At 48.7% G+C, this 288,358-nt stretch overlaps 1 protein-coding gene across 2 annotated transcripts; it reads left to right on the top strand.

Annotated features, from left to right (window-relative positions):
- The first annotated feature begins 51,176 nt into the window (after nucleotides 1-51,176).
- On the top strand, nucleotides 51,177-287,172 carry LOC147706727 (uncharacterized). 2 transcript variants are annotated; one of them, XM_086925869.1, is made up of 33 exons: nucleotides 51,177-51,746; nucleotides 90,958-91,074; nucleotides 107,219-107,377; nucleotides 109,249-109,395; nucleotides 112,714-112,905; nucleotides 113,683-113,766; nucleotides 117,828-117,946; nucleotides 119,141-119,255; nucleotides 122,422-122,508; nucleotides 123,050-123,165; nucleotides 124,979-125,129; nucleotides 125,401-125,531; nucleotides 127,668-127,758; nucleotides 128,746-128,895; nucleotides 138,510-138,647; nucleotides 161,244-161,503; nucleotides 162,775-162,898; nucleotides 165,701-165,907; nucleotides 167,540-167,695; nucleotides 199,512-199,732; nucleotides 203,780-203,957; nucleotides 204,558-204,716; nucleotides 208,842-209,255; nucleotides 231,643-231,762; nucleotides 236,867-238,861; nucleotides 243,803-243,880; nucleotides 244,927-245,013; nucleotides 261,975-262,066; nucleotides 270,145-270,230; nucleotides 271,732-271,801; nucleotides 282,173-282,333; nucleotides 285,094-285,243; nucleotides 286,428-287,172. In XM_086925869.1, exons 1-33 carry the CDS (start codon nucleotides 51,297-51,299, stop codon nucleotides 286,697-286,699), a joined length of 7,077 nt encoding a protein of 2,358 aa, XP_086781995.1. In that variant the 5' UTR covers nucleotides 51,177-51,296; the 3' UTR covers nucleotides 286,700-287,172. The 2 variants fall into 2 exon arrangements, with proteins under 2 accessions (XP_086781995.1, XP_086781996.1); XM_086925870.1 differs by lacking the exon at nucleotides 231,643-231,762.
- Nucleotides 287,173-288,358: the final 1,186 nt, after the last annotated feature.

Genomic DNA, 288,358 nt, shown 5'->3' with positions numbered 1-288,358 from the left:
ACTCGGATTCCATGCCAGAAATTATCGAGGCCATTCCAGAGGGTTACTGCCTTCAAAGATTAGACAGACCTAGAGGGAGAGGTGGGGGTATCGCCATAGTGGCGAAACAGGAATACCAATGCCAGCTTGAACGTACCACTATTGAAGGCAGTGAAGCGGGTGCCTTTTCCATTTCACTGAATGGCAAGTCCACCTTAAAAGGCTTCCTGATCTACCGCCCACCGGGCTCCCCCACAGCTTTCATTGAGAAACTAGTGGAAGCTGTTACTGAAGCCGCCCTGAGCACTGATAGGTATCTAGTCTTAGGTGATTTGAACCTACATCTGGATACTCTATCAGATAAGACAGCTATCGATCTCTGTCTCACAATGGCTAATTTACAATTTGAGCAGAAGGTGCAGCATCCTACCCATAACTTGGGTCATCTTCTTGACCCAATCTTTGCTAATTGGAGTCAAGTGGAAGCATGCACACCGGTCCCCATTCCTTGGACAGACCACCATCTTGTCCCCTTTACCATAGGGAATCAAGAACCTGCTCCGATTGACCCTCCAGCTGATAAACACCCTAGGCGGAGATGGGCAGCATTCTCCCAACCCGCATTCAATTTGGCTCTAACGGCCAAAGGTCATCCTGGCGGAATAGGTGTGGCAGACATCAACTCCAACCTAGACCAACGCATTACAGAGGCCTTGGATCTGGTTGCTCCACTTGGTGCGGCCAAATTGGGGGGCCGAGCAAAGAGATCTGCTCTCTGGTTTAATGCTGATATGCGGGTGGCAAAAGCAGCGTGTAAAAGGGCTGAAAGGCAATGGAGAGTAGCATATTCCATCTCCACTAAAGCAGAGTATACTAACCGTAGGCGTAGTTACCATAAATTACTACGGAAGGGCAAATCGGCGTACTTCTGCACTAGGATTGAAGGAGCTGAGCAGTCCACCAAAGAACTCTTTTTAATCTACAAGTCCATCACCATAGGCAAGTCTGCGGCATGCCCCCCGAAACTCTGCACGGTGGAGGGCTGTGACCGTGTTGCAGAATTTTTCACTAACAAAGTCACTCACCTTTACAATTCCTTTCCTCGGCAGGCAATAAACGCTCCCATATGGGGGAAGGGTGTCAAAAAGACGGGAGTACGAAAGCTTACCTCCTTCCTCACCCCGCCCACAGAAGAGCTAATCCGCATCTGCGGGTCAATTAAATCTGGCTCTCCAAGAGACCCGACGACCCCTAGTCGGCTTAAGGGCAGCTTGCAGGTGCTTGAACCTTATGTTCGTAATCTACTCGATTCCTCTTTTCTGTCCCAGAGTGTCCCCAAGGCTTGGAAGCGGGCAGTTGTACTCCCCCTGCAAAAAAAGGCCAATGTGAATTTCGAGAAATTCGACAATCTCCGCCCCATTTCCCTTCTGCCTTACATGGCCAAAATAGCGGAGAAAATTGCTAATACGCAACTGATGCAGTTCGTGGAGGAGGCATCGCTACTCCACGACTCACAATTTGGCTTCCGTCCCCGTCACTCAACGGAATCTGCACTTCTGGCGGCGGTGGAGGCACTCCGACAGGGTGTGGATGAGGGCCAGACTATGGCTCTGATCCTACTCGACTTAAGTGCAGCATTCGACACTGTAGCACATACCACCTTGCTACAGTGTCTGAGTGAAGGAGGGGTCACAGGTGCTGCGCTTGGTTGGATTAAGTCCTTCCTGTCTGATAGATGCTTCCAAGTCAGGATGGGAGAATGCTATTCGAGGGAGATCGAGTTGGGCCAGGGCGTACCTCAGGGTTCGTCCCTGAGCCCGACTTTATTCAATATCTACGTCTCCCCGTTAGCAGCCATCGCGGAGGGCCACGGTCTCCACCTGGTGTCCTACGCCGACGACACGCAGTTGGTCGTCTCCCTATCTCGTTCCCCCGGCCTTGCGGCGGACATCTTCAGGAACTGCATGCAAGATCTTGCAGCCTGGATGTCCGCACACTGTTTAAAACTGAACGGCAGCAAGACCGAGGTGATCGTGGTGGGGGGCGGGCCTTCTGCGTGGTCGCCTGCGTGGTGGCCACCCTGCCTAGGTGAGGCCCCCACTCCCAGCCTGGAGGCCAAGAATCTTGGCATGTGGCTTGATAAGGACCTTGCCTTTGGCCCGCAGGTTGGCCGGGTGACAGGGGTGTGTTTCGGTGTCTTGAGAACTTTGAGGAAGGTTCTAGATCTGCTTCCCATCTCGGCTCGTAGGACGCTGGTGCACGCCCTGGTCACCTCGCGCCTAGACTATGGTAACCTGCTTTATTTGGGGGCTTCAGGCAAGGTCATGGGGCGCCTTCAGGTGCTCCAAAATGCCGCAGCACGGCTCGTGCTAAGACTCCCGAGAAGGTCTCCCTCTAAACCCGCTCTCCAAGCTCTCCATTGGCTTCCGATGGAGAAGAGAGTTGAGTTTAAGGCCCTCTCAACGTGCCATCGCATTCTGAGCGGCAAAGCCCCTGTGCCACTTCAGAGTTTGGTGTCCCACTATGAGCCTACCCGCAATTTACGGTCCTCTCAGACGGGACTACTTGTGGTGCCCAGAGTTAGGAAGGCGCGGATGGGGGGGAGATCTTTCAGATACCTTGCTCCCAAGTGCTGGAATGTCTTGCCCCCAGACTTGCGTCTTGAGCCATCAGAGGCCCTGTTTAGGAAAAAATTAAAAACTTACCTTTTTAGCAGGTAGCTCCTGGGGGAGGGGGGGATGGCAACTGCTCACTTATCATAGCGCGGGGACACGCCTTCTGGCGTCACCAGGCGCTTTAAAAATGTCCAAATAAATAAATAAATCACTGCTCTGTTGAGATACCATTGGCGTTGGTTTAGCATACAACGATTTAGCGAGATAACTTTCATTTTCTTAAGGTTAATCTCCAGTTCATTGTCAGCTCTATGTGTTGCGAAGTGATTGGTCAATCGCTGCAGAGCTACCCTGGTGTTACTGAGCAGTAGCAGGTTATCTGCATATAAGGTGTTCGACAGCGGGATGCCACCCAGACTCGGGCATGTGATATCAGGTCGTCCAATGCTGGGGAAGGGTCTGAAATAAATAGATTATATAGAAGTGACCAGGGCCGGACTGGCCGTAGCGGGCACTGGGCGTTTCCCCGGTGGGCTACCAGGTTAGGGACCTTGGGCCCCTGGGGGCCGGTTTTGTTATCCAGGGCCGGCAATATTGCCCCCCTGTAACAAAATTGTCAGAAACCAGCCCTGCAAACAGCTCAGCCGCACCCCCCTCCTCCCCTCCAGGGGGGCCGGCCGAGCAGTGTGCCAGGGCTGGTTTCGGTTCCCAGTCCGGCCCTGGAAGTGATACAAGGACACCCCTCTGTTCTAAACCAATGGCTGTCCTACCTTCTCTTGACAAGTGGGTCTCATCGCCCATTTTGACCTTGACCCAGGTGTCTGTATAAAGACCCCTGAGTGCCTTTAACTCCTTTGCTACGGAGGGGTAATTCCCCCGGTGGAGGGGGAGGAGGGCTGCGCGCAGCGCCGCGGTGCTCATGACGAGCTCAGCTCACCATGACCACACTCGTTTTCGTGGAACGTTCAGCAGAGTAGGGGAATTATCCCCGTGTGTTAGCGCCACGTGGGTCATGACGAGCTCAGCTCAGTCCGTCGCGAGGGATGCTCTTTGAAGGCAGCTTAAGGTATTCCATTCGGGCCTGGAGCATAGTCAGAATGGGTTTTCCTGATCATTTGAATTATTGCAGAAGCGTGTACCGAGGGAGCACTTGCCCTGGAAATATCCTAGGGCCGTACTGAGCCAGCCATGCTAGGCGCATTTACCGAAAAATGTGACTAAGTGCTTTACCCAGCCGGCCTCGCTTATATTGTCTTTATAGGCTGCCTTTGGGCCTTTGTCAGTGTCATTAACCAGCTTCCAAAACGTTTTTGGGACCTTCAACTTGGCGGCATGCAAAAGTCTAGCCCCTAAGGTTTCTTGTTTGTTCCTTTTAAGGGCCCATGCGTCTCTTTTCAGGGTCTTTCTCCCCTGTCGCAGGGATTGTTACATCTCCAGTCCCTCTGGGGAGTGCCGTAACTGCCTGAGCCTTCTGATGATGTTAGCTTTCATCAGGCGAACTGACTTTGGCATTACTGGGCTTCTTTAGGGCCCCATTTGCACCCCTTTATTTGTACCTTTGGCTGGGTGTTTAGATGTCAAATAGTCAGTAAGGGTTTCGAGTTATGAGCACCCTGAATGAGTACCCTCAGTGTTTCCACTGCATCCTCTGCCGGGTCTTCCACAAACCTTGCGCTCCACTTCAATCGCTTTAGATGTTCAGACCTAATGTCTTCCAACAAGGCCCTTGCTGGCCCCTGGCTGCACTTGTTAATCCCAATAGATATTAGTTGTGGATGGCGGTCACTCTACTGTCAGTGGGTGATTCTAAACGACGAGGGAGGTTTAGTTAGGTCCTTTAACTGTCTCTAGGAATAAGACAATAGCTCAGTGGAGTTAGATGACTTTAACCATCACCAGGGAGAAGAGTGTGACTCAGTGGAGTTAGGTGGATTTAACTGTCTCCAAGAATGAGACAGTGATGCAGTGGATTTAGGTTTCTTTGACCAACTCTAACGACAAGACAATACCTACATGGAGTTAGGATTGCCGAACTGTATCCAAGGAAGAGACAGAGATGAGGTTGGAGTATGATGTCTCAAAACATCTTCAAGAATGAGACAGCAACAAGGGTCTGTTCAGTATCTTCAACGGTCTTTGAAAATGAGAGTCACAAGATGAGGTTAGGTGTCTTCACCTGAATCCAAGAAGGAGAAATGAGGACGAGGTGGAGTTAGATGTCTTCAGCTGAATCCAAGAAGGAGAAACGAGGACGAGGTGGAGTTAGGTGTCTTCAGCCGAATCCAAGAAGGAAAAACGAGGACGAGGTGGAGTTAGATGTCTTCAGCTGAATCCAAAGAAGGAGAAACGAGGACGAGGTGGAGTTAGGTGTCTTCAGCCGAATCCACGAAGGAGAAACGAGGTGGAGTTAGGTGTCTTCAGCCGAATCCAAGAAGGAGAAACGAGGACGAGGTGGAGTTAGATGTCTTCAGCCGAATCCAAGAAGGAGAAACAAGGACGAGGTGGAGTTAGATGTCTTCAGCTGAATCCAAAGAAGGAGAAACGAGGACGAGGTGGAGTTAGGTGTCTTCAGCCGAATCCACGAAGGAGAAACGAGGTGGAGTTAGGTGTCTTCAGCCGAATCCAAGAAGGAGAAACGAGGACGAGGTGGAGTTAGATGTCTTCAGCCGAATCCAAGAAGGAGAAACAAGGACGAGGTGGAGTTAGATGTCTTCAGCTGAATCCAAGGAAGGAGAAACGAGGACGCGGTGGAGTTAGGTGTCTTCAGCCGAATGCAAGAAGGAGAAACGAGGACGAGGTGGAGTAAGATGTCTTCAGCTGAATCCAAGAAGGAGAAACGAGGACGAGGTGGAGTTAGGTGTCTTCAGCCAAATCCAAGAAGGAGAAACGAGGACGCGGTGGAGTTAGGTGTCTTCAGCTGAATCCAAGAAGGAGAAATGAGGACGAGGTGGTGTTAGATGTCTTCAGCTGAATCCAAGAAGGAGAAACGAGGGCGAGGTGGAGTTAGGTGTCTTCAGCCGAATCCAAGAAGGAGAAACGAGGACGAGGTGGAGTTAGATGTCTTCAGCTGAATCCAAAGAAGGAGAAACGAGGACGAGGTGGAGTTAGGTTTCTTCAGCCGAATCCAAGAAGGAGAAACGAGGTGGAGTTAGGTGTCTTCAGCCGAATCCAAGAAGGAGAAACGAGGACGAGGTGGAGTTAGATGTCTTCAGCCGAATCCAGGAAGGAGAAACAAGGACGAGGTGGAGTTAGATGTCTTCAGCTGAATCCAAGAAGGAGAAACGAGGACGCGGTGGAGTTAGGTGTCTTCAGCCGAATGCAAGAAGGAGAAACGAGGACGCGGTGGAGTTAGGTGTCTTCAGCTGAATCCAAGAAGGAGAAATGAGGACGAGGTGGAGTTAGGTGTCTTCAGCCGAATCCAAAACGGAGAAACGAGGACGAGGTGGAGTTAGGTGTCTTCAAACTTCCCAAAAGGAGAGTCACAAGATGGAGTTAGGTGTCTTCAGCTGAATCCAAGAAGGAGAAACGAGGACGCAGTGGAGTTAGATGTCTTCAGCTGAATCCAAGAAGGAGAAACGAGGACGAGGTGGAGTTAGGTGTCTTCAAACTTCCCAAAAGGAGAGTCACAAGATGGAATGAGGCACCTCCAAAAAGGAAACACAGCTGTTAGGCGTTAGTTGACTTCCACTGTCTCTAGAAATCAGACAGTGACACCAGGGAGTTAGGGACCTAAATATGCTAGTTGTCTTCACTTGTCTAAAGAATGAAACAGAGACAAGCTTTAGTGTGTCTCAAATCATCTTCTTCAAGAATGTGACAGAGATAAGTTGGAGTTAGCTGTCTCCAACTGTTTCCAAGAACGAGGCAGATAAAGTGGAGTTATGTGTCTTCAATGGAGTTGTCTCCAGCTGTCTTCAAGAACAAGAGAGAGAGGTGAGGTAGAGTTAGGTGTCTCCCACCATGTTCAAGAACAGAGACGATGAGGTAGAGTTAGGGGTCTCCAACCATGTTCAAAAACAGAGATGATGAGTTAGAGTTAGGCGTCTCCAACCATGTTCAAGAACAGAGACGATGAGGTACAGTTAGGTGTCTCCAACTGTGTTCAAGAACAGAGACAAAGAGGTAGAGTTATGGGTCTCCATCCGTGTTCAACAACAGAAACGTTGAGGTAGAGTTAGGTGTCTCGAACTGTGTTCAAGAACAGAAACGATGAGGTAGAGTTAGGGGTCTCCAACCGTGTTCAAGAACAGAGATGACGAGGTAGAGTTAGGTGTCTCCAACTATGTTCAAGAACAGATATGATGAGGTAGAGTTGGGTGTCTCCAACCATGTTCAAGACCTGAGATGAAGAGGTAGAGTTAGGTGTCTCCAACCACTTCTAAAAATGAGGCAGAGTTGTCGTCAACCATCTTCAAGAATCAGACAGAAATGAGGTGGAGTTAGATGCCTTAAAATATTTCCAAAAATATGAGGCAATAGGTGGAGTCTCCAAGAACAAGACAGAGATGAGATTGAGTGAAGTGTCTCAAGCATCTCCATCTGTGAGACAGATGAGACAGATTCATGGTTCTCCACATGGCTTTGAGTTAAGTGCCTCAAAACAGTTCCACAAACGAGGCATAAACAAGGTTGCTCCGGAGTTAGGTGCCTTCAACTGTCTCCAAAAACAGCAGAGAAACAGGGTGGTGTCAGGTGTCTTCAACTACCTCGAAGAGCGGGAAGAAATGATGTTCAGAGAGGTGTCTTCACCTACCCAAGGAAGAGGGTGTCTCGAGTAGTAGATAGGTTCCTTTAATCATCTACAAATAAGACACAAAGATGGCACAGAGTTAGGGCTATTCAACCTTCTCTTAGAATGAGACAGACATGAGCTTTAGTTGGTGTCTCAAACCATCAGAAATGAGGTTGAGGTAGGCGTCTCCAAACAGAAAGAGTCACAAGCTGAAGTTAGGTGCCTCCAAACATTTCCAAAAAGAGATATTAGGTGTTTCCAGCCGCCAGCCGTTTCCAAAAGTTAGACACAGATGAGGTGGCGTTATGTCTTCAACCATCTTCAAAAATGAGACAGGTGAAGTCAGGTATCTGACACCATTTCCAAAATTGATACAGAGATAAGGTGAATTTAGGAGACTCCAACTGTTTCCAAGATTGAGACGGACATGAGATGGAGGTATGTGTCTTCAAGAACCAGGCAGAGATGAGGTGTAGTGAGGTGCCTTCAACTGTTTCCAATAAAAAAGTGTCACAAGATGATGTAAGGTGTCTTCCACCATCGCCAAGCTCAAGGCAGATAAGACATTGAGTGAAATGTCTTCAAAGCTTATCATATTGGCAAATAAAACGAATAATTAAAAAAAGACTCTACGATAGGACTGCGTCAGTCAGACAAACGACATTACTTAGGGCCATACGATGGATTAGTGAAACTATTAAGGGAGGAATGTGGGCTCCTCAGTGAGTAGACTCCCACACCAAGAATACCTGGCAGCTTGTGTCATGTTTAGAGGGCTTTTCATGGCAGAGCAGAGTGCACGTGATGGTTGTCTGGATGGGAAAAGTGTCCTGTACGAGTGTGTGTGCCCCTGCCTCAACTACACTATAGCACATTATGAAGATTTGTTACTTTTTTTACCTCAACACATACGTCAATCATGTTTGTATTCTGAGGCCTGCTGGTAACAGAGTGTGCCCTAGAATAAGGCGTTATGGTCAACAGGGACACCCCACCGGCATCCGTTTTTTTACTGAGAGTGACCGACATCAGGTGACCAGGAATGACAATAGTGCCAGTGGCAGATTACAGCGGGAGGACATGTATGTTAACCTGTCTCCTGCCAGTGGCAGATTACAGCGGGAGGACATGTATGTTTACCTGTTTCCTGCCAGTGACTACTTTGTTGCCGGGTGCGGAGTATCGCCAGAGAACTACGGACAGCGTCAGCGGGAGCGTCACCTCACCTAGGAGTGCAGGAGCCGTGGACTGTGGGCGCTCTGTACCATCGTGTGGGCTGTGACAGGCGCGAGCAGGGACTCACTATCCCAGGAGTCCCTGCTAAACCCATACTTCCTGGTCCCGCCTTTGCTGCCAGCCCCGCCCACAGGACGCAGAGAGGATTAAACCACCTTGCCTCCTCTTCTCAGTGGGACACTACTACTTTGTTGTTTGCCGGGTGTGGAGAATCGCCAGAGAACTACGGACAGCGGACCAGACCCACAACTCGCAGCACCCTCTTCGCGGGTGCCGCTTCGATTAGCAGCGTCAGCGGTAGCGTCACCTCACCTAGGAGTGCAGGAGCCGTGGACTGTGGGGCGCTCTGTACCATCGTGTGGGCTGTGACAGGCGCGAGCAGGGACTCACTATCCCAGGAGTCCCTGCTAGACCCATACTTCCTGGTCCCGCCTTTGCTGCCAGCCCCGCCCACAGGACGCTGAGAGGATTAAACCACCTTGCCTCCTCTTCTCAGTGGGACACTACTACTTTGTTGTTTGCCGGGTGCGGAGAATCGCCAGAGAACTACGGACAGCGGACCAGACCCACAACTCGCAGCACCCTCTTCGCGGGTGCCGCTTCGATTAGCAGCGTCAGCGGGAGCGTCACCTCACCTAGGAGTGCAGGAGCCGTGGACTGTGGAGCGTTCTGTACCATCGTGTGGGCTGTGACAGGCGCGAGCAGGGACTCACTATCCCAGGAGTCCCTGCTAGGCCCATACTTCTTGGTCCCAACTTTGCTGCCAGCCCTGCCCACAGGACGCAAAGAGCTCTATATCTTGGACGGGGTATTCCGCTACGCGGGAGCGTCCCGGGAGAAGCCCGGGACAAGGGCGGGACCGTCCAAGGCCGTCACAGGCCGGAGGAGGCCGGGCAGGGCCACCCCCCTAACCTCTTGTTATTAATCCTAGGTTATATTTGTACCATATTAACACCCTAAATTGTACTTTTGCTTTTTGGGGCATTGGCCCATTCTCTACAGCTTTATTCCCATGCCAATGGCAACGAGGTCAGGGAAATTCAGGAGGGTGGGGGGTGGCTGTGTTAGTGGAACGATGGATCAGTTCATCACCCGAGCATTTTCTGTGCTAGAAAAGGAAATTGCTATCACGGAACGCGGAACGCGGTCTTTCACTTAACCTTCCTAACCACAAGCGTTCCTCCCTAGGGCCCTTAGCTCCAGCAGTTTCCCCTCCTACCGTGATAGTGCACGCAGACGGGGTATCGCCGAAGCAAACCCAAAATAACACGGGTGCCATCAGGGCAAGCTTGGATAGGCTCAATGGGCTAGTGCCTCCCAGGCCAGCCTTTTCCCCGCCTCCTGAAATGCCAGTTGCCCTCCCTGAAACCATTGTGCAGCCAGGCAATTTAAACTCACCTAAGGGTCACCCAGGTAATCAGCAGACTTGAGACTTCCTCCCGTTAAAAGGAAGAGAGTCACAAGCTGTAAAAAAGGGGGGGGGGGCAAACTCATTTAGCCAAAAAGTTTAAACCTAAGGCCACCCTGGATATAGGGAATTCCCGGAGGGAGGGTGTAGGAAGGTGGATACCTGACTATGGTTGCCCCCAACTTTTTGCCTGGTGTTTTGCTGGTTTTCCGACTTAGTTGACCTGGGGCCCTGCCAATCAGGACCCCAGGCCTACTGTTCTCTCTCTAAAATGGATTCCATGTACACTAGGTACATATCCAATTGGTACTGGGCCACCTTATCAGACCCTGTAACTCAGGGCCTACCAGGGGCTGCAGCATGTATTATGCCACCCCTGGCTGGCCATCTAAATCTGACACAACTGGCTGCACGACAGCTGGGGCAAGGTGGTGTAATCACCCTTTGCTTTAGATATAGTATACCTATATCTAATCCTAAAATGGACACACAGATTCCTATCAGTCACTCCTATGGCAGGCCTTGACAATCCTGAAGGTAGAGTGCTTGGAATCGTGTGAGATGGTGCTCTGGCATGAGCTGAGCCCGGTTGCAGCTTGCGGAACCAAGTCCTAATAGCTGTTCCATGATAACGCATACCATATACTCTTAAGTGCATTATAATCCTCGCAGTTAAATGCTATCTTTGGTATCGCTTTATCAAAACATGTCGAGTAAGGTGTCATACGAATTGGAATACTAACCCCTCACCAATTCTGGCGACGGGGTTAGCATTCCACCCTTCTAGAGGGACATGACATGTATGTAACTGTGAGCCCTGGTTAAAGTTAACTCGAGCCTCAGCATCACAAAATGGATGCTGCCACCACAGACACAAGTCTGACCCCCTGCAGCTGGGAGTCCTTCCAGCGAGGGGAGCTTGGACAAAGGGTTTCCTGTCAGGGGCGGTGCCAGCACCATCCCAGACAGGGTTTTGTGTATTCTGGGTAGGCAGGGCTTTACAGGAAGGTGACTGCAAGTGGCACCCCGGTGCTCACTACGCATCTGCCGGCTAGAACCAGTTCCAGGGGCACACCAGCCCTTGGCCTGGGGAAAGTCCGGCATGGGAGAGGGGTGTAACCACCCCCCTTCCTGGTCCCACCCCTAGGGCAGGACCTAGTCGCGTACCCACCCCTTTCTTTAGGATAAAGGCAGGAGCGGGGACCCTTCCAAATTAGATCATCTTTGAATCAAGAAACTACTTTCCACGAAAGGAACTCTCAACTCTTCTCAAGATTTCTCCCTTGTGACTAAAGAGTAGTCACCCTGCATCCGCAGGCACCATCTAAGAACTCTGCGGTTTGCTGCACGTCCTTCCTCCGGAATCCGACTGACCAGCTCGACGAGACCCGGCTTCCCTGGCACCTCTGACCTCTACCTACTTCTACAGCTAAGCTGAGAACCGTAGGTGCGACGAGACCTCGAGGGACCGGCCATCATCAGAACTGCACGACTTCTATCCAGCACGACCGCCGAGGGATCCTCTGGTGAGTGCTTTGGGGTCTGAGAATCCCCGACCCTGAGCAGCTCCAGCACCGAAGTCCAGCCCTCCAGCATCCACAAGATCTGCGTGGGTCCCTTCTGCTTTTTGCTGCTCACCGCGTTGTCTGGCTACTAGCCCGCTGGCTTGTGGCCTTCCCGACGACGCCCGACGACATCACCAGTGCTGGTCTGGTTGCTCCAGACTGGCCCTTGCTCCCTTCCAAAAGAGGAGCACCCCGGACCCTCCTGGTCCACTCCAGATGCCATTTTAGGTCCACCGCGTGGGCTTGAATTTGCCAAGACTTGTTGCCCCAATCCTGGGTCCAGCGACGTCGACAGCATCAACCATCCTGGGACAGCTTGGACCTCCATCCTGGTCACCGACAACGCCTCCTGGTCCGTGAGACTGCAGAGCCCAGCGTCGCCCACTCACCTGGTCGAGGTGACTACCATCCGGTGCCATACTGGTGCCCATCTGATCACTGGCTAGTGATTAAGAACTTGGTCCCCTCTGCTTTCAGGTGTCATCCATCTTCGATCCAGGCTTGGATCACTTTGAACAATCTTCACTGGTCGCCTGCCAGCAACTCTTTCTTCAGGTTCCTGGTTCGTCAACGAGGATTCCCGACGTCTTTTCAGACCTATGCAGCCGCAGCCCCTGGGCTAGGTAACTTCGGCATTTCGGTGCCCCAGCATAGCCTCACTATCCAAGGGTCCAGATCCACTGTCGTTTTCGACTTACCTTATTGGGTTCGCCCGAGAACACTAGCTTTGCTTTTACTAGCTCCCATAGACTTTGTCCCGCACCCGAGTCCCCTAGGCCTCCTACTAGTAATCTGAAGGTTCAGTAACGTAGTCCTAGCGATTCCAAAGCCTATTAGTCCAGTACTTACCTGCTAGTAATTTTGCATTCCACTTCCATAGTATATGGTTTTCCGTGCCCCCTCGGGCATTTGTGTAAATTGTGCAACTTAAAGTATTTTCGTAAGAGTTTTGTTGTGTGCTTAGTACCCTGTCCTCATAAAGAGTACAGGGCTGTTGTGATTTAAATAAATACACTGTTTATTTTCATAACACTTGTGTGGTGTCCTTTCACTTGGTGTTCAAGGGGTATATGTGATGGTATAACAGCTGGCTTAACACGCCCTCTAGAGTTTAGCCCGAAGACTGCTCGTATCCATGCTACTAGGATAGCTGGTCTATAAGGTTGACTTACAACCAATCACCATAAGGGTTGTTTGGACTGATACAAAGTGCTCACATCGGGGAGAAAGAAACCAAATTGCAAGAAGTGCCCAGCCCACGAACCGACTCAATTAGAGCATACCAGCACAACACAGGAACGGATTGGTAGTCTCGAGCCTACTCCTGTCTTAGGCTTTCCACCCTCGAGCCCACTTGTAGCTTAGATTGAGAAATTGGTAAAATCCGTGATTCTCCCAGTGCTGGAAAGGGTGAAGTCTGTGGCTGAGAGGCTGGATAGATTCGAGCAGGCTACTCTGGACAACTTCTTTTCTCTTAAATCCCTAATTAAATTACACGCCAAGAGTTCCCAGGCAGTACACGAGCAGAGTAGAAACCCGGAGACGGGCCAGGACATAGTTACGGTGCGGGTGCCAGTAATCCCTGATGCAACTCTGCCAGCTAAGACAGGGATGCCAGGTGCAGTTTTAGCCGGACCCTCCACCAGCGTACAGGCAGTTAGCCCCAAGTTGTCTAATGCGGAAGGGCAACATCCAGCTAGCCCCTCCTATAGTGTATCGAAGAAAACCACTCACCAGAGGACACCAAGGCAGAATAACATCCCTAAACGAGTCGCCGAGGATAGTAATAACTGCAATCCTGTGGCGAATTCCCATCGTACCCTCCCAGAATCTAATGGCGCCTCTAGACTTACAACGATTGATCTCCCGCCAGCTTGTTGGCCTTATGTTGAGGTGCTAATTGGAGTCCCGCGGCTGAAGGGAGACCAATCGGAAACTCATCAGGAGCTTAAAAACAAAACCATGCACTGGCTAAGGGAGAATAGACCGCTACCAAGTGGGTTGGATGGTCAGACTCTCCATGTCAGAAGGGTGGGGTGGGTGGGCAACAGGTACAAGGACTGTCAGGGGGACTGTATTGTTGTGAATTTTAAAGATGTCAGGGTTGTACAGTTTATCTGCAACTGGCAGGTTGAGGGTGGTCGGCTAGGTATGAGTACAGTTGATCTAAGTTACTTCTATGTCAATCTTGTAGGACAACAGAATGTCTCCTACCAGCCCCGGGGTAGAGAACAGAATACCTTTTTTCCCAGTAGCTACGTTTCCTATCGGGATTACCCTTCAAGCATAGGCTTTGGAAGCTTTGGGAGGGGCTGTAGCTATTGGCGCGGTGCCTATAACCACGATATGCGCGCATCCTTGAGCCTATTATCCGCACCCAAGTCTAGTCAGGCGGGTGAGGTCAGTGCACTCTCTGGCCCCTTGCCTAACCCCTGTAGTGGGTTTAACCCTACAATCCCTAGTTCTGGGCTGAAGATACCTCATGCCATTTGCTTCATGCAAACTGGCAAAGGGATGGTTACAGATGAGGGAATCCTGGAAGTGTCTCCACAGCGAGCTGGTACCTTGGTGGACAAGCCCGTTGTGGAACCAGCTGTGACGGATCCAGTTCTTAGGATTCTCAGCTGGAACCTTGCAGGTATTTCCCGGAATCTGGCCTTACCCGACTGGAATACCCAGGTGGAGGCTTACTCTATCTGTATCTTCCAAGAGACCTGGAGCAGGGAGCCTTGTTACAAGGTTGGTTACAGTACGCATTACGTACCAGCAGTTTCCTCAGCCTCTGGGAAAGGTCGCCCCTCAGGTGGTCTTCTTATATGGGTTGATATATCGTTGGGCTGCCAAATTGTGCAGAGTGCAACGAATTCCCCTGCCATATTAAAAATCACTGTCAGGGGGACACAGAGAGGGCTAACTTTAGACATCTTTAACATCTATGCCAGGGGTACTAAGGGGGGATCTTTGTTCCCCACGGTTTCAATTCTTGAGGGCTGTCCTACTAGCTCGTATGTCCTTGTTGCGGGGGACTTTAACTGCACCTATGAACCTGCCTCGGACGACATTCTGGACATTGCCAATGAGGACTCTAGAAGAGGAATTCCCCCCTTAGCAATCGATCCGATAAGGAGGTGGTCCCAACAGGCTATGCAGTTGAATTCTCTGTCCCTTGAATTCGGGCTGAGGGCGGCAAATAGTAGAACTACTTTGGACACAAAGGGAGCCCACACTTTTAACAGGGTGAATCGTACCTCTAGGATAGATTACATCCTACTCGATCTCAAGCTATGGAGATTCATCCATGACATGGAAGTCTTGCCCTCAGTAGACAGTGACCATAACCCGTTATCCCTGGCCTTATACCATCTGTGGCCAGGGGCGTCCGGCTTGACCTTGCCCACTAAAACAGTTACCGTTAGGGAAGTTCGTCCCTCAAATTGTGGGAGACGGCTAAAATGGTGCAGGGTTGCATTAGACGAGGGGAAACTCCAAGCCATAGGGGCACTCCTGGGGACGGCACAGGCTAGATTGGAATCTCCCTCCTTGACAAAAAACGACGTGACGGCTCTTTTTTGTGAGACTGTCCAGAAATTGGGAAATCTGTTGGTAGTCCCAACTAAGGATCCTACTGTGGCGGAGAGCAAAAGAAGCAAGAATACTCCGGGCTGATTTACCAAAAAATGCAGGGGGAAGAAATCTGCGCTAATAGCTGCTGCTAAAAGCAAATCCCCGGTCAGGACTAGGTTGACAAGGAAAGATTATAAACAGACTATCAATGAGGCAAAGAAACAATGGGAAGACTGGTTTTGGTCTGACCTAAAGGTAGCCAGTGCAGGGAGAGATTCCAGAGGGTTCTGGAATTTAGTGAGGACCAGGGATAGGCCAGATGACACCCTCATTACGTGTAACATCCCGGGTCAACGCTGGTTGACCCACTTTTCTTCCCTATACACTATCACCATGGAAGATAGCCAGGTGCAGCCCTTGTCACATTTTACCTCAATCGACCGACCAGGGGAATTACCAGGGCACCCTTTTACGCTAAAGGAAGTTGAGAACGTTATAAGATCGCTGGTGCCTCTTAAAGCAGCTGGGCCGGATGGGATCCCGGGTGACTTGCTACGTGCAAACCCGATTGAGTGGGGGCGATAATTGCATCATTACTTAATGCTGTTAACAATGGTGCGACAGTCCCAGATTCATGGAAAGGGGCGGAGGTCGCCCCTATCTTTAAGAAGGGGTTTTGGGACGACCCTGCCAACTATCGCCCGATAAGTCTTATTGACTGCTCGCAGAAGGTCGCAGGGAAAGTGGTTTTGGGGAGGGTGCTTCAGTGAGTGGATGAAAACAACATCTTATCTGACTACCAAGCCGGATTTAGATCAGGTACAGGGACCATTGAGCAGGCCTTTAGATTGATGCTCCTTTATTGGAAGGTGGTGATGCTGGGCAAAGGCAGTCTTTATTTAGCATTCATAGACTTAAAGACTGCCTTCGACCTAGTACCCCGGGAGGGGTTGTGGGGGGTACTGACTGAAATGGGGTTGCCCCCGTATATTCTGTCCCTGTTGGTGAGGTTACATTCTGACAATTACGCCCAGGTGCGGTGGGGTACGCAGGGGCAAAAAACCAACAGAATTCCAGTGAATAGGGGTGTCCGCCAGGGATGTGTGCTTGCTCCCACTCTATTCTCTCTCTATGTGAATGGAGTGGTTACTTGCACTAGGGAAGCCAGGTGCATAGGGTGAGTGACATCGGAACCTGCCGTAGACGACAATAGAAGACTTTGAAAATTACTCTGGAGAAGCCTGTGAAGGAGTTTGGTGGAATCCAAGAGTAGACTCTTCAAGAGGAGAACCTGCAAGGAGAGGGGACAGAGTCTATGCCACTTGGAAGTGACCAGGAGGCACGGAAGCACTACGACCACCTATGCCTGGAGGTTTAGGAGTGAAGACAGTTACCTTGTCCCTGCAGCTGTGAGGTCCATGCAATGCTGAAGAAGACCAGGAGCTGTGCACGAGCTGGCCCACATCCGGTGTCAGTGTCAAGGTGTCTGGTGTCTGGCGGGAGCAGCAACAAGCCTTGGTAGCCGCAATTGGCATAGAAAGCAAAAAGATGCAAACGTTGGGACCAGCAAGGTCCAAGGGACTCACCAACAGCAGGATAATCAGAGCAGGCCCTGAGCAAGCAGAGGAGCCCACTGCAGCAAAGGAAGACCCTTGAAAGGACCCACAGGACCTCAGGCAGCTCAGCAAAGATGGTGGCCCAGGTTGCAGAGGATGCAATGAGGATGCTGATCTTCAACGGATGAGGTACTGGAGGCTTGAGCTTCTTGTAGCCCGAAGATCTCTGGAATACAGAGCCAACAAGCATTGACAATGGCAAGTAGACAGGGTGCACATGGGTTCAGTCCCAGCGGCTCCAACGAGGGAAAGTGTCCTCAAAATTGCAGAGAAGGCAGGTCAGGCCTCGAGGGAGCTGCAGAACCACCACCTGTGTTGCTGGGCCTTGGGAAGCCCGCAGAACGACAGGAGCAGCAGACCAGTCAGCTTCATTGCGGTGCCTGCAGATGCAAGGGATGTCCTTGATGCCTACAGACCTTCTGGAGAACCTGGATGAAGCACAGACGACTCAGAAGACTTGACCGCAAGACCAGGAGCAGCAGGACTCTTCCTTGATGCAGTCTCGGTTCCAGTCAAAGCCCAAAGAAGTTCAAGTGTCCAGACGGTCGAAGAGTGTTGTCTTGGTTTCAGGTGTGATTCTTGTTCTACGATGAGTATGAGGACCCTCCCACAGTGGAGAACTTTGGTATCCTATAGAAAGCATTAGAAATTCACCACGGTCCCTCCTAGAGGAGGGGCTGGACAGGGGGGATGATCCTTTCCTTTGGCCTTAATCCAGTTTCTCACCAGAGCAGGAAACAAGGGTTCCTGAACTGGCTCAAACTTGAGTATGCAAAGAGGGACTCTTCATAACAGTCTGGATGTCTGGAAGGCGATCCCAACCCAGCCCAATACACTAAATCCTGTCTGGGAGAGGGTCACAATTCCTGTGACAGAAAACCTATTGTTCTACCTTCCCCTGCTTAAGCTCAGCTCAGCGGCAGGAGGGCAGAATCATGTATGTGGTTGGCAGCAACACTAGCTTGCTGACAGACCCTAAGAAACTGTTACCGGGAGTACATGGGGGTCTCCTAAAGAGCCCCCAAGTGCATGGGATCATATTTCTAGCACCGGACATTGCTGATTTGGAGCAGAGCACATGGTTTGTTTCAGGTCATCAAATGTCTTCTGACAGCTAACTGTCCACTGAACTTTCTTAGGCATTCTTTTGGGGGTGAGATCATTGAGGGGTGTTGCTATGGATCCATAGACCTACCTTCTGTCGTACTCACTCAGGCCCAAAAAAACTCTGACCTGAGTCGGAGTAGTGGGGTCAGCTCAGTCCATGATGGTCTACATTTTGCTCTCCAGTGTTGGAAGTTGGCCTCCAACTACAAGGTGGCCTGAGTACACAACTTTACTCTGCCCTATCTGGCACTTTGTGATCTCCATAGTGAGGCCTGCCTTCTGCAGGGCCTCAAGTAGCCTTGAGTACATTTCTGAGGTACACCAGGTGATCCTCCCAGGTGGAACCAAAGACATATATCATCTAGATCTGCTGCACTATAGATTTTCAGTCCTGTTAAGATTTATTCACCAGCCTCTGAAAATGTGTCAGGTGCATTTTTCAAACCAAAAGGCATCACAATAAATTGATAATGCCCACTGGGGTTTGAAAATGCAATTTTAGATTTGGCATCCTCAAAGTCTGATTTGCCAATGACCAGCAGTGAGGTCAAATGTACTGACACATTTGGCAGAGTCCAAAGTATCAATCAGTTAATCTGTCCCGGGAATTGGATAGGCATCAGTCCTAGTGGCTGCATTGAGACCTCTATAGTCAACACAAAACCTCATCTCTCTCTTACCATCCTGGATTTGAGCTTTTAGTACAGTGGCTTCAGGGCTAGCCTAAGGGCTATATGAAGGCTCAATGACCCCCTCCAACTCCAGCATCTTTTGGGATTCTTTTCTGAAGCAATCTCTGACATGGTCAGGCTGTCTGTAAATGGTGCTCTTCATAGGCAGACTGTCACCTGTGTCCACTTCATGGCTACCCCATGTGGTTTGACGGGGTGTCAGAGAAAGAGACCAGGAAACTGATTGAGAACATGTCTGTAATCAGCTTGCTGTTGATCAAAGAGTCTGTCTGCCAGGACGACTCCTTCAAGTGATCCATCAACAGGGTCCTGAGAGAGTAGATCAGGGAGAGGGTCACTTTCTTGCTCCTGTCCCGCATCAGAGGCCACGAGCATCCTCATGTAAGTCTGATCAATAAACATTTTCAGGTGATTCACATGATGCACCCTGTGGGGACCTCTTGGAGTACCTAGGTCAACTAAATAGGTGACCCAAGGGGCTCTCCATTGGTCTTTAAAAGCTGCATATTTTTCCCTTTACAGTCAAGAGTTTGTAGCTACCTTTGTTTGCAAAGGAGAGCCAAAGGATAGCTGCCCACTGCCCCCGAGGAATCTTCTGAACATTACAGGCCCTCTCTAAAGCCTAAAGCAGTAACCCGCTTATTGATGTCCTCACCCTCGTGGTAAGGAGGGACTATCCTGCTCCTCTCCAAGTGTCAAAGGGATCTTCCCTAACTCTAGGTTCACTAGTCCTGCCACCATGGGTTTATAATACTAAATTCTTCCTAACCCTCTGCACTTTTAGGGGGTCCTTATCTAGGGCCAACTCCTTCTTGATTCTGAGCTTGGCTCGCTAAAGTTTGAGCAGGTGGTATTTCCTTTCTAAAACATTTCCCACTTCCTGCCAGAGATGCAAGTCCCTATTGAAGTGGCAGAGGAGGCTGAATTAACTGAGGAGGACCTGTACTTCCCCTGAACCTTTTGTACCCTCCCAGGAGGAATAACGGGGGTCATACCTCTAGGGCCTCCCTCTGTGTCACTAGAAATATTCCCTACGGGACTCGAGTTCTCCAGTAAGGGGCCTCCAGACTCCTCCTGGATATGCTCAGAAGCAGAGTTTGGCTCATCTTCAGGAGCATCCCCATCCATATCCAAGTTACCCTGCCCATCTGACCTTTTTTCTTGGTAGCAATAACTGTTCCCCAAAGATGACTTCACTGTTAATACCCAACTCTCCAAATGTCTCTTGTAAATAAATCATCATAGTCTTGAGCAAGGCCTCCACACCTTCAATTATTGTATCAATTAAATGCTCAATATGTTGGCTGGAAAAATCCTAGCATGAGGCATATTTGCTAGTTTGGTCATTTTATAGTTTTTGTGAGACTCTCATATAACAAAGCTTTAGTGTTTTACTGCATGCCTCTCGCTTCTCATTTGTGACCTTCCACCCACTGTATTCATGTGTAAGCTTCACAAACAAACATTGTTTCTGGTGTTCATCCCGAACACCTCATATCTGAGCTTTGCCACACAATTCATTCTGCATATCTAACTATATCTATCTTCTGTGAGAATCTCATTTGTGTCTCTCACAGCAGGCTGGTTTACATTGGTAAGCATCTCTCTTCCACACAAACACTGTACATCTCATTTTTGTGACATCCCACACAAGGATAATTCTTATTGCAAATTTATCTTATCAGGTGTCTTATATTCCTATGCAAGATAATGTGGTTTGAGTGCACTCTACACTTATGTCATCCAGTTGCAATAGCGCTTCTCATAGATTAGGCAACAAATGTTTTTGTATTGCGTTGTACACTTTGCGAAGCATTGAGGGTTTCTCCACCCTCCAGCCTCCGGAATGCAGGCGATAAACTCAGTGTTTGAGAAACTATTCTCGCTCTCCTTCTAGTGCCCGGCTAAACCTGGGACTTCCAAAAAGGATCTGACGGACTTCAATAGTCAAACAGACACGCAGAATCCTACTCTATACTGTTGGACCTGTCAGCCTTAGGATGGCCTTCCCCCAAACTTTTTTTGCCTGCTTACCTCCTCTTTTTGCGATACATTTTGTTGGCCTTAGGACTCTGAGGAGTTTACCTCTGCTCACCAGTTCTAAAGGGCATGTGCTTCTCCCTTAAAAATGTGAACATTGGTGTATACACGATTGGCCTTTTATATTTACTTGTAAATACCTTGTACAGTGTTACACCATATACCCAGGGCCTGTAAATTAAATGCTACTAGTGGGTCTGCGGTACTGATTGTGTCACCCACACAAGTAGCCCTTTAAACATGTCTCAGGCCTGCCACTGCAGAGCCTGTGTGTGTAGTTTTACTGCCAGGTTGACTTGGTATTAAAATCCCTTTCCAAGCCTTAAACTTTCTTTTATTATAGATACGTCACCCCTAAGGTAGCCCCTATAAAGCCCATGGAGGAGGGTGCTATGTTGCTAAAAGGTAGGACATGTACTTTTAAGTTTTGCATGTCCTTGTAGTGAAAAACATCTACATTCATTTTTCACTAATGTGAGGCCTATTCTTCTCATAGATTGACATTGGGAATTCCTTAATACACTCTTTTAAGGTGTAATTCCTGGTTAGAAAGGAGTAGTAGAGGCATGTTTTATAACTTTGGAATGGCAATGATAAATCCTTTTTACTGGTAAAGATGGATTGCACATTACTATGCGACTTTTAGAAAGTGGACATTTATCTGCTCATACAGCTCTGTGTGCATGCAGCCTGTCTCCAGTACACTTCAATATTAGTCCAATTGCATTTTGAGAATAGGAATGTCGCAAAGAGCATTCCGTTTATTTTTCCTTTTTTTCGTCCCACCTTTGTTTGCTTGATGCATGACGGTGTAAGATTCAAACACAAGTTTTTTCACATTTGGTCTAATTACTTTATGAATGTAAATAACAATTAAAGCATATTTGCAAACTGTGACTACATGCCTGCAATTGTCAATGTCACACTACAAAACTATGCAATTGTATTTTTTTAACAAAGTGTATGGCTCTCAGACAATGGCCGATTTGTAAAAGGTCACTGGAAAGGCCAAAAGGTTGTCCCTGTCCCCCCCAGAATTGTAGTGTCTCCTATGCCCCTGTGCCTGGGGCCAGCGCAGAGGAAGGGGCGATGGGCTGCTTGGGGAGCTGGGGGGGGGGGGGGGGGGGCCTTCCAGGAGGAAGACCCTGTGTAGAAGAGGGGACAGGAAAAGAGCTGGGGGCGAGAACTGAGCCTCAGGGAAAGCCTGAGGTGCGGTAGCCCCGATGCCCCCGCAGTGAGCGCCCATGACCATGGGGCGCTCGCGGGGTCCAAGTGCATGCTTCGCGGGGTCTTTCGTCGAAAAACCCTAGCGCCTCGAAGTGCGAGGTGCTCCTGCGAACCCACTCATGGACTTGAGCACCAGAGGAAGCGCTTTGCCACAGAGACATCCACTGACTCCTTCCCATCACGGCCGAAACTCTGGGGGGGCTCTTAGCTCCAGTTTGGGGGGCGCGTGTGCCTGCGCCAGCGGATGATTGCCCCCCTGGACCAGGGGCGGCGGGCCCGAGCACGGCTTCGCGTCTGGTGCCCTGGGCGGGCCTGCCCAAGCGGGCCGCGGCACACCGGCGGGGCTGGGCGGAGTCATGCCAGGCTGTGCTTGGTGGGCCCGGAGAGGATGCCAACCTCATGGAACTGACGGGCCCGCCTCTGGGCGCCTCGAGGACGTTAGAGGCGCTGTGCGGGTGTGGCCCGGGAGGGGCCGTTGCTTCTGGGGCCCTGGGTCGGAGGTGGGATTTACCGAATCCTGGAATAGAAGCCAGATGTTCTGGTTCCAGCAGTCCACGTGGGCCCTGCTTCGCTTACCCCGTGCCAAGGTGACGTCTGCGCCCAGGTGGAGGCCAGGGGGGCCGGCGCCGTGCAGGTGACTGCTTCTTTCGTGACAGGGGTCACTCTCGGGATAAACAGCTGCATGGAAGGGTGGACGAAGAGAGCGATGAATGAATGCCTGTGACATTGAATGTGTTCATTCATCACTCAGAAGCTGGGGCCGTGCATGTGTGAATGAATGAATGAATGAATGAATGACTGGAAGCACCAATGAGGAGTGTATGAACGAGCAGACGAGCGGAGGGCATCCATGGCCGAATTGTTTAATAAAATGAATGGGAGCGTCCACCAATCAGTTTAAGACTTCCATGGCCTGATGGATACGTCACTGAGCGCATGCATGACTGAATGAAAGAGTGCATGACTGAATGAAAGAGTGCACGACTGAATGAAAGTGCATGATTGAATGATAACACTTCTGCAGAGCTTGGACCTTCACGCTGACCCTAGGGGCCCATGCCAGCCGACGCCATGTCTCCAGCCTTGGATTTACGCTGCATTGTGGGAGTTGTAGTCTTCGTTCGTCCCATGAAAGTGTCAGTGAGAGGAACCCCCGGCCGGGACGGGCGATGCTGTGACCTGGGGGGCTGCTGCTGTCACCACCTTCCCTTTCTTTGGGAGGGGTCTTGGCTCTCGCTTTCCCAGGGACCGCCTGGCTCTGGGTGGCGGTGGAGGGGGCGCAGCTGTCCACCCAGTGTCCACCCCGGGTATTTTTAACCCTGCCGCCTGTGCTGCGGTCAATGGGCCCTGTGTTGGGCAGGGCGTGTGTGTTGCCCACATGTGTCGCTCTGCCCCCGCCCTGCTGGCGGGGGGTCGGTGGGGGTCCCCAGGGAGCATGTGTTCAGAGTTCAGCAGTTTAAAGGGGCATTGCTGTGGGGCGGCCTGCTAATCTGGGGCTGGAGTGGGACAGACAGAGGTCTGTGGAAGAGAGGTGTCTGCGGCTGGGTGTGCGACCACCACCGGAGAGGAACCAAGATAAGGTAAGAGGCCTCCACGCTGCAGCTTTAAACCTCGCGCCTTAATGCCTTTCACATAGCGCCAACATACCCTCTTTAGGCCGCTACAGCAGTGAGCAATATGCACTCACTTATTGCGCCTCTGTTTCCCGATGTGCGCTATGAGTGATCTTGGGTCATCTCCCTCTTTCCCGACCTGCGGCTGCCTCGGTGCATCAGACCGGATTACACTGCTGGACAGCACGTAGAGCGCTAACAGGAGCACAGAAGCCTGCTAGAAACACTGCATAACACAACGTGTATTTGTAAGGCGCACGTTCACCCAGAGGTCTCTTGGCACTGAATAACAGATGTTTATTGTTACTCAACGGTACTCATTTTATCGACCTCAGAAGGATGAAAGGCTGAGTGAACCTGCTGGGATTTGAACCTGTGACCATGAGGTGGAACATAGGCCCCTACAATGGGCATGTTAGTCCACGGAGCCACCAGACCCCGCAATCTTCCCCTTCTTATCCTTCAGCAACAAATACAGTATACTGTCTGCGGCTCGCTGGTGTGGACAGCATCCGCCGGGTGTTGTCTCTTTACCCTGGACCAAGGGTCTCCAAACTGGGGGCCTTAACTCATCCGGGGCGGGGGGTTACTGATAACAGTGCTTTATTTTAAGCTGGGGAAAAAAAGCGGCAGTACGCTGCCTGGTAATGCGCCATCACTAACTTTTGTTATCATTCATATCTAGCTGGGAGTTTGTGTCAAAAGGGGAGGGACTCCGCGCATTCCTCTACGCCACCCCTGCCATGTCTGATAGTCACCCTGAGGATGCTTCAACGCGTCAGCAAGGCCGACCTGACCAGAACAGTATGTTTGGCAATCATGTATCTGATTGCATTTTTAAAAGGGGGAACAGAACTTAAATGCAATGTTTATTAAACACTGACAATTTAATAGAATAATTGTAAAAATCTGGGGGGCCCTAATGATTTTTTATTAATACACTTTGCGGGGTGCTGCTTTAAAAAGTGTGAGGCCACTGCCCTAGACTAGACTGTGTGCACTGCGAGCACCTCCATGAGGTGAGGTGAGGCTGTAGCTCCACAGCAACACCTCTAGGTGGAACCAGAGTTCAAGAAGGGGTCTTGAAACATCCTTTATTCTTTAGTGAACCTGGAGCGCTCTAACAGCAATATTATATTTTGCCTGAAGCTCCTGACATCCTTACACGCCTCTCTGCAGTGAGCAGTGGGCGCTGTTTCGTCATCAGACAGGGTCCACTGGACGCAGCTCACTTCCTGTGCTGGAGCTCTGTGGGATTGCCTGGCATCTCTGGGCAGTCGATGGAGGTCCGGGGTCCCTGCCCGGGACAGGCTGTTCTGAGAGTACCTCACCCTCCCTGGAAAGAATGCTCTCTGTCCTGGACAGTGTCTGCCATGGGCCCAGCTCAATTTGTTTAATAGTGTGTAGTGGGCGTGGCTTCATCCCTAGAGAGTGTGTGCCGGGCGTGGTTCTCTGCCCCTGGGCAGTGTATGCTGGGTGTGGCTCTCTACCCCTGGACAGTGTGCGCTGGGTGTGTCACTCTACCCCTGCACAGTGAGTCCTGAGTGTGTCACTCTACCCCTGGACAGTGGGTCCTGGGTGTGTCTCTCTACCCCTGGACAGTGTGCGCTGGGTGTGTCTCTCCACCCCTGGACAGTGTATGCTGGGTGTGGCTCTCTACCCCTGGACAGTGTATGCTGGGTGTGTCACTCTACCCCCGGACAGTGGGCGCTGGGTATGTCTCTCTACCCCCGGACAGTGGGCGCTGGGTGTGGCTCTCCACCCCTGGACAGTGTATGCTGAGTGTGTCTCTCTACCCCTGGACAGTGTATGCTGGGTGTGTCACTCTACCCCTGGACAGTGTATGCTGGGTGTGGCTCTCTACCCCTGGACAGTGAATGCTGGGTGTGGCTCTCTACCCCTGGACAGTGAATGCTGGGTGTGGCTCTCTACCCCTGGACAGTGTGCGCTGGGTGTGTCGCTCTACCCCTGAACAGTATATGCTGGGTGTGTCACTCTACCCCCGGACAGTGGGCGCTGGGTCTGTCTCTCTACCCCCGGACAGTGGGCGCTGGGTATGTCTCTCTACCCCTGGACAGTGTATGCTGGGTGTGTCACTCTACCCCCGGACAGTGGGCGCTGGGTATGTCTCTCTACCCCTGGACAGTGTGTGCTGGGTGTGTCGCTCTACCCCTGGACAGTGTATGCTGGGTATGTCACTCTACCCCTGGACAGTGTGCGCTGGGTGTGTCGCTCTACCCCTGGACACTGTGCGCTGGATATGTCTCTCTACCTCTGGACAGTGTATGCTGGGTGTGTCTCTCTACCCTTGGACAGTGTATGCTGGGTGTGTCTCTCCACCCCTGGACAGTGTATGCTGGGTGTGGCTCTCTACCCCTGGACAGTGTATGCTGGGTGTGTCACTCTACCCCCGGACAGTGGGCGCTGGGTATGTCTCTCTACCCCCGGACAGTGGGCGCTGGGTGTGGCTCTCCACCCCTGGACAGTGTATGCTGAGTGTGTCTCTCTACCCCTGGACAGTGTATGCTGGGTGTGTCACTCTACCCCTCGACAGTGGGTCCTGGGTGTGTCACTCTACCCCTGGACAGTGGGTCCTGGGTGTGTCTCTCTACCCCTGGACAGTGTATGCTGGGTGTGGCTCTCTACCCCTGGACAGTGAATGCTGGGTGTGGCTCTCTACCACTGGACAGTGTGCGCTGGGTGTGGCTCTCTACCCCTGGACAGTGAATGCTGGGTGTGGCTCTCTACCCCTGGACAGTGTGCGCTGGGTGTGTCGCTCTACCCCTGAACAGTGTATGCTGGGTGTGTCACTCTACCCCCGGACAGTGGGCGCTGGGTATGTCTCTCTACCCCCGGACAGTGGGCACTGGGTATGTCTCTCTACCCCTGGACAGTGTATGCTGGGTGTGTCTCTCTACCCCTGGGCAGTGTGTGCTGGGTTCGTCGCTCTACCCCTGAACAGTGTATGCTGGGTGTGGCTCTCTACCCCTGGACAGTGTGCGCTGGGTGTGTCACTCTACCACTGGACAGTGGGCGCTGGGTGTGTCTCTCTACCACTGAACAGTGTGCGCTGGGTGTGTCGCGCTACCCCTGGGCAGTGTATGCTGGGTGTGGCTCTCTACCCCTGGACAGTGTGCGCTGGGTGTGTCTCTCTACCCCTGGGCAGTGTGTGCTGGGTGTGTTGCGCTACCCCTGAACAGTGTATGCTGGGTGTGGCTCTCTACCCCTGGACAGTGTATGCTGGGTGTGTCACTCTACCACTGGACAGTGTGCGCTGGGTGTGGCTCTCTACCCCTGGACAGTGAATGCTGGGTGTGGCTCTCTACCCCTGGACAGTGTGCGCTGGGTGTGTCGCTCTACCCCTGAACAGTGTATGCTGGGTGTGTCACTATACCCCCGGACAGTGGGCGCTGGGTATGTCTCTCTACCCCCGGACAGTGGGCGCTGGGTATGTCTCTCTACCCCTGGACAGTGTATGCTGGGTGTGTCACTCTACCCCCGGACAGTGGGCGCTGGGTATGTCTCTCAACCCCTGGACAGTGTATGCTGGGTGTGTCGCTCTACCCCTGGACAGTGTATGCTGGGTATGTCACTCTACCCCTGGACAGTGTGCACTGGGTGTGTCGCTCTACCCCTGGACAGTGGGTGCTGGGTATGTCTCTCTACCACTGGACAGTGTGCGCTGGGTGTGTCTCCCTACCCCTGGACAGTGTGCGCTGGGTGTGACGCTCTACCCCTGGACAGTGGGTCCTGGGTGTGTCTCTCTACCACTGGACAGTGTATGCTGGGTGTGTCTCTCTACCCCTGGGCAGTGTGTGCTGGGTTTGTCGCTCTACCCCTGAACAGTGTATGCTGGGTGTGGCTCTCTACCCCTGGACAGTGTGCGCTGGGTGTGTCACTCTACCACTGGACAGTGTGCGCTGGGTGTGGCTCTCTATCCCTGGACAGTGTGCACTGGATATGTCTCTCTACCTCTGGACAGTGTATGCTGGGTGTGTCGCTCTACCACTGGACAGTGTGCGCTGGGTGTGTCTCTTTACCCCTGGACAGTGTATGCTGGGTGTGTCGCTCTACCCCCGGACAGTGGGCGCTGGGTATGTCTCTCTACCCCTGGGCAGTGTGTGCTGGGTGTGTCGCTCTACCCCTGAACAGTGTATGCTGGGTGTGGCTCTCTACCCCTGGACAGTGTATGCTGGGTGTGTCGCTCTACCCCTGAACAGTGTATGCTGGGTATGTCACTCTACCCCTGGACAGTGTGCGCTGGGTGTGTTGCTCTACCCCTGGACAGTGGGCCCTGGGTATGTCTCTCTACCACTGGACAGTGTGCGCTGGGTGTGTCTCTTTACCCCTGAACAGTGTGCGCTGGGTGTGTCGCTCTACCCCTGGACAGTGTGCGCTGGGGTGTGTCTCTCTACCCCTGGACAGTGTATGCTGGGTGTGGCTCTCTACCCCTGGACAGTGTGCGCTGGATATGTCTCTCTACCTCGGGACAGTTTATGCTGGGTATGTCGCTCTACCACTGGACAGTGTGCGCTGGGTGTGTCTCTCTACCCCTGGACAGTGTATGCTGGGTGTGTCGCTCTACCCCTGGGCAGTGTATGCTGGGTGTGTCGCTCTACCACTGGACAGTGTGCGCTGGGTGTGGCTCTCTACCTCTGGACAGTGTATGCTGGGTGTGTCGCTCTACCTCTGGACAGTGTAGCTGGGTGTGTCGCTCTACCTCTGGACAGTGTATGCTGGGTGTGTCTCTATACCCCTGGACAGTGTATGCTGGGTGTGTCTCTCTACCCCTGGGCAGTGTGTGCTGGGTGTGTCGCTCTACCCCTGGACAGTGTGCACTGGGTGTGTCGCTCTACCCCTGGACAGTGTGTGCTGGGTGTGGCTCTCTACCCCTGGACAGTGTATGCTGGGTGTGTCTCTCTACCCCTGGACACTGTGCGCTGGATATGTCTCTCAACCTCTGGACAGTGTATGCTGGGTGTGTCTCTCTACCCTTGGACAGTGTATGCTGGGTGTGTCGCTCTACCACTGGACAGTGTGCGCTGGGTGTGTCTCTCTACCCCTGGACAGTGTATGCTGGGTGTGTCGCTCTACCCCTGGACAGTGTATGCTGGGTGTGTCGCTCTACCTCTGGACAGTGTATGCTGGGTGTGTCTCTCTACACCTGGGCAGTGCATGCTGGGTGTGTCTCTCTACCCCTGGACAGTGCATGCTGGGTGTGTCTCTCTACCTCTGGACAGTGTATGCGTGGTGTGTCTCTCTACCTCTGGACAATGTATGCTGGGTGTGTCTCTCTACCTCTGGACAGTGTATACTAAGTGTGTCTCTCTACCCCTGGGCAGTGTATGCTGGGTGTGTCTCTCTACCCCTGGACAGTGTATGCTGGGTGTGTCTCTCTACCCCTGGGCAGTGTATGCTGGGTGTGTCTCTCTACCCCTGGGCAGTGTATGCTGGGTGTGTCTCTCTACCCCTGGACAGTGTGCGCTGGGTATGTCTCCCTACCTCTGGACAGTGTATGCTGGGTGTGTCTCTCTACCCTTGGACAGTGTGCGCTGGATATGTCTCTCTACCCCTGGACAGTGTATGCTGGGTGTGTTGCTCTACCACTGGACAGTGTGCGCTGGGTGTGTCTCTCTACCTCTTGACAGTGTATGCTGGGTGTGTGTCTCTACCTCTGGGCAGTGTATGCTGGATGTGTCTCTCTACCCCTGGGCAGTGTATGCTGGGTGTGTCTCTCTACCCCTGGGCAGTGTATGCTGGGTGTGTCTCTCTACCCCTGGGCAGTGTATGCTGGGTGTGTCTCTCTACCCCTGGACAGTGTATGCTGGGTGTGTCTCTCTACCCCTGGGCAGTGTATGCTGGGTGTGTCTCTCTACCCCTGGGCAGTGTATGCTGGGTGTGTCTCTCTACGTGGTGAAGGCCTTATTGAAAAAGCCAGGAATGGACTCATCCAACTTGACCAACTTTAGGCCAATTTCACTTCTGCCTGGGTTCTCAAAAATTGCAGAGAAGTTGGTTAACCGTCAGCTCTCTCACCATCTTGAGTCTAACCACCTGCTAGGAGACTCCCAGACTGGTTTCCGTCCCGGCCATGGAACAGACACTGCCTTGCTGGCAGTAGTGGAGGAGGCAAGGAGCACTCTAGATACAGGAGGGTCAGTGGCAGTGATCCTCCTGGACTTGAGTGCTGCCTTTGACACTGTGAGTCATCAAGTGCTCCTCCAACGTCTGTCAGAGGTAGGTGTCTCAGGGACGGCCCTGAAATGGTTGGGATCTTTTCTATCTGACCGTTTCTACCAAGTCTGGGAGGGGTCAGAGCAATCTGCCCTAATCCCTCTTCAATGTGGAGTCCCGCAGGGCTCATCGCTGAGCCCTACTCTATTTAATATATATATGACTCCACTTGAAAGAGTGGTCGCCCCCTCGGGGGTGAAGATCATCAGCTATGCTGATGATACTCAGCTGGTGGTCGGCCTCACTCAGCTGGCGGAACAACCTGAGGTTTTACATGACTGCCTCGCCAATGTTTATCGTTGGATGTCTATCTCCGCCCTAAAGCTTAATGGAGGTAAAACCGAGCTGATGCTCCTGGGCAATCCCAGTCCCTCCATTATTGCGACCTGTTGGCCTCGGTCTCTTGGTGACCCACCATCCCCCAAGAAGGAGATCAAGTCCTTGGGAGTATGGTTGGAAGAAGATCTGTCCTTCAGGACTCATGCCAGGAAGACCGCAGGGGTTTGCTTTGGCTTACTGAAATCAGCCCGAAAGGTGCTACCTTTGCTTCCTGATCCAGCAAGGAAGCTGTTGATACGTGGCCTCATTCTATCGAGGCTCGATTATGGGAATGCGCTGTTTCTCGGTGCCCCCGAAGCGACCTTCAAAACTCTCCAACAGGTGCAAAATGCAGCTGCGAGAATCCTTATGGATGTTCCCAGAAGGCAGTCTGCTGCTCCTGCCCTCAGAGCGCTTCACTGGCTCCCCGTGAAGGAGCGGGTGAAATTTAAGGCGCTATGTACTGCGCATAAAATTCTACATGGCAAAGGCCCTCCTATTCTTGCTAATATGGCCCGTCCCTATAAACCCCCACGTCTGCTGCGCTCGGACCAAAAACACCTTCTGCAGTCAGCCAGAGTAAGAAAAGCTCGTTCTGGGGGTAGGCGTTTCTCGGTGCAGGTGGCGTCTCTTTGGAACTCTCTGCCCCTCAGGATTCGCTCAGAGCCCAAGATCCTACCATTTAGGAAACTTCTTAAGACCTACTTGTTTCCACAGTAGTGATTAGCTGAGTCTCCCCTTCTGGTCTGTTGCGCCGGGACGCCCCTGGGTAAGCTGAGCGCATTATAAATTTCATATTATTATTATTTATTATTATTCTACCCCTGGACAGTGTGCGCTGGGTATGTCTCCCTACCTCTGGACAGTGTATGCTGGGTGTGTCTCTCTACCCTTGGACAGTGTGCGCTGGATATGTCTCTCTACCCCTGGACAGTGTATGCTGGGTGTGTTGCTCTACCACTGGACAGTGTGCGCTGGGTGTGTCTCTCTACCTCTTGACAGTGTATGCTGGGTGTGTGTCTCTACCTCTGGGCAGTGTATGCTGGATGTGTCTCTCTACCCCTGGGCAGTGTATGCTGGGTGTGTCTCTCTACCACTGGGCAGTGTATGCTGGGTGTGTCTCTCTACCTCTGGACAGTGTATGCTGGGTGTGTCTCTCTACCCCTGGGCAGTGTATGCTGGGTGTGTCTCTCAACCCCTGGACAGTGTATGCTGGGTGTGTCTCTCTACCCCTGGGCAGTGTATGCTAGGTGTGTCTCTCTACCCCTGGACAGTGTGCGCTGAGTATGTCTCTCTACCTCTGGACAGTGTATGTTGGGGTTGTCTCTCTACCCCTGGACAGTGTGCGCTGGGTATGTCTCTCTACCTCTGGACAGTGTATGCTGGGTGTGTCTCTCTACCCTTGGACAGTGTGTGCTGGGTATGTCTCTCTACCCTTGGACAGTGTATGCTGGGTATGTCTCTCTACCCCTGGACAGTGTGCGCTGGGTGTGTCACTCTACCCCTGGACAGTGTGCGCTGGGTGTGTCTCTCTACCCCTGGACAGTGTGCGCTGGGTGTGTCTCTCTACCCCTGGACAGTGTGCGCTGGGTGTGTCTCTCTACCCCTGGACAGTGTGCGCTGGGTGTGTCACTCTACCCCTGGACAGTGTACGCTGGGTATGTCTCTCTACCCCTGGACAGTGTGCGCTGGGTGTGTCACTCTATCCCTGGACAGTGTGCGCTGGGTGTGTCTCTCTACCCCTGGACAGTGTGCGCTGGGTGTGTCTCTCTACCCCTGGACAGTGTATGCTGGGTGTGTCGCTCTACCCCTGGACAGTGTGCGCTGGGTGTGTCTCTCTACCCCTGGACAGTGTGCACTGGGTGTGTCGCTCTACCTCTGGACAGTGTATGCTGGGTGTGTCGCTCTACCTCTGGACAGTGTATGCTGGGTGTGTCTCTCTACCTCTGGACAGTGTATGCTGGGTGTGTCTCTCTACCCCTGGACAGTGTATGCTGGGTGTGTCTCTCTACTCCTGGGCAGTGTGTGCTGGGTGTGTCGCTCTACCCCTGGACAGTGTGCACTGGGTGTGTCGCTCTACCCCTGGACAGTGTGTGCTGGGTGTGGCTCTCTACCCCTGGACAGTGTATGCTGGGTGTGTCTCTCTACCCCTGGACACTGTGCGCTGGATATGTCTCTCTACCTCTGGACAGTGTATGCTGGGTGTGTCTCTCTACCCTTGGACAGTGTATGCTGGGTGTGTCGCTCTACCACTGGACAGTGTGCGCTGGGTGTGTCTCTCTACCCCTGGACAGTGTATGCTGGGTGTGTCGCTCTACCCCTGGACAGTGTATGCTGGGTGTGTCGCTCTACCTCTGGACAGTGTATGCTGGGTGTGTCTCTCTACACCTGGGCAGTGCATGCTGGGTGTGTCTCTCTACCCCTGGACAGTGCATGCTGGGTGTGTCTCTCTACCTCTGGACAGTGTATGCGTGGTGTGTCTCTCTACCTCTGGACAGTGTATGCTGGGTGTGTCTCTCTACCTCTGGACAGTGTATGCTGGGTGTGTCTCTCTACCCCTGGGCAGTGTATGCTGGGTGTGTCTCTCTACCGCTGGGCAGTGTATGCTGGGTGTGTCTCTCTACCCCTGGACAGTGTGCGCTGGGTATGTCTCCCTACCTCTGGACAGTGTATGCTGGGTGTGTCTCTCTACCCTTGGACAGTGTGCGCTGGATATGTCTCTCTACCCCTGGACAGTGTATGCTGGGTGTGTTGCTCTACCACTGGACAGTGTGCGATGGGTGTGTCTCTCTACCTCTTGACAGTGTATGCTGGGTGTGTGTCTCTACCTCTGGGCAGTGTATGCTGGATGTGTCTCTCTACCCCTGGGCAGTGTATGCTGGGTGTGTCTCTCTACCACTGGGCAGTGTATGCTGGGTGTGTCTCTATACCTCTGGACAGTGTATGCTGGGTGTGTCTCTCTACCCCTGGGTAGTGTATGCTGGGTGTGTCTCTCAACCCCTGGACAGTGTATGCTGGGTGTGTCTCTCTACCCCTGGGCAGTGTATGCTAGGTGTGTCTCTCTACCCCTGGACAGTGTGCGCTGAGTATGTCTCTCTACCTCTGGACAGTGTATGTTGGGGTTGTCTCTCTACCCCTGGACAGTGTGCGCTGGGTATGTCTCTCTACCTCTGGACAGTGTATGCTGGGTGTGTCTCTCTACCCTTGGACAGTGTGTGCTGGGTATGTCTCTCTACCCCTGGACAGTGTATGCTGGGTGTGTCACTCTACCCCTGGACAGTGTGCGCTGGGTGTGTCACTCTACCCCTGGACAGTGTGCGCTGGGTGTGTCTCTCTACCCCTGGACAGTGTGTGCTGGGTGTGTCTCTCTACCCCTGGACAGTGTGCGCTGGGTGTGTCTCTCTACCCCTGGACAGTGTGCGCTGGGTGTGTCACTCTACCCCTGGACAGTGTACGCTGGGTATGTCTCTCTACCCCTGGACAGTGTGCGCTGGGTGTGTCACTCTATCCCTGGACAGTGTGCGCTGGGTGTGTCTCTCTACCCCTGGACAGTGTGCGCTGGGTGTGTCTCTCTACCCCTGGACAGTGTATGCTGGGTGTGTCGCTCTACCCCTGGACAGTGTGCGCTGGGTGTGTCTCTCTACCCCTGGACAGTGTGCACTGGGTGTGTCTCTCTACCCCTGGACAGTGTATGCTGGGTGTGTCGCTCTACCCCTGGACAGTGTGCGCTGGGTGTGTCTCTCTACCCCTGGACAGTGCACGCTGGGTGTGTCTCTCTTCCCCTGGGCAGTGTGCGCTGGGTGTGTCTCTCTACCCCCGGACAGTGTATGGTGGGTGTGTTGCTCTACCCCTGGACAGTGTATGGTGGGTGTGTCGCTCTACCCCTGGACAGTGTGCGCTGGGTGTGTCTCTCTACCCCTGGACAGTGTGCGCTGGGTGTGTCTCTCTACTACTGGACAGTGTGCGCTGGGTGTGTCTCTCTACCCCTGGACAGTGCACCCTGGGTGTGTCACTCTACCCCTGGACAGTGTATGCTGGGTGTGTCACTCTACCCCTGTACAGTGTGCGCTGGGTGTGTCTCTCTATCCCTGGACAGTGTACGCTGGGTGTGGCTCTCCACCCCTGGACAGTGCACGCTGGGTGTGTCACTCTACCCCTGGACAGTGTATGCTGGGTGTGTCACTCTACCCCTGGACAGTGTGCGCTGCGTGTGTCTCTCTATCCCTGGACAGTGTACGCTGGGTGTGGCTCTCTACCCCTGGACAGTCTGCCGGCCCCACCTCAACAAACTCTAACTTCCACAACTGCATGATGAACGTTTCAGCCTAGATGAAGAACAACTGTTTAAAGCTCAACACGGACAACACGAAAGTTCTTATCTTTGGCAAACACACCAACCTCTGGAATGAGTCCTGGTGGCCATCAGAACCCGGACCCATCCCCACGCCGAAAGACCACGCCCGCAACCTTAGCATTGTCCTTGCCAGCAAATTCTCCATAAAACATCAGATCAACGCTGTCTCCTCAGCATGCTTCCACAAGTCAAGTCAAGTCAAGTCAATAAATTTATATAGCGCGCTACATACCCAGAGGGTCTCAAGGCGCTTGAAGAAGGATGGGTAATTACTTGTCAAATATCCACGTTTTAAGTTGCTTTCTGAATGCTAGGTGGTTCTGAGTAAGGCGAAGGTGAGTGGGAAGTGAGTTCCAGGTTTTAGCTGCCAGGTAGGAGAAGGATCTACCTCCCATGGTGGTTTTGTTGATGCGAGGTACAGTGGCAAGGGCTTGGTTGGAGGATCGTAGCTGGCGGGGGGGGTGTAGAAGGACAGTCGTGTGTTGAGGCATTCAGGTCCGGTTTCGTAGAGTGCTTTGTGTGCGTGGGTAAGGAGCCGGAAGGTAATCCTCTTATTGACGGGGAGCCAGTGGAGGTTTTTCAGGTGACCAGAGATGTGTTCTTTAGGCGGGATGTCTAATATGAGCCTGGCTGAAGCGTTCTGGATGCGTTGGAGTTTTTTCTGGAGTTTTGCGGTGGTACCGGCGTAGAGGGTGTTTCCATAGTCCAGTCGGCTCGTTACCAGAGCGTGGGTGACTGTTTTTCTAGTTTCGGTGGGGATCCAGCGAAAGGTTTTTTTGAGCATGCGAAGAATGTTGAAGCAAGATAAAGAAACGGCGTTGACTTGTCTGTTCATCGAGAGTGAGGAATCCAGGATGACGCCCAGGTTCCGTGCGTGGTCCGTCGGGATGGGTGCTTTTCCAAGGGCCTCTGGCCACCAAGAGTCGTCCCAGGCGGAGGGGGAGGTGCCTAGGATGAGGACTTCTGTTTTGTCTGAGTTCAGTTTCAGACGGCTGTGCTTCATCCATTCTGCTACTTCTTTCATTCCTTCATGCAGGTTGGTTTTGGCAGTGTTAGGGTCTCTGGTGAGTGATAGGATCAGTTGAGTGTCGTTGGCGTAGGAGATGATGTTGAGGTTGTGTTGGCGTGCGATGAGCGCGAGGGGGCTCATGTATACGTTGAAGAGGGTGGGGCTGAGTGAAGATCCTTGTGGTACGCCGCAGATGACTTCAGTGGCCTCTGACTTGAATGGTGGAAGGCGGACTCTCTGGGTTCTTCCGGTGAGGAACGAGGTGATCCATTCTAGTGCTTTTCCTTGGATTCCGATGTTTCTGAGGCGTTGTAAAAGGGTGCAATGACAGACCGTGTCGAAGGCGGCGGAGAGGTCGAGGAGGATGAGGGCGACTGTGTCTCCATTGTCCAGTAGAGTTCGAATGTCGTCTGTTGCTGCGATGAGGGCGGTTTCAGTGCTGTGCTTGGCTCGGAAGCCGGATTGTGAGGAGTCGAGGGATTTGTTGGTTTCGAGGAATGCGGCGAGCTGGTTTTTGACCGCTTTCTCGATGACTTTGGCCGGGAAAGGAAGGAGTGAGATAGGGCGGTAGTTTTTGAGTTCGGTGGGGTCAGCTGTGGGTTTTTTCAGGAGGGCGCTGAGTTCGGCATGTTTCCAGCTTTCCGGGAAGGTTGCGGAGTTGAGGGAGCAGTTGATGACGTCTCGGAGGTGCGGTGCTATGATGGAGTCTGCTTTGTTAAAGATGTGGTGAGGGCATGGGTCTGTGGGGGATCCTGAGTGGATGGAGTTCATCAGACGGATGGTGTCCTCAGTGGAGATTGGCTTCCAGTCATTGAGGATGTTCAGGGGGGGTGGGGGTCCTGTAGGGGGTTGGGTGGGTTGGTCTTTGGGTTGGTTGTCGAAGCTGTTGTGGATGTCTGCAATTTTGTTGTGGAAGAATGAGGCTAGGGAGTCGCAGAGGGCTTGAGAGGGGGTGATGTCGTTGGAGTTGGCTGAGGGGTTGGTAAATTCCTTGACGATGTTGAATAATTCTTTGCTGTTGTGGGCGTTGTTATCTAGTCGGTCCTTGAAAGCGGCTTTCTTGGCATTCCGGATCAGTTGGTGGTGTATGCGGGTGGCGTTTTTGAAGGCGTCCTTGGTGCTGGTGGTTGGGTCTTTTTTCCAGGCCTTCTTAGAGGGAGCGACAGAGTTTCTTGGATTTCTTAAGATCATCGTTGAACCAGGAGGCCTTCTTGCTGCCTAGTTTGATTTGTCGTTTTTTCAGTGGTGCTAGGATGTCGGCGCTGTTGGATAACCATTGGGTGAGGTTGGTGGCTGCTTGGTCTGGGTTTGAGGAGTGGGCTGGGGGGTTTTGAAGAAGAGAAGAGGAGATCTGGTCGATGGTGATTTTGTTCCAGTTTCTTTGCAGAGTGGGTTGGGGGTGGTTGTTGGATGTGGGCTTGTTGTAGGTAAAGTGAACGCAGCCGTGGTCAGTCCAAAGGAGAGCTGTGGTGTGGCTGAAGGAGACATGTTTGCTGGAGGTGAAGATATGGTCGAGTGTGTGACCTGCGATGTGGGTGGGGGTAGTGACAAGTTGTTTAAGTCCGAGGTTGGCGAGGTTGTCCAAAAGGGTGGTGGTGTTGCGGTCGTTGTTCTTTTCAAGGTGAAAGTTGAGGTCTCCCAAAAGGATGTAATCCTCGGAGGGGAGCACGTGTGGAGTGATGAAGTCCGTGATGTCTTCACTAAATTGTGCGCGGGGTCCTGGTGGCCTGTAAAGGAGGGTGCCCCTAGTGTGGTCTTGGGGTCGATGTGAATCTGGAAGTGAAGGTGTTCAGAGTTGGCGAGATTGACGTCTGAGCTGGTTGAGATGCGGATGGATTTCTTATGGACGATAGCGATGCCTCCTCCTGTGTGGCCGGTAGGGTCCTTGCGAATGATCTTATAGCCTTCCGGGATGGCAATGGTGATGTCTGGGGCTGATGAGGTGTTCATCCATGTTTCTGTGAGGAAGGCGACGTCCGGAGAGATGGTGTCTAGTAGATTACAGAGGTCAATGGCGTGCCTGTGGACCAAGCGGGTGTTGAGCAGGATGCATTGTAGGTGGTTGGGGTTGGATATCTGTTGTGTGTGCGTAGATGAGGAGTTGTTCTTGGTGCCGTCGAACTTGCAGGAGTTGCAGGAAAAGGGTCCATGGGTGTGTCCCGGAGCGGCTAGGACGCAGTTGGGGGAACGGCCGGGGTTAAGGGCTAGGAGGGTGGAGGCATCGTAGGTGATGCGAGTGGGCTGGGCATTACGGGGACCAGGGGGTCTGGCGCTGGGCGCGGTCCAGGCGCGGACGGGCGTAGACGGGCTTACCTTTGGCGCACCTTCGGCGCGGCCGCAGCGCGTGGACGCTGCGCGTAATTCCATCTGTCCATATATGGATAGTGGGGGGGGTGGAGTGTGGGAGGGTCAGCTGGGAGGCGGGAGCAAGGGAGGAGACACGGGGGGCAGGTAAACAGCAACAACAACAACAGCAATATGGCGGTAGGCACTCCATGAAATCTTCACAAGGCTCCCCATCACCACCAGGAAGATGGTAACGCAGGCCCTCATCACCAGACAATTGGACAACGGCAATGCACTCTATGGAGGCACCACCACCAATCTCATGCAAAGACTACGGACGATCCAGAACGCAGTAGCTAGACTGATCCTCAACCTGCCCAAGACAACCCACATCACACGGCACGTAAAAGACCTCCACTGGCTCCTGGTCCAGAAGAGATGCCAATTCAAGCTCCTGACTTGTGCGTAAAAAGCCCTCCATGACCAAGGACCTGCCTACTACAGCCACTGTCTGCAATTCCACTGTCGTCCCAGGAACCTCGCTCCGTACACCTCGTCCTCGCGCAGATCCCTCGTATACGCTGCTGCCCCGCCGAAGGTTGCTCCTTCTTCTTTCTCGCAACCAAACCCTGGAACATCCTCCACCTCCCCTTCGCGCAGATCCCTCGTATACGCTGCTGCCCCGCCGGAGGACGCTCCTTCTTCTTTCTCGCGACCAAATCCTGGAACATCCTCCACCTCCCCCTCGCGCAGATCCTTCGTATACCCTTCTGCCACGCCAAAGGTCGCTCCTTCTTCTTTCTCGCAACCAAACCCTGCAACATCCTCCACCTCCCCTTCGCGCAGATCCCTCGTATACCCTTCTGACACGCTGAAGGATACTCCTTCTTCTTTCTCGCGGCCAAACCCTGGAACATCCTCCACCTCCACACTTCACCCTCACGCACATCCCTCATATACGCTGCTGCTGCGACGGAGGACGCTCCTTCTCCTTTCTTGCGGCCAAACCCTGGAACAACCTCCACCTCTGCACCTCACCCTCACTGACCGACTTCGGGAAGGGGCTCAAAACCTGGCTCTAAGACTACGACCCGCAGCAAGTTCCTGGATATCCTGTTGGGGGACAAGCCGCGCTTTACAAATAAAGATTGTGCAATTCTGTGATTGTTTGCACATGTGCTGACATATTTGTGTGCAAAGGCTACTGTGCAGGGCTTGGTGTGGCAGGCAAGTGGCGCTCGGACAGGTAGCTAATAAGGATAACTAGGTCAAGGATGTCATTAAGAGTATGGTGCTGCCAGGATAGGGGAAAACCCTAAACCCCTAAAAGAGTCAGGAGCAAAGCCCTTCCCTTTACAATGAAACACAAGAACCTGGGCACTCAACAATAAATAAAGTAATTGGTAGTAACTGTAGTCGACACCGAATAATTTTCTTGAAGATTTTTATACGTGTGGATGATTATAAAAAGAGACAAACGCCAGCCGACACGTGTTTCGTCAAAGGACAGTGCTTATGACTCTTCAGGGCTTGAGAGCGTCATGCAGGTATCGGAGGTCCGGTGATACTTCCAACCCGGAGTGCGGGTAAAAAATGGAGAAACGTAGATAGGAATGTGGTCCGGCGGGAGGGTGCGCCTGTGAAAGCAGAACTCCTCCCGTGCTCGTCTCGTCGTTTTCACCCCCCCCCCAACTGTACCCCCCCCCCCCCCAGCACCTCCCTCCCTCCCCCTCCTCCTCCGAGGCCCAGAGGCTTTAAATCCATGACGTCAGGGTCATTGCAGTGACGTAATGCACAAATGGGAGAGGCCACCTCTCCTGGGCCTAGTGGTTCCACCCGAGCGGCCCGAGTCTGTCCTGGGACCTCCGCCCCTTTTACACTCCGAGCAGCGGGCCCTTTCATTACAGCGGCGTCCGCAGCTTAGGGGGGTCTTCTGGGTGTGACAGACTGGGGGGGGGGGGTCGTCTCTTTGGCATCTGCTGGGGGCGATGGGCCGCCATGTCAGAACCAAACACAGAGCTTCCATTGTTTCGAACAAGAGAACCCGTCGCTGTCACTCCAGGCCTGGGGTGGAGGTGGGGTGCGGTGAATACTGGTCTGAGGGCTTTGGACAGATTCGCCGAATAGGTTGTTAGCCTTATGGATACTGGGCTGTCCTGGGGCAGGTGGGGTCTGTGCTCACACCTGTGGGACTGTCCTAGGCCGTGACAGGGCGGGTGGGGTCTGTGCTCACACCTGTGGGACTGTCCTAGGCCGTGGCAGGGCAGGTGGGGGTCTGTGATCACACCTGTGGGACTGTCCTAGGCCGTGGCAGGGCATGTGGGGTCTGTGATCACACCTGTGGGACTGTCCTAGGCCGTGGCAGGGCAGGTGGGGTCTGTGCTCACACTTGTTGTACTGTCCTAGGCCGTGGCAGGGCAGGTGGGGTCTGTGCTCACACTTGTGGTACTTTCCTAGGTTGTGGCAGGGCAGGTGGGGTCTGTGCTCACACTTGTTGTACTGTCCTAGGCCGTGGCAGGGCAGGTGGGGTCTGTGCTCACACTTGTGGTACTTTCCTAGGTTGTGGCAGGGCAAGTGGGGTCTGTGCTCACACCTGTGGGACTGTTGTTGTAAATAAGATGGTGATAGATGACAGGATACTTCTAGTTGATTACATGTAGATTTATTGCAGGACACAGCTGATGTCCTAGGCCGTGGCAGGGCAAGTGGGGCCGTGAACAGACCTGCGGACGCGGGTCAGTGACCGGGCGTATGTTGACTCATCCTTGGGACAGTCTACTTTGTCCGGTGGACGCTGGGCAATCCTGGGGCAGGGGTGTGTGATTACACCTGTGCACACTATCCTGGGCTGTGGCAGAGCAAGTGGGTCCCATCTTTGGAACAGGCCGCTTTATCCTGTGGGTACTGGGCTGTCCTGGGGCAGGGGGGTCTGTAATTACACCTGTGCACACTGTCCTGGGACGAGGCCGGGCAGGTGGGTTCCATCCTTAGGACAGGCCTCCTTGTCCTGTGGACGCTGGGCTGTCCTGGCGCAGGGGGGTGTGATAACACCTGTGCACACTGTCCTGGGCTGTGGCAGGGCAGGTGTGTTCCATCCTTAGGACTGACCTCCTTATCCTGTGGGTACTGGGCTGTCCTGGGGCAGGGGGTGTGATAACACCTGTGCACACTGTCCTGGGCTGTGGCAGGGCAGGTGTGTTCCATCCTTAGGACTGACCTCCTTATCCTGTGGGTACTGGGCTGTCCTGGGGCAGGGGGTGTGATAACACCTGTGCACACTGTCCTGGGCTGTGGCAGGGCAGGTGTGTTCCATCCTTAGGACTGACCTCCTTATCCTGTGGGTACTGGGCTGTCCTGGGGCAGGGGGTGTGATAACACCTGTGCACACGGTCCTATGCTGTGGCAGGGCAGGTGTGTTCCATCCTTAGGACTGACCTCCTTATCCTGTAGACGCTGGGCTGTCCTGGCGCAGGGGGGTGTGATAACACCTGTGCACACGGTCCTATGCTGTGGCAGGGCAGGTGGTCCCCTCTTTGGGGCAGCAGTCCTCTGTATACTGGGCTGTCATGGGACGGAAGAAGGGGTGATTGAAGAGACCATTAAACTCTGTAGATTTTCATTTTGAGACAAGGTGGGTGACTCTGTTGAGGTGAACATACTCCTGACTGAAGTAAGTACTGGGAGGAGGACAGAGGTATGATGCTTTAGGAGGGATGAAAGGGTGGGCTGCCCTAAATCACCTGTGACCTGAGAAGCCCTCACTTGAGGGGTGAGGTGTGGAATGACACGTGACATGGCTGCCAAAGGTGATCCTGTCTCACTTAGAACACTGCTGGTGAGAGATCCCAGCATTCCACGCTGTCAATCACCCGGGGACAGGGCGTGATGCACCTGCATGTGTTTCCTCGCTCTCTTTCTCCTAGTCTATTATGACATTCCTTCCTTCCTACCATCTCTTTCCTCTTCCTTTTCTTTCCTACCCTTCCCTTTATTCTTGTTTCACTTCATCTTTGTCATTATTATATTCCTATTTTTTTTATTTCGTCTTATCTTTCTTCTTTCCTTTTCCCTTTGTTCTCTTTTCTTTCCTTCTTCCTTCAATTATTCATTTTTTAACTTTCTTCAGTGATTTTTTTATTTACTTGTTCCTTTCACCTTTTCAGCTTCATCCTGCTCCCATTCTTTCTTCTGTCTTTCACATCCTTACTTTCTTGATACCTTTCTTTTTCTTCTTCCCTTCCTATGGTTCTTTTTCTCTCTTTCCTCCTTTATCTTTCTTCATTTCTTTATTTATTTAGTCTCGTGTTGGTTCCAGTTTGATCTTTCTTTCAATTCTCTTTTTCTTTTCTATTACATGCCTTCCTTTTTTCTGTGTTTCTTCCTCTATATTTCTATTTCCTTTATTTTTAGGTCTCGCCTGGCGTTAGCAGCATGCATGCACTGTTCTCTCCTTGAGAAGGCTTCTTGGAATCGATACAATTCCAGAAGCTCGGTTTCTGATCCACCCCTGTTTTGCATTGGTGCATGTCATTTTGCGTCACCAATTATACAAAACCGGGTGGTATGATTGTCCAGGATAGTTTTTAGTCCTTCCTGGTTACCACCCTGCCCGCTTTTGGCCCCGCCCACCGGGATTACCTCTTTTACTGGTGGCGGGAGACAGTGTCTCCTAATTAGCATCTACCCACTTTTTGTTCTAATTCGGCTTTGCCAAAGGCAGCCGCGTGTTTATTTTTGCATCGCGCTTTCACTTAAAGTGAAAGCTAATTGCAATTATAAACAAGTGGCTGCCTTTGCGCAATGCCAAGGGCTTGTTTTTAATGTAATTTAACCCATTCTTCCAACATAGGCGGGGCATCGGCACGGACGTCAGGAGAGTCAGTGTGCTTTCATTCCTCAGCTGGTTTCATTTAGCCGAAACTTGTTTTCTCTTGCTGTGGTGAGCGCTGCCTGTGCTCATACTCAGTGCCTAGAAGCCCTCGATGTTATTGGCTGGGAGAGGATGGGTCATTACAGAGCTGCTGACTTTGGAACTAGGGAATCAGACTTGAGTCTCGGCCCCGGCTCAGCACCCTGTGATTCCAGGCAAATCGCTTCACTTTCCCTTGTTCACAATATGAATGCATCCCTGTGATATGTAACTGGTGCTCGTATAAAGCGCTCCCTCTGGTCGGTTTCACGTTAAATAAAACTGCTCTGATGAGAACTAAACTAGATCTGAGCACAGCCCGTCCCAGACCTTCAAGATTGAGACGGAACCCACCAATCAGAAGGCAGAACAGCAGCGCGTCATCACTCACCAGGTGGATCCTGGCTTCTGTCTGTTAGAAATGGGATCTCTGGTTGGCTAAGGCTTGCACCAAAGCCAGGCAGAGACCACGACTCCCCCACGACTCTAGTCAGGGCAAGGGAGTTACACTCCAAAGATAACCCCTGCTCACCCCCTTGGCAACGTGACACGAGCAGTAAGGCTGATCCTGGAGGCACTGCAAGTTAAGCAGTTGCACACGCACCCCCCAGCAACAACATCCCAGGCCCCCCACAAAAGGAACTCCACACAAGGTTATATCTAAACTAACCTTTATATTCTCAAACCACCTTAGAATAGTATCACATTATGTACACGGGTCCAACGGGCACTTGGCAATATTTACAAGGGATTATGTACACATGACAGGGCCACGGGGACCACTGTCAGAATCAGCACTGAGTAGAAATAGCACTTCTAGCACATAGGATAATTGTAGCACCAAATAACCATTGTAAAACCCAACCAGTAACCCCTGTTAAAAGGTAGGTACACACTATGCAATCATAACCACCTTAGGCATATATCACGTGGGGAACCAGGAACTCACTAGCACAAACAATACTAGGTAAACACAACCTCCTAAGCATACATCATGTCTAGAGGTATCAAACACGGGGTGCGCAAAACATCCTACACACAGTACATTTCCTAACACCCAAAGCATTAGCGCATAATTCACATGTAGCACATAAATCACAAAAAGGGTCCAGGTCGCGCCACTGCGCCAGAACCTAAACGTAGCAGCTGCCCACTACTTGCTGGGAAGCTGAGGATAAGAACAGGGCCTAAACGCTGCAGCTGACACTTAGTGCTGCGCAGCTGGGGAAGGCCAAGGTAGGAAAGAAGGAGTGCAACCCACTCCTGGATGCAAAGTTCATGTCCCTAGAAAGGAAAACCTAAACGGTGCAGCTGCCCACTACTTGCTGGGCAGCTGGGAAACAAAACTGCAACATGGGCCCTCTCTGGCCCTCTGAACAACTGCGCCAATTGCTGGAGCCCTCCGGCTCTCCAAGACAAATAGTGTGCCCATTGGGAGCCCTCCTAGGCTCTAGGACAACGGGGGCCCTCAGTTGCAAGAACACAGGCCCCTCTGGCCCTCGGGACCCCCACTGGGGCTTTTGAGATAATTTAGACCATCGTTGGAGCCATCTGGCTCTGTAATATAAAGGAGGGTGGGGGAGCCACCTAGCTCCTGGAATAAACATCACGTGGGAGCGGCCCACTGTCATCTGGGGCCGCTCTGAGACAGGGCACCACTCCGGTGCCTGGGGGGGGGGAACCCCATGGGGGCCCCTTCTCTTGATTTAGCACCTCGCTGTTGGAGCGGCCCACTCAGCACCCGGGGCCGCTCTGGACTCTGTGCCCTTTTCTGGCACTACATCGGTAGCCTCCCCCCGGCCCTACTGACCGGCTCTGTCGGGGGGAGTCTCTCTCTCTCTCTCTAGAAGCGGCGGGGGCGGGCACCAGCAGTGTGCCTTGTGTCCCCTCCGCAGCAATAGACGGTGGGCTCTCTCTCCCTACGAGAGCCCCGCCTGCACAAGGCGATTGGCTTCGCCCGGTCCCCCATCTCGGGACCAGGACTTGGGAGGGGGAGCCCTCAAGGCTCCGGGCTCCTCTTCTTCCGGGCAGCTTCCAAGCAGCACGTGGCGGCGGGCGGGACTTTCTTCCAAAACCGGAAGTCCCGCCCTGCGTCAGGCACTACGGTGCCTGACTTCCTGTTTTTGCAGAGGGCTGCGGCGGTGATCATTTTCTCGGGGGCAAAAGCGAGGGGTGGGCACCCTCGAATTTAAATATAAAAAAATGAGCGGCAATCACAATTACACTCTACTGAATACAACATACACTACTCATAATTATGCTTTTATTCGTTTTTCCTTGCCTCATGCGCCGTTTTACACTCAATTAATCCCCTTCTTTCCCTTACATTTAATTTACACCCCCTGCGCCGACAAAATTACACTGCACTGCATTGAATGCAACATACACTCCAAATACCACTCAGTGCCACATAATTACACGCCACATAATTACACTGCACTCAATGTAACATACACTCCAAATACCACTCATTGCCACATAGTTACACGCCACATAATTACACTGCACTCCATACAACATACACTCCAAATACCTCTCAGTGACACTTAGTTACACGCCATATAATTACACTGCACTCAATGCAACATACACTCCAAATACCACTCAGTGCCACATAGTTACACCCCACATAATTACACTGCACTCAATGCAACATACACTCCAAACACCACTCAGTGCCACATAGTTACACGCCACATAATTACACTGCACTCAATGCAACATACACTCCAAACACCACTCAGTGCCACATAGTTACACGCCAAATAATTACACTGCACTCAATGCAACATACACTCCAAATACCACTCAGTGCCACATAGTTACACGCCACATAATTACACTGCACTCAATGCAACATACACTCCAAATACCACTCAGTGCCACATAGTTACACGCCACATAATTACACTGCACTCAATGCAACATACACTCCAAACACCACTCAGTGCCACATAGTTACACGCCAAATAATTACACTGCACTCAATGCAACATACACTCCAAATACCACTCAGTGCCACATAGTTACACGCCACATAATTACACTGCACTCAATGCAACATACACACCAAATACCACTCAGTGCCACATAATTACACGCCACATAATTACACTGCACTCAATGTAACATACACTCCAAATACCACTCATTGCCACATAGTTACACGCCACATAATTACACTGCACTCCATACAACATACACTCCAAATACCTCTCAGTGACACTTAGTTACACGCCATATAATTACACTGCACTCAATGCAACATACACTCCAAATACCACTCAGTGCCACATAGTTACACCCCACATAATTACACTGCACTCAATGCAACATACACTCCAAACACCACTCAGTGCCACATAGTTACACGCCACATAATTACACTGCACTCAATGCAACATACACTCCAAACACCACTCAGTGCCACATAGTTACACGCCAAATAATTACACTGCACTCAATGCAACATACACTCCAAATACCACTCAGTGCCACATAGTTACACGCCACATAATTACACTGCACTCAATGCAACATACACTCCAAATACCACTCAGTGCCACATAGTTACACGCCACATAATTACACTCTATTGAATGCAACACATACTCCACACAATACCACTCAGTGTGACATAATTATATGTACATAATTACACTGCACTCAATGCAACATACACTCCAAATACCACTCAGTGCCACATAGTTACACGCCACATAATTACACTGCACTCAATGCAACATACACTGCAAACAATACCACTCAGTGCCACATGATTACACGCCACACAATTACACTCTACTGAATACAACATACACTCCACACACTACCACTCCGTGCCACAGGATTACATGCCACATGTTTACACTGCACTCAATGCAACATACACTCCAAATACCACTCAGTGCCACATAGTTACACGCCACATAATTACACTCTATCTATCGCATCACCACAGTATCACTCAACACCACCACAGCATCACTCAGGGGCACCACAACATCACTGCGCCACCATGACATCACTCGGCGCCACCACAGCATCAATCTGTACAACCATTCAACAACAACTAGTTCAAATATGTTCTCTCAATGTTTCAAGCTTTATTACAAATGTAACAAAAAGATGTTAATATTTCACTTCTGTTCTTGGATTTTCTTCGCAATAAAATACACTGAACATAATCTTCACAAAAGTTATTTACAACAGTTTAAGCTATTGCCATTGTAAATTACAATAACTTTTATTTAAGTATTAATTATTTAAAAAAATTAAAAGCCTTTGTTATTTGTAATATCAATACATCTAAGTCACGCAAATACAACACATACTGCATTACAAATGTTATAGGTGTCACATTTGCGAAAGTTAAAACTATTGGAATTGTAAATGACAAAGCTATTAATTTTGCTATTTTCAAAACCAACACATAAATAAAAAATGTGTCATTTACAAGACCAATAGCTCAAACTTTCCTAATGCGAGACCTATTGCATTGCAAATGTTTGTTTCTCTTTCTTCGTGTGTTATTTCCTCTCTACCCTCGCTCCCTCGCACTTTCTTCTTTCCTTGGCATCTCCTCTTGCTGTCTCTTTCTCTCTCCTCCCTTCACTGCTGTCTTCTCAGCCTCTCTCCCTCTGAGACTTTTCTCTTCATCTCTCCTCTCGGTTACTTTTCGTTCCTTCTTCTCCCTCGACGTCCCATCTCTTTCCCAGGGAATCTCCCTCTCGGTCCCCCCCCCCCTCTCCCACCCCCCTTGTCGCCCCGCCCCCTCACACACCCCTGCAGGTCTCCATGGGAGCGCACTTGTATTTTCTGATATAATTTTTAGGACATCGGCTTGGAATTCGATGTCGTCACTTTTTCTTAGAAACGCGTGCTCTGCTGCAGCAGGGAGGGGGCGCCCCCGCCCCTCGGGGTGGGGGTCAGGGTACATGGGGGGGGGGGGGGCTTCTCTGCGGCGCGAGGGGGTATCCCCTGTGAGTTGAAACTCGTGTGAACTTCGGGAGGGGGGGGGGGGTGCTTAGACGCTCACCAGCTCTTGACTGTTCCTTCTGTGTCCCTCCCTCTTCCCCCTCCCTCAAAGACAACCCCCACCTCCGTGAAAGACTCTGCTGAGGGCCCCTGCCCCAGCTCCACTGGAACGGTGGGGGGTGTGAGCATTACATCACGCTGCAGAACCCTGTCCGAGGGAGCTGCCCTCAGCTGCACGTGAGATGGAAGGGGGGTTAATGCGTACGCGGCTGCGAGAAAAGAAGACAAGGCAGAGGAAGGGCGAAGGAAGAGAGAAAAGGGGGGGAAGCAAGACGGGAGCATGGAAAATGAGGAAGGAGAAAGAGAGGAGCAATTAAAACCAGGAAGTAAGACAGGCATAATCTATGAGAACCCAAAAACATGAAAGACGGAAAGAAAGAACAGAGGAAAAAAGGCATAAGCAAAGGATGAGGGGGTGATATAGCAGAAGCAAGAAACACAGGAAGAAGGGGAAGAAAGAATAAAGTGTGAAAAAAGGAGGAAGGGGAGGAAAGAGTGAAAGAAAGCAGAAAGACAAATGTGTAAAAGAAACCCAAAAGAAAAGAGAACGTGTGTAAAGCTGACTTAAAATTGAAAGGTAGGAGTTGGAAGAGTAAACATGAGAGAAAGTGATCTAGAATGAAAGAGTTAGGAGAGGAAACAAGGAGAGAAAGAAGGCAGAAAGAAAAATAATCTTGTAAACGAGAGAAACCTAAAACAAGGAAAGAGTGTGTAGAGCTAAGAATCTAAAGGTAGGAGTTGGAAGAGTAAAGATGAGAGAAGTGACCTAGAATGAAAGAGTGGCCGAGAGGAAACATTGGCGCGGGGCAGGAAGCGCGAGACATGCGTGAAGTGTTTCCTGGCGCGGGGATGCTGGCCCGGGAAGGCACTGGGCCGGGATGGTGATGTCATGCAGCCTGCCTTGCACTCACCCCATCCTGCCCCCTCCCTGGCTCCACCCCCCCCAGCCCTCCTCTCCCTCTGCTCTCTCTCTCATGTTTGTCTCTGGCCCTGGCGGATTGTTCACTGTCTCCACCATGTCTCCCCTCTGCAGGTCCGGCCGGCGACGCCTCCAGGCCAGCAGCCCTGGGCCTCGGGCCCCCTCAGCAGCAGCAGCATGCCCCTGCCCTGTCTCCTGCTCCGCACCCTCCTGATCCGGCTGGCTGGCAGCAGGCTTGCTGCTTCCGGGGTGCAGTTCATCAGAAAGCGCCTCACCTGGGCCGGAGCCCACCTTGCCACCTTGCTGCGCCGCGTGTGGCGGCGGGCCACCTCCGAGGAATCCCGCCAAGCCGTGCTGGGCTGCGTGCTCTGCCTCCTCAACCTGGGCAAGAAGGTGGACGGCGAGTAAGAAGGCCACCTCACCTGGCCACCAAGACTCCCCGAAGCCACCTGCGGGTCAACTGGCCCTGTTGGCCTACTCAAAGCTTGTGGTGACCTTCAAATGACCTTTAGCTGTCCATATCCAAGAGGAGAAAAGTTTTCTGGCCTCCCAGGTGGCATCTGTGAAGGAAGGCCCAACTTCCAGCTAAGAAAAGCTCCAGAAAGTCCTCTGCCATCTTGTAGGCTAATCCAGGCCACCTGGAACCTCCTGCAGTGATCCTGGTGAGAGAAAGGCCAAGCAAGGCCGGTGTGGAGGCAACAAGACATACAGACAGCGGCAAGGTGTGGAGGCAACAAGACATACAGACAGCGGCAATCCTAGGAGACCCAGCTCACCCGGCCTCCCACACAGGATTTGAAAAGGGTTTCCATTCTACTAACAAAAGATTGCTCCTTACATTTTTGGCCAATCTTCACAGCCATCCCGCACCACCCCTTTCAGTTCTGGCACGCACCTACCTTGGAGAACCGCTCGTCAAGGTGGGCGTAGAGGCACTAACACGCACCACCGACACCGAAGCCTCTTGGACTGCATGGTGGCCGTCAACTTAAGTCCAGAGCAACATCCAAAAGCTAGGATCGTGTGGGCCATATCTACAAAAATTGATTCATCTCCCGCCAAAGAAGTGTTCTAAAGACCATAGACCGCTTAAAGGCCATTGGCCAGCAGTCACCTCCGGCTGCATCTTCACTTTGTATAACAGCCAATCAGAGCACACACAAAGACCCTGATACTGTACCCTAGCATCAACAGGACCATATCAGACCTTCTCACGGTCTTCAAGTGGCCTCAAACTTTCCAACTAAGGCCGCCCGCCTCAAGTGACCTTCTAAGCACCCTCTGTCCTGGAAAGCCCTCCCTCCAGCCGGACCAGCCGTTCTGAAGACTTGGACGTATCTCTCAGCCGACAGCTCGCGAGGTGACCAGGCCTCAAAGGCAGGCCTACACGGCGAAACAGAGGCAACCAGAGCCTGCAAAGGAGTCAGGGGGCCAAAGCAGGCCCACCTTCCACCCACACAAGAGCTCCAGACACAGTGGACGGACACCCGCTGAAGGCGTTGCCAGGCCTCACCCGGCACCTCAGAGCGAAGAACCAGCCAACAGGGCCTCAGAAGGAAGCCAAGGCGCGGGCCTCTGGAGGAGCTCGAGAACCGGCCACTCATAAGAGGCTTGATGCCAAAAGTTCCTTCTTCGTCTAAGTGTGCCAACACCGCCCTGATGGGAATGTGTATCTTCCCCTATCAACCCATGTAGTCACCCTCATACATGGCTCCTGCGGATAAAAGGATGGTTCTTTCTCGTGCCCAATGAGGCTTCGGCTGCGGGAACACCAGAGGAAAGCCAGGGGCTCACCCATTGAGCCAGACCCTCCTTGGCTCACAAAGAGGGCCCGGAGGCAGGAGCCCCACATCCCACCCGAAAGGGCCCTCCACACAGCGGGCTCAGCGACGGGAGCCCACCCGAATGGGTTCTACCTGGAGACTCCATTCCCTTTAAGAATCTGCGTCTGATCCAGGCGCCAAGAAGACTGCGTTCTGCTCTGAAGGAACCTTCCTCTGCGCCCTGCCTTTCACTGGCTGCGGAAGCAAGGGGTTAAAGTCTGGAAAATTCTGCTTTTTACTCTCTGCTGTCTTTGGATTTGCGCTTTTAGCTTGTTGTGTGCACTGGGACCCTTTCCTCTTTCTATTGAAGACACTGTGTGTTAGCTCCAGAGTTTGGGCCGCCACAGACCTCCACTCGCCCCCCGGGAGTGCAGGGTTCCTTCTCTCCATCCCCTGCTTGTAAATATCTCCCTGTGCCTCCCCCAGACTGCCCGTCTCTGGCCCAACAGACCTCCACTCGCCCCCCGGGAGTGCAGGGTTCCTTCTCTCCATCCCCTGCTTGTAAATATCTCCCTGTGCCTCCCCCAGACTGCCTGTCTCTGGCCCAACAGACCTCCACTCGCCCCCGGGAGTGCAGGGTTCCTTCTCTCCATCCCCTGCTTGTAAATATCTCCCCGTGCCTCCCCCAGACTGCCTGTCTCTGGCCGCCAGGCCGGGCTCGGCCGGAGGATTTGCCTGTATTTTCCGAGCCTTGCGCCAAGGCTGCAGGAAGCGGCCCAAGGCCTCAGCTGTCGGGGGGCAGCTGCTGCAGGGGTGCTGGGGGTCCTCCCCAGGCCCCCCTGGTCCCCGAGGAGCGTCGTGTGCCGCCACCTGCCCCTTCCCTCCCAGGCAGCCCGCCAAAAGCAGGCAGGTGGGCACGCATGCTCGCCCCGCAGGCCTCTTAAAGGCGCAGGGCGCGGTTCCTCTCTGCGCCCACCTGTCCGGCCCCCCTGGCCTGGATTAGACATTTGGTCACCGGGGGCCTCTTAAAACCATTTTTGGAGCCTTCCTCGGGGGCCTGATGCTGCGGGAGGATGTCTGAGAGCGCAGTGAGGAAGCTGCAGCCCTTCACAGTTGGCACCCGGCTCTCTCTGCCCAAATGCGCCGATGGGGACCCCGACCTGGCCACCCTGGACAACGGCAGCCTGCACCCCAACCTTAACGACCGCGTGTCGCTCTACCTGGCCCGGGCCCAGGCGGGTTCCGGCCAGCCCTGCTCCCCCACAGCCGGGGCCCCAGGGGGGCCCGGCCCCACAGACCCCATCACCGAGGAGGACCGGATGAACCGGAACGCGCTGTCCGCCCGCGCCATCAGGAAGATCACTCTCTCCAACTGGAGAGGAGGGCCGACTGGGGTCACCGAGGGGACCCCCAGGGGCCCCCCACCTGGATCTGAGCGGAACCTCAACAACAACAACAGTCGGATGAGCCGGGACCTCCCGCGCATGGCCGGCTTGCACCGCGAGAACCGGCCCCAGGTCAAGGTAAGTCACTGACTGAGCATGCTGCCAACTGAGCGCAGGGCGGGTCTGACACCTTAGGCCAGCAATGGCTTCTTAAACAAGACCACTAGGGTTTCTGGGACTTGTAGTTTCAAATGTGTTATTGGTTTGGGCCTGAAGGACCCAGAAACACAGGTATGGTTCAGTGTCTCACACATGACATGGGGCTTCTTGAAGCTATGTTTAGAGTGTAATGTAATATATGTTTATCGATTTCCAATTACATATTTTATGGCGCAAACAAGGACACCATTTGAAATGCCCTACAGAGTACAAAGCAAGAAAACCTATGCCAGACATTAACCAGAGCCCTAGAAAGCCGCAGCGCTTCCTCTGAGCCCCCAAGCTGTCTCACTGCAGGAGTGAAGTGCATTCTCTTGCTTGTCCATTTACATTCTCCATTATAAACGCAGCACTACAAGTACCAGAATGCAAAGGGACAAAAACATACAGAATTTATATGTTTTCTGAAAATATAATGATACATAATACCTTTTGATATGGCTCTTAACACCACAGTTTGTAGGTCGAACCTATCAGACCGCTCTAAAGACCCATTGTCAGCTGACACAGTGGCCTCACAGCACTACCCCTGGTTGCCATTGGCTAAGTTTATTAAGGTCCCTTATCCGGAAGTAGTTCTCCCAGAGCTTTCCCTCCGCTGCCTGAGCTGAGCGGAAGTCCAGCTTCTAGGGTCCGAGACCTCGTCCAAGCGCAGCAGCTCTCACCCTCCCCAGGCCTCCCGTGATCCTTTGCATGCTCGCCACATCTTCTGAGGCCTTAGAGCAGAGGTCTTCAAACTTTTTGATAGGGAGACCTCCCTGTCAACATTTTTTTAAGGCATAAGGACCCCCTCTTGACCATAATTTCTTAAACTGCCGGAGCTTAAAAAAATTACGCTCCAGCGGCTGAAGACTCATAAATCAGCTCCAAATATTTAGCTAGATATTTAGGTCTTTCACCATCAGGTGGCTACATATACAATAAAAGGTAGCTTAAATGAAAAATACATTTTAAAAAGTTGTTACTGGGGGGGGGGGGAAGCACTGTAGTACATTAGGAAACCTCTATTAGTTAATGCACTGCAGAGGTTTATGTGAAACCAGAGAGCCACAGAATTAAATCTTTGTTGGTGCAGTGGGGAATAGTGACTTGTGGATTTTTAGTGCTACGAGGTCACAGCCTGTTACCGAAAGCACTGTGAATGTGAAAGTCGTTATTTTATTCTTGCATTACACACATTATAAGGTAGACTGCTACAAACTGTGCAAATAGTTTTAGGATATAATGGAGCTTCCAAAAAGTAGATTTCAGTAGTACCTGAACATGAGGAATGCATTTTTTATTTTATTGTGGAGAAGCGTGGCTCAGTGGTTAGAGGCGGCAGACCCAGAAGCTGAGATCGGCCGTGGACCAGGGTTCGATTCCCCGCCTCGGCGGGTCTCGGGCTCAAAAATTCCACGGAGTCGACAATTCTCGCTCTGGTGCCTACTCGACTCACGGGGTCACACTCTGCGACTCTGGGCAATAGCTTGCTTAATCTCCACTACGGCCCCTCGCGGCGGGATGCCTGGCTTTCACCTTGTGGATACCTGGCCGGGGTACCTCACAGGGGAATACCAGGACGGGTTCCCTAAGCAAGCGCCTTGAGGCCCCTGGGTTAAAGCGCGCTATATAAATCGAAACACATTTACATTTACATTACATAAATGTCCCTTTATCACCTCCTCAGAGGTACTAAGTGATTAAAAGCACGCACTTCACAGCCCAGTTGTTTATTCTTCTTACTACCACTAAAAACAAAATCTTTGCCATCTCAAAGCAATTAAAGCCAGAACCGCTCCCAAGCACCATTTACATTTGCAGATTACCTCAATACCCACATTTGCATTTCATTCAGGCAAGCAGGCACCCTGGCAGGAAGGATTGTTTCACCTGTCTGCCCATCCTCTTCGTTTCACAGCACAGGAGACTCAATAAGTTAAAGCATTTTAACGACTGGAATGAAGCCTCCCTGCTTTCAAAAGGAAGAGAACATGTTTTAGATTCCTGGCAGAAGTGAGGCCTGGAAATGCGAGACCCTTTTCCCAGGACTCCACGGCCCCCCTAGAGGGTCACGCCCCACAGATTGAAGATCTCTGCCTTAGAAGAAGGCTCATGTCTGAGGACAAGTGCCCACGCCCCTTGCAGTAAGTCCTTAGCAGGCCATGTAGGATGAGGGCATGTTCAGCCCCACTTGTCTAGTTTTTAGGCCAGGTGTTGGGCAAGACCTTTTGACTTTACTAAACTTATATAATATGCTTATGGCCCTCTTCAGCCACTGGGCTGTTATTGTGTCATTCACATGTTTCTCCCTCCCACTGCCGCAAGCGCCATGTAGAAACGGGTCAGCCCCCTCTGGTCTGACTTCACTGTGAGTCAGGGAGGACATTCAGCTGTTTCACAAGGAACACGCCAACGCACACAGCAATTCACTCCAATCAGAGCCGGACTGAGAACACAAAGCAGCCCTGGCAGTTCTGGTGGACTGTCCCTGGGGTTGGGGTGGGGAATCATCAAGGTTCAGAGGGTGGGCGAGGGTCAACCGCAGATTCATCAGCTTTTGCCAATGCTTATTTATAAGTGTCACAGTTCTGGCCAAGGACAGTGTGTGCCCAGTGCGGAAGGCAATATTACCTTTTGCCACAGGGGCGCTCCCCTTCCAGTCACTCAGACATTTTGTTATAATAATGCTGTCAGCTGGTGGCGCTCTAAGGCTGCTTCCTTTAGCCTATGGATATCAATCAATCCATAATCGGTACTTGTATAAAACGGCTTGTCACCCTGGAGGGTCTCCAGGCAGGGCCGGTCCTAGGGTTCATGGGGCCCTGGGCAGAATAGGAAAATGCGAGGCCCCTATAATTTGCATACGATTTAACTTAACAGGAAGTGACATCATAGGAAGTCATTTCAATTGGCCATTATTTATATTGATATTGATATTGTTTATAGAACATGCCAATGTGGCCCTGCCATCTGCAGCTGTAACCATAAATAAAGCTAAACAGGAATAAATTTTGCACTACTGCCACTTGTGATGCATTTTTCCTGCCTTTAATGATGCTTGCACAGTTGTTCCATGTACCGCGCATGCACCGCGCATGCTGTAGTTGAGTGAAGATTGAGCTTGTGCTGTCTGTGTTGAATGTGTTTTTGTGTATGAGGGAAGCACATTCTGCTGCTGCTTGTGTTGCATATGCTCTTTTTTTATGAGCCTTGCACTGCTGCTACCCGTGCTGCACACGCTCTGTGTTGGACCTGAAACTTGCACGCCTTTGCCTCCATTGCAAAGGCTCACTGTCTTCCACATGCTTGTCCTGTTGTTGCCTGCGCTAAACATGCTCTGTGTCTGAGAGAAAGAAGCTTGCCCTAGTGCTGCCTGTGCTGAACATGACCTGTGTCTGAGAGAAGGACGCCTGCCCTGCTGCTGCCTGTGCCGAACACGCTCCGTGTCTGAGAGCAGGAAGCTTGCCTTGCTGCTGCCTGTGCTGAACATGACCTGTGTCTGATAGAAGGAAGCTTGGCCTGCTGTTGCCTGTGCTGAAAATGCTCTGTATCTTGAGAGAAGGAAGCTTGGCCTGCTGCTGCCTTCACTGAACATGCTCTGTGTCTGAGAGCAGGAAGCTTGCACCGCTGCTGCCTGTGCCGTACATGCTCTGTGTCTGATAGAAGGAAGCTTGCCCTGCTGCTTTCCGAACATGCTCTGTGTCTGAGAGAAGGAAGCTTGCCCTGCTGCTGCCTGTACTGAACATGCTCTGTGTCTGAGAGCAGGAAGCTTGCACCGCTGCTGCCTGTGCCGTACATGCTCTGTGTCTGATAGAAGGAAGCTTGCCCTGCTGCTTTCCGAACATGCTCTGTGTCTGAGAGAAGGAAGCTTGCCCTGCTGCTGCCTGTGCTGAACATGTTGTGTACCTGAGAGCAGGATGCGTGCACTGCTGCTGCCTGCACAGAACATGCTCTGTATCTGAGAGCAGGAAGCTTGCACTGCTGCTGCCTGCGCTGAACATGTTGTGTACCTGAGAGCAGGAAGCTTGCCCTGTGTCTGATAGAAGGAAGCTTGCCCTGCTGCTTTCCGAACATGCTCTGTGTCTGAGAGCAGGAAGCTTGCCCTGCTGCTGCCTGTGCTGAACATGTTGTGTACCTGAGAGCAGGAAGCTTGCACTGCTGCTGCCTGCTTGAACATGCTCTGTGTCTGAGAGAAGGAAGCTTGCCCTGCTGCTGCCTGTGCTGAACATGTTGTGTACCTGAGAGCAGGATGCGTGCACTGCTGCTGCCTGCACAGAACATGCTCTGTATCTGAGAGCAGGAAGCTTGCACTGCTGCTGCCTGCGCTGAACATGTTGTGTACCTGAGAGCAGGAAGCTTGCCCTGTGTCTGATAGAAGGAAGCTTGCCCTGCTGCTTTCCGAACATGCTCTGTGTCTGAGAGCAGGAAGCTTTCCCTGCTGCTGCCTGTGCTGAACATGTTGTGTACCTGAGAGCAGGAAGCTTGCACTGCTGCTGTCTACGCTGAAGATGCTCTGTACCTGAGAGCAGGAAGCTTGCCCTGCTGCTGCCTGTGCTGAACATGTTGTGTACCTGAGAGCAGAATGCGTGCACTGCTGCTGCCTGCACAGAACATGCTCTGTACCTGAGAGCAGGAAGCTTGCACTGCTGCTGCCTGCGCTGAACATGCTCTGTATCTGAGAGCAGGAAGCTTGCACTGCTGCTGCCTGTGCCGTACATGCTCTGTGTCTGATAGAAGGAAGCTTGCACTGCTGCTGCCTGCGCTGAACATGCTCTGTATCTGAGAGCAGGAAGCTTGCACTGCTGCTGCCTGCGCTGAACATGCGCTGTATCTGAGAGCAGGAAGCTTGCACTGCTGCTGCCTGCGCTGAACATGCTCTGTATCTGAGAGCAGGAAGCTTGCACTGCTGCTGCCTGCGCTGAACATGCTCTGTATCTGAGAGCAGGAAGCTTGCACTGCTGCTGCCTGCGCTGAACATGCTCTGTATCTGAGAGCAGGAAGCTTGCACTGCTGCTGCCTGCTCTGAACATGCTCTGTATCTGAGAGCAGGAAGCTTGCACTGCTGCTGCCTGCTCTGAACATGTTCGGTATCTGAGAGCAGTAAGCTTGCACTCCTACTTGTATAACACATGCTGCCCATCTGAGTGAAGCTTGCACTGCTGCCTATTGAGTTGCTTCAATTCATTATCTTCAAGGGATGTTGAGCTGCTGCCTTTAACTGTTTACCTCTAATATAGTCTTACAATGGTGTTCTATTGTTCCACTAGGTCTTCAATTTAGGGAAGCTTGTACTACTTAAGAATGCGCTGCAAATGCTCTATGCCTGATGGAAGCTTACACCGCTACTTCCCGGGTTGCACATGATGTATCGCAGGAAGACACTTACACAATTAATGGCTATGTCAATGTGTATTCTACATTGAGGAAGCTTGCACTTGAGCTCCTAGTGCTGCACATTAGCTGAATCTTGGGGGTAGAGTGGATTGCTAATTCTTTTAAGAGACATGATCAGTGCATTGACGGACGTTTGCATTGCTGGTGCCCATATTGACACGTTCTCTGTCTCATAGAAGGAGTTTGTTCTGCTGATGAATGTTTTGTACGTGGTCGGTGTCAGAGTGAATAAGCCTCGCTCTGCTGCTGCTTAGTTGCACTTGCACATAGTCTGGGTCTGAATCTTGCATGTATTCAACTTAATCTGGCTGGAGGGAAGCTAGCACTGTTGCTGCCTATAGTCAGCATCTTTTGTTTGAGGGACACACAGCCACTCTCGATATTATTGGACGGTCTCACGGACCACCGGACGGAAGAATGTACTCCACTGTGCTGCTGTGCGCTTTTCCCCAGGCAGGCCATCATCATGTCATTTATTATTCCCGCAAGCGGGGCCGGCGGCGGGGCCCCCCTGAGTGAGAACACACTCTCGATATTATTGAGGGAAGGAAGCAGTGCGCAGCGCTTGTCCCCAGGTCATGCAATCATCCTGTTTATTCTTCCCGGGCCGCAACTGCGGGGCCGGCGGCGGGGGCCCCCCTGAGCGCGAGGCCCTGGGCAGCTGCCCATACCGCCCATGGCTAGGACCCAGGCGCTGTGTTTTGAGTGATTCTCGTTCAGATAGAGGTGGTGGTCGAAAAGCCATGTCTTCAGCTGCTTAATGAACTCCCTCAGAGTGGGGGACATGCGCAGATGGTGAGGGAGGTCAGTGCAGGACCAGGCCTGGGCGTAGTTCGCAGAGTTTTGCTACTCGGAACTCCGTGAAGTTACAAAAAAACTCCACGAAGTTCCACGAGTGACGGAGTGCAGTGCGAACTGCAGTTTGTGCTGGTATTCCTGCCACAAGGGTAGAAATTCTACCCAAGGGTAGCTCGTGCTCTCGAACCAACCGTTCGCGTTCACGAACTTACCATTCGCGATTGTGAGCACGGAAAAAACTCTGCTGCACATCGTGAATGCGGCGTGCAGAAAACTCCGCGAACGGAGCGAAGTTCACCGCCAGGCCTATGCAGGACTTGGCGGCAAGGTAGGAGTAGGCATGGCCACCGCATCAGCTGGGACGGATGCGAGGGACGTAAGCTAATGCAAGGGTGGCGGAGCGGAGCTCTCTGGATGTTGGTAGAATGCCAGGCGGTAGTTGATGTAGGTGGGGCCAGTTTTGTAAAGGGCTTTGTGGGCTTGAGTGAGGAGTTTGAAGAACCATCTCTTCTGGACGGGGAGCCAGTGGCAGGATTTGAGGCAATGGGTGATGCTGGCTCTTCTGGGAAGGTTCAGGACGAGTCATGCTGCTGAGTTGTGGATGGTCTGGAGGTGGTTGAGGCACTGTCTAGTAGTTCTGGCATAGAGGGCGTTGCCGTAGTCGAGGCAGCTCGAGATGAGGGCATAGGTTACTGTCTTCCTGATGGAAGTGGGGGATCCACCGGAAAATCATGCAGAGCATGTGGAGGGTGTGGAGGGTGTGGAAGCAGGCGGAGGAGACAGCGTTTATCTCTTGTTTCATGGCAACCTGGGTGTCCAGGATGATGCTGAGGTTGCTTGCGTGATCCGACGGGGAGGGTGGTGAGCCGAGAGCAGAGGACCACCAGGTGTTGTGCCAAGGGGAGAGCTTGTTTATGAAAATGATGATCTCTGTGTTGAGTTTTAGGCAGTTGGTTTTCTTCCAGGTGGAGATGTTGGTGATGTTGGATTGAAAGTTGGGTCTTGAGAAGGATAGAGCTAGCTAGGTGTCGTCGGCGTAGGAGAATATGTCGAGTCCGTGGGGGCGGGCAATGTTGGCCAGAGGGGTCATGTAGGTGTTGAAGAGGGTGGGGCTGAGGGAGGAGCCCTCGGGGATGCTACATATGATCTCTTTGGGTACAGAGGCGAAGGCGAAGGGCGGGAGGTGGATGCTCTGGGTCCGTCTGGAGAGGAAGGAGGCGATCCAGTTGAGCGCCTTGCCCTGGATGCCCATTTGATGGAGTCTGGTGATGAGGATGTGGTGGGAGACCGTGTTGAAGGCTGCTGACAGGTCCAGGAGGATGAGGGCGGTTCTGATGCTGTACATCGGAGACCCGTCCACGAGACGCTGTTGAAGGTGCCACACTAGTCCTGTTTCCGGAGTTTCCTGCCCCAGCCATGGTTGGTCCCTCTCTCAGCCCTCCACAGTCCTGGCCCTTGAGCACCTGATGACGTGTCCCTGGGATTCTGCTGTTTGAATTTTCATTGGTTGATTTGCTGTTCTGTGGGCCTTGGTTGGTGCATCTGTTTCTCGCTGTAACTTGGCACTCTGATCCAGTAAATACTGCTTACCATGGACAGTGTTTTAAATGTAATCCTGGACTGGACTGCCAGGCTGTTACGTGTTCTTAGGGCCCTGCCTACTGAACAGGCGGCGTAGCCTGGATGTCTGTAAAGTAGAGAATAACAAACATTGATAGATGCAACGCTGGACTGAGTCTAGCACTGGATGTTACCTGCAGACAGTGTATTACAGAGCATCTTCATGTTGCTGCGTGCACCAACCATATGCAAATCAGCCCTGCTTCTGCACCAATAGGAACAATCCAGCCCCACATGACCATGCAACGCCTCCTCTGATTGGGAATCAGTGCAGATGAGTTCCCTGATACCATGAGTCGGAGCACTGGAATTAAACAGCAGGAAAGGGCCAAATTATGTGGCATAATGCAGCACATTTTGTTATAGTATTTATTCATTATTTGTCATTATTAAACTTGGTAACACTCTCTAGGCATTGTTTGCATCTCATTAGTACTAGTTTGACACCCAAATATATCAATAAGCAACATTAAGCTGACCAGTCACGTTTTGAAAAGGGCCTTCCTCTGCGCAGTAACTTGTATTTGTAGTAATTTTTGAGTCATTTGAGATAGAAACAACATTTTCTTTTGGTTAAACTCTGCAGATTATGCGGCAGACGATGGACTACGTGGCAAACGCAGCAAATCTATAACCATGCGAAAATCGCAGCAGCCGCACAATCGCATAATTCCAGTGGCCCTGTCCATGAGCTATGGAATCCATGTGTGAACATACATGCTACGCTCAGGGTGTGTCACTGAGCGAAACACAAACAGTGGACCCACCAGACACACTTAGGGTGAAAAGAACAAATAGTGATGGATGGAATGCTTGAATTTACCTTAGCCATAGCTTTTTGGGATTTATTTCATTCCGTTGTCACTAAAGACAGGGAGCAAACACATGCAAATCAGACTTGGCCTTGTCCCAAAAATCTAGCCTGATCTACTGGCCCACATCACATCTCCACATGAACATAAGCAACTCTAGACGTTTCGGCCTTCTTGTGCCTCAATTGTTAGGGCCAGCTTCAGGCCGGTGGTACAGTGAGATGACAGGCCTTCTTCTCTGCTGGGTTTTATCTCTGTCAACTGCGGTGTGTTTAGAGTTCTTGGGAGGCCGGAGTGTATTTATTGAAGTAGCTGGGTTTAGCTGACATCATTTGTTTGTGTTGAAAAGGAGGTCAGAGTCATGAGGGCACCGAGATTTTTTTATATTTTGTGCCACCGCTGGGTTAAGTCTCAGTGCACCGCCATTTCAGTCAGACTGCCTCCAGTCTTGGGCACTTAAAGTCAATTCTGGCTATATGGATATGTCAGCATTGCATGCTGTGATTCAAGAGCCACTGTGAGTCTCCAGTAGGGAAACATGAGTCTGTGATTGTTGAACATCTTTGAGGGATGACACAAGCCATGTTTTCTTTAGACTGTGACTCTACCAGGAGCTTTTCTACGGAATTATTGAAGAGGGACGTGGACGACACTCAGTGATAACTTTCATTCTGCAGCCTGATTTTTGTGCAACTTCCTTTTGTAAAGGGAAGGACATTGGTAAAGGATGAATGTATGCTTATGGGTGTGTGTCTTCTCTACAGTACAGATTGGTGAGGTCAATCAATCAATCAGCGTAGGTAAAGCACAACTACTCACCAGACGGTGTCTCATGGCGCGGGGGGGGGGGGGCGGCTCTTTTGATTGCTGGGGTCATCCGAAGAGCCAGGTCTTGAGGTCCTTCCTGTACTGGGGCATTTTGGGAGATTGCAGAAGGTGGGGGTGTTTCAGGCGTTGCCTGCGAGGTAGGAGAAGGACTTTCCTCCCAAGGTGTTTTTTGAACATGCCTGGACTGAGATCTCTCTTTTAAAACAAGCATTTGCAGTGCAATAGGTCTCGCATTTACGATTGTTTCTTTTTACTTATATGGAGCAACTCGAACCAAAGACACTGGAACACTTTATATGAGCACCAGGTTACATTACACAAGGTCACGCTCGTGTTTTTTAGCACAGGTAGATTAAGTCATGTGTTCAAACCACAGAATGTTGAGCCGAGGCTAAAACTCAAAGCTGGCCCCCCAATTCCACAGTATGCATCTCTGTCTGTTAAAGCACTTCCTTTCCTCCAACTTCAACCACACAGGAGGTTTCCTGGGGTGCGGTGGCAGTTGGTGGCTGCTCGGGGAGGGCTACATAGGACAAATGCAAAAATGAACGACGGGCAGTTGCAAAGAAAGATGGCAGGTACAAACCCACAGTCCAGCTTCAAGGCGCTTTCTTGGAGCGTAGGAACACGAAACAATCCCATTTTAAAATTAGCCCAAAACAGTGACACCTTTTAAATCACTTACACTTTTCGTAACGTTTGCCACCATCTCACAGAAGGCTCATGCCTGTATCATACCAGGCTCGTGCAAGGCTGGCACGTAGGTACAATATTTCAAACAAGTTACAGCCTCAACTCTGTTGCCCAAGCAGTTTTGAAAATATAACTGTACCCCCACTACCCCTGAACTCTCTACCTGGATCAAAAGCTTGAACGCTGCTGTAATGGTGACTTAATCCGAAAAATAACACTTTACGAACACGCTGTTTAGCATTGGAGAGCGACCTTTCACTATTAAAAAACGCCACTAAAACGTTTCACTGGAGACCAATGTAAACTATTTAGCAGCACACCATAGTACTTTGGGAGGTCTCGACCTGCCTCGTGCGTGGTATGAGTGAGCTAGCCAATCTGGTGGCATTCTGGCACTTGTAGTTTTTGCACATCATACAAACAGGAATTCAAGCGCTCAAAGGGAAATAAAAAAAGGTAGAGCTTATCCCATAAGCTAGTGATGACAAAAGGCGTTGTGATCTGCAACATACATACTGAATATGAAAGTACTGCCGTATGCATGTATTTACTTGACTCTGTTCTCCTGTGCTGGTCGGCTGTACACGGGGCATCGGTGCCTGGGGCCCCCCACTGGTGACTTGGCGCAGATAGGCTCCATCTTCGGCATAGCAAGAGTTTGGTGGGCACAGATGCAGAACCAGGGTGGTGCAGTACTCTGCGGCTACAGTTCTCCCCCTCTCTCTCTGAATCTCTGTGCCTGCGAGCGGTAAGCAGGGGTGGAGGGGCAAGGATGCACATTCAGTCCCAGAGAAGCTGCGAGGCACCTCCCTAGCCCGGGTGTCTTTAGAAGTGAAAGTGAAGTCACTTGTGAGAAAGAGAAACAGACAACAGCGCCAGCTCGTTATACGTTGTTGTACACCTCGCGGTCAAACGATGGCGCTGCAGCAGGTCTGGGAGACAAAAGATTGTGTTAAGGGAACACATTTGTGCAAGTACAATAAAGGTAAACACCTTTTGTTCTAGTGGAGATGACTACTACACTATAAGTTCAAAATTAATGCAGGCATACCTTAATGAGGGTTCTGCATGCCCGCAGTCTCTGAGGTCGTGCGCGCTGAAAGAGACGCCTTGAGCGTACACCTTGGCTGTCCAGGTGCACGCTGAAAGAGACGCTGTGAGCGTGCACATGGGCTGTCAGGGCGCCGTGAGCGACGGCGTGCATATCCCTGTCCCCTTTCGGCCATCAAACCGACGACTATAGGTATCGCCATGCACTGCATCGCTAGGCGAGACCTAAAAAGTAGGGTCCAAATGTGTGACCCTGTGCAGAAGAATCCCTTGAAAACCACCACACCACTAAAATTGTCCTGAAACGGAAAGCTCAGAATAAAGCTCACAGATAACTCCATGTCATTTCATTTGGCCGGCAAGTGCATTCTGGGTATTGCAGTACTGGTTCAAGTTAACTTAAATCAAGTTGGAAACTTATGGTAATAGTTTCGATCAGTTGTTTAGAAAAACAACGTTTTTAAGTCAAATGATCTGTTTTGAAAATGTATTTACTTTGTTTCCATTTTCGGCTTATAACAGAGGCCACCTTCCAAATGTGCATCCTTCTCCCGCCGTCAGCACTCCTCCAACAGTCGCATCAGCAACCTCCTCTCTCCTCCGTCCAGTTTCTTTGCATCCTCTTTTTATTTCACGTTTCATTTGTGCAGTCTTTCTTCTGCCAGTTTCATCTTCGGTCTTGTGCAGGCAGCATTGCCCTCAGTATGATTGGAGTTGGGGTTGGATCTGCCCCTTACGTGTGACTGGATGTCTCACTTGTCTATCTCAATTCCCTGCTCCTGATTTGACGGCTTTCTTCCCTATTCTTGTTTGTCCCACCCCCTGAGCATTTAGGTTTTAGCAGTTTAGTGTATCCTTCCGCAGCTGACGCCAGGCACTTTTTTTCTTCCTGTTTTTATGTCTGGGAGTTCTGATCTAGCCCCTGATGGAATTCTATGTCCTCCTCTTTTCTGCTTCCTCGTGCCCCCTGGATGCACTGTCCGCGCTCTCTCCTCCCCTGGCACCAGGCACTGCTGCCACTTGGTGCCTCTTTTTCCCCTCCCTGTCTGTCTCTTCCTGCACACGAGCGGCTGCTTGTCGCTATTAGCTTTGAGAATACCTGTAAAATTGATCAAGCATTGGCAAAGCCAATATCGACAAGCGGCTGCCCTGGGTCGTTATTCTTTAAACTTCCAAGATGGCTGCCACATTCCTTGTAGAGTTGACCACTGAAGGAGCCATCTTGGAAATATTCAACATATTGTTCCAAGATGTTCTGGGGGGTAGGCACTGGCTTTGCCAATGCCTGCTGTGTTGGGAAAACAAATACAGGCCAACAACAAGCATTGGTAAAGTAACACCGATTGGCTTTGCCAAAGCTTGTTTGCTCCTATTTTCCCTTTCTTCATTTTATCCTCCTATTTTCCTTTCTCAGTATTCAATTCAAAGTTGTATTACAGATTTGGAACTCGTAGGAGGTCCACAAGAAAATACAAACATATTATTACGAGTGCAGAACCAGCAGCCAGAGTGATCCCCCATCTCTGGAGGAGCAGAAGGGCTTGTTTTTGGGCACGGACGTCACCTTCATGTACCAATGTGCCACTATACGAGAACTAACATATAAAGTGTTGGGGACTTAGCTTAGTCAATAATGTTAAGGGTGTGAGTCTGAGATTTCCCAACGAGCAACGAGGTGCACCCAGCTAAAAAGATAATGCGGGCGGGGCCCTTGGACGGTGGTACTTGGCAGGGTTGGGGATGTTAGTTATCAGTCATTTGGAAAAGTAAGGCCCGAGTAGGGCGCCAGTGAGGGTCTGGACATTACTGTCCACTCTGGTCCAGCTCCTTCTCACAGCAGTGAAGGACAGAGAGGCAGGACAGCAGGCTGGCATAAACCCAGCCCAGGACAGCAGGCTAGCATAAACCCAGCCCAGGACAGCAGGCTAGCATAAGCCCAGCCCCGGGCAGCAGACTAGCATAAACCCTGCCCATGACAGCAGGCTAGCATAAACCCAGCCCAGGACAGCAGGCTGGCATAAACCCAGCCCAGGACAGCAGGCTAGCATAAGACCAGCCAAGGACAGCAGGCTAGCATAAGCCCAGCCCAGGACAGCAGGCTAGCATAAACCCAGCTCCGGGCAGCAGGCTAGCATAAACCCTGCCCATGACAGCAGGCTAGCATAAACCCAGCCCAGGACAGCAGGCTGGCATAAACCCAGCCCAGGACAGCAGGCTAGCATAAACCCAGCTCCGGGCAGCAGGCTAGCATAAACCCTGCCCATGACAGCAGGCTAGCATAAACCCAGCCCAGGACAGCAGGCTGGCATAAACCCAGCCCAGGACAGCAGGCTAGCATAAGCCCAGCCCAGGACAGCAGGCTAGCATAAGCCCAGCCCAGGACAGCAGGCTAGCATAAGCCAGCCCAGGACAGCAGGCTAGCATAAGACCTGCCAAGGACAGCAGGTTATTGAACTATACCTAGAAAAACGCGAGAGACCCCATCGGGTTCCAACCGCATTTATTGTGGAATTGGCTGAACTGACTCTTCGGAGTAACTATTTTAGATTTGAGAGTGATTTCTACATACAAATCAAAGGGACAGGCATGGGCTGTCCTTATGCGCCGGAGCTGGCGGTGCTCTACATGTCCCAATACGAGGAACGATTTATCTATAAGGACAACCCCTTTTTACATCACATGACTCACTGGTTGAGATACATAGACGATGTCTGGCTCCTGTGGCAGGGGAGCCAGACCGAACTTGATCAATTCCACGCATGGCTGAATTCACGACACCAAGACATCAAGTTTACGATGAACTCAAGTTCCAAAGAAATGACTTTCCTGGACGTCCTAGTAGGCACCAGTGCATCTGGACTGACGGCCTCTTTGCACAAAAAACCAACCGACAGGAATACAATCCTGCATTACAATAGCTCACACCCACAAAGCCTTAAGGATAATTTACCTTATGGGCAACTGCTGCGCATAAGACGCAACTGTACCAGTTTACAGGATTTTGAATCCCACGCAACAAGATTCTGTAATGAGATGGCTGCCAGAGGATACCCCAAGAAATTGCTAAAGCATGCCAAAAACAGGGCTAAGTTCACCCCGAGGGAGACACTCCTTCAGGTAAAAGAAAAAAAGCAATCAGATCAATTGGTTTGTGTGACTACCTTTGGTCAACACACGAACCAATTCAAAAACATCATCCGAAATAATTGGCACTTGCTGGAAACAATAGAGCACCCTCTGCCCAAACCGATCTTTGCAATGAGAAAGAACCCAAGTATTGGTCAGCATCTCATCAAGGCAGACACCCATATTCCGCCGCCCAAAAGTGACCTCATATCTCAGTGGAACCTCAGACCAATCACTGGGCACCACAAATGTGGTAACTGTGTTTCATGTTCTTCCACAATTGAAGGGGACACCTTCATTAATCATGGCATCAAATGGACACATGATGCATTCACCAACTGTAAAACAAAAAATATCGTTTACGCAGTGGTCTGTCCTTGTGACAAGGTCTATATTGGCAAGACAAATCAAGCCATTAATGCACGCATCACACAACACCGATCTCGGATAAAAAAACAAGTAATGACTGCACCCATGGTTGAACACTTCGTAAATAACCAGCACACTGAAAACGATTTCAAATGGACACCACTTGTCTGGCTGGACTCTAAACGCTACCCTAACGTAGAAACTATGCTGTTGCGTAAGGAGGCATACCTCATACTGCGATTCGATAGTGTGAACAAGGGCCTAAACACTCTTAGTGAAATCAATCGAGCTTGACTCCACACTTGGACTCCATTTCTAGCTAGCATTAGCCCAGCCCAAGACAGCAGGCTGGCATAAACCCTGACCTGGACAGCAGGCTAGCATTAGCCCAGCCCAAGACAGCAGGCTAGCATAAGCCCAGCCCAGGACAGCAGGCTAGCATAAACCCAGCCCAGGACAGCAGGCTAGCATACGCCCAGCCCAGGACAGCAGGCTGGCATTAACCCTGCCCCGGGCAGCAGGCTGGCATAAACCCTGCCCATGACAGCAGGCTAGCATAAACCCTGCCCATGACAGCAGGCTAGCATAAACCCAGCCCAGGACAGCAGGCTGGCATTAACCCTGCCCCGGGCAGCAGGCTGGCATAAACCCAGCCCAGGACAGCAGGCTGGCATGAACCCTGCCCCGGGCAGCAGGCTGGCATAATCCCAGCCCAGGACAGCAGGCTGGCATGAACCCTGCCCCGGGCAGCAGGCTAGCATAAGCCCAGCCCAGGACAGCAGGCTAGCATAAGCCCAGCCCAGGACAGCAGGCTAGCATAAGCCCAGCCCAGGACAGCAGGCTAGCATAAACCCAGCCCAGGACAGCAGGCTAGCATAAACCCAGCTCCGGGCAGCAGGCTGGCATAAACCCAGCCCAGGACAGCAGGCTGGCATAAACCCAGTCCCGGGACAGCAGGCTAGCATAAACCCAGCCCAGGACAGCAGGCTAGCATAAACCCAGCTCCGGGCAGCAGGCTAGCATAAGCCCAGCCCAGGACAGCAGGCTAGCATAAGCCCAGCCCAGGACAGCAGGCTAGCATAAACCCTGCCCATGACAGCAGGCTAGCATAAACCCAGCCCAGGACAGCAGGCTGGCATAAGCCCAGCCCAGGACAGCAGGCTAGCATAAGCCCAGCCCCGGGCAGCAGGCTAGCATAAACCCCGCCCCGGGCAGCAGGCTAGCATAAACCCCGCCCCGGGCAGCAGGCTGGCATAAACCCAGCCCCGTACAGCATGCTAGCATAAACCCAGCCCAGGACAGCAGGATAGCATAAACCCTGCTCATGACAGCAGGCTAGCATAAACCCTGCCCATGACAGCAGGCTAGCATAAACCCTGCCCATGACAGCAGGCTAGCATAAGACCAGCCAAGGACAGCAGGCCAGCATAAACCCAGCCCAGGACAGCAGGCTAGCATAAACCCAGCCCCGGGCAGCAGGCTAGCATAAACCCCGCCCCGGGCAGCAGGCTGGCATAAACCCAGCCCCGGGCAGCAGGCTGGCATAAACCCAGCCCCGTACAGCATGCTGGCATAAACCCTGCCCATGACAGCAGGCTAGCATAAGACCAGCCAAGGACAGCAGGCCAGCATAAACCCAGCCCAGTACAGCATGCTGGCATAAACCCTGCCCATGACAGCAGGCTGGCATAAGCCCTGCCCAGGACAGCAGGCTAGCATAAACCACCGCCCAGTACAGCATGCTGGCATAAACCCTGCCCATGGCAGCAGGCTGGCATAAACCCAGCCCAGGACAGCAGGCCAGCATAAACCCAACCTAGGACAGCAGGCTGGCATAAACCCTGCCCATGACAGCAGGCTGGCATAAACCCAGCCCAGGACAGCAGGCGAGCATAAACCCTGCCCAGGACAGCAGGCTAGCATAAACCCAGCCCAGGACAGCAGGCTAGCATAAGCCCAGCCCAGGACAGCATGCTGGCATAGACCCTGCCCATGACAGCAGGCTAGCATAAACCCTGCCCATGACAGCAGGCTAGCATAAACCCTGCCCATGACAGCAGGCTAGCATAAACCCAGCCCAGGACAGCAGGCTGGCATGAACCCTGCCCCGGGCAGCAGGCTGGCATAAGCCCAGCCCCGGGCAGCATGCTGGCATAAACCCAGCCCAGGACAGCAGGCTAGCATAAGCCCCAGCCCAGTACAGCAGGCTAGCATAAGCCCAGCCCAGGACAGCAGGCTAGCATAAGCCCAGCCCAGGACAGCAGGCTAGCATAAACCCTGCCCCGGGCAGCAGGCTGGCATAAACCCTGCCCATGACAGCAGGCTAGCATAAGCCCAGCCCAGGACAGCAGGCTGGCATAAACCCAGCCCAGGACAGCAGGCTGGCATGAACCCTGCCCCGGGCAGCAGGCTGGCATAAACCCATCTCAGGACAGCAGGCTGGCATGAACCCTGCCCCGGGCAGCAGGCTGGCATAAACCCAGCCCAGGACAGCAGGCTGGCATGAACCCTGCCCCGGGCAGCAGGCTGGCATAAACCCAGCCCAGGACAGCATGCTGGCATAAACCCAGCTCCGGGCAGCAGGCTGGCATAAACCCAGCCCAGGACAGCAGGCTAGCATAAGCCCAGCCCAGTACAGCAGGCTAGCATAAGCCCAGCCCAGGACAGCAGGCTAGCATAAGCCCAGCCCAGGACAGCAGGCTAGCATAAGCCCAGCCCAGGACAGCAGGCTAGCATAAGCCCAGCCCAGGACAGCAGGCTAGCATAAGCCCAGTCCAGGACAGCAGGCTAGCATAATCCCAGCCCAGGACAGCAGGCTAGCATAAACCCTGCCCATGACAGCAGGCTAGCATAAACACAGCCCAGGACAGCAGGCTAGCATAAACCCAGCCCAGGACAGCAGGCTAGCATAAGCCCAGCCCAGGACAGCAGGCTAGCATAAGCCAGCCCAGGACAGCAGGCTAGCATAAGACCTGCCAAGGACAGCAGGTTATTGAACTATACCTAGAAAAACGCGAGAGACCCCATCGGGTTCCAACCGCATTTATTGTGGAATTGGCTGAACTGACTCTTCGGAGTAACTATTTTAGATTTGAGAGTGATTTCTACATACAAATCAAAGGGACAGCCATGGGCTGTCCTTATGCGCCGGAGCTGGCGGTGCTCTACATGTCCCAATACGAGGAACGATTTATCTATAAGGACAACCCCTTTTTACATCACATGACTCACTGGTTGAGATACATAGACGATGTCTGGCTCCTGTGGCAGGGGAGCCAGACCGAACTTGATCAATTCCACGCATGGCTGAATTCACGACACCAAGACATCAAGTTTACGATGAACTCAAGTTCCAAAGAAATGACTTTCCTGGACGTCCTAGTAGGTACCAGTGCATCTGGACTGACGGCCTCTTTGCACAAAAAACCAACCGACAGGAATACAATCCTGCATTACAATAGCTCACACCCACAAAGCCTTAAGGATAATTTACCTTATGGGCAACTGCTGCGCATAAGACGCACCTGTACCAGTTTACAGGATTTTGAATCCCACGCAACAAGATTCTGTAATGAGATGGCTGCCAGAGGATACCCCAAGAAATTGCTAAAGCATGCCAAAAACAGGGCTAAGTTCACCCCGAGGGAGACACTCCTTCAGGTAAAAGAAAAAAAGCAATCAGATCAATTGGTTTGTGTGACTGTAGCACACACTAGCTTTTATTACCACCAGCACCGGCAGCGCCCTGGACAACTAAACCCTGTAGGTGCCGGTAGAAGCAAGGATGCAGTTTAGCAGAGCCCTTTGCGGCGTTTTTTGGTAAGCGATTGATCCCTCCTTCACCTGCCATTGAGTGTTAGCTTTTACCTTTTCACTGCGTGATTCAGCGCATAGTTGCTAGCCTCCTTCTCCTTCTTATTTTTTAGAACGGACAGCGTTCCATTGTAAACACCGGTCCGACCCCTCCGCCCGTGTTCAACTTTTAAAAGTAAGTGTTCCCATCGGAGCGGTGACGCTCAAGCGCCCGTTCTTTTACCGCTTTGGCACAACTTTCCAAAATATCGTCAACTTTTATTTCTGTCCCCACAGCAAACTTGATCGAAAAATAACCCTGCTACCGGCCGCTTTGACTTAATGTTGTAAAGACCCAAGGTAAAATTAGTTTTTTTCCATGATATTTTCCTCAGCGTGCAGTGTGTCACTTCCAATTCGGTGACATCAGTCTTTTTTCTTGTTACAGCCCAGACCCGCCTTACCTAAAGACCCAAAGCGCTATTCTTAAAATAGAAGCCACATAGGCCACTACCTTCAAGGTATCCCGCACTACATTGCGGTTCATTTTGTATTTGAACATAATGGCGTTTGTTTGTAGTTTGCTAAAACAAACTCTTTATTCTTTTTGGAAAACAGTTCCCGTGGACTCGATCCCCGCCCTGATGAAAATCCTGTAAACCACTGACAGGATTGGAAACGCGTCGGCATTTGACTTTAGGCATTTTGACATTTGAACTCAGACATTTGTCTCCACACCAATGGCTTTTGATAGTCACATATTCAAAAGGGGCTTACTGTGATTATTTACACAAACGAATTCATTTCATGAGCCAGGGGTTGTTGTGTTTGAAAGATTCACCCCTGCTCTCACATGTTGTTGTACTTATGATTTTCAAACTGTGATTGTTTACCTGTTCCTTGAAAAGTTTCTTTTGATTTATTAATGTCCATGAATGTACGAATTAGTGCAATGTTTTTGCTTTATACTTGTTCACTGTAAATATACACACATTGTTTGATTGATCTCCATATGGCTAGAAATGAAGTCGATGGTTATCTCTTTGTCTGCTCCTTAAATAAGTGAATTTTGCAACTTACGTATTGATTCAATGACAAAAGTTTTGTCGAGATAAACTAATAAATTTATGGTTTATCTGTAAACATTCAGTGTTTGCATCATTGCATTTTTGGAGGCATAGGCACACTTTTGGTTTTCTCTAGTTCAGGCCCTGCCTACCCTCCCTCCCATTGGGCCAAGCCACCATTGTGGGTTAAAGGACAGCAGGCCAGCATAAACCCTGCCCAGGACAGCAGGCTAGCATAAGCCCAGTCCAGGACAGCAGGCTAGCATAAGACCAGCCAAGGACAGCAGGCTAGCATAAACCCTGCCCAGGACAGCAGGCTAGCATAAGCCCAGTCCAGGACAGCAGGCTAGCATAAGACCAGCCAAGGACAGCAGGCTAGCATAAACCCTGCCCAGGAGAGCAGGTTCTCTAAAGAAAACAAAGGTCCTAAGCCTAGAACAGTAATTGAAAACAACAATATAAGGCCACAATCGGACAATATATACACTTTTCTTATACCCAGCCGGGCAAAGAATTTATTTGGAAAATATATGACAGAAAGTCAATTTATACGTTGCATTATAACATCAAACATTCAGTGTTTGAAGTAAGGCACAAGCCTGTGCCGTACTAAGCAATAGAGAAAAGGTTGTGAGAAAGGGTGCAAGAGAGAGGACAGTATACATCAGGCAAAGGGGAGGTTTGAGCAAAAGCCTGGTACTGCTTCAGAATTTAAATTAACCCACAATGGTGGCTAGGCCCAATGGGAGGGAGGGTAGGCAGGGCCTGAACTAGAGAAAACCAAAAATGTGCCTATGCCTCCAATTCGCAATAATGCAAACACTGAATGTGTGACGATAAACCATAAATTTATTAGTTTATCTCGACAAAACTTTTTGTCATTGAATCAATACGTAAGTTGCAAAATTCACTTTTTTAAGGAGCAGACAAAGAGAAAACCATCAACTTAATTTCTAGCCATATGGAGATCAATCAAACAATGTGTATATATTTACAGTGAAAAAGTTTAAAGCAAAAACATTGCACTAAATCGTACATTCATGGACATTAATAAATCAAAAGAAACTTTTCAAGAAACAGGTAAACACATCACAGTTTGAAAATCATAAGTGCAAGAACGTATGAGAGCAGGGGTGAATATTTCAAACACAACACCTCCTAGCTCATGAACTGAATTCGTTTGTGTAAATGATCACAGTAAGCCCATTTTAGATATGTGACTATCAAGAGCCAAATGCCTGAAGTCAAATGCCGACGCGTTTCCAATCCTGCCAGTAATTTACAGGATTTTCATCAGGGCGGGAGTCGAGTCCATGGGAACTGTTTTCCAAAAAGAATTAAAAAATGAAGAGTTTGTTTAAGCAAACTACATACAAACGCCATATTATTCAAATGCAAAATAAACCGCAGTGAAGTGCGGCATACCTTGAGGGTAATAGCCTGTGTGGCTTCTATTTTGAAAATAGCGCTTTAGGTCAGGCGGATCTGGGCTGTAACAAGAGAAAGACTGGTGTCACCGATTTGAAAATGACACAATGCACGCTGAGGAAAATGTCATGGAAAAGCTAATTTTACCTTGGGTCTTTGCAACCTTAAGTCAAAGTGGCCGGTAGCAGGGTTATTTTTCAGATTAAGTTTGCTGTGGGGACAGAAATAAAAGATGACGATATTTTGGAAAGTTGTGCCAAAGCGGTAAAAAAACGGGCGCTTAAGCGTCACCGCTCCGATGGGAACACTTACTTTTAAAAGATGAACACGGGCGGAGGGGTCGGACCGGTGTTGCAATGGAACGCTGTCCGTTCTAAAAAATAAGAAGGAGAAGGAGGCTAGCAACTATGCGCTGAATCACGCAGTGAAAAACTGAAAGCTAACACTCAATGACAGGTGAAGAAGGGGTCATTCGCTTACCAAAAAACGCCACAAAGGGCTCTGCTAAACTGCAATCTGAGTTCTACCGGCACCTGCAGGGTTTAGTTGTCCAGGGCGCTGCCGGTGCTAGTGGCAATAAAAGCATGTGTGTGCTAACAGCCAATGGGATGAGTCGAGGGTGCTACTGCATTGTGGGAACTGAAGTCCGGGAATGAAGTCAAGCTCGATTGATTTCACTAAGAGTGTTTAGGCCCTTATTCACGCTATCGAATCGCAATATGAGGTATGCCTCCTTACGCAACAGCATAGTTTCTACATTAGGGTAGCGTTTGGAGTCCAGCCAGACAAGTGGTATCCATTTGAAATCGTTTTCAGTGTGCTGATTATTTACAAAGTGTTCAACCATTGGTGCAGTCATTACTCGTTTTTTTATCCGAGATCGGTGTTGCGTGATGCGTGCATTAATGGCTTGATTTGTCTTGCCAATATAAACCTTGTCACAAGGACAGACCACTGCATAAACAATATTTTTTGTTTTACAGTTTGTGAATGCATCATGTGTCCATTTGATGCCATGATTAATGAAGGTATCCCCTTCAATTGTAGAAGAACATGAAACACAGTTACCACATTTGTGGTGCCCAATGATTGGTCTGAGGTTCCACTGTGATATGAGGTCACTTTTGGGCGGCGGAATGTGGGTATCTGCTTTGATGAGATGCTGACCAATACTTGTATTCTTTCTCATTGCAAAGATCGGTTTGGGCAGAGGGTGCTCCATTGTTTCCAGCAAGTGCCAATTATTTCGAATGATGTTTTTAAATTGGTTCGTGTGTTGAACTCAAGTTCTAAAGAGATGACTTTCCTGGACGTCCTAGTAGGTACCAGTGCATCTGGACTGACGGCATCTTTGCACAAAAAACCAACCGACAGGAATACAATCCTGCACTACAATAGCTCACACCCACAAAGCCTTAAGGATAATTTACCTTATGGGCAACTGCTGCGCATAAGACGCAACTGTACCAGTTTACAGGATTTTGAATCCCACGCAACAAGATTCTGTAATGAGATGGCTGCCAGAGGATACCCTAAGAAATTGCTAAAACATGCCAAAAACAGGGCTAAGTTTACCCCGAGGGAGACACTCCTACAGGTAAAAGAAAAGAAGCAATCAGACCAATTGGTTTGTGTGACTACCTTTGGTCAACACACGAACCAATTCAAAAACATCATCCGAAATAATTGGCACTTGCTGGAAACAATAGAGCACCCTCTGCCCAAACCGATCCCTTGTAGCGTGGGCTTCTGTAGTCGCCTTATACAATGCTGCTGGTAGTAGTATATTTCTGTTTCTGTTCTGAATAAATGCGATCTTTTGTTGTCCCCCTGACCATAGGAGACCAAGGAAAAATGGTTGTGTTGTAGACCATAAGTATTATATGCAATCAGGCCACAATTGCCATGTATAAATATAAAAATCACGAATTCTCCACTTCTGACAGGTTATGTTGCAGAAGGTTGCGGTTGTAATTCTCTTTTAGGCTTCACAAAGATAACCTAATGGGACGATCTAAGGTTTCACAGTCCCTTGGTCATCGTGATATGGCCAAACATAATGAGAGTCTACCTAGTTTGTAGATAAGGGTTCTGCTCTCTGTGGGGGTCCGAGTCAGCAGCATTGTATAAGGCGACTACAGAAGCCCACGCTCCAATTAGGAAACGTGAAGTGATCCCTATAAAGGATCGTCAATATTATCCCAGGGGCGATTTTTACATACCCTCTGGTTCTGGCAGACAAAATTTATGTCTTGATAAAGGTGATCATAATAAGGAGTTATCACCGAAACGCGTCGACGCAACCTAAAGCGTATAATTCAAGTCTCCAACACCATAATAGATACGCTGATTTGGTAGTGATACTACTCTGGTGATATTAGAGCGGAGAAAGAATATACAAACCTGTATCCAACAAATATATGTTGTAACTGTTCTGTCTGCTTGTAATTGTGCAGGTCGCAATTATATGTATTGTTTCAATTTTATCTTGTTTTAGTTCAGGGATTTAGTTTAGTTATCCCTATTGATTGTTTTTTAATATATTCTAATAAATGAATTTTTAACTTTTCCATATTTTGTTGTATGTATTTGTTAAGTCATAAGGTACATTATTTTATACCTGTCTTTATCTGTGCCTTAAGGGAACCCTTTCTCTTACCTAGGTTTCAGTGAAGAACACCATAATATATCGCAACTTAAGTTTTTGGTCCTGGAATGTGTTGAGAACAGAGAAGGAAGAGCCAACACAAAGTACTTATTACAGAGAGAAAATGTATGGATTCAGAGACTGGGCTCTCACAAACCGAATGGTCCTAATGACTGCATTGAACTGTCATGCTATTTATAATGAATTTGGTATATTGTAATGTATGCTTTCCTTGGTATCAGGTGGACTCTTTTAAGTATCATAATGTCATTACACACATTGGAACTTGACCATGTTTCTGTTATAGCACACACAACTACACGCACTCTTTACACCACCACAGATGATAGGGTTAACATCCTCTGTCCCGTAATTTTTATCCATCAGTAATTTTTTTTTTTTTGGAGTAATTTTCGTCAACTCTTCTTCAATCTGGTTGTGGTTTTTGGAGTCTATGATTTTGTTTCATTTTCCTCGCGTTGCGATGGGCGAATTAACAGTTTTTGGCACCAATGGTGTTTCACATTGGATAGTCTTTCTTTCGTGTTAACAACGACGTAGCCCGTCACATGATTACGATACTAACCAATCACTACGCGATTAGCATTAGATACGGATACGCGTTTGGCGTGCCGGTTATAGGAAGCGAACCGGGAGTTTTGTGAACACGAGGAATGAGATCATTACACCTACAGGTTAGTGTATCAACAGAGTCAGATACCAACGATAGTGCGTTCATAGTAAGGCATGAACGTGAGATTTACGCTTGATGTTTATGTCATTTCAATACAGGTTGTTTATCATTCGTCAACCGGCGTCATGTAAGTGTTTTCCTGACTTTTTTCGGTTGATGTTCGTTTCGCTTTGGTTTGTTGGACACTTGGTTATAAGGTGGCGCTGAGCACTGTACCAAACTTAGAATTTCGTTCTCACCAGTCACAACCAATGAGCACCATGCACTACTGAATTGCACCATAACATGGTTACATGTGTTACAATTTGTCAGAGATATAATGCTTCATTATCCATTCTTTTAGTACTGCTCCCTGAAGAAGGTCGGTCCTTATGCACGAAATGCATTGGAGTACGCTTCAGTAATGATGTGAGCAACGAAATCATTGAATGAAGAAAAAAATTCAAAGAAATCACAAACAATAAAATAATAGACATTAACATTTTCGAAAAGAGTGTGGAATCCTCATTTTTGACTGAGGAATTAAAGTGTGCCTGTGGGGATGCAACTAATGACCAATTAGGAGCACGTTTCTAAGTATCTATCGACGTCAATGAACGGAGGACGCCACCCATAGAGCACCTGGAACATTTTATGAACCAATCAAATAATTGGAAAAAAAACAAGGCTGTGCACCCGCCTCATCCTAATCATAGTAGGGGGTTACCCAGGGCACATGGAACTTCAAGAGGATGGCTCCACTCAGCCATGTGCCTAGAGCCTCTTGGCATGGGGCAGACTGGCAGCACCTTTTGCCTTGAGGCAACCTTGTGCCTGTAAATGGTGGCCTGGGTAGGCTGGCAGCGCCCCCAGCCACTCCATGCCAGGAGGATAACCAGGGTACATGGGTCGGGGACCGGCCTCCAGAAGAAAGGCCTGGTCAGTTTGGGCCTGCCAATGGTGGCATGGGGCAGGCTGGCAGCACCTTCTGGCATTCCACAATAGGAAGCTAACCACGGGTGGAGGGGTGCCTTCTAGAGGGTGGGCTCTCTCCGACATCCTTTCAAGACATCCAAGGCTGCCTCGCAAATTTTCAAAGTTAAATCAACACCACCTGCTGGTGTTCAGGTGAGCTGGGAAGTGACCCGTAGGAGTCACAGTATCTAAAGTAAACATCAGGGCCCAAGTCCTATCAAAATAAGTGGGGGGACTGACCAAGTTAGGTAGTATACCAGTGACATCATGACGAGTGCCAACACAGCACAGGACGCGTGACATCCTGCATGGCATTACAGGAAGTGACCTCACTGGAAGACTCTGCATTAGGATGAGTAGCGCTATAAAAGAAATACAATAGTCCCATTTATTGTGTTATTTGTGTTTTCAGGGCTGAAAATTGTCAAAATATGCGGGATCGGTGAACCGATGATAATTCCAACCCGGTTCGAAACGGGTAAATTGAGGTAGGAGAGCGGCCAGTAGTGGAGTAAATAAAGTTGGCAAAGCTTCCATATATATCAGGAGCAGGGAACGACGGGCGGGTACAACCGTCTACACACAAAAACTGCAGGCGCAGTTCAGAGGATGTTCCTTAGGTCTTTCCGGATGCGGGTTGGAATTATCACCGGTTCACCGATCCCGCATATTTTGACAATTTTCAGCCCTGAAGAATCACGGGTGACTACCCGATAGACGAAACACGTGTCGGCTGGTTTCTTCTTGGTGTTTCCTCTTGAAGGAGATCCATAATATATAAAACAGAGAAAATTCAACTATTGCTTGTCGACCCTGTCTTCAGTTCATTAGCTTAACACAAAATAATTGTTGATATACGTTGTTTTGAATTAATTTACCTAACGTGTGCAGAAGACCTTTGTTTGCATTGCAGGGTGAGCCCTCGCTGACTCTTTTTCAGGGGATTTGGGCTCCCCCTGACCTAGTAGCCCGGTCTGCATTTTGTACCGATTCCCTACCTCATCGCTACCTGTTAAGTGCGCCATTCTTCCTGTACTCTGAAAACCCTACGCAGAAACCAATTTCAAGGCAGCTGGCAGCCCCCCTCTCCCAGGGGGGCGGCTCGTTTCATTCTGGCCCTGAGCTGAGTACCCTCTTTAGTTCACCCCTGGGACTTCCTTACCCCATGTTTATCAGGTACAGTTGTCACTAAGTCTTACAGGTGGGACCTAGAATGACGCAGAACTCAGGACAGACATTATATGTGAGGTATGCAGACTTATCCCTTACTCCTCTCTCTTACATGTCACACGTGCGTAAACACCCCTTCGATCTCACGCGAACCCCATCAGCGACATTACAAACCCACCCTCTACCAGCCAAGCACAAGGGATGGAGCACAGTCTGTGGAAACTGGTCTGGGGGTCCCACAGCAATCCGAAGTTAGTGGGGTCCAATTATGGCATTTAGAGTTTTTTGCATCTATCGTCCTGAGCCCACCTTTGTTGGACCCCAAAACTGAGCAGTGGGTGCAGCCAACCATACCCATTAGCATTAGGAAGATAGCAAGGAGGCGCGTACCAAGGCTTCCTCCAGGGGGGTGCTGTGGGGTGGAAACTCACACCAGGGCAGAGACAATGAGAACACGTTGTCCCACACAAAGCTAAACTCTGCACATAAAATAAAACTGAAGGTGGAGAAAAACAGACCTTAGTATCAGTGACTGACACTGGAGTGTGATGGTGCACTGAAACTCCTGGGTGTCAGTGTTGTTACACATTTATCCTAAAGAACAAGTGATCATTGACAAAGCCAGTAGTCCTGGTTGAATGTAGACGTGAGTCAGTTGTTGTGTTATATATCTGGATGCAGTAACAGGAAGGTCAGAGGAACCCACACGCCGGCTGGGTGGCACACTGGGGGATTCACAGAAGTTTTGTTTATGTGTTTAAGCCACACCCTTGATTACACACACCACGCCCCGTTTACAGACCCACTTCCCCCACTTTTTTCATCCCACTTACAGCCCCTTTGGTGGGGGGCCTGGAGGTGTGACCAAGGGCTCCCTGGCCCCAGGCGTGATGAGTGTTCGGGAGAGTTTTGCAGACCTCCACCAGCAGTTAGATAATGTAGGCTGTGGGTAACCTATGAGCACTCTCGGCCAAGCTTCAATGGGTAACTTCTCCACAACCTCTGTGGTACATGATCCGAATGGAGCTTGCAGGGTGAGCGCCCTTCCACGCGTGGCTAACATGCCCACACACTTCCAGGCCACAAGGACATAGTCCTCAGAGGTCCTGATGAGGCAAGTAGGTGCCGAACTAGGACGTTATGGTCAAAGTGATCTGTACAGCTGCTTATCACCCAAGAGGGTATCAAGGCGCTGTGCTGCTGGTATCAGTCGAAGAGCCAGGTCTTGAGTCTCTTCCTGAAGTGAGTCAGCGAGGGTGAAGTGTGGAGGTGGGGTAAGGGTGTTTCAGAACTTGGAGCCGAGGTGGGGGAAGGATCGATCTATGGAGCTGCAGCGGTGAATGTGTGGTATCTGTGCGAGGGCAAGATCAGCGGAGCAGAGGTTCCTGGGAGGATCATATAAGCAGGTTCTTGGTTGTGGAGGGGTTTGTAATCGTGGGTCTGAAGCTTGAATTGGCATCATTTCTGGATGGGGAACCAGTGGAGGTTCTTCAGGTGTGGGGTGATGTGGGTCCTCCTGGGCTGGTTGAGGATCAATCTGGCTGCTGTGTTCTGGATCACCTGGAATCTTTTCATGAGTTCAGTGGTGGTGCCCGCGTAGTACGTTGCCATAGTGCAGCCGGCTGAAGATGAGGGCCTGTGTCACCGTTCTCCTGGTGCTGGTGGGGAGCCACTTGAAGACTTTGCGGAGTATGCGCAGAGTGTGGAATAAGGCTAAGGAGGCGGTGTTGACCTGACGTTTCATGGTGAGTTCGCTGTCCAGGATAATGCAGAGGTTGAGTGTGTGGTCTTTCGGAGTGGAGGTGGGTTCGAGTTCCGATTGCAGCCAGGAGTCATTCCAGAGGGTGGTGTGTCTGCCGAAGATCAGAACTTCAGTTTTGTCCATGTCGAGCTTAAGGCAGGTTTCTTCCTCCAGGTTGAGACCTTCTTCATACAGATGTGGAAGTTAGTCTTCGTTGATATGGGGTCCACTGAGAGTGAGAGGACGAGCTGGGTATCGCCAGGGTAGGAGAAGATGATGTTGTGGGTTCTGACGATGTCAGTGAGTGATGCCATGTAGATGTTGAAGAGGGTTGGACTGAGGGATGAGCCTTGAGGGACGGCGCAAATGGTGTTCTTGGGTTGTGAGGTGAAGAGAGGGAAACAGGCTCTCTGTGTGCGCCCAATGAGAAATGATGTCATCCATCTGAGCGCATTGTCTGTGATTTCAATCTGGTGCAGTCGATCGATAAGTTTGTGGTGGAAGACAGTGTTGAGTACGATGCAGATGTTATCTGTTGCGGGGATCAGGGCTGTCTCGGTTCTGTGATTGGCTCTGAAACCTGATTAGGAAGGGTCCAGCAGGTTGTTTCTTTCCAGGTGTTCAGTGAGTTGGTGGTTGATGGCCTTCTCCAGGACTTTAGCGGGAAACAGGAGCAGTGAGATGGGATGGAAGTTCTGGAGCTTGCTGGGGTCTGCAGAGGGTTTTTTGAGGAAGGGTCCCACCTCTGCCTCTTTCCAGGCATCTAGAAAGGCGGATGTTGTGATGGAGGATTGAATATGGTGGGGAGCTGGTGGCTGATCTTGTGTCTTTCAAGGTTAAAAAGTTGTGGGGCATGGGTCGGTGGGTGCTCCCAAGTTGAAGGAGTTCATTAAAGTAGTAGTGTTGATGTGCTCACTTGTTCTCATGATGTGCACGGGTACTCGGCAGTAGTGGTCGATGGGAGGCAGAGGAGGTCGGTGGGTTGGGGATTGACGTTTGTGTAGACGGTTCCTGTCTTTTTGTGGAAGGGGTTGGTGAGAGCATTGCAGAGTTCTTGTGAGGGTGGGATCGAGTTTTCGGTGGCTGACAGACAGGTGACACTGCTGAAGAGTTCCTTGGTTGGGTTGGCGCTGGTCCCCATCCGGTGGGTCAGGGCCTTTTTTTTCACAGCGTTGAGCTGACAGTAGTAGTTGTTGAGACCGGATTTGAAGGTGGCTCAGTTTAGTGTGGTTCCTCCTGGTGTGCCATTTTGTTTCCAGTTGTTTGCATCAGTGCTCCAATGTGCTGAGTTCTGGGATGTACCAGTTGGCTCTTTTGATGGATCTGTGAGTTTTTGGCTGTTATGGTGGGAACGACTCGGTCAGTAGCACTGGTGATCCAGGCATTGAAGGTTTCTAATTCAGGTTGGTGGTGATGTTGGGCTGGGCGATGCTGAGGGCGTCAGTCCATTGGTGCTGGGTGACCTTGGTCCAGCTGCAGAGGGGCTGTAAAAAGAAACACCAAAGGGGATGATGGACGGGTGTTGAACATTACAAGCACTCACCCCCAGTCAACTGATCTGGGTTTAATCAATCATCATTCTTTAGCTCACTCCACCACCCCAGTTCAGACATGGCCATATGCAAATCAGTCTAGCCCTGTGCCTCATGGCAACAGTCCAGCCCGAACTGCCAAGCCATGCCTTCCCTGGACCGGAAACAAGCATCCTGGGACCGGTTTCAGTGTAACAACCTTTATCAGCCAAGCTAGCTTGAATCCAGAGGCAAAGTGAGCAAGGGACCCATGCCTGGACATACCCTGCCAACTTAGGGCGAACAAAGCGATACAAAAGGGGATGATGGACGGTCTTGAACATTGCAAGCACTCACCCCCAGTCAACTGATCTGGGTTTAATCAATCATCATTCTTTAGCTCACTCCACCACCCCAGTTCAGACATGGCCATATGCAAATCAGTCTAGCCCTGTGCCTCATGGGAACAGTCCAGCCCGAACTGCCAAGCCATGCCTTCCCTGGACAGGAAACAAGCTTCCTAGGACCGGTTTCGGGTTAATAACCCTCATCAGCCAGTCTAACTTGAATCCCAGCAGGTGGTCTCCTTCCTTCAAAGATCTTCCATGTGGCACTTATAGACGATGACACTCTGTGTGATCTTGTTCGTCACTAGATATATTTCAGCCCCTGTGTTTTCCTGCACTGTACTTTCTTACGTGAAAGACTCAGTGTGTCCATCATTTCACCTCAGTGTGATTCTATTTTAGATGCTGACACTCCGTGTGACTTTGTTCTTGTCTAGGCATCTGTCGGCACCGGTGCTTTCCTTTTCTTCTGTTTCTCATGAGAAGCTCTGATTTCTTAAGCCACCCAGTCTCCCATTTCATCTCAGTGTGATGCTGACACTCTGCGTGATCTTGGTTCTTGAACAGGTATCTGTGAGTCTGTGTTGCACTCGATGCTTCCCCGGGTGGTCAGTGTCCCTCGCTGACCCTCATTTCACCTCAGTGGGACTCAGTTTCAGATGCTGACCCTCGGTGTGATCTTGGTTCTATCTTGACCATGTTTCTGTGAGTCTGTGTTGCACTTCAGGCGCCAACACTCAGTGGGTCCCCGGGTGGTCAGTGTCGGTCACTGTCCCTCGCTGGCCCTCATTTCACCTCAGTGGGACTCAGTTTCAGATGCTGACCTTCGGTGTGATCTTGGCTCTTGATCAGGTATCTGTGAGCCCGGGTTGAGCTCGTCTTTTATACCCCAATACTGAGTGGGTTGCTGAGGTGGTCGCTACTCCTCATTTCACCCTTGGAAAGGAGCGGAGAGTGAGGGGTGCGGGGTTCATTCTCATGAAAGATCAGCAGCAAGGACTATCCGTAGCGGGTGAACGAGAGCAGTCCCAGCGCACCTCACTCCTAGAAGGACCCGGGCCTTGTTTCTCACATTTCAAGACTCTTTTCTCTGAATTTGCACCACTGTTGCAAATCACTAAGGTGGGGTTTTATCTCCGGCGTTGCAAAGCGGAAGTTTCCACCAACGGCATTGCTGTTCTTCACATGAAACACCTTATCAGACCATGTTTGTGATCTTGGGCACATGCACATCCCCTACGCTCCAAGCCCTGTTTTTAGAAAAAAAATGACAGAATCCGTGACAGTTCTGCGACTCAGTGGCCACATTTGGAACACGATGTAGGACGACGACAGGTTTAAAGTAAAATACGGATTAATTGTGGAAAATGCACCTCTGCTTTTCCCGCCGTCATTGGTGTGAAGTTGGCAGATTCTCGCTGTTGCTAAAGTGCAGTTGTGTTTTACCCTGCGGGATCACCACATTTGTAATGTGATGGCTGCACCCCTCGAAGAGGAAGAGAAGCGTTCCGCGTGGGCGGCAGGGCCAGGGTTTTGGTCGCTCTCGATGGCAGCCTCCATGCCGTGTCTGTGCAGTTGACGCTCCGTGTGATCTTGGCCCGCCCCGCCCTGGCGCCCCCTGCGTCAATCACTTGGAAAAACCCCATTTGCTGCTAAGACTGCGCCCTCTGCGGTGAAGGGGGGCGAGTCACAGCTGGAGGGGCTCTCAGCTCTGTGAACAGCTGCAGCACACGTGTGGGGGTGGAGGGGTGGGGGCTCTGGTCTAAAGTGCACTCACACTGGCAGCAGAGATCCAGTCAGGGGAACTGAGTAGGAAGAGCGGAGGTATGGAACCCATAATGTGTTCTGGGAGACCCTTCTCTCTGAACCCATAATGTGTTCCCCATTCTCTTTACAGGAGTTTGGGGGCAAATATGGACCCCTATTTATGGGATGCGGTGTAAGGAGGCGCAGTAAGTCGTCTGCGCTGCTCTACACCACAGTGAAAGGGCAGGAATGTGCCTTATTTATGCACTATGATCCATTCCCGTCCTTTCTCCCCACGCTAGCGCCATTTTGACTGCCTAGGGCCAATACAGGCACGCTTGCACCATAGAGCAAGGGTCCCTGTGTTGTTGGCACGATTGTTTTGTGCAGGAAGGGCCCTAAGAGGCGTTTTGCTCTGGTTATTTCCTCTCGTAGAAAGAGGAAATAACCAGGAGAAGTAAAGACATTTCTCCTCGTTACGCCTCACCTCTGGCGCATCCACAGGTATACATGGTCCTGTAAATCTAGGGCAGTGTCAAAATCCACAGGTGTTGCGTGGGGCAACTCACCGCAATGCCCATGGAACCCCTCCTCGACACAGAGCAAGGCGTGCAGCGATTGGTGCTCCATTGCCTCTCTCCTTATCTATGAGGCTATCCAAAGCCACACATAGTGACTCTGCGTGGCCTCATAGTTATGATTTTGTAATGTGCCACAGGTGGCGTCCCCCCGGAACGAGGGACAAGATGAATCCATGATGTGCAAGGGCTGGTGTTACTGACAGTGCCCGCTGATGATTGATTCATTGTGTGCAGGCAGAGATTGGCGTGGTTAATACTGCCCGCAAGTGATTCATTCATTGTGTGCAGGCACTTAGACAGCTGTGACTGATAGTGCTCGCAGGCTGTTGAGTCGTGTGCTTGCACAGAGACCGGCGTGGATGACTGTGCCTGCTGTTGCATAATTCAGTCCGTGCTTACACACAGACTGATGTGACTGGTGATATGTTATTTTTTTTTTTTACAGAGTTTTATATGGCGCGAACTTGACCCGAAGGTATCGGGTATCAGAGCACATTACATAGCACCAGTTGCGTTACATGAAGACACATTTATTTTTGTTAGGCACGGGGAGATGAAGTGATTTGCCCGGAATCACAGGATGTTGAACGTCGTTGCCGAGACTCGAACCCGGTTCCCCAGATTCTACGTCGACCGCCCTAGCCATTAGGTCAACTCCTCTCCCTTGGGCGTTATGTTATGTGGACTTGTAAAGCGTACCGCAAGGGTATCCAGGTGTTGAGTAGGTGGAGGGTCCAAGAAAGGTGGGCGGATGGAAGCATGCCTGTTTTTTTCTAGAAGAGCCAGGTCCTGAGCTTCTCTTGGAAGTCCACGCGGGGCCGGGCGGTTCTAAGGTGGAACGGGAGGTCGTTAAAGGCTTTGGCTGTGAAGTGTGTGAAGGTTCATCCTCCAAATTTGGTCTTCTAGATGTTAGGGTTGCATACGGTAGCTTTGGATGCCGACCGAAGTTGCTCTGGTGGGTTGGTAGAAGTTAAGGAGGTGGTTGTGATATGCTGGTCCGATTATGTGGAGGGCTTTGTAGACGTACAGGAGCAGCTTGAATTCACGTCTTTCCTGGACTGGGAGGCAGTGGAGTGGTTGAAGTGAGATATGGGGGTGTTTGGTGTAATGTCCAAATGAGTCTAGCAGTGGCGTTCAGAACGGTTCTGATGCGAAGAGAGTTTCTGTAGTCGAGTCTGCTTGTGATTAGATCCGAGGTGACCGTTCATATGGTGTTCATACTGATTCATTTGAAGATCTTGTGTAGCATTCGCAGGATATGGAAGCATGATGATGCGACAGCGCTGATGTGTTCGTTCATGGTGAGGGTGGTGTCTAGGATGACACCCACGGTTCTTGGCATGATCAGTAGGGATGAGTGGGGAGCCCTGTTCGGAAGGCCACCATGAAGCATCCCAGGGGGAGCGGTTCTTTATTAAAATCAGGACTTTGGTTTGGTATGAGTTGAGCTGGAGGCAGTTGTTACTCATTCATGATGTGATGGTCTCATGCGGTTGGCGAGGTTGGTTTTGGCTGTGTTGTATCTGCACAATAGGGAGGGAATGAGCTGAGTGTCATCGGCATGTGATACAATGCCGATGCCGTGCAGGCTGACGATTTCTGCGAGGGGTGTCATCTATACATTGAAGAGCGTTGGGCTTAGGGCCGAGCCTTGAGGGACCCAGCAGACAAGATCTTTGCGTTCTGAGGTGTAGGGGGTAGTATCACACACTGTGTTCGTCCAGTGAGGAAAGAGGATATCCCCTGAAGGGCTGGTCCACGGATGCCCAGGAGGTGAAGCTTTCTGATGAGTGTGTTGTGGGAGATGGTATCGAAGGCTGTGTAGAGGTCGAGGAGGACGAGGAGGACGAGGGTGGCTGTTTCTTCTCAGTTGAGGATGTTTCTGATGTCATAAAATGCTGCATTGAGGGCTGGTTCAAGGCTGTGGTTGGGGCTGCCTGATTGAGAGCTGCCTAGGAGTTGGAGATGCTCTAGAGTTGAATGTTGATGGTTTCCACTTTGGCTGGGAAAGGTAGGAGTGAGATGGGTCTGTAGTTGCTGAGGGTGTTGGGGTCTGCTGACTGTTTCTCTAACAGGGCGGTGACCTCTGCATTTTTCCAGTTTGCCGGGAAGGTGGCGGTGGTTTTGTAAGGGAGTTTTGCAGTGGTGTTTTTGGTAGGTCTCCATTTTCTTTCGAATTGTTTACAGTGGTGCTTGGAATCACTGAGGTCGTTTGTGCTAGTTAGGACATTTGTTCTTGTTGTTGGTGTTGATAGAGTGGGAGATGTGATGTGGCTGGTGCAGTGGGTGATCCAGTCATTGAAGATTTTTGTGTTGCCATCTGGGTTTCGGGTGTTGCTTGGTGGGTGTTCCTGTAGGGCCTTGGTCCAATCTTCTTCGTATACTCTGCCCCAGTGTTGTTATGTTAAGCAGATTTCTTTTTAGAGGTGACTGTGAGTGGGTATCCTGAAGTGGACGATGTATTGGCATGACCATGTTAGCTGTGTTATGTGAGTGTTGGTGATTCTGCTGTTGGTGGAGAAGATCGGGTCCAGGGCATGGCAGGCTGTGTGTGTAGCTCCAGGCACCAGCTGGGTGCGTCCGAGGTTGCTGAGTCTTTCGAGGATGGCCATGAAATTGGGGTCTGTGTTATCTTCCAGGTGGAAGTTGAGGTGTTCGAGGACACTGTAATAGCTTGATCTGACCGGGAGGGGAGCGATGAAGTCCATAAGGTGGTTGCAGAATTCTGCTCGGGGGCCCGGTAGACGGTAGGCGAGGGTGCCCTTCAGGGTGGTGGTGTTCGTTCGTATTTTGAAGTGTAAGTGTTCCATGAGTTTGGTGTCTAAGTCCATGGAGGTGGTGCAGTCGAATGTGTTTTTGTGGATGATGGAGAGTCCTCCGCCTGGTTTGAGGGTACCGTCTTGGTGCACGATTTGGTAGAAGGGCGGGATGACTGCAGCGATGTCCGGGTTGGTTGCTGGATTTAGCCTAGTTTTGGTCACGAAGAGAAGGTCGGGTCTAGATTTCTGTGGAGTGTTTCCCGAGTGAGCGGATGTTAAGGAGCATAGTGGGCAGATGGTGTAGGGTGGGGGTGGTGTCAAACGTCAGTTGTTTGGTGGTAATTGTTGGTTGCTCGGTCGTGGTTATATCAGCTCGTGAGGTGTAGCAGCTGAAATTGCAGTGGGTTCAGGTGAAAGGTCCTACTGTGGTGCAGAGAGGTGCGCAGTAGTAGTGTAATGGACGGTGTTTGGTGTTGAGGCGTTGGAGAATGACGGCAGAGCAGAGGCGGCGTTCTTTGGTTCCGGTGTCTGCCGCGGCTGTGATGGTGGTCTAGCGTTGAACGTGGGCCAGGGTTCCTGACACAGGGCGGGGTCCAGGCATGGACGTACTTGCCTTTGGCACTCCAGCGGCATGGTCACTCATTGGTCTGCATTTAGTAGTTCTTGGGGTGGGCGGGGCTTCGACGGAGGTAGGAATGGGAGAGCAGGAAACCTGTCAGCGACAGTGAAACTAGGCAGCAGCGAGCTGCCAAGAGCGAGAGAAAGGCAGGGAGAAGCTGGAGCTGGCAGCTAGCAGGCAGGAGCCCAGGTACCTTCACTAATTCATTGATTCATTGTGGGCAGGTACAGAGACAGGTGTGTCAGGCACTATCCGCAGGAGATTAAATCATTGCATATTTGCAGGGGACGGCCTGACTGTGTAAGAGGAAACCATTTCAGGTTGGTTTGTAGATGCTGAGAAGCTGTTGAGTGAGGTAGGTCTCCCCTACACCGCAGGGAGGATATGGCAGTGTGAACTTCCTTCATAAGCGCCCTACCTTTGGAAGACTTTGTGGGCCCGATGGCTGAACGGGACAGCACTAGGGTGGTTTCCACCTGTGGGTAGATTCCCTGGATCCTCCCAGGCACTGTGTCATTGAGTAACTGGCTGAGGATTATCAGCACTCCTGGCAAAATGACATCTTGCCTGCTGGAGCGCTCCCCATTCACTCACTAATTAAAGGGCTTTGTTTTTGGCCCTTTCGTTATTTGGCACCACCTAGTGGTGATGCTGTAATGTTCCTGCCTTACCCCGCCCATGGTAGTACCAGTTCTGGCGCCATCTCTGCTGCTGTGAAGGTGGTGTCAGATGGAGAGAAGTCGTCCCTGGTTTACTGGCCAGGTAGCATGTGGGCAACTCAAAACAGGCCACCCCTACAGGACCACCATCTTGAGTGGGGGCTCACTTCTTTATCCAAGGGGTACATTTATCTTGACAAAAAAAGGTATGCTGTTCACAAAGGGGAGTAGGTCAGATAAAAGGAGCCACTACAAGGGGAGCAGTTCCTTTTTGGAAATGGGGCCCTTGCAGGTGTCGGGCCAGCGCTCCAATGCCTGACCGGCACCTTCAAGGGGGCTCTTCATTGGAGATCTTTTTCCAAATCTGTGATGTGAAGTGCAGTTTAAGGGCCCTTTGTGTAGATTGAGGAAACATAGATGTCAATGACGTTTTAAGTGACTTAGAAAAAGCTAGGCAAGTCTCAAATCAAATTTTAGTCCATGAGTACGCCTGACTTATTAAAACCGTGATGTCACCAGTGGGGACAATGATCCCTGGAGACTTATATCAAGTTTTTAATAAGTCAGGAATACTCATGGATTAAAATCCAAGGAGAAGCAAGCCAGATGAAGAGGCATGACACTAAGCATGGGCGGAAAATCCGTTTCGCTCGCGGATTTTGCGGATTTTCGATAAATTCGCGATCCTCGAACGCTCGCGAATTTACCGAAAATCCGCAAATTCGCACGCAGCAGATTTTTTTTCTTGGTGATACAAGTTTGTGGCGTGCGGCGTAAGTTTGCAATTGCGAACATGTACGTGCGGCGGGCAGCAACAATCTCGCACTCGCGTAATTACAAAATTTGCAATTCTGCACAAGAAATCCACTAGCAAGCAGCATAGACCTTCTGAAAATGATGATTTTTATCGGAATAACTCCTCAGGTTGACATTTGCCTGCACTTTTTTGGATTTGAGGCCTTTTGACTTTCTTTGGATCACTTTTGAATTAGAAATCAACTTTCACAAGTAAGTTTGTTTGGGGCATTACAGTTGCTGTAATGCTGTTCTGCAGAAAAACGAGTTTTGCAAAAGAGAAAGCATTCAGCAGGTGCAAAAGTTCAAACTCATCATTAGTAACCATTCCCTGTAGTGCTTCCTGACTGGGGCCCCTCCAGAGTTCAGTTGCTAGTTGCAACAATTGTATGACCCTGCTCTGACCCTCACAGCAGGCTCATAGAATAGCTACAAGTAGGCCACAAAGGTCCTGGAAAAAAAAATTGCACTGCAACAGAAAGCAAATTACAGATAAGGAAGCAGGTGCCAGACTGGAATTTTAAAACAGTGACACATTAATAAATCAACCCCAAATTAATTCATGTCAGTTGAAGCAGGGCAGGTGTGCTTGCTTTTTCCCCCCATAATCTACAGTGATGATGAACCAGAGGGTGGCACTGATGTACCAGAGGGTGGCATGGGTGAAACAGAGGGTGGCAGTGGTGAAACAGAGGGTGCTGGGAACCTGTGATGATGAACCAGACGTAGAAACAACATAATCGCGACCGTTGCGAGCCGACATGTAAGTTCGCAATTGCGAACTGGTACAAAACCCTCGCGAACTGGCAGAAATCCTTGCGAACACACACAAAAAAAAATCTGCAAATTCGCGAGAATTCGCGGATTTTGCGGATTGCGAGTTCGCAAATCCGCTAATTCGCGAACGCCAGATTCGCAAAATTCGCCCATGCTTACATGACACCCGCATGGGTGTGTGAGGGCCCCATTTCCAAAAAGGAACTACTTCCCTTGCAGTGGCTCCTTTACTCTAACCTTCTCCCCTTTGTCCCCTTTAGGAACAGCATGCCTTTTCTTTTGAGAATTAACATTGGAACATGTATGCTGGACCTTTATTCGCTCTAGGTCCCCAATTTTTTGTGATGGACGAATTTGTTTTGAGACACCCCCTCCCCAAAAATGAGCAACCCCCATCACACTTTATCTTTAAAACTCCAATGAATTGTGTATTAATAAATTGCATGTTTCTCCTACAACCCACTTCTTTTGTGGATATTTCTTTTTTTTTTTATCGTTTTTTATTAAGAAAATGTTTATAATGAATGTAAAAGTGTAAATACATAGGAATACATAGAAATAACATTTAAAAAATGTAAGCTCAAAGAAGAATATTATTAACAAAATTAACAAAAGAAACAGTAATAGAGAGAGGAAGAGTTACATAAGGGTTCCTATAGGAATGGGGAATTAATTGTGTAAGCAATATAAAAGAGGATAATATATTATTTTTGTGGCTATTTCTACAAACAAATTGATGAATTTGTGGTTGAAAAAACACATTGGATGGTCTTTCCTTATAAAATGTCGGCCCTTTATGTTGTTACTTCTTTGAACATCTTTGAAATGTTTTGACAGCTAAGTCTCGGGATCCTATGCGCTCTTAAAAGCCAACGTAAGCTCCCTTTCTAATGACTATGTCGACCAGAAAATAAAATATTTCAATATTTTCCCTCGGAGGGCAGAAAAGGGTTAAAAATATTTTCCTGATCTTTACATAACTTATTTGTAACATTTTTGGCCCCAAAAAGTTTTTGACAACATGTATGAGTTTGAAAAAGCAATGAATCGTCATTAGTGCATGGAGTAGTCTTGACATTAACCTAATGATAGTTGGTTTCATCAGCGGGTTCGGTAGAGGTCTCAAAGGTGACCTATGCAAAATTTTACCAAATATTTTTCTGTCTTCTAGGTCTTCCTCAGGAAGGAGTCAGAGGAGGTGGAGAATGACTCCGGAGGAACCGCGCAGAAACGGCTGTGCTCTGGCGTCACTCGCTCGTCGCCGGAGACTAGCTCGCCATTCCATATGGTGAGTAACTTCCAGTGGTGCGCATCCATGGGGGTGAGCGGATGTCCGTGACCAAAGGGACTCAGCACCACAAGAGCTCTGGATCACCTAGTTCATAATTACTGATATTCTCCCAGGATAATCAATAGTCCCTGAAACTGAAGCTCGGCTCATACTAGTGAGCACCCCTCTGTTTTTTAGGGGGGGTTGTCTGATCGCTCTTTGGTCATAAGCGTGCCCCAAGAATCTATACGATAGTAAAGAATGCAAAGCAAAGAAATATATTATAGACAATACATCATCAATCAATGGCATTTGTAAAGTTGATGATCCCCATGTTCTGTTGGTGTTGGGGTTGGCCTGAGTTCAGCTGACCACCAACCGTGGTCCCAGACAGAGGGGTTGTTCCCAAAGATCAGTTCTTCGGTCTTGTCGGGGTTCAGTCTGAGGCAGTTGTCTCTCATCCAGTTGGCTACGTTGGTCATGGGTTGGAGAAGGTGGTTTTGGTGTTGGTGGGGTTCTCACCGGGCGAGAGGATGAGTTGAGTCTTGTGGTGGGACCATTATGAGGAACATGCATTTTACACTGAATTTATGAAGTAACAATACCAAACTAAATAAGATTAAAGCCAAGCTCTAGCTACATCTGTAACTCTAAGACATATCATTACCCTAACTTTATCCTTAACTAGAACACCAAACACTGTCCTAACCCTCTCACATAATGCTAAACCTAACCACAACACCAAACACTGCTCTAACCCTTTTTTTTATTTTATTTTATTTATAAGTTTTGTAAAGCTCGAACATGACCCAAGTGGGTATCAGAGCGCTTTACATAAGTTGAAGAAGCAATAGGCACACAGCTAGAAGAGACAAGGCAAGGTACAAGGAGGACAATGTGTAACAAGAGAAAAAAAATACATAACAGAGGTAAATAGGGAGAAGGCTATGTGGCAGACGATAAGGACAAGAAGCACCAAGAACAAAAGGGACATTATGGCAGGCAACAATAGGCCGCAACAGATGACATGTAATAGTTAGGATATTCAAAAAGTCTTGCGGTAAGGGGCGTAAAGTTGCTAGATCAGTGCATTGTTCATTAGTAGTGCTTCAACTTCCCTTTTGAAGGTAAAAGTGGATGGAATAAGCCTTGTCTCCACTGCCAGAGCATTCCAGATTCTCGGGGCAGTGCCTGAGAATGTACGATTGTAGGTTTTAAGCTTATTGAAGTTCTTTGGCTTGAGTAGCAGGGTGCCGGTGCTCCTTGTGGGCCGGGAGCCCCCCGAAACTTCCAGCTTATTTGCCAGGTAGAGTGGGGTATTAAAGTGAAGAGCACTATGGGTCATACAAGCAATCTTTCATTGGATCCTTGCCTCAAAAGGAAACCAGTTGAGTGATTTCAGGTCTGGCGAGATGTGGTTGGTCTTCTTGGAACCCGTGATGAGTCTCGTAGCCGCATTTAGCGAAGTTCTGATTGGGGCTAAGCTGAGTTTCGGTAATCCGCATAAAGTCGCACTGCCATATTCAAGTCTGGAGATGACCAGTGCTTGCACTGCCGATTTGAAGTCCTCATGGGGCAGGTAGGGTTTGAGTTTTCTTAGGATGGACAGCTGGAAGTTCGCTCCTTTGGTGGATGCTCTGATGTGATCTTGCCTGTTTAGGTTTTTATCAAGCAGAATTCCCAGTGATTTCGTGGAGTCAATGAGGTGTGGTGTGCAGTTGAGCGCAGTGAGATTAGAGAGATATTTTACAACAGTGGGGGGTGCAATGAGGAAGAATTCCGTCTTGAGGGCGTTTAGTTTGAGGTGATTGGAGGTAAGCCAGTTTAGGGTATTTTGAGCAGGCTTCCGTTGAGAGCATTGATATCTTCGGGAGAGGAAATTTTCATGTATATTTGGGTGTCATCGGCGTACATGTGATATTGGATGTTGGAGGCTTTAAGCAGTACCGTCAGTGGTTCCTGGAAAAGGTTAAAAAGCGTGGGGGAGAGCAAGGACCCTTGCGGAACACTCAGCATGCAGGGACTGGGGTTCGATAGAGTCTGATTGGATTTGACTCTTTGAGTTCAATTGTTGAGGAAAGAGGCAAACCATTTGCGGACCGTTCCACATAATGCGAAACCTAACCACAACAGCAAACACTGCTCTAACCCTCTCACATAATGCGAAACCTAACCACCACAGCATACAATGCTCTAACCCTCTCACATAATGCTAAACCTAACAACAGCAAACACTGCTCTAACCCTATCACATAATGCAAAACCTAACCACAACCAAACACTGCTCTAACCCGCTCACATGATGCGAAACCTAACCACACCAAACACTACTCTAACCCTCTCACGTAATGCGACACCTAACCCCGACAGCAAACACTGCTCTAACCCTCTCACATATTGCCAAACCTAACCACAACACCAAACACTGCTCTAACCCTCTCACATAATGCGAAACCTAACCACAACCAAACACTGCTCTAACCCTCTCACATGATGCGAAACCTAACCACACCAAACACTACTCTAACCCTCTCACGTAATGCGACACCTAACCCCGACAGCAAACACTGCTCTAACCCTCTCACATAATGCCAAACCTAACCACAACACCAAACACTGCTCTAACCCTCTCACATAATGCGAAACCTAACCACAACACCAAACACTGCTCTAACCCTCTCACATAATGCTAAACCTAACCACAACACCAAACACTGCTCTAACCCTCTCACATAATGCTAAACCTAACCACAACACCAAACACTGCTCTAACCCTCTCACATAATGATGGAAGAGCGTTCGCGCTGAGTTGCGCACGCTCCACTGGCTTCCTGTTGCACAACGCATTTTGTTTAAATCTTTGGTGCTGGCGTTTCGCGCAACTCATGATCAAGGCCCCTTGTACCTGAGAAAGAGATTCACCAGCTATGCCCCTGCACGCACCCTGAGATCTTCTACTCTGTTTAAACTGTCCCTTCCCCGTTTTAAACGTGCTAGACTTGGTGGTCAGTCGCTATCTGTGGTTGTGGCTCGGGCCTGGAATGCACTCCCTCTCCACCTGCGCTCTACGTCTACAGTGGCTGTATTAAAAAAGCATCTGAAAACCCACTTATTCAAGAGTGCAATCTAGGATGGTCCCTCTGTGTTCTGCTGTCCGCCTTACTTTTTCCCTCCCCGCGCCAGGATACTCTCCAGTAACAGAGCGCGTTACAAAATGGTTTATACTTATACTTATACATAATTCGACACCTAACCACAACAGCAAACACTGCTCTAACCCTCTCACATATTGCTGAACTTAACAACAACAGCAAACACTGCTCTAACCCTCTCACATAATGCGAAACCTAACAACAACCAACCCTCTCACATGATGTGAAACCTAACCACAACACCAAACACTGCTCTAACCCTCTCACATAATGCTGAACCTAACCACAACACCAAACACTGCTCTAACCCTCTCACATAATGCAAAACATAATCACAACACCAAACACTGCTCTAGCCCTCTCTCATAATGCTAAACCTAACCACAATACCAAACACTGCTCTAACCCTCTCACATAATGCGACACCTAACCACAACAGTAAACACTGCTCTAACCCTCTCACAAAATGCTGAACCTAACCACAACAGCAAACACTGATCTAACCCTCCCACATAATGCGCAACCTAACCACAACAGCAAACACTGCTCTAACCCCTCACATAATGCTAAACCTAAACACAACACCACACACTGCTCTAACGCTCTCACATAATGCGAAACCTAACCACAACAGCAAACACTGCTCTAACCCTCTCACATAATGCGCAACCTGACCACAACAGCAAACAATGCTCTAACCCTCTCAAATAATGCTAAACCTAACCACAGCAGCAAATACTGCTCTAACCCTCTCACATAATGCTAAACCTAACCACAACAGCAAACACTGATCGAACCCTCTCACATAATGCTGAACCTAACCACAACACCACACACTGCTCTAACCCTCTCACATAATGTGAAACATACCCACAACAGCAAACACTGCTCTAACCCTCTCACATAATGCAGAACCTAAGCACAACAGCAAACACTGCTCTAACCCTCTCACATAATGCGAAACCTAACCACAACAGCAAACACTGCTCTAACAATCTCACATAATGTGAAACCTAACCATAACAGCAAGCACTGCTCTAACACTCGCACATAATGCGAAACCTAACCACAATAGCAAACACTGCTCTAACCCTCTCACATAATGCGAAACCTAACCACAACAGCAAGCACTGCTCTAACACTCGCACATAATGCGAAACCTAACCACAGCACCAAACACTGCTCTAACCCTCTCACATAATGCGCAACCTAACCACAACAGCAAACACTGCTCTAAACCTCTCACATAATGCAGAACCTAAGCATAACAGCAAACACTGCTCTAACCCTCTCACATAATGCAAAACCTAACCACAACCAAACACTGCTCTAACCCTCTCACATAATGCGAAACCTAACCACAACAGCAAACACTGCTCTAACAATCTCACATAATGCGAAACCTAACCACAACAGCAAACACTGCTCTAACAATCTCACATAATGCGAAACCTAACCATAACAGCAAGCACTGCTCTAACACTCGCACATAATGCGAAACCTAACCACAATAGCAAACACTGCTCTAACCCTCTCACATAATGCGAAACCTAACCACAACAGCAAGCTCTGCTCTAACACTTGCACATAATGCGAAACCTAACTACAACACCACACACTGCTCTAACCCTCTCACATAATGCGCAACCTAACCACAACAGCAAACACTGCTCTAAACCTCTCACATAATGCAGAACTTAAGCACAACAGAAAACACTGCTCTAATCCTCTCACATAATGCGAAACCTAACCACAACCAAACACTGCTCTAACCCTCTCACATAATGCAAAACCTAACCACAACAGCAAACACTGCTCTAACAATCTCACATAATGCAAAACCTTACCACAACAGCAAGTACTGCTCTAACACTCTCACATAATGCAAAACCTAAGCACAACAGCAAACACTGCTCTAACCCTCTCACATAATGCGAAATCTAACCACAACCAAACACTGCTCTAACCCTCTCACATAATGTGAAACCTAACCACAACAGCAAACACTGCTCTAACCCTCTCACATAATGCGCAACCTAACCACAACAGCAAACACTGCTCTAACCCTCTCACATAATGCTAAACCTAACCACAACAGCAAACACTGATCTAACCCTCTCACATAATGCTGAACCTAACCACAACACCACACATTGCTCTAACCCTCTCACATAATGTGAAACATACCCACAACAGCAAACACTGCTCTAACCCTCTCACATAATGCAGAACCTAAGCACAACAGCAAACACTGCTCTAACCCTCTCACATAATGCGAAACCTAACCACAGCAGCAAACACTGCTTTAACAATCTCACATAATGTGAAACCTAACCATAACAGCAAGCACTGCTCTAACACTCGCACATAATGCGAAACCTAACCACAATAGCAAACACTGCTCTAACCCTCTCACATAATGCAAAACCTAACCACAACAGCAAGCACTGCTCTAACACTCGCACATAATGCAAAACCTAACCACAACACCAAACACTGCTCTAACCCTCTCACATAATGCGCAACCTAACCACAACAGCAAACACTGCTCTAAACCTCTCACATAATGCAGAACCTAAGCACAACAGCAATCACTGCTCTAACCCTCTCACATAATGCGAAACCTAACCACAACCAAACACTGCTCTAACCCTCTCACATAATGCGAAACATAACCACAACAGCAAACACTGCTCTAACCCTCTCACATAATGCGAAACCTAACCACAACAGCAAACACTGCTCTAACAATCTCACATAATGTGAAACCTAACCATAACAGCAAGCACTGCTCTAACACTCGCACATAATGCGAAACCTAACCACAATAGCAAACACTGCTCTAACCCTCTCACATAATGCGAAACCTAACCAAAACAGCAAGCTCTGCTCTAACACTTGCACATAATGCGAAACCTAACTACAACACCAAACACTGCTCTAACCCTCTCACATAATGCGCAACCTAGCCACAACAGCAAACACTGCTCTAAACCTCTCACATAATGCAGAAACTAAGCACAACAGAAAACACTGCTCTAATCCTCTCACATAATGCGAAACCTAACCACAACCAAACACTGCTCTAACCCTCTCACATAATGCAAAACCTAACCACAACAGCAAACACTGCTCTAACAATCTCACATAATGCAAAACCTTACCACAACAGCAAGCACTGCTCTAACACTCTCACATAATGCAAAACCTAAGCACAACAGCAAACACTGCTCTAACCCTCTCACATAATGCGAAATCTAACCACAACCAAACACTGCTCTAACCCTCTCACATAATGTGAAACCTAACCACAACAGCAAACACTGCTCTAACCCTCTCACATAATGCGCAACCTAACCACAACAGCAAACACTGCTCTAACCCTCTCACATAATGCTAAACCTAACCACAACAGCAAACACTGATCTAACCCTCTCACATAATGCTGAACCTAACCACAACACCACACATTGCTCTAACCCTCTCACATAATGTGAAACATACCCACAACAGCAAACACTGCTCTAACCCTCTCACATAATGCAGAACCTAAGCACAACAGCAAACACTGCTCTAGCCCTCTCACATAATGCGAAACCTAACCACAACAGCAAACACTGCTTTAACAATCTCACATAATGCGAAACCTAACCATAACAGCAAGCACTGCTCTAACACTCGCACATAATGCGAAACCTAACCACAATAGCAAACACTGCTCTAACCCTCTCACATAATGCAAAACCTAACCACAACAGCAAGCACTGCTCTAACACTCGCACATAATGCAAAACCTAACCACAACACCAAACACTGCTCTAACCCTCTCACATAATGCAGAACCTAAGCACAACAGCAAACACTGCTCTAACCCTCTCACATAATGCGAAACCTAACCACAACAGCAAACACTGCTTTAACAATCTCACATAATGCGAAACCTAACCATAACAGCAAGCACTGCTCTAACACTCGCACATAATGCGAAACCTAACCACAATAGCAAACACTGCTCTAACCCTCTCACATAATGCAAAACCTAACCACAACAGCAAGCACTGCTCTAACACTCGCACATAATGCAAAACCTAACCACAACACCAAACACTGCTCTAACCCTCTCACATAATGCGCAACCTAACCACAACAGCAAACACTGCTCTAAACCTCTCACATAATGCAGAACCTAAGCACAACAGCAATCACTGCTCTAACCCTCTCACATAATGCGAAACCTAACCACAACCAAACACTGCTCTAACCCTCTCACATAATGCGAAACATAACCACAACAGCAAACACTGCTCTAACCCTCTAACATAATGCGAAACCTAACCACAACAGCAAACACTGCTCTAACAATCTCACATAATGTGAAACCTAACCATAACAGCAAGCACTGCTCTAACACTCGCACATAATGCAAAACCTAACCACAATAGCAAACACTGCTCTAACCCTCTCACATAATGCGAAACCTAACCACAACAGCAAGCACTGCTCTAACACTCGCACATAATGCGAAACCTAACCACAGCACCAAACACTGCTCTAACCCTCTCACATAATGCGCAACCTAACCACAACAGCAAACACTGCTCTAAACCTCTCACATAATGCAGAACCTAAGCACAACAGCAAACACTGCTCTAACCCTCTCACATAATGTGAAACCTAACCACAACCAAACACTGCTCTAACCCTCTCACATAATGCGAAACCTAACCACAACAGCAAACACTGCTCTAACAATCTCACATAATGTGAAACCTAACCACAACAGCAAACACTGCTCTAACAATTTCACATAATGCGAAACCTAACCATAACAGCAAGCACTGCTCTAACACTCGCACATAATGCGAAACCTAACCACAATAGCAAACACTGCTCTAACCCTCTCACATAATGCGAAACCTAACCAAAACAGCAAGCTCTGCTCTAACACTTGCACATAATGCAAAACCTAACTACAACACCAAACACTGCTCTAACCCTCTCACATAATGCGCAACCTAACCACATCAGCAAACACTGCTCTAAACCTCTCACATAATGCAGAACCTAAGCACAACAGAAAACACTGCTCTAATCCTCTCACATAATGCGAAACCTAACCACAACCAAACACTGCTCTAACCCTCTCACATAATGCAAAACCTAACCACAACAGCAAACACTGCTCTAACAATCTCACATAATGCAAAACCTTACCACAACAGCAAGCACTGCTCTAACACTCTCACATAATGCGAAACCTAAGCACAACAGCAAACACTGCTCTAACCCTCTCACATAATGCGAAATCTAACCACAACCAAACACTGCTCTAACCCTCTCACATAATGTGAAACCTAACCACAACAGCAAACACTGCGCTAACCCTCTCACATAATGCGCAACCTAACCACAACAGCAAACACTGCTCTAACCCTCTCACATAATGCTAAACCTAACGACAACAGCAAACACTGATCTAACCCTCTCACATAATGCGGAACCTAACCACAACACCACACATTGCTCTAACCCTCTCACATAATGTGAAACATACCCACAACAGCAAACACTGCTCTAACCCTCTCACATAATGCAGAACCTAAGCACAACAGCAAACACTGCTCTAGCCCTCTCACATAATGCGAAACCTAACCACAACAGCAAACACTGCTTTAACAATCTCACATAATGCGAAACCTAACCATAACAGCAAGCACTGCTCTAACACTCGCACATAATGCGAAACCTAACCACAATAGCAAACACTGCTCTAACCCTCTCACATAATGCAAAACCTAACCACAACAGCAAGCACTGCTCTAACACTCGCACATAATGCAAAACCTAACCACAACACCAAACACTGCTCTAACCCTCTCACATAATGCGCAACCTAACCACAACAGCAAACACTGCTCTAAACCTCTCACATAATGCAGAACCTAAGCACAACAGCAATCACTGCTCTAACCCTCTCACATAATGCGAAACCTAACCACAACCAAACACTGCTCTAACCCTCTCACATAATGCGAAACATAACCACAACAGCAAACACTGCTCTAACCCTCTCACATAATGCGAAACCTAACCACAACAGCAAACACTGCTCTAACAATCTCACATAATGTGAAACCTAACCATAACAGCAAGCACTGCTCTAACACTCGCACATAATGCGAAACATAACCACAATAGCAAACACTGCTCTAACCCTCTCACATAATGCGAAACCTAACCATAACAGCAAGCACTGCTCTAACACTCGCACATAATGCGAAACCTAACAACAGCACCAAACACTGCTCTAACCCTCTCACATAATGCGCAACCTAACCACAACAGCAAACACTGCTCTAAACCTCTCACATAATGCAGAACCTAAGCACAACAGCAAACACTGCTCTAACCCTCTCACATAATGCGAAACCTAACCACAACCAAACACTGCTCTAACCCTCTCACATAATGCAAAACCTAACCACAACAGCAAACACTGCTCTAACAATCTCACATAATGCGAAACCTAACCACAACAGCAAACACTGCTCTAACAATCTCACATAATGCGAAACCTAACCATAACAGCAAGCAATGCTCTAACACTCGCACATAATGCGAAACCTAACCACAATAGCAAACACTGCTCTAACCCTCTCACATAATGCGAAACCTAACCAAAACAGCAAGCTCTGCTCTAACACTTGCACATAATGCGAAACCTAACTACAACACCAAACACTGCTCTAACCCTCTCACATAATGCGCAACCTAACCACAACAGCAAACACTGCTCTAAACCTCTCACATAATGCAGAACCTAAGCACAACAGAAAACACTGCTCTAATCCTCTCACATAATGCGAAACCTAACCACAACCAAACACTGCTCTAACCCTCTCACATAATGCAAAATCTAACCACAACAGCAAACACTGCTCTAACAATCTCACATAATGCAAAACCTTACCACAACAGCAAGCACTGCTCTAACACTCTCACATAATGCGAAACCTAAGCACAACAGCAAACACTGCTCTAACCCTCTCACATAATGCGAAATCTAACCACAACCAAACACTGCTCTAACCCTCTCACATAATGTGAAACCTAACCACAACAGCAAACACTGCTCTAACCCTCTCACATAATGCGCAACCTAACCACAACAGCAAACACTGCTCTAACCCTCTCACATAATGCTAAACCTAACCACAACAGCAAACACTGATCTAACCCTCTCACATAATGCTGAACCTAACCACAACACCACACATTGCTCTAACCCTCTCACATAATGCAAAATCTAACCACAACAGCAAACACTGCTCTAACAATCTCACATAATGCAAAACCTTACCACAACAGCAAGCACTGCTCTAACACTCTCACATAATGCGAAACCTAAGCACAACAGCAAACACTGCTCTAACCCTCTCACATAATGCGAAATCTAACCACAACCAAACACTGCTCTAACCCTCTCACATAATGTGAAACCTAACCACAACAGCAAACACTGCTCTAACCCTCTCACATAATGCGCAACCTAACCACAACAGCAAACACTGCTCCAACCCTCTCACATAATGCTAGACCTAACCACAACAGCAAACACTGCTCTAACCCTCTCACATAATGCAGAACCTAAGCACAACAGCAAACACTGCTCTAACCCTCTCACATAATGCGAAACCTAACCACAACAGCAAACACTGCTTTAACAATCTCACATAATGCGAAACCTAACCACAACAGCAAACACTGCTCTAAACATCTCACATAATGCTAAACCTAACCACAACAGCAAACACTGCTCTAAGCCTCTCACATAATGCGAAACCTAACAACAACAGCAAACACTGCTCTAACAATCTCACACAATGCGAAACCTAACCACAACAGCAAGCACTGCTCTAACACTCGCACATAATGCGAAACCTAACCACAATAGCAAACACTGCTCTAACCTTCTCACATAATGTGAAACCTAACCACAACACCAAACACTGCTCTAACCCTCTCATATAATGCGCAACCTAACCACAACAGTAAACACTGCTCTAACCCTCTCACATAATGCGAAACCTAACAACAACCAAACACTCCTCTAACCCTCTCCCATAATGCTAAACCTAACCACAACATAAAACGTTGCTCTAACCCTCTCACATAATGCGACCCCTAACCACAACACCACACACTGCTCTAACCCTCTCACATAATGTGAAACCTAACCACAACAGCAAACACTGCTCTAAACATCTCACATAATGCAGAACCTAAGCACAACAGCAAACACTGCCCTAACCCTCTCACATAATGCGAAACCTAACCACAACTGCAAACACTGCTCTAACAATCTCACATAATGCGAAACCTAACCACAACATCAAGCACTGCTCTAACCCTCTCACATAATGCGAAACCTAACCACAACTGCAAACACTGCTCTAACCTTCTCACATAATGTGAAACCTAACCACAACACCAAACACTGCCCGAGTTCGCCGCTACCCTTTGCTAAGTATTTTGGACTTCTGCTGTATTTTGTGTATTTTTGTGCCCTGTAATTGTGTCACTGCATTTGTATTTTGTGCCCCCTCGCTGCCCTTTCGTGACTGTCTCTTTCCCGCTCTGTGACCCCCCCAGCTCCCCGCCGCTGCTCCCCAGCGGCCCGCCCCTTTTTCTCCTCTGTACCATCTCGCCCCTCCGATTTGCTGCCCCGCTCCTGCCTCCCAGCTGCTCCTCCCTCCCACTTCGCCATTTATGGCGAGGACCGCACGTACGCGCAGCGGACGCGCCGATTGCGTGCGGAAGGCGTGCCAAAGGCAAGCCCGTCTACGCCCGTCCGCGCCCAGCGCCAGGACCCCTGCCTTCGACATTGCCAGCCCACCTGACGGACTTACAACGCCGCCACCTTCCACGCACTCAACGCGGGCCGGAACCCCGCATGCTACCGAGCCACCCCAAAACGCACCCACGGATCCTTCACCTGCCAAGACTGCAAATTGACCTGCCTCTGAACCTGCACCGCACCCGCCAAGTCTATCACCAGCAACAATCACCTCAAGTGCATCCTGCTCAACACCCGCTCCGTCCACAGGCACGCCGTCGAACTCTGGAACCTCCTTGACACACCAGCACCAGACGTCGCCTTCCTCACGGAAACCTGGATGAATGCCTTCTCAGCCCCCGACATCGCCATAGCCATCCTGGATGGCTACAAGATCACCCGGAGGGACCGCGTTAACCAAACCGGAGGAGGCGTCGCCATTGTCCACAGAAACACCATCCGAATCACAAACCAACTCCGACGACACCCTCACCGCCGCCGAGCACCTTCACTTCCAGATACACACCGACCCCAGGACTACCCTCAGAGGCACTCTCATCTACAGACCCCCGGGACCACGCACACAATTCAGCGAAGCCATCGCAGATTTCGTCAGCCCGCACGCCCTAACCTCTCCAGACTACATCCTCCTAGGGGACCTCAACTTCCACCTGGAGAACAACAATGACAGCAACACCACCACCCTGCTGGATAACCTCGCCAACCTCGGACTCTAGCAACTGGTGAACACTCCCACCCACTACACCGGCCACACGCTTGACCCCATCTTCTCCTCCAGCAAGCACATCTCCTTCAGCCACTCCACTGGACTACACTGGACAGACCACAGCTGCGTCCACTTCGACTTCAGGAGAACCATGACCCACCACCACCAGCAACAGGTTCCCCGCAGAAGCTGGAGCAAGATCACCGCCGACCAGCTCACCACCTCCCTCAGCCAGAACCCTACCACCAACACGACGGACCCCAACGAAGCAGCCCGCAACCTCACACAGTGGCTCACCAACTGCGCCGACGACCTTGCACCACTGAAGAACCCACCCAGCAGACCCGGCAGCAAGAAAGCCTCATGGTTCACCAACAACCTCAAAGACTCCAAGAAAACCTGTCGCACCCTCAAGAAAGTCTGGCGCCACGACCAAACAACAGAAAACATGACAGCCCTCAAGAACGCCACCCTCAAGCACCACTAGCTGATCCGCGCCACCAAAAGGACAACATTCAAAGAACGACTGGACAACAACACCCAAAACAGCAAGGAACTCTTCAGCATCGTTAAAGAGCTCACCAACCCCAGCGCCTGCAACAACGACATCACACCCTCACAAGACCTCTGCGACTCACTCGCCTCGTTCTTTCACCGCAAGATCGCCGACATACACAACAGCTTCGGCTCACAGACCACGCACCCAACCACCGAACCAGCACACCCAACCACCACCCTCTGCACCTGGACCTCGGTCAGCACCGAAGACACCACCCACACGATGAACACCATCCACTCCGGCTCCCCTACCAACCCATGCCCACACCACATCTTTAACAAAGCCGACTCCATCATCGCACCCCAACTCCGGGACATCATCAACAGCTCCTTCGCATCCGCCACCTTCCCGGAGAGCTGGAAACATGCCGAGCTCAGCGCCCTCCTGAAGAAACCCGCCGCGGACCCCACGGACCTCAAGAACTTCCGCCCCATCTTGCTCCTTCCTTTTCCGGCCAAAGTCATCAAGAAGACCGTCAACAAACAACTCTCCGCCTTCCTCGAAACAAACACCTCCCTCGACCCCTCGCAGTCCGGTTTCCGAGCAAACCACAGCACCGAGACCGCCCTCATCGCAGCAATCGACGACATCAGGTCCCTGCTCGACAACAGGGAAACAGCTGCCCTCATCCTCCTGGACCTTTCAGCAGCCTTCGACACTGTATACCACCGCACCCTGCTACAGCGCCTCAGCAACACCGGAATCCAAGGAACCCCCTTGGAGTGGATCATCTCGTTCCTCGCCGGAAGAACCCAGAGAGTCCGCCTCCCACCGTTCCGATCCGCGGCCACCGATGTCATCTGCGGCGTCCCGCAAGGATCCTCGCTCAGCCCCACCCTCTTCAACGTCTACATGAGCCCCCTCGCAGCCATCGCACGCCAACACAACCTTAACATCATCTCCTACACCGACGACACCCAGCTGATCCTCTCCCTCACCAACGACCCCGCCACCGCCAGAGCCAGCCTCCAGGAAGGAATGAAAGATGTTGCGGAATGGATGAAGCTCAGCCGTCTGAAACTGAACTCAGACAAGACAGAAGTCCTCATCCTGGGACCATCCCCTTCTGCCTGGGACGACTCCTGGTGGCCCCTTGCCCTGGGCACCGCACCCAAGCCAACGGACCACGCACGCAAACTGGGCTTCATCCTGGACTCCGCCCTCACGATGACCAAGCAAGTCAATGCCGCCTCGTCATCCTGTTTCAACACCCTGCGCATGCTCCAAAAGATCTTCTAGTGGATCCCCACCAAAACCAGGAAGACGATCACCCAAGCCCTCGTCACCAGCCGACTGGACTATGGGAACACCCTATACGCTGGAACCACAGACAAACTCCAGATAAGACTCCAGCGCATACAGAACGCCTCCGCACGACTCATCCTGGACATCCCTTGTCGCAGCCACATCTCCGCCCATCTGAAAGACCTGCACTGGCTCCCCGTCAGCAAGAGGATCAGGTTCAGGCTCCTCACCCACGCACACAAGGCTCTCCACGACACGGGCCCCATGTACCTCAACAGCCGCCTCACATTCTACACTCCCACCCGCCAGCTCCGATCCACCAGCCTCGCCCTCGCCACCGTCCCACGAATCCGCAAATCCACCGTCGGAGGAAGATCCTTCTCCTACCTGGCGGCCAAGACATGGAACTCCCTCCCCACCCACCTACGGCTGACCCTGGACCATCTCTCCATCAGGAAACAACTCAAGACCTGGCTGTTCGAGCAGTAGCGACCCCCTCCCCCAGCGCCTTGAGACCCTAGCGGGGGAGTAGCGCGCTCTACAAGTTTGTTTGATTGATTGAACACCACACACTGCTCTAATATTCTCACATAATGCGGAACCTAACCACACCACACACTGCTCTAACCCTCTCACGTAATGAGACACCTAACCACGACAGCACACACTGCTGTAATCTTCTAATGTTCTCCTACTCTGTGATTCCGCTTGGAATGTTGGGTTTGGTTCCTGTGATTTTAACTGCAGATTGTTAGTGAGATGTCTTGAAAAGCACCACAGAGAATCCGCTTTCTCTTCATTTGTTACTGGGTCTGGCTGAAGTCCCACTACAACTATTTAGCTTACCAGCAAAATGTAATATTTTAGATAATTGTTAGAAAATATTTTTCATGTTGGGGGGGGCCTGGTGAAATTAATTTCCATGGGGGGCGGGATAGGGGAACTATCAAAAAGTGAGAAGACCACACTAAATCTAGCGCTCTGTGACCTTTGACCCCACTGTAGGCCTTGTGATGCCCTATCCTAAACTGAACTCAAAGCTCAAACACAAACCCCTTGTGCTGAATGCTAACAAAGTTCTCATCCTTCAACAGCCACTAGTGTACCCGCGCCCTCAACCCCACAATGATAACGTCACCCAGCCTACAGGCCAGGGTCCTGCAGCCAAGTGGAGGTCTGAGCTTAGCCAGTGCTTGTTCCATTTCACAGCACTCTCTTTGTCTCTGTCACCAGATCTCAATTTAGCATACCCCCAAAAGCCATCTTCAGCTGAGTAACTGCACTCTTGTCTGGAAACTGTGCCCTGAACTACAATGATGCAACTCACCCCATGTGCCTTGAAACAAAGGCGCTTCTATCTCAGCACTTTACGCATTTGTGAAACCAACTGATGTATTTTATCAGGAATCTCTGAACTTATGTCTTAAACTGTTTGAAAAATCGATTTATATTAATTTATTGGAGGAATGTCTATCGTTTGATGGCCCAATGGTAGTTGTATTACCTTTAATTATACATTTTTCCATATGTAACTTTACAAATATTGTGTTTTAACAGATGTTGTGTTTTAAAGTGCTGATAAATGCCTGTGATTCTGTTATTTGCTGGCCACACACTTACCGCAATCCATATTACATCCTCAGGACTTGGGGGGCCGCAGCGCCTCGCCCCCCTCCAGGGATCCCTGTCGGAGGCCGGATGCATCTAGCGGGGTGAAGCCCAGTCCCGGCGGCTGTGAGGGACCCCCAGGGCTGGCCAGCCCCAGCTCACACATGGCGCAGTTCAACCGAGAGGTGCTGCAGGTAAGAGCGCCTTCAACGCCCCCGACTCCTTTCCAAGAGTGTGGGGGTGCAGCGCCTGATGGGGGGATCCCCAAGTGTCTGATCGCCCAGGAGGCTGTGACCCCAGCTGGAGGGTTCAGGGGTGGGCAGGGGGTGTCCAGCGCTGGGAATCTACTGACCCTTTTGACTCAAGCGGAGCTCACCTTTCATTTGTAACTTGTAAATGGCAAATTGAAAGAGGAAGAGACAAAACAAATAACGGAAGAAAATGAAATGACCCAAAATATACGATGCAAGAAAGTTAGAACCCACTGTGCTAAGGAAAGTGGAACAAAACGGAGACGACCCCCAGCGGGTAAAGATTGTGGGAGGAAGTGGGAACAAACGGAGGAGGTGAAAATTGGGATCATTAGATTTGGAAAGAGAGAGAACTGAAGAGCCAGAGAGAGAGGCCGAAGGCGGGTCAGCGGGGCAGGGCTGCGGCTGAGGCCGGAAGGGCTGGTAACACTTTCCCTTCCTGGTGACGTCACTGGCCTGGACCAGGCCCCAGGAGAGGAAACAAGCGCGCATTCTGCAGCCTGGGAGCACGTGGGGTCCCCCAGAGGCTCAGGCATCCCTGGGCCAGGGGCTTCACCCAGCCGGTGGGGCAGAGGCCTTCGAGACACAAGCATTGGCAAAGCCAATACAACTGGTGACGTCACTGGCCTGGAACAGGCCCCAGGAGAGGAAACAAGCGCGCATTCTGCAGCCTGGGACCAGGGAGCACGTGGGGTCCCCCAGAGGCTCAGGCATCCCTGGGCCAGGGGCTGCACTCTGCTGCTGCACCCTGCGGGGGGGGGGGGGGGGGGGGGGGCAGAGGCCTTCGAGACACAAGCATTGGCAAAACCAATACAACTGGTGACGTCACTAGCCTGGAACAGGCCCCAGGAGAGGAAATAAGCGCGCATTCTGCAGCCTGCGAGCACGTGGGGCCCCCAGAGGCTTAGGCATCTCTGGGCCAGGGGCTGCACCCCAGCCGGTGGGGCAGAGGCCTTCGAGACACAAGCATTGGCAAAACCAATATAACTGGTGACGTCACTAGCCTGGAACAGGCCCCAGGAGAGAAAACAAGCGCGCACGTGGCTCAGGCATCCCTGGGCCAGGGGCTGCGTTGTGAAGTTCCAAGCAGGACTTGTGCCCCCACCGAGAGTCACCTGTTTGCTTTGAAAACACTCCCTCCGGTGCTTAATTTGAGCCAGTGTTTGCAGGTGGGGCCCACCGGCACTCAACCTGCAGTTGTTTTACCTCACTGGACCCAGAGGCAGAGAGAAAAAAACACCACAGGGTGGAAGAAAGAGAAAGAAAACAATAGAATAAGTGTGACCAAGGGAGAAAGCGGGGATGAAATTGAACCTACAGGAGTGAGACAAGGAGCTGGGCTCCTGGTGAGTGTCTGGCGGGGGATGAACGAGGCCTGAGGTGGAACCAAGACTATGCAGCCTCGGTATTCATCACCCCGACCTTAGCACCGCTGGCTTTGGGCCCGGCACTTATTCTGTTACAAATTAAGCACAGCCCCTGAGCACCCCGGGAGCTTCAGGGCACATAATGGTCCATATCCAGCATCAAACCTCCCCTCATCCTCTGCTCTGGCATTATTCAGGTGCCCTTGAAAGGCACCTGCCACAGGGACATAGGTGTGTCTTTTAACTGAGGCCGTGACCAGGGGCGTAGCTTTCGGGGGGGGGGGGGGGGGGTTGGCCTGTTACACCCCTAATACATGTATTCTGAAGTAAATGGTTGGGAGCGGGTGCTTTCAGTCAGGTACTGTGAGTTGTCTGGGATTTTTACATGCACACCCACTAAAACACACACATTCTTGCTTGCCTGACCCTCACCTTCGTGTGTTGCAGGCGGAGACCTGGGTCCGAGGCAAGCTGCGTGACCTGAGGGACGGCTGTGACTCCCAGCTCACCCCGCTCCAGGACTGGGAGCAGGCGGCGCTCACCCTCCAGAGGGACATGAGGGGCTTCGAGACCACCCTGACCAGGCTGAGCCAGGTAGGCAGTGGCGGCCGGGATGTAAGGAGGGTGGTGAGGTTGGGCAAAAATTAATAATAAGTTAAAAAAAATGAAATATCACTTCATTTACCTTCTTCCTGGTGCGGTCGTCCTCCACACTCGGGTCTTCTCTCTAGGAAGACAGGAAACTGCAGTAACCAATCCTGGCGTTCCTTTCATGTTGCATGAGAGCAGCGCCAGGATTGGAGGGAGCGGCATCTCTCGATGCTCCCGAGGGCACTAGAGACCTATGCTGTCTCTAACCCACCTGTCTTAGAGAGGCTTAGACGGCATGTCTGGCTGCCAATCGCAAGATGGCCGGCCAAAAAGACATGTGCACTCTAAACCCAAGTGCCCTGCCTTTCACTGCTTCCTGCTGCTGCCTGACGGGCAGCATCAGAAAGCCCCACCCCCCCGTTCTAACACTCGGATCCGGGCGGGGTTTTAAAAAGTAAAATGATAATAAATGAACTTTATTACCATTTTATATTTCTGTCTTTGGGGGCAATTATTTGTGGGGCGACGCTCCTCCACTTTAATGGAGCAGCTGCCCCTGCAGGTAGGCCCTGCGTAGACTGCTTAAAGGTTTATAGAGTGTTTCATGCTCGTGTGTCGCAGCTTTTTAAGTGCTCCTTGTTGCAGCTGTTAAGGGGACGGAGGCAGGGGTGCAACCAGACCCATCTTTTGTGGAGTGGGGGGATAACACCCTGGATGGAGGAGCTAGAACAATGTTTAGAACCAGAGGTAAAATTCCTTGCGGGGGCTCCTTTCACTTTTGTGGTACTCTGCATGATAAAAGTAACCCTGGGCGTTGTACTACGCTACGCTCATGGAGCGTGCGTAATTTGCGCTACTACGCACTATGCGAATTGCATGTAGAACAGTGCAAAAACGCATAGCGTAGCGGGCATTTTTTGCTTGCGGTCCTCAACGTCAAGTTGGCGATCGCGAGCGAGCAAAATCAACATCCCGGTGAGACTTTTTCCTCATTCGCGATCAGCAACATCAAGTTGCCGAGCGTGGAAAATAAACCTCCCGGCGAGATTCTCAATGCGGGAGGTCAGGTTTCTCATTGCAAGTGGCCGTGTATACTCGCGACCGCTCGCGATGAGAAACTACCAGTCCGCGTTGAGAAAGCTGCTGCTCGAGTAAAAATCTACTTGGGCGGCAGAAAACAACCGCTTGCACTGTGCTGGATGCTGTTTGCAATTATTGCACAGTTCGGACAAGCATCTGGCACTGTGCAATCAGTGCGAACAGCATTTTCCCTACCGCACTACACAGTTCGCATAGCTACGCGTAGCATGCGTAGTGCGAAGTGCACTTCGCGTAGCTACGCATAGCGCTACTACGCAAACTACGCCCAGGGTTAAATAAAAGTACTTTTCTGAGCAATATGTGGTAAAGATACTCCCCAGGTATCAGATTCAATAACAGTTGGAGCAGGTTACAACTGGTTAAAACATGATTTTGCAAAAGCAGTAAAAAGACCTAAGTGCTTCTCACAGTCCGCTGCACGTCCGCTCTCATGCTGCTTATATCCAAGCAGGAGCGAAAGGACGCGTGCGCCCCGCACAGCACCAAACACTGGAGCGGGGAAGCACATTGGCCAAGCGGTAGAACTAGACCGCCGCCATTACTAAGTAAAAATGTGCAAAGTGCAGTAAAGAGGTAAGTGGTACAATAACACTCCTCCATTCAAAGTCCCCCTAAAGCAGCCATGCACCGCTCCCCAGGTTTCAGATTCAGTAACAGTTTGAGCAGGTAAAAACAGCTTAAAAAGCGGTTTTTAAAAGCCATAAAAAGAGCAAAGTGCTTCTCACAGTGAAAGGTTCTCTAGTCTGCTATATCCAGACTGGACAGCACAGGCTGTGCGCTACATAACTGTCATTCAGGTAACTCGACGTTTTCAAGAGGCATCAAAGGGCGTATTGATTTTTTGGCACTTTTGAGACTTTTTGAAGTGTTTTATTCTACAACCTGTGGAACTTTAACAATTGCCTAACTTTATATTTTTATGATTATAATATTTTTTTATAAATCTACTACAGCAGTTGGTGCAGTGTATTTAGCACTGTAAAGTGTTGTCTTCAACTCAGAGAGAGCCTTTCATGCCTCTGTGACTGATAACATGAATGAGATCACCCTCCTAAAATACAACATTCCTGCAGGGTGCAAATAGATGTCTGTAAGGGGCTCATGAGTTTAAAATTCCTGAAGTGTATACGTAGATGTCTGCAAAGGGCTCAACACCGAGGCATAGAAGCATCACATTAAGTTTCATAAAGCTGCTTATCTTGTGCATTAAATAGAGTAAGTGATAGAATATTTTTCACCAGATGTCAGAATGCATTTTCTCTTTTGTTACCTTATTTTTAAGTCAAGCCTACTAGCCGCATATTTGCTGTCTGCTGTGAGGCAGCATATTGTGGGTTTACTTCTAACACACAAAGGCTTCGAGCCCGCCCACTGCTTACCACTGCCAGGATTTCCTGTCACTCGCATATGCTTGCTTCCTTTTTGATGGATTATCTTGTCCATCCTGTGTCGGTCCCGCCAGGTTAACATTGCCAATGTGTGTCCTTCCACTGCTCCCTTTTAGGGGCCTGCTTTTATTGCTCGTAAGCACTCAATGAGAGTCCATGTGTTGTCAAGCTGTCCCCAGACCGTGCATCTCTTCCCCTCTACATTATGTGATGCAGATTACAATGTCAGTCGGAAAGGCTCCAAATGGCATTTGGATTTTCCTAACTTATGACGGAACCCATGTTTCCGACTGACTCGGAAACATTTCCGACTGACCGATCACAATAGAAGGTAACCGGTCAGCCAGTTGCGACCAGCATTCAGAGAGTCCTAATCGGTCAGAGACGAATCATACAGAACAAAGTGGCACATTTCCGACCGGCCGATTACGATGTCAGATTCCAACAGCCTTTCCGAATTGGTCTGTCCAACACGAATCGGTTGTCGGAAACTGACTTTAGTGGCCCGTAGCAGGCCCCCCTTTCACCCAGAGTTTGTTCCCAACTTCGTATACCTCTGCGTAATCCTGCTACGCCAACAACGCCCAGGGTTAATTTCATTGAGGTATTTCATTCCTTCTTGTGGTTCAGGCCCTTTGGACATATTGAGTCTACCAGAACTTACTTCTTTTCACTGCATCCCACTGCGCTCTTACTCATGGTCTAAAGCATACATATTAGTGTTCTACCTGCCACATGACAGCACTATGGTGCCTCGCAAGGGGTAGGAAGCACTATTTAACTGCCGTTGCAAATCCATGCATCCTATGTCTCTCCTGCATCTTTTCCACAGATGGCCGAACATCTCATCAGCAAGCAAACCCCGAATGCAGACAACCTGATCAAGCAGCTGCAGTCTCTGAAAGACCAATGGCATGTGCTGAAGCAGACCGCAACCAATCAGAGCAAGGCGTTGGGTGTGGCACGGACCCTCCAGGAGTTCAAGCGGAAGGCGGACGAGCTGGAGGTCTGGATCCGAGAGAAGGTACCGTGAGACCTGAGGCAGGATCTTCTCAATGCAGTGGTTATCACTTAAATACTACAGGGTTGCTCCAGTCATTGGTTTACAACAAACCCATTCAAAGTGCCCTGCAGAATTCTGTCCAGGAGGGGGTGATGTGGCCAGATTTGAGTAAGCACGATGAGATATGCTGACCATACCTTTGACTATGTATGTGATCAACATTCCTGGATAACTTCTATTTGGTAACCCTTGAAGATTGACAACCATTTAAAAATGAAGGTGTTCATGGCTCACAGAATTAGAATTACCTACCATAAACCTTCTTTACCTTACCTTCAACTTGTCACAGATTGTTCTGCAGTACTATTTCTTATGTGGTTTTCATGTAGGCAGATGTTATGTTGTTTACAAGAGGTAGGGAGTGTTTGTGAAGTATTTATATTTTTCATTACTTCCTATGGGGTTTTATTTGAAGTCCTTACTGCCATTATTTTCTATGGAAGGGTGTTGCAGTTCCAGTGGTTGGCCAGGGTTGGAGGTGGAGATTTACACTCGTAGGTTTGTGAATTGCATTTTGTAGTCAGTAGTAGTACTGTTGCACTACATCACAATCTACAGGATGTCGTTTGTGGATCAGTCCCAGATGGTATTTTATTGGTTTTGTTAGAGTTTGACCAGTTTCACCTCTTTGCGTCTGACCCTCTGGCCCCAGTAACCAGAACCCTGTCCTTCTCCTGACCCTTCTCTCTCTCTCTCTCCCCCCCCCTCCCCCACTCTCACTTTCCATCACCCACGTAGGAAGACAAGCGGTGCCCGGTTGTCCTCCCCGAAGCCAGTGGCGACAAAATCCAGCTGGCCCGGCGCATCCTGGACCTGAAACAGGTGGGTTCTGCTTACCTGCAATGAAGGTGGCTTACCGGATGAGAAGAACCTGCTGACTCAGAAGAGTGTGTGTGCGATCTCAAAGTCACAGGTTCAAACTCCAGCAGGCTCGCTCAGCCTTTCATCCTTCCATAAAATGGTAAAATGATTACCACTGAGTTTAGTAACATTCAGCCTAATCTGCCTTGGTATGGGCTGCATTACACCATCACTTTATGGCCCATGCAAGTCCCAAGTACCTTCTCAAGCCTAATGGCTGTTTATTTTTTTGTTGCAGTTTTATACAGCACAAACTCGACCCAAAGGTATTGGAACGCTTTACATGAGCACCAGTTACATTACACAATCATATTTAGTAGGCACAGGGGGATTAATTGATTTGCACAGAACGTTAAGCCAGCGCTGAGATTCGAACCTGGTGCCCCCAGTTCCAAAGTTGGCAGCTCTGGCCATTACGCTACATCTTCCCCCTTCCCTTTGAGTCTAGGTGTTTTTTTATGTCACATATATCACACAAGGTAATTATGGCACTATCTCCAATCCTGAACGTTTCACCTAAAAGTCATTGTTTTCAGGTGTGTTCATCTAACTACTACTTCAATATTAGCAAAATAGGACTACACCATCCAGAATGCATTTGGATATGCATTCTTGAAGTGCAGTGGTCAATATAAGTAGCTCTATCTGTTGTACTGGGGAAAGTCTAGCAGCCTAGATACACATACCTGTGGTTTAAGAATATCCTCCAAGCCAAGGTTTGTTTTCCAACCTGGGCCCCAGTGCATTGTGGTACTTGCAGTCATATGCTCTTCGACGCACAGCACTGAAGTTATGATCCTTTTTGATATTGTTTACTTCATGCCCGCTATGTGTCTCGTCGGTTGCTTCATTCCTGGAAGACCTACATATTCACCCTTTCAAGGCACTTCCATCCTTCATCTCTGGGGTGAATAACTGATGGACTGATAGGGTCGGTGCAAACAGAGCAATGGGGCTGGAGTGATTAGGGTGCAAAACTGCATTTTTACCAAGAGCCAATTTATGTCCAATGACCAACGGGACACACCTCTGAACAATGCAATAAAACACATTATCAACAAGTGACTGTGGCTGGTGAAAAAATACCTTAGAACCCTTGATGACACCCCGAGTCCAAACATCACACAAGACCACCACAATTGTAGTAAAACGCAATATAAATGTGCATAACATAACAAGCTATATTGCTCAGGTCGAGAAGGGTTAGAAGCTTTCCATGGCCAAAGGAAAGAGGCATTTTTAAAACTAGAAAGGTTTTGACAGGTATGTCATATATCTCACAAACTACAATAGCACAGGTCTCAAGATTCCCAGTTGAGACTACAAGTCCCAGAATGCATAGCACAGGTCTTCAGTTTCCCAGTTGGGACTACAAGTCCCAGAATGCAAAGCAAAAACCTGAAGTGGATGAACCACTCACTGTAAGAAAGAGAATTATTACTTGATATGGGCAGTCACCCAAACCATGGAATAATAACGCCAACTTCTCAGGTGAACCCCAAGGTCTGTAAATTACCCTGAGCTGAACCCTATGGTAGTGATGGCACAGAGCAGACAGGCTTAACATAGCCCAATGTGTAAAGTGTTTATAAAGTACCAAAACAGTATTAAAATAAAATAAAAAAAACAGTAAAAATACCAATCTGAATTAGAAAATATGCCCAAACAGTAATAAAAATGATACTAAAATAGCAAAGATCTTACAAATTTTTAAATTTTAAGTAAAAAAAAGCAGCAAAAAACAATAGTCTATGGAATGGTAGACCGGGACCGTGGCGTGATTTCAGGCCGAGGGCAATGGAGCACTGGTTGGATAAACAACGCAGGTTTGTCACGGTTAAATATTTTACCTTCTGACTTAGACTGTTTATGGAGCTCAAAATCCTCCAGTGGGATAAGCCTGAATCTGTATTCGGGGAAGTTGCATTAAAATCGTACACCTTTGCTACAAGGTCTCTCTGACGGCTATAGAGGTCTTGCAAGTCCAAACATTTTCTAAATCCCAAATTTTAAGGGTTTTTGGAACAGCTCCTGTGGGTAACTTCTAAGGTTCCTAGGACCTCTGAGACAGCACTAAGGGGCCAATACTCATGCTGCAGAGACCACCAGCAAGGTTCAGTCCAAGACCAGTTGGCACTGGTCAACTGATCCCTTTAGAAGAAAGGCCTCTTGCAGCTTGTGGTGTCCCTATGCCACAAACGAGGTCAGCCAATTGACTCTTGGAGCCAACTTCTTTTTCGTGGTTTCGTGGATGCAAGCGGGAGCAGGCCCAGTCATTTAGGGCTCCACGCAGATCACAGACAGCAGGTCCAGTGCTTTTTTGATCTTCTGCAGGTTCAGAAAGTGTTTGCAGGAAGGGTTCTTGGGTCGCCACATTTATGGAATGCACTAGTCAGTGGATTGGGGTGAATTCTGGACACTCCCTAACCAATGGGTAAAAAAGTTCACAGTGGCAACCCTGCCCACTTTTTCAGCACTTACTTCTTGCCTTACTGCAAACAGTCCCAAAGACCACCTCCCTCCTAAAATCCGAGCTGAGGGAAACCTTCTTCCCTTATGCAGAGCTCTAGTGCTCCCCCAGAATTGTGGCCAGGGAAATGAGCAGTCCCCTCCCCTGTGTCCACTCCAAACCAGTTCTGTGGGTAGCTTCCCTCCCACTGGGTTTGGAGCCAACCTGGCTAGTGTGGGCCTTGGGACAAAGGCCTTCCTTTCTTCAGGTCTCTTCTTATACTAAACTATGAATGGGACGGTCTCACGTCTGCCCTGTCAAGTTAATTAAGCTTTTGGGCCCATTCCACTGTCCTTCCTAGGTTGATAGGGCTCACGTGTGCCTCACAAGCATTCCATTCTGTCACAAGTCCTAAGCTCTGTTGTGGGAGCAGTTTTCACTGCTCATTGAGGTCAATAACCTGCTTGACAGCTGCTGGTGGGCTAATGCAAATTGGCCTCCAAGAGATTCGGGCAAGAAAAAGGTAACTTTCTAAAATGTACTGGTAAATATTTATTAAAATTGAAACTTCACCAATGAATTGGACTTTTCATAAATATTAACAATAGTATTTGAATGACTTTTTTAGCCATTTCCTGTCAAAAGTTACAGTTTTAAATTTATAATCTATACTTTGACATTTTCTAGGATCCATCTATAGCCCTCCCAGTGTACAAAGCTTTTGGGGTTGAGAGGGAGAAGTGTGGTGCAGCGGGCAGAGCGGCTGACTCCTAAGTGCGGAGCTTGCGGTTCGATCCCTGTCGGCAGCTCAGCATCATATGACTCGGGGCAATAGCTCACTTAATATCCCCGGTGGCCCCCAGTACACTTATAGGTGATAAGCCACGCTTTACAACTATAGAATTTATTTATTTAGTCACTGCCAACTGTAATTCCTTACATGCTCCACTTTTACATATTAACTACGTGATAAGGTGTACCTACATATGACTTATTGATGTTTAAAAGCAGGGTCTACCATGTTTCAGAAAGGTTTATTTTGAAAAGTTTAACAATAGTTTTTTAGGCTGCTGCAATCAGCCCTCACAGTGTATCCATGAAGTCATGGTTAACAGATCCACTCTGTGGATGGCACAAGGTACAGCAGTCCACGGTTGGCATTTAGCTTCCAGGCCCTCGCTGTATTTCCTGAACCATACACTAAGAACGTATTGGCAAGTTAAATATGTCAGCAAGGTGTAAGCCAATTTTAATATGTTTAAATGGGGCACTGACTTTATACCTCTGCTTAACATAGAAATAAAAAACCTACAAAAATAGAGTCCAGAAAAAAGTGAAAATATGGAGTGACCATGCAGAATAGGCCGATTTGCGACACTCGCGTATAGACCTAGGATTCTTCTGAGCTCGCAGTAGAGGTCTTAGATATCTGTGGGTTCTAATTTCAGCCCATAGCGTAGCCTTTCATCATTCAGAAGCCACTACATTTTGCTCTGCTGAGTTGGGTGCCTATGTGAGGTGCTCCAGTTTGTTCTAAGCACTATATAAATGTTCAGTGTGACTGTCTCACCAGGAGCAGCAGCGCTTCCGGAACCTGCAGGAGGAGGTGAACGGCCTGGCCCAAAAGCTGGAGAAGCAGGGGAAGAACGAAAGCAGGAGTATCTCAGCTCGACGCAAGCACCTCAACAAGATGTGAGTGAGACCGGTAGGGCAAGGATGCACCAGACCTGCATAGCACCTATGCAGCAAGTACGAGAGCATGACCACCTGAGCCCAACCCACGCACACCAAGAAGCACTGGTGCAAGGGTGCGCTAACGGGCATTCGTAGTGCCTACTTAAGGAACACAAAACTGATCCGCTAGGGAGTGCAAGGACGGCTAACCAAAGCGTACCAGGCTGGCTGAATGCAGAGCCCCAGCACCCCCATCCGGAGAGCACTATATTCTAACCTAGGTAGCACCAGACTGCCCACAAAGGGGGTCCCTGAGTACCCAGTTAGTAAATACAGGATCATCCATCCAAAACGTACCAGATGATTCACCCACCCATCCAGGGCATACCTCGCCGCTTCTATAGAAAGTGCTCAGCTCACCCCCTAAGAAGGCAAGGTGGGCTACCCAGATAGTAACGGAATGCTCACTCAGGAGACCTAGTTCCACACTCCTAGGAGTACCAGCCCACCCACCTAAGGGCATCAGTCCACCCAACCAGGGGTGCTTGACCACTTATATCTTCTTTTGAAACCCAGACCTCAAAGAGACTGGAGACCTGTCCTGTTCTTAGTGGTAATGCCCTTTGTGAGATGAGTCCCTGAGGGGGGAGTGTCTGCTGATCCGTTTGGCAGAAGTGTTGAAGTTTCCGAAACCTAAAAACTCACCAGTGAACTATGCACCATTCTCTGCTTTGTTTTAAAACACAAATGGTCAAATTTTTATACTATAATTGACTCTCCCAAACACAGATTTCCCACTCACTCCTGGTGCTCCACTCACTCTTTTACCTCCACATGTGGCATCTACAGCCACATGAAGCTTTCTGTGGTGGCCTGATGTGGCCTGTGGAAGTGGCTTAACATTCTGTTAAAGGCAGCACATCACACTTGCTGGAATCCTCCAGTGTTCACGCCAACCCACTAAGACATACATTTCCTACCCATAACTGGTGAGAGGGCACCCACCGAAAGTCCTTCTTCCACTCAGCTGTGCCACCTCATGTCCTCGGCAGCTGCACCCATAGGTCCTCGTCCACATGTGCCAGGTAAACAGACTGAAATGGGTATCGTGTGGGGGAGTCACCCATCACCAAGGAGAAAGGTGTAACGTATGGGGTGCTGCACCCCCTTTACCTGCCCCCTCCCCTTATAACTGTGCGAATGTCTGTGCAGGTGGCTGAAAGTGCAGGGGACGCTGACCGACCACCACAACACGCTGCAGCTGGCCCTGGAAGCGGCCTCCTTCCACCAGCAGGCTGACGCCCTTCTCCGCACCATGGACACCAAGGTAGGTGATCAGGGGAGGGAAGGCATGGGGCAACTGATCCGCAGGGGCACCGTCCCCATATTGACAACATGGGACACAGAAATGGCTCAGGGAGGCACAACTTATCACTAACAAAGGGATAATGTTGCACGTACTACCTTTAGTTTAAGTTAGTAACAAGAGTCAAACAAATACCCATGCATTACCAAAGGTCTACGCAGAAGCTCTCACTATAGAATCCTAGATGTGCATGTATGGCAGCGTCCGTATGGAACCCTCATGGCTGCAGACTCCCGCCAGCCCCACAGGATGTGGGTAGGACGCCTCTCAGAAGGTCCCCTATTTCTGTCTGCATCTCACTTACCAGTCCTCATCGGGACCACACGTGACACATCTCAGTGCCTTGTAGAGCCCCACATCTTCATCCATGGTCCCTCTGGGATCCAGTCCAAGCCCCATCACCATGGCCCCTTTGTTGTTTCAGTGGTTGCCTGGACTTCTCCACATCCTTTCATGCCATGGACCATGCCCTGGCTGCCTGGGCCTTGAGTAGACACCGGGGCCCGATTCACAGAACTAACTTAAGACAAAATCCTAACCTTACTACCATTTTGGTATTCACAGAAGGCACTTACTCATTTTGGTATTCACAGAAGGCACTTACTAATTTTGGTATTCACAGAAGGCACTTACTCATTTTGGTATTCACAGAAGGCACTTACTCATTTCGGTATTCACAGAAGGCATTTAAAAGTCCTACAGTTAGTAGTTCTAACTGTACTACTCCTAAACTGAGAAAAATCCCAACTTTAAGACTTTCGGTATTCACAGAAGGCATTTAGGAGTCCTAAAGTTAGGAGTCCTAACTTTACTACTCCTAAACTGAGAAAAATCCTAACTTTAAGACTTTCGGTATTCACAGAAGGCATTTAGGAGTCCTAAAGTTAGGAGTCCTAACTTTACTACTCCTAAACTGAGAAAAATCCTAACTTTAAGACTTTCGGTATTCACAGAAGGCATTTAGGAGTCCAAAAGTTAGTAGTCCTAACTTTACTACCCCTAAACTGAGAAAAATCCTAACTTTAAGACTTTCGGTATTCACAGAAGGCATTTAGGAGTCCTAAAGTTAGGAATCCTAACGTTATTACTCCTAAACTGAGAAAAATCCTAACTTTAAGACTTTCGGTATTCACAGAAGGCATTTAGGAGTCCTAAAGTTAGGAATCCTAACGTTATTACTCCTAAACTGAGAACAATCCTAACTTTAAGACTTTCGGTATTCACAGAAGGCATTTAGGAGTCCTAAAGTTAGGAATCCTAACGTTATTACTCCTAAACTGAGAAAAATCCTAACTTTAAGACTTTCGGTATTCACAGAAGGCATTTAGGAGTCCTAAAGTTAGGAATCCTAATGTTATTACTCCTAATCTGAGAAAAATCCTAACTTTAAGACTTTTGGTATTCACAGAAGACATTTAGGAGTCCTGAAGTTAGGAGTCCTAACTTTACTACTCCTAAACTGAGAAAAATCCTAACTTTAAGACTTTTAGTATTCACAGAAGGCATTTAGGAGTCCTAAAGTTAGGAGTCCTAACTTTACTACTCCTAAACTGAGAAAAATCCTAACTTTAAGACTTTCGGTATTCACAGAAGGCATTTAGGAGTCCTAAAGTTAGGACTCCAAGGGGCACATGCATCAATATTGCATTTTGCGATTCCTTAATTGCGAAAAATAAGGAATCGCAATTAAGGAATTGCAAACTGCAATGCATCAAGAAATTGCTATAAAAATAGCGATTTCTTAAAATTCCTTAATTGCGATTCTCTAATTGAGAATCGCAATTAAGGAATACCTCCCCATCCATTCCTATGGGCCTAGAGGCCCATAGGAATGAATGGAAAGACATTCTTAATTTGCAATTCACCATTAGAAATTCGCAAATTAACGATGCAATTTCAAGGGTGCAGGGGTGTCTAAAGGACACCCTGTTGCACCCCTGAAATCTGCTTAGAAATACATTTTTTACACTCACATGCCCCAAGGGCATGTGTGTGTGTAAAATGGAACTTTGAAAAATACACTTTAGTGCATTTTTCAAAGTTTTTGCAAATTACCATTAAGGTCAACTTCATGGTAATTTGCCCCCCTTATTTGCGAATTCGCAAATTTTTAGAGTTTGATGCATTGCATTTAAGGAATCTCAATTTAAGATTCCTTAAATGCAATCGCAATTTAAGAAATCGCAATCTTGCGATTTCTTAAATTGCGAAAATTACAAAAATGTTAATGCATCCCAAAAATGGGAATTGCATTTGCAAACGGCCGAATTTTGCGATTCGCACCATTTGCGAATGCAATTTCCTTTGATGCATGTGCCCCCTAACTTCTGTGAAAGTCGAAATGAGTAAGTGCCTTCTGTGAATACCAAAATGGTAGTAGGGTTAGGATTTTGTCTTAAGTTAGTTCTGTGAATCGGGCCCCGGTAGTTTCATGGTTCTCATTGCTCTTCTTGGGAAGGGCATGACCACTGGTCTTGGACAAACTTCCTTCTACCAGGAACCATGACATCTGTCTCCGGTCCCCAGTGCCAGTGGATTGGTCCCCGGTGTTGGAGATGCGATTCCTATGCAGGTGGCTCAGCGTTCTACCTGCTGTTGGATGATCTGCTGTGGTATGACCTGAAGAGGTGTTCAAGTCCTGGTTAGGGCACGGCTGGCAAGAGCGGATCCTACACTTCCAAGCGCTAGCCTCCCTGGTCTGACACTTATAGAGTGGTTACACCATGGACTTCTCTTGTAAACATATGTACGAGAGCTGCAATCTCTACACGCCATAGATGCAGACGGGGCACTCTGAGGTTGGCGGATGTGCAACGCATGGGGCCCTTTCTATCACTGGTGTACCGCAGGTGATACCTGGCTTTGCAATAGACCAATACAGGGAATACTTCGGGGCAGAAGATATTTCCCAACTAAGACTATCGTCAGTAGAGGGTGATTCATACCGTGGTCCTGCTGACGTATCCCTCATGGACACATTATTTCTATCCCTCTCCAGGTCATAGGACGAAATCTTACCTTCCATGGTGGCTGCTGATTCAGGGAGGACCGCAATCATGAGATGATTTGTGGTTCCATGTCACTGCATTATTCACTGTCTGAATAAAGTGCTTTGTGTTTTGTGCAGAGAAGGACGGTGTGCAGCCTGAGAGCCCAGGCGGAGCCTGAGGGCCAAGCTGATCGAGATGTGAGGGACATCGCCGGCCAGATCATGGTAAATGGAAACGCAGTACACCGAGCCATAGGTTGCTTGCAAGAGTTAGCTTCTGTATATGTAAGAACCTCACCTCACTCTGTTGACACCATCTGGCCAAAACTAAAACTGGAAATCCCTTATAAGGTAATAGGTCTTAATTTTACATAGGTCTTGACCAGACGAAGGAAGGCGGATAATGAGGAGCGATCTATGTTCACTGGAATCATTTAAATAGGCTTTTTCATGGTAACACCTGCTTGTATGAGCTTCCTATGCCAGGGCTCAAAAGTTCTGCACCCTGTAGCCTGGCAGACATTGAGGGTGCTCACGCTGCAGCCACCTGCTCCTCCCCACCACACCCCTTGTTACATCACATTTCCACACCTGGGTACCTTCCAGTGATATCACATTTCCAAACCTGGGTTCAGCCTCACCTGCCCCTCCCCCATTGCCAGTGACATCATATTTCCACACCTGGATTCAGTCTCACCTGTGCCTGCCCCATCCCACGACACCTGCCCCTCCCCCGGTAACATCACATTTCCACCCTGTTTTCCAGATGCTGGACGTGACGGTGTCCCAACTCATCAGCCTTCACCCAGAGCTGGCTGCTGGGGTTACCCAGAAGCACCGGGAGGTGAAGAACAGCTGGGGCGCTCTTCAGCAGGTTGTCAGGTAAGGATGACCATACTCACCTACCGCCTCCATCGACACAAGCTGCCACTGCACATGCTAAAGCAGAGGCGTAGCTGCTGGGGGAAAGTGAGGGTGTTTGGGGTGTGACACCCCTCGAATAAATCCATTCTTGGCTTGGTACTTTGGTCTGGGGGACCCAGAGTCTGGCCTTATATGTCTGTGTTTTTCTCTACGTACTGATTTGACTAGGAGGATTTAACTTGTTCATTTGGATCAGGAACGTAAAAATATATAGTGACCCTTTTACCAAAAAAAGTAGCAAGTCAGCTCCCACAGAAGTACCACAAAAATGGATGCAAATTTACTACTTTTTGGAATTCACAAACATTGGCAGTAGTGGGATTGGAAAGCTGCGACAGTCGAGCTTCTAAGCACACTGCTGGAAATCAAACACCCAAAAGGTTATGGGCTGATTGCTTGCAAATAGACCAACCAGTGGCAATCTCTCGAGGTAGCATTTAAACCCATCGTTTTTCACCCACTGTGTCACTCGAGACAAAGAGCCTGATTTGCAGTAAAGGTAGACAGAGTTGCAGCGGAATTTATGTCAGCTAACCAGCATTACTCTGCTCTCCAAATTTAAAGATGTCTGCCTGCCTGGCGGATATTGATAGCGCCAGGACACCCTCGGGTAACAGAAGCGCTTTACAAATCAATTAACATAACATAACATAACATAACATAACATATTGTTACACATTGCCAGTGCTGTGGCGATTCTTGGCAGTTCAGAAAATGTTTGACGGATGGCTCCATGAAATATGACGGACAGCTGTTGAGCCTTTTCCAAAGTTTATTTTCAAAAACAAACTCCAAAAGCGGAAGTTTGTTTTTGAAAAATAAAAAACGAATGACCCCCACACCAAAGGTGTAGTGGTACTTTTTCTTTCTTTACTGCCCCCCACCTCCAGGCTATTTTATTGTTAGGATGCAGGGGTCGATTTTTAAAGTACAGGTTATGTTGCATGAGATGATTTGTGGGCAATTTCCAGAAATGCAATAATGGGGATTAAGACGAACATACATGTGAGTTGGCTGTGCTCAGAGAGACGCGGCGCGCAGAGGATGGAAAGAAAGGAGAGGGTCATTCGAAAGAAAAAGGAGAGCCGGCAATCAGAGTTTTTAAGTTAAAGTCAGTTTTTATGCACACTTTTTAGGAATATTATGGTGACTGTCTGGGATAGCATGAAACACTTAAGGGAGAAACAACATCATTTCAATGTGAGAGAGATCAGTGTTAGGTACTTTTGATAGGTAATAGATTCAATTAAAGACCATCCCTTGAGCAAAGACAGATCTCCCTAGGATAGTCCCATGAAGACCCCAAGCTGCCCAGGCCCCTGAATGAGGAGCTCTAGGCACTATATCATGCCCTCAGACATTGCAAGCCCTATGACTTTTCTAACCCAATGTGCCTTTTATGCAGGGCATTGATCTAGGCATCAGGCCTGCAGTGGGAGGCAACAGTACTGGACACTACCCAGAAATGCCCCTACAGCCGACAGCCACGCGGGCAGTGGTCTCTGAAATAAAAGTTCTCAAGTTGCCACATGTTGCCCTTACTCAGCAGTGGATGTCCTAAAACTCAGACACCACAGAGTGCAGCTGTTTGTACCCTGAGGACTCAGAATCAGCTGTTAATTATGACCAACAGTCAGACATGAATCGTCTGAGCCTTAGCGATTCAATGCATTGTGCCACCATTTTGCATAACTTGCCCCCCAGCTGACCATCCCCATCCAGCTACACTTTTGGTTTTCACCGTACAATCTGCTGTCGCCCTGTTTTCTAGAGAAGATAAGTTGACATCGAAAGGGCGTCATCCCAAGGATGCAGAGGGTCCCGTAACCCATGCGCAGGAAGGGCCTCGCGGCGTGGGAAAGCCGCAGCTTGGACCCGCGCCCAGAGGAAGCCTCGTCGGACTGCGCATCGAAGGCAACGAGGTCAGTAAAGACTTCATATCCTGAGTCAGGCACCATGTATGGTCCTCTGCATGAGATCCTAGTGGCACGAAGACATCACAAAGGGTATTTGTAGCAGGCGAATGTATATAGCAACGACCGCAATCCAAGCTGAAACCAGCGGATGAACTCTAGTCCCATTTCATATATTGTGGTAGCAAAGATGTGCTTGTTGTCTGTTCGTTTTCTTTACTCTTGAAATCTGACTGCAAAAAAACCTATGTTTTCTTATGTAATCTATGTGTTCTTACAGGTGGAAAGAGGTGATGACCCTAACTCATCAGGAACAGGGGCATCAAAAGGAAAGAGCGAGCTCTCTTCCTCGAAGGTGCTACAGGAAACAGGAAGTGATGTCATCAACGGGCGCCACAGTGACCACAAAAGGTAGTGTTCTGCTTATATTAAGTAGGGTGAGCAAAATTCAAATCTCACCTATGGCATTTTGGAAAGTTCACAAGTGTTGCTTTCCACAAAGATTGTGAAGATTAAACTTTGCAACACTTCACTCATGCTAGGTTTCTCTTTCAAATATTATTTTACAAGATAACTCGCCCACTAAAAGTTCGTTTTTATTGAAAAAACATTGTCCCAGAAACTATTTCCTTAGAACTTAAAAATCCTGAGCCCTCATGAACGTTACAAACCTTGACAAGATTTTTAAAAAAAACTGTTTGTAGAGGAAAATCTTGGAATCTTCGCACACGCCTGATATCAACCTATATCACATTGAATAATTATTAATGGTCATTTTGGCCTTTCATGTAGTTAAACAGACTCAGCAGTCTATTGGCACCTCTTGGTCTATTGGTCTAAACGGGTGGTGTGGTGTGTGTCTGTGATGGCCTCTCGGTGATCCTATGGGTTACACCGTCCTCTTTCCTTGCTGGATGTCATGGGAATGGCGCTCAGGAGAGTTGGGTTTTGATAAGACCAGGTCGCTTGTGCAATGCAACTCTGTCCCCCCCCCTCACCCCAACACACCCCATACTCCTAACTACCTTGGTGAACACAGATGGTAAGATTACTAGGTCTCCTCTGACTGACCCTTGAAGGATAAACTTCGCCTCTTACCCTCTTCTTGGTTCACTGTTCAGATGAGCTGAGATGATTAGCTCTGTTTGAACCCAGCTCATCCCTCAGGCAGAGGTTTTGACCTAAGTGGTCCCTCCCTTTTTTAATCACCTCTGTTTATTGTGAAGTCTTTAACCCAGGTGCAAAGAGGTCTAATGATGGGTAGATATTTAGGTGGGTGGGAAACGTATTTGGCTAAAGTTTGGTCGTCTCTCACCACACTCACTTAGCGATGAATGTGTACTCTGAGTTCAGCAGAATGCCCAAGTTCTTCATTTTTGCAGTAGTGGCAGGAGGTGAACCTAGCAAGTTAGAGTTGGTAGTGGGCGTGGCTAAGGGAAGCATCAGGCTGTGGACCCTTCCCTTCTTGTAGAGTGACTCAACAGGCATTGACTCCTCTTAGTACATATACATGGATGTGTTGATGTTTGTGTGACGGGAACCTACCTTTGGTGTGATGTGCACTGTGGATTTAGGGGTGCAGGTGACGAGTCATGGTCGTGAGCACCGGGGTGTGGAGTCCCGGTGGGTGATGAGAACTGGAAATATCCAATTGGTGACAGGTTAGGAGCTCCTGAAAGAGATGTTCCTTCAGTTGTTTTATCTTAATTGTTTTTTGTGAAGCTGTCTAACATCCTGAAGGTGTTGCAGGCACTAAACCACTTAAGAGCAGCACCCGGAGAAGAGGACGTTTTGGAACTGGGTACTGATAAAAGAGGCAGGTTTTAGTAACTTTGAGATAAGAAAATACGTTGTAATATTTCTTTAAAGAAAATAGGCAAAAAGTTACTGTGCATCAGGAAAAGCACAGAAAAAGTGTATTCTCCTAGTACGGAACCCAGTGACAAGGCGTAAGTCCTCATTGATGGAAAAAAGGGAATACACCGGCCCAAGCAACGCCATTTTTGTGACCATTGAAGACGCACATTCATGGGTAGAGCAATGGCTGATTTACAGGGTTTTGAAAGACACCCTATTCTCTTTGAGAAGTTAGTGAAGGGTACAAAGGAGATGGGACACAAGGCTGAGTTTGGAAACTCCTAGGTAGGGGAGCTGGTGCAAGAGCTTATCAATAATTTGGGCAGGTCCACAAGCTTATTTCCTGAACTGTAGGGACATAGAATCAAGTATTGTCCAAACTAACTCCCCTTACTGGTCTAACTGTAGGTGATAACCCATTTTTCCTTTGATCCAAAACACTGCAAAGAGGCCTGAAACAGACTTGTTTGATGGTACTTAAAACAAGTACAATTGATGAACAGACTACAAGAATAACAAGGAGTAAGCCCAGAGTCCTCGACTCTCAGTTCTCCATTTTAACTAAGCAAAAAAAAATGACCAATGTTTTTTTTCCTCCAACAAAAATGTTAAAATCAATGCTAACATAATCTTGGGGGTTTGGTGAGGATGACCACCCTCTAATATTTATTAACCTTTTGGTGTCTGCAGAAAGAAGAGACCTGCAGGACAGACAGACAGTCCAAAGGCGAGACCTCAGCCGGAGGCCCAGCTGCAGCACTTCTGCCAGGTAGCTGCCCAGGTACGGAAATCAGAGCGGCCGCTGACCCTCAAGAAGGCTCAACTGCTTGGTGTTTAGAACTTTAGCATCTATCTGAAAAGGAATCTAATTTATGTTATGATGACATTCTTCAAAGTGCTCTCTTAACTCTGTCTTCTTGTTCTTCAAATGGAGGCTGCTTGTCGCTCAAATCAACGCAGATCCGCATTCCTGGTGGTCTTCTTGGTAACAAAGTATAGCCCACACAGGCATTTGATATAGGAAATACAACTGTTTATATCCTCCCGCTCCGACTGCTACTACTACTACTAGTAATAACAATAATAACATGATAATACTAAATTGAATACTTTGATGAGACTGCTCCGCCTTTCTTCCTCCCCAGGCACAGTGCACATATTTTCATCTAAACCAGTGGATCTTAAACTTTTTAAATTCTCTGGACCTCTCCTCTTAATCATTACTGGATTCCAGTGACCCCCATGAATCATGATTGGAATCCGGGGACCCCCCCTTGAATTAGTACTTGAAGCCGGGGTCCCCGGCCTAAGTAATTTCGATGACTTGGACTGCAAAACAATGCACAAAAATACGAACACAAGCATTCATCAAATATACAAATTATGAAATATTTTATATAATAAAAAAAAAATCCAAAATAAAATTTTTATGGGAAGGTTGGAGCTTTTCTAAATTGAATTTAGGCCACGCATTGTCTATATTATATTCTGTTTGATAAACTTGCACTGCTCCCATTAATCAGTCTGAGGATACTGACTTAATAGTCAGTCTCTGATTTGATAATTCCCCTGAGTCGTGGACTACCAGGGGTCCCCAGAGCACAGGTAAGAGCCACTGGTCTAGGCTCCAGAAGGGTCTGACAGAAGGATAGAGAACACAACAGCAGAATAATCTACCCCATTGCTCCCTGTATCGTGTGGAAGCACTGCTTGCTTCCCTTGCTGCTCTGAATTCATGAAGCACTAAAGACTCTCTTGTCTCCCGCAGGCTCTGTGCTGGTTGAAGGAGAACATGTCATCCAGTGCCCAGTGGGATCGAGCTGAAAGTGAAGAAAATCTAGAGGAGATGCAAAAACAGCAGGCAGCTCTGCAGCAGGAAATCACCCGGCAGCAGGTCCTGATAGAGGCAGTGCAGCAGGTACGTGTGGCAGCATGCTGGGGTAGGGGCTCTGCAACAGGTGCGCATGGAAGCATGCTGTGATAGTAGCAGTGCAACAGGTGCATGTGGAAGCATACTGTAGTAGTACCATTGAGTTGGGTAACAATGAACATCTGTTATTCAGCGCCAAGTGACCTCTGGGTGAACGTGCGCTTTACAAATACAGATGTTATGTTATGTTATGTTATTTAGGGGCTCTGTACTAGCTGTGTGTGGCAGCATGCTCGCGTAATGGATAGTGCAACAGGTGCTTGTGGCAGCATGATCTGATAGAGGCAGTGCAACAGGTGCTTGTGGCAGCATGCTCTGATAGAGGAAGTACAACAGGTGCGTGTGGCAGCATGATCTGATAGAGGCAGTGCAACAGGTGCATGTGGCACCATGCTTGTGTAATGACAGTGCAACAGGTGCGTGTGGTACCATGCTTGCATAGGAATAGTGCAACAGGTGTGTGTGGCAGCATGCTCGCGTAATGGATAGTGCAACAGGTGCTTGTGGCAGCATGATCTGATAGAGGCAGTGCAACAGGTGCTTGTGGCAGCATGCTCTGATAGAGGAAGTACAACAGGTGCACGTGGCAGCATGATCTGATAGAGGCAGTGCAACAGGTGCATGTGGCACCATGCTTGTGTAATGACAGTGCAACAGGTGCGTGTGGTACCATGCTTGCATAGGAATAGTGCAACAGGTGTGTGTGGCAGCATGATCTGATAGAGGCAGTGCAACAGGTGCACGTGGCAGCATGCTCTGATAGAGGCAGTGCAACAGGTGTGTGTGGCAGCATGAGTGGGTAGTGACAGTGCAACATGTGTGTGTGGCACCATGCTCGCCTAGGGATAGTGCAACAGGTGTGTGTGGCACCATGCTCGCCTAGGGATAGTGCAACAGGGGCATGTGGCAGCATGCTCCGACAGAGGCTGTGCAACAGGTGTGTGTGGCAGCATGAGCGGGTAGCGACAGTGCAACAGGTGCATGTGACACCATGCTCGCATAGTGATAGTGCAACAGGTGCATGTGGCACCATGCTTGCCTAGGGATAGTGCAACAGGTGCATGTGGCACCATGCTCGCATAGGGATAGTGCAACAGGTGCATGTGGCACTATGCTCGCATAGGGATAGTGCAACATGTGTGTGTGACACCATGCTCGCCTAGGGATAGTGCAACAGGGGCATGTGGCAGCATGCTCTGATAGAGGCAGTGCAACAGGTGCACGTGGCAGCATGCTCCGATAGAGGCAGTGCAACAGGTGTGTGTGGCAGCATGAGCGGGTAGTGACAGTGCAACAGGTGTGTGTGGCACCATGCTCGCCTAGGGATAGTGCAACAGGGGCATGTGGCAGCATGCTCCGATAGAGGCAGTGCAACAGGTGTGTGTGGCAGCATGAGCGGGTAGCGACAGTGCAACAGGTGCATGTGACACCATGTTCGCATAGTGATAGTGCAACAGGTGCATGTGGCACCATGCTTGCCTAGGGATAGTGCAACAGGTGCATGTGGCACCATGCTCGCATAGGGATAGTGCAACAGGTGCATGTGGCACCATGCTCGCATAGGGATAGTGCAACAGGTGCATGTGGCACCATGCTTGCCTAGGGATAGTGCAACAGGGGCATGTGGCAGCATGCTCTGATAGAGGCAGTGCAACAGGTGCACGTGGCAGCATGCTCCGATAGAGGCAGTGCAACAGGTGTGTGTGGCAGCATGAGCGGGTAGTGACAGTGCAACAGGTGCATGTGGCACCATGCCCGCATAGTGATAGTGCAACATGTGTGTGTGACACCATGCTCGCCTAGGGATAATGCAACAGGTACATGTGGCACCATGCTCGCATAGGGATAGTGCAACATGTGTGTGTGACACCATGCTCGCCTAGGGATAATGCAACAGGTGCATGTGGCACCATGCTCCAATAGAGGCAGTGCAACATGTGTGTGTGGCACCATGCTTGCCTAGGGATAGTGCAACAGGTGCATGTGGCACCATGCTCTGATAGAGGCACTGCAACAGGTGTGTGTGGCAGCATGAGCGGGTAGTGACAGTGCAACAGGTGCATGTGGCACTATGCTCACATAGTGATAATGCAACATGTGTGTGTGGCACCATGCTTGCCTAGGGATAGTGCAACAGGTGCATGTGGCACCATGCTCACATAGTGATAATGCAACATGTGTGTGTGACACCATGCTTGCCTAGGGATAGTGCAACAGGTGCATGTGGCACTATGCTCACATAGTGATAATGCAACATGTGTGTGTGACACCATGCTCGCCTAGGGATAATGCAACAGGTGCATGTGGCACCATGCTCCAATAGAGGCAGTGCAACATGTGTGTGTGGCACCATGCTTGCCTAGGGATAGTGCAACAGGTGCATGTGGCACCATGCTCTGATAGAGGCACTGCAACAGGTGTGTGTGGCAGCATGAGCGGGTAGTGACAGTGCAACAGGTGCATGTGGCACTATGCTCACATAGTGATAATGCAACATGTGTGTGTGGCACCATGCTTGCCTAGGGATAGTGCAACAGGTGCATGTGGCACCATGCCCGCATAGTGATAATGCAACATGTGTGTGTGGCACCATGCTTGCCTAGGGATAGTGCAACAGGTGCATGTGGCACTATGCTCACATTGTGATAATGCAACATGTGTGTGTGACACCATGCTCGCCTAGGGATAATGCAACAGGTGAATGTGGCACCATGCTCCAATAGAGGCAGTGCAACATGTGTGTGTGGCACCATGCTTGCCTAGGGATAGTGCAACAGGTGCATGTGGCACCATGCTCTGATAGAGGCACTGCAACAGGTGTGTGTGGCAGCATGAGCGGGTAGTGACAGTGCAACAGGTGCATGTGGCACTATGCTCACATAGTGATAATGCAACATGTGTGTGTGGCACCATGCTTGCCTAGGGATAGTGCAACAGGTGCATGTGGCACCATGCCCGCATAGTGATAATGCAACATGTGTGTGTGGCACCATGCTTGCCTAGGGATAGTGCAACAGGTGCATGTGGCACTATGCTCACATAGTGATAATGCAACATGTGTGTGTGACACCATGCTCGCCTAGGGGTAATGCAACAGGTGCATGTGGCACCATGCTCCAATAGAGGCAGTGCAACATGTGTGTGTGGCACCATGCTTGCCTAGGGATAGTGCAACAGGTGCATGTGGCACCATGCTCGCATAGGGATAATGCAACAGGTACATGTGGCACCATGCTCGCATAGGGATAGTGCAACATGTGTGTGTGGCACCATGCTTGCCTAGGGATAATGCAACAGGTGCATGTGGCACCATGCTCGCATAGGGATAGTGCAACATGTGTGTGTGGCACCATGCTTGCCTAGGGATAATGCAACAGGTGCATGTGGCACCATGCTCCAATAGAGGCAGTGCAACATGTGTGTGTGGCACCATGCTTGCCTAGGGATAGTGCAACAGGTGCATGTGGCACCATGCTCTGATAGAGGCACTGCAACAGGTGTGTGTGGCACCATGCTTGCCTAGGGATAGTGCAACAGGTGCATGTGGCACCATGCTCGCGTAGGGATAGTGCAACAGGTGCGTGTGGCAGCATGCTCCGATAGAGGCAGTGCAACAGGTGCACGTGGCAGCATGCTCTGATAGAGGCAGTGCAACAGGTGCACGTGGCAGCATGAGCGGGTAGTGACAGTGCAACAGGTGCATGTGGCACTATGCTGACATAGTGATAATGCAACATGTGTGTGTGGCACCATGCTTGCCTAGGGATAGTGCAACAGGTGCATGTGGCACCATGCTCGCGTAGTGAGAGTGCAACAGTTGCATGTGGCACCATGCTCGCATAGGGATAGTGCAACAGGGGCATGTGGCAGCATGCTCTGATAGAGGCAGTGCAACAGGTGCACGTGGCAGCATGCTCCGATAGAGGCAGCGCAACAGGTGTGTGTGGCAGCATGAGCGGGTAGTGACAGTGCAACAGGTGCATGTGGCACTATGCTCACATAGTGATAATGCAACATGTGTGTGTGGCACCATGCTTGCCTAGGGATAGTGCAACAGGTGCATGTGGCACCATGCTCGCGTAGTGAGAGTGCAACAGTTGCATGTGGCACCATGCTCGCATAGGGATAGTGCAACAGGGGCATGTGGCAGCATGCTCTGATAGAGGCAGTGCAACAGGTGCACGTGGCAGCATGCTCCGATAGAGGCAGCGCAACAGGTGTGTGTGGCAGCATGAGCGGGTAGTGACAGTGCAACAGGTGCATGTGGCACCATGCTCGCATAGTGATAGTGCAAAGGTGTGTGTGGCACCATGCTCGCATAGTGATAGTGCAACAGGTGTGCATGACAGCATGCTCGGTAGGGGCACTGGAACAGGCTGGTGTTGCAGAAGGCATTGCAAACACCCACATTTTCAGTTTCCATTGTAAGTGACATCTCCATGTTTGCAGTGTGTCATTGTGTGACATTTATACACCTCATGAATAGCACAAGTGACACTTTATCACGAGAAGTTAAAGAAATCTGGTGCATTGTAGAACTCTTCTATCTTGGTTTATTTTTTTAATTAGAGTACCTACAGTTCTACATCTATACTGCGAGTAGAAGAAAAAGTATCATAGTAAACAGGCTGGGCAGTATTACATTGATTACTTTCCATCTATAATGGGGCAACCCATTTCTGAGGGGCAAGCAATACAATTAGTTGCAGAAATCAACACCAATGACATTGCAGAAAAAGACATTATTGGAAGTGATTACTGAATTAAAATAAGACTAATGCCTCACTACAATAAAAGCATTACTGACAGTGTCACTGAAACAGGAATACTTGAAGGTCATAATAACCACAGGCAGTAAGGTGCACCAATCACAATAGAGAGCAATAGACATCAGTGGCCCTAGAAAATATAAGTGTCCATGGCTCCTAGCAGTACTGCATCAGAAGTCACAGACCATAATATGCATCAATGGCCACAGAGAGCTTTGTGTGTATCAGTGTCCCAATAGCAATATACAGCAACAACCAAGGCAGTAATGTCTACCAATGGCCCCAGACGGTGAAGTGCTTTAGTGGCCACAGGAAGTATGTGAATCAACGGCCCCAGACAATCAATGCATACATGACCGCAAGCAGCAATGAGCTTCAGTGATCACAGGCATCTGTATTGTATGCATCAATGGCCCTGGTCATAACCTTCATCCTGAGCCCCAGGCGGTATAAGCAATGCATCTCCGGAACGAAGCAGTATGGGCATCAATGGAATTGGACAGTAGAATTCAGCAACTGCCCAAAACAGTAATGTGTATCAGTGGCCCCAGACTCTAATAAACAGAAGTGGCTCCAGGCACTAAAAGACACACATTGCTCCAGGTTTAAACAAGCATCAGTGGACCCAGGCTACATGGATCATCATTCACGTCATACAGTAATGGGCTTTAATGGCCCCAGACAGAAGTGTGCCAGTGCCCCTCCCGGCAGCGTGCACGTTTGCAGGAAATAATAGACATCAGTGCCTTGAGTCAATAGTCATTCGTTGCCTCAGACATAATATGTCTCAGCAGGCCCAGACATTATATGCATCAGTGGCCCTAGACATGCATCAGTGGCCCTGGACATGCATCAGTGGCCCTAGACATGCATCAGTGGCCCTAGACAAGCATCAGTGGCCTTAGACATGCATCAGTGGCCCTAGACATTCATCAGTAGCCCTAGACAAGCATTAGTGGTCTTAGACATGCATCAGTGGCCCTAGACATTCATCAGTGGCCCTAGACATGCATCAGTGGCCCTAGACATGCATCAGTGGCCCTGGACATGCATTAGTGGCCCTGGACATGCTTCAGTGACCCTAGACATGCAGTAGTGGCCTTAGACATGCATCAGTGGCCCTGGACATGCATCAGTGGCCCTAGACATGCATCAGTGGCCCTAGACAAGCATCAGTGGCCTTAGACATGCATCAGTGGCCCTAGACATTCACCAGTAGCCCTAGACAAGCATCAGTGGCCTTAGACATGCATCAGTGGCCCTAGACATTCATCAGTGGCCCTAGACATGCATCAGTGGCCCTAGACATGCATCAGTGGCCCTAGACATCCATCAGTGGCCCTGGGCATGCATCAGTGGCCCTAGACATGCATCAGTGGCCCTAGACAAGCATCAGTGGCCTTAGACATGCATCAGTGGCCCTAGACATTCATCAGTAGCCCTAGACAAGCATCAGTGGCCGTAGACATGCATCAGTGGCCCTAGACATTCATCAGTGGCCCTAGACATGCATCAGTGGCCCTAGACATGCATCAGTGGCCCTAGACATGCATCAGTGGCCCTGGACATGCATCAGTGGCCCTAGACATGCTTCAGTGACCCGAGACATCCATCAGTGGCCCTGGGCATGCATCAGTGGCCCTAGACATGCATCAGTGGCCCTAGACAAGCATCAGTGGCCTTAGACATGCATCAGTGGCCCTAGACATTCATCAGTAGCCCTAGACAAGCATCAGTGGCCGTAGACATGCATCAGTGGCCCTAGACATTCATCAGTGGCCCTAGACATGCATCAGTGGCCCTAGACATGCATCAGTGGCCCTAGACATGCATCAGTGGCCCTGGACATGCATCAGTGGCCCTAGACATGCTTCAGTGACTCGAGACATGCAGTAGTGGCCTTTAGACATGCATCAGTGGCCCTGGACATGCATCAGTGGCCCTAGACATGCACCAGTGGCCCTAGACATGCATCAGTGGCCCTAGACATGCACCAGTGGCCCTAGACATGCATCAGTGGCCCTAGACATGCATCAGTGGCCCTATACATGCATCAGTGGCCCTAGACAATATATCCGTACTCTACGTCAGACAGGAATGAGCATCAGTGGCCTCAGACAGAAATAAGTGTCTTCAGCTTTCACACCTTCATTACTTTTCCACAATGGCATCTCCTGGGGTTACAGGACTATGGCCAAATGACCCCTGTAGGCTCCTGAAAGTCAGTGGGTGATCTTTATTGTTCAAAGCACAGAGGACCTCTGCGTGAAGTCTTTAGGGCAGCCACTTCGTGTCACCCCTCACTTACGGCACCTTATAGTTTGAATGTACAGAGTTCACTGCGTTCTTCTTTTGGTAAGATAGTTCTGCAACCAATCAATCAATCATGATTGATAAAGCGCAGCAAAACACCCTTGAGGGTCTCAAGGTGCTGGAGTTAGTAACTGTTTTTTTGTTTTTTTTTAAAACGAGTGTACAGTAAGAAGAAGGCACTCAAAAAACACGGGAAAGCAGTGAAAAATAAATAAAAATAAGGGAAAACAAAAAGAAGGCGCACAAAAAAACTGGGGGTGGGGGGCGGGAAAGCAAGCTGTTTACTTGTAACCTCTTCTGATTTGAGAGCCTCTCATTGGTGCATATTTCAGTATCCGTCACTTCTTGTGCCATAGTTGACATGGGTGACTTTCTAGATTCTCATGGAAGATATAGAGACAGACTCGGCAGCCATAGTCCACTCACCTTTAGTTTTCTTCCCTGTAAGCCTTATTTTCCTTCCTCCAGTCGTGCATTTTGACTTCTTCCCTGTCTGCATCCTCTGATGCCAGGTCATCTAAAGAGCTTGGTATTGATGCATAGAGGAAAGTTAGCAGTGGAGGGGGCGGAGCTAGTATCAGAAAAAAGGGAAGAAACACCTGTCGGGTACTCAGGATGTCTGCCTCAGGGTGATATCTCACCATGACACCCATAAGGACTATGACAACAGAAACTCAGAGTAGTGACGATTACTGGTTCGTGATCAGAACATAACTTCGCCAGTGACTGACAGAGACGGACATGGGTAACAAAAATGGGGTACATAAAGTTCTATTACAAATCAGCCCCCCTCTTCAGTGGATCCCACCTGTACCAACCACATCTCCTCATGTGGGGCGTGCACCATTCCCTTGGGTGGGGCCTACTCTCCTGCCCCACCCTGGCTGTCCACCCTGAGTTAGATGGACCCCATGGTGCCATGTTAGTTTAGAGATTAAAATATAGTAGAGGCAGGTTTCCCTTTTCTTTTATTCAGAGTCCGCGCACGGAGGGCGTCAGGGTGTCATAAGATCTACAAGGTGTAGGAGACACGTCACCCACACTGATAGGGATTATGTGCTAAAAGTCCTTGACCCGGAGAAAAGAAGGGGCAGATTAACCGAGTTTATAAGACTGTTTGTGTGACGTCAAGCTTAGGTTTTATTCTTATTCAAGGACTCCAAGTCCCACAATCCTCTCTGTGACCAAAGCAATAGCCCACTGAGCTAGCCTCATAAAATACTGGTCTGTAATCTGCATGTCACACCCTGTGCTTTGCGGCAGGAACACTTACCCTCTCTGCTACTTTTTGAGTCAAAACTGGGACGAGACCCATTGCAGATCTTCCCCTCAAGTGCATTAAGCACTGGAGTCATCGTGTTCTATCCCCTGAAAAATGCAGCTCTGATCTCAGCTCCGCGTGTCATGCAGAGGGCGACCCTTGACTTGGCGCCCGGTGCTATGGCACCGGTCGCACCGCCCCAAGCCGGCGCTGGTCTCTGGAATAGCAGTGCGTTTGCCCCTAATGTTTGAGGCCTGAGAGTGGATCTCTCCTTCTGCCCCCGTCCACATGTCCACCATCGGCACCCATTGCATTGTGAGCTCTCATCCTATCTGCAGACGTGCTGCACGCCCAATGACATAGCTCAGTGGGTTAACGTACCTGGTGCGGAAATCAATGCCAGGGTATACTTAACGCCACCAACCGACCTTCATAAGAGGAGTAACAACGAGATGGGTATTAATGCAATCTGGCATTCAATCATTATATAAAAACTCACGATTTTATTAGTACTACACTGTATAACGCACCTGGGGCCTGTTGTACAAACATCACAGGGATGGTGGCCTACTGAGGTCAGCAGACCACCATGTCTGTGATTGCTTTTAATAAAGCAGGCTTTAAAAAAATGCAGCCACTTTTCCTTATAAGAAAATGGGATGCATTTCAAAAACAATAAATTAAATATTGAAGTTTCATTTTTTATGAGGAGGTTGTGGTCCGTAGGACCACTGCCTGCTCTTAAAAAATATAATGTTTTACATTCTCAAAAGGGAAGGGGTCCCTTGGCAAAACCCTTTGTAAATGGGTATAAACTGGTGGTAAATTATTACTGTTTTGTGACTGAAATTCGGACACAAAACAGTACTGCATACCATACTGATTCGGTATTTGGAAGGGACGCCCTAAACACGCCTCTTCCAAATTCAGAATAGAGAATGCAAAATGCGATTACGGAATCACATTTAGGGCCATATGCATCAACGCATTTTCCCATAGACACAGAATGGGCAGAACCCCTTTGATACATCTGGCCCTTAGTACATTAAAAAAAGGCACTTGCCTGGTCGCAAATGGCCCGATTGTGCGATTCGGGCCGTATCGCGACCGCAAACATGTTTTGAACATCTGGCCCCTAGTCTCTGCCCCATGTCCGTTCTCCAGCAGTCATCAGAGGTGTTACCTAAGATACTAAAGTTGGAACCAGGCAAATATGACTGGTTAATGCCCTTGGCTCATTGTGTTTCTGGACTCTACAGGAAGGGAAGGCCCTGGTGGCCCTGGCCCACCCCGGGAGCCCTCGCGTGGAAGGAATCCTGAGGGAGCTGGAGAGGCTGTGGAGCGCCCTGAAGAGGAGAAACCAGCATCGAGGCACCGTCCTGCAGGAAGCGAACAAGGTACTGGAGCAGGGCAGGGGGCTGCAGACACTAAACAAAGTGTTTGGGAACTGGGCACGGGTCTGCAGGAGTTAAACAAGGTAGTGGAGCAGGGTACGGGACTGCAGGAACTAAACAAAGTACTTGAGCAGGGCAGGGGGCTGAAGAAACTAAAAGTACTGGAGCAGGGCACAGGTCTGCAGGAACTAAACAAAGTACTTGAGCAGGGCAGGGGGCTGAAGAAACTAAAAGTACTGGAGCAGGGCACGGGTCTGCAGGAACTAAACAAAGTACTTGAGCAGGGCAGGGGGCTGAAGAAACTAAAAGTACTGGAGCAGGGCACAGGTCTGCAGGAACTAAACAAAGTACTTGAGCAGGGCAGAGGGCTGAAGAAACTAAAAGTACTGGAGCAGGGCACAGGTCTGCAGGAACTAAACAAAGTACTTGAGCAGGGCAGGGGGCTGAAGAAACTAAAAGTACTGGAGCAGGGCACAGGTCTGCAGTAACTAAACAAAGTACTTGAGCAGGGCAGGGGGCTGAAGAAACTAAAAGTACTGGGCAGGGCACAGGTCTGCAGGAGTTAAACAAGGTACTGGAGCAGGGTACGGGACTGCAGGAACTAAACAAGGTACTGGAGCAGGGCACATGTCTGCAGGAACTAAACAAGGTACTGGAGCAGCGCACATGTCTGCAGGAACTAAACAAGGTACTGGAGCAGGGCACATGTCTGCAGGAACTAAACAAGGCACAGGAGCAGGGCACATGTCTGCAGAAAGTAAACAAGGTACTGGAGCAGCGCACAGGTCTGCAGGAACTAAACAAGGTACTGGAGCAGGGCACATGTCTGCAGAAAGTAAACAAGGTACTGGAGCAGCGCACATGTCTGCAGGAACTAAACAAGGTACTGGAGCAGCGCACATGTCTGCAGGAACTAAACAAGGTACTGGAGCAGGGCACATGTCTGCAGGAACTAAACAGGGTACTGGAGCAGGGCACATGTCTGCAGAAAGTAAACAACTCACGGATTTGTTTGTTTAGCTGCCGGCTCTGGGATGCGGCTAGACCCGTGGAAGAGCTACTCGCGTTTCCTGCAAGCATCGTGGCAGCAGCATTCCTACCCCTCCCCCGTCTCCACACCTGGTCAGAGTAATCAGAGAGGTCAGAGGGATTACCAGGCAGTACCGGAGCATACAGAACGCCAGCAGCAGATACAGCCACGGCTACAGCGTTCACAGTTACAGGGGAAAAAACGCCATCCTGGTGGACAAACAAAGATAATGGCGCCAAAAAACCCTAATACAGCGGTTCAAAGACAGCAGAAGCCAAAGACAAGAGCGGCTACAGCAGCAACACAGGAGACTAATGATGAGATGGCACCATCAGCGTTATCAGCAACTGGCGCAGTGAGTACAACTAGCACAGTTTCTGTTGGAGCCTCATATGAGAGAGTCTCTCAAAATATGACTGTAATAGATGCCTCTTGCAGCGAAATTACACCAGTAGTACAAACACTAATGGATGCGCAAAATATGAACAAGGTGGATTCTGGGAGTTGTAGGCAAGGTGCAATTCCCAAAAAAATACCAGGAATGTTTGTGAAAAAAATCGGTAGCTCAACTAACGTTCCGAAAGGCCCTGATGCTTCGAATGTACTTCCTGGAAAAGTACCTGCTATCGGGTCAGACAGTAATAATACAAATATTTTGGTGAATGAAGAATTGAGTCAACTTGAGGAGCTTCCAGAACAAATGGGCTCAGGACCACCTAATTTAGGGGAGGATTTGGAATCTATAGACTCTGCTGGAAATTTTTATTCCATGACAGACTTGTCTCAAGCCTTAGACTCAGAAAGTACTGAGGAACAGGAGCTGGAGTCGGAAAGAAGAGGCCAATCTTTGCAAGATTTTGAAAAATCTTTTTCTGATCCGGAACATAATGATCTATCTGATTCAGCAGAGTCAGATCCAGAAGAGTCTCCTAACAGACTAAGACAGGATGACAACGCACCTAATCCAGACAGCATAAATAAAGAAGGACCTGAAACACCTGAAATAACATTGGAGATTTTGTATCAAGTTATGCTACATCACAGGGAGGAGACAAGAACAGAGAACCTCCGTACTCAAGGGGCAGTAAAAAAGCTGCAAAATAATCTGAGAAAAGTAATGAAGATATCCAATGACACAGTGGCAAGGGTTGCTGAGACAGAGACCAGGATATCGCAAATAGAGGATTCTATGGTCCAGCAAAATTAAAAAATAAAGGCTATGGAGGGGCTAAAAGAAGATATCAATTGGAAGATGGTTGATTTGGAAAATAGATCACGTCGGAACAACCTTCGAGTCCTTGGAGTACCCGAAGGAAATGAAGGATCTAATCCCAGACAATATATGATTGATCTATTCACAGAAGCCTTTCCAGAACTAAAACAATGGAGATGGGAGACAGAAATTCAAAGGGCGCACAGATTTCCTTTTCAAAAGAGTAGACAAGATATGGCCGCAAAACCTCGTGCTATCCTGATCTCATTGAATAATTTTCTAGCTAGGGAAGCCCTTTATGACTTGGCCAGACCAAATAGGAAGCGTAAGGGTAAAGATATTGAATTCTTTGTGCGTCCTGACTTTTGCCATGTCACGGTTCAGCTTCGGTGGCAATTTCGCCAGCTTATACCTCAATTTCAGGCTAAAGGAGCACAGGCTTTTCTGTTGAATCCTGCAAAATTAAAAATAATCCATAAAGAACGTACTTATTTTCTAACATCAGAGGAGGCTGCCAAAGAGTTATTAACTTCACTATGATCAGGAGGATAGTAACATAAAAGCTAAAGGGGGAAAAAAAGAAAAATAATAAAAAAAAAGAAAGAGGAGGGAAATAATAACTATGATATGGTGACATGATGACATAGTGATAAGCTGGCTATATGCCCCTATAAGTATCAGGGCATGTATATATATATATTTTTTTGGCACTTTGTCTGTTTAGAACCTCGATACAGTGAGTAGTAGTAGTTAGTTAGTAGTAGCTAGTTTAAATGCACAATGGAGGTATATTATATGTTGTATAAGATCTTAAGATTTAAGAAAGTGGGGCTAAAGGATTCTTACTTGGTGTGATATTGGAGTAATAGTAACAATATGATGTGGAACCTTAGGGAGAGAGCCTCTTAGCGCCTATCACATCATCAACGAGAGGGACAAACCAGTCCCTTTGCCCTGATAGGTTGGGGGAGGGAGAAGGGGTGGGAGGGCTCAGGTGGAGCTTGGGGTGGGTCAGCTGGGGGGGTGAAATGGGGGAAAAAAAGGTTTGCAAACAAAAACAGAAATTATCTAATGGTGTAGCTGTAGGAAATGTTATTATTTTTTTCACTAAATTTTCTTGTTGTCTAAGCTTTGCGAAAGGTATGAGACATATAATAAGATATGAGATGAACTTCGAAATTTATGCTCTCAATAACATTGTATATATGATGAATGTGGTAGTAGGAATAGAAAAAATATATCATAATGCAAAAATTGAGAATCTGTTCTTGGAATATATGTGGGATCAATAATAGAAAAAAGAGGGGAGTGGCTGCTCAAATGATACAGACTATGAAATTGGATATCCTATGTTTACAAGAATCACATGTTACATGGAATGATAGAAAAATGTATGATGAGCTGGGGATGAAATTATTAGTATGCACATCACAAGGCACAACAACCAAAGGAGTAGCAATTCTAATTAGAAAAGGGTTGGGGATCTTAATCAGGAACAAGGCCGATCAATATGGTAGATGGGCAATAGTAGAGTTAGAAATTGATAATAAAATATGGACCATTTGCTCAGTATATGCCCCAAATTCCGATGACCCAGAGATTCTAAACTTCTTAAATCTAGAATTAGCTAATTGGTCTCCATTACTAATACTCGGTGGGGACCTCAATCTCCATATAGATATAAAGAAGAATATACGGAACATCTCACATTATCAAGGGATTAAAAAAAAATCTTTTAAATCTCTAAATACTCTATTAATGGATCACGGGCTGTTTGATGTTGCTTTCGAAAAGAATCTCATGATGTATGGATTCACATATTTTTCTTTTCCCCATAAAAAATCCGTACGCCTGGATTATTTCTTTATTAAGAAAATATTACTGTGTGATACTCAATTTGAGATCTTTCCGCGAATAATCTCGGATCATAACCCGATTCTAATTGAAATTAAGGATAATTTGATGACTCCCAAGGTTAGGACATGGACTTTTGATAGAAAATTGTTAGTGGATACTGAATATGTACATATTATGACTAAATGGGTAAAAGAATTCTTTGATATAAACAGAGGAACGTCCTCAATACAAAATGTTTGGGATGCATTTAAGGCGGGGGTCAGAGGGGAATCACTATCATATGTTATTAAAAAACAAAACACTCAAAGTCGTGTTCCCATGTGACTTGGGAACATCCCTGTCTTCTGTGCACACCATACGGTGCTTAAATAAGCTTCCACAACATTTAGATGTTTGAGATATTTTTAATCATCATTGTTCGTCATTATTTGCATGACTGAAGTTTCTTTTGTAGGTTAAATGTTTTCAATATAGCTCCAATGCATTTCGGGTTTATTCACCCTTCATCTGGGAGCTTCTAAAAATAAATGAGACATAGCGCTGTTTTAGAAAATATTTGACATGGAGTGGCAGTCGTAGCATGCGTGGTGGATCGTGATGTGAAGGGATTAGCCGAGTTACACTACTCGAGATTCACGGTGTGCACATAACGAGGTGAAGGGTCCAGGTAAAGGGGTTCATGCGGAAGAGAATAAGTGGAAAAAAGTGGAAAAACTGCTAGATTAGCGTGCTCTTTTTTTCGGAGTGACATGCGGGGTTTAACCAAGCTGTGCCGGGGCTAAAAACCTGAAAGACTCACGTTTGACCGTTAACTATGCAGGCTTCTGGAAATAAAGTATGGGTTTTGTTTTAGTAATTTGTTTACTACCACGGGTCAAATGTGTGCAAAAGGCACCTCTCAGGTTGTGGCGTAGTACTTACTGGATATCGGCGTGCTCGGTTTCGAAGCGGGTGATCAGTTTCGGCGTCCCTGCTCCTCGCGGACCGGGAAGTGAGTGAGAGTTAGTTTGGGAAAGTGTAAAAATAAGCGTAGGACTACCGGTGGCGGCCATCTTGGGTAGGTGAAAATCGAACGGAGGTGTGTTGAACAAACTGGTTAAGTGTGATATTAGATAAACATATGGTAATGACATAAATACATTACAGCAAATGTTTGATTAAAGTAAAATAAGTATAAACGCAAAAATAATCATGTGTAGAGAGAATACAGTGCATTGGTGACCAATCGTACTGCAGGACAGTCAGTAAATGGCATCAGACACCATAGGGTGTTCTATAAGTAACATGAGTACTCCAAGCGATCATTTAATCCAGTGGGTTTCATAGATTGTAGTCTATAAATCCATGCCATCTCTCTTTTGAGGAGTTCCTTGTGGTTGTCTTTTCCCTCTCGTTTTTCGATCACTTCAAGTATCAGGAACTTGAGTTGTGACACGTTGTGTCTGGACTCTGTGAAATGTACTGCTACATTCATCTTGTGCTGTTGTTCCTTATGTTGGACTTGTGCTCGTTGATCCGAGTCTTTATTTTCCTCTCAGTTTTTCCAACATATATGCTGCCACATGGGCATTTGATAAGATAAACGACGTTCTGTGTATCACACGTGGCGTTGACTCTTAGTTTGATTTCGTTGCCTCTCATTGGGTGGTTTATGGACGGGCCTCTGATTATGCAGTTGCAATTTCCGCAATTCATGCAGGGTTGAGTTCCTTTGTATCGGTGTTTGACAGTTGTATCATTGCTGAGAATTTCTTTTATGTTTGCGCTGCGAGTGTAGGCAAAGATGGGAGGATTCTTGAAAGAGTCACCAAAGTCTTGTTCTGCTGTGAGAATGGGCCAATGTTTTAAGATGGTTTTTTTGTATGCTGTACTGTGTGTAGAGAACCTTGACACCACGACCATCCTGTCTTCCTGCTTTTTGGTGGTTCGGATTAGTAAGTTTTTTCTTGGGGTGTTGTGGGCTTTTTGTATGGCTTCTTGAATGATTGTATTCGGGTATCCTCTGTCGAGGAATCTTTTTCCCATCTCGTTCAGTCGCAATTCAACTGTTTGGGGGTTGGAAATGATCCTTTTGACTCGTAACATTTGAGATGTCGGTAAATGTCGCTTCAGGGATCCTTGGTGAAAACTAGTGTATAATAGTGTATTATTTCTGTCTGTGGGTTTGCGGAATAGGTCCGTGTCGAAGCCAGTTTCTGTTGCTGTAATTCTTACATCCAAGAAAGTGATTGTTCTTTGGTTGGTTTCCCACGTGAATTGTATTCTATCATTTATAGAATTGAGGGTTGTTAGTGCTTGTATTAGGGATTCCTCTGAACTTTTCCAGATGATAAAAACGTCATCTATATATCTGGCGTACATTTCAAGATGGTTATTCCAGTTGGGGTCGTTGTAGATATTTGTCTCTTCAAAGAGTTTCATATACACGTTGGCATAGGTCGGTGCGGCACAATTGCCCATCGAAGTCCCGGACCGTTGCAGGAACCAGGTGTCCTCTTGTCGGAAGTAACTGTGGTATAGTGTGTAAACTATTAGTTCCATCAAGAATGTTTGCATCTCTTTTTCTATGTTACTCTCCAGAATGGCTTTCTCCATCGCTTCTATCCCTCCTTCGTGGGGGATGGACGTGTATAGTGATCGTAATTTTTCGATCGTTTATTTCTTTGGCGTGTTTTTCTATCTGTATTTTAGTGTCCTCCAGGATCTGTGTTAACTCCTCAGTAGTGATCATTTTGGTTAGTTCTCACAGAACACCAACATCAAGTGCGTGAAAGCTGACAAGGGAGGCGCACTTGTGATAATGAACTCCAGCATGTACAAATCAAAGATGGACGAACATATTAATGATGAACAACTCTACCTGAAACTCCCAAATAATCCCACCAACCAATTCAAAGAAGAGCTGGCTCACATCATTAACAAAGCACATGAGAGAACAATCATTGACGATCGGACAAAAAAATACCTTATCAAAACATTTCCCAGGAGCCCAACCATCACAATGATTCCTAAAATTCATAAAAATTTGAGGGATCCTCCCTGCAGACCCATCGTCTCAACCAAGGGCTCTCTCCATGAGCCAATAGGGAAATTCATTGACCGATATCTCCAACCGATAGTGGTAAACATGAACAGCTACATCCAAGATACTACAGACTTTTTAAAGAAACTGGCACTTGTCAAGGTGAACCCTAACCAACAGTTCACTATGTGTACTGCGGATGTACGATCACTATACACGTCCATCCCCCACGAAGGAGGGATAGAAGCGATGGAGAAAGCCATTCTGGAGAGTAACATAGAAAAAGAGATGCAAACATTCTTGATGGAACTAATAGTTTACACACTATACCACAGTTACTTCCGACAAGAGGACACCTGGTTCCTGCAACGGTCCGGGACTTCGATGGGCAATTGTGCCGCACCGACCTATGCCAACGTGTATATGAAACTCTTTGAAGAGACAAATATCTACAACGACCCCAACTGGAATAACCATCTTGAAATGTACGCCAGATATATAGATGACGTTTTTATCATCTGGAAAAGTTCAGAGGAATCCCTAATACAAGCACTAACAACCCTCAATTCTATAAATGATAGAATACAATTCACGTGGGAAACCAACCAAAGAACAATCACTTTCTTGGATGTAAGAATTACAGCAACAGAAACTGGCTTCGACACGGACCTATTCCGCAAACCCACAGACAGAAATAATACACTATTATACACTAGTTTTCACCAAGGATCCCTGAAGCGACATTTACCGACATCTCAAATGTTACGAGTCAAAAGGATCATTTCCAACCCCCAAACAGTTGAATTGCGACTGAACGAGATGGGAAAAAGATTCCTCGACAGAGGATACCCGAATACAATCATTCAAGAAGCCATACAAAAAGCCCACAACACCCCAAGAAAAAACTTACTAATCCGAACCACCAAAAAGCAGGAAGACAGGATGGTCGTGGTGTCAAGGTTCTCTACACACAGTACAGCATACAAAAAAACCATCTTAAAACATTGGCCCATTCTCACAGCAGAACAAGACTTTGGTGACTCTTTCAAGAATCCTCCCATCTTTGCCTACACTCGCAGCGCAAACATAAAAGAAATTCTCAGCAATGATACAACTGTCAAACACCGATACAAAGGAACTCAACCCTGCATGAATTGCGGAAATTGCAACTGCATAATCAGAGGCCCGTCCATAAACCACCCAATGAGAGGCAACGAAATCAAACTAAGAGTCAACGCCACGTGTGATACACAGAACGTCGTTTATCTTATCAAATGCCCATGTGGCAGCATATATGTTGGAAAAACTGAGAGGAAAATAAAGACTCGGATCAACGAGCACAAGTCCAACATAAGGAACAACAGCACAAGATCGAATGTAGCAGTACATTTCACAGAGTCCAGACACAACGTGTCACAACTCAAGTTCCTGATACTTGAAGTGATCGAAAAACGAGAGGGAAAAGACAACCACAAGGAACTCCTCAAAAGAGAGATGGCATGGATTTATAGACTACAATCTATGAAACCCACTGGATTAAATGATCGCTTGGAGTACTCATGTTACTTATAGAACACCCTATGGTGTCTGATGCCATTTACTGACTGTCCTGCAGTACGATTGGTCACCAATGCACTGTATTCTCTCTACACATGATTATTTTTGCGTTTATACTTATTTTACTTTAATCAAACATTTGCTGTAATGTATTTATGTCATTACCATATGTTTATCTAATATCACACTTAACCAGTTTGTTCAACACACCTCCGTTCGATTTTCACCTACCCAAGATGGCCGCCACCGGTAGTCCTACGCTTATTTTTACACTTTCCCAAACTAACTCTCACTCACTTCCCGGTCCGCGAGGAGCAGGGACGCCGAAACTGATCACCCGCTTCGAAACCGAGCACGCCGATATCCAGTAAGTACTACGCCACAACCTGAGAGGTGCCTTTTGCACACATTTGACCCGTGGTAGTAAACAAATTACTAAAACAAAACCCATACTTTATTTCCAGAAGCCTGCATAGTTAACGGTCAAACGTGAGTCTTTCAGGTTTTTAGCCCCGGCACAGCTTGGTTAAACCCCGCATGTCACTCCGAAAAAAAGAGCACGCTAATCTAGCAGTTTTTCCACTTTTTTCCACTTATTCTCTTCCGCATGAACCCCTTTACCTGGACCCTTCACCTCGTTATGTGCACACCGTGAATCTCGAGTAGTGTAACTCGGCTAATCCCTTCACATCACGATCCACCACGCATGCTACGACTGCCACTCCATGTCAAATATTTTCTAAAACAGCGCTATGTCTCATTTATTTTTAGAAGCTCCCAGATGAAGGGTGAATAAACCCGAAATGCATTGGAGCTATATTGAAAACATTTAACCTACAAAAGAAACTTCAGTCATGCAAATAATGACGAACAATGATGATTAAAAATATCTCAAACATCTAAATGTTGTGGAAGCTTATTTAAGCACCGTATGGTGTGCACAGAAGACAGGGATGTTCCCAAGTCACATGGGAACACGACTTTGAGTGTATCTTCCGAACGCACGTAGGACGGACGTGCCACCTGCTTGTAGCACCCAATCTTTAATAAATTCACGTAATCAATTTGAATTCTCTTAAAAAACAGCTGTGCGCTCCCAATCAACAGAAAAGTCATTAAAAAACAAAAGACAGTACGAGCAAGTATAGATCAAGGCTTTAAAAATGTATTATTATGGGGAAAAAAACTATCAACTGCAATTATTCAAAATCTCCCAACTGAAGATATCGAAACAAATCTAGCAATCCATAAAGCCGCTTTATATGAATCTTTTGCTTTAAAACTGGCAGGGATAATAGCAACCCATAAATCTCAAATGTATGAAATGGCTGAGAATGCAGGGAAAATTTTGGCTAAAAGAACTAGACAAAAAGAAGTCTACAATACAATTGATTCAATTAAAGATGAAGCGGGACATATACATAATAATCCTGAAGAAATTCTAGAAACTTTCCGACAATTTTATCAAAAACTATATACATATAATGTTGATTCCTACTCTTCGCAAGATTGTATGAACTTTGCTAGAGCTAATACTCTACCACTTCTATCTAATGATCAAATGTCAGCTCTAGAGGCTGAAATCTCTTGGGAAGAAATTGAATTATCATTAAATTCTTTAGCGTTAGGAAAAGCCACTGGACCCGATGGCATTCCATTGGAATTTTATAAGGTTTTTAGAAATGGCATAAGACAAGATATACTTGTCACTTTTCTAGAAGCACAGAGAGGTTCCCCACCGGACTCCTGGGCCCATTCGCTGATAATGACATTTCTTAAAAAAGATAAAGATCCATTAAACCCGGCGTCATATAGACCAATATCTTTAATTAATACAGACAGTAAGATATATTCAAAAATATTAGCAACACGATTATCAAAGATAATTGCAACAATTGTATCCCGTTGGCAACACGGGTTTATTCCAAATAGGGATACAGCAGATCATGTACGGAGGGTAGTGGCTATTATGGACTGGGCTGAGGGGACGGAGACATCAATAGGGATTACCCTATTGGATGCAGAAAAAGCATTCGATAGGGTGACGTGGCCCTATCTTTGGGATTTGTTAATAATAAAGGGCTTTGGTCCGGGAATCATAACTGCTTTCAAAACCTTATATAAAAATCCAATGTCATCAGTTAGAATCGGGGCTATGAAATCAGAGTTGTTTCCTATCCAGCGTGGAACGCGTCAAGGCTGCCCATCCTCCCCACTCCTCTTTGCTATTTACATTGACATCTTTCTTAATCAACTAAATCAGGATGAATATATCGCTCCAGTGACAGTGGGGGGTATAAATTATAGAGCCCTAGCATATGCAGATGATCTAGTTGTGCTTACCACGGATATAGAGAGGACGTTTTCTAGAATTGAAGATCTGGCAAATAATTTTGGCTCCTTTTCAGGCTACAAATTAAATCTATCTAAGACGCAAATAATTTATGTTGGTCAAGATTCTCCTCCCATTGCTAATATAGTCCGGGAAGCAATATACTTGGGGATTAAATTAACTACACCTATAATAAAAATTCTAGACTTAAATTTTGCCCCGGTTTTGAGTAAAGCGAACTCAACATTGGAAAGAATAGACCATTTGCATCTTTCCCTATACGGCAGAAATAATGTATTAAAAATGCTAATTTTGCCAAAATTTATATACTTATTTAGAACAATCCCCTTGGAATTCCCGCTGGAGTATTTTAAACAACTTGAAAGAATGTCAGGAAGATTCTTATGGGGGTACAAGGGTATCAGAAGGGCATATAAAAAAATGATACTGCCAAGGGATAGAGGGGGATGGTCTGTTCCGCATTTGTTATTTTATTATCTTGCTACGATATTTCCGTGTATTGCACCATTAATTGTGGGCAAAAAAACTCCCATCTCAAATGCACACTCTCCCTCGATTTATGAATTAGTTTTAGGCCAGGATTCTAACAATCAATTTTTAAGAATAATAGAACCGAGCTATTACAAAAAAACAAAATTTAAGATCATATTAGCAGCTTTCAAAGCATGGAAAATCGTTAAAAAATTGGCGGGGATCCCAAAAGTTATAAGATATACCCCCCTAAATTCTTCACACTCCTTTCCCCCCATTTTTAGAGACGCAGTGATGAAAAGGTGGAATAACAGAGGTATATATTTTCTGAGTGATCTATGTCCGACTAATGCAAATACTATAATCTCCTTTTCCGAATTACAACAGAAATTTAAAATTCCTTCACAAGATTACTTTAAATATTTACAATTATCTAGCTTTCTAACCCCGTTAATGCGTAATAAGTATCAAGACTTAAAATTGATCTTGTTGATAGAAAGTCTATATGTCAAAAGAAAAATAGGATATTATTATAAACTCTTCTTGACTTTTCTATCTGATGATCTCTCTGGAATTCAACACAAATGGGAAGAAAAGTTGAATGTAAATAATCTGATGCTGGAGGAATCAATTATAATGGCTAATAATATTCTGATTACAGGACGATCAAGAACTCAGCATTATATGGCAATGTTTAACCTTTATCACACACCGGAAAAAATTATGAAATGGGGGGGCACGGCTGGTATAGTGTGCAGTCGTTGTATGCATATTGGAGCAGACTCAATACATATGTTCTTCTCATGCATTAAATTACATGGGCTTATACAGCAATTACAATGTTTTATTGAAAGAATTACAGGAAAATCGATAACTCTTACACCAGAACTGATTTTATTTGGACTTTCATCAGATACATTAATTTTGGAACAACAACATTTGATTTTTATTATGTTAGCTGAATATCGAGCATGTATAACTCAGGAGTGGATTAACTCAATTCCACCATCGTTTTCTATGTGGAGAGCCCGTCTCTTAGCAAAACTTAATTTTGAATCAGCTATATACGCTACTAAGGGAAGGAAGAAGAGGCAACTAGGGACGAAAATTTGGGCTCCGGTACAACAATGGATTCAAGAGGAAACGACCTAAAAAAAAAAAAAAAAAAAAAAAAAAGGGGGGCAAAGTAGTACATGTATATATATATAGTCATTTGTGTAAACTTCTAAAAAATGACAATGTCGTTGTGTTACGCGGATGTATGTAACATATAATTGTCTTAATTTCTGTGTGTTTGCAACCTGAAATAAAAAAAAAAAAAAAAAAAAAAGGAACTAAACAAGGTATTGGAGCAGGGCACATGTCTGCAGAAAGTAAACAAGGTACTGGAGCAGCGCACAGGTCTGCAGGAGCTAAACAAGGTACTGGAGCAGGGCACATGTCTGCAGGAACTAAACAAGGTACTGGAGCAGCGCACATGTCTGCAGGAACTAAACAAGGTACTGGAGCAGGGCACATGTCTGCAGGAACTAAACAAGGTACTGTGCAGCGCACATGTCTGCAGGAACTAAACAAGGTACTGGAGCAGGGCACATGTCTGCAGGAACTAAACAAGGTACTGGAGCAGGGCACATGTCTGCAGGAACTAAACAAGGTACTGGAGCAGGGCACATGTCTGCAGGAACTAAACAAGGTACTGGAGCAGGGCACAGGTCTGCAGGAACTAAACAAGGTACTGGAGCAGGGCACATGTCTGCAGGAACTAAACAAGGTATTGGAGCAGGGCACATGTCTGCAGAAAGTAAACAAGGTACTGGAGCAGCGCACAGGTCTGCAGGAGCTAAACAAGGTACTGGAGCAGGGCACATGTCTGCAGGAACTAAACAAGGTACTGGAGCAGCGCACATGTCTGCAGGAACTAAACAAGGTACTGGAGCAGGGCACATGTCTGCAGGAACTAAACAAGGTACTGGAGCAGCGCACATGTCTGCAGGAACTAAACAAGGTACTGGAGCAGGGCACATGTCTGCAGGAACTAAACAAGGTACTGGAGCAGGGCACATGTCTGCAGGAACTAAACAAGGTACTGGAGCAGGGCACATGTCTGCAGAAAGTAAACAAGGTACTGGAGCAGCGCACAGGTCTGCAGGAACTAAACAAGGTACTGGAACTGGGCACGGGTCTGCAGGAGCTAAACAAGGTCCGGCAACAGTGCACGGGTCTGCAGATCATATGCTTACTATTAAATCGGAGTTTTTGACTTCTAAATGTAAAGTGTAAGATTACCTTTGTGAATCATGCCCAGTGTTTCGGAGGGCGCAGATGGAGATGTGTGGATGTTTAGGGACGTTTAGTACTTGAACAGCAGGTACTGCTGGAGAGCACATGCCATGCAGTGCTTAATTTGTTGAAAAAAAGCTCAAAGACCCAAAGCTCGTGCTCATTAATGTCACCGGGCCCGTATTACAAGTCGGGCACGCTTTCCCTGTTTGCGCCACGGCACACCTTTAAGCAAACGCGCCGTCGCAAACGGGTTCTGCGTTTAAAAAAATGTTGATGTCCTGACCCTGCATTGTTTTTTCAGAGAAGAGCTGGGAACATGAGGGGGAGAATTGTTCTGGGGGTCTGCTGGAAACCTCAAAAGGAATATTTTGCACAGTGATGGAATTTTAGGGAATGTTTTTAGATTTAAATAACTGTATGAATTGAATGTTCTAGACCTGTATTTAGTTTCTGGGTGCCGCCATTTTTACCTCTGAGCATCAGTTTCTTTCCCAGCCGCCATTTTGGTCAGCCTGCCAGCACCTATGTGCAGGCAAGAACTCACCCATTTAGGGCGTACTGCGGCACGGTCAGGGTATTTACGCCGTCTCATGATAGCTCTGGAACTATATGTGCACCAGCACTATCGGTATTACAGAAGGTGACACACAAGCGCCTGAGGCCTCTTCTGGAATACTATTGATCCCCGGGGGTGCACATAGCAGACGCACATGCCCGTTGCACCCCCTGGAACATTGTAAACGATGGCCGCTGGTGTTCATTTTACAGCGGTCCCCTCTTTTCCACCACACTCCACTTCCGTTCTCTTTGTCTGACTTGCTGGGTTCTTTTCATCCTTGCTTTCTCCCCTTTTTTTCAACACCTGGTACTTCCTGTCTCTTTGATCAGATTTATTTTATTGGCATCAAGACAAAACAATGCAATGGTAGGACAGCTGCAGCTCGTATTTCTCCTCATGCCCCCCTCGATGGATCCAACTTGAGACATCCTGTCCCCAGGGGCAGATGCAATGAGTCCATGTACTCCCCCCCCTCTGCCCGCCCTATCCCCTACTAGCCCTCCTCTTGAACTACCCTCCTCCCCCCTCCCCTCCCCTTCCGATGTGTTCCGTTATGTTAACTCTAGTGATTCACCTGGGTCTCTTCCGTGCCTTCTTTTCTCTGTCGCCTTGTGGTTTGTGAAACTCATCCACCAATCTGAGGACTTTAAGGTACTCTGGGCATGTAAGTTCATGGAATTCATGGGATAGCAGCACTACCAAAGGAAACCATATCTCCCTAAAGGTGTCGGAGGTTTGTGTAAGAGAGGCTTGAATTCGCTCCATCCCCATTATATACTATAGTTTATGGAGCCATCCCGTGTGTGTGGGTTTTCGTGTGTTGCCCCAGAGTGAGACGATGTGTTGCGTTGCTGCCCCCATTGCCAGCCCCATCTGTTTGACTTGAGTGGGAAGGTCGGTTTGTTAGGCAGGCCCAGTATTGCATATGCGGGGAATCGGGGGATTTCCGTTTTGAAATATAGGTCTATATCTCGGAGTACCACCTCCCAGTATTCTTGCACTTCCGGACATTCCCAGAGCAGGTGGATCATGGTCCCCGTGTGTCCGCAACCCCTCCAGCACTTAGGATCCCTGCTGGGGTTACTCTGGTGCAACCTCTCTGGGGTCAGATGCCATTAGCTGGCCACCTTAACCGCGGATTCCCTACTGGCCACGTTACGAGCCGTGTGGTGTGCTCGATAAATATCTTGCCATTCTTTATCGGAGAGCGCACGGCCCAGTTCTCTCTCCCATCGCCTCTGCCCTGCTGACCTAGTCTGTGGCGCGGGTGGGGTCAGTAATTCATACAATTCTGTAATTGCCCGTTTGTCCTCGGACTTGGTTAGGAGCCACTTCTCGAAGGGCGTGAGGAAACGGCTCACATGTGGGAGTGTGTCTTTGTGAGTAAGCCAGTGTCGCAACTAAAAAGTATTGGAAATTATGTGGGTGATCTATCTCATATCCATCTCTAATCGCGTCCAGAGTCATAAAGCCCTGCATGTCAAATAAGTCTCCGGCCGCGCGACACCTCGTCCGCCGCCACTGAGGGAAGGAGCCTGGGACCAATCCCGGTGGGAACGCAGGGTTGTCAAGTAGGGGTGTCATCGGCGACGGAAAGGATGTGAGATCTCTGGCTACTGCCACCGCATCTCACACCTGTAGGAGTGTTCTGGTGACGGGGGACTTTCTGATGTATGCCGGCCTGTCCCGGCGTGCCAGAAATGGGATTCTCCAAAGTGGCATTCCCGCCATCGCCCTGTTTTGAAACAGCCACCGTTTCTCCGAGACCGGCCTGGACCACTCTAAAAGATAGCGCAGCTGGGCTGCTTGAAAGTATCGGTGCAAGTCCGGGACCCCCAGCCCTCCTTCAGCTTGCACCCGCGTAAGAAGATCGCGCCGCAACCTCGGGCGTTTACCGGCCCAGACGTATTGCTGAATGACGTCCTGAAGTTTTTAATCATACCTATCGGGGGAGTGACCGGAATAGTCTGGAACAGATAGAGCACCTTCAGTAGTAAGGACATTTTAACGGCTGCTACTCGGCCCAACCATGAAAGCAGTTGTTGTCGCCATCGGAGAGTTTCCCGTCTGACGCGTGTGAGGAGCTTGGTGTAGTTCAGTTCTAGCGTCTGGGCCGTCGTGGGCATCAAGTCGATCCCCAGGTATGGAAGCACCATTCACTCTGATAGCCCTCCCATCTGGAGCGAGCCTCTGTTGGCCTGGCGAGCGTTACTCCCTAGAGGGAGGATCACGGACTTTCCGACATTCATTTTGAAGCCCGATACCTTCCCGAACCGCTCCATTTCCTCAAAAATGCCAGAATCGAGACCCTTGGATTGTCCACGGCGACTAAGATGTCGTCCGCGTATAAGCTGATGGTTTGTTCTTCGCCCCCGAAGGTGATGCCCTTGATGGCCTGATTGTCCCGTACCCGTTGGGCGAACGGTTCAATGTAAAGGGCGAATAGTAACGGCGAGAGTGGGCAGCCCTGCCTCGTGCCCCGTCGAATATTAAGCGGTTTGGAGCTTGTCCCGTTTACCTTGATCTTTGCCTGGGGCGACACGTAGCAGCTCACCACCCAGGCCCTGAATCTCTCCCCTAGACCAAATCTCGACAGTGTCCTGTCTAGGTGGATCCAATCCACTCTATCAAACGCTTTATCAGCATCGACTGATAGAAGGGCTGCGTCATTATAGTGGGCTTTATCAATCACGTGCATCAGGCGCTTGGTATTGTCTGCGCATTGACGGGAGGGTATGAAACCTGCCTAATCGGGTTCAATTATGCCTGGGAGACATGACCCCAGTCTCGGTGCCAGGATCCCTGTAAAAAGCTTCAGGTCGATGTTAAGTAGCGAGATTGGCCTATATGCAGCTCATTGAGAGGCGTCTTTTCCTGGTTTCGGAAGGACTATAATGTCTGCCTTGAGCATCTCTTGTGGGATCGAACCCCGTCTCTGGAAGGAGTTGAAAAGTTTTGTCAGCACCGGGGCGAGGAGGTGGCAAAAGGATTTATAAAAGCCCGCAGAGTACCCGTCCGGGCCTGGTGCCTTAAGTGGTTTAAGGCGTGCGATGGCCGAGATCACCTCCTCTAGGCTTATGGGGGCGTCCAAAGCCCCGGCATTTGCATCATTGAGCGCCGTCACATTAGCTTCGCACAGATACCCCTTCCCCACCTCATCGTCTGGGGCAGGATCAGCCTCATATAGCCTGGCATAGAATGCCCGGAATGCCTCCGCAATGCGGTCGTCCTCGTAGAGTTCCCTCCCATTTACCTCGCGGATGACCGGGATCTTAGACCGGATCGTTTTCGCTTTAAGTTTACTGGCCAGTAGGCGTCCCGTCCTATCCCCCCCACATAATAAGTGTGTCTAAGGCGTAACACTGCATGTTCCACCCTATCTAGGTCAAGGCTCGCAAGCTGCGCTCTAGCTGCCTTTAATTTGCGCCAGATCCGGGGTGCCCCCGTCCGGCAGTGCACTCTCTCTAACTCTAGCACCTGTGCTGACAGCTCCTGGCGTCTTTCTTTCCGTTCCTTATTATCCGCGGCCGAGATCGCCATCAATTCCCCCCTGACGACTGCCTTTAGTGCCCCCCATACCGCTGTGATGGCCACCTCCCCCGTGTCGTTCCGGCTTAAATAATCTGCGATGCTCTGTGAAAGTTGCTGCGTGAGCCCTTTACGCATAAGCAAAGTCTTGCGAAGCCGCCAATTACCTTTGTGTGGCCACATAAGCGGGACCTGCAAGTGGAGTACTATTACCTCATGGTCCGAAAGGGCCGCTGGGGTAACCTCCAGATCTTGTATCATGGGGGCCAGATCCGTAGAACCAAGAAAGTGGTCTATTCTGGCATATGTACGGTGCACATGTGAGTAAAAGGTGTAACCTGGAGCTGTGCGGTGTATCTCCCTCCATGCGTCCAGGAACCCCCTGCTAGTGAGCCAGCGTTTCCCCTCTGTAGAGAGAGCTCCAGAGTCGCCGAATCTCTGCCCGACCTGTCCACCACATTATCCATAACCAGGTTTATGCCTCCGCCTATTAGTGTGTAACTCGAATCTGCGCCCAAGACCTCCGATAGCGCTCCCTTAAGAAATGTCTCTTGTTTGGTGTTGGGAGCGTAGATGGACCCCACTGTCAATGCCAAGTTTCCAATAAAAACAGTGTGTGCAAGTAGTCTGCCTTTGATTTCTGCCACTTTGTCTCCCACCCGGCCTTTGAAGTGTCTAGCGAAGAGGATAGCCACCCCAGCTTTCTTCTCCAAGGTGGATGAGTAGAACTGATGCGGGAAAACCCGTGACTTCATGCGGTGCCAGTCTTTGGCCAACAAGTGTGTCTCCTGAAGGAGGCATATTGCTGCCCCGGAATTCTCCAAATATGAGAGTACTGCCCTTCTCTTGATTGGATTATTGAGTCCTTTAACATTTAACGTTAGAACCTGAATAGACTCGTTAGCCATGTGGAAGTATTTGCCCTGCCTTGCTCATACGCTGCCCAGGTCCGGAGCCCCGCCGAGCTCCCGCTCTAACTGTCTTGGTGAAAGGAACACACCGGAGCCCACCTCCCCTCCCCAAAGCGCCCGGAACTTCAACTGAACCCCCCCTTGAAATGCTCGTATGTCAACTCCCTCCCTTCCCACCCACCCCTCCCCTGCCTCAACTGTGAGTCCCCAACTGGTGAACATTGTCCCAGGCCTACTCAACGACAGTTCAGGCCTGTGGTAGAGTTTCGAGTGAAGGGAATGCGTGGCAATGGCGGCCTCGAGGCCTCCTGTCCCCCCCCCCCCCCGATGTAGCGCTGTGGTGGTGCTTGGCCAATCTCCTGCTCTCATCCCTTCAAGAGTCGGCACCTGTGTCTTTAGAGACTTCTCGTATTGCTGCCGCGTGTTCCTGTGCCACTGTTTCTGGGTCCGGTTTGGATCCCTTCTTGGCCGCGCGTCTGTGCCTCACTCGCTGCCAGCCGTCTCTGGACATTTGTGAAGATGTCGACTGCAAGGGCCATGGTTCTGTCTCTTCGTCCGAGGTGTCCCCTTCATGGGGGATACCCAGCAGGTTGCATGTATCCCGTAGTGACTTTAATTGCTGAAGGGATCCATTCCATTTAAATATAAGTCTAAACGGGTGGCTCCAGGAGTACGGGGTCCCATTGTTGCTCAGGAATGCGGTAGCCACCTTGAAAGCTCGCCGTTTCTGCAGAGTAATTGCCGAAAGGTCCGGAAAGAGCTCCACCGTGTGACCCCTGAAGCAGATGGGTTGTGATTGACGTGCTGCCTTCAGGATGCGTTCTTTGAGGGGGTAATCCGGTAAAAAAGCCAGAATGTCCGGGGGAGGAGCAGGTGCCCTACGTGCAAGACCCACTCTGTGGGCTCTATCAATACGTATCACAAAGTCCTCATTCTCCTTCAGTATTCCTCAAAACAGTTCCTGCAGGTAAAGTGTAACGTCTTCCCCCTCCGCTTTAGACGGCACATTTCGAACCCGAATGTTGTTGCGTCTTGAGCGGTTCTCAAGGTCCTCTGTGTGCGCCTGCAGGTCCATTTGTTGGTCTTGGAGCCTGATAATTTCCTGCTTCAAGATGTCCACCTCCACACTCCTTGCATGCCCCGTAGTCTCCGCTGCTTCCACCCTTTCTCCAAGGTCATCTATGTCCCGACGCAGCTCCTTGTACCCTCCCGCCACTTCTTGCTTGAGGGTTTGAATGTCTTCTCTCAGGGAGGTAAAGAGGGTCTCCATAAAGGATTTCGTGACTGGGGCGTCTCCTTCTTCGCGGTCTTTCTCTTTAGGTGGTGCTGACGATGTCGGTTTGTCCGGGCTCTTGTCCCCCTTTGATGATCCTTTGTTCAACATTTCTGGGATGGTGCGTCCCCCTCTACGATTTGAGCTGGCCATCCTCCTGGGCCGCCGCTCCCTTCTCGCGCAGCTTCTGGATCTTTTGTTAATGCCCGGTCTTCGGCGGGGCCCCGTGGGCGGTCTCTCCGTCCTGGCTGCTCCGGATTCGTGGCTGAGTAGGGCTGTGAAGGGTGCTGCGCAGCTTGTATGTGTGGACGAGCTAGGGCCCAGTCTGACCCTCGCTGGGGGCTTGATTGTCTGCACCCCGATATGCCTCCCCTTGGCTCTCCCTCCGGGCGCTCCGTGCTAGATCCCAGGCGTCAGGCCGCCCCCTGTCGCCATGTCGCCCTATCCAGCCGGTCTGGCCCCCGCTGGCACCCCACTCGCCGCTCCTTCTACCACCGTGTGTCCCCCAGAGGGCCCGAAAGCCAGCCTCCGGGTCACAGTCCCAGGAGCTTCCCCGTGAGCCCACGGCTTGCAGCTGTCGTCCAGGCCACCGTGAGGTCTGATGCTACTAATGGCGTCTATGTCGCGGCCTTCCGTCAGGCCTCTCGATGGGTTCCGTGCACTGATTGCCAAAGCTGGTGGTCCGAGGGTGGCGTGATGGGCCTGCCTCGCAGCCCCGCTTTTGCTGCGCAGTGTCTGGGGGACCCAGGGCGTATCAACCGCCGGGGACTCGATGCGTGTCCCCAGAGTAACACCCTATCCCAGCCGGCCCTTCCACGTCCTGTGCGCCCCTTACAGCGTCCGGCCCCTGTGGCCCCCACTCTCCACGCACCGGCGGTGCCCTCCGGATTGCAGCGTTGGCCTGTCTCTATTGCTGCGCCGAGCCCTCTCTGGTGCTAGGCCGTCGTGTGTCGGCCTCGTTGTGTGCCTTGCTGGGGGCCCGACTCTTGCCCCCCGACCACGGAGCCCGGGCCGTCTCCCCTGCCCACTCCTCACCTTCGCCTCCGCGGCGGAGGAACCTGCTCCGTCGTTCTCCGTTTCGGTCCAAGTCAGGCCACACGCTTCGCTCCCGTCCGCTTCAGGAGCGCCCCGCCAGATGGGCCGCGAGTGGCTATGCAGTGGCGGCGTTCCGATGTGGCTTTCTGCGGCCCAGCACCCTCGGAGGGGAGGCAGGTGCGCTGCAACTCGGTGCCTACCTCGGTCATCGGAGCTTCACCCATCGGCCCCGCCCGGCAGGGCTGGCCGCTCCGACGAGCTCCACAGCTCCGACGTTCCTCGCTTAGGCCCAGACCGGGGCCTCAATTAGCACCCCTTGCCGCTGCCGGAGCTCCCCACACCAAGGGGCGGACGCGGCTGGGAGATGGCTGCGTCTGATGTCTCCCTGCTCAATTCCACTCACATGGGGGAGATAACCGCTCCGCTGCACGACGTCTGGCCCCAACCCCGGGGCTCCGTTCGCTGGCCCTTTAGCCGGCCGGCCGCGCCGGCAGCGTCTGCGGCCGCGAACCTCGTTTCAGGCCCCTCGCCGGGTCGCCTCAGACAAAGGCGATAATGGTCCCCTGCAGATCCCGGCCGGGCTCTCGCAGTAAGCCTCCGGGTAAATCAGTATTCAGGGGACAAGAAGCTGTTAAGAAACGCTATTAAAACGTGCTCTAATGGGATCGGGACGAGGAGCCTCTGCCAAACACGTCCGCTCAGGCCGCCATCTTGGCCACGCCCTTCCTTCCTGTCTCTTTATCTCAGTTGTGCATGTTCTTTTTCATATCTGCTCTCTCCCTTTGTCACTGCTTTCCTATTCCCTTCTTCCTTCTTTCTCCCTTTTCAGTCTTCCTCTCTCTTGCTCTGGATCAAAGTCTAATAATGAGAAATAAGTCCTGGACCCCAAAAATGACAGCCGGTGTGCACCACTGGCAACCACCCTCAAAACTGAGCATTACACATGCGGTTGGCATGCTACATGCACCAGGAATGGGCGAAAGTACATTGGCAAAAAAAGATACAGAGGGAGGGGTAGAGGCTGTAGGAAGCAGGCAAAAAACTCAGGAGGGTACAAAACTCCTGTCAGCTGTTCTTCAACAAGTCAGGTAGGTAGCATTCAGGAGTTGGAGTACCACAGGAGGCTGTGTGATACACAAGAAGTATCGCTGTAGGAAAACTCATCAGGGCAGGAAACAGGAGATAGTCTGAGGAAGGGGCGGCACTGTTGGAGGTAATCCCTACCCAAGGTAGACGCTACGCAGCAGTACCTAGCCACAAGAAGAACGTCTTTCATGAGGCATGGATGGTTTAGACAGGCTTTTTGGGGAGTGGTGGGTTTGACTGTTGTCTCCATTGCCACTGCAGTACTAAGGTTGACTCTGAAGCCATTGTCCTTTCCTACAGGACTCAAGAGGGGGCTCCAGTGAGACCCTCTGGGGTCTGAAGTGTTCTTGCTGTCAGGTGATAGCGATGAGTCTTTTTCTCTTAGTGATTGTCCCACTCTGTTTCTTCCCCTTCTACCCAGGCTCACAGGGATCTGGATGAACTCGCAGATATGGAGCGGTGGCTGCAGGCCCTGGCCAGCTCGCTCTCCGAGCCCGCTGTCATGAGGGACCCTGAAGCCATTAGGAAAGACCTCCAAGAGACCAGCCAGATGGAGAGTGAGCTATCCTCTCGCGGCCTCTCCCTCCATGCCTTGAGGGCAGAGACCAATGGAATACCGGCTGGCAGCCGGCTCTACTTAGCCGCAAAGTTACAGAAGAGGCTTGAAGCAGTGGAGAAAAGGTAGGACCCTTGATACGTCTTTGCCATGCAGGCAACAAAAGATGAGCTCACGTTGTCATTAGGGCAAATATCGCAATCAACCCGAGACTGGTGGGCTTCTTTGAAGACCCACTGTCCTTAAAGCGGAGAAGTGGTAGACCTGCCTTCCTTCATAAACACCAGGGGACATAAAAGAATATGCCGGAAATCGGTGGGTTTTTATCAGTGAATAATCACAGTTTTGAACGCAGTCCGCAGTGCCCAAAGAACCCTAAAAAATAAGCTTCACAAGTAAGAATTTTCTATTTATAAACAACTTTAAAACTGAGCTGTCATGGCACCTGGGAGAGGGCTATTTATGTTCTATTTCTTGCCCAGTAGCTGGCAGTTAATGGTGCACCAGTTTTGCATCACAAAAGAGGGCGAATGGCACTGGGATTTGGGAAGGTTTGACAGCAAAGCCTCTGGCAAGGAAACTCTGGACTGCTCCCATCAGGCTCAGGGTCAGACTGATTTGCATATGGCCGTGTCTGAACTGGGGTGGCGGAGTGAGCTAAAGAACGATGATGGATTAAACCCAGATCAGTTGACTGAGGGTGAGTGCTTGCAATGTTGAACAATCCGCCCATCGTCCCCTTTGGTTTTGCTCCCCTCATGATCTCCACCAGCCACTAGGGCCCCTGAAGAAGGTATTCTTAAAGTAAAGGGTTCAATGTAATACTTGTCTTTTTTCTTAGCACGTTTAAAGACTTAAGGCCTGATTTAGAACTTAGCGAACGGGTTACTCCGTCACAACGGTGATAAATATCATGTCCGCTGAAATAAAAATCTCAGAGTATACAATGGGTTTTATATTCCGGTGGTTTTATATTCTGGTCTATGGGATATCCGTCATTTTTGCGACATAGTAACCCGTCCGCCAAGATCTACACCAGGCCCTTGGTGTTTCTCATGTGTAATCAGTGATACGCCAGTTTACCCAAGATAGTCGAAACCCAATGTCGGGTTGCGCTAGGAACACGTCCTGCATCTCATGTAGGGTAGCCGTCCATGTCTCCATCTACAGTTATGAGACAAAACTTACTGAATTGACTAAAACAGGTTTTTGGTGACACCACAAGTCTGCTGGACTTGTGGCTAGCCTGGCTTTGGCATTAATGTACAGTCTGGTGTAGACGAGGGAAGATGGCTGAGGACAGAGGAATCTTTCGGCTCCTTGGCAACGCTGCAGTATCCTTACCCATTACTCTTGACCGCTGCCTCTATGTTTGCCTTTCTTTCTACCTTGGCAGGTTTGCGTTGGTGAAGGACGCTGTCCGGCGCAGAGAGTTGGACCTCAGAGACTCATTGGTTCTGTCTGAGTTTTTACAGAATGTGCAGATGGAGGAGAAGTTGAGCCAGAGGAACGTGACGCCGGTAAGGAACACGTCACGAGAAACCGACATATAGGTGTCAACAGCTGACAAACCGGCCAGGTCTATACTGCTAGATGCATCACACACACTACATGACCTTTGACCTTATCTTCATTTCATACGACTGATGCCAGCTTTTCATATGAAACCATTATCTTCTTTGCAAAAAGGTCCACACTCATTTACACTGATTACAATGCAGCCCGTAAAGGCTCCAACCAACGTTCGGAGCCCTAATGGGCTGCACCGTAATCGGCCACTCAGTTTACTTTCCGACCGGTGCATTACAATGCTGGCAGTGGGAAACTAAACCGGCCAGTCTTTCCAGCTGGCTTTCGACAGGCTCAAGGAGACCGTCGGCCAGTTGGAACCAGCTTGTAATCCCAAAGTGCTGGCCTTTTCGCCCTTGGGATTACAATGCACGGTTTCCGGGATGGTTTCCGTGCTGGTCTGTCCGACATGAAAGCCATGTCAGAAAGCATGTATGGGTGTCCCCAGCAGGCCCGCGTGGGGTTGTTGCCTCTGGTTGGGGGCCTGCACCCTGTGGCAGGCACCGTAAGGTGCAGGGATGAACCACATCTCGCATTTCCCTTTGGGAGCATATATTTCGGCCAGTTTATGGCTGTAATGCATGCTCCCATAGGGAAATGTAGGAATGTGACTGAACAGTGTTCAGTTGCATCCTAATAAGGCGGTCAGGACCACCGACCAGAGGTCGGTCGGTCCCAGGACCGAGACGGTGTCAGGCGGTCTTAAATCCACCCGACATAGTAATTAGGCCTATAATATTAAAACTCTGGTGTCCCATTCAGCATCCTAAATCATCACAATATGAACTTTCATGAGTACTGAAATAATCCCTTAGCAGAATCCTTTACAAGAGGGGCAGCTCCTATAATGGATGAAGCATTTAACGATATATCCCTGCATTACACAAATAGTTCAGACTGTAACAAGTCTTCAAACATTTAGCTCATGGTCTAAGTAGAATCTGCATCTCTTTTTGTCATAAACACCTACACATGATACAACGTTGTCACCATGTGTGTTTCTTTATAGTAATCCTATATTATGGCATTAAAGTCAATGTTTGCCTTTTTTTTTCAAAATGTTGGACAAACAACCAGTTGAAGTTTTATTACTTTTGATCCAATAAGTTAAAAAAACCAGCATATTTTCAACATTTGTAAGAAATCTTCACTGCCATTGTAATTGTAAAGCACCTGGCATGTTTCAGCTGTGGTAAGAAATTGTAACCTGCCTTCTTCAGGGCTATTGTCCTTTGCTTGTACAAGTGGTATCTGAGGGCAGATACATATTTACCCCTGTCAGGTTTATTGACTATTTAATAGGGGGTTAGCTATTTACTGCAGTGTTTGCCACTAGTGAAGAAACATGCTTTTTTGTGTTTGGTAATTTTTGGTAATTATATCATCCGTGACTGAGTTGTGGTATAACACTCAAAGAAGGCGTGATTATGAGAAAGGGTTTTGCTGGTATCCTGTAGACAGTGCAGTCTGGAGTGTTGCATCGGGTTATGACGTCTGATGGTGCAGAGTAGGGAATTGCTCCATCTTGGTTACCGCTTACCACCAAAACTTGCAACTGCACCTGCGTTTGCAGAATGAGAGTGGTGGGTATCCTATGGACACCTTGTTTGCACCCTTTTAATAGAGAAGGACGAATTAGTACCCTGCTGGCTTTTTGAAGAAGGCAGAGTTGGAAGAAGTTTGGTGGCCTCAGGCGTGGCTTTAGTGGGTGTTGAGATGCTGTTCGGGAGGTAAAATGAAATCCCACCTCTTCAAGCTAAAATAAATGCTTGCCATGCGCCCCTCGTTGAGACATAAACCCATTGGCAGATGGATTCCCAATAGGTTTGCTGGTCTGATGTAACCCACCAGAAATGTACCAGCCATTGTCAAAGGAGGCACAATCAAAAGTAAACCATGAGAGTCCCCACATAAAAGACTACAATTTGAGGCAGGAATAGTATTTAGTAATGGCTGCAGACCCCACAAATGTATCATGGGAAAGGTTGTAGCTACCGGAGAATTTAATCAAAGACCTATCGACTTCTTCTGAATCCCTGGGCAATGTCGAAAATCTTGAAACCAATAAGAACAAGGCTCATCCATGTAATGTAAGTGGTGGTCCCATGGGCCTGGGATGTTTAGAAGGGTTTCAGTATCCAGCAAGCACTTGATAGCTTCCAACAGAGTAAATGAACACCCCCAACCCTCCCCAAACAAACCCACCGCCTCACCACCTTGTGTTGTACCTCCGGTGAGGAGCCAATACATTCCATGGGTGGTACTTGAACGAACCCCCTCTCGCACCTTTTTAAAGTAACCACTGAGTCCCTCGACTCTCCAAAGAGGACCGGGTAGGGCAACGGGAGGTAAGATCTTAGTAGGCAAAATATCCCTGATGCCAAGGGGGAGGGGTGCCCTGGAACCTCGTCTTTTCCATTGGCATGTTTCGGGGTGCACAGATAGCCGCACACACAAACTCCACAAGCTGTGCCTTAAAAAGAAAGCACACAGGCCCTTCCCAAACAAGACATGAATAGCCAACACTGTTCTCCTCCATCCTACCCACTGTTGCTAACCTAATAGGCTCACCAATAATGGGGGGTGCCAGATTGAGTAGCAGGCACCGTGTTCTTTTGTGCATTGTAAGGTTCCCAGCATTGTCTCCACCTCTGACTTGTGAAGCCCACGAGATCTACCCAGAATACCTTGACTCTGAGATCAGGGCAGGGCCGATGACCTCCACGATTCTGATTCCAATATTTCTCTTTCAGGCTGTGAGGCGGAGACTTGATTTTCGCGAGCCTTTGCGCCTTACGCCGACGAAGGAAGGGCAGAAGCAGGTGACTGGTGAGAACGTGGAAGAGATGGCCAGCCCGCTGGACGAGCTCCAGGAAGCGGTGGACATGCTGAACGATGCCGTCAAGGAGCGGGAGAGAGTCATGGCTGCCGAGAAGGAGTCCGGAAGCCTGGGGCATCTCGTATGTTGATAACCTGGTCAGGGGTGCATGACTTTGGAATGGTAGGGCTTAGCGGGCTACCCACCAAAGGAACATGGATTGGCTCTGGCTCCCTGGATAATTGACCAGTGATGCTAAAGTTCTGTCCCTTGTAGCTGCTCCTGTAGGCCCATCATGCAGTGACATCTGAAGTCTGCACTACCCACAGTACGTGCTGCTGCCTAATACCTACCACACAAAAAGTGATACCCTTTGCCACAATTTGATATCAGAATAAATGGTTCTATCAGAAAAACTTAGTGTATCTGCAGAAAGCAATACAAAATAGGACATACCTCTAAGCAGGCAACTTATCTCAAATGATACCAGCGTATAGAGCCATTTGAGAGCAGCTGCCCGCTATCTTTAGCTCTTTTGTGGGATACGACAGCTTATATGTGCACACAAGCTCTGCCGGCACTTCCCTTAACATTTTGCCCAGATGGTCATTCCACGGGGCCATTATACATATGTTTTTCCCATTTAGAGGTATTTTCTATTACAACAACGTACCTGACTGCGCATCATTTTGGTATTGCGCCCAGAGGATTTCCCAGGGGGCTCCTAACTGATTTTTCATCCCCTTTAGTGTTATTCTGTGAATAGGGTAATTGTCTTTCCTGTAACATTTTCCGTTGTCTGTCATCATATAGACAGTTGGGGTGTTCCTTTGTTTTGTCCTGATGAAGACCCTTCTTTGATGTACAACTTACACTTCCTTTTTGATGTGTCGAAACGTCGATGACAAATTCTGACCCTGAATCACAGAGAGTTTGAACTGGACTATTGATCCTGTGAACTGAGTACCTAGCCTTATCAATAAATGCTCTCCGTGAACTCTGGTCCCTGATCAGGCTAGATAAGAATGAATCATATTGAGTATTGAGTATTGAATTGTGGAATAATTCTATTTTATGTATTATATACTATTTGAAACATTGCACTAGCACTTTTGTACTTATGCACGGAACACCTTTAGTGTTTTATCTTTATTGTCATTGTATGTATTTTGGTATAAATCTTACATGCATTGTTTTCTTTAGCTTATCTCTTCAGTGTGTTACAGATGATTTCATATGACAAGACATTAATGAGCATATTTTGTATTCTTTTCTGCAGATACTATAAGTTTTTCCAGCAGAACTATTTATTCTGATATTGATTCTTACCCAGTTTCTGAGGAACACAGGGTTACCCCGTTGGTCATAACTGCTTTGCCAACATTTGCCATACTTTTTGCAAACTCGAGCAGGAAGCGTCCCCTCCGGTGCTGTCCTGGGGACTCCACCAATAGACCTTGTACAAGAAATGAAATTGGACTCAGTCTCAGTTGTGCCTCTATATATCATGGCACCCCGGGATTGTAGAACCAGTAATGGTATTGAGTGCTCGGGTGCCATCTGTAGGGTAACCAGGAGGAGCCGAAGGGTTAGCAAGGGATCAGTGGGGTTTTGAGCCAAGATGAGTCTGTTGGGGATGGACATTGTTGCCTCTACTGTCCTGCTGGATCATCTCCATAAGAGTGTGATGGCCACATGGCCATGTATCGATGCCTGCTGTCTACACCGCCCTCTGGGTAATCGCCCCTTTTGTTTTCTCACATGTCCCCCTCAGCTCTCCGACGTGTCCCGAAGAATATCCTCAGCTCAGAGCCTGGCGGAGGTGCTCGGCCAGGAGATTGTGGAGACGGAGCGGGACTTTGCTTCGGTGAAGAGTGAGCCGGGCTTGGAAGGGCTCCAAGGGCTGCAGGACAAGCAGAAGGAGTTGGAGGTGAGCTTCAGGCACCTCCTGGAGTTGGGGTGAAAAAGGGGGAGCTGAAAAGTCGTTTACGTAGGTGTTCAGTGCGCAGGTTCTTTGAGTCGTATTTGTCTTAGAGAAATGTGGCGATTCGTTGATAAAGCGGAGAGAAGGGAGAAGATGCGAAGGTCACACATGCTGTCCGGTAAATTAATGAGCAGTCATGGGGAAGTCAACCTTGCAGTATTGTGGGGTTGGAAATATTTATGTCAAGGAACCACTTCAGGCATCTGTGTTTTTTAGAGGATCAATAGAGTGGCTGTGAGGTGCTGCTGACCAGGTGTATGAGATCTGTGTGTGGCTACAACAAAATAACAGTGGTGGGGGCTGTGTAGAGGGAGCCGCATGGGGTTCGAAAATAGGCCAAGATGCAGTTGAATGGGATGGAGGTCTGTCTTTCATGACGTCAGGTACAGCGGAACGTGTCGGTCATAATACGAGAATAGAAGGACTGCTTCAGGTCAGAATCCTGGTGCGCTGGCCAGGCTGAGTATAGGTCTCACGATTTGAAAAGAAGACGGAACTGAGTGGGGTGGGGCCACCGAATGTCATGGCAGACGTGTCACCAGTTTGCTTTGCAGCATTTCAACTAGAAAGCTTGGGTTGTCTAGGTGTGTATCCTACCTAGTGAGATTGGGAGCTGTGAGTCTAACATTTCCAATAATCAGCACATTGTACCCAGCTGAAAACAGTGCCCCCTGCAGGTTACAGTCTCCAGCCCAAATCAGATAGTTCAGGGTGTTGAGGGGCTTCCGCTTCCATCCATGTGCGATCAGCAGGTCACTGGTTTCAAGGGTAGTGATGTTGCTCGGTGGGTTAAAGCTCTTGCTGCACTTGACACCCGCAGTTTACAAGCTTCAATCCCAATAGAACGGCTAGGGAGGTTAAGGGGCTGCTGCAATCTTCTGTAACCTCAAGATCACAAATGCCAATGCCAGAAAGATAGCTTAGTGGGTTAATGCACCTGCTGCACAAAGAGACTGAGTGAGCAAAGAGAACACTCAGGGCTGTTTTCATTTTAGGAAAAGCATTTGATGAAATCTGAACCTGGCTGCTCCTGGTTAGCGGGCTGCGGACACGCGGAAAGGAACACGGGGACTGGTCGAGTCTGAGCAAAGTGACTATGTGGCACTGGCAGGCTAAACGACATGAAAAAGGAATGAGACCCATTTGTGGGTTAAAAGAGTTCACAATCAGTAGGAACGTTTAAAGTAGCACATAAGGAAAAATCGAACGACCTCTGGTCCTGACCAAAGTCTGCCCTGAAAGCATATTTTCTGCGCTACAGTTGAAAATATACGGTACCCCAATTCAATGATAAATACAAAGCAGTAAGACGGGGCTCTTACTCAGTAAATCCCTTCTATAATCAACTGATGTAGCAGGACGCTGCAGCAATCCAAAGATTATCCAATTGGAGATCCAACTATGGAGAGGAGAATTTTGTAACCTACGTGATTGGATTCCCCATCACACCTCTGTCATGGATAAAGAAATGTAATATCATATGGCCCTGAGGAAGGTGGACACTAACTTTTTGAATCCACCGAAACGTATGTGGCATGACATATCCCCGGCTGGCGGCAATACCATGGACAGTTGAAAAGGATTTCTACCATGGGTCTCATTAGTAGCCTTTTTTAGTTGGGGAATTGATGTGGTTTTGAGTGAGAGCTTGTATGGTTGGTTATGGTGAGGATGTATTGGAATGAGAGGTGTGGTATGATGTGATGAGGTTCATTTATTCTTTTGGATGGGGTTATGAAGAGTCAGTAACTAGTTATAGGAAGTACATTGAATGCACAGTATTTTATAAGTGTTTTGTCTCATTGCTTGTGATGTCTTAAAAACAAATATTTTAAAAAAAGCTTTTCTTAAAAAAAAATACATTGCAAAATGATTTAAAAGGATATTTTTGTATTACTTTTGTATAAATGCATAATGAGAAAGAGGTAAGTATTTCCGAATAAAATTTTGAAATGATTTCTTGTATTGTGCTCTGACTTATACAGGATGAGATGCCCATTAGAGCTGTGTTAAGCCAAGTCTAAAAGAATATAGGTCAAGTGGGAGATTTTCATTGTATTTTTGTGGTCTTTCCCCCTTCTCCCAGACCTCAAAAGTAACATTAGGGGGTACCTTTCTGCAATTGAATTGTATTCCTGGCTGCAGAAAGCACAGAGATGTTTATCAAGAACAATTTTACGTCAGCGGTAGTGTCTCCAGCTTGTCGTGTTGTGCATCGAACAGTAGTCTGTGCATGGGTGCTGCACGACATCTGGCAACGACCCCAGAATATGATGAAGAGGATGTGGACAACAACGTTAGTGGGACCGGACATTAGCAACTTCCAGGGCTCGAGTCGGGGGTACACGCGTCCACCCACTCTTTTCACAGGGTGGACGCCGTCCACCTTGCCAAGAAGTCGAGCCGCACTCAACTATCTTTATAGGCGCCTTGATGCTTTCGGGCAAAGTCCTGCGGTAGAAGTTTTATTTCATTCATTCATTCATTCATTCATTCATTCATTCATTCATTCATTCACTCTAAAATATGCTGAACACGGCCCGGTGTAATTTTGAAATGCCGGGATTCATTCAGCAGCGCCTGCACGTTCTCTACTTTCCTTCCGAGCAGCAACCTGCAGACAGGGCAGGGAGGTTTTGTCATTTGAGACTCCAGCTGGGCCATAATAAAGGCCTCTCTTAAGGGCCCATTTGGCCTTCTTTGTCCGAGTATCCAGGCTGGGGCTGCCTGTGGCCTCACCTAGATGTAAATGCAGAGGAAGGGAAGCAAAAGCAGCAGCTTGTTAACACTTCAAAGGCGCATGAGAGAGGCATGATCTTGACTTTGTTGGGACCCCATATATAATAGATATTCATGCACTCACTGTATGAATGTCAGGTGTGTTACTCTGTCCCAGTGCAAAATAACAATTTAAATACCAGTATTTTGTATTTGTTTTACGGCACTATTCATCCCAATATAGGGGGTCAGATCACTTTATTTATTTATTTATTTTAAAAGTTTTAGATAGCGCTAGCTTGACTTGTAGGTATTGGAGCGCTTTACATACACACTGTAAAAACTGAAGGAGATTGCATTACATAGTAGGAAGGCAGTCAGGAAGCAAAACAGAGATAAAAATACAGCATGAAAAATAAGTAAACAGTGCAGCGGAGGGAGAGAAAACAAACAAAGGTGGTCAACACAGTCCGGTCACCAACTATCCTTGAATGTCAAGAGAGAGAGGAGTCAGCTCGGGTATTGAAGTCTAGGTTCGTTGACATTGGACGGGGAAGTATTTGTTAAGGAGATGGAGTTTGAGGTCCCTTTTGAAACAGGAGAAGGAGGGGTCGCATCTGAGGACTCCAGGGAGAGCGTTCAACATCCTGGGAGCGTTGCCAGAAAACGATCGGTGTTGGGTGGTTTTCTTTATCAGTTTCAGAGGGATAAGAAGGAGTGAGTTGGAGCTTCTCAGTGTTCTGGATTGACCTGCTCTTACCAGTTTGTTGTTCAGGTAGTTGGGGGCCGGAGAGTGGAGGGTTTTGTGTGTGATGCAGGCCAGTTTATAGATACATCTCCCTTCCATGGGAATCCAATTGAGGCCGTTGAGAGCTGGAGTGATGTGTTCAAATCTTTTTACTCCAGATATGAGTCGAGTGTACATGTTCAGCACTGCTCTTAGGTGGTCTAGGTGAGCTTTTGGAGTCCCTGTAAGGATGGCGTTTCCGTAGTCGACTTTAGAGAGAACTAGGGATTGGACTACTGTCTTGAGGTCATCATGAGAGAACTAGGGATTGGACTACTGTCTTGAGGTCATCATGAGGTAGAAAAGGTTTCAAATTCTTGAAGTGTTTTAGAGAGAAAAGAGCACTTTTTTCAGAGTTTGTGATGTGGGCCTCCACTGATAAGTTCTTGTCGAGGGTGATGCCCAGAGACTTAACTGAGTCAGATAGGACGAGAGGGCAGTTTAGGGCAACCAGATTGTTGAGCCACTCTAGGGTTGGTGGATGGTTGCTTTTTGGAGAGAATAGGATTAGTTCAGTTTTATCAGGGTTGAGCTTTAAGTGGTTAGCGTTGAACCAAGTTTGGATCTTTGGAGTGACATTGAGGAGTTGAATGTCGCTGGGAGACTTGATCCTGAAATAGATTTGTGTGCCGTCTGCGTAAAGGTGGTAATTCACTCCAGCTTTTTTCAAGATGATTGTGAGGGGCTCCATGAAGAGATTGAAGAGGGACAGGGAGAGTATTGTGGAACCCCAAGTGTGACTTTTGTTGGCTTCGAGGGACAGGAGTTGGTTTTAATTTGTTGCGAGCTGTGTTGAAGGAAGGAGGTGAACCATTTTAGTACTGTGCGATTGATGCTGGAGCGCTTCGACAAGGTCTCCAGAAGAGCTGGATGGTTTACTGTGTCGAATGCCGCAGATAGGTCAATAAGGATGAGTAGGTAGGCATCACCTTCATCCAAAGCCTTGTGAATATCGTCAGAGATGTTGAGAATCGCTGTTTCAGTGCTACAGCCTTTCCTGAATCCAGTTTGAAAGGTGTCGAGGAGGTTGAACTCATCAATGTATTCGTCCAGTACTGACAGCGGGCAGGGCTTTAACTCTGGCCTGGACTGAGGTGCCTCAGCAGAGCTGTGTGTGGGATCCAGTGCTGTGTGTGGGGTCCAGTGTTGTGTGTGGAGTCCGGTACTGGCACAGGCAGGACCGTAAATCCAGCTTCCAAACTCCAGAGCCTTTTAAAGTGTTTGGTAAAAACATTGATGCTGTGGGCCAGGGCCTGGGTGCGGTGCACACCACTGCTGCTTGTATTCTTGTGAGTGAGAGACTGACATATGCACAACACATGTCAGTGTTTGCAGCCAGTGACGTCACTGGCAGGCCGAGGAGCTGGCTTCAGGGGATTCAAGCCAAGTCTATGACCTCATTTTAAAACCTCACGCAGGCTCTGCGTGGATCAAAGTCCATGCCACGTACACTGTCCTTACTCCAACCCAGGCCCGAGTGTGTATCACACGTGTGCGCATATTCACAAACGTACACACGAGTGCTGAGTATAGAGTGAGGGCTTGCTCAAGCGTACTCTGCGGGAGTCTACATGACAAATGCAGTCATATCACTCACTCACATACTCACTACCAGTCTGTGAGGAGTACCTCCTGAATACACTGTGAGTACTCACATGCACATTACTGGTCTGTGGGAGTTCCTGCTGAGTACAGCATGAGCACTCACTCACTTGCATATTACCAGTCTGTGAGGAATACCTGCTGAGTACAGCGTGAGTACTCTCTCATATGCACATTACCAGTCTGTGAGGAGTAACTTCTGAGTACGCTGTGAGTACTCACTCACATGCACATTATCCAGTCTGTTAGGAGTACCTTACCAGTCGGTGTGGAGTACCTGCTGAGCACACTGTAAGTACTCACTCATAAGCTCGTTACCAGTGTGTGAGGAGTATCTGAAGAGTACAGTGTAAGTACTCACTCGCACATTAGCAGTCTGTGTGGAGCATCTGAAGAGTGCAGTGTAAGTACTCACTCACACATTACCAGTCTGTGAGGAGTATCTGATGAGTATGCTGTGAGTATTCTCCAATATGCACATTACCAGTCTGTGAGGGGTATCTGAAGAGTACAGTGTGAGTACTCACTCGCACATTACCAGTCTGTGAGGAGTATCTGAAGAGGGCAGTGTAAGTACTCACTCACACATTACCAGTCTGTGAGGAGTATCTGATGAGTATGCTGTGAGTATTCTCCAATATGCACAATACCAGTCTGTGAGGGGTATCTGAAGAGTACAGTGTGAGTACTCACTCGCACATTAGCAGTCTGTGAGGAGTACCTGATGAGTACAGTGTAAGTACTCACTTGCACATTACCAGTCTGTGAGGAGTATCTGAAGAGTGCAGTGTAAGTACTCACTCACACATTAGCAGTCTGTGAGGAGTACCTGATGAGTACAGTGTAAGTACTCACTTGCACATTACCAGTCTGTGAGGAGTATCTGAAGAGTGCAGTGTAAGTACTCACTCACACATTACCAGTCTGTGAGGAGTATCTGATGAGTATGCTGTGAGTATTCTCCAATATGCACATTACCAGTCTGTGAGGGGTATCTGAAGAGTACAGTGTGAGTACTCACTCGCACATTACCAGTCTGTGAGGAGTACCTGATGAGTACAGTGTAAGTACTCACTTGCACATTACCAGTCTGTGAGGAGTATCTGAAGAGTGCAGTGTAAGTACTCACTCACACATTAGCAGTCTGTGAGGAGTACCTGATGAGTACAGTGTAAGTACTCACTTGCACATTACCAGTCTGTGAGGAGTATCTGAAGAGTGCAGTGTAAGTACTCACTCACACATTACCAGTCTGTGAGGAGTATCTGATGAGTATGCTGTGAGTATTCTCCAATATGCACATTACCAGTCTGTGAGGGGTATCTGAAGAGTACAGTGTGAGTACTCACTCGCACATTACCAGTCTGTGAGGAGTATCTGAAGAGTACAGTGTGAGTACTCACTCGCACATTACCAGTCTGTGAGGAGTATCTGAAGAGTACAGTGTGAGTACTCACTCGCACATTGTAGGAGAGTAGGGTCTGCTATCCTATGGTCACCCCAATTTTTGCTTTTTGCTTCACTGGTTTTCGACTTACTGAGGCTGTGGGCCTGCTAATCAGACCCCCAGCCTGCTGTTCTCTCTCTAAATTTATGATACATGTGCTATAGGTACATACCACAATTGGAAATGGACTCCTTGTCAGCCCCTGTACCATGCACTATAGGTGCTCAGGGCATAGGTGCCACCAAGGCCTACCAGGGGCTGAAGCATAGCTTTTGCCACCCCTGGCTGGTTCTTAAATTGACACAACTGGCTGATCACTCAGCTGGGGCAAGTGGGTGTAATCACCCCTTGCTTAGATATAGTATACCTATATCTAAACCTATATCTGGACACATATATAACCTGTGAGCCACTCCTATGGAAGGCCTCATCAATCCTGGAGGCAGAGTGCGTGGTTTTATGTGAGATGGAACTCTGGCATGAGCTGAGCCTGTCTGCAGCTGTCGGGAACAACTCCCTAAGCTGATCCGGGATAATGCCATACCATATACTCTTAAGCGCCTTATAATCCTCGCGGTTATATAGCAACTTTGGTTTGGCTTTATCAAAACATGTCGTGTAAGGTGTCATACGAATTGGAATACTACCCCCTCGCCAGTTCTGGCGACGGGGGTAGCATTCCACCCTTCTAGAGGGAGAAGACATGTTACTTTACTGAAACGCGGTTGATTTAAAATGAGCCTCAGATCCACAAAATGGATGCCCCTGCCACAGACATGGGTCTGGCCTCCTGCTGCTGACCGAAACCCGGCAGAGGAGGCCTGGACAAAGAGTTTCCTGTCACAGGGCGGTGTCAAACCACCCCAGACAGGAGATAGTGGATTGGAGTAGGGAGGTTTCAAAGAAACCAGACACTGCCTGGGGAGCACAAGGCTGCCCCTTGCAGGATCCGGCCAAACCGGTTCTGGGGCCTCCCAGCCCCTGTCCCAGCGCGGCCAGGATCAAAGGAGAGGGGTGTAACCACCCCCTTCCTGGGTCCCACCCATAGGAGGGGACCTAGCAGGATGTCCAACCCCCTAGATTCGAATAAGAGGGGGAGCAGTCCCAACGGACTTCAGATCATCCTGAAGAAACATAAGAAACGAAATCTGGACCCTTCGACTTTCTACACGACGTGAGAAGACTGAAGAATCTCCCTTGTGGTCAAGGAGTGACCACCCTGTGCAAACAGGCACCATCCAGCCCTCGACCCTTGCTTTGTTGCAGTTCCCGCCGGAACTCGAGCGACAGAGATCGACGAGATCAAGCTTGCCTGCCTTCTACCTGCCCGATCCACAGTCCCTGCAGAGCTGAGACCCGTGGAGGCGACCGGAAGCGTGGGGCACGCCATCTTGAAAAGGCCACGAGACGCTGACCGTGCAGCCCACGAGTGACCCTCGAAGCTGTGCACCGGGGTTTGAGAAGCCCCAGCCCCGAGCTCCACTTGCACCAAAGCTCACCCCTCCACACTCGACGAGTGCTGCGTGGGGCCCTTCTGCTTGTGTGCGCTCGACGCGTTGGCCCGGTCACTTGCCAGCTGGCTTGTGGCCCCTGTGCCGACGAACCTTGAAATCCGACTTGCTTTTCTGGTTGCTCCAGATCTGCACCAGCTCCTGTGAAAAGGAGCACCCACTCTGACCCTCCTGGTTCGAGTGATAAGCAATCTCCCGGTTCCGCGTGGATTGCTTTTGCCAAGTGCTGTTTGCTGCAATCTTGAAGCCGACGGTGCTGACGGCGAGAGCCTACGTGGGACAGATCGTGACCTGCTCCTGGACGTCGCAGATGCCCCAGAGCCCACGTGACAGCGGAGAGAAGCCTATCGACAACCGCCTGATTGCGCCCGACATTGCCTGGTTCCGTCCTGGTTCCACCCTGGTCACTGCTGAGTGACCCAGACTCTGTCCCCTCTGCTTTCAGGTACTTTTCTACTTCGATCCACCCTTGGATCGCACCGGACACTTCTGCTTCACAGCGCCTGCAGCTGCAACAGCTCCAAGCACCAAGAACCTGCGTGACAGAACCCGACGCCACTTCGACCCTGTGCACCCACGGCCTGTGGGTGAGGTAACTTTGCAACGCCGGTGTCCTTACACTGGCACACACCTCTAGGGTCTGTGTCTAAAGTTTTGTGTTCCTAGGTTCAGCGGAAGTATCATTTAATTCACTTTAACTAACTTTTACGCACCATTGACATTACATTGGTGCGCGCCGCACTTTCCGTGCTGCACCCGTATCCTGTGGGCTACTCCCGACTTCTTCATTGCTTGTCCTGACTGCTCCCAGCGAATCTCTAGGCCCTAGGCCTAACCATTGCTCGATAAGTGTTACTTATACCATTTTTTTAGTATATGGTCTGAGTGGCCACCCGCCCTCAGCCATAATTGTGCCAACTTTATATGTTTAACAGTGCTTTTGATTTAACGCTTGTGCCCCTTTCCTCATAAAGAGTACTGGGGAGTAATTTAGAAATAAATACATATATTTTTACAATATATACTTGTGTGGTGTCCTTTCATTTGATTACAGGATTGTATGTGGTAAAACAGCTCGCTTAACACGACCTCTTAAGTTAAGCCTTTAAGGCTGCTTAGTCCATGCTACCACTAGGATAGCTTGTCTACAAGGTTGACTTACAACCTGACATCTTTGGGGTTTGTTTGGACTGATACCCAGTGGTTCCAGAATTGGAAACACTACATATCAGGCCAACTTCTCACATTGGTGTGCAGCGGTGCGGATTTGAGCTTGCTGTTTGTTTTACCATTGCAATCTTTATCAAATTGAAAGATCACATCAAGTACCTCTAGGTACATATAAATCAAAAGCTTAGCATATTAAGTTCTACTGAACTTAGTAGTTGTAGATTAAAGGGATTAGCACACCCTGACTACAACTCACTAGCAAGGTACAGTAGGAAACCACTTAGTGTAGGTAAGTGCACCACTTACACCTCACTAGCAGTCATGTCTGATGCAGATAGAGCCTCAGGCTCTGCTCCTGTAGAAGTTGATCCTATAGGGACAACATCCAGATATGACAACCTTAGCCACAAAGACCTGAGTGCCTTGTGCACAGCCAGGGGGCTAAAAAAGGGCAGAGGCCCTACCATTCCTTCCCTAATAGCTCTCCTAGAAAAGGATGATCTAGATAAGGTGAGTCAGGCTCCCTTAGGTGCAGGTGAAGGGATAAACTCCCCTGAGAATGAGGATCTTCCAGATGATGATGTAGTGGAGGAGGAAGAGGAAGAGGAAGGCTCTGATTTAGAAGAGCCTGAAGATCAGGATCAGAGGGGAAACCAGGTACAGGTTGCCAGCCTTAACCAGGCCAACTTGGACCTACATGGGAATGGGGGGGGCCAGCACCACCCCAGATCTCATAACCAAATTCTCCCAGGTAATAGGAGGGAGAGATCTCTATCAGGGGACTCTCACCTTTCTAGTGCCTCAAGAGAATCTCAAAGAGGAATGACTTCCTCCCAGAGAAAAGAGCATAGGGCCAGGATGAGGGCTGTCCAACTCCAAATAGAAAGGGAAGAGGTAGCCTTGGCTCAAGCTAAACTTGCTTTAGCAAGAGAGAGAAAATTGTGTGGCTTAGATGCCACTGGTGGCAGCAAAGTTCCTAAAGAAAAAGACAGGGCCTATGACAATAGAAACCTGACAAAAAGTGTGCCCCCCTACAAGGAAGGGGATGATATCCACAAATGGATGACTGCTCTTGAGAGGGCCTGCATGGTACAGCAGGTCCCTGAGGATCAGTGGGCAGCAATTTTATGGTACTCCTTTTCTGAGAAAGGGAGGGACAGGCTCCTCACTGTTAGACCTGAGGATGCCAAAAACTACTCTGTTCTGAAGAGTGCTCTTGTTGAAGGGTTTGGCCTAACCACTGAGCAATACAGGTTGTTGTTCAGAGACACCCAAAAAGCACAGACTCAGGACTGGACTGATTTTGTAGATTGTGCCACTAAGGCTCTGGAGGGTTGGCTGCAGGGAAGTAAAGTTTCAGACTATACAGGATTGTACAATCTTATGATGAGAGAACAGATCCTTAATAACTGTCAGAACCAGCTGTTGCATCAATACCTTGTTGACTCTGATTTGACCTCTCCCCAAGAATTGGGAAAGAAGGCAGACAAATGGGTCAGAACAAGGATTAAGCAGAAAAACCAGAACCAAGGTGACCAGAAGAAAACAGACCAGAAGGGTGGGAATCAGAAAGATAAAGAAAAGGACCAGAAGTCTTCAGGCCCCCAAACTAGCAATAAGGAGGGGGGTTCCCAAAATGGAAACAAGAAAAAGAAGAATGATGGCCCAAAGAAACCTTGGTGTAATACCTGCAAATCAGTTTCACACTGGGGCAGTGAATGCACTAAGAAAAATCCAGTCCCCACCACTGCAGCTCCTAAAGCAACTGCACCCCCTAGTACAGTCAGCAGTGGTGGTACACAGCCAAAGGGTTTAGTAGGGTTGACCCTGGGTACTGAGGTGGAATCTGGCCTAGTCAGAATCCCCACACAGGCAGTTCTCCTATATGATGTGGACTTATCTTTGCCCACTGCAGTAAGCCCCAGTAACCTGGGCAAATATAGGCAGACTCCCTTAATTAATGAGAAACTGGCTCAGGCCTACAGGGACACTTGTGCCAGTGTCACAATGGTGACACCTGGCTTTGTGGACCCTGGACAGATTGTACTAGGTGAAAGTTACCTAGTGACCAATGCAAGCAACTCCACTACTTCCCATAGTGTGGCTGTTGTGAACTTCTCCTGGGGAGGGGTAGATGGCCTAAAGAAAGTTGTTGTGAGTGCAGACCTCCCAGTAGACTGTCTGTTAGGCAATGATCTTGAAAGCTCAGTTTGGTCAGAAGTGGAGTACAGGACTCATGCAGAAATGCTAGGGATTTCAGCTCATGTCCTTGCAGTGACAAGGTCTCAGGCTAAGAAGTGCCTTCCTGAACCAGTGGTGGATCTTGAAACAATAGACCAACCACAACCCAAGAGGAGGAGCAAGAGGGTTAAGGCTGTGCCTTCCCACTTGCCCCAGGTTGAGGATCAAGTTTCACAGGAAACTGATTCTGCAGTCCAAGAGGAGACTGTCTCAGATGAGCTTGAACCTGAACAGGTTGAGTTTCTGGGGACAGGGGGACCCTCAAGGGCAGACCTGGGGCAGGCCCAATTAGATTGCCCTTCACTTGAACCCCTCAGACAGCAAGCTGCTGCTGAGGCTGCAGGGAATGCTCAAGGTACCCATAAGGTGTATTGGGATGAAGGGCTCCTTTATTCAGAGGCTAGAGACCCCAAGCCTGGCACCACCAGGAGGTTGGTTATACCTTTGAAGTTTAGGGGCTTCCTTCTTACCTTGGCCCATGATATTCCCCTTGCAGGACACTTAGGCCAGAATAAGACTTGGGACAGGCTTGTTCCACACTTTCACTGGCCTCACATGTCAGAAAATGTCAAGGAGTTTTGTCGCTCCTGTGTCACTTGCCAAGCCAGTGGTAAGTCAGGTGGCACAACAAAGGCCCCCCTGATACCACTACCTGTGGTGGGGGTACCCTTTGAAAGAGTTGGAATAGACATTGTGGGTCCCATGGATCCTCAAACAGCATCTGGGCACAGATTTATACTGGTGGTAGTGGATCATGCCACCAGGTACCCAGAGGCAATTCCCCTGAGGACCACCACAGCTCCTGTGGTGGCAAAAGCCCTCATTGCAGTTTTCTCAAGAGTGGGCTTTCCAAAGGAGGTTCTTTCAGACAGAGGTACTAACTTTATGTCTGGATACTTAAAAGCAATGTGGAAAGAGTGTGGAGTAAACTATAAGTTTACCACACCCTACCATCCACAGTGCAATGGGCTTGTGGAAAGGTTCAACAAGACCCTAAAGGGAATGATAAAAGGTTTACCAGAGAAGCTTAGGCGGAAATGGGACATCCTTTTACCCTGCTTGCTCTTTGCTTACAGAGAGGTCCCACAGAAGGGGGTTGGCTACAGCCCTTTTGAACTTTTGTTTGGCCACCCTGTAAGAGGTCCATTGAGTTTGGTGAAGGAAGGATGGGAGTTACCTCTCAAAAAGCCTAAACTAGACATTGTGGACTATGTACTTGGTCTCCGCTCCAGGATGGCTGAATACATGGAGAGAGCATCCAAAAACCTTGAGGCAAGTCAGGAATTACAGAAAGCCTGGCATGACCAAAAGGCTGTTATGGTTGAGTTCCAGCCAGGACAGAAGGTGTGGGTGTTGGACCCAGTGGGGCCAGCAGCTCTCCAGGACAAATGGACTGGACCCTACCCTATCATTGAAAAGAAGGGAGAAGTCACCTACTTGGTTGACTTTGGTACCCCTAGGAGCCCCCACAGGGTGCTCCATGTGAACAGATTGAAAGCATTTGTTGACAGGGAGGACATGAGTCTCCTCATGGCCACAGATGGGGAACAGGAGGAAGAGAGTGACCCTCTCCCAGACCTGCTTTCCCAGAACCCTGATGATGGTTCAGTTGATGGAGTAGCCTTGGCAGGCAGCCTCACTGAGCAGCAACAGGTGGACTGCAGACAGGTGTTGCAGGCTCACAGACAATTGTTTTCACTCACACCCAGTCAGACTACCTGGTGCACCCATGAGGTGGACACTGGTGACAATCTGCCTGTGAAGAATAAGATCTACAGGCAACCTGACCATGTCAGGGATTGTATAAAGGCTGAGGTGCAAAAGATGTTGGAGCTTGGAGTGATTGAGCCATCAGAGAGCCCATGGGCTAGCCCAGTGGTCCTTGTGCCAAAACCTCATACCAAAGATGGGAAGAGAGAAATGAGGTTTTGTGTGGACTACAGAGGTCTCAATGCTGTCACTAGGACAGATGCTCATCCCATTCCAAGAGCAGATGAGCTCATTGATAAATTGGCTTCTGCCAAGTTTCTGAGCACATTTGATTTGACAGCTGGCTACTGGCAAATCAGACTAGCTGAGGAGTCAAAAGCCAAAACAGCATTTTCGACCCCTAGTGGACATTATCAATTTGTGGTAATGCCCTTTGGCTTGAAGAATGCACCTGCCACTTTCCAAAGGTTGGTGAACCAAGTCCTTGCTGGGTTGGATGACTTTTGTGCAGCATATCTAGATGATATTGCTGTCTTTAGCTCCACCTGGGAGGATCACCTGATCCACCTGAAGAAGGTTCTGGAGGCCCTGCAAAAGGCAGGCCTGACTATCAAGGCTACTAAGTGCCAGATAGGGCAGAGCAAGGTTGTGTACTTGGGCCACCTAGTAGGTGGGGGTCAAGTTCAACCACTGGAGAGCAAGATCCAGACCATACAGGACTGGGCTCCTCCAACTACCCAGACACAAGTCAGAGCCTTCTTGGGCCTGACTGGGTATTACAGAAAATTTGTAAAGAACTATGGGTCCATTGTGACACCATTGAATGACTTGACATCCAAGAAGATGCCCAAAAAGGTTCAGTGGACAGTTAGCTGTCAAAAGGCATTTGATGACCTGAAGAAGGCCATGTGCTCTGCACCTATCCTGAAGAGTCCTGACTACTCCAAACAGTTCATTGTACAGACAGATGCTTCTGAGTTGGGGGTGGGAGCTGTGCTTTCACAACTTAATCAAGATGGTCAAGACCAGCCCATTGCTTTTATTAGCAGAAGGCTGACCCCCAGGGAGAAACGTTGGTCAGCTATTGAGAGGGAGGCCTTTGCTGTGGTTTGGGCCCTGAAGAAGTTGAGGCCATACTTGTTTGGCACTCACTTCCTAATTCAGACAGACCATAAGCCCCTCTTGTGGCTAAATCAGATGAAGGGTGAAAATCCCAAACTGCTCAGGTGGTCCATTTCCCTACAGGGGATGGACTTTACAGTGGAGCACCGCCCAGGGACTGACCATGGTAATGCAGATGGTCTCTCCAGGTACTTCCACGTAGAACATGAAGACTTATCTGGTCAAGGTTAAGTTTAATGTCCCTGCGTTTGGGGGGGGGTTATGTAGGAGAGTAGGGTCTGCTATCCTATGGTCACCCCAATTTTTGCTTTTTGCTTCACTGGTTTTCGACTTACTGAGGCTGTGGGCCTGCTAATCAGACCCCCAGCCTGCTGTTCTCTCTCTAAATTTATGATACATGTGCTATAGGTACATACCACAATTGGAAATGGACTCCTTGTCAGCCCCTGTACCATGCACTATAGGTGCTCAGGGCATAGGTGCCACCAAGGCCTACCAGGGGCTGAAGCATAGCTTTTGCCACCCCTGGCTGGTTCTTAAATTGACACAACTGGCTGATCACTCAGCTGGGGCAAGTGGGTGTAATCACCCCTTGCTTAGATATAGTATACCTATATCTAAACCTATATCTGGACACATATATAACCTGTGAGCCACTCCTATGGAAGGCCTCATCAATCCTGGAGGCAGAGTGCGTGGTTTTATGTGAGATGGAACTCTGGCATGAGCTGAGCCTGTCTGCAGCTGTCGGGAACAACTCCCTAAGCTGATCCGGGATAATGCCATACCATATACTCTTAAGCGCCTTATAATCCTCGCGGTTATATAGCAACTTTGGTTTGGCTTTATCAAAACATGTCGTGTAAGGTGTCATACGAATTGGAATACTACCCCCTCGCCAGTTCTGGCGACGGGGGTAGCATTCCACCCTTCTAGAGGGAGAAGACATGTTACTTTACTGAAACGCGGTTGATTTAAAATGAGCCTCAGATCCACAAAATGGATGCCCCTGCCACAGACACGGGTCTGGCCTCCTGCTGCTGACCGAAACCCGGCAGAGGAGGCCTGGACAAAGAGTTTCCTGTCACAGGGCGGTGTCAAACCACCCCAGACAGGAGATAGTGGATTGGAGTAGGGAGGTTTCAAAGAAACCAGACACTGCCTGGGGAGCACAAGGCTGCCCCTTGCAGGATCCGGCCAAACCGGTTCTGGGGCCTCCCAGCCCCTGTCCCAGCGCGGCCAGGATCAAAGGAGAGGGGTGTAACCACCCCCTTCCTGGGTCCCACCCATAGGAGGGGACCTAGCAGGATGTCCAACCCCCTAGATTCGAATAAGAGGGGGAGCAGTCCCAACGGACTTCAGATCATCCTGAAGAAACATAAGAAACGAAATCTGGACCCTTCGACTTTCTACACGACGTGAGAAGACTGAAGAATCTCCCTTGTGGTCAAGGAGTGACCACCCTGTGCAAACAGGCACCATCCAGCCCTCGACCCTTGCTTTGTTGCAGTTCCCGCCGGAACTCGAGCGACAGAGATCGACGAGATCAAGCTTGCCTGCCTTCTACCTGCCCGATCCACAGTCCCTGCAGAGCTGAGACCCGTGGAGGCGACCGGAAGCGTGGGGCACGCCATCTTGAAAAGGCCACGAGACGCTGACCGTGCAGCCCACGAGTGACCCTCGAAGCTGTGCACCGGGGTTTGAGAAGCCCCAGCCCCGAGCTCCACTTGCACCAAAGCTCACCCCTCCACACTCGACGAGTGCTGCGTGGGGCCCTTCTGCTTGTGTGCGCTCGACGCGTTGGCCCGGTCACTTGCCAGCTGGCTTGTGGCCCCTGTGCCGACGAACCTTGAAATCCGACTTGCTTTTCTGGTTGCTCCAGATCTGCACCAGCTCCTGTGAAAAGGAGCACCCACTCTGACCCTCCTGGTTCGAGTGATAAGCAATCTCCCGGTTCCGCGTGGATTGCTTTTGCCAAGTGCTGTTTGCTGCAATCTTGAAGCCGACGGTGCTGACGGCGAGAGCCTACGTGGGACAGATCGTGACCTGCTCCTGGACGTCGCAGATGCCCCAGAGCCCACGTGACAGCGGAGAGAAGCCTATCGACAACCGCCTGATTGCGCCCGACATTGCCTGGTTCCGTCCTGGTTCCACCCTGGTCACTGCTGAGTGACCCAGACTCTGTCCCCTCTGCTTTCAGGTACTTTTCTACTTCGATCCACCCTTGGATCGCACCGGACACTTCTGCTTCACAGCGCCTGCAGCTGCAACAGCTCCAAGCACCAAGAACCTGCGTGACAGAACCCGACGCCACTTCGACCCTGTGCACCCACGGCCTGTGGGTGAGGTAACTTTGCAACGCCGGTGTCCTTACACTGGCACACACCTCTAGGGTCTGTGTCTAAAGTTTTGTGTTCCTAGGTTCAGCGGAAGTATCATTTAATTCACTTTAACTAACTTTTACGCACCATTGACATTACATTGGTGCGCGCCGCACTTTCCGTGCTGCACCCGTATCCTGTGGGCTACTCCCGACTTCTTCATTGCTTGTCCTGACTGCTCCCAGCGAATCTCTAGGCCCTAGGCCTAACCATTGCTCGATAAGTGTTACTTATACCATTTTTTTAGTATATGGTCTGAGTGGCCCCCCGCCCTCAGCCATAATTGTGCCAACTTTATATGTTTAACAGTGCTTTTGATTTAACGCTTGTGCCCCTTTCCTCATAAAGAGTACTGGGGAGTAATTTAGAAATAAATACATATATTTTTACAATATATACTTGTGTGGTGTCCTTTCATTTGATTACAGGATTGTATGTGGTAAAACAGCTCGCTTAACACGACCTCTTAAGTTAAGCCTTTAAGGCTGCTTAGTCCATGCTACCACTAGGATAGCTTGTCTACAAGGTTGACTTACAACCTGACATCTTTGGGGTTTGTTTGGACTGATACCCAGTGGTTCCAGAATTGGAAACACTACATATCAGGCCAACTTCTCACACACATTACCAGTCTGTGAGGGGTATCTGATGAGTATGCTGTGAGTATTCTCCAATATGCACATTGGCGGTCTGTGAGGAGTATCTCAAGAGTGCAGTGTAAGTACTCACTCACACATTACCAGTCTGTGAGGAGTATCTGAAGAGTGCAGTGTAAGTACTCACTCACACATTACCAGTCTGTGAGGAGTATTTGAAGAGTACAGTGTAAGTACTCACTCACACATTACCAGTCTGTGAGGAGTATTTGAAGAGTACAGTGTAAGTACTCACTCGCACATTACCAGTCTGTGAGGAGTGCCTGCTGAGTATGCTGTGATAAATCTCTCATATACACGTTACCACTTAGTGAGGAGTATCTAACGAGTGCAGTGTGAGTATCCAGTCATATGCACTTTACCACCCTGTGAGGAGTGCCTACTGAGTACAGTGTGAGTACTCTCTCATACAGATTACCAGTCTGTGAGGAGTATGTAATGAGTGCACTGCAAGTACTCACTCACATGCAAATTACAGTTCTGTGGGGATTATCCGATGAGTACAGTGTGAATAATCCCTCACATTATCAGTCTGTGAGGAGTGTCTGATGAGTACAGTATGAGTACTGATTCATGAAAGGATCTGCTGAGTATAGCGAGAACACTCACTCACATACACTACCAATCTGTTAGTATCGCCAGAGTACAGTCTGAATACTCACATACACCCTAGCAATCTGTGAATATTTGCTGAGCATAGTGCTCACCTACATATTACCAATAAGTATGTGCTGAGTACAGTGGAAGCACTCACTCGTCTACACGCTACCAGTTTTCTGGAGTTTTACATAGCGCAAACTTGACCCAAAGGTATCAGAGCGCTTCACATGGGCACCAGTTGCATTACAGACGGAAACATTCCATTTTTTGTTAGGCACGGGAAGAGTAGGTGATTTGTCCAGAATCACAGGATGTTGAGTGTCCGTGCCGAGACTCGAACCCGGTTCCCCAGCTTGGAGGTCGATTGCTCTATCCGTTTGACCACATCCTCTCACCAGTCTGTTAGTATCTGCTGAGTATAATGTAAATATCACATACACACTATCGATCTGTGAATATTTGCAGGATATAGTGTGAGTACTTGCATACGTATCGGCTGTGTGTGTTTACTCACATACATACTGCCAATAAGAGCATTACTCACCCACTCACGCCTCCTGTATGCACGTGCCAAGCTCTATGGTATTCTATGTGAGTACTCACTCACACTTGCATACCATGTCTGTGAGAGGGCAGATCTGTTGTATTCAGTGTGGGTGAGTATTCCTTCATAACTCACTCCTCCTGTCTGTGATCTGTTGTGTTTCCTCTATCTCAGGTCAGGTAGATCTAAGCAGGAGTCTCAATGCTTCCTGGAGAGGTCTGAGGCAGGACCGATGGCAGCCAAGTTAGATGACCCCATCGTCTTAGCCTCCATTACCTTTCAAGATGGCGGCTCCCATCATGCCCTAGCCCCACATGGGTATGAGCGGCAGTGACCCCTAGTGGCCAAAGCAGAGTCTGTGTTGAGATGAAAGAGAAGTAGGCCTGAGATGAGACAGAACTGCACACCACCTAGCACTTCAAATAGATTCCTTCACTTTATGTGACTTAAAGAGGAATGTCTGTGATGTTCAGAGTTTGCGTGAAAGTGATAGATATTTTCAGAGCAAAGAAGGAGAGTGCTGGTGGCAAACTCGATGCTAGACACGAGCTGATTTAACAACTGTCCTTTTTAGGTTGAGCCTACCAGACAGCGCGGCAGGCTGGAAAAGGCCTATTGTCAGCTCGCCAAGATCTTACTGTGGGCTTAAAGTCCGCCCATTGCTTACCATTGGTTGGCTCTATTGCCACTTTCATTTCCTTGCTTCTTATTTGACGGATTTCCTTGTCCCATCTTGTGTTCATCACTTCCCTGGAGCTTAGCATCTTTACCACCCTTTTGTTCGGCTAACTTGTATCCTTCCACTGTTTACGTTTTAGGAAACTACTTTTTGGTTAAACACTCCATGAGAGTGCATGTGTTTCCAGCTCTCTCCCCTGTGTACTGATTTCATTTATTATGTTCTTTGGAATGTTTATTTTATGATGTAATATGTTCTTTAAAGGGCTGCATGTGTGGGCAGCAATACAAGTTATTGCACAATGTTAGCCTCCCTTGTCTTTAATGAAATCAAGATTCTCTCTGTATGTTAATTGGAGAATCGGCATTCTCCTTCATATTGCTGCTCCATCTTGGCACCACCGCCTCTCTTCTGCTACTTCCCTTCTCCTCTCGGATTATCCTTGCGGAGGGACAGTGTACCCCGGAGTCCTTTTCATCATTTATGGGGGCTCTCAGCCAGCTGGAGGAAGGCTCCGAGCACAGCTCACATCGGCAGGGCGAGCCCCCATGAACCAGCGTTTTACAGCCACACAGCACAAAGGCTGCAGGAACAAATTAGCTTCAGTGCTTCAGGCTGGTTTCCCACTAAACAAAGCCATGTGGCTTTCAATGTGCGTGAAGAACTACCTGCCTTTAACTTATTAATGCACACATAAACCCTCAGTGAAATGAGGACCAGAAAGGCAGACATTAAAACTCCCAATGTCCATTTTTAAAAGAAACTCTAATGTGACCATTGCATACACCTTCAGAATTATCCTTCCAGAGTCGTTTACCGCGCTGCAGTTTTCAGTTCACTGGACCATTTGACCAGGTTTGCATTATCTGCTTACGTTTACTTCCTTCTTCTGAACTTGAAAAACTCACTCGTCCGGTTACATCGCTTAGAGGGTTTTTTGGGCTCCTGGTCCAGTGTCTTGTGCAAGCCCTTTAAACTGGGTTCAGGAGTGTGCAACAGCTCACCGCTGAGATTGAGCATAAATCGCAAATGTTCTCTCACTGAGCAGCTACCAGCCATGCAGCCATCGGGCCACCTTGATGCGGGCTCCTTTTGAAAACCAATGCGGCTACCATGTCTTCTTCATTCCTAGCCACAAGCTGTTAGTCTGCCTGTAATTGTGCATCCTCCAGTGCCGCTGGGGGTCCAAACCAGGCCCTGAACGCAGACATTGCACATTATTGTTAATTGGGCAGAGTTTCTCCGCACATCTGTCATGCAGAAAGCCAGCAACTGGGACAGTCTGTGAGGGCTGTTCATGGAGAGGGGGAAAGTCCGTAGCCTGGGTTCCGATGACCCCTAACAGCAAGCGCCGCTCTTTTTAGGTCGAGCCTACGAGACCGCATGTGCACTGTCTGCTGCGAAGCATATTGTGGCTTACCAGTACACAGGAGGGTTTGCAGCCTGCCTATTGCTTACAATTGGTTAGCTTTTCTGTCACTCTCATTTGCCTGCTTCTTATTCGTGTCTCAGCTTGTCAATCTTGTGGTTGTCCCACCCAAGGACCAGTAACAGACTTCCAGACTCAGGGCGCTAGCTTCTTCTGCCACTTCCAGGCAATGTGGCAAATACACCCTGCACCAGGACAAAATTAAACCCATCACATACTTTACTTGGGGGTGTAGAGTCGTGGGCTCTAGGGCCGCATGCTACTAAAACGAGTGAGAGGGACACCGTGGGTATGCTGGTTAACTGGCCACGAATGAGCACGTGCACTCAGGCCCTTTTATTCTTGAGCCCGCCTCACTCGTGACGCCTGTGTTGGATGGGTATGGGGTGCGAGTGTGTCCTGCCCTCGAGGGAGTGGCTGGTAAAACGAGTGCCTGCTGAGACGCTAGAACATGTCCAGCCAGGCACTACGGGGGCGGGGTGAGGGGGGTCGAGGAACACCGACGATCTCTGCATCGGCCTAGGTGGGGAAAAGGTACAGCGCCGGGGGTGCTGTAAAAATGCAGCCTCGCCTGAATCCAGGCAGAAACACCATAGCTGTAATAAGTTTTAATAACTATTCCTACGCTCACCTGCCATAGTTTTCACCCTCCTCATCTGTGAGATTGCTGCACCAGATTTGCCAGTTTTAAACGCATGCGCTGTGAAGGCAGCTGCCTCGAAATGGAAATGAGGAGAGCACTGCACTTTCAGACCGGTGCTGTACTTTAAGGTTACTGAGCAGTGAGGCAGCCCCATGGGACACTTAAGCTGTCCTCCAAGACTTCCAGTCTCTAGGGATTTGCCTCAGTCCATCCTTCATGAAGCAAGGGTCGCAAGCAACCATCCAGGGGTCCCAAGCAACCACCCAGTGGTCCTACGTAACCATCCAGGGGTCGCTAGCAACCATCCAAGAGTCGCAAACAGCCATCCAGGGGTCGTAAGCAGCCATCCAGCGGTCGCAAGCAGCCATCCACATAAATGTTGTGCAAAATTGTTATACATTAAAAAAAAACATACATTGATGTCAAATCAAACGGTTCTTTCACAAACACAACTATAATTGCAATAAACCAATAAGTACATCAATTAATTCTTGGGTCCTAGTGGGTATTTGTATAGTTGATTCACGGAAAGAAGGAATGAGTCGACGTTTCGACCCTGGGGGGGCGATGTGCTGGTTGTGCGCATCAAGGGCGGGTCTTCTTCAGGACTGAACAATGGTGGGACAGCCTTAAATGAACCTCGGCTCCTCTTGGAAACCTGATCCTGTATAATTAGGGTTGCTGGTCAGCCGACTCAGTCAACACGATAGTCCTTCAACCTCTATGGTGGTTTAATCTACCAGCTGGTGAAGATGGAAAGGGTATGGTTTCCTCGATTTAGAAACGCTGGAGCCAGCATCTGTCTCCTTCTTTGCAGGTCACGTGAATGCCGACCTGCTCTGTTCAATCCTTGCATTTATCCCTACGTGAAAATGATTGTGAGAGGCCCGTGCTTCTGAATACGGCATCGGTGCATCCTTCCATGCCCAATGATTGTGAGAAGCCCGTGCTTCTGAACCCAGCATCGGTGCATCCTGCTTCCATGCCCAATGATTGTGAGAGGCCCGTGCTTCTGAACCCTGCATCAGTGCACCCTGTTTCCATGTCCAATGATTGTGAGAGGCCCGTGCTTCTGAACCCAGCATTGGTGCATCCTTCCATGCCCAATGATTGTGAGAGGCCCGTGCTTCTGAACCCAGCATTGGTGCATCCTTCCATGCCCAATGATTGTGAGAGGCCCATGCTTCTGAACCCTCCCTCGGTGCATCCTGCTTCAATGCCCAATGATTGTGAGAGGCCCGTGCTTCTGAACCCTCCCTCGGTGCATCCTGCTTCAATGCCCAATGATTGTGAGAGGCCCATGCTTCTGAACCATGCCTCGGTGCATCCTGCTTCCATGCCCGGTGCGCCCGGTGGTTGTGAGAGGCCCGTGCTTCTGAACCCAGCATCGGTGCATCCTTCCATGTCCAATGATTGTGAGAGGCCCGTGCTTTTGAACCCTGCATCGGTGCATCCGTCCATGCCCAATGATTGTGAGAGGCCCATGCTTCTGAACCCAGCCTCGGTGCATCCTTCCATGCCCAATGATTGTGAGAGGCCCGTGCTTCTGAACCCTGCATCGGTGCATCCTTCCATACCCAATGATTGTGAGAGGCCCGTGCTTCTGAACCCTGCATCGGTGCATCCTTCCATACCCAATGGTTCTGAGAGGCCCATGCTTCTGCACCCTGCCTCGGTGCATCCTTCCATGCCAATGATCGTGAGGGGCCCATGCTTCTGAACCCTGCATCGGTGCACCCTTCCATGTCAATGATCGTGAGGGGCCCATGCTTCTGAACCCTGCATCGGTGCATCCTTCCATGCCAATGATCGTGAGGGGCCCATGCTTCTGAACCCAGCATCGGTGCATCCTTCCATGCCCAATGATTGTGAGAGGCCCGTGCTTCTGAACCCTGCATCGGTGCATCCTGCTTCCATGCCCAATGATTGTGAGAGGCCCGTGCTTCTGAACCCAGCATTGGTGCATCCTTCCATGCCCAATGATTGTGAGAGGCCTGTGCTTCTGAACCCAGCATCGGTGCATCCTTCCATGCCCAATGATTGTGAGAGGCCCGTGCTTCTGAACCCAGCATTGGTGCATCTTTCCATGCCCAATGATTGTGAGAGGCCTGTGCTTCTGAACCCAGCATCGGTGCATCCTTCCATGCCCAATGATTGTGAGAGGCCCGTGCTTCTGAACCCTGCATCGGTGCATCCAGCTTCCATTCCCAATGATTGTGAGAGGCCCGTGTTTCTGAACCCTGCATCGGTGCATCCTGCTTCCATGCCCAATGATTGTGAGAGGCCCGTGCTTCTGAACCCAGCATTGGTGCATCCTTCCATGCCCAATGATTGTGAGAGGCCCGTGCTTCTGAACCCAGCATTGGTGCATCCTTCCATGCCCAATGATTGTGAGAGGCCCATGCTTCTGAACCCTGCATCGGTGCATCCTGCTTCCATGCCCAATGATTGTGAGAGGCCCGTGCTTCTGAACCCTGCCTCGGTGCATCCTTCCATGTCCAATGATTGTGAGAGGCCCGTGCTTCTGAACCCAGCATTGGTGCATCCTTCCATGCCCAATGATTGTGAGAGGCCCGTGCTTCTGAACCCAGCATTGGTGCATCCTTCCATGCCCAATGATTGTGAGAGGCCCATGCTTCTGAACCCTGCATCGGTGCATCCTGCTTCCATGCCCAATGATTGTGAGAGGCCCGTGCTTCTGAACCCTGCCTCGGTGCATCCTTCCATGTCCAATGATTGTGAGAGGCCTATGCTTCTGAACCCAGCCTCGGTGCATCCTTCCATGCCCAATGATTGTGAGAGGCCGTGCTTCTGAACCCTGCATCGGTGCATCCTTCCATACCCAATGATTGTGAGAGGCCCATGCTTCTGAACCCTGCATCGGTGCATCCTGCTTCCATGCCCAATGATTGTGAGAGGCCCGTGCTTCTGAACCCAGGATCGGTGCATCCTGCTTCCATGCCCAACGATTGTGAGAGGCCCCTGCTTCTGAACCCTGCATCGGCGCATCCTTCCATGTCCAATGATTGTGAGAGGCCCGTGCTTCTGAATACGGCATCGGTGCTTCCTTCCATGCCTGATGATTGTGAGAGGCCCGTGCTTCTGAACCCAGCATCGGTGCATCCTTCCATGCCCAATGATTGTGAGAGGCCCATGCTTCTGAACCTTGCATCGGAGCATCCTTCCATGCCTGATGATCGTCAGAGGCCCGTGCTTCTGAACCCTGCATCGGTGCATCCTTCCATGCCCAGTGATTGTGAGAGGCCCGTGCTTCTGAACCCTGCATCGGTGCATCCTGCTTCCATGCCTGATGATTGTGAGAGGTCCGTGCTTCTGAACCCTCCCTCGGTGCATCCTTCCATGCCCAATGATTGTGAGAGGCCCATGCTTCTGAACCCTGCCTCGGTGCATCCTTCCATGCCCAGTGATTGTGAGAGGCCCGTGCTTCTGAACCCTGCATCGGTGCATCCTGCTTCCATGCCTGATGATTGTGAGAGGCCCGTGCTTCTGAACCCTCCCTCTGTGCATTTTTCCATGCCCAATGATTGTGAGAGGCCCGTGCTTCTGAACCCTCCCTCGGTGCATCCTTCCATGCCCAATGATTGTGAGAGGCCCGTGCTTCTGAACCCTGCCTCGGTGCATCCTTCCATGCCCAATGATTGTGAGAGGCCCGTGCTTCTGAACCCTGTGTTGGTGCATCCTTCCATGCCCAATGATTGTGAGAGGCCCGTGCTTCTGATCCCTGCCTCGGTGCATCCTTCCATGCCCAATGATTGTGAGAGGCCCGTGCTTCTGAACCCAGCATCGGTGCATCCTTCCATGCCCAATGATTGTGAGAGGCGCGTGCTTCTGAACCCTGCATCGGTGCATCCTTCCATGCCCAATGATTGTGAGAGGCCCATGCTTCTGAACCCAGCATCGGTGCATCCTTCCATGCTTGATGATCGTGAGAGGCCCATGCTTCTGAACCCAGCATCGGTGCATCCTTCGTCCATGCCTGGTGATTGTGAGAGGCCCGTGCTTCTGAACCCAGCATCGGTGCATCCTTCCATGCCCAATGATTGTGAGAGGCCGTGCTCCTGAACCCAGCATCGGTGCATCCTTCCATGCCCAATGATTGTGAGAGGGCCATGCTTCTGAACCCTGCATTGGTGCATAGTTCCATGCCTGATGATTGTGAGAGGCCCATGCTTCTGAACCCTGCATCAGTGCATCCTTCCAAGCCCAATGATTAGAGAGGTGAATGCTTCGGAACCCAGCATCGGTGCATCCTTCCATGCGCAATGATTGTGAGAGGCCCATGCTTCTGAACCCTGCATCGGTGCATCCTTCCATGCCCAATGATTGTGAGAGGCCCATGCTTCTGAACCCTGCATTGGTGCATAGTTCCATGCCTGATGATTGTGAGAGGCCCATGCTTCTGAACCCTGCATCAGTGCATCCTTCCATGCCCAATGATTAGAGAGGTGAATGCTTCGGAACCCAGCATCGGTGCATCCTTCCATGCGCAATGATTGTGAGAGGCCCATGCTTCTGAACCCTGCATCGGTGCATCCTTCCATGCCCAATGATTGTGAGAGGCCCATGCTTCCGAACCCAGCATCGGTGCATCCTTCCATGCCCAATGATTGTGAGAGGCCCGTGCTTCTGAACCCAGCATCGGTGCATCCTTCCATGCCCAATGATTGTGAGAGGCCCGTGCTTCTGAACCCTGCATCGGTGCATCCTTCCATGCTCAATGATTGTGAGAGGCCCGTGCTTCTGAATCCTGCATCGGTGCATCCTTCCATGCTCAATGATTGTGAGAGGCCCGTGCTTCTGAACCCAGCATTGGTGCATCCTTCCATGCCCAATGATTGTGATAGGCCCGTGCGTCTGAACCCTGCATCCATGCATCCTTCCATGCCCAATGATTGTGAGAGGCCTGTGCTTCTGAACCCAGAATCAGTGCATCCAGCTTCCATGCCTGATGATTGTGAGAGGCCCGTGCTTCTGAACCCTGCCTCGGTGCATCCTTCCATGCCCAATGATTGTGAGAGGCCCGTGCTTCTGAACCCTGCATCGGTGCATCCTTCCATGCTCAATGATTGTGAGAGGCCCGTGCTTCTGAACCCAGCATCTTTGCATCCTTCCATGTCCAATGATTGTGAGAGGCCCGCACTTCCGAACCCAGCATCGGTGCATCCTTCCATGCCTGATGATTGTGAGAGGCCCATGCTTCTGAACCCTGCATCGGTGCATGCTTCCATGCCTGATGATTGTGAGAGGCCCGTGCTTCTGAACCCTGCATCGGTGCATCCTTCCATGCTCAATAATTGTGAGAGGCCCGTGCCTCCGAACCCAGCATCGGTGCATCCTTCCATGCCTGATGATTGTGAGAGGCCCATGCTTCTGAACCCTGCATCGGTGCATCCTTCCATGCTCAATGATTGTGAGAGGCCCGTGCTTCCGAACCCAGCATCGGTGCATCCTTCCATGCCTGATGATTGTGAGAGGCCCATGCTTCTGAACCCTGCATCGGTGCATGCTTCCATGCCTGATGATTGTGAGAGGCCCGTGCTTCCGAACCCAGCATCGGTGCATCCTTCCATGCTCAATGATTGTGAGAGGCCCGTGCTTCCGAACCCAGCATCGGTGCATCCTTCCATGCCTGATGATTGTGAGAGGCCCATGCTTTTGAACCCTGCATCGGTGCATCCTTCCATGCTCAATGATTGTGAGAGGCCCGTGCTTCCGAACCCAGCATCGGTGCATCCTTCCATGCCTGATGATTGTGAGAGGCCCATGCTTCTGAACCCTGCATCGGTGCATGCTTCCATGCCTGATGATTGTGAGAGGCCCGTGCTTCTGAACCCTGCATCGGTGCATCCTTCCATGCTCAATGATTGTGAGAGGCCCGTGCTTCCGAACCCAGCATCGGTGCATCCTTCCATGCCTGATGATTGTGAGAGGCCCATGCTTCTGAACCCTGCATCGGTGCATGCTTCCATGCCTGATGATTGTGAGAGGCCCGTTCTTCCGAACCCAGCATCGGTGCATCCTTCCATGCCTGATGATTGTGAGAGGCCCATGCTTCTGAACCCTGCATCGGTGCATGCTTCCATGCCTGATGATTGTGAGAGGCCCGTGCTTCTGAACCCTGCCTCGGTGCATCCCTCCATGCCTGATGATTGTGAGAGGCCCATGCTTCTGAACCCAGCATCGGTGTATCCTTCCATGCCTGATGATTGTGAGAGGCCCATGCTTCTGAACCCTGCATCGGTGCATCCTGCTTCCATGCCCAATGATTGTGAGAGGCCCGTGCTTCTGAACCCTGCATCGGTGCATCCTTCCATACCCAATGATTGTGAGAGGCCCATGCTTCTGAAGCCAGCATCAGTGCATCCTTCCATACCCAATGATTGTGAGAGGCCCGTACTTCTGAACCCAGCATCGGTGCATCCTGCTTCCATGCCCAATGATTGTGAGAGGCCCGTACTTCTGAACCCAGCATCGGTGCATCCTGCTTCCATGCCCAATGATTCTGAGAGGCCCATGCTTCTGAACCCTGCATCGGTGCATCCTTCCATGCCTGATGATTGTGAGAGGCCCATGCTTCTGAACACAGCATCGGTGCATCCTTCCATGCCCGGTGATTGTGAGAGGCCCGTGCTTCTGAACCCTGCATCGGTGCATCCTTCCATACCCAATGGTTCTGATAGGCCCATGCTTCTGAACCCTGCATCGGTGCATCCTTCCATGCCCAATGATTCTGATAGGCAAATGCTTGTGAACCCTCCCACGGTGCATCCTGCTTCAATGCCCAATGATTGTGAGAGGCCCGCGCTTCTGAACCCAGCATCGGTGCATCCTGCTTCCATGCCCAATGATTGTGAGAGGCCCGTACTTCTGAACCCAGCATCGGTGCATCCTGCTTCCATGCCCAATGATTCTGAGAGGCCCATGCTTGTGAACCCTGCATCGGTGCATCCTTCCATGCCCAATGATTCTGATAGGCCCATGCTTGTGAACCCTGCATCGGTGCATCCTTCCATGCCCAATGATTCTGAGAGGCCCGTGCTTCTGAACCCTGCATCGGTGCATCCTTCCATGCCCGGTGATTGTGAGAGGCCCATGCTTCTGAACTCTGCATCGGTGCATCCTTCCATACCCAATGGTTCTGAAAGGCCCATGCTTCTGAACCCTGCATCGGTGCATCCAGCTTCCATGCCCAATGATTGTGAGAGGCCCGTGTTTCTGAACCCTGCATCGGTGCATCCTGCTTCCATGCCCAATGATTGTGAGAGGCCCGTGCTTCTGAACCCTGCATCCGTGCATCCTGCTTCCATGCCCAATGATTGTGAGAGGCCCATGCTTCTGAACCCTGCATCGGTGCATCCTGCCATACCCAATGATTGTGAGAGGCCCGTGCTTCTGAACCCTGCATCGGTGCATCCTGCTTGCATGCCCAATGATTGTGAGAGGCCCATGTGTCTGAACCCTGCATCGGTGCATCCTGCTTCCATGCCCAATGATTGTGAGAGGCCCATGCTTCTGAACCCTGCATCAGTGCATCCTGCTTCCATGCCCAATGATTGTGAGAGGCCCATGCTTCGAAACCCTGCATCGGTGCATCCTTCCATGCCCAATGATTGTGAGAGGCCTGTGCTTCTGAACCCTGCATCGGTGCATCCTTCCATGCCCAATGATTGTGAGAGACCCGTGCTTCTGAACCCTGCATCGGTGCATCCTTCCATGCCCAATGATTGTGAGAGGCCCATGCTTCTGAATACGGAATCGGTGCATCCTTCCATTGCGCTTGGAAGCAGCATGCACCGATGCTGGGTTCAGAAGCATGGGCCTCTCACAATCATTGGGCATGGAAGGATGCACCGATGCAGGGTTCAGAAGCCTGGGCCTCTCACAATCATTGGGCATGGATGGATGCACCGATGCAAGGTTCAGAAGCACAGGCCTCTCACAATCATTGGGCATGGAAGCAGGATGCACCGAGGGAGGGTTCAGAAGCACGGGCCTCTCACGATCATCAGGCATGGAAGGATGCACCGATGCCGTATTCAGAAGCATGGGCCTCTCACAATCATCAGACATGGAAGGATGCATCGATGCTGGGTTCACAAGCACGGGCCTCTCACAATCATTGGGCATGGAAGGATGCACCGATGCTGGGTTCATAAGCATGGGCCTCTCGCAATCATCAGGCATGGAAGGATACACCGATGCTGGGTTCAGAAGCATGGGCCTCTCACGATCATCAGGCATGGAAGGATGCGCCGATGCTGGGTTCAGAAGCATGGGCCTCTCACAATCATTGGGCATGGAAGGATGCACAGACGGCAGGGTTCAGAAGCACGGGCCTCTTACAATGATTGGGCATGGAAGGATGCACCGATGCTGGGTACAGAAGCACAGGCCTCTCACAATCATTGGACATGGAAGGATGCACCGATGCTGAGTTCAGAAGCACGGGCCTCTCACGATCATTGGGCATGGAAGGATGCACCGATGCTGGGCTTGGAAGCATGGGCCTCTCAGAATCTTTGGGCATGGAAGGATGCACCGAGGGAGGGTTCAGAAGCACGGGCCTCTCACAATCATTGGGCATGGAAGGATGCACCGTTGCAGGGTTCAGAAGCATGGGCCTCTCAGAATCTTTGGGCATGGAAGGATGCACCGATGCAGGGTTCAGAAGCATGGGCCTATCAGAACCATTGGGTATGGAAGGATGCACCGATGCAGGGTTCAGAAGCATGGGCCTCTCACAATCACCGGGCATGGAAGGATGCACCGATGCAGGGTTCAGAAGCACGGGCCTCTCAGAATCATTGGGCATGGAAGGATGCACCGATGCAGGGTTCACAAGCATGGGCCTATCAGAATCATTGGGCATGGAAGGATGCACCGATGCAGGGTTCAGAAGCATGGGCCTATCAGAACCATTGGGTATGGAAGGATGCACCGATGCAGGGTTCAGAAGCATGGGCCTCTCACAATCACCGGGCATGGAAGGATGCACCGATGCTGGGTTCAGAAGCACGGGCCTCTCACAATCATTGGAGATGGAAGGATGCACCGATGCAGGGTTCAGAAGCACGGGCCTCTCACAATCATTGGGCATGGAAGGATGCACCGATGCAGGGTTCAGAAGCATTTGCCTCTCACAATCGTTGGGCATGGAAGGATGCACCGATGCAGGGTTCAGAAGCATTCGCCTCTCACAATCGTTGGGCATGGAAGGATGCACCAATGCAGGCTTCTGAAGCACGGGCCTCTCACAATCATTGGGCATGGAAGGATGCACCGATGCAGGGTTCAGAAGCACGGGCCTCTCACAATCATTGGGCATGGAAGCAGGATGCACAGAGGCAGGGTTCAGAAGCACAGGCCTCTCACAATCATTGGGCATGGAAGCAGGATGCACAGAGGCAGGGTTCAGAAGCACGGGCCTCTCACAATCATTGGGCATGGAAGGATGCACCAATGCTGGGTTCAGAAGCACGGGCCTCTCACAATCATTGGGCATGGAAGGATGCACAGAGGCAGGGTTCAGAAGCACGGGCCTCTCACAATCATTGGGCATTGAAGCAGGATGCACCGTGGGAGGGTTCAGAAGCACGGGCCTCTCACAATCATTGGGCATGGAAGCAGGATGCACAGAGGCAGGGTTCAGAAGCACGGGCCTCTCACAATCATTGGGCATTGAAGCAGGATGCACCGTGGGAGGGTTCAGAAGCACGGGCCTCTCACAATCATCAGGCATGGAAGCAGGATGCACCGAGGCAGGGTTCAAAAGCATGGTCCTCTGGCAATCATGGGACACACTACACCTTGCTTTTGAATGACGTCCAGTGGGAGGGTGAAGCTAAATAATGAATGCAGGGGGCATAGATGGAGAAAGAATGCATCTAAAACTGCCCACCACAAACCCTATGGAGCATGCTACAACCGTAGTGGCTACATACATGCAGAGGTGGCTCAACAGGGGCCCGTCTCACGTTACCCAAGCACATGCAAGCACACTCTTGCAAGTAATCAGGGATGAGTGGAGCCAGCCATAACCTACTACACAGACTGACCAGAGAGAGCCAGTAGGCGGCCCGCCCACTAAGGTTCAAGGCTCTGTACCCCACCACCTGTGGATGTGTTGGTTCCGAGAGGAGGGCTGAAGCTCTCTCATGGAGGGCTAAAATGAATATATAAATAGGGAAGGTTGTGAGTGCATGTGAGTGGAGAAATTCAGCGGAGCAGAGTGTGGCGCAATTATAGACCTGTGTTGGAAATTCCATGTTTTGCCAGGAATCCCCAGAGTTAAGTGCAGGAACCTTGAATGAAGGGGTGCTCATGGGATCATGGGGTGCCAGGGGGTCATCACGTCTGAATACTGACAGGGTGTCTGCAAACATGCAGACCTTGAATTATATAGTGCTTTGAAGTTACTCTGTTTCCCCATACTCTGAAAGTTTTCTATAGTTATATATTGTGCTGTGAGTGACACTTTCTCTCCTCTCGTCTCTTGTTTCAGGGTCATATTATGGAGTCCTTAAAAGTGGTGATGGCAGAAGTGGAGGAGCACGCGGCAAACATAGAGGAGCTATGCACGAGCCCGCTGCAGGCTGTGCGACAGGAGATTCAAGGCGCTAGGGTGGCCTGGACCAAGCTGCAGAGGACAGTCTGCGAGAACCAAGCCAAGCTCGAGAAGGCCTTCAAGCTGCAGGAGTTCTTCAGGGATTACTTGGCGATGATGTAAGTGACGTCATATCCTGCCGCTTCTCTGCGCTGCCAAGTCCACTTGTAGCGCTGTTTCCAATCATACGAAAGAAGTGAGGCGCATCGCTGTCTTGTGAATTAAGGTCCCCTTGTCCTCTTGATTGGGGGGACACAGCTGCACAGAGGAAGCAAGACCTTGGCACTCCTGCCAGGCTCTGGTCAAATCATTAATCCAAAGGTCTTCATTCACTTTATGTGAGTGGCCTCACAGTTTCTTTCAATAGATGGTCCACTTATTTTATTTGTTACCAACAGAAACATTGCAGAAGAACCTCACAATAGCAGGATTGTATGAGCCCTGGACAAGTAGCACATATATGAAGACCTTTGTATAAAAGCAACTATGAGATAGCCATGTCCCCATGCACGTCATATCTATTCTCCGTCCGGATAGAAACCTTAGATCTAGGAATCAGCTCCTTCTCGGCCCTCGACGCATCCGCACAGCTAAATACAGTGGACGGGCATTTATATATCTAGCCCTGCACCTCTGGAATAAACTTCCCTTCGTCATCGTTTGTGGAATGAACTCCCTCAGAGCCTCAGGCAAGTCAACTCCCTGCTAGAGTTTCGCAGGAACCTAAAAACCCGGCTCTATCCCAAGGCTTAAGTTCCGGTCCCTCTCTTTTCTCTCTGCTCCGACCTGCTTCCACTCTGGTCATATTATATTAGTCTGAAGCGCCAGGATACCCGTAGGGTGACAGTATGCGCTACACAAGCTCAAAAATCAATCAATCAATCAATCAATCAATCAATCAATAAATCAGTCTTGTACCGACTTTGCAGGCTTCAAAAAGCAGCTTCAACCCTGGCTGTTCTAAATGGGTGCTCTTAACTCTTCTGTTACCTCAGTGTAGAGATGCCCCTTCAGGGAGGAGTCGTGCTCTATATCAAATACTCAGTAACGTGAGGACAACCGGAAGCACTAATAGATAAAGTAAAGCAGGTGCTCGAGTTGAAGGTCAAATTAAGTTACACAATCATTAGTCATATCGAAAAGAACTTTGCTGCGGATGTGGAACACATTCAGCAGGTCTCACCACCGAGGGCCATCGACTCACTGACACGCTACTGCTTGAGTGAACCATCACCAATAGGTCACACGTCATCATCGCAATGAGCAGATCCAACCAGAAATAGGAATTAGCTAAAGAGGCCACTGGTGTATTACCAATTGAGTGAAGCAACTGAGTAATTAGTACCACTAGAGGACTTCAGTTTGAGTAAGCGCAGCCTCTGGGCAGTCATGCACTGAGCACATTGTGGTAGTCACGGGTCTCTCGTTGGGCGATCGAAGCCTTCTGGCCATCAGTAGAGCACGTTTCAGAGGTACTCTTGACTGTGGAGCAACAGCCACTGAGTAGCAGGCTACTCCCTGAGTACATTTGCACGCTCAAGAGCTGCCCTTGGAGGGGTACTAGCTCCACAATGGGTAAATCACCCACTGGGTGGCTTGACACATTAAATGGCTGCATGGTAAGTTCATCTACTGCGTAAGAAGAGCTAACCACCTAATATTGGCCCTTTGACGGATTCCAGGGGCTGATCAGTCACTCACTCAGGGGCAGATTTAGTAACATTTTTCACGACACAGGGCAGGATACAAAGTTGCTGCATTGGGTGAAGAGGCAGAAATGCTCCATATTTACGAAGATATGCAATATTTCTGCTCTCTCCTTGCGCGTGCACACTTCTGGCAGCCTAGCACCAACGCAGACACGCTTTCACCATGTGCCAGGGGGCCTGCTTTGCAAGAATTGGGATACCTTCCTGCACAAGGTGCCCTCCCCCCAGTACATTGGCTGACAGCACGCAGAGGATTATCAGATTATCGACAATGCTATGGTACAGCGTCATCCTAAAGATTCGGGCGACCCCCGGGGAGGACACTGATTTGGGCCCACTCTTTTGCACAATTTTTGAATTGTATTACCCATTTCCTCCTAATTCAAGCCCGCATAAGAGCAAACAATACTTAATTATATCTTAAACTTTCACAGGGTCATAAAAAATAGTTGAGACATCCTACTTGTGACCCCAAAAATCTTAAACATGGCACAGAGTATAGAGACAGAGTTAGCTGTAGGCAGAAAGGGAGAGGATTGATAGAGAAAATGATTAGACAGTTGTCGAAGAGAGACTGTCCACTTTCCCAGGGGGGCTTTGGACAGCAGGGGCTCTGCCTACTATGTTACTCTGCTTTGGTGAGTTGTAATTCATGTGCGAGCGAGGTGACAATCTGTACTGCTAACCTGCGTCTCTGTGGTTAAATATCACCACACCTGAGTTTGTGACTTAGAAATGTAACTAATGTAACTTCACGTTTGCAGATATTTGTTTTTTGCACCCCCGCCAGGTTGTTCTTATTAACAGAGAAACATTTGGAGAACCAAAATTGGGTTGAAAATGTATTTTTTTTTTTTAATGTCCGTGAAATGAGATGTCTGTGTCTTTTGCTGCCTGGGTATGAGCAGAACACGTTTGGTCGGCTGTAGGGAGTCTGGTGTCCCATCATAGATGGCTTTATGGGTAATATTTGTGTGTGTGTGTGTGTGTGTGGTGTGAGTATATGAGTGTGAGTGTGTGAGTGTGAGTGTGTGAGTGAGTGTGAGTGTGTGAGTGTGAGTGTGAGTGTGAGTGTGTGAGTGTGAGTGTGAGTGTGAGTGTGAGTGTGTGAGTGTGAGTGTGTGAGTGTGAGTGTGAGTGTGTGAGTGTGAGTGTGTGAGTGTGAGTGTGTGAGTGTGAGTGTGAGTGTGTGAGTGTGTGAGTGTGAGTGTGAGTGTGTGAGTGTGTGTGTGTGAGTGTGAGTGAGTGTGAGTGTGTGTGTGAGTGTGTGAGTGTGTGAGTGTGAGTGTGTGAGTGTGAGTGTGTGAGTGTGAGTGTGTGAGTGTGAGTGTGTGAGAGTGTGTGAGTGTGAGTGTGTGAGTGAGAGTGTGAGTGTGTGACTGTGAGTGTGAGTGTGAGAGGCGGTGCTTGGGTGGTTCCAACCAGCACAGTGGATGTACATCTGTAGGTGAGTGAGCTAACAATAGTCTGCAGGTATGTTCCACCTTTATGCGGATTTACTCCTGGCACAGGGAGAAATAAATGTGTTTCTTGGGAAGGAATGACACAGTAACACACCTATAGTCTATGGGGTGAAGTGCAATGTGAATTACACATTACTGTTACATTTCTGCAGCCCAGATTGTGTTCCATGTTACCACTGCTTGCACTCGTCTCCCCTCTCCCTCCCTGCAGCTGAAACTAGTGAAGGGGGGGGTGGAGGGCGAGTTGTGCTGGGAGAATCGACCCACTGCAGGAAAAGAGGCCTCCCCTGCTTCCGAAAGTTGTGCTTTGCATCGGTCCTATTATAAGATCACATTCTATGGATACTACTGCTACCTAGCGGTCAGTTTGGGAAATTGCAGGCTACTTTTCCCCTCCTTACTAACACAGGGCGCGCTCCCCTCACTCCAATGGTGCGCGCGCGCGCTTCTTTTTAGTGTTTGGCATCAGCGAAGGACGCCAGATGATGTACTCTTCATTGCTGTTATTGTTGTCATTTCTGTTGTTGTTGTTACTGTTGGTCTTTTCATCATCAACATTGTTATTTTTTATAATCTGTTTTGGTATTTTATTATCAGTATTGTGATGATGATTTATTATTGTTGATGTTATTTGCTCTTTTGTTAATTTTACTATTGATATTTTCTTCTTCTTACTATTCTTATTATTGTTGTTTTTCTTATTATGACATTATTTTCCAAATTCTCTACTGGTTTTGCCAAATCTCCTTGATTAGTCCCCGTCCTGGGACGGTCTCATTGGAAGCTTCTTACGCATCTGTTGTTCACGCCCCATCTTTCCCAAACCCTGGTACTTCTGAACCCCGTTCCCCCCAATAATTTGATTCCCATAATTGGTGACACTTTGATAATGAGAGAAAAGCAAGTGGTTTATGAATGAGTGATTAATTATGTTCCAAATCGAGGAGTCTGGCTCTGTGCTCAATGTCCAGTGCTCGTGTTTTTGTTTCCGCAGCTCTTGGACGGAGGACACCAGGTCCCAGGTCTTTTCGGGGGGCCTGGACGCTGACGGCCTCCCCACGAAGGAGAAGGAAGAGCTGGGGCGAAAGATTGAAGTGAAGTTTAAGGAATTTGAAGACTTGGCTGCCGTGGGGTTGAGGCTGATCGCTGAAGACCATTGCTTGACCGACACGGTAAGAGGGGGCGAGGCCTCCGCAAGGAATCCATTTTAGGGGAGAAGTCCCTCCCAGGTGGGGGAGACCTTCCTGTACCCCACCAAAGTGTCTAACCTTCAATGCACCTTAGTGGCTAACCTGCCCACCGTAAGGCGCACCCTCCTGTTATGTGCTCATGAACAAACTGTGATGGCTGACACACAGTAAGGCATTTAAATGCTTGGATTGTCCTTGCTTTTGACAACGCCAGTGCTTGATTTGAGCCAGTGTTTTCAGCACCGGCACTTATTTGTCTACACTGGCACTTGTGACAGTCTGCCACAAGGTGGCGCAGTCTGCCTTATTTAGAGATGACCACAACAACAGTTAATTATTAATTCACTATATATGAAAATTGTCACACTTGTAGGAGTGCGATGGTTATTCGTTGTGCTGTTACTATCATTGGTAGAGCGGGGGGGGGCAATGGGTGATACAGGCTGCAGGGGCCTCCTGACGAGAGTCCTTGTATTTATTATTTCGCAAATTAGCCACTGGACCACGCATTGCGTTGAAGCACCATATGCTAGAGTAGAGATGGCGCTGTGCACTCTTGAGCCTGTTGTCTTCTTCCTTTAGATAAAAGAGAGGCTCGCAGAGCTGCAGAGCATGCTGGGATGGGTGCTGGTACGCTGGAGAGCACAGAAGCAGCAGCAGGACCCTGGGAAAAAGAAAGACAAAAAGAAGCAGAAAGAGAGTCGACCGCAAGAGGCCTTGAGCAAGACCCCGGCTTCGCAGGTGAGCAACGCTGCAGCATCTGAGGCCATTCACACAGACACTGGCCTGACCCAAATGTATTTATTTAATTTATTTGCGGGTTTATAACGCGCTTGAATCCACTCCCGGAGGAGTATCTCTGCGCCCAAATGTCTGTAGGGCGCCTGCTCTGCACTAGCTGCACACCCTAGGCACCTCTAGGCGTGCAGACTGTGCAGCTGTGTGTACATACAAGGACCACTGATGAACTGATGGTTGGGAGTAAAGACCCCTTTACCCTTCTCTGCAGACCCTCTGTGATGTTGTAGACACCTAGTGCTCTGGCCGCTTTGCCACCAGCGCTGCCGGAAGGAAGCTTGTGTTTGTATTCTCAGGGTCAAAGCAGGAGGCGGAGTTACCTAAACCATCTCAGGATACATCATGAACGCCTCAAATGTTTCTCTGTTACTTTAATTGGAGCTCGTGAATCAGGCAGCGTGAGGAAAGGCTGTGCGGGAGGCTATGATTGGATGAGGTGAGATTATTTCCTGCAGAGTGAGGGGAACGCGTTTAGTAGGCAAGAAGACAACTGTGGTCAGGTGAGGTGGGTGTGAGGTCTTTTCGTGGGGTCCTGTGGCCCCCAGTGGTTAGTGTGCAGTGTCCACTGTGTGGGCAGCGTCCTTTCGGGCGCATGATTCTCTCCAAGCGTTGAAGTGAGCAGTCAAGAAGGGTCACTCCAGGTGATGGAAGGGACCAGAAACATTGATACAGTATGACAGAGCAGGCCTTGAAAAATCCATTCGCAGTGAACTTTCAACAGGTCGAGCTACTTTTAGCATTTACTCGACCTTGCTGGCGAGTAAACTTAAGCTGGAAGAAACAGGTGTTCTGTTCCTTCAGAAAGTGAATGAGCAATTAAAACACCTTAACTCTTGTTTTATCTTGACACATTTTCCAACTGCTAAGGACAGAGGTCAAATGTCCATTTGTCTCTTTACTAATTGTTGCTCATGTGTTCCTGGAAAATTGTGTCTTTTTTCTCTTTTTACAGTTACTGCTTTTTGTCGACTGAGCTATTTGACAATAAATGTGAAATAAAATGCAGTAAAACAACACTTGACCAGCTTGTAAACGAATAGTACGAGTAGATCAGAAATGATGAATGAACTTTTTTGAAAGATTTAAATTGGAGAACAACACATCCGAATACTTTACTTGGTGATGTGCAAATGAGAAACATTTGCAGAAATTTTATTTCCGAACATTTTACACTATATAGTTTTAAAACCACATATCAGTGACAAATTCTGTGGCCATTTCAATGTAAAATCTGCTGATTGCAAATATTAGTGGACTGCTACTTTAAGCTTTAGTTATGCATTTATTAAAAGTGCTAGTTTTTAAACATGATGTGAAAGACATTCTTGGCCAAGCCCTGATCACAATGCATTTAGTGAATTAAGAGGCAAGTCTCCAGTCAAGTGTATCTTATATGTGGCTAGATTTGCATTCTATATGGAGCTAATATTTAGTCTATTAAATCAAACAAAAGCGTTTTCTGTACAGCAGGCGTGATGAACTCGCATATTTGAAGGCGCTCACATATGTGATACAGAAGAAAATGGCGTCTCAGTGAATTAAAATACTTGCCCAGGATCACACAATTTGAAACCAGTTTATGAGTCAAGAGCATTATAATTAGGTCGAGTAGAGTATTTAAGTCACTAGACCTGCAGGTCTAGTAACATTTTTGATTTTTTCAAGTCCTGAATTATTAGATACCACTCAATGACTCTAATATCCAGTCAGTGCAATGAACTGTAAGAGGAACAGGGCTTTTATTTTCAGGTTGGTGATAATATTAGTTAGAAATAAGATGGGTACAAGAACCATGAAGGCCCCTCAGTTTTTGGGCCTGAGGGATGACCTCAGATGTACGATTAGCTGTTTGTTAGACGAGTGGGACTCCCCATTCCTAACCAAGTGTGAGTGGGGTGATCTCGGAAGGAGAGAACGCACTGACAAAGAGATGATGCAACGCCCGGCTGCAAGGGAACAGCTTTGGTTTGTTTGTATGAATGGCCAGATTTGTTAGCAAGCTTCACACAAACTCATACATTCTGTGCCCCTTCTGGCACCCATGTGTACACTGGACCAAGATGTGTTACAGAAGTGGGAGCTCAGGCTAATGACAAAGAAACCAGTGCAGTGCGCTTCGCCTGTCCAAGTCATAAAAGAACATGTATTTGTAAACATCTTAAAGTCTCCCATCCAGAATGAAATTTACAATTTAACACTCTTAGGGCCCGATTCACAGAACTAACTTAAGACAAAATCCTAAACTTACTACCATTTTGGTATTCACAGAAGGCACTTACTCATTTTGGTATTCACAGAAGGCACTTACTCATTTTGGTATTCACAGAAGACACTTACTCATTTTGGTATTCACAGAAGGCACTTACTCATTTTGGTATTCACAGAAGGCACTTACTCATTTTGGTATTCACAGAAGGCACTTACTCATTTCGGTATTCACAGAAGGCACTTACTCATTTTGGTATTCAAAAAGGCACTTACTCATTTTGGTATTCACAGAAGGCATTTACTCATTTTGGTATTCACAGAAGTTAGGAGTCCTACCTTTAGGACTACGAAATGCCGTCTGTGAATACCGAAAATCTTAAAGTTAGGATTTTTCTCAGTTTAGGAGTCCTAAAGTTAGGAGTCCTAAATTTACTACTCCTAAACTGAGAAAAATCATAAATTTAAGACTTTCAGTATTCACAGACGGCATTTAGGAGTCCTAAAGTTAGGACTCGTAACTTCTGTGAATACCGAAATGAGTGAATGCCTTCTGTAAATACCAAAATGAGTAAGGGCCCGATTTACAGAATGAACTTAAGACTAAATCCTAAACTTACTACTATTTGGGACTCACTGAATGAACTTACTACTTTCGGTATTCACAGAATAGATTTAAGACTACTAACTTTACGTCCGCACTCGGGCCGGAAATTCCGGCCCGGAGGCGGAGTTTCCGGCTTGGGGGGGGGAGCTTACGGCCCGGAGGCGGAGCTTACAGGCCGGAGGCGGAGCTTGCGGCTCAGAGGCGGAGCTTCCGGCTCGGAGGTGGGTATATAGTCACGGCTGAAATCTCCACCTCTGGGCCGGAAGCTCCGCCTCCAAGCCGCAAGCTCCACCTCCGGCCTGGAAGCTCCGCCTCCGGGCCGTAACTCCGCCCCCAAGCCGGAAACTCTGCCTCCAGGCCGGAATTTCCGGCCCGAGTGCGGACGTAAAGTTAGTAGTCTTAAATCTATTCTGTGAATACCGAAAGTAGTAAGTTCATTCTGTGAATCCTGAAAGTAGTATGTTCACTCTGTGAATCCCGAAAGTAGTAAGTGCATTCTGTGAATACCAAATAGCAGTAAGTTAGTCTTAAGTTCATTCTGTGAATCAGGCCCTTAGAAACGATTTCAATGTTCACTTCCATAATTACAAAGTAAAGTATTTCCACTTCAAAACTTACCCTAAAATGCTGGAAGGATGTATTTCCGGTGCTGAAAGAGAATACTATGCTCTTCTCAAAGTTTACTGTCCCTGCAATGAGCACACAGTGAATGCAGCCCTCAGGACGTTAGACTGGGGACGTGTAAGGATCTGCAAACACAGCTTGGAGGCGGTTGGTCCACAAACCCGACTCTTGTATAGTAAGCAGAGAGAGACCCAAAAAGAAAGGGTGCCTTACTCTCCGCCAACTCTTACATTTTTAGACTTACCTTGCTTTGGCGTAACACAAAACACTCCCAACAGCTGTGTTTTGAATGTTTTTAGTCATAGCAGAGGCAGAATCTCAGATCTGATTTGAGGAGGCGAGTCCAGTTACCACAACCTTTACAGTTCTGGGTCTTGCGTTCACAAACTCTGCGCATTTTCCCACTTGGCTCATTTGGGTTGAACAATGACTACGACTCCCAGAATGCACACATTTGTTATATAAACGGCCTCATTTGAACACGAGGTGCCCCAGTAATGTGAAATAATTTGGGAACTGGTCACACTAGTGATGGGCGCACGAGCAAGGTGTTGGTTTGAGGCATGAGGGTGTTTTCCTGTGTTACCATTTTTGCTCACAGAAATGTCTAAACCTGCTTTTCTCTCTTGCAGGACTGCTGTACTGAAGTAACCATCAGTGAGGCAGTTTCTCTGCCCCATACTGCCTTGGCATGCTCTGTGGATCCGCCCTCCAGTCAGCGGAGAGTGCCAGCTAACCAGCCTGGCAGCCGGCTTCCTTGGGACGGTCTAGCGTGGGAAGACTTCCCAGATCCACTGGACCTGCCAACAGAAGACAGCCAGAAGCACCCCGCTGCGCCCTCCTTCTCAGAGCTAGGGGTACCACTCTCCACACTGGTGCTGGACCCCTCGGAGACACCAGTGGTGGTAATGCCCCAGTCTGGCACGAGCAGTCTTGGGGGCACAGTGAACCTGATCCTAAGCATCAGCCGGAATGGTGAGAAGAAGCCACAGGCACAGAAAGTGGAGGGCGTAGAAGAGGCGCAGCAAGCAGATGGTGTGCACCGGGTAAGCACCATTGCTCTGTGGATGATGATGGGGATCTGGGATGGATAGATGAAGTCTCGAAGCGCCCTGGTTCTAGTGACGAGGATGGGGATCTGGGATGGATAGATGAAGTCTCGAAGCGCCATGGTTCTAGTGACGAGGATGGGGATATGGGATGGATGGATGAAGTCTCGAAGCACCATGGTTCTAGTGACGAGGATGGGGATATGGGATGGGAAGAACTAGAACCAGAACTCTTTAGGCCAGCCATGTCCCCACTCTGCTTACATTCACTCGATGCAGACAATCCTACGGGTGTCAGAACCCACCTACAAAACTGTGACTTCTCACTAAAAACAACTCTGCCTAACCTCAGCCACAAACAGATTATGAGCAATAATTACAAGCACTGGAAGATCGGCCTCATTAACCGCAGATCCCTCCCAGGTCCCGAAATCGAGATCGGGATGCTTATAGAGGAGGAAGACCTTGATGTTCTGTTTCTTACAGAAACGTGGCTCAAAGAAAGCTCAACGCCAGACATCATAATAGACCTTCTCCCAGGCTATGGGATACTCAGACTTGACCGGGCGGGAAAAGCAGGAGTCGGTGTTGCAATCATTTATAAGCTACTATTGAGCTGCTCCATCAGCCCCCTCAAACCAACCAATTACGAGGCCATCCACTTCAGATTGGCTCTCACCCCCACACCCTCCTTCTCTGGCAGTCTTATTTACAGGCCCACAGGGACATGTACATCTTTTATAGAGTCCATACCTTATCTCCTAGCCAGTCTAATCGTAGGAAAATGCACATTCTCAGCACTGGGCGATTTTGAACGCCACTTGGAAGATACAAATAACCCATCCTCCAAGTGACTTTTATCGGACCTTGAGGCAATGCAACTTACACAGCTAGTGGGTTCCGCTACACATGAAAAAGGGCACATTCTCGACCCAATCTTTACTAATGACCCCAGACAACAGATGTTTACTCCTATCCAAATACCCTAGTTGGACCACTTCTATATTCCTCTCCCATAAGAGAAGGCATTTACGAATAAGACCACAGGGGGCAGCACAGTCCTGGGACGTAAATGGCCCAGGTTTGCACCAGAGACGTGGACAAGTCATCTGGAGGCCACTATCCCCCCAACCTCAGAACACCTCTACGAGGCGCACAAGCAATGGTCAGACTGGATCACCAGCTCAGTTGATAGAAGCTTTCGAAAACCCAGACCGACAGCGCAGCGGAACCCCAATAGAGCAACCTGGTTTTACTCCCAGCTAGCGGTCCAAAAGAAACACTGTAAAAAGCTTGAGAGGAGCTGGAGGAAAACTAATGCCCCAGACCTCAAACCATCATACAAAGTTACAAACTGAACCAAAGACGGCTGGGTAACAGTTGCGTATGTTGCGTAACGTAATAATGACTATATCAGAATGTTCCAAGAATATAGATAGCGGCCATCCACCATTGCCAAGTATGCGGACAAAGCCCGCACATATAAGCAAAAATAAGAAAGTAATGTCCTGAGAAAAAATTGTCTACAGTAATAAGCACCGTCCACATCAGTAGTAGTCTCAAAGTTCTTCTTTATTTCTTTAAAACACACTTCAACACTGGTCCTAGCCAACACGTGTTTCGTCTCACTGTGGAGTCAACCACAGACTTCTTCAGGGCTAGAACATTTAACACAAAAAAACATATTACAAATACAATATTCTTCACAGAAAACGTCTATAAAAGACAACAAAAAGGCCCACAAAGAGCTGAGCACACAATGAGCAGAGACCCCTGGTCAAATGTACATAACCATATCACCAAATAGGACAAAACGATCAAATAAGGCACATAGAGAGAAGAAAAAGAAGAACTTTGAGACTACTACTGATGTGGACGGTGCTTATTACTGTAGACAATTTTTGCTCAGGATATTACTTTCTTGTTTTTGCATCATACAAAGTTGCGATCCGATAATATCATGGTGATATCAAGAAAGCGCATTATGCAGTTTTCTTTGAGGAGAGGTTTGATAAGATCTCAAATTCACCCATAGAATTATTCAAAATCGTGAAATCTCTCACTACATCTGAACTATGCTCACACATACCCCAATGCTCAAAGGAGAGATGTAACGAACAAGCCACTTTCCAAAGAACAATGTCAAAAACATCTACAACTCACTACATACACACTCCGGGGACAACTCTGAAGGGATGCAGGACAGAGCAGGCAAGTCAGACTCTACTCCACCTCTTTCATTGATTTCCTTCCCTAAGTTGAGCAAAGAGCGTACAGGCCTCCTCCTGAGTAACACAAAATCGGGGTCTGCAAGAGACCCCGATTTTCCAGGGGGGGCGATTCCATACTGCACAACATGGCCAACCTCATCTCATTATCTCTTTAAAAAGTCCTAGTGCACAAAGAATAGAATCATGCCATAGTGAAGCTGCTGCTCAAAAAAAAAACAATTGGACCTTACAACTATGGGAAACTACCGGCCCATCCAACTCCTACCCATTCTGGGAAAAATTGCTGAGAAACACGTCAATAGCTCCATCTCTCATTTCTTGGAGGCTACCAACATCCTGCACCAGTATCAGATGGGGTTTCGTCCGGCACACAGTACTGAGTCTGCCCTGCTAGTGATCACCGAGAAACTAAAAACGATACTCGACCAACGCAGAGCAACCGCAATTTTGCTCTTAGACCTAACCATGGCTTTCGACCCCATAGACCATAAAATCCTAATCCACAGACTCAGGCAGATAGGGACTAGAGACAAAGCCAATCAATGGGTGGCCTCGTTCCTGAGGGAGAGCTCCTTCCAGTGTATGGAAGCAGGCATCCTCTCCGATATCTTCACAGCCCCATGCGGAGTACTCCAGGGCTCGTCATTGAGCCCAACCCTTTTCAACATTTATCTGAGCCTTCTAGCACACATGGTACATGAATTTGGCTTATCTGTTGTATTTTACGTTGATGACACTCAGCTGGTGGTCTCAGTGTCAGAAGAACTCAGCTCGAACCATTTGCAGCTTGTTCCATGCTTGGAAAAAATAGGAACATGAATGGCCAACTGTAGCCTAAAATTGAATGGGGACAAAACAGATTATGTTCCTAGGCAATGACCATGGGCCACGGGCAGGGATCAGCAGACCTGGGAATTGTGCCGCCCGCCCACTCCTAAAACTTCCACAAAAAACCTGGGGATGTGGTTAGACAAAAACCTATCCATGGAAACACAAGCCAAAAACTTTCGGCTATCTGCTTCGGCATCCGACGAATTATCCGTAAAATCATAAACGCAATCCCAGAAAAATTGAGAAAGACAGTGGTACAGGCCCTGGTGGTCTTGCGACTGGACTACGGCAACTATTTGTACCTTGGCTCTCCTAAATATGTCAGGAAACATCCAGTACCATGTGGGCATTGCATCGCAATGCTGTTACATCGCAGGCATTACAACGCAAGTCGTTACAACGACTTGCGCTGGATGGCGCTTTAACCTAAGGAATAGTATGATTTACTATTCTAAAACCTTCCCTGCTGTACGTAGACTGGTGTTGGAATAGTAAATTATACTATTCCTAAGTCCAGCACCCTCCAACGGAAGTCGTTGTAACGACTTGCGTTGTAAAAACTGTGATTTAACATTTCGCAATCATTTTGATTGCGTTGTAACGTCTGTGAGGAGTTGGCCCGATATGCAGCGTTCGCTATTCTAGCGACCGCTATGTATCGTTCCAACGACCCTTATGGTGATTGGTTGTAAGTCAACCTATAGACCAGCTATCCTAGTAGCGTGGATACGAGCAGTCTAAGGCTAAAGACTCGAGAGGGCGCGTTAAGCCAGCTGTTTACCACACATGTACCCCTTGAACACCAAGTGAAAGGACACCACACAAGTGTTATGAAAATAAACAGGATATTTATTAAGATTCACAACAGCCCTGGACTCTTTATGAGGACAGGGTACTAAGCACAAACCAAATCTCTTAGGAAAATACTTCAAGTGCACAATTGAAACAAGTGTCCGAGGACACGGAAAGTTTAAGGTCTCGGGCGGACCCGATAAGGCAAGTCGGAAGCGAGGGACTCAGGACCCTAGAGTAAGGAGGCTATGCAAGCACCGAAATGCCGAGTTACCTAGCCACGAGGGCTGCGGCTGCACAAGTCTTACAGGCGTCGGGGTCTTCGCTGACGAGCCAGGAGCCGGAAGAAAAGGCGTTGCTGGCCGGCGACCAGTGTTGAATAGTTCGTAGAGATCCAAGCCTGGATCAGAGATTGATGATACCTGAAAGCAGAGGGGACCAAGTTCGTACTACTAGCCAGTAGTCAGAGGGTACCAGGAAGGCACCGGTTGGCCGTCACCTCGACCAGGTGAGTGGGCGACGCTAGGCTCTGCAGTCTCACGGACCAGGTGGCGTTGTCGGCGACCACGGTGGAGGTGCGAGCTGTCCCACGAAGGATGATGCTGTCGGCGTCGCTGGGCCCAGGATGGGGCAACAAGCCTTGGCAGATCTCAGGGCCACGTGGTGGGCCTAAGATGGCGTCTTGAGTGGACCAGGAGGGTCCGGGGTGCTTCTCGCAAAGGTGGAAGCAAGGGCCAGTCTGGAGCAACCAGGCCAGCAGTGTTGATTTCCGGATGTCGTCACAGAAGGGCACAAGCCAGCGGCTAGTGACCAGACAACGTGCTGAGCAGCGAGCAGAAGGGCCCCACGCAGATCGTGGAGATGCTGGGAGACTGCACTTCGGTGCTGGAGCGGCTCAGGGTCCGGGCTTCTCGGACCCCAGAGCACTCACCAGAGAATTGCTTCGATGGTCGTGCTGGTTAAGAAAGCGTGCAGGTTTTGATGATGGCCGGTCCCTCGAGGTCTCGTCGCACCCACAGATCACAGCTGAGCTGATGACGTGGGTAGAGGTCAGAGGTGCCAGGGAAGCCGGTTCTCGTCGAGCTGGGCCGTCGGATCCTTGAGGAAGGACTTACAGCAACCCGCAGAGTTCTTAGATGGTGCCCGCTGATGCAGGGTGACTACTCCTTAGTCACAAGGGAGAAATCTTGAGAAGAGTCTCGAATGTCCTTTCGTAGAAAGTAGTTCTTGATTCAAAGATGATCTAAATTGGAAGGGTCCCCGCTCCGGTCTTTATTCTAAAGAAAGGGGTGGGTACATGACTAGGTCCTGCCCTGAGGGTGGGACCAGGAAGGGGGGTAGTTACACCCCTCTCCCCTGCCGGACTTTCCCCAGGCCAGGGCTGGCGCCCCTGGTACTGGTTCTGACCGGCAGATGCGTAGTGAGCACCGGGGTGCCACTCCGCAGTCACCTTCTCGCAAAAGCCCTACCTACCCAGAATACACAAACCCTGTCTGGGACGGTGCGAACACCGCCCTCGACAGGAAACCCTTTGTTCAAGCGCTCCTCGCTGGAAGGACTCCCAGCAGCAGGAGGTCAGACTCGTGTCTGTAGTGGCAGCATTCATTTTGTGGAGCTGAGGCTTTAGTTAACTTTAACCGGGGTTCACAGTTACGTACATGTCGTGTCCCTCTAGAAGGGCGGAATGCTAACCTCGTCGCCAGAGTTGGTGAGAGGGCAGCATCCCGATTCGTATGACACCTTACTCGACATGTCTTGATAACGCGACACCGAAGTTACCGATATGGTACGCGTTATCATGGAACAGCCATTGGGTCTTGATTCCGCAAGCTGCAACTGGTTCGGCTCGGGCCAGAACACAGTTCACACGAGCCCACGCACTCTGCCTTCAGGATTGTCAAGGCCTGCCATAGGAGTGACTGATAGGAACTCGGGTGTCCATTGTATGGTTAGATATAGGGCTACCATATCTAAAGCAAAGGGTGATTACACGACTTTGCCCCAGCTGTCATGCAGCCAGTTGTGTCAAATTTAGGAGGCCAGCCAGGGGTGGCATAATACATGCTGCAGCCCCTGGCGGCCCTGGGTACACCTATGCCCTGAGTTACAGGGTCTGATAAGGCGGCCCAGTACCAATTGGTAAATGCACCTAGGGTACATATCGTAATTTAGAAAGAGAACAGCCAGGCTGTGGGTCTGATTAGCAGGCTCACAGCCAGAGAAAGTCGTAAACCAGTGAAACAAAAGCAAAAAATCTGGGTGATCATAGGATTGCAGACCCTACTCTCCTACATGACCCCCCCCCCAAACGTCGGAACAATAAGCTAACCTTGACCAGGTGAGTCTTCTTGCTCTAAGTGGAAATATCTGGAGAGCCCATCGGCATTGCCATGATCAGTACCAGGTCTATGTTCCACTGTAAAGTCCATCCCCTGTAGGGAAATGGACCACCTAAGCAGTTTGGGGTTTTCACCCTTCATCTGATTTAGCCATAAGAGGGGCTTATGGTCGGTCTGAATCTTGAAGTGAGTGCCAAACAAGTATGGCCTCAGCTTCTTCAGGGCCTAAACCACAGCAAAGGGCTCCCTCTCAATAGCTGACCAATTCTTCTCTCTAGGGGTCAGCCTTCTGCTTATAAAAGCAATGGGCTGGTCTTGACCATCAAAATTCAGTTGAGAAAGAACAGCTCCCACACCCAACTCAGAAGCATCTGTTTGGACAATGAATGGTTTGGAGTAGTCCGGACTCTTGAGGATAGGCGCCGTGCACATGGCCTGCTTTAGGTCATCGAATGCTTTTTGACAGCTCGCTGTCCACTGAACCTTTTTTGGCATTTTCTTGCTTGTCAGTTCGTTTAATGGTGTCACAATGGAACCATAGTTCCTGACAAACTTCCGGTAGTATCCAGTCAGGCCCAAGAAAGCTCGAACCTGAGTCTGGGTGGTTGGAGGAGTCCAGTCCCTGATCGACTGTATTTTGCTCTCCAGTGGCTGAACCTGGCCTCCACCTACAAGGTGGCCCAGGTATACAACCTGTGTCTGCCCTATCTGGCACTTGGTGGCCTTGATAGTGAGGCCTGCTGTTTGCAGGGCCTCTAACACTTTCCGCAGGTGGACCAGGTGATCCTCCCAGGTGGAGCTAAAGACAGCAATATCGTCAAGATACGCCGCACAGAAGTCATCCAGCCCAGTAAGGACTTGATTCACCAACCTTTGGAAGGTGGCAGGTGCATTTTTCAGACCAAAGGGCATCACCACGAACTGATAATGCCCACCAGGGGTTGAAAATGCGGTCTTAGGCTTGGCGTCCTCAGCTAACCTGATTTGCCAATACCCAGCTGTCAGGTCAAACGTACTTAAGTAGTTGGCCGAAGCCAATCTATCGATAAGCTCGTCTGCCCTTGGTATTGGGTGGGCGTCAGTCTTAGTGACTGCATTGAGACCCCTGTAGTCTACGCAGAACCTCATCTCTTTCTTACCGCCCGGGGTGTGAGGTTTCGGCACTAGAACTACGGGACTAGCCCAAGGGCTGTCCGAGGGTTCAATGACTCCCAGCTCCAACATTTTCTGCACTTCACTCTTGATGCAGTCTCTAACGTGATCAGGCTGCCGGTAGATTTTACTCTTAACGGGCAAGCTGTCACCAGTGTCAACCTCATGGGTACACCAATTGGTCTGACTGGGTGTTAGAGAGAACATATGTCTGAACGACTGAAGAACCTGTTTACAGTCGCTCTGTTGATGTTCGGAGAGGCTGCCACAAAAGACAACACCATCTACCGATCCATCGTCAGGATTCTGAGTGAGCAGGTCGGGGAGAGGGTCACTCTCCTCTTCCTGTCCCTCATCTAGGGCCATGAGCAAACTCATGTCCTTCCTGTCGACATATGCCTTGAGCCTGTTGACATGAAGCACCCTGTGGGGGCTCCGGGGAGTTCCCAGGTCGACCAGGTAGGTGACCTCTCCCTTTTTCTCCAGGATGGTGTAGGGCCCGGACCATTTGTCCTTGAGTGCTGCTGGGGCCACTGGCTCCAACACCCACACCTTCTGTCCGGGCTGGTAAACAGTCAAGACAGCCTTTTGGTCATGCCAAGCTTTTTGGAGTTCTTGGCTGGCCTTAAGGTTTTCAGATGCCTTCTCCATGTATTCAGCCATCCGCGAGCGGAGGCCAAGCACATAGTCCACTATGTTGGCTGCAGGCTTTTTGAGAGGTCTCTCCCATCCTTCCTTCACCAAACACAGGGGTCCTCTTACAGGATGCCCGTACAAAAGTTCAAAAGGGCTGTAGCCAACCCCCTTCTGTGGGACTTCTCTGTAAGCGAATAAAAGGCAGGGGATCAGGACGTCCCATCTACGCCGAAGCTTTTCAGGTAGTCCATGAATCATCCCTTTAAGGGTCCTGTTGAATCTCTCAACAAGCCCATTGCATTGTGGGTGATAGGGTGTAGTGAACTTGTAGTTGACACCACATTCCTTCCACATAGCAGTTAAGTAGCTCGACATAAAGTTTGCACCTCTGTCGGAGACGACCTCCTTAGGGAAGCCCACTCTGGAGAACACTCCAACTAGGGCTCTTGCCACAACAGGTGCTGTAGTGGTCCTAAGGGGAATAGCTTCAGGATACCTGGTGGCATGATCCACTACCACCAGTATAAACTTGTGCCCTGATGCTGTTGGTGGTTCCATGGGACCGACGATGTCGATCCCCACCCGTTCAAAAGGCACCCCCACCACAGGCATTGGTATAAGGGGGGCCTTTGTCGTGCCACCTGACTTACCACTGGCTTGGCAAGTGACACAGGAGCGGCAAAACTCCTTGGTATCTTCGTTCATGTGAGGCCAGTGAAAGTGTGAGACAAGCCTGTCCCACGTCTTCGTCTGGCCTAAGTGACCTGCTAAGGGAATCTCGTGGGCCAAGGTAAGTAGGAAACCACGCTGAGACAAGGGTACAACCAGCCTCCTGGTCATGCCAGGCTTGGGGTCTCTTGACTCAGTGTACAGGAGTCCATCTTCCCAGTATACCTTGTGGGTACCTGTGGCGTTCCCAGCAGCCTCAGCAGCAGCCTGCTGTCTGAGGGGTTCAAGAGAAGGGCAGTCTAACTGGTCCTTCCCCAGGTCTTCCCTTGAGGGTCCCCCTGAACCCAAGAATTCAACTTGATCAAGTTCGAACTCTCTCGGCTCAGTTTCCCTCAATTCCTGTAGGTCAGCCTCCTCTGAGACTTGATCCACAACCTGGGGCAAGGGGGAAGGCGCAGCCTTAACCCTACTGCTCTTTTTCTTGGGAGGTGTCTGGTCCGTTGTTCCAGGATCCAGCACCTGTTCAGTGGGGCATTTCCTGACCTGCGACCTGGTCACAGCGAACACATGTGCTGGCAAGCCTAACATTTCCATGTGAGTCCGGTGCTCCACTTCTGACCATTGTGATGACTCCAAATCATTGCCCAACAAACAATCCACTGGGAGGTCTGGACTAACTACAACCTTCTTTTGGCCAGTTACCCCTCCCCAGGAGAAAGCTACAATTGCCATACTGTGATTGGTAGTGACATTGCTTGCATTGGTCACCAGGAATTCTGTACCGGGCATGATCTGTCCAGGGTCCACAAAGTTAGGTGTCACCATGGTGACACTGGCACAAGTGTCCCTATAGGCCTGAGCCATTTTTCCATTTATGAAAGGTGTCTGTCGGTATTTGCCCAGAGTATTGGGACTTACGTCAGGGGATATATCCACATCCCCTGTACTGACAAGGACAGCCTGAGTGAGTGTACCAACTAAGTTGTCACGCCCCTCAGAACCCAGGGTTAACCCTACTAAACCCTTGGGAGGTGCACTACCACTGCTGGCTGTACTAGGGGGCACAGGTGCCTTAGGGGCTGCAGTGGCAGGAGTCTGCCCTCCTCCTTTCTTGGTGCACTCACTAAACCAGTGAGATTTACTTTTGCAGTACTGGCACCATCTTTTGGATTGGCCTTCTTTCTTCTTTTGGGGAGCCTGACCCCCACCCTCTTTGGGTTGTTGGGGACCTGTCGAAGACTTCTGGTCATTTTGTTCCCCCTTAGAATCTTTACCCTTCTGGTCTGCTTTCTTCTGACCACCTTGATTCTGGCCCTGGGTCTGTTTAACTCTTGTACGAACCCATCTGTCTGCCTTCTTTCCCAATTCTTGGGGAGAGGTCAGATCCGAGTCGACAAGATGCTGATGCAACAACTGGTTCTGACAATTGTTTAAAATTTGTTCTCTCATCATCAAATTATACAATCCTTGGTAATCAGTAACCTTACTGCCCAGCAACCAGCCCTCAAAAGCCTTAGTGGCACAATCGACAAAGTCAGACCAATCCTGAGACTGCGTTTTCTGGGTATCCCTGAACAGCACCCTGTACTGCTCAGTGGTTAGGCCAAACCCTTCAACGAGTGTATTCTTCAAGACGTGGTAATTATTAGCATCCTCTACCCTTGTGGTGAGGAGCTTGTCTCTTCCTTTACCTTCAAAGGAGAGCCACAAGATAGCTGCCCACTGACTCTGGGGAACACCTTGCACAGTGCAGGCCCTCTCCAAAGCAGTAATCCATTTGTGGATGTCGTCCCCTTGTTTAAAGGGGGGCACTATCTTACCAAGGTGTTTCGTATCAAAACTCCTTTCCCTATTACTAGGTACAATGCTGCCACCAGTGGGGACTACCCCACTTAACTGTTGCTCTCTAGCAAAGGCAAGCCTTTCTTTGGCCAGGGCAAGTTCTTCCCTTTCAATCCTCAGATTAGCTGCCCTTTCCTTAGCTTCGTACACTCTCCTCTGAGGGGACGTCATCCCTCTTTGAGAAGAGTTGTGAGAGCCATTGGTTTGAAGGGATCTGCCAGAGTCTCTCGACAGAGATCGGGCTCGTCCATTCCCAATGTTAAGCTGACCTGACAGTAGCGCTGGGGGTCCCCCAGTACCACTATCATGTTTGCTTAAGTTGGACCGGGTTAGTCTGACGACTTCTACCTGTCCCTTATCTGCCTCATCCCCAGAGGGATCCTCATCCTCATCATCCTCCACATCTTCGTTCTCAGTTGCGAGGTGGATGAGGTCAGGATCGTCTCTGGTTCCCTCGAGGGGAGGCATGTCTCTTTCTGGATTAGAAGAGCTGGGAAGGGTCTCAGCTTTTCTGGCATCATAAGTCTCCAAGAGACCAATCAGAAAGGACGTGGTGGGGTTAGACCCTGCTTGATCTTCCTGGAGTGACACACTTGTCTTAACTCCTTGAAGCTCAGCACAGTATATCTCGAAGGGATGACCTGTGGAGGGTCAACTGACACAAGGGGAGACTCAGAGTTTCCTCCTTTGTCCAACATACTGTTTCTAGTGTGGTGTAAGTGATGCACCTACCTACACTATGTGTTTACCTACTATTCCCTTGCTAAGAGTTGCAGCCAAGGTGTGCTAAGCCTTGAGGAGCTGCAACAGCTGGTTCAGTAGAACTCAGAGTATTCTAAGCTTTAGTTATATGTACTAACAGTACTTATGTGATCTTTCAACAAGATATTCTTAGGATACATGTGGTAAAACAACAACAAGCTCAAATCCCAACCGCTGCCCACCAATGTGAGAAGTTGGCCCGATATGCAGCGTTCGCTATTCTAGCGACCGCTATGTATCGTTCCAACGACCCTTATGGTGATTGGTTGTAAGTCAACCTATAGACCAGCTATCCTAGTAGCGTGGATACGAGCAGTCTATGGCTAAAGACTCGAGAGGGCGCGTTAAGCCAGCTGTTTACCACACATGTACCCCTTGAACACCAAGTGAAAGGACACCACACAAGTGTTATGAAAATAAACAGGATATTTATTAAGATTCACAACAGCCCTGGACTCTTTATGAGGACAGGGTACTAAGCACAAACCAAATCTCTTAGGAAAATACTTCAAGTGCACAATTAAAACAAGTGTCCGAGGACACGGAAAGTTTAAGGTCTCGGGCGGACCCGATAAGGCAAGTCGGAAGCGAGGGACTCAGGACCCTAGAGTAAGGAGGCTATGCAGGCACCGAAATGCCGAGTTACCTAGCCACGAGGGCTGCGGCTGCACAAGTCTTACAGGCGTCGGGGTCTTCGCTGACGAGCCAGGAGCCGGAAGAAAAGGCGTTGCTGGCCGGCGACCAGTGTTGAATAGTTCGTAGAGATCCAAGCCTGGATCAGAGATTGATGATACCTGAAAGCAGAGGGGACCAAGTTCGTACTACTAGCCAGTAGTCAGAGGGTACCAGGAAGGCACCGGTTGGCCGTCACCTCGACCAGGTGAGTGGGCGACGCTAGGCTCTGCAGTCTCACGGACCAGGTGGCGTTGTCGGCGACCACGGTGGAGGTGCGAGCTGTCCCACGAAGGATGATGCTGTCGGCGTCGCTGGGCCCAGGATGGGGCAACAAGCCTTGGCAGATCTCAGGGCCACGTGGTGGGCCTAAGATGGCGTCTTGAGTGGACCAGGAGGGTCCGGGGTGCTTCTCGCAAAGGTGGAAGCAAGGGCCAGTCTGGAGCAACCAGGCCAGCAGTGTTGATTTCCGGATGTCGTCACAGAAGGGCACAAGCCAGCGGCTAGTGACCAGACAACGTGCTGAGCAGCGAGCAGAAGGGCCCCACGCAGATCGTGGAGATGCTGGGAGACTGCACTTCGGTGCTGGAGCGGCTCAGGGTCCGGGCTTCTCGGACCCTAGAGCACTCACCAGAGAATTGCTTCGATGGTCGTGCTGGTTAAGAAAGCGTGCAGGTTTTGATGATGGCCGGTCCCTCGAGGTCTCGTCGCACCCACAGATCACAGCTGAGCTGATGACGTGGGTAGAGGTCAGAGGTGCCAGGGAAGCCGGTTCTCGTCGAGCTGGGCCGTCGGATCCTTGAGGAGGGACTTACAGCAACCCGCAGAGTTCTTAGATGGTGCCCGCTGATGCAGGGTGACTACTCCTTAGTCACAAGGGAGAAATCTTGAGAAGAGTCTCGAATGTCCTTTCGTAGAAAGTAGTTCTTGATTCAAAGATGATCTAAATTGGAAGGGTCCCCGCTCCGGTCTTTATTCTAAAGAAAGGGGTGGGTACATGGCTAGGTCCTGCCCTGAGGGTGGGACCAGGAAGGGGGGTAGTTACACCCCTCTCCCCTGCCGGACTTTCCCCAGGCCAGGGCTGGCGCCCCTGGAACTGGTTCTGACCGGCAGATGCGTAGTGAGCACCGGGGTGCCACTCCGCAGTCACCTTCTCGCAAAAGCCCTACCTACCCAGAATACACAAACCCTGTCTGGGACGGTGCGAACACCGCCCTCGACAGGAAACCCTTTGTCCAAGCGCTCCTCGCTGGAAGGACTCCCAGCAGCAGGAGGTCAGACTCGTGTCTGTAGTGGCAGCATCCATTTTGTGGAGCTGAGGCTTTAGTTAACTTTAACCGGGGTTCACAGTTACGTACATGTCGTGTCCCTCTAGAAGGGCGGAATGCTAACCTCGTCGCCAGAGTTGGTGAGAGGGCAGCATCCCGATTCGTATGACACCTTACTCGACATGTCTTGAAAACGCGACACCGAAGTTACCGATATGGTACGCGTTATCATGGAACAGCCATTGGGTCTTGATTCCGCAAGCTGCAACTGGCTCGGCTCGGGCCAGAACACAGTTCACACGAGCCCACGCACTCTGCCTTCAGGATTGTCAAGGCCTGCCATAGGAGTGACTGATAGGAACTCGGGTGTCCATTGTATGGTTAGATATAGGGCTACCATATCTAAAGCAAAGGGTGATTACACGACTTCGCCCCAGCTGTCATGCAGCCAGTTGTGTCAAATTTAGGAGGCCAGCCAGGGGTGGCATAATACATGCTGCAGCCCCTGGCGGCCCTGGGTACACCTATGCCCTGAGTTACAGGGTCTGATAAGGCGGCCCAGTACCAATTGGTAAATGCACCTAGGGTACATATCGTAATTTAGAAAGAGAACAGCCAGGCTGTGGGTCTGATTAGCAGGCCCACAGCCAGAGAAAGTCGTAAACCAGTGAAACAAAAGCAAAAAATCTGGGTGATCATAGGATTGCAGACCCTACTCTCCTACAACGTCACATATTCAAATAAGTCACATACAGGCTGCAGGTGGTCCAAAACGCGGCAGCCAGAATGCTTCTCAAGATCCCCCAATACGAATTGGCGAGATCATCTCTGAAGAAGCTGCATTGGCTACCAATCCAATCCAGAGTTAAATTCAAGGCCCTCTGCATAGCCCACAAAGCCATGCAGGGGAGAGGTCCGACCATGATACAATCCTTGGTCTCGCCATACTTTCCCAGCAGGCTCCTCAGGTCAGGAGACCTGATGAACACCCCAAAGAGAAGGAAATCAAGGTAACTAAGTCTGGATGGATGGATGAAGTCTCTAAGCATCATTTAGGTCATTGTGTTACTGTACATTATACACTCCATTTAATCTGCAGCGACACCACTTTTCAGGGTATACCGCTCTCTCCCTACAGCTACACGTTAAACACTCTCTACTGACACTAAGGCCGCGCTTTTGCCCCACACAGAGTCAATGTCACACTGTAGCCACTCTTGACACTAACCTGGAACCACAAACCAGTCTCCCAGGCTCTACGCAGCTAGCAAAGTAGCTCTTGATTTCTGTGATCTCCCAGCCTTAATCTCTGTCTTTCAACAGTCACTCACTGTTTAAGTCTTCATTTCTCTCTGTTTTTCTCTATGTAAATTTTTTCAAATTCTAAGGCTTATATTGTAGGGAGACTTTAGTTTTGTTTGTGCACAGTAACAGTGGCCGATCCTCTTACAACCAGTGTGGCATCTTCGCTTCCAAGCAAAGTATTTTTTTGTGAGTTTTTGTACACAATCAAGGGATTTGGGGGTGTCTGAAAGAGCTTGCAACATTTTGTAACAACTGGCTTCATCGGATTTAGCTGTGAGATTTCATCAATATTTGAAAGCAAACATTTGAGAAAAAAACTTTTCAAAATACAATTTAAGATCACGTAAAACGTGAGAACCTTTACTCTTTTGTGCTGCAAATGCAATTCAATATCTCTATAATGCTGCCTATAAGGCAATTCATGATCCAGTTCACATATAGGATAGACGAATAACCCACCTCAAACATTTATAGTTCATCGTGATAGTCTTTGGATCAAAGAGTGCGAACAGCAGCCCCTCGTTTGGGGTCCTTCAAGATCTGAAAGAGACACGTTGTGATAGATTCCTTACCTTAGACGTCAGACTGGATCCGGAAAGCTTTAGTCAGCAGTACCCCTGCGCATCGATAGGCGTCGTCGTACGACTCCACGTGCGTCAATGGCGTCATATTCTCTGAGATGACGTCACTGAAGCTACTTAGACGCGCCCACGCGTGCTGACGTCAGTTCTTTCTTTTTCCGCGCCAGCAAGCGCAGATCCGGAGAGAGTGGTACCCCGTCAACTTGTTGACTAAAGTGTTTGTTTGATTAAATTGTAAGTAAAACTTACTTCTGGTGCATAGGGATGCCCGGTTTCAAGCTTTGCGAGGCCTGTCTGCGCACGATGTTGCTGATGGACCTGCACTGTGAGTGTCTCTTCTGCCTGGGGCGTGACCATGACACAGAGTCTTGTTCCCACTGCCGAGCCATGGCCCCGAAAACTTTGCGGGAGTGGTCCCGAAAGTGGTTCACCATCCCCTTCATCTACTGTGGAGGAGAGTGGTTCCTTTTCCACTGTGCTTCATAGGGCGGCCGAAGCTCTTGACCTTGAGCTTCCTACAGTGGCTGTCAGGACCAACCTACTGACTGAAGTGCTTCGGCCAGCTTCTTCTTCTACAGAACCGCTATTGCTGTTTAATGAGGCACTTTATGATGTGCTTTTGGGCACTTGGTCCCGGCCCACCACAGGGGCCCTGTGGATAAGGGTGTGGGTCGACGTCATTGCCCGGCTCCGGGCGACCCTGCCTTCCTCACCCAGCACCCCACACCTGAAAGTTTGGTGGTTCAGGCTTCCACGTCCCGAGTACTTTTCCTTCTGCTCCACCGGACAAGGAATCCAAGCAATTGGAGCAGTTTGGCAAGAAGATTTATTCTTCCGCAAGTTCTGAACTGCGGTTTGTGAACACTGCCTGTCACTTGGGCCGCTATTCCCATTCTGTATGGGATGCGGTTGAGCAGGTGCTACCTCAGTGTCCAGATGAAGCTCGGACAGTTCTCTCCCGAGCTCTTATGGAGGGAAGAGATGCGGGCAAGTACACTGTACGTTTTGGTTTTGATACCGCTGATTCGCTGGGTAGTGCAATTTCCACAACTGTGGCGTTACGTCGTCATGCCTAGTTGAGGATGACTGGCTTTTCTGCAGATGTCCAGAATACTTTGATGGACATTCCCTTCGATGGCACCCACTTCTTTGGTGATAAGGCGGATTCCACATTGTAGCGTTTTAAGGACTCTCGTGCCACAGGCAAATCCTTAGGCCTTTCGGCCGCACGTACTCCTTCTGTTTCCAACTTTCGTTCCTTTTGAAGCTCCGGAAGAGGCGTGCAAACACGTTCCTTTCAGAACAAGCCTGCGCAGCAACAGTCCCAGTGCAGCAGCGGATGTGGGGCTCGCAGAGGAGGGTCACGGGGGCCAGCGTGCGGGTCAGTCCACCAACGCCCCTGCTACCAGTGCCTCCACACCTTCCTAGTCCGGTGTTTCAGGCCCACCAGACGCCAGTAGGGGGCAGGATTCGTCATCTCCTCCCCCACTAGCGCACCATTACATCAGACAGGTGGGTTCTGAAGATTGTTCGACGGGGCTACCCCCTTCCCTTTGAGTCTACCCCCTCAGCTGGGAAACAACACTTACAACGCAACTTTTACAACGCACTACCTTTACAACGAAAATTTTACAACGCAACATCCATTACAACGCATCCCATTACAACGCATGTCACTACAACGCATACCACTACAACGCATGTCATTACAACGCAGTCATTACAATGCATACCATTACAACGCATACCTACACTATCCAACACTTACCCTACTGTTGCACCCCCTGGAGTTAGAATAGTAATTTTTACCACTACACTATCCAATACTTACCCTACTGTTGCACCCCCTGGAGTTAGAATAGTAATTTTTACCCCTACACTATCCAACACTTACCCTACTGCTGCACCCCCTGGAGTTAGAATAGTAATTTTTACCCCTACACTATCCAATACTTACCATACATGCAATGTAATGGTATGCGTTGTAAATGTAGTATGTGTTGTAGTGGAATGCGTTGTAAAGGTAGTTTCAAAGAATTCGTTGTAATGGCATGCGTTGTAATGGAATGTGTTGTAATGGATGTTGCGGTGTCAAAAATGCGTTGTAAAAGTATGCCTTGTAAAAGTAGCCGTTGTGACGACAGCTATGCCACACCTGTTCCAGGGGGCTCATTTGGCACCTCTCCAACAGGAAGTTGTGGCCCTCTTGGCCAAGGGGGCCATCGAGCGCGTTCCGACGCCAGAAGTAGGTCGTGGTTGTTACTCCCTCTACTTCTTGGTTCCAAAGAAGGACAATGGTCTACGTCCCATCTTAGACCTTTGGAACGTCAATCGCTTCCTCCGGAAGGAAAAGTTCAAGATGCTCACTCTAGCTCAGTTCTTGTCTGCTCTCGACCCACAAGACTGGATGGTGGCACTAGACTTGCAGGATGCTTATTTTCATATTCCAGTCCTGCCGGCCCATCAACGTTACCCACGATTCACGGTGGGGCAGGAGCATTTTCAGTTCACCGTGCTCCCCTTTGGCCTTACCAGCGCCCCTCGGGTGTTCACAAAAGTGATGGCGGTGGTTGTAGCTCATCTGCGCAGGTCCGGGGTTTCGGTCTTCCCCTATCTCGACGACTGGTTGTTTAAGGCGGGCTCACCTCAGACAGTCATCTCTCACCTCCAGACTACCGCCGACCTCCTGCATTTGCTGAAATTTTTCAGCAACGTGCCGAAGTCGCACCTGATCCCCTCTCAGAAGCTCCTTTTCATCGGAGTGGTTCTGGACACGGCACAGTTTTGTGTTTATCCTCCCGAACAGCAAGTCCAGGACATTCAGGCTATGATTCCGATCTTTCAGCCCTTGTCCTCGTTTTCGGTCAGGAAGTCCTTGAGGCTGCTAGGACTCATGGCCTCCTGCATCCTGCTGACCGCCCATGCCAGGTGGCATATGCAGGCTCGGCAGTGGGACATGAAGTTCCAGTGGGTGCAGCATCAGGGAAACCTGTCCGATTATGTCCAGATCTCGGAGGGGGCTGCACAAAATTTGCAGTGGTGGCTCACAAATCAGCATTGGGTCAGCGGCAGATCCCTCTACCTTCCCCAATCGGAGCACACAGTCGTGATGGATGCGTCCCTCCAGGGATGGGGTGGCCACATGGGAGAGGCGGAGATCAGAGGCCTCTGGTCTCCAGCAGAGTCCCGGCTCCATATCAACCTTCTCGAGCTTCGGGTGATTGTTCTTGCACTGAAGGCATTCCTCTTCTCTGTCAGGGGGAATGTAGTGCAGGTGTTCAAGGACAACACCACCACTATGTGGTATTGCAAGGTCGTGGACCCTATGTCAGGAGGCTCTGTGCCTCTGTACATGGCTGGAACGTCATGGCATTTCCTTGACGGTTCAACACCTTGCAGGTTCTTTGAACGCCAGGGCATACGAACTCAGCCGCCCGTGTCTGATGGATAATGAATGGCGTCTTCACTCAGAGATGGCGCAAGGTCTCTTTCAACAGTGGGGAGGGCCTTGGTTAGATCTATTCGCCACCGAAGAGAACGTCATCAGTTCTGCACGTTGGAATTTCCAAGGCAGCGCTCGCTCGGTGACGCTTTTCGTCACGAGTGGAGTTGCGGTCTGTTGTACGCCTTTCCACCGATACCACTTCTGCCCAGAGTTCTGAAGACGATAAGACGCGAACGGGCACAAGTCATCCTTGTGGCTCCGGACTGGGCTCGAAGAGTTTGGTATCCCGGGCTACTCAGTATGAGCCTGGATCCCCCGATCTGACTGCCTCTGTGGGAGGATCTTCTGTTGCAACAGTAGGGGACGGTTCTCCACCCGAACCTGCCCAGCCTCTACCTACATGCGTGGAGATTGAGCGGCGACAGTTAATTCCATTTGACTTGCCTCCCGAAGTCTGCGATGTCATTTCTGGCAGTCAGGCTTCCCTCCACTAAATTGGTATACGCCTAGAACAAATGTGTGGCATGGTGCACAGCCAAGACTGTGGATCCCCTTTCTGAGGTCCTTTTGTTCCTTTTTTCTCTGGCCCGCCAGGGCTCTGCTCTGGGCACTATCAAGGGCTACCTTTCGGCCATTTCAGCCTTTCTGAGGCTTCCAGATCAGCCTTCTCTTTTCAAGTCCCCTGCTGTACAGAGATTCTTAAAAGGCATTACGCATATGTTCCCTCCTGTTCCTTTCATAATGCCTCAGTGGGACTTGAATCTTGTTTTGACCTATCTCATGTGCGCTCCCTTTGGGCCGCTTCACAATTGTCCCTTACGTCTTCTGACTTTGAAAACGGCCTTCCTGGTGGCTATCACCTCTGCCAGGAGAGTGAGTGAGATTCAGGCTCTTTCTTGTAAGCCTCTTTTTCTGTTGGTTCATCCAGACAAGTTTGTGCTTCGCACTCGTCCTTCCTTCTTGCCAAAGGTTGTCACTGCCTTCCACATTGGGCAGACTATCACCTTGCCCACTTTCTTTACGCCTCTGCATCCTTCCAGAGAGGAAGAGAGGCTCCACCGTCTGGACCCTAAACGTGCTCTCTCCTTTTACCTAAATCGCACACAAACATTCCGGGTGGATGACTAGCTCTTTGTTGGCTATAGCAGGTGCCAAGAAAGGCCGGGCTGTTCACAAGAGGACTATCTCCCGTTGGGTCGTCTTGTATCGCAAGGCCTGTTATTCTTTGGCTAAAAATGAACCTCTGGTGGCTACGCGCCCATTCTACCAGGGCGACAGCAGCTACTACTGCATTGGAATGTGGTGTCACCTTACAAGACATCTGTCAGGCTGCCACGTGGGCTTCACTGCACACCTTTACAAAGCATTATTGCCTTGACAGTCAGGTCTGGAGGGACGGCTTCTATGGCCGTTCTGTTCTTCGTAACTTTCTGGTGTAATCTTATTCGCAGACCCACCATCGGGGTTGGTATTGCTGGGGTATCTATTCTAAGGTAAGGAATCTATCGCTAACGTGTCTCTTTCAGATGCTCAAGTTACTACTTGTGTAACAATATATATGTTAGAGACATTAGTTAGTGATAGATTCCTTACTGCCCCACCCATCCTCCCCGTTCAGAGAACTGATTACTGGGGTTAAGGTCATCCTTTCGGGCCCTAGTTTCTATGCACCAGTGGTCAGTATCTTACATGGCTCTGCATTCCTGTCGCGGAAAGTTGTGTACAGAACTGACGTCAGCGTGCGTGGGCACGTCTATGTTGCTCCAGTGAAGTCATCTCGGCGAATACGACACCAGCGACGCACGCGGAGCCGTACGACGATGCCTATCAACGCGCAGGAGTACTGCTGACAAAAGCTTTCCGGATCTAGTCTGACGCCTGGGGATATTCTAAGGTAAGGAATCTATCACTAACTAATATCTCTGTGCAACAGGCCCTTTTGGTCTTTGACTGGGATGTTACAGAGGTGACGCTGTGACACCAGCATTTTTGAACATCAGATAAAATGTGTCCTCAAAGTCACTGTCGGCAGTTACACCTACCAAATACAGGTATCGGATCTAGGTTCAGTCGGTTTAAAACATCCGTCATAAGCCAATGTTTGAGAACATCAAACAACAAGCATGGATTTCAAGGTTTAATGTGTTTCAAAATCCAAACATAAGCAAAGATTTGCAGACTTTAAGCAAGAAGCTTTACGATAGGTCTCACCTGCTTCTAAAAAATATCATTCCGGGTACAGCATTTACCAACACTCCAGACTGGTGAAATATAATCACGCAAGAGGGTGGTCATGAAAATCTGAATAAACAAAAAAAAACAAGAAAGATCCTAATCCAATGATTCCTGCTTCTTCCACACAGCTGTAAAATCAACAATCAAGGTTGAGTTAGTATGACAGGAATGGGAGATGAGGCCAATTTGCTATCTTTTTCTTAAAGTCTTTATGCACAAATTTTTATATTATCTGAAGCACAGTAGACATATGTAGACAACAACTGGGAAGCCTGTCTCATATAGCTCCTCCCATCTCAATACTTTATAACAGATTGGTAAGGTAAGTGTCGACCCTTCACTGTCCATCCATTACACCGTCCTTCTCAACCGACCCTTTTCGTTCAGTAGAATACACATCCTTTCTATCACTCGTACATATCCCATTATCCACCCCTACCCCCTCTAGTCCTAATTTACTATCTTAATTTTCCAACGTCATTTCTTTTTAGGTTGTATGTTGTGTCCACTGTTGTTTACACTCCTGCCAGTTCTAAGTTACCTTTAACTTTACTTTGTTTTTCAGGGCGTTTCGATGTAGTTTCATCCGCGCACCTTGTATTTGCACCATGATGCCCTTCACCGTCAAATCCTCTTTTTTTATAATCCATGTTTGGTGTGTTTAGATATGAATAGCTGTCTTACACCTGATATCGAGTCCCTCGTAATATTTTGACACATGAGTAAACTCCTGTTTACACATGGGTCGAAATTATTATTTTAAGTTGTATATGGTGCTAGCTATTCCCAAAGGTATCCGAGCGCCTTACAAGTTGTGGGCATAGGTAATTTGAGGTACAAGTGAGGATATGTGTATTTCACACACAGTCAAAGAAGTATAAGCAACATAGCATTAAAATATACACTCTAAAGTATGTAACAATACAACCTTAGGTAATGACATTAGTTAAAAAATGGAGACTAAATGGGTCACTGTGAGTATGAATGTATTTAACGCATCCAATAATTATCGAGCATTAAATAACTCATTCTTCATTAAATTTCGGCTGGTCAAACCTGTCGACATTTTACAGGGAAACACGTACGATTTTTGCTGTATCTTGCAGGTTTTGATGTTTTCAACTCCAAAATATGTATTCAGGAACTCATAATAGGTGTTATTTATCACACCCGATAAATAATATACCCATGGTGGCATTATAAATAACGCCTTAGATGGTAATCAGGTCCTTTGTGTTCCAGAAGTTATTAGCCATGGTGATATTGTGAGACATCAATGTCTTGTACTGATAACAATAGACAAGAATACTGTGCCAATTTTATTTGGGGGTTGAATATATTTGAACCTCTCACTGTGTGCTGGCAGAAGGTTTTTTCTGGGTGGGGAGAAAATGAAAAATGTACCAATTGTCAAAAAGGAACAAACCCTCTTTTAAGAAGAACTAACTGTTTTCTTGAAGGGATTTGACTTAATTCCTCAGTCGTTTATTGCACTTTTTCATGTCTTTCAAATTCCATCTCTCTCTCTTTGTCTCTCTCTCCCACTCTCTCTTCTCTCTCTGTCTCTTTTTCCTCACCCTCTCTCTTACCTTTCTGCTCGCTTTCTCTCTTCCTACCCTATCAGATCTCTGACACTACATCCGCAGGCCCTAAAACATTTTGGAAACGGTGCCAGGGCCTCATAGGCACCACTTTCGGTAGTTTAAAGCGAAAGAAAAAAAACTCCCGCCTGAGTGTGGAAGAGGTAACATCCTGTGCACTGGTGCATGCTGGGAAGGTTTTGCTGCATGTAGTGGCCTTGGCTTGACTCTTTTTATTTTAGGGGGACTCTGATTTCCAATTTTTTTTCTCCAGGGAATAGAAGAATTTGTCATATCTCACTTGTTCTCACGAGGGCTGGCTTCCTCTGTACAGTTGTTCCTAGATGAAGATTTGCTAAACTTGAGATAAACCTTTTTAGAAGGGCTTGTCATGCATTTTGTATGGGGAAACCACAAATGTGTGCACAGTTTTACAGTAATGTGTATGTTCAGGTTCACTGACAAAATATCGAACACACAAACATCGTGTCACACACATATCGTATCAAAAGTATCGTTGACATAAATATTGTTTTCTATACTTATAAAGGGAAATACAAAAATATCAAAAAAATATATAATTTACACAAATATTGTTAAAAAACATGACAAAAATATCGTCTTTTGCATAAATATAAAGTTCATATTAGTAAAACTTAAATGCATAACCATAATATAATGTATATTACATGAAATGAAGTAGCATTTAATAATACATATATTTTTATATAAACATACTCAAATTAAAACATGTGGGTATGTTTATATATACATATCTATAACAATGAATATTAGATATATATGTTTACATTATGTTAGTAATTTGTTTCTTACTAATATAAAAAGTGTATATGTACATATATTTGTATATAAATAAATACATTAAATATTAAACAATTTAAAAATAAAAACAAATAACATAAAAAATCACATGTAATAAAAATATCAAATAAAAATAAAAACGGTAAACACATATATATATATATATATTCGGTAAGCACAGACGTCACAAACAAGTTGGTATCTTGAATGACGAGGCAGGACCCATAGATAGTGCAGTTTTCAATTTATTGTGCGACCCAACACCAGTCCGACATGACGCGTTTTGGCTCTTACAAGCCTTGATCACATGACACAGACATGGGGCTGATGACCCTTATTTAAAGTGCACAGTGCTCATTTACATAATGAAAAGTGAAGACATACTTCAACATTTAATAACATAGTGCTATTTGAATGCGTTTGTGCAACTCTCAGTTTGAGCAAACAATAGCTGTAATAATTGTTTGTGCAAGCAGTAGCAAAGTAATACATACTTTGGATTAATAGGAATCCAAAATACAAATAACCAGCAATGGGGGTAACGGAGATAAAAACAATCATTTTAAATAATATGCCTAGTAAAACAATAAATATTCACTTTTACCACCCAATACTGTTGAAAGTGCATGATTTTTACCGTATGCAGGATTTGGCTGCAACAATAAAAATAAATCAAAATGCAATGCCTTATTTCGAAAAAAACCCATAAGATTAATTTCCAAAGTTGACAACAATAAAGCCCAAGTGGGCAAGCAATACTGATTCAGTATCGGGTCAGTTGTGCAAATTGATATTTGTTATAAAACAACAGATAGTACCGCCAAAGTGGGCAAGACCCCTTAGTGCAAAATACTCAATATTAAATTCTAGAATAGCATGCCTTCATTATGTAAAACTTAAAAGTGCTACCAGTGAATTTAAAAAAACATGTAATCGATGTTAAAATTCATGTAATATCAGATGTGTGGAGGACTTATACAGAGGGGCAAAAACAACCTAAAGTTCAGTAACACATTTGTATTCAGTTTTTATACTAGGTTTGTATCCATCTCATACAGTAACGATGATAATCCTTAGAGAATGGAAGCCTATAGATACGTATAACAATCATCACTTGTGTTGAGCCCATTTGGAATCTTTGTGTCAAGTAAAATTATATGTCTAGTCTCCAGTTTTCTCAGTAAAACCTCCCTGTCACCACCTCTCCGTTGTGGAGGTACACAGTCTATTACAAAATAAGTTAATAGAGAAGCATTTTTTGCGTGTACCTGATTGAAGTGTCTGGCGACCGGGTACGCGGGATCAGCATTAGTGATGGCCCTTAGATGCTGTAAAATATATATATATATATATATACAAATAGTATATATATTTTTTAAAGAAATAATATGACATATATTTAAAAAATAATACAACAAATACTAAACTGTGTAAAAAATAAGATTACTATTTCTCCGGTGTATCCAACAGCAGGGAAAGCGTTTACTATTCCCACTCAATTCTGTGCGAAAGAAGGGAAAGCTTTGGACTCGGGAGGGGTACAATTTACTATTCACTCTCCAGGCTGTGCAACAGTAGAGAAAAAGCTGTATTTCAAAGGGGTAATATTTACTAATCCCACTCCAGTCGGTGCAACAGTAAAATAAATATTCCAGTTCAAACACATAACATATGTTAATATCTCTATTAATTGACAAAAAACACAAACTTACTAACCTTTTATAGAACAACATTTTTACAAAAAGTAAAAAAAAATATTTAAAAAAATTGTGATTAATACAATTTGATTAAAATCCCCCAAAACAAAACAATACACAATTAAAATATAATTAAAATAAATGAACTCAATTAACCTATTACATGGTATACAAAATAATTAAAAAAAAGATTACATTTTTGTTTATTAATTATAATTGAATAACTTCCAACCCTATTCCCATACAAATAAAACACAAAATATAATTATGAAACCATTTACATAATTATTAATAACTCAATATGTAATACAACATTATTAATTGATTATTAATACATTAACTTCTCACCATATACACCTTCAAACACAACAACCCAGCCCTAAAATATAACATAACAAGAATAATTAAATGATTTACCTGATTATAAATTAAATATTTAATATTACAATAATAAATAATTGATAGATTATTACTTTGTTAACTTCACACTCTATAACCCCCTACAAATGCCAAAACACACACCCAAAATATCAGTGAAAAACATATAAAAATCACACAATTTATATAATTGTCAATGAACTAATCAATAAGCAATTAATACATTATTAGTCAATTAACTTCCAACCTTATACTTCTACAAACAAAACAACCCACAGCAAAAAATATCTCTTACAAAAGAAAATAATGACTCCATTTACATAATTATCAATTAAATAAATAATACTTATTACAAAAATAATTATCAATTGATAGTACTTAATTAACTTTCCACGCTGTACCCCTGCAAACCTCACAACCAGCTGTGACACTATAAATTACTCTTAAAAATTAAATTAAAAATGCTAAATAACTTAAAATGAAAAACAATAATATAAAATGATTTACAACAATTACACAAACCATATATGACAGATATACAATTAATATATGAACTAAAACACATATAAATAAGTAGAAAACAATACTTTTTACAATTATATTATTGCAAACAATATTGAAAACACCAATATTATTGTATACAATATTACTTACCTAAAAATCAACATTTATGTCTACCGTATTTCTGCATCACGATATTAAGGTGTCACAATATTAAAGACTCAAAATTTGTCTGCCTCGATATTTATGACTCAATATTTTGTCCAAATACTCATATCCTTACCTGAGATCCCATCAACGTCTAGCGCATCACTCTTTGCTCCGTTCTTTCCATGACTATTACTTTGACCGTGTGCAGAGTTGGGAACATTGAGTCCTTTTTAATTTGAAGCTCATACTCGCCCCTGAAAGAATATCCTTAAAAACAGTCTCAGACATTGACTACACACCAACGATTCACCTACATCCGTGGCCTTCATAAAGGTTCATTTGTCATGGACCACTGAGGTAAGTCGAACTGCAAGTCCGACTTACCTCAGTCCGACCGCTCTAAGGTAATAAGGCGTATAGTAGGGCGGCTTCTATCGAGATACGTAGTGCTCGTGAACATAGCGGTTCTTAAAACACATATGGGCAAATAGAGACAATGGGCACGCCCTGATGAAAGCAAGCAGGGCAAGAACAGTTTCTTGTTGCTTTACTGTGTTGGGTGGACTCCATAGAGGCTTCCTGACAAAATACCTCATGTTACATGGGACTACTCGCAGGATGAACATAGTTAAAGAAAGGCACCTTCATAACAGGACAGACAGGTAAAGCAGCTAGAGATTAGTGGTTATTTTCTATCTAATTCCAATTACTAGAGCTAAAAACCATAGCCTGAGTATTAGACTTCACAAGAACAAGTATATGTCGAAAAATGTTTCGACTCATACACTACTTGGCAGGCATCCTTCCTCAGGGCAAATGCACTAATTACAACCAAATAATTTATAACAATAAAAAGCTTTTCCAGGCAAGACAGTCCAGGAATTGATACCTATATTTGAATGCAGAAGTATATAGCAGGACATGCTGGGTGCTATGTAGAAGGACAGGTGGGGAGCAGTCTGTAGCTGGAGAGGTGCCACAGTATTTATAGGTGGGCCACTCTAATGCATGACAGACGGAGCAGCTTTAAGCATGACAGGATGAGTGGTATTTTGCCGGATAAGTGATGCTACTGTGGCTTCCAATTTTTTCATACATATATTTTAATTCAGCGACTATTCAAAAGGAAAAAAATGGAAGCAACCATAATAGAACTCAAGCTGGGTAGCAGGTGAGTCTTTATGACAAAATTCAGTCACCTTGGACAAACTCACTTCAATTAATACAAGCTTTCAATGAGCAGAAGTGGATAGCATTGCTACATTCTGAACTCACTGGTCTTTTTCTTTGCATTGTTTCCCTGTTTACTATCTAAGCTGAATGACGTAAGTTGAAATGAGTGTTTTCACTCACTTTGACACTCTTCTCACTACTTACCCGGTGGGGCATTATGATAATCATAGCGTAGCTCAATAAAAGTGACTCTGAGGTTTCTAGTACTAATTAGTATCAGATACTAATCTCTATTGTAGAAAAACTGTGTCTTGCATCCCCCTTCACCCGTACTCACTTCCACTTTCATACAGGTTGCAGTGTTTATGGCTCACGCTTCAAGTGCAATGTGTAACATAAAATAGGGAAAAGGTGTGTCATGAAATGGAGGTTGGACGCATGACTGTGTGATGCCGTGTATTAATAGTACCCGGGGTGGTTGGGCTTTGGGTTCTTTCCTGAATGCTTAGAAGCTTCAGTCTCATAACATGTTCTTCTTGTTCTGTAGGTCTGTACATACTTGCATGTGAAAGACAGTGAGAAGGAACAGAGTCCCGTCTGCCACAGTTTGACAATGCCACGTTCTTCGAAAAAGACTCCAACCAAAGCGTGCGCATCTCCGCTCTCTGGTCCTCACAGTACGACTAGTGCGACCTTTCACACATTGCCCAAGATAAGCCCCAACTCGCTCCTCAACAGCCTGAAGAGGAAGGAGAAGGCGAAGCCCGAGGCGCAGCGGCTGACAGTCCAGAAGATTATGGGTGCCCACACTAACGGGGCAAGGCCATTGCCCGAAACAAATCGAAATGGAACAAACACCTGGCCGCTGAAACGGCACAAGAAAAAATCAAGGGTTCCCAGCCCTGAAATGGAGGGGTTCCTTGACTACATGAAGAACCCCCTGGCAAGAGACATTGATGCAGAGTGTGGTTCAATGAGACCAGCATCTGGTTTCATCAAAGAGGAAATTAGTTGTAGGACGTTGGGTTTTGTTGGGTCAAAGACTAATAGTGTAAGCTACGGCTGCCGGCATCTCTCGTTAGGTTCTGTGCTAAGTCTTGAACTCCCCAAAGATCTCAGTCTATTGGAAAACTTCCAGGATATCCAGGAAAGCATCAGAATTCTTCCTGAGGGGTCTGACAGAAGGGGTGAAGCAAGGCTTGGCCCTGATGTCCTTGGGGTTGGTCCTGCCCATAGGGGAACAAATGATTTGGTGGAGGAGGAAGAAAAGGTTTCAGATCATCAAAGACAGAGCGTTGATTTTGTGCAAGAGATGCCTGAGAAACCTGTCGAGCTTGGAGAAGCTGTCACGAATGCTCTCACCCATCATAAGATTCAACAGAACCCAGGTGTCTGGTCATGTGATGCGGCCAATTCCCCAGATCCCCTCAGGCTGACCACGCATGTTCACACAGCAAGTGAACAAGACGGATTGATCATCGTGGGGCAGAGAGATTCAACAGAGGACCTGCTTGACTTCAGTCTGAAGCGACTGTCCCGTATCAGTGTCCTGCATGAGCAGATGGATCACGAGTGGGACCGGTTGGCTGCCCGAATGAAGACATCGAGTGGGCCCACTGGGTCTCTAGCAGAGGCACAGGTGAGCTGCTCTGTGAAACTGAGAGAGATGTTAACAAGCAAAATGATGGTGAACTCCCCAGATAAGTCTCCATCGAGGACTGTCCATGCCAGACCACCTGAGTCCACGGTGGCTGAGAGCCTGATAGCTGGTCCTGTACAGATGGCAACCAGTGCCCATGGTTGTAACCAAAGACCAATCGAAGACTCAGCAGGTTCCGCTGCAGTTTCGCAGCAGATCCAGCTGGGTCTCAAACCCTCGAGTCAGCTCTCGGTGTTGCAGTATGAAATCTGCCACCAGGACTCCAAGTCCTCCAGTCCCATAAAACCTTCAACAAGAGCAGGTAGGACTCAGTCACCTGCGGCAGCGGGAAGCCCCATCAGAGTTAACACAAAGGCACCTCTGCCAACAGATATGGTTCACCCCAATCATAAGCTGTTTGAAGAAGATGAGGAGGAGCTGGAGGGGATTTGGAAGAATGTAGAGCGTTACAAGAGTCGACAAGGCAAAGAGGTTGTACAGGCTGCATGGACCAAGGAGGCTGGTGGTGACTCCAAGGCCGGCACGGGTGAAACGGAAGACCCCAAGGCCGGCAAAGTATATAATGAACCTCACTCTATAGCCATTCCTGGTGGCCAGATCATCATGACGTCTGAGCCCAACATGCTGGTTGCCAAATTCACGTTGCCCACATTAACACACACCCATCAGAGACTGGACTTGAAAGACAATATTAGTGGCAACGGAGGTGTGCCAGTCAACATGCACGTGTCATGTACATCCCAACACCCTAGAGAAGAGGCCAATCAGAAACTTCCTAACAAGACTGTGCTTACTGTGGCAAAGGAGTCGTGCGAGATGGACCAGCTCACAGCTGCATGCAAATCGCAGGAGGCGGACAGTGACAATGCATGCGCTTCCAAGGTAAGGCTTTAATCACTGAAGTCCGCGGTTGTGACGGTACTGTGTTGGGCCACAGTAGGGTGCATTTTTGGGAACTACTGAATAGCTTGTAAGAGAGATCTGTCCGTTAATGTGATCACTGCAGAGATCATTGTGAAACCCAATGGTCTTTTATTCGTGCTTTTGATGAGTTAACGCCCAATTTAGATCTTGGCGGACCGGTTACTCCATTACAATGGTGACGGATAGCCCATCTGCCGATTAGACATTCTGTTATATCCTATGCGACTCATATGTCAGCGGATGGGAGTACCATGTCCGTCTAGATCTTAATTGGGCCCTTAATGTGCCTATTTCAGAGATATTTTTGCAATCTCAAATTTGTCCTCATTTGAATACGAAGTCATAGGAATCCTTGGGATGAAGTGTGTTCTGCCGATATATGTGTGCGGCCCGGTGTTCTTCTGTGGAAGTCTGAAGAATACAGTGCCACAATACTCTTACAGGTGAAGCAGCTGCGATTTACAAATCTTGATTGATTAATTGATAGAGTAAGACACCCCAGTGGCATCTTGTGAAATCTTGTCACCCACGTGCCTTTTTGAGTTCTTTTCTGATGGAAGTCACCTGCAACCTAAGATGGCTCAGTCGGTGATCAGCTTGTTGCTGACACTCTCTCCGGGAAGATGGACCATCCAGTTGTTGGTCTGCTGTATGTCTTGAAGATGATAGATTTACATCCAAGTGGTCTTCATCTACCCCAGGTGTAAGGATGGACCTGAGGGGGCGTACCAGTATTTATCACCTTGATGGTAAATGTAGCCCTAAGTCTGCCCTTCATGGCGTCGCTGTTAATGCAGCATAGATATTGCACCTAGTTAGCCAAGGTAGCATGTGCCACCCCTTCTGGCCCTTTGATGCTCTGACATGGCTCTTGCTATCCCTCGTCTCAGAGTTCATGAATAAACACAGCGTAAACAGGGATCCGGCCACTCCGAAGGTCCTCAGAAGCAAACCGGAGACTGTTGAGGGTTTAGGGCTTGGACAAGGGATCAGTGCTTTGATGTCATTTGAGGCCAAAGGGTGTGTGACATCACATCTACTCCTCCCTGTTTCTTGTGAATTGAGGTCCCAGTAGAACACTACATTCGTTGAGTGATTCTGAAGTATCTCTGTGGTGTATTTTAAACCATAACATTCCATGGTCTATCCTGAGGACTTGTCCAACAGGACTCACAGCTTAGACGATGCTTTTCTCAGTCATTTCACCACAATGCACTTTATTAAACTGACAAGTCAGACAATCTGTTTCTGGTTTGATTGTATTGGTGTCGTTCAGTTTCTGTTTCTGGTTTGATTGTATCAGCGTCGTTCAGTTTCTGTTTCTGGTTTGATTGTATCAGTGTCGTTCAGTTTCTGTTTCTGGTTTGATTGTATTGGTGTCATTCAGTTTCTGTTTCTGGTTTGATTGTATCGGCGTTGTTCAGTTTCTGTTTCTGGTTTGATTGTATCAGTGTCGTTCAGTTTCTGTTTCTAGTTTGATTGTATCAGTGTCATTCACTTTCTGTTTCTGGTTTGATTGTATTGGTGTTGTTCAGTTTCTGTTTCTGGTTTGATTGTATTGGTGTCGTTCACTTTCTGTTTCTGGTTTGATTGTATCAGTGTTGTTCAGTTTCTGTTTCTGGTTTGATTGTATTGGTGTTGTTCAGTTTCTGTTTCTGGTTTGATTGTATTGGTGTCGTTCACTTTCTGTTTCTGGTTTGATTGTATCAGTGTTGTTCAGTTTCTGTTTCTGGTTTGATTGTATTGGTGCTGTCCAGATTATGTTTCTGGTTTTATTGTATCGTGTCTTTCAGTTTTGTGTTTATGGTTTGATTGTACCAGTGTCGTTCAGTTTCTGTTTCTTGTTTGATGGTATTAGCAACGTTTAGTTTCTGGTTTGGTTGTATTTGTGTCGTTCAGTTTCTGGTTTAGTTGTATTGGGCTTTGAGGAAAGGCCTTGTCGATTTTAACATCTTTCTTAGCAGATAGGCGTGCAACTGGGCGATTTTAAATCCACACCTTTTACGCTGCCATGTGGGGTGCCACAGGGCTCCTCTTTGAGCCCTACACTTTTTAATATATACGTGTCCGAACGAGCACCCCTGATCACAAGTTTTGATCTAATTCCTACTTCGTACGCTGACGATATTCAACTGGTTATTTCAACCATTGATAAGGATGTCGATCACGCTAACAAACTGCACGAGTGCATGATCTCCTTGAGTCCTTGGATGAGCAAGCACTGTTTGAAGCTCAATTCCAGTAAAACCGAGGTGGTGCTTTTGGAAAACTGGCCCCCCTTTGGTCACCCGTCTGGAGGTCAAGCATCCTGGACCCCCTCCTACTCCGGTAGTGAAAGCTAAAAATCTGGGGGTCATAATGGTCGTGGAGAAGTGTGCCTCAATGGTTAGAGTGGCAGACCCTGATGCAGAGGTCTAGCCTGGGACCAGGGTTCAATTCCCGCCTCGGCGGGTCTTGGGCTCAGTTTCCTCGGACCTGATAATTTTCACCTCGGTGCCTATTCCAATCATGGAGTCCCACTCTGCAACTCTGGGCAATAGCTTGCTTAATCTCCACAACAGCCCCCACAAGGCTAAGGATGCCTGGCTTCACCTTGGGGGTGCCCAGTAGTGGACGCCTCACAGGGAAAGCCAGGATGGGTTCCACAGCGGTATGCGTACAAGCGCCGAGATACCCTCATGGGTCGATTTGTGCGCTATACAAGTACTTCTACTCCATTTACATAATAGATGAGAAGCTACATTTTAAATGACAAGTTTCTAAGGTGGTGTCTTCTGCATTTCTCACCATCAGAACAGTGCGTTCATCCATTTGTTCGGAAGAGGGCTAGAAAGACTGTTCTAACTTCCCTTGTTTTGTCTAAATTAGACTACTGTAATGCCTTATATATGAATCTACAGTCCAATCAACTTAGAAGACTGCAGTCAGCACAAAATGCTGCTGCCAGACTGTTGCTAAATGTCCCCAAACATCAATCCATTAGGGCCGGAAAACAAAAGCTGCACTGGCTGCCAGTAGCTCAACGCATGAAATTCAAGGCACTGTGTTCAGCACATAAGGCACTACACAGAGTAGGTCCACGATTTCTTTGGCATATCTTTAACTGGCATTCGCTCAATAGACAACTGCGATCCACTACTGCCTTCTTGATGCTCACTTACAGAATCAGGACGACAAAATGGAGGGGGGGAGAGTTTCAGTCATAGCACCATTAGGCTCTGGAACTCTCTCCCGCATACTCTTACGAAGATACCTACTCTGATAGAGTTCAGAAAAAACCTTAAAACATGGGTATTAAAAAACTAAGCTCTCTGTACAGTATTGCGGTCTGTAAGCGCCTAGACACCCAAGGGTATTAGTGCGCTATAGACATTGTGATAACATAACATATTTTGGTGTTGTTCACTTTCCATTTTTAGCTGGGCGTCGCTCAGGAATCAGTAGCAACCTATCTTGTTGTGTTGCCCATGTGTGGCTCCCAGTAATTCCTTGGGGTCTGCGCTCAGTCCATGAGAAGTCCCTCCTTCTGCTAATGGTCTCCTATGCTAGGATGGTGTGGGGGCTGAAAGAGATCAAAGACCCCACGCGGCCACAGCCTCTCCGGGCACCATAGTACAGGGGTAGTGACGCTGCCCTTCTTGACACCATGTCTCATTCAGCCATTACTGTCTCAGTGTTTCTTCACACTCTTCCTTCAGGTCCACCTCATATTCCTGGGATTCTGGCACAACCTCTGATGCAAGCTCTGCTTAGGTAGATGTCCCCGTCTGGGCAGCGGGAGAGACCCCCTGACTGCACAGAAGCTGGAGAGAATTATACCAAGGTCTGCCTGGGTGTCCTCAAACCTACACGGGCTATAAGAGGAGATGGAGAGGAGAGATACGTATGAAACAGAGGAGAGATATGTATGGATATACATGAAACAGGGAGAGATATGTATGAATATATATGAAACAGGGGAGAGATGTGTATGGATATACATGAAACAGATGAGAGATATGTATGGATATACATGAAACAGGAAAGATGTGTATGGATATACATGAAACAGGAGAGATGTGTATGGATATACATGAAACAGAGGAGAGATATGTATGGATATACACGGAAAAGAGGAGAGAGATATATGGATATACATTAAACAGAGGAGAGATATGTATGGATATACATGAAACAGAGGAGAGATATGTATGGATATACATGAAACAGGAGAGATGTGTAAGGATATATATGAAACAGAGGAGAGATATGTATGGATATACACGGAAAAGAGGAGAGAGATATATGGATATACATGAAACAGAGGAGAGATATGTATGGATATACATGAAACAGGAGAGATGTGTAAGGATATACACGGAAAAGAGGAGAGAGATATATGGATATACATTAAACAGAGGAGAGATGTGTATGGATATATATGAAACAGAAAGAGGTATGTATGGATAGACATGACACAGTCGACCTGAGGGCCACGAACTAAAGCAGCCGAGTCCTCTGACCCAAAAAGAAATGAGAAATAGACATTTATTAGGTTTCATCAAATGGTTGGTTATAGTCCAAATAAGGAGCAACTACATCTGCTATGACAACAGGTTGCAGCTGATGCTTAAAAGCAGGTGGGTCCACTCACATTGGACACGTCGCAGCCCCTGACATAGGTGAGCTTGAGATCTCAAAAAACCACTCACACCTGATATTGGGAAGACTGTCATTGCAGCCAACGTGCACATATATGTCACCCTTTGCACATTAACTGGGACAGAAATCTGCAACTCTGATTGCTTCTGGTAGGGAGTGGGGTTGAGGGAGACCGGCGAAGGAGAGGTATGGAGTAAGTTCAGCGACTGAAGATGGGCGTGCAAGAAACCGTACTTACTACTGACCTGTGTCTTCCAGAGCCCAACCAGGAAGGACTTCCAGCTGATGGAAGGGACCCTGGAGAAGAAGCACGTCTTACAGCCCGGGGGAAGGAAGGTAAGTGCTCCAAGTACCTCTGGCGCCAAGAAGCGCCTTGTAACCGTTGTTTGCGATGGACACCAGGGTTTGTTTTGCAAGTTGTTTACATGACCATGACCAGAAAGGAAGCACAGATCCACTAACACTGGGGTTTACATTCAGCTCGGTTCTTACTAGGGTCACAAATGTAGTGAAATAACATTCCACGCAGTGAAGAGGTAACAGTCAAGAGGAGCGCTGCTGGTCAACTTGTGAAAGGACCTACTGAGTGCTCTCCGGGGTTCATAAGTGGAGATTTTCTGAGCAGATCTGGCAGCTCCCTCCTCTCGGATCCTTTGATTTTGCATTGATCCAATCATCAATATTAACTCTAGTTTTAATGAAAGGTCACCTATCCAGTGTGTTGCTGTCCTGATGAAGGTCCACGCATGTAGTGCCTTGATGGACCGAAACGTCAATGCTACTGTGCTGATGCAGCATAATAGGACTTTTAAATCTTTTGGTTGCAAGCTGGCTGGTTTCTGTTTTATGTTATGGAATGAGTTTTTAATCATGTAATCAACTTTTTATTCATGTTGTTTCCATGAATACTGTTTCTTCTACTTCTTCCTATCATGCTTGTAAAATACTTGTTTTGACATATGTCAACATTTATATGATTGTGAAATCTGTCTCCAAGCCTTACTATTGAACATATACAGAGCACATTGAATACCAATAAGCAGCATAACATTTGGCAATTTCTCAAATTTCAGCGGAGTGATTTAAATTTTGCCCTCACCTGATTGTGAGGGGCTGTGCCTATAATGGGTGCAGTAGCGAAAGGCTGAGCTAGAAAGGACATCGGCCAGTGAGGTGGCGAGCAAAATATTATTTTCTTCCTATAGTGTTAATTTCTAACAATCCCAAATGCACTCCTGGTGTGTGGTACATGGGTTTCTTCATAAATGCCCTTCTCTGGCTGTGTGATCATCTTATCTTTTCTTGAATGAAAGATAATCACAACTAAAAGAAGCACTTGAACACACTCTAACTGTATCGCTCTTTTCTTTTTGACGTGGTAGGCAACCTGTCGCGCTTGGACGAAGTGCCACGCCGTGCTGGTGAGACAGACGCTCTGCTTCTATCAGGACCGCAAAGACCCACTTAAGGTACCTATCGGTGGCTACCAGAATATATCATGAGCTGTAGATATTAATCTCTGTGTTACGCAACATGATGACTCGAAGAATGTGGTCAAAAGGTTCTTACATCTGCAGAAATTACATGAGATGTGATTCTAATGCAAACCTGGTCTTGTGGAAGATGTTACCTAGTGGAGGTATAGCCAGGCAGAGGTATGGCTTAGTGAAGGTATGTCCGGATGGAGACATGGCCTAGTGGAGGTATGGCCTAGGAGGGATACGATCTACTGGAGGGATGGCCTAGTGGTGGTGTGGCCTAGTGGAGGTGTGGCCTAGTGGTGGTATGGCCTACTTGAGATGTGACTAGTTGAGGTATGGCCTACTGGAGATATGGCTTAGGAGGAATATGGCCTAGTGGAGGTGTGGAATACAAAGATTGTCGCGATATTCCTAAAGACAGGGGAAGGTGTCTGTACAGTCTGTAGTGCAAGTGGATTAGAACAGGGTAGCCTGGTGGTCACCCTGGGAATCCATTTTGTTGGATTTAATGCCCTCACACACCCTTTCAGGTGTCATGCTTCATCATTTGGGCCTGCTCCTCGTTGGGTCGGCGGTGCAATACCCAACGGGCAACACCTCATAGAGGGGCTCTTTGGCGGAGATCTTTTTCCAACTGCCGTATAGATGAAGTGCGGGTATGGGGCCAGGATTCAGGGTAGACGTAGTAGAGTGAGATAAAATAAAGCTAGTGGTACCGGAGACACTTTATTCAGGAGGGCCACTGCTTTAGTTAAAACCAATTTCCTAGAGGAGAGTAGTGGAAAGTGATGTTTCCTGCTCTCTTCTGGAGTGTGTTAGAGTCCGGTCGACATGTTTCTCGCTACTCTAAAATTTATTGAGCGATTCTTCAGGACCAAGGGGACTAATTCAGCAAGTATCTAAGTGAGAATGTAACTGTCTACACTATTATCACTAGATGTGGTGTATGTAGGCTCAAATGGCTACCATCCTAGTGGGTGAAAAAGGGAGGGGAAACTATATTACCCTTCTTCAGGTTGCGATTGTTAATACCTGTTGGGAACAAAGAGAAGGGATAAAGAAACATATCGCGAAAAAATTGTAACACATTGCTTTACAGACTGTGATACCTGTGTATAACGCATGCTGTGATTCATGCGTGGTGCAGCATAGTTACACACATGTGACAAGTACTCTCAACAGTGGCAATTCAGTGGGAGTGACGTGTAGAAGATAAAGATAAAACCAAAATCTTGTGTTTTAAAAAGAAAATACCAATTTGGTATTTAAAGCACGCAGTTATTCATGACTCACCTAAAGTTAAAAACAATCAGACAACAACAGTGTCCAGCGGGTAAAGCTTCAGGAGATCTTCCACCACCATGCTATATATAGGGGGAAAGATCTCAGTTGTATTTGGCACAGATCATAGTATCCTAGTGATGTTATCAATCTAAGGACAATGGAATACATGAATATACGAAGACTCATTTCGCAGTAGTACTCAAGGAATGTGTGTAGCTGCCAGGCATGTTCAACATAAGCAATACTATTCAGCAATGAGAGCGTTTTCAGGGGTGGTGTTGTGGCTCAGACAAGTGCGATAAGTGGTAGGTTACTCCATTGGGTAAGGTAGTTATACAGTTTTGTAGATTGAGTATTTCTTATCATGGTTAAAATAATGCTCTGTCTGTTGTGATTTTTAACCCAGGGGCATTGTCTTTGTGTGTGTCTAAATGAAACTGCCCCAAAGATATATGTAATTTTGTTAAATATAATAATAATGATGTCCGGCATATGACCATTGGTGGACATTTGAGAATTCTGTGTTTAATTAAGGGTTCAGCCTGGTCCCGCTTAGGTGCTCATGATCCGGTTCAAAAATCAAATTGCAAAACCTGGAATCCGTTATACTAAACAGGTGAGATTCGGGATTGTAATCCTACTCGGGTTCTTCTGAAAAAAGGAACAGACAAGCGTCCGCCCGTTTAGATTTACACTGTGGAACTAGGCGGCTGTTTGCGGTAAAACTATACTGCTCCGGTTCCTTTTTAAACAAACAAGCGCCCGTGTGAGTTATACACGCGAGCGCGCTGTTGTGTTTGTTATCGGTCGGGTTTCACCGCGTGTGTATACACGCCAGTAATCTCTCTTACTTGGCTATATTTTTTTATGTCAACCAAGCGTACGCCCGTGTACATTATACACGCGGGCGCGCTGTTGTGGAACGGAATGTTGTATTACCAGTCGGGTTTGGCCGCGTGTGTGTGCACGATGTTAATCTCTTTGGCATTTTTTCAGTATATCATTTTAAGCTAGAGGGACAGCCGGCACGTTCTCATAACGTTAATCTGTATAGATAACGCGGCGTGAGACTGAAGTCACTGCCAGGCATTACTGTTTATAAACATTAAAGAAGGGGGAGCGCATTTCGTGACACTTACTTGATGACTGCCTGAGCTTCGTGTCAAGCACCTACCCATCGCCGCTGGAACCGGGTGGAGGCAGTGGGAGGGGTTGGATTTGTTTATAAGGGAAGTTAACGTGGGTCCCATTGGTTAACAGTAATGGCAGACATCTTGTAGTGGTAGATGGTTGCTATATGTTTCTACCCAGAAACAGCTACGTGCTTGTACGATTAGGTATCTGTGTGTGTATTAAAAGGGAACCTACAATGTTGGGTAACTAGCCTCACATTAATATAATTGATTAAATAATCACTTATTACAGCTGGGTTTATTATCGCACTGCATTAAGGGGGGGGTTCATCGTTTTTTTCTCTACCCCGTGTTGGACTGTGGATCAGACAGCAAGCATAAAGTTATCTTACTGGGTTTTGCAGTAAGTGTTAAATACTGTATTAAAGAATAACATCAATGAAATACCAGCCATTTATAATGGTTCTAAACCATTCTTATCTTAGATCTCACAATGGAGTGGATATCTTTAGGATATATGGGGGAATGTATACTTGGGGTAGTCTAGTACCAAGATTATTATCTCAATTCTTGAGGAAGCAGTATATGGTTGAATCATTATAGTATTGGTAGTGTATGCACTAAAATGGTCATTTCAAAGGCTAGCCCAGGGTATGTCTTCGTTCAGGCCCTTGCTGTTGGAGGACAATCTGTGAATCCAACGTTGTTCCTTGTAGAACAGTCCTTCCTTAGATGTCTGGGGACTGGCTTCGAGGACAAGCCATTGGAGAGAGTCAGCTGTAAGTTGCATTTCTAGGAAATGCTTGCACATTTTGGTGTTGTTCTTTTTGCACCTGAAATTGCTTCGGTGTTCGGATATCCTGGTCTTTACATTGCGTGTTGTCATGCCTATATAATATAGGTTGCACGGACATATGATGAGGTAAATACAGTTAGAGCTATTGCAGTTTGTATGGCCTCTCATTTCCCACTTGAAGGTGTCAGATAAGGTGATAGATTTGTATTTTTTGGTGAGAGGGCACGCCGTGCAGTTCCCACATGGGTAGTGTCCGATGACTGGTGGCAGACCCCATAATGTAGCTTGCCGGTTGGGTTTATTTTTTGTCTTTGGTCTGGTATGGATCAGGATATCTTTCATGTTCCTTGACCTTTTAAAGGCAAACCTTTGTTGGTCTATCTTGAGGGTGCCAGTATTTAGGATGGACCAGTGGCGTTTCACAATTTTCTTTACTTTGTTGGATATGGGTGTGAAAGTCGTCACACAAGTCATGGGTTGGGCAGTTGCAAGGTCTCGCTCTCTGGGTTCAATCAAACTCTCCCTATTGTTGTTCTGAGCTCTTTTCAAGCTTCTTTTTATGTCTCTGGTCGGATATCCTCTTTCCCTCAGGTTCCTCGAAAGAATAGCAGATTCAGTTCTGTAATTGGCCATGGTGCTACAATTGCGCCGTATCCTGAGGAATTGCCCATACGGTAAGTTGGATCGTAGGGCTTTAGGATGGTGGCTGTGGTAGTGGAGCAGGCTATTGCGGTCAGTGCTTTTTTTGAATAAGGTAGTATTCAGGGAACCACTTTCCAAACATATCGTGAGATCAAGAAACGCTATGTGATTATTTGAAACAGTCATGGTAAACGACAGATATGGATTAAGAGCATTCATCCATGCAAAAAACTCTTTGTACGAGTCTTCGCTGCCAGACCAGAAGATCAAAATATCGTCTATATAGCGTTTATATAGCTTTATGTTCTCATGGAAGGGGTTAGTTAGAGGGGCTCTGTTGGTTTCTTCAAAATGTGCCATATACAGACATGCTACACTGGGGGCTACAGTACTCCCCATGCAAGTTCCTTGTACTTGATGGTAGTAGGTACCCTTAAATTCGAAGTAGTTCTCGGTTAGGACCTTTTCTGCACATTCCATAATGAAGCTGATGGGCGTAGCAGACGTCCACTCAATCTTTTCCAAAGCAGTGGCGATAACACCTAGGGAGGCCCTCTGTGGGCTGTCCTTGCTGGAAGCCCTTGTGCTCCTTCGCGTGGCGCTTGGCCGCCATCTTGGGGGTGGTGTTTAGTGAACTGTGCCATCTGCTCGAGCGCTCTAGCGCTTGCCAGGACTCCAGGTGAGCCGGTATTTAAGACGAGCACTGTGTTTGCTCGTTCTTGAAGAAAGGTGCATGCTTGCGCTATGTGCTGCTAGCTAGTTAAGCGTGGAGCGCTTACAATTCCTATTTTAGATAGCGTTTTTTATTTATATGCTGTAAATCGTTTTTTGGTTTGAATATTTTAATAATAACGCCCACATTCTTGCACTATAAATTGTGCCCTCACCGCATTTTGCGGAGTCTGCTGTCCTTGCTGGAAGCCCTTGTGCTCCTTCGCGTGGCGCTTGGCCGCCATCTTGGGGGTGGTGTTTAGTGAACTGTGCCATCTGCTCGAGCGCTCTAGCGCTTGCCAGGACTCCAGGTGAGCCGGTATTTAAGACGAGCACTGTGTTTGCTCGTTCTTGAAGAAAGGTGCATGCTTGCGCTATGTGCTGCTAGCTAGTTAAGCGTGGAGCGCTTACAATTCCTATTTTAGATAGCGTTTTTTATTTATATGCTGTAAATCGTTTTTTTGGTTTGAATATTTTAATAATAACGCCCACATTCTTGCACTATAAATTGTGCCCTCACCGCATTTTGCGGAGTCTGCTGTCCTTGCTGGAAGCCCTTGTGCTCCTTCGCGTGGCGCTTGGCCGCCATCTTGGGGGTGGTGTTTAGTGAACTGTGCCATCTGCTCGAGCGCTCTAGCGCTTGCCAGGACTCCAGGTGAGCCGGTATTTTATGCTCACACGGGCCACGCAGCGGTGACGCGCAGCGATAGCGCCTGACTCTCGCCGGAGTCAAGCCAGAGTCCTGCCCGTCTGCGCCCGTCCGCGCCAGGACGCGTGGATTGTGGTAAGACTCTATTCATTTTCGTAACAATGATCTATCAGTACTCTTCTGATTCGTTACATCTGATCAGACATACTTTGCCCCCCTGCTCACATGTGGGTCTACATCCTCTGTGTGGTCCCCACACTTGTCCTTGTGGCCGTTGGGATTTATTGGCTCCGCTGAGGGCCCCTAGTCAGACTATGCTACATCGGAATAAGGTACCTCCTCCCCTCAGTGCCATTAAACTGTGGCACCATAATGTCAGGTCCCTGTCTAAGCACCATCGAGATATTTACGAAGCTATCTCTCTAGAAGGCCCTGATATCTTCTTCATGACGGAGACCTGGCTAGGAGATGAGGACTCGGCCATTATCAATCTGGCCCTCCCCCCAGGCTATGCTATTTACACCCTGAATCGTAAAGGGAGAGGCGGAGGCATCGCCATGGCTTTTAAAACCTGTTTCACCTGTACATGGAAGCCTATGGACCTGGTGGGCGCTGAATGTGCTCAATTTTCCATCAGCACTAGCCCGAACCAAACCTTTTCAGGTCTGTTAATATACCGCCCTCCTGGGAGTGATTGTGCTTTTAGGAAAGCTCTTCCTGAGCTTGTAAGTTCTCTCTCTCTGCTCACCTCCAATCTCACCATTATCGGCGATCTAAACATCCATTTTGACGCCTTGGAAGTACCAGTGGTTAGTGGTCTACTCGACGATCTTGAAGCTGTACAGTTGACCCAATTGGTCCGTCATCCGACTCATGAGGGTGGTCATATTTTAGATCCGGTCTTCACTAACCTTCAACTGACTGAGGTCTCCTCCCCATAACCTATGGGATGGAGTGATCATCACCTCATTGAGCTTTTTATTACTACGGCAGTTCGCCCTACCGGGAAGCCTGATAAAACCACTTTCAGGCGCCCCTGGAAAAAGCTCAAACTGGAGGATTTCCATCGTGTTCTGACCATTACACCCTTTGTTTATTCGGATGACGTTGAAACTGGGTATCACACCTTTTGCGCCTGGATTGTTCGAGTGCTTGACCTACTGATACCAGCTACCTGGAGCAGGAACCGTTCCTCCCAGTCTAACCCTTGGTACTCGGAGGACCTCAGGAGATTAAAAGCTACCTGTCGCCAAGCCGAAAGAGCTTGGAGGAAGAGATATGAGAAAGACCTAAAAGTTTTCTACCTGGCGAAGGTCAAGGTGTACCATAGAGCCGTCTGCCGGGCCCGAGCTGATTATTATGCACGGGAATTTCAGGCAAGCTCCAACCCTTCCAAGCTGGTTTTTAAAGTCCTGAAGGAGTTCACAGTGAACAGACTCCCTAATAACGAGATCTGTTCCCTTGCTCACTGTGAGGGTCTGGCCAGTTTCTTTGTGGAAAAAGTCAGCGCTATCTATCGCTCTTTTCCCAAAGTTGACCTGGATAGTACAATCATAACACCTCGTACTTGTCTAGGTTTGGCAACTCTTCCCATACCATCAGAATCAGAGTTTAACCTCTTGGTGACCAAGGTTAAATCTGGCTCGCCAGATGACCCTTTATGACCAGCCCAGTTTGTGGACTCAGCGCCCCTCTGCCTTCCTCCCATTCGTCATCTTGTGGAGCAATCCCTAACTATCGGTTCAGTTCCGCCTGCCTGGAAAGCCGCCTGTGTTATGCCTATTATAAAAAAAACAGGACTGGATCCATCGAAGCCGGAGAGCTATCGACCAATCTCTCTCCTTCCATGGGTGGCAAAGATCACAGAGGCCCATGTGAATAATCTTTTATCGAAACATCTGACTTCAGCTCAACTATTGGATCCCACACAGAATGGCTTTAGACCTGGACACAGTACAGAGACGGCACTCCTATATATGGTTGAACATCTCCGCTCTGTACTAGATGCCGGTCAAACGGCGGCACTGGTCCTTTTGGACCTTAGTGCCGCCTTTGACACTGTATCCCATCCCATTCTTGTCCAAAGGCTTAGGGAGGCTGGTATTTCAGGCAGTGCGTTAGACTGGTTTCAGTCGTTCCTATCGGAACGCTCCTTTCAGGTGGTTGTACCACCATTCAGATCTAAATCCTGTGCCATCACCCAAGGAGTCCCGCAGGGGTCGGCGTTGAGCCCCACTCTCTTCAACCTTTATGTTCAACCATTAGCGGAGGTTGCGAAGAGATGGGGTCTCACAATGGTATCTTACGCCGATGATACCCAGTTGGCGGTGGCCCTTAATGGAGATTCCGACCAACTGGCATCCAACTTTGCGGATGGTTTGAGGGCAGTTGCCAGTTGGCTAACGGCCAACTGCTTACAGCTCAACGCCCTCAAAACCGAGGTGATGGTACTGGGTAAACAGCCAGATCTGTGGGGTGCAAATTGGTGGCCTGGGGAGTTGGGATCCCCCCCAAAACCGGTGTTTGAATTAAAGAACCTTGGCGTTTGGCTGGACTCCAAACTTACCTTCTCATGTCACACCAAGAAGGTGGCATCTATGTGCTTCGGCATATTACGTGGGTTGAGGCCTATCCTCAAATTTTTTGATGCCCCCACTCGCCAGATGGTGGTTCAAGCGAGTGTACTATCTAGACTCGACTACGCTAGCGCACTGCTTCTGGGCGCTAACCAGGCAGAAGTCCTGCGATTTCAATGGGTCCAGAATGCGGCAGCTAGGGCCCTGGTAGGCCTCCCACGGTTCTGTTCAGCCCGCAGCACAATTGCTAAATTACATTGGTTGCCAGTCATCAGACGCATCGAATTTAAAGCACTATGCTTTGCTTTTAAAATTTTGAAATCTGATACTCCTGCCATCCTTCAGCATCTTCTGACTCTTTACACTCCTTCGCGTAGCCTGCGCTCTGCTGGCCAAAGTCTGGCATCTGTTCCCCGATTTCGTAAATGCAGATTGGGTGGTCGATCGTTTATGGTGCTAGCCGCCAAACTGTGGAATGCACTTCCAGTCCATATTCGCTCCCTAGAAAACCTTTTTGCTTTTAGGAAAGCTATGAAAACTTATCTTTTCCCACTGCCCTATTAGCTTCCTACTTTGCTTGCTTGTTATGTTCTTTTTTCTGATATAGCGCCAGGACGCCCCTTCGCTGGGGCAGCTGTGCGCTCAAAAATACATTTAACATAACATAACATAACATGTTGGTGTAGAGGGCCTCAACATCTAGGGTTAACAGGTAATCGATAGAACTGGTCTCATTGTAATCCTGTAGAAGGCGTAGTAGATCTGTGGTATCCTGAATGTAGGAAGGTATTTGTTTTACAAGGGGCTGTAAGAAGTGGTCGCAGAATTTGGAAAGTGGTTCCAGTACTGAGTCTATCCCGGAAACAATAGGGCGACCCGGAACTGGAGTGACCCCTTTGTGTATCTTTGGCAACGTGTAGAAATATGGAACTTTCGGGTTCTTTTTAACAAGGAATTCAGCCTCCTTCTTACTAAGTAGTATTTACTACAAGGCCATTAACCAAAACCCTACAGAACGACTCGCATTATCAATTGTGAGTATGGTGGAGTCAGCAGAATGTCAGGGCTGGCTTAGTAAGAAGGAGGCTGAATTCCTTGTTAAAAAGAACCCGAAAGTTCCATATTTCTACACGTTGCCAAAGATACACAAAGGGGTCACTCCAGTTCCGGGTCGCCCTATTGTTTCCGGGATAGACTCAGTACTGGAACCACTTTCCAAATTCTGCGACCACTTCTTACAGCCCCTTGTAAAACAAATACCTTCCTACATTCAGGATACCACAGATCTACTACGCCTTCTACAGGATTACAATGAGACCAGTTCTATCGATTACCTGTTAACCCTAGATGTTGAGGCCCTCTACACCAACATCCCACAGAGGGCCTCCCTAGGTGTTATAGCCACTGCTTTGGAAAAGATTGAGTGGACGTCTGCTACGTCCATCACCTTCATTATGGAATGTGCAGAAAAGGTCCTAACCGAGAACTACTTCGAATTTAAGGGTACCTACTACCATCAAGTACAAGGAACTTGCATGGGGAGTACTGTAGCCCCCAGTGTAGCATGTCTGTATATGGCACATTTTGAAGAAACCAACAGAGCCCCTCTAACTAACCCCTTCCATGAGAACATAAAGCTATATAAACGCTATATAGACGATATTTTGATCTTCTGGTCTGGCAGCGAAGACTCGTACAAAGAGTTTTTTGCATGGATGAATGCTCTTAATCCATATCTGTCGTTTACCATGACTGTTTCAAATAATCACATAGCGTTTCTTGATCTCACGATATGTTTGGAAAGTGGTTCCCTGAATACTACCTTATTCAAAAAAAGCACTGACCGCAATAGCCTGCTCCACTACCACAGCCACCATCCTAAAGCCCTACGATCCAACTTACCGTATGGGCAATTCCTCAGGATACGGCGCAATTGTAGCACCATGGCCAATTACAGAACTGAATCTGCTATTCTTTCGAGGAACCTGAGGGAAAGAGGATATCCGACCAGAGACATAAAAAGAAGCTTGAAAAGAGCTCAGAACAACAATAGGGAGAGTTTGATTGAACCCAGAGAGCGAGACCTTGCAACTGCCCAACCCATGACTTGTGTGACGACTTTCACACCCATATCCAACAAAGTAAAGAAAATTGTGAAACGCCACTGGTCCATCCTAAATACTGGCACCCTCAAGATAGACCAACAAAGGTTTGCCTTTAAAATGTCAAGGAACATGAAAGATATCCTGATCCATACCAGACCAAAGACAAAAAATAAACCCAACCGGCAAGCTACATTATGGGGTCTGCCACCAGTCATCGGACACTACCCATGTGGGAACTGCACGGCGTGCCCTCTCACCAAAAAATACAAATCTATCACCTTATCTGACACCTTCAAGTGGGAAATGAGAGGCCATACAAACTGCAATAGCTCTAACTGTATTTACCTCATCATATGTCCGTGCAACCTATATTATATAGGCATGACAACACGCAATGTAAAGACCAGGATATCCGAACACCGAAGCAATTTCAGGTGCAAAAAGAACAACACCAAAATGTGCAAGCATTTCCTAGAAATGCAACTTACAGCTGACTCTCTCCAATGGCTTGTCCTCGAAGCCAGTCCCCAGACATCTAAGGAAGGACTGTTCTACAAGGAACAACGTTGGATTCACAGATTGTCCTCCAACAGCAAGGGCCTGAACGAAGACATACCCTGGGCTAGCCTTTGAAATGACCATTTTAGTGCATACACTACCAATACTATAATGATTCAACCATATACTGCTTCCTCAAGAATTGAGATAATAATCTTGGTACTAGACTACCCCAAGTATACATTCCCCCATATATCCTAAAGATATCCACTCCATTGTGAGATCTAAGATAAGAATGGTTTAGAACCATTATAAATGGCTGGTATTTCATTGATGTTATTCTTTAATACAGTATTTAACACTTACTGCAAAACCCAGTAAGATAACTTTATGCTTGCTGTCTGATCCACAGTCCAACACGGGGTAGAGAAAAAAACGATGAACCCCCCCCTTAATGCAGTGCGATAATAAACCCAGCTGTAATAAGTGATTATTTAATCAATTATATTAATGTGAGGCTAGTTACCCAACATTGTAGGTTCCCTTTTAATACACACACAGATACCTAATCGTACAAGCACGTAGCTGTTTCTGGGTAGAAACATATAGCAACCATCTACCACTACAAGATGTCTGCCATTACTGTTAACCAATGGGACCCACGTTAACTTCCCTTATAAACAAATCCAACCCCTCCCACTGCCTCCACCCGGTTCCAGCGGCGATGGGTAGGTGCTTGACACGAAGCTCAGGCAGTCATCAAGTAAGTGTCACGAAATGCGCGCCCCCTTCTTTAATGTTTATAAACAGTAATGCCTGGCAGTGACTTCAGTCTCACGCCGCGTTATCTATACAGATTAACGTTATGAGAACGTGCCGGCTGTCCCTCTAGCTTAAAATGATATACTGAAAAAATGCCAAAGAGATTAACATCGTGCACACACACGCGGCCAAACCCGACTGGTAATACAACATTCCGTTCCACAACAGCGCGCCCGCGTGTATAATGTACACGGGCGTACGCTTGGTTGACATAAAAAAATATAGCCAAGTAAGAGAGATTACTGGCGTGTATACACACGCGGTGAAACCCGACCGATAACAAACACAACAGCGCGCTCGCGTGTATAACTCACACGGGCGCTTGTTTGTTTAAAAAGGAACCGGAGCAGTATAGTTTTACCGCAAACAGCCGCCTAGTTCCACAGTGTAAATCTAAACGGGCGGACGCTTGTCTGTTCCTTTTTTCAGAAGAACCCGAGTACGATTACAAACCCGAATCTCACCTGTTTAGTATAACGGATTCCAGGTTTTGCAATTTGATTTTTGAACCGGATCATGAGCACCTAAGCGGGACCAGGCTGAACCCTTAATTAAACACAGAATTCTCAAATGTCCACCAATGGTCATATGCCGGACATCATTATTATTATATTTAACAAAATTACATATATCTTTGGGGCAGTTTCATTTAGACACACACAAAGACAATGCCCCTGGGTTAAAAATCACAACAGACAGAGCATTATTTTAACCATGATAAGAAATACTCAATCTACAAAACTGTATAACTACCTTACCCAATGGAGTAACCTACCACTTATCGCACTTGTCTGAGCCACAACACCACCCCTGAAAACGCTCTCATTGCTGAATAGTATTGCTTATGTTGAACATGCCTGGCAGCTACACACATTCCTTGAGTACTACTGCGAAATGAGTCTTCGTATATTCATGTATTCCATTGTCCTTAGATTGATAACATCACTAGGATACTATGATCTGTGCCAAATACAACTGAGATCTTTCCCCCTATATATAGCATGGTGGTGGAAGATCTCCTGAAGCTTTACCCGCTGGACACTGTTGTTGTCTGATTGTTTTTAACTTTAGGTGAGTCATGAATAACTGCGTGCATTAAATACCAAATTGGTATTTTCTTTTTAAAACACAAGATTTTGGTTTTATCTTTATCTTCTACACGTCACTCCCACTGAATTGCCACTGTTGAGAGTACTTGTCACATGTGTGTAACTATGCTGCACCACGCATGAATCACAGCATGCGTTATACACAGGTATCACAGTCTGTAAAGCAATGTGTTACAATTTTTTCGCGATATGTTTCTTTATCCCTTCTCTTTGTTCCCAACAGGTATTAACAATCGCAACCTGAAGAAGGGTAATATAGTTTCCCCTCCCTTTTTCACCCACTAGGATGGTAGCCATTTGAGCCTACATACACCACATCTAGTGATAATAGTGTAGACAGTTACATTCTCACTTAGATACTTGCTGAATTAGTCCCCTTGGTCCTGAAGAATCGCTCAATAAATTTTAGAGTAGCGAGAAACATGTCGACCGGACTCTAACACACTCCAGAAGAGAGCAGGAAACATCACTTTCCACTACTCTCCTCTAGGAAATTGGTTTTAACTAAAGCAGTGGCCCTCCTGAATAAAGTGTCTCCGGTACCACTAGCTTTATTTTATCTCACTCTACTACGTCTACCCTGAATCCTGGCCCCATACCCGCACTTCATCTATACGGCAGTTGGAAAAAGATCTCCGCCAAAGAGCCCCTCTATGAGGTGTTGCCCGTTGGGTATTGCACCGCCGACCCAACGAGGAGCAGGCCCAAATGATGAAGCATGACACCTGAAAGGGTGTGTGAGGCCAATAAATCCAACAAAATGGATTCCCAGGGTGACCACCAGGCTACCCTGTTCTAATCCACTTGCACTACAGACTGTACAGACACCTTCCCCTGTCTTTAGGAACATCGCGACAATCTTTGTATTCTGTGTTAATTGGGCATGTCGTGTATGGACCTTCTGCTCCGATAATAGCAGTAATAGCCCAAGACTCCTCTCTCTTGATACTAACTAGTGGAGGTGTGGCCTAGTGGAGGTGTGGCCTAGTAGAGTTGTAGCTTAATAGTGGTGTGGCCTAGTGGAGGTGTGGCCTAGAGGTGTAGCCTATTGGTGGTGTGGTCTAGTGGAGGTGTGGCCTAGTAGAGGTGTAGCTTAGTGATGGTGTGGTCTAGTGGAGGTATGGCCTACTGGAGATATGGCTTAGGAGGGATATGGCCTAGTGGAGGTATGGCCTAGTGGAGGTGTGGCCTAGTGGAGGTGTGGCCTAGTAGAGTTGTAGCTTAATAGTGGTGTGGCCTTGTGGAGGTGTGGCCTAGAGGTGTAGCTTAGTGGTGGTGTGGTCTAGTGGAGGTGTGGCCTAGTAGAGGTGTAGCTTAGTGATGGTGTGGTCTAGTGGAGGTATGGCCTACTGGAGATATGGCTTAGGAGGGATATGGCCTAGTGGAGGTATGGCCTAGTGGAGGTGTGGCCTAGTGGAGGTGTGGCCTAGTAGAGTTGTAGCTTAATAGTGGTGTGGCCTAGTGGAGGTGTGGCCTAGAGGTGTAGCTTAGTGGAGGTGTGGCCTAGTGGAGGTGTGGCCTAGTAGAGTTGTAGCTTAATAGTGGTGTGGCCTAGTGGAGGTGTGGCCTAGTAGAGGTGTAGCTTAGTGGTGGTGTGGTCTAGTGGAGGTATGGCCTAGTAGAGATATGTGTCTATGGGCGGTGGGGTCTCTTGCCGAAGTGATCTGTAATAGACTTGGACAATATTGCAGATTGACTCTAGTAGAGGTGGGCTCTAGCAGACTTGGGGTTTAGAACAGATACAATCTACAAGAGAAGGAGGCTGGTACAATGGAGTTTGGGGCCCCTTGAAGTCAGTGAAGGCACCAGGGGCCTGAAGGACCTACCTTCATAGGGGGAAAAAGGGCAAAAGCTTGGTGCAGGGGTGCCAAGGTCCATCATCACAGTGAAGAAAAGGGCACATGCTGACCCATGCAGGTAGTATGGGAGCTAGGTCTGAGAGTAGAAGTGTATTCATAGCCACGCTTCTCCTTAATGAGTGCACATGTTGCCACGCCCCTCAGCCAGGAATGCACCTGTGGCCACGCCCCTCAAGCATGTATGCACCGGTATCCAAGCCCCTCATGTAGTAATGCACTTGTAGCCACACCCCTCACTCATGAATGCACCTGTAGCCACACCACTCACTCATAAATGCACCTGTAGCCACGCCCCTCAAGCAACCATGCACCTGTAGCCACACCCCTCACTCATGAATGCACCTGTAGCAACGCCCCTCCTGTAGGAATGCACCTGTAGTTCTGCCTCTCTTTTAGAAATGTATATGTGAAGCGAGATGAATGAGCCTAACCTTTAGGAATGCACGTGCAGCCACCCTTCCCACTTAGGAATGCATGTGTATCCACCCCTCTTCTTGGGAACATAGAAGTGTACCCATGCCTGCCCTTTAGGAATGCACGTGTGTCCACCCCTCTCTTTTAGGAATGCTCATGTATCCACCCCTCTCTTTTAGGAATGCACATGTATCCACCCCTCTCTTTTAGGAATGCACATGTATCCACCCCTCTCTTTTAGGAATGCACATGTATCCACCCCTCTCTTTTAGGAATGCATTTACCCCTCTCTTTTAGGAATGCACATGTATCCACCCCTCTCTTTTAGGTATGCACATGTATCCACCCCTCTCTTTTAGAAATGCATATACACCTCTCTTTTAGGAATGCACAGGTATCCACCCCTCATTTTTAGGAATGCACGAGTATCCACCCCTCTCTATTAGGAATGCACGAGTATCCACCCCTCTCTTTTAGGAAGGCACATGTATCCACCCCTCTCTTTTAGGAATGCACATGTATCCACCCCTCTCTTTTAGGTATGCACATGTATCCACCCCTCTCTTTTAGGAATGCATATACACCTCTCTTTTAGGAATGCACAGGTATCCACCCCTCTCCTTTAGTAATGCACGAATATCCACCCCTCTCTTTTAGGAATGCACGAGTATCCACCCCTCTCTTTTAGGAAGGCACATGTATCCACCCCTCTCTTTTAGGAATGCACATGTATCCACCCCTCTATTTTAGGTATGCACATGTATCCACCTCTCTCTTTTAGGTATGCTCATGTATCCACCTCTCTCTTTTAGGTATGCACATGTATCCATCCCTCTCTTTTAGGAAGGCACATGTATCCACCCCTCTTTTTTAGGAATGCACGAGTATCCACCCCTCTCTTTTAGGAAGGCACATGTAGCCACCCCTCTCTTTTAGGAATGCACATGTATCCACCCCTCTCTTTTAGGTATGCTTATGTATCCACCCTCTCTTTTAGGAATGCTCATGTATCCACCCCTCTCTTTTAGGAATGCACATGTATCCACCCCTCTCTTTTAGGTATGCACATGTATCCACCCCTCTCTTTTAGGAAAGCATATACACCTCTCTTTTAGGAATGCACAGGTATCCACCCCTCTCTTTTAGGAATGCATGAGTATCCACCCGTCTCTTTTAGGAATGCATATACACCTCTCTTTTAGGAATGCACAGGTATCCACCCCTCTCTTTTAGGAATGCACGAGTATCCACCCCTCTCTATTAGGAATGCACGAGTATCCACCCCTCTCTTTTAGGAAGGCACATGTATCCACCCCTCTCTTTTAGGAATGCACATGTATCCACCCCTCTCTTTTAGGTATGCACATGTATCCACCCCTCTCTTTTAGGTATGCACATGTATCCACCCCTCTCTTTTAGGAATGCATATACACCTCTCTTTTAGGGATGCACAGGTATCCACCCCTCTCTTTTAGGAATGCACGAGTATCCACCCCTCTCTTTTAGGAAGGCACATGTATCCACCCCTCTCTTTTAGGAATGCACATGTATCTACCCCTCTCTTTTGGGTATGCACATGTATCCACCCCTCTCTTTTAGGTATGCACATGTATCCACCCCTCTCTTTTAGGAAGGCACATGTATCCACACCTCTTTTTTAGGAATGCACGAGCATCCACCCCTCTCTTTTAGGTATGCTTATGTATCCACCCCTCTCTTTTAGGAATGCTCATGTATCCACCCCTCTCTTTTAGGAATGCACATGTATCCACCCCTCTCTTTTAGGTATGCACATGTATCCACCCCTCTCTTTTAGGAATGCATATACACCTCTCTTTTAGGAATGCACAGGTATCCACCCCTCTCTTTTAGGAATGCATGAGTATCCACCCGTCTCTTTTAGGAATGCACGAGTATCCACCCCTCTCTTTTAGGAAGGCACATGTATCCACCCCTCTCTTTTAGGAATGCACATGTACCCACCCCTCTCTTTTAGGAATGCACATGTATCCACCCCTCTCTTTTAGGAATGCACATGTATCCACCCCTCTCTTTTAGGAATGCACATTTGTCCACCCCTCTCTTTTAGGAATGCACGTGTATCCACCCCTCTGTTTTAGGAATGCACGTGTATCCACCCCCCTACTTTCGGAATGCACGTGTATCCACCCCCCCTACTTTCGGAATGCATGTACATCCACTGCCCTACTTTGGCAATGCACATGTATCCACTCTCCTTTAGGAAGGCACAAGTGCAGACACACCCTCCATCAACAGAGAGCGGTCATTGTAGAGAGTACCCCACGGGTCATTGGCAGTGGTGCAACCCTCCCTTTCCTTCTCCCCCACAGAGCTCCACTGGTGCTGTACCACTGAACCTGGCGGGGGCGCTCTGCTCCCTGGACATGGAGTACACCAAGAAGAACAACTGCTTCCGGCTACAGTGAGTCTTTTTCTTACCTCACAGGGTGAGGGTGCATGCTGGAGGGGAGGGGTCTAGTCCTGGAGTGGAGGGTGGTCTATGATAAGGAAGGCTCCAGGTTTATATGTAGGGTTCCAGGTGGGAGCAGGTGAGGGGCCCAGACTTTTTTTGGAGGGGTTCATGCAGTGCCCTATGAGAGGCCAAGTGTACTGAGCAGAAGGGGTCGTGTCTATGCAACAAAAGGATGTTGACATACACTGGAGAGGAAGGGGTCTGCGCACAGAGACAGATGGTAAGAAATTGCACTAGTTTTAGTTGGGGTGGAGACAACCCACCCCAAGGAATAATCACAACCCTTGTCTGGGCGAACCCTCAAAGTCACTAGATTAATCGGAGATCAACTCCCCAGCAGCTATAGCACAAAGCAGACAAAACATTGATAAAGTCAAAAGGCAAAACAAAAAAAATCACAAAATGTATTAAAAACAGAGTAAAATGTAATAAACAAAATGAAACCAAATTGACAACAATTCAATAAGGGTAACCTGAGATATGAATTTTTAAAGTTTTAAGGAAAAATAGTGCCAAAAAGCAAAAAGCACAAATAATAGTCAATGGCCATGGTACACTAGAACCTAGGCACACTATGAGGCAGATTGCGATGGAGCGTGGTTCGGATACACCAACCAGGTTTGTCCCAGTCAAAGATTGTGACTTTTGATTTGAGTCCACTAAGTCCCAATCCTCCACAGGAGTACACTTGTGAAGACTACCCCAGGCCCTCAGGGGAGGCACTTAGAGACTCACAGGGTGTTAGTCAAAGGCTAAAAGCAGGGTACAGTCTTGGTCCAGTTGCCACTGGTTAGCTGGGTACTTCCATAAAAGGCCTCTTGCAGCCACACAGGAGGGCAACCAACTGACCCCTAGAGTTCACTTCTTTGTCCTGGGTGGAAGAGGGGGCAGGGCCAGTACTTCAGAGCTCCTCACAGGTCACAGACCGCAGGCCCAGTCCTCTTCTGATCTTCCGCTTGTCCAGAAGTGTTCTGACGTAGATGCTTCGAGATACCACATTTATGTCTGCCATTAGCTAGTGGGTGTGATGACTCTTGGCCCCTCGCTAACCAATCGAGTAAAAGTTACAGGAGCCAACCCTAACAACTTTTTCAGTAGTTTCTGTTTCGCTTACTGAAATCTGAATCAACATTCAATACATCAGGGCATTTTCAAGATGACAAAAGTCTTCAGCCACCCTAAACTTGTGCTCTGATGGCTGTGGGTGTGCGTGGGGAGTACACTATGGTAATCCTAGTACACACCCCACATCTAACACTAAAATACAGTTTAGAGCAGGTATTGTACCCATAATAAACCCAGTGGCAGATGTCTGGTACGATGTAAGCAGAGTCCTTTAGCAACCAGACAGGGGATCCACATGAATTGTCTTGACATCCTGTTGTGTCACCTTTCAAGTGTGCCCCAAGTATTATATGTGAACCCTGCAGGCCTGTCAAGCAGGATTTGACATTTAAGTAGTATTGACACTTGAGTGTGAAAAAGGAAGCCCACAGCCCCTACTCTGCATACTCGGTGGCGGTCAGAGGAGTCATATCTCTTCGTTCAGATCAGCCTGTTGTCTGCTCCTAAGAGGCATTTTATACCTATTCAAGGCTGATTAATGCTAACAACTTGAGAGCCAATGTAAATTAGTCTCCAGGAGCTTCAGGCATGGAAAACGTAGATTTTGAAAAGTTACTTTTACTTAATATTTATTGAAAATCCGGTTTCACCCTTAAATTTTTTTTTAAATAACTATTAAAAATATTTGTTTCATTATTTTTCTTGCTGCTCCCATTCACAAGATACAGTTTTAGGATTTTAATCTGCACTCTGGTTTTCTAAATTGGACATCTAGGCCTGCCGCATTGAAAACAGCCTTTGTGCGCTAGTCACTGGAAGAACTTATTAACATTACATTTCTACATGCCTTACTTTAAAATATCATGCACCCTGCCTTGTTGGCTACAAGGCTTATATAGGGGAGACTTATTAAAATGTAAAAGTTTGATTTTTACTTGTCAAAATGGTTTAATTTGACACCTCGAATTACAATTCTTTATACTGCTACAGTCAGGCTGCAGTGGTAGGCCTGAAGCCTTATTTGCACAGCCACTGTAGTGGGAGGGGCAGTTGAGGCCGCAGACCACTAGTGGCATTTATCTTCCAGGCCCTGGGTGCACTGTGTACCACATCCTAGGGACTTATAAGAAATTAAATATTCCAATTAAGAATATGCTAATTCGACCAAGTGGAGTGTTGCAAAGCCAGCAAACATGTAGGGTGCTGCAAACGCTGAAATATTCAGAGTGAACACAGAGAAAATGCTATTTCCTACATAGATGGTCAAATATGGGACCCGGAGAGCCCCAGTTTAGGGAATGGTGTGGGTTTTATGTAACTGAATGGGAGGGTTTCAAGCAATGGCTAGAGGGTGGTCCATGGAGGACACACGAAGAGGTGCAGTGGAGAGAGGGCTGTCCATGGAGGACACACGAAGAGGTGCAGTGAAGCCAGGGCTGTCCGTGGAGGAGATGGGAAGAGGTGCAGTGGAGCGAGGGTGGTCCATAGAGGAGACGGGAAGAGATGCAGTGGAGCGAGGGTCATCCGTGGAGGAGATGGGAAGAGGTGCAGTGGAGCGAGGGTCATCCATAGAGGAGATGGGAAGAGGTGCAGTGGAGAGAGGGTCGTCCGTGGAGGAGACGGTAAGAGGTGCAGTGGAGAGAGGGTGGTCCGTGGAAGAGACGGTAAGAGGTGCAGTGGAGCGAGGGTCATCCATAGAGGAGATGGGAAGAGGTGCAGTGGAGTGAGGGTCGTCCGTGGAGGAGACGGGAAGAGGTGCAGTGGAGCGAGGGTGGTCCATAGAGGAGACGGGAAGAGATGCAGTGGAGCGAGGGTCATCCGTGGAGGAGATGGGAAGAGGTGCAGTGGAGCGAGGGTCATCCATAGAGGAGATGGGAAGAGGTGCAGTGGAGCGAGGGTCGTCCGTGGAGGAGATGGGAAGAGGTGCAGTGGAGTGAGGGTCGTCCGTGGAGGAGACGGGAAGAGGTGCAGTGGAGCGAGGGTCATCCATAGAGGAGATGGGAAGAGGTGCAGTGGAGTGAGGGTCGTCCGTGGAGGAGACGGGAAGAGGTGCAGTGGAGCGAGGGTCATCCATAGAGGAGATGGGAAGAGGTGCAGTGGAGTGAGGGTCGTCCGTGGAGGAGACGGGAAGAGGTGCAGTGGAGCGAGGGTCATCCATAGAGGAGATGGGAAGAGGTGCAGTGGAGCGAGGGTCATCCATAGAGGAGATGGGAAGAGGTGCAGTGGAGCGAGGGTCGTCCGTGGAGGAGATGGGAAGAGGTACAGTGGAGTGAGGGTCGTCCGTGGAGGAGACGGGAAGAGGTGCAGTGGAGCGAGGGTCGTCCGTGGAGGAGACGGGAAGAGGTGCAGTGGAGCGAGGGTCATCCGTGGAGGAGACGGGAAGAGGTGCAGTGGAGCGAGGGTCATCCATAGAGGAGATGGGAAGAGGTGCAGTGGAGCGAGGGTCGTCCGTGGAGGAGATGGGAAGAGGTGAAGTGGAGCGAGGGTCGTCCTTGGAGGAGACGGGAAGAGGTGCAGTGGAGCGAGGGTCATCCGTGGAGGAGACGGGAAGAGGTGCAGTGGAGCGAGGGTCGTCCGTGGAGGAGACGGGAAGAGGTGCAGTGGAGCGAGGGTGGTCCATAGAGGAGACGGGAAGAGATGCAGTGGAGCGAGGGTCATCCGTGGAGGAGATGGGAAGAGGTGCAGTGGAGCGAGGGTCGTCCGTGGAGGAGACGGGAAGAGGTGCAGTGGAGCAGGGGTCATCCATAGAGGAGATGGGAAGAGGTGCAGTGGAGCGAGGGTCATCCATAGAGGAGATGGGAAGAGGTGCAGTGGAGCGAGGGTCATCCATAGAGGAGATGGGAAGAGGTGCAGTGGAGCGAGGGTCGTCCGTGGAGGAGATGGGAAGAGGTGCAGTGGAGTGAGGGTCGTCCGTGGAGGAGACGGGAAGAGGTGCAGTGGAGCGAGGGTCATCCATAGAGGAGATGGGAAGAGGTGCAGTGGAGAGAGGGTCGTCCGTGGAGGAGACGGTAAGAGGTGCAGTGGAGAGAGGGTGGTCCGTGGAAGAGACGGTAAGAGGTGCAGTGGAGCGAGGGTCATCCATAGAGGAGATGGGAAGAGGTGCAGTGGAGTGAGGGTCGTCTGTGGAGGAGACGGGAAGAGGTGCAGTGGAGCGAGGGTGGTCCATAGAGGAGACGGGAAGAGATGCAGTGGAGCGAGGATCATCCGTGGAGGAGATGGGAAGAGGTGCAGTGGAGCGAGGGTCATCCATAGAGGAGATGGGAAGAGGTGCAGTGGAGCGAGGGTCGTCCGTGGAGGAGATGGGAAGAGGTGCAGTGGAGTGAGGGTCGTCCGTGGAGGAGACGGGAAGAGGTGCAGTGGAGCGAGGGTCATCCATAGAGGAGATGGGAAGAGGTGCAGTGGAGTGAGGGTCGTCCGTGGAGGAGACGGGAAGAGGTGCAGTGGAGCGAGGGTCATCCATAGAGGAGATGGGAAGAGGTGCAGTGGAGCGAGGGTCATCCATAGAGGAGATGGGAAGAGGTGCAGTGGAGCGAGGGTCGTCCGTGGAGGAGATGGGAAGAGGTACAGTGGAGTGAGGGTCGTCCGTGGAGGAGACGGGAAGAGGTGCAGTGGAGCGAGGGTCGTCCGTGGAGGAGACGGGAAGAGGTGCAGTGGAGCGAGGGTCATCCGTGGAGGAGACGGGAAGAGGTGCAGTGGAGCGAGGGTCATCCATAGAGGAGATGGGAAGAGGTGCAGTGGAGCGAGGGCGTCCGTGGAGGAGATGGGAAGAGGTGCAGTGGAGTGAGGGTCGTCCGTGGAGGAGACGGGAAGAGGTGCAGTGGAGCGAGGGTCATCCATAGAGGAGATGGGAAGAGGTGCAGTGGAGTGAGGGTCGTCCGTGGAGGAGACGGGAAGAGGTGCAGTGGAGCGAGGGTGGTCCATAGAGGAGACGGGAAGAGATGCAGTGGAGCGAGGGTCATCCGTGGAGGAGACGGGAAGAGGTGCAGTGGAGTGAGGGTCGTCCGTGGAGGAGACGGTAAGAGGTGCAGTGGAGAGAGGGTCGTCCGTGGAGGAGACGGGAAGAGGTGCAGTGGAGCGAGGGTGGTCCATAGAGGAGACGGGAAGAGATGCAGTGGAGCGAGGGTCATCCGTGGAGGAGATGGGAAGAGGTGCAGTGGAGCGAGGGTCGTCCGTGGAGGAGACGGGAAGAGGTGCAGTGGAGCGGGGGTGGTCCATAGAGGAGATGGGAAGAGGTGCAGTGGAGCGAGGGTCGTCCGTGGAGGAGACGGTAAGAGGTGCAGTGGAGCGAGGGTGGTCCGTGGAGGAGACGGGAAGAGGTGCAGTGGAGAGAGGGTCGTCCGTGGAGGAGAGGGGAAGAGGTGCAGTGGAGCGAGGGTCATCCATGGAGGAGACGGTAGAGGTGCAGTGGAGCGAGGGTCATCCATAGAGGAGATGGGAAGAGGTGCAGTGGAGCGAGGGTCGTCCGTGGAGGAGATGGGAAGAGGTGCAGTGGAGTGAGGGTCGTCCGTGGAGGAGACGGGAAGAGGTGCAGTGGAGCGAGGGTCATCCATAGAGGAGATGGGAAGAGGTGCAGTGGAGCGAAGGTCGTCCGTGGAGGAGACAGTAAGAGGTGCAGTGAAGTGAGGGTCATCCATAGAGGAGATGGGAAGAGGTGCAGTGGAGCGAGGGTCGTCCGTGGAGGAGACGGTAGAGGTGCAGTGGAGCGAGGGTCATCCATAGAGGAGATGGGAAGAGGTGCAGTGGAGCGAGGGTCGTCCGTGGAGGAGATGGGAAGAGGTGCAGTGGAGTGAGGGTCGTCCGTGGAGGAGACGGGAAGAGGTGCAGTGGAGCGAGGGTCATCCATAGAGGAGATGGGAAGAGGTGCAGTGGAGCGAGGGTCGTCCGTGGAGGAGACGGTAAGAGGTGCAGTGGAGTGAGGGTCGTCCATGGAGGATATGGGAAGAGGTGCAGTGGAGCGAGGGTCGTCCGTGGAGGAGATGGGAAGAGGTGCAGTGGAGTGAGGGTCGTCCGTGGAGGAGACGGGAAGAGGTGCAGTGGAGCGAGGGTCATCCATAGAGGAGACGGGAAGAGGTGCAGTGGAGCGAGGGTCATCCATGGAGGAGATGGGAAGAGGTGCAGTGGAGCGAGGGTCATCCATAGAGGAGACGGGAAGAGGTGCAGTGGAGCGAGGGTCATCCATAGAGGAGACGGGAAGAGGTGCAGTGGAGCGAGGGTCGTCCGTGGAGGAGACGGTAAGAGGTGCAGTGGAGAGAGGGTGGTCCGTGGAAGAGACGGTAAGAGGTGCAGTGGAGAGAGGGTGGTCCGTAGAGGAGACGGGAAGAGGTGCAGTGTAGAGAGGGTGGTCCGTGGAGGAGACGGGAAGAGATGCAGTGGAGCGAGGGTCATCCATAGAGGAGATGGGAAGAGGTGCAGTGGAGCGAGGGTCGTCCGTGGAGGAGATGGGAAGAGGTGCAGTGGAGTGAGGGTCGTCCGTGGAGGAGACGGGAAGAGGTGCAGTGGAGCGAGGGTGGTCCATAGAGGAGACGGGAAGAGGTGCAGTGGAGTGAGGGTCGTCCGTGGAGGAGACGGTAAGAGGTGCAGTGGAGAGAGGGTCATCCATAGAGGAGATGGGAAGAGGTGCAGTGGAGTGAGGGTCGTCCGTGGAGGAGACGGTAAGAGGTGCAGTGGAGAGAGGGTCGTCCGTGGAGGAGACGAGAAGAGGTGCAGTGGAGCGAGGGTGGTCCATAGAGGAGACGGGAAGGGGTGCAGTGGAGTGAGGGTCGTCCGTGGAGGAGACGGTAAGAGGTGCAGTGGAGAGAGGGTGGTCCGTGGAAGAGACGGTAAGAGGTGCAGTGGAGAGAGGGTGGTCCGTAGATGAGACGGGAAGAGGTGCAGTGTAGAGAGGGTGGTCCGTGGAGGAGATGGGAAGAGGTGAAGTGGAGCGAGGGTCGTCCGTTGAGGAGACGGTAAGAGGTGCAGTGGAGAGAGGGTGGTCCGTGGAGGAGATGGGAAGAGGTGAAGTGGAGCGAGGGTCGTCCGTGGAGGAGACGGTAAGAGGTGCAGTGTAAAGAGGGTGTTCCTTGGAGGAGATGGGAAGAGGTGCAGTGTAAAGAGGGTGGTCCATGGGGGAGATGGGTTGAGGTGCAATGCAGAGGGGTGGTCCCTGGAAGAGATGGGAAGAGATGCAGTGGAGGGGGGCTTGAGCAAGGTTACCAACTGGCTTTATTAGGACCATCATGTTAACTGCACTTTCTGTTTTGCAAACCATTCTCATCTAGAACTTTAGTATACTTGTCTCTAGTGATGTTTACAGGGACTGCACCCCTGAATGCATTTAGTGACTGGCTAGATTGCCAGGACCAGGAGACAGATGACCTTGGGAGCTACAGACACATGGATAGGATTGAAGTGTCACTTTTACAACTCTTTGGTTTTCATTAAATACTGAACCAAGCGGACGTGTCCAAACTCTCACGTAAAAACTTTCTCTCATCCCACCCTTCCCTCCTTGCTTTCATCATCTCTTCTTTCTCGCTTCCACCTTCTTTCCTGCCTTGTGATCCTCTTCTTGGCTGTTTTTCTATTTCTCTCTCCCGCTGTCTCTTTTTACTGATCTCTCACTCCGTTTCTCATTTTCATGTTCTCTTCTTTTTCGCTCAACCGATTTCTCTTTCCCCATTTTATTCTCTGTCTCTTTCCAATTCTCTTTATCTGTTTCTCATTCTTGTTTTTTTAATCCCCCCATCTCGTCACTTCTCTATCATGTCACCTCTTTGGCACTTTCCCTCTCTCCTTCTTTCTCTGTATCTGATTCTCTCCTCCCTCTCTTAATCTCACCTCCTATCTCTTTCTTCCTCTCTCTTACCTCCCTGCACTCTAACTCTCCCTTGTTGTCCAAAACGATCTATTTTCTGCTTCTTATATCCTGTTTTACAACTCTCTCTGACCACTTTGTACCCCCCTATTGCACCCCACATTTGCAGGATGCGAGACGGCTCTGAGGTTCTCTTGAGAGCCCCCACCGGCGCCCTCATGGAAGAGTGGATCTCAAAGATACAGATGAATTCAGGTGAGAAGCGGCTCCTGTTGGACATGTATGATGGGAGAGAACATGTGTGTGCTGGAAACAGATCTCCATGGTGTGTGTAACGAGCTGGGTCTGGTGGCTCAGTGGACTAAAGCAGCTACTGCAGGGGCCTTTGTTCGACCTCATGGTCACAGGTTCAAATCCCAGCGAGTCCACTCAGCCTTTCATCCATCTGAGGTCGATAAAATGTGTACCATTGAGTTGGGTAACAATAAACATCTGTTATTCAGCGCCTGGACACCTATGGGTAATGGTGCGCTTTACAACTGCACCTGTTAAGTTATGTTACGAGTGAGTCGCGAATATTCAAAGTAGCAGTCCTGTTTTACGCACTCTTACTAGCTTGCCTTCACTAGCTTCAAAATATCTAATATAGAAATAAAGTGGAAATATTCAGGGAATATTCATTTACAGTTAGTACAAATGGGAAGGTTTGTGCCATCTTTGCATTTTTACTAATCAGAAGTTGGATGTGTAAGTACCAAGTCACAAAATTATGAAGCATGTGATGGCCTGACGGTGGCGCAGTCCACCCAAAATCGTAATCAGGCTCTAAATGTTTGAAAGATTGTTTCATTTATGTTCAAGGTAAATATATATGTATTTTTAATGTATTACTTTTGAAAACCAATGTACTTTTTAAAATTATAAAGAATGTTTGTTACATTTACATGTATATAAGTGATGTTTTGGCCCACAGTATTTTTGTGGTCAGTATACTGGCGCTTCATATTATGTATATATAATGTCAATATTTTTGATCTCAATAATTTTTCAGCAATATTTTTGTATCACATTATTTTCTGGTCCATTTTTCGTCGTAGAATCTTGTGTGTGTGTTGGTCTGTGTGCATGTGGTTTTGATATGCCAGCAGAGGAGGAGCCTACGTGTTTGTACGGGGTCTTCCTGACGGGAGCGGGGTCTGTGCATTGTGCTTGTCTGTGTTGTACACCAGCAGGAGAAGGCTCTGATCATGTATGTGTGTGTGCGTGTGTGGCTTTGCATGAGAGGTAGCAATCTGTGCATGTCATGTGTGTGTCTTTATCTTTGTGGTCCTCACTTAGTGGAGAGAGATCTGTTAGTGTGTGTGTGTGTGTAGTATGCATGTGCGGTAACCGTGTACAGAGGAGAGGTCAGTGCATTTGTGTGTGTGTCTGTATGGGTTTCTGCTTGTGTGGTCTGCATGCATGTGAGGGGTCTCTATATGTGAATGTGTGTGTGTGTGTGTGTGTAGTATGCATGTGCGGTAAGAACTTGTGTCTGTGTGTGTGCATGTGTGCGGTCCGTGTTCAGAGGAGAGGTCAGTGCATGCGTGTGTGTCTGTGTGGGTTTGTTCTTGTGTGGTCTGCATGCATGTGAGGGGGCTCTATATGTGAATGTGTGTGTCTGTGTGCTTGTGTTTGACATATGCATGCAGGGATTCCATGTATGTGGGTTACTGCATGTCTCTAACTCTTACACTTCTCTCACTTTGTACGACAGGGTTCGATGAGGAGGATTTCTTCCAGGCGGCTGCCCGTCCACCGGAGGGGACCCCACCTCCCACGTCAGGGTAAGGATATGGTCTGTGTGGTTCACATGTGTTCTGTAAGGACAGCCTGGAAAGGGAAAGATGCAGCAGCCACTGAAGGGCTGTCACTGTGACACCCATGGGGAGGGGGTCTGCCAGGCAGGTTCTTGAACCTCAATCTTGAGTCCGCATCTTTGAGAGGTCGATGACGAGTTCTGCGAGGCGCTCTGTGCTGAAGAAGCCATGTCTGTGGCCTGGGCCCACTGCTGTGAAGGGTTGACGGAAGATTAATGTGGCAGCCTGGCTCTGGGCCAGATGGAGTCTGCGATTGAGGAATATAGCATTTTACTAAGCATGCTATTACATTGGGTTCTATTACAACACAGTCGTTACAACAACCGTATTGTTAGAAAGCGATACCTTTACATCGCAACTCATTACATCGACTTGCTGTAGGGGGGCGCGCTGGACTTAGGAATAGTAAAATGTTCTATTGCAACTCCAGCGTGTGCAACAGTGGGGAAGGTGTTAGAATAATAAATTATACTATTCCTTAGGTTGGAGCGCTCCCTACAGCAAGTCGATATAAAGTCTATGTAAAGTTATTGCGTTCTAACAACGCGGTCGATGTAACAACCACGTTGTAAAAGGAACGCAATGTAACGGAAGCGTTTTAAACACTGTTTCCCGCGAATGAGGCCTTTGGGGAAACCAAGACAGAGAAAGTTAGCATAGTCGATTCTTGAAATGACCAAGGCCACGACTACTAGGACAAGGGCTTTGTGGGGAAGGAGTTTCCTAAGATTCCTGGTTCTTCAGAGTTGCAAGAAGCATTGGGAAGAGACTGCTCCTAGCTTGGGCTTCATCCAGAGAGCCTCCTCGCTCAGTGCCCTGAGGCTATTTACTGCTTTTTTGAACTGTGGTGGATGCCCATCGCTGATGGCCAGAATGAAGGACTTCAAGAGACAGCCTTAATTCTGGTTATGAAAATGTCTCTTTTCTCAGAATTTCGCTTTAGATGATTGCTGTTTGTCCAGTCACAGATGAAGCATTGTGTTTTGAAAGGCCTCCTGCGATGCAGACGAGTTGTTGATAGTAAAAAGTAACTGCATAGTTGACTGCATAGTTGTATATTCTGACATTCATTTCTTTTATAGATTATATTGAAAGGTTAATATAGCCTTATAGCCCGCTGTAGCGGGCTATACCGGATATTAAAGACCCACTGAATCGTTAAGGGCCCGAGCAGAAGGCGAGGGACTTTAACGAGAAAGCGGGACTTTAATTGCCGGTATAGCCCTGCTACGAATGGCTATAAGGCTATTAGAAAATTCTGCCACTAGAGGGCAGAATGTTCTAACAAATTAAACAAAGGGTTCTCGAAGCTCGAGGGGATATAAATCCCCTCGAGCATCGAGAAGCCTTTGTAGAACATTGGAATGTTGCTCTGCGGGCCTTTACCGGCCCCTAGAAGCAGGGAGCAAGCACTCCATTGGCTGCAATGGAGCTCCCAACATTCCAATGTTCTAGTATAGGTTATACAGGAATGCTTATGGGCATTTCATGTGTTGGTCCCCCTCTCTAGAAACTAAAATCTAATTTTAGGGGTGCCCTTCTTGTGATGTCAGGTGTGAATACCTACACCTGAAGTCTCATGTTGGGTGTGTGTTTCTTCCTCATGGTGTCTCATGTCAGATGTGAGTAGCTGTTCCGGAACTTTCATGTCAGGTGATCCCCTCTGACGTTGTCCTATTCAGAGATCACAAATAATTGTACCTCAGAAGCAAGTAGCTCTCCCAGTGCAGGGATCGGAAGTTGTCTGTGTTAAGCACACACAGCTCATCCTGCCCACAGACCTTTCCTGTGTTGATCTGGAGATGCTGAGTGTTCCAGTGGCATTTCTGAATATCTGGTGCTATCATGAGTTCTCGAGTCATCCCCGTTGTGAGTGAGTCAGTTGTCTTCTATGGATTTCCTATTGTATTTTATCATATGTACTCAGGGCTTTAAGTGGGCCGGGTCTCACCGGGTCTGAGCACCAGCAGTCTTTTTAAAGGGGCCTTGAAACGGGTCTCTATTGGGCTCTGTTTTGTGCCCTGGCACAGGCGGTCTGTTTTTTTTCCAGACTGGAGTGACAGCAGCCACATCGATATGCGCTGCTCACACTGCTCACTTCTCACCAGTGGAGAAGTTACGGCATGACGTCATGCCAGGTGAGCGTTGTAGGGGAAGGGAAATCCTTTTAAAGCAAGTCATTTTTTTCTATGGATTTCCAATCTCTTTTTGAATCTCAGGAGCAGCAACATTGTCGTGGTGTCACCAGGGCATTAAGTGGACGCTTTTACAATATTACTTACAAGCCATAGTTGCTGCATATTTATCTTATGCAACTAACAACCATTGACAAAGCCAATACTCCTGACTTGTTGTAGGTATGATGTTACTTGTTGTATCATATATCTGGATGCAATGACAGAAACAGCAAAATACAAGTCGTGCGGCACACTATGCTAAGCACAGATTTGTAGTTTATGTGTTTTTAAGCCACGCCCCTTTGAGAGACCCTCCAGTTTTTTCATCCCACTTAACGCCCTGTGTGTAGCCTTTACTTATAATGATAGAGCTAAACAGGCAATATTGGAATTCCAAGAAAATAACTACAACAGAATAAGCTGTTCACGCAGGGGCTCAGGACCGCTTGAGGCACCTGTGTGGATAGATGGAGGTCAGTGAACATGACATGGTCAGTCAGTCCAAGGCTCCGCTTTACACGTCTGGATCATTCTGACAGTTTTAGTGTTGGTTCACTTCAATCGAAACAATCTGTGTAACATACACAGCGTTCCTTCTCACACCTGGTGGCCAAGGCTTGGAACAACCACCCCCTACACGCAGGATGGCACCTTCGATCCAGCAATTCAGATAGAACTCAAGACCTGGTGGGTCGAATGAACAAACTATTACACAGCAGCCAGCTTCTCCAGCGCCTTTAGGGTGACCAACCGTCCGTAAATTTCACGGACAGTCCGTAATTTCGGCCGTCTGTCCGTTGTCCATGAAGGAATCTTTAACGGACGCCATTTGTCCGTCATTTTAACAGGGCACCGGTTGCTCCACCCTTAAGCCGGCACAGCTTCCACCCACTTCCCTTCTTGACTCCCATGCAGTAGCAAAGCTCGGACACCCAGCAGCAAAGGAGAAGCAGCGGGATGGCTACCCTCACACCTCCAGCCCTTGATGACCTGTTAAGAGGTGCTTCGAAGGTGATTGAGAGGGAGGGGCTGCCGGTTCAGGAGCAGCGACATCTATTCACATGCAAACAGCCCTGAATGTGTCATGTCTCTGCTATTTAGAGGGGGGCTCACACATTCCATTTCTACCCAGGGCCCCAAACATCTGAGACTCGGCCAGATTACACCCCTGATTACACCGAGGCAGCACGTGGTTCTCTTCACAGAGCGTAATTACTGTCACTAAATTGTAAGCAAACCTCGGTTCTTCAAACATGCAGTCTTTAATGTAATAAAATAAAGAAATGGCACAATCGCACCCACACTGATTAACAGAGTATGGAGGACAATCAGTTCAATCAGTTCTCTTAGAGTATCTCCTGTAAGTACTGTACATCACAGTGGGGGATGGCATTTTGGACAGAGAGCCTGTCTTCTCGTTGTCTTGTGCAGGAGGGGGCGAGAAGCCGAATATGATACTAGAATACTGCATGCCCACCCCTGTGTTCCCTCTCCTGTGATGGCTCCTGTCTCCCCATGTGGTGGCTCCTGTCCACCCCCGCCTGTGATGGCTCCTGTCCCCCCATGTGGTGGCTCCAGTCCACCCCCGCCTGTGATGGCTCCTGTCCCCCCATGTGGTGGCTCCAGTCCACCCCCGCCTGTGATGGCTCATGTCCCCCCCATGTGGTGGCTCCAGTCCACCCCCGCCTGTGATGGCTCATGTCCCCCCCATGTGGTGGCTCCAGTCCACCCCCGCCTGTGATGGCTCATGTCCCCCCTATGTGGTGGCTCCAGTCCACCCCCGCCTGTGATGGCACCTGTCCCCCCATGTGGTGGCTCCAGTCCACCCCCGCCTGTGATGGCTCATGTCCCCCCCATGTGGTGGCTCCAGTCCACCCCCGCCTGTGATGGCTCATGTCCCCCCTATGTGGTGGCTCCAGTCCACCCCCGCCTGTAATGGCTCATGTCCCCCCCATGTGGTGGCTCCAGTCCACCCCCGCCTGTGATGGCTCATGTCCCCCCCATGTGGTGGCTCCAGTCCACCCCCGCCTGTGATGGCTCATGTCCCCCCTATGTGGTGGCTCCAGTCCACCCCCGCCTGTGATGGCACCTGTCCCCCCATGTGGTGGCTCCAGTCCACCCCCGCCTGTGATGGCACCTGTCCCCCCATGTGGTGGCTCCAGTCCACCCCCATCTTTGGTGGCTCTTGTCCCCCCCTGTGGTGGATCCTGTCTCCGCCCTGGGTGGCTTCTGCCCCAGTCCTGGAACGGCCCCTGCAGCGAGGGTGAAGTTCTTGATGGGCCTCTTCTCAAAAAGGCTCAGCTCAAAATTAATATGGAAAGGTTGGCGAGTAAGTAAGTGAAGGGATGTGTGAATGGCTGCATGAATTAGTGAAAGGGTGAATGGATGAATGAAAGATTGAATAAATGGCCAATGAGAGAGGATGGATGGGTTGATGAGTGAGGGGAAGGATGGAGAGAAAATGTAAATAGCTGGATGTATGGGTGGAAGGGTAGCTGGATGATAGATGAGGGGAAAGATGGATGAGGGGAAGGATGATGGATGAGGAGAAGGATGGATGGATGGATGGTGGGGAAGGATGGATGGATGGATGAGGGGAAGGATGGATGGATGAGGGGAAGGATGGATGGATGGATGGATGGAGTGGATGGATGGAGGGGATGGATGGATGGATGGAGGGGATGGATGGATGGAGGGGAAGGATGGGTGGATGAGGGGAAGGATGGATGGATGAGGGGAAGGATGGATGGATGAGGGGAAGGATGGATGGAGGGGGAGGATGGATGGATGGAGGGGAAGGATGGAGGGATGAGGGGAAGGATGGATGGATCAGGAGATGGATGGATGGATGGATGGATGAGGGGGAAGGATGGATGATGGATGGATGAAAGGAAGGATGGATGAGGGGAAGGATGGCTGGATGAGGGGAAGGATGGATGGATGAGGGGAAGGATGGATGGGTGAGGGGGATGGATGGATGGGTGAGGGGATGGATGGATGGGTGAGGGGATGGATGGATGGGTGAGGGGATGGATGGATGGATGAGGGGATGGGTGAGGGGATGGATGGATGGATGAGGGGAAGGATGGCTGGATGAGGGGAAGGATGGATGGGTGAGGGGGATGGATGGATGGGTGAGGGGATGGATGGATGGGTGAGGGGATGGATGGATGGGTGAGGGGATGGATGGATGGATGAGGGGATGGGTGAGGGGATGGATGGATGGATGAGGGGATGGATGGGTGGATGAGGGGATGGATAGAGGGGAAGGATGGATGGATGGGTGGGTGAAAGGATGGATGGATGATGAGGGGAAGGATAGATGATGAGGGGAAGGATGGATGATGAGGGGAAGGATGGATGGATGGATGATGAGGGGAAGGATGGATGGATGGATGATGAGGGGATGGATGGATGGATAGATGATGAGGGGGTGGGTGAAAGGATGGATGATGAGGGGAAGGGTGGATGGATGGATGATGAGGGGAAGGGTGGATGGATGGATGATGAGGGGGTGCGTGAAAGGATGGATGGATGATTAGGGAATGGATGGATGATGAGGGGGTGGGTAAAAGGATGGATGGATGATGAGGGGAAGGATGGATGGATGATGAGGGGAAGGATGGGTGGATGATGGGTGGGTAGAAGGATGGATGGATGGATGATGAGGGAAAAGGATGGATGGATGATGAGGGGAAGGATGGATGATGAGGGGAAGGACGGATGGATGGATGGATGGATGGATGATGGGTGGGTGAAAGGATGGATGGATGGAGAGTCGGTGGGTGAAAGGATGGATGGATGATGAGTGGGTGGGTGAAAGGATGGATGGATGATGACTGGGTGGGTGAAAGGATGGATGGATGGATGAGTGGGTGGGTGAAAGGATGGATGGATGGATGAGTGGATGGGTGGATAGTGGGTGGGTGAAAGGATGGATCAGTGGATTGGATGGTGGGTGGGTGAAAGGATGGATGAGTGGGTGGGTGGATGGTGGGTGGGTGGATGGTTGGGTGGATGATGGGTGGGTAGGTGGATGAGTAAAAGGATGGATTGATAAGTGCAAGGGTGAATGAATGGACGTATGAGTGAAAGGGTGGATGTAAGGATGGATGAATGAGTGAAAGGGAGGGTAGATGGACAAAAGGATGAATATATGTGTGAAGGAGTGAAATGATAGATGGATGAGTGATAGGATCAATGGATGGATTCATGAGTGGATGAGTAGATGGATGGATGGATGGGTGGGTGGATGGATGGATGGATGGAAGGAAGGATGGCTGAGTGAAAGGGTCGATGGAGAGAGAAAGGGAGGATGGATGGATGACTAAAATAGTGGATGGGTGGATGGATTAGTAAGTGAAAGGATGGCTGGATTGGTGAAAGGGTAAATGGCTGAATGGATGAGTGAATGGATGGATGGGATAAAGAGTGGATGGATAAGTGTACAGATGGATAGGGTGAAATGGTGGATGGATGGATGGATGGATGGATAATGGAGATGAGTGAAAGGATGGATGAAGGGATGGATGAGTGAAATGATAGATGGAAGGATACACGATGGATAGGTTTGCAAATGGTTGAATATGTTTGGAAATGGCTGGGTTTACTTATATACTATTGCGCGACCTCTGATGTGTCTGTAAAACGTACCTATTGTCCTGAAGTTTTGTCCTGAATTTTGACCTCCTGTCCTGAATTTGCGTCCTGAATTTTGACCCTTTGTTCTGAATTTTTACACTCACCATCCTGAATTTGCACCAATGCCAGTTGGTCACCCTAAGCGCCTTGAGACCTCAGGGGTGATCCGCTGTGCTATATAAACGATTGATTGACTGATTGACTATAAAACAATGATTTATGGGAGAGTGTGAGTTACTTGGGGCCCCCTACGAGAGAGATCCCAGACTCTTATGTATTGCTGAATGTACAGGAATGCCCCTTCCAACACCGGGGCACCCGTGGAAGCTGAGCTGCTGCAGCCAACTTTGTCTCTCCTGCAGCTGGCTCCAGGTGTGCAGACCAAGCAGGGGTCTTTAGTGCTGGGATGAAGCAAGACCCCACTGCCTCTTCAAGTGTGTAAAGTGCCACACACATCTTGTCTAGGGTGAGCAGGCACTTCCGGTATTTCAGGATCCGCCCCAGCACCCCCACACTTTTCATTACAATATACACAGACCCAGCTTTGAAGAGGGGTCGGCCGAGGGTTCGCACTGGTTCATCTGTTCTGCACCCACCCTTTTTGTTCTATCCGACTGTACAAATGGACATAAGGGGCTCGCCCCAATGACTCCCCTTCATCAGCTGCTTCCCCTCCTTGCGGTAGCACAGCAGGTTCAAGAGGGGGTGAAGTAGCATTTTTGGGGGACCCCTCGGGAAGGCACAGTTGTTGTGTCCTGCTGGACACAGTCTAGTGTTTCTGCAGCCACTCCTTCGAGGGCCGGCCCACACAAACACACCCCCTCACCCATCCAACACGGGCTACACCTGTCACGCGACCCCGCAAATAAAAAAACCCGAGTGCACGTGCTCGGGGCTGGTTCACAGAACCATATTCGCCGTGTCCGTGTTGGCATTCCTACGTTCGAGGCATGTGGGCTGCTGAATTCATATCTGTGCATAGATCGCCGCCTAGTGTTGCATGGGGGACGCAAAGGAGTTCTTTCCTTGCGCAATGTTTTCTGTTATAAATGATATCAGAAGGAAGCTTGAAAAGTGAGTGGGACCCCCAAGTGTCTTCTTTCGGGTTATATATTTATGACCCCATTCCAGCTCGGGTGCGCCCTCCGTCGTCGTCGCAGCCTCGCACAAATAATAATCCACATTTGTAAAGTGCACAATCACCCATAAGGGTCTCTAGGCGCTGGGGGCTATTGCCCAGAGTCACATGGTGCTGGGCTAATCTGCCGCCGGCCCTGGGGATCGAACCGTGATCCCCAGATTCCGGAGTCAGTCACAACGCTTTTCCAGTCCCGGTGTGAAGCTTCCAAGTCTGGCAGTTGTAATGCTGGTTTTACACATACATGTTACATGACTACAAGGCTCATGCAAGTTCAGCAGCCTAGTGTGGAACTTTTCCAAGTCCTGAAAGAACAGCAAATGATGGCCACGGTCTCTGCGGCGATTCTTTATCCGGCGGCGCCACCTGCTGCCCATTTCGTGACTGACACCACACACTGCATTGGAGTGGATTTCTTTAGCATCTGCTATCAGTTCTGTGCTCGAGGCTGGTTGTCTGTTCATGTCTCACCATAGGCGCTGGAAATACGGGGGGGTGAGCGGGGGAGGCTGCCACACCCCCAGAATAACCATGCTGGAGTTCATAAGGCGAATGAGCCATAAAGAGGCCATTAAATAAAGAGGCCTGCTATTGTCTTGTTGCTTATATGTGTTGTGCATTCATAGCCAGAGGTCAAATGTCAGGCTGTCTTATGACAAATTGATGCTTATTCTTTTAAAATGGAGATCGATGTTTACTTTCCTTTTCTTACTCTGACTGCAGGTTGAGAGGATTTTGTCAAGGAATTGTGTAACAATCTTCTTGGGGGTACAGGGATTGTGAAAGGAAAGGCTGTTAGATGTTAGTTTTATTCTAACACAACAACATTTAAGAACGTGTAAATAAACATATTTCAACATTCATCAATCATTAGGAAAGCACATATGAGGCATATTTTATTTCAAAAGTGTGAAGGAAACAAAGATTTCAATAGGATCAAACAAATTAAGACACTTTTGTTGGTGATGAGTGAATGATAAGTATTTGCTGAAACCTGATTTCCATGCATTACAGTAAATGTAAATGTATTGGCATTTATATAGCGCACTACTTACCCGTAGGGTCCCAAGGCGCTTCGACCGCTGCGAAACCCTTCCTGGCTTCCCTGAGAGATGGTCCCTTAATGGGTATCTCCAGGGTGAGACCAGGCATCCCGGCGGTCTGGTGGGGCCGTTAGTGAAGATGAGGCAAGCTAATACCCAGAGTTGCCGAGTGTGATCGCTGATCAGAGTGGGTACCGAGGCGAGAGAATTATCGAGTCCGCTGACCCTGGTCCAGAAACCTGCCGCGCCGGGAATCGAACCCTGGTCCCAGGCCGTCCTCTGCTCTCGGGTCTGCCGCCTCTAACCAGTGAGCCACACTACTTCACTTCACAGTATGTGCGTTATATAGTTTTCTGCCCATTTCAAAGGAATACGCGCAGACTGTAAATAACAATGCACTTACACACTATGCGTTAATAATACATTTGTGACACTGTGCTTTAGAATGTACTACGAGCACCATACTACACTCGTATCACCCTCTTACTGCGTGGGCGTGGCCCATTTGCTACACTTGCTCATTGTGTGATGCTTGGATTTTGCACAAGGCCCATGACTTTAATGATGTAGCATTGAGGGCCGCACCCCCTCATCGAAAAATGGTTCCAGCACCTCTGTGTCGCACTGTTGATTCGCAGTCACTAACAAGTTGATAGCCGTGCACGTGTCATTAGTATACGATAAGGTACATTAATATTAATTATATATTTACCTAGATATATAATATCATTCTGGCTAACCTTTACGACTTACCGGGCTTCTTCACAGTTTCACACCAGGCCTCAGGCCTCTAGCTTAGCTGTAGTTTACATCTTGCTGGTTATTTGTGGCAAAAAAATATTGACTTGAAAACTCTAAAAACAAATTATACTTCACGTTTTTCAAGTCCATATGTTTGCTAAGATTGAGTCAGATGCGGGCCTTTCCATCATATCATTGCTTCATCTCACACTGATGCCCTTGGGTCAGTACTTAATTTGTAAATCAATAAATAAATTCATTAATAAATACACAGCTTAAAAAATAAACAGCTGCACATCCTTACACATTGTAAAAAGGGCCAGAAATTGAGGATCTCTTTTAAGTCACACTCTTAAGTGGATTGATGTTTCATTTTAGGGGTTTTAATGCCTTTCTTCAAAACCAGGGCACCATTTTAATAAAATTCATTTCTTTAAATAGTAAGGTTTTACAGTGTAATTGCTGTTTCATGTTGATCTGTTGATGTTTAGCCACAATTTATAAAAAATACAATAATATATGTGGCCAGGCGCTGTTCATTCCACAATGCATTGCTCCTTAGTAACCAGCGCTCTCTGTATCTCTCCGCATTGTCCAGGGCTGCTGGGGTGACCAGTGCTGGCAGGTCCAGTTGCACCCACCTGTCTGGGTATGTCCGGCCCAGTTCGGCACCGCTGAAGGAAGTCTCGTTCGTGAGCAGGCCGAGCGCCCGGCTGCAGTGGCCATCAGGGAGACCGGAACCCACGTCCTTAAAAAGAGGTGAGCCCACGAACAACAACCTGGTGGGACTGGCGAAGAGACAAGAGAACGAGAAATCAGTTCTGCTTGTGTCGGCTTCCTGTCATATCCACCTGCCTGTGACACTCTTGAGGTTCACACCAGTACTTAATTTGTGCATGTGGTTTCCAATGCTCGGCACCGGCATTTAATTGTCAACACCAGCACTTACCACGGACTGCCACATGGGGGCACTGTTTTTCTAATCTAGAAATTAGCACAGCAACAATTGTTTATTAATTCAACATACATTAAATGTGACTAAAGCCTGCCACCCAAGCTAGTACAGCTTAGAGGCCTGGAATAGTCACACTTGCAGGAGTGTGATGGTTAGTAGTTGTGTTGTTAGTGTCACTGGCAGTGCTGGCGGGGGCAATGGGTGGTCAAGCTGCAGTGGCCTCCTGACGATGGCCCTGACACTTATTCCTTTTATAAATTAAGCACTGGTTCACACCCACCCTCTCCTGCCTCACTGGCCGGCAATGGCCTTTGTGTTATTCGAGTCACCCTGCCTCTGTGCTAGGGGATGTAGAATACACTACACCATCCATCGGGTTCGTGGTAAGAGACTCCAGGATTAGTGTGGGTACAGACATTGTAAGCCCGTCTCTGGGCAGGTGTGGTCCAGTTTGTGAAGTGTTGGTTGTTGTTGGTGGTCTTCCACACAAGCTTCCTTAGCTTGGCTTTGGGGAGCAGGGAGACTTAACTTAATGGGACGACGGAGTAAGACGGCCTTAAACGCAGCTGTTGTTACATTGTCTTTGGAGAGGAGGTAGGCCTTTGTTTGTGAAATCTTGACTTATGAAGATCTCCAGTGCATCCACTGTTAGTGTGGCTGTGGGGAGGAGTGAGACCTTGACCTGAGGAAAACTGGCTTATGAATGTGTTTTGTAGATCATTGTTAGTTGGCTTTGAGGAAGAGGGAGACTTTAGCTTATGAAACATTGGCTTACATAAATATCCACTAGAACCATTGTAAGGTTGGATTTTTGTGCCAGTGCGACCTCTGTATATGGTTTATTGGTTTATAATGGTCTTAACTGCGATCATGGTTAGTTCAGGTTTTAAGAGGAGAGACAGCGGTTTGTGGAACGCTTGTTTATAAAGGTGTCTGGTGCAACCAATGCTAGCTTGGCTTTGGCGAGGAGTGCGACCTTTGTTTGTGGAACGATGGTTTATGAATGTGTCTGGTGCAAACCAACGCTAGCTTGGCTTTGGCGAGGAGCGAGACCTTTGCTTGTGGAACGCTGGTTTATGTAGGTGTCTGGTGCAACCAATGGTAGCTTGGCTTTAGCGAGAAGTGCGACCTTTGTGGTACGCTGGTTTATGTAGGTGTCTGGTGCAACCAATGCTAGCTTGGCTTAGGCAAGGAGTGCGACCTTTGTTTGTGGAACGCTTGTTTATAAAGGTGTCTGGTGCAACCAATGCTATCTTGGCTTTGGCGAGGAATGCGACCTTTGTTTGTGGAACACTGGTTTATGAAGGTGTCTGGTGCAATCAATGCTAGCTTGGCTTTAGCGAGGAGTGCGACCTTTGTTTGTGGTACGCTGGTTTATGAAGGTGTCTGGTGCAACTAATGCTAGCTTGGCTTTGGCGAGGAGTGCGACCTTTGTTTGTGGAACACTGGTTTACGTAGGTGTCTGGTACAACCAATGCTAGCTTGGCTTTGGTGAGGAGTGCAACCTTTGTTTGTGGAACTCTGGTTTATGTAGGTGTCTGGTACAACCAATGAAGCTTGGTGAGGAGTGCAATCTTTATTTGTGGAATGCTGGTTTATGAAGGTGTGTGGTGCATCCAATGCTAGCTTGGCTTTAGCGAGGAGTGGGACCTTTGTTTGTGGAACGTTGGTTTATGAAGGTGTCTGGTGCAACCAATGCCAGCTTGGCTTAGGCGAGGAGTGCGACCTTTGTTTGTGGAACGCTTGTTTATAAAGGTGTCTGGTACAACCAAAGCTAGCTTGGCTTTGGTGAGGAGTGAGACCTTTGTTTGTGGAATGCTCGTTTATGAAGGTGTATGGTGTAACCAATCCTAGCTTGGCTTTGGCGAGGAGCGAGGCCTTTGTTTGTGGAATGCTCGTTTATGAAGCTGTCTGGTACAACCAATGCAGCTTGGCGAGGAGTGCGACCTTTGTTTGTGGAACGCTGGTTTATGTAGGTGTCTGGTGCAACCAATGCTAGCTTGGCTTTGGCGAAGAGTGCGATCTTTGTTTGTGGAATGCTGGTTTATGGAGGTGGCTGGTGCAACCAATGCTAGCTTGGCTTTGGCGAGGAGTGCGACCTTTGTTTGTGGAACGCTGGTTTATGTAGGTGTCTGGTGCAACCAATGCTAGTTGGGATTTGGTGAGGAGTGCGACCTTTGCTTGTGGTACGCTGGTTTGTGAAGGTGTCTGGTGCAACCAATGCTAACTTGGCTTTGGCGAGGAGTGCGATCTTTGTTTGTGGAATGCTGGTTTAGGAAGGTGTCTGGTGCAACCAATGCTAGCTTTGCTTTTGCGAGGAGTAAGGCCTTCGTTTGTGGAAAGCTAGTTCTTGAACGTTTCTGGTACAGCCAATGTTACCCTTGCTCTGAGTAGGCCGGAGACCCCAGTTTGCAGACCCTGGTTCGATAAGGTCTCCTGTTCGACCGTTGTTAGCTTGGCTGCATAGAGGAGGGAGTCAGTAGTGTAATGGTTCAATACGAGTGTATGATGGTTGCATCTGTTTTGCCTTCAAATTACAGTCTTTGTTTCATATTAAAATGCAGATGACTACAGGTCTGTCCAGGATGCTGTAGGGCGAAGACTCTGCCAGTGGGCACCAGTGGGTTCTCCAAGGCTGCATCACGGTGGTTGGCATGAAGACGATGACCCTGCATTGGTCGCGAACCAGAGGCGGTCCCGCTCGTTCACTTCAGGTAGGGTGGAATGCCCTGGCCCTTTGCAACCTCTGCACCCTTCAGTTGTGTAACATGAGCGATGACGTCAACTTGGGAGAGGGATACAGCACTGGCTCTTCCATTGGCCTTAAGTGTCCCCCTTGCTTGGTTGGAGCACCAACCTCCTACCTCAGCCCAAGTCATATATCTCATTTCTCAGCTTCAGCACTTCCTGCTATACCACTGCTGAGACCCACCCACACACACAGATTTTCTGTACCACACACAGCTCATCTGAAGTACATGCAGCTCATCTGCACCACACACAGCTCTTCTGATATACACAGCTGTTCCGAACCACACACAGCTCTCCTGAACCACACACAGCTCTTCTGAAGTGCCTCAACCCTTCCCACCAACACCATCCCATCCACTACTAACACCCACACAGCTTTGCCTCTATACCTTAATCTTGACCTTCAACCCCCTTTACTTTTCCAGTATTGCGGTCACCTCACAGGCTACCAGTGCACCCTTATTCTGAGAAGCGCCATCCCACAGTATCCTGACATCGAGACCACGCACAGCTCTAACGAAACCGCTAATGCCAAACCAAGAGCACTCTCTTCTTTTCCACTTCTAGGATCCACAGACAGCTCTGCTGATGGACCTCAGGCATGAAGGCTACTCTTCCCAGAGTTGTGCTCACTCCACACTACGCCGCACCAACCTGTCCTGAACGGCACACTCAACTAATGTCACCCTATCAAACAGCAATAAACAATAGATAACCTCTCACCACCACCCACACCAGCCATCACCACCACCACCTCTCCCTCCACCCATCACCAGCACCACTATCCATCATCACCACCACCAGCTGTCACCACCACCTCCACCACTACCAGCCGTCACCACCACCACCAGCCATCACCACCAGTCATCACTATCACCACCAACCATCACCAACACCACCAGCTATCACCACCAGTCATCACTACCACCACCAACCATCACCACCAGTTATCACTACCACCACCAGCCATAATCACCACTTCCAGCCATCACCGCTTTCAGCCATCACCACTTCCAGCCATCACCACTTCCAGCCATCAGTGCTTGCAGCCTTTAGCCCATGGGTGGAGATGTTTACTTTGTACTGAAAAGACAGCAGTGTAGCTCAAACATATGGTAAGTCATTACAATGTCGTTCTCTCTTGCAGCCACGTACCAGAAAGTCACCCCGGTGTCGCTGCCCGCAGAAGCCTTTGAGGCCGGGGGCAGCTTCTCCGTCACACTGTACATCGGAGACCAGTCGTCGCCAGTGCAGAGAGCTCGGCGCCACTCCTTGGCCAGCAAGGACTCGAGTGTGCAGAGGGAGCAGCTTCACCAGCTGGGCTGGCAGGCGGAAGACCTTCCCGGAAGAAACCTGGGCGCCTTCACGCCTCCGAAGAACAAGTCTGTCTTTAAAAGGTTCTTCCGGAAGAAAGAGTAGAGGTGTCTGCTTCATACATGCCTGGATCTTGGCCACTGTTTGCACACTTACCGCTTTGGTGAAAGAGTACAACAGCGGCCTTTGCTTACGATGGCGGTCTGGTGACTTGTAGTCTACAAGGTCAGACATTGATGGTCGCCACTGCTTCCTCCGCACAAGGGTTGCTCCTTCCGTCCTGGAGTCCAAGGTGAGAGGAGGAGGGCGCCTGCGCTTCTAGAGCAGGAGCTGGGATGGTGAATGTGATGTCACCAAAGGGACCATGGCATCGATCAGTCGTATGAGGACATGGGAGAGGGCTCTGCACACAGGACTTGGGAGAGGTTCGGATGCATTAAGGTCAAAGGTTAATGCAATTATTAAAAGAAGAAATCACAGGGAGTGTAAGATTAGTAGGAAATACGAGCTAATGACACCAAATCTACAGGAAATATTGGAGAAGCTTCAAAACAGTAAATGAAAGCTACACATGTCTTAGCAACGCCTCCTGGATGTGTTTCTACTCTCGTTAACAGGGCACGAATGATCCCTCTGTGGCTGTGTTTACATTGCTGTATGTTGGGGCAGCGCCAGCGCAGTCTGTAGTTTTGGGCACATTATTCACTTCACTAGAGATGCATAGACATTGATGATCACCGTAAGGGCCATAACGCATATCACGTCTCACAGCCCTTTGTCTCCTGCAGCCATGTGGCCTCTCAGTTCCTTTCGGCCCAGATCTGCTGCATTGTTTCCGCTGCAGCCCCTGAGTGTCCCACCAGGTCATAGCACACCTTCACATATAGTATCTCTATTATTCCCCCCCTCCATGCTTCCAGGATGTATAGATTCAGGTTAAACCATATACCTTCCGATAACTCCAAACTGAGGTGGAGCACAATGTTGTTTACACATCTCTAGTGTGTGAGAAACGACACAGGCACCAATGTGACCAGTCAGCTGATGAGTTCTTGACTAGACAGACATGTTCAGCTGTTCTCCCCCCCTGCCTGGTGCAGCAGGACACCTCCGAGCAGCTTTTGGTCTACGCTTCACACGCATGTGGATTGCTGTCCATTGGCGACCACGTTGGGATATTGTTACACACAATGATGAACTTGAGTTGGCCACCCAATTTATTATTCAGTGCAAATGCTTTGACTTGAAGAAAGTACCCCCATCCCTTTCTATGAAGACTGTGGTTAGTGGACCTTGGACTGTACAGTTGGGGCCTCATGCTATAGTGCTGTACTGGGACTGTAATCACACCACATCTTTTTGCTTTGCTAGCATCCTTTACTCTACAACACACCACATCTTTTCGCTCTGCTAGCATCCTTCACTCCTCACCACAGCACATCTTTTTGCTCTGCTGGCGTCCTTTACTCTTCACTTCACCATATCTTTTCACTCTGCGGGCGTCCTTTACTTTTCACAACACCGCATTTTTTCACTCTGCTAGTGTCCTTTACTCTTCACAACACCGCATCTTTTCGCTCTGCTAGAGTCCTCTGCTCTTCACAATGTAAATTGATACTTGTATAGCGCACTACTCACCCGCAAGGGTCTCAAGGCACTTGTACGAATACCGCTGTGGAACCCATCCTGGCTTTCCCTGTGAGGCGTCCACTCCTGGGCACCACCAAGGTGGAGGCCAGGCATCCTTAGCATTGTGGGGGCCGT

Source organism: Lissotriton vulgaris, chromosome 6, assembly GCF_964263255.1.
Source record: "Lissotriton vulgaris chromosome 6, aLisVul1.2, whole genome shotgun sequence".
NCBI lineage: Eukaryota > Metazoa > Chordata > Amphibia > Caudata > Salamandridae > Lissotriton > Lissotriton vulgaris.
Note: the sequence above shows the minus strand (reverse complement) of the source record. Positions and strands in the feature narration are given on the sequence as shown.

What these genes read in the sequence shown, in the direction of transcription:
- LOC147706727 (XM_086925869.1), top strand. Translation starts at nt 51,297, where the DNA reads ATGTCTGAGAGCGCAGTGAGGAAGCTGCAGCCCTTCACAGTTGGCACC. An exon ending in ACATCGCCGGCCAGATCATG is followed by an intron (nt 122,509 to 123,049) that starts GTAAATGGAAAC and finishes CCTGTTTTCCAG; the next exon opens with ATGCTGGACGTGACGGTGTC. An exon ending in ACCGCAAAGACCCACTTAAG is followed by an intron (nt 245,014 to 261,974) that starts GTACCTATCGGT and finishes TCTCCCCCACAG; the next exon opens with AGCTCCACTGGTGCTGTACC.